At 35.1% G+C, this 230,655-nt stretch overlaps 33 protein-coding genes, 3 non-coding genes and 1 pseudogene across 56 annotated transcripts; 18 read left to right on the plus strand and 19 right to left on the minus strand.

Moving 5' to 3' along the window:
* The first annotated feature begins 18,813 nt into the window (after positions 1-18,813).
* On the plus strand, positions 18,814-21,060 carry LOC120261928 (binding partner of ACD11 1-like). The gene is made up of 6 exons (XM_039269948.1): positions 18,814-18,908; positions 19,241-19,327; positions 19,534-19,637; positions 19,725-19,800; positions 19,871-19,957; positions 20,047-21,060. Exons 1-6 carry the CDS (start codon positions 18,837-18,839, stop codon positions 20,512-20,514), a joined length of 894 nt encoding a protein of 297 aa, XP_039125882.1. The 5' UTR covers positions 18,814-18,836; the 3' UTR covers positions 20,515-21,060.
* Positions 21,061-22,439: 1,379 nt separating this feature from the next.
* TRNAG-CCC lies at positions 22,440-22,510 on the minus strand. The gene has a single exon. It is a non-coding gene; the product is annotated as a tRNA-Gly (tRNA).
* A 2,255-nt stretch (positions 22,511-24,765) lies between these two features.
* On the minus strand, positions 24,766-29,340 carry LOC120261130 (translocase of chloroplast 34-like). 3 transcript variants are annotated; one of them, XM_039268853.1, is made up of 8 exons: positions 29,137-29,340; positions 27,259-27,370; positions 27,062-27,169; positions 26,864-26,988; positions 26,253-26,517; positions 25,763-25,831; positions 25,520-25,672; positions 24,766-25,410 (listed from the first exon to the last, which is right to left on the minus strand). In XM_039268853.1, exons 1-8 carry the CDS (start codon positions 29,238-29,240, stop codon positions 25,312-25,314), a joined length of 1,035 nt encoding a protein of 344 aa, XP_039124787.1. In that variant the 5' UTR covers positions 29,241-29,340; the 3' UTR covers positions 24,766-25,311. The 3 variants fall into 3 exon arrangements, with proteins under 3 accessions (XP_039124787.1, XP_039124789.1, XP_039124788.1); XM_039268855.1 differs by lacking the exon at positions 29,137-29,340 and adding an exon at positions 28,048-28,219; XM_039268854.1 differs by lacking the exon at positions 29,137-29,340 and adding an exon at positions 28,048-28,219 and having other exon boundaries at positions 27,259-27,373.
* A 121-nt stretch (positions 29,341-29,461) lies between these two features.
* On the minus strand, positions 29,462-34,484 carry LOC120261129 (microtubule-associated protein 70-2-like). Its single transcript, XM_039268852.1, has 11 exons — positions 34,068-34,484; positions 33,898-33,983; positions 33,111-33,176; positions 32,855-33,025; positions 32,119-32,289; positions 31,856-32,011; positions 31,578-31,724; positions 31,325-31,396; positions 30,671-31,201; positions 30,400-30,587; positions 29,462-29,951 (listed from the first exon to the last, which is right to left on the minus strand). The coding sequence occupies exons 1-11, from the start codon at positions 34,264-34,266 to the stop codon at positions 29,912-29,914; spliced, it is 1,827 nt and encodes a 608-aa protein (XP_039124786.1). The 5' UTR covers positions 34,267-34,484; the 3' UTR covers positions 29,462-29,911.
* Positions 34,485-35,784: 1,300 nt separating this feature from the next.
* LOC120260524 (centromere protein V-like) lies at positions 35,785-37,792 on the minus strand. 4 transcript variants are annotated; one of them, XM_039268014.1, is made up of 3 exons: positions 37,720-37,767; positions 36,791-36,918; positions 35,785-36,331 (listed from the first exon to the last, which is right to left on the minus strand). In XM_039268014.1, the coding sequence occupies exon 3, from the start codon at positions 36,282-36,284 to the stop codon at positions 35,880-35,882; it is 405 nt and encodes a 134-aa protein (XP_039123948.1). In that variant the 5' UTR covers positions 36,285-36,331; positions 36,791-36,918; positions 37,720-37,767; the 3' UTR covers positions 35,785-35,879. The 4 variants fall into 4 exon arrangements, with proteins under 4 accessions (XP_039123948.1, XP_039123947.1, XP_039123944.1 ...); XM_039268013.1 differs by having other exon boundaries at positions 36,791-36,929; positions 37,720-37,759; XM_039268010.1 differs by lacking the exon at positions 36,791-36,918 and having other exon boundaries at positions 37,720-37,792.
* Positions 37,793-38,256: 464 nt separating this feature from the next.
* On the minus strand, positions 38,257-39,828 carry LOC120260343 (centromere protein V-like). 3 transcript variants are annotated; one of them, XM_039267785.1, is made up of 2 exons: positions 39,595-39,828; positions 38,257-38,812 (listed from the first exon to the last, which is right to left on the minus strand). In XM_039267785.1, the coding sequence occupies exons 1-2, from the start codon at positions 39,764-39,766 to the stop codon at positions 38,436-38,438; spliced, it is 549 nt and encodes a 182-aa protein (XP_039123719.1). In that variant the 5' UTR covers positions 39,767-39,828; the 3' UTR covers positions 38,257-38,435. The 3 variants fall into 3 exon arrangements, with proteins under 3 accessions (XP_039123719.1, XP_039123721.1, XP_039123720.1); XM_039267787.1 differs by having other exon boundaries at positions 39,628-39,827; XM_039267786.1 differs by having other exon boundaries at positions 39,625-39,827.
* Positions 39,829-47,774: 7,946 nt separating this feature from the next.
* Positions 47,775-50,521, plus strand: LOC120260246 (pentatricopeptide repeat-containing protein At4g01570). Its single transcript, XM_039267686.1, has 2 exons — positions 47,775-47,844; positions 48,326-50,521. Exons 1-2 carry the CDS (start codon positions 47,775-47,777, stop codon positions 50,404-50,406), a joined length of 2,151 nt encoding a protein of 716 aa, XP_039123620.1. The 3' UTR covers positions 50,407-50,521.
* A 112-nt stretch (positions 50,522-50,633) lies between these two features.
* On the plus strand, positions 50,634-53,860 carry LOC120261028 (NADH:quinone reductase). The gene is made up of 7 exons (XM_039268686.1): positions 50,634-50,967; positions 51,328-51,540; positions 52,330-52,425; positions 52,687-52,832; positions 52,930-53,146; positions 53,332-53,543; positions 53,777-53,860. Exons 1-6 carry the CDS (start codon positions 50,833-50,835, stop codon positions 53,515-53,517), a joined length of 993 nt encoding a protein of 330 aa, XP_039124620.1. The 5' UTR covers positions 50,634-50,832; the 3' UTR covers positions 53,518-53,543; positions 53,777-53,860.
* Positions 53,861-54,719: 859 nt separating this feature from the next.
* LOC120260247 (EPIDERMAL PATTERNING FACTOR-like protein 1) lies at positions 54,720-55,085 on the plus strand. The gene is made up of 2 exons (XM_039267687.1): positions 54,720-54,788; positions 54,867-55,085. Exons 1-2 carry the CDS (start codon positions 54,720-54,722, stop codon positions 55,083-55,085), a joined length of 288 nt encoding a protein of 95 aa, XP_039123621.1.
* Positions 55,086-56,259: 1,174 nt separating this feature from the next.
* Positions 56,260-59,817, plus strand: LOC120261813 (haloacid dehalogenase-like hydrolase domain-containing protein At4g39970). Its single transcript, XM_039269807.1, has 11 exons — positions 56,260-56,652; positions 56,747-56,840; positions 57,524-57,568; positions 57,670-57,720; positions 57,954-58,028; positions 58,120-58,153; positions 58,950-59,005; positions 59,123-59,182; positions 59,273-59,332; positions 59,415-59,461; positions 59,562-59,817. Exons 1-11 carry the CDS (start codon positions 56,291-56,293, stop codon positions 59,608-59,610), a joined length of 933 nt encoding a protein of 310 aa, XP_039125741.1. The 5' UTR covers positions 56,260-56,290; the 3' UTR covers positions 59,611-59,817.
* A 173-nt stretch (positions 59,818-59,990) lies between these two features.
* Positions 59,991-65,719, minus strand: LOC120260248 (annotated as a pseudogene).
* On the minus strand, positions 65,403-69,854 carry LOC120261776 (probable protein phosphatase 2C 41). 3 transcript variants are annotated; one of them, XM_039269761.1, is made up of 6 exons: positions 69,601-69,854; positions 69,393-69,512; positions 68,451-68,681; positions 68,084-68,360; positions 66,046-66,200; positions 65,403-65,961 (listed from the first exon to the last, which is right to left on the minus strand). In XM_039269761.1, exons 2-6 carry the CDS (start codon positions 69,429-69,431, stop codon positions 65,821-65,823), a joined length of 843 nt encoding a protein of 280 aa, XP_039125695.1. In that variant the 5' UTR covers positions 69,432-69,512; positions 69,601-69,854; the 3' UTR covers positions 65,403-65,820. The 3 variants fall into 3 exon arrangements, with proteins under 3 accessions (XP_039125695.1, XP_039125697.1, XP_039125696.1); XM_039269763.1 differs by having other exon boundaries at positions 69,393-69,449; positions 69,582-69,854; XM_039269762.1 differs by having other exon boundaries at positions 69,582-69,854.
* A 3,649-nt stretch (positions 69,855-73,503) lies between these two features.
* LOC120260559 (transcription factor MYB93-like) lies at positions 73,504-86,515 on the plus strand. 3 transcript variants are annotated; one of them, XM_039268059.1, is made up of 6 exons: positions 73,504-73,753; positions 73,875-74,067; positions 84,510-84,550; positions 85,083-85,136; positions 85,407-85,536; positions 85,625-86,515. In XM_039268059.1, the coding sequence occupies exons 4-6, from the start codon at positions 85,109-85,111 to the stop codon at positions 86,313-86,315; spliced, it is 849 nt and encodes a 282-aa protein (XP_039123993.1). In that variant the 5' UTR covers positions 73,504-73,753; positions 73,875-74,067; positions 84,510-84,550; positions 85,083-85,108; the 3' UTR covers positions 86,316-86,515. The 3 variants fall into 3 exon arrangements, with proteins under 3 accessions (XP_039123993.1, XP_039123992.1, XP_039123990.1); XM_039268058.1 differs by having other exon boundaries at positions 73,917-74,067; XM_039268056.1 differs by lacking the exons at positions 73,504-73,753; positions 73,875-74,067; positions 84,510-84,550; positions 85,083-85,136 and adding an exon at positions 85,145-85,310.
* A 12,441-nt stretch (positions 86,516-98,956) lies between these two features.
* Positions 98,957-102,069, plus strand: LOC120260355 (RNA-binding protein 38-like). 2 transcript variants are annotated; one of them, XM_039267806.1, is made up of 6 exons: positions 98,957-99,687; positions 100,109-100,232; positions 100,773-100,878; positions 101,141-101,177; positions 101,290-101,584; positions 101,737-102,069. In XM_039267806.1, the coding sequence occupies exons 1-6, from the start codon at positions 99,496-99,498 to the stop codon at positions 101,802-101,804; spliced, it is 822 nt and encodes a 273-aa protein (XP_039123740.1). In that variant the 5' UTR covers positions 98,957-99,495; the 3' UTR covers positions 101,805-102,069. The 2 variants fall into 2 exon arrangements, with proteins under 2 accessions (XP_039123740.1, XP_039123741.1); XM_039267807.1 differs by having other exon boundaries at positions 98,958-99,687; positions 101,743-102,069.
* A 294-nt stretch (positions 102,070-102,363) lies between these two features.
* Positions 102,364-106,046, minus strand: LOC120261987 (7-deoxyloganetin glucosyltransferase-like). Of its 2 annotated transcripts, none has more exons than XM_039270017.1 (2): positions 105,500-106,046; positions 102,364-103,427 (listed from the first exon to the last, which is right to left on the minus strand). In XM_039270017.1, exons 1-2 carry the CDS (start codon positions 106,008-106,010, stop codon positions 102,502-102,504), a joined length of 1,437 nt encoding a protein of 478 aa, XP_039125951.1. In that variant the 5' UTR covers positions 106,011-106,046; the 3' UTR covers positions 102,364-102,501. The 2 variants fall into 2 exon arrangements, with proteins under 2 accessions (XP_039125951.1, XP_039125950.1); XM_039270016.1 differs by lacking the exon at positions 105,500-106,046 and adding an exon at positions 103,506-104,147.
* Positions 106,047-120,337: 14,291 nt separating this feature from the next.
* Positions 120,338-121,433, plus strand: LOC120260699 (7-deoxyloganetin glucosyltransferase-like). Its single transcript, XM_039268246.1, has one exon. It carries the CDS (start codon positions 120,440-120,442, stop codon positions 121,382-121,384), a length of 945 nt encoding a protein of 314 aa, XP_039124180.1. The 5' UTR covers positions 120,338-120,439; the 3' UTR covers positions 121,385-121,433.
* A 4,937-nt stretch (positions 121,434-126,370) lies between these two features.
* On the minus strand, positions 126,371-127,607 carry LOC120260700 (uncharacterized protein PB18E9.04c-like). Its single transcript, XM_039268247.1, has one exon. It carries the CDS (start codon positions 127,445-127,447, stop codon positions 126,443-126,445), a length of 1,005 nt encoding a protein of 334 aa, XP_039124181.1. The 5' UTR covers positions 127,448-127,607; the 3' UTR covers positions 126,371-126,442.
* Positions 127,608-131,276: 3,669 nt separating this feature from the next.
* On the minus strand, positions 131,277-134,710 carry LOC120262491 (probable galactarate transporter). The gene is made up of 3 exons (XM_039270623.1): positions 134,302-134,710; positions 132,052-132,803; positions 131,277-131,912 (listed from the first exon to the last, which is right to left on the minus strand). Exons 1-3 carry the CDS (start codon positions 134,590-134,592, stop codon positions 131,414-131,416), a joined length of 1,542 nt encoding a protein of 513 aa, XP_039126557.1. The 5' UTR covers positions 134,593-134,710; the 3' UTR covers positions 131,277-131,413.
* A 2,049-nt stretch (positions 134,711-136,759) lies between these two features.
* On the plus strand, positions 136,760-139,058 carry LOC120262014. The gene has a single exon (XM_039270048.1). The coding sequence runs from the start codon at positions 137,279-137,281 to the stop codon at positions 138,794-138,796; it is 1,518 nt and encodes a 505-aa protein (XP_039125982.1). The 5' UTR covers positions 136,760-137,278; the 3' UTR covers positions 138,797-139,058.
* Positions 139,059-145,589: 6,531 nt separating this feature from the next.
* On the plus strand, positions 145,590-146,619 carry LOC120262308. The gene has a single exon (XM_039270400.1). It carries the CDS (start codon positions 145,789-145,791, stop codon positions 146,350-146,352), a length of 564 nt encoding a protein of 187 aa, XP_039126334.1. The 5' UTR covers positions 145,590-145,788; the 3' UTR covers positions 146,353-146,619.
* TRNAR-ACG lies at positions 146,527-146,599 on the plus strand. The gene has a single exon. It is a non-coding gene; the product is annotated as a tRNA-Arg (tRNA).
* Positions 146,620-146,999: 380 nt separating the features above from the next.
* LOC120262108 (annexin D1-like) lies at positions 147,000-149,364 on the plus strand. The gene is made up of 5 exons (XM_039270166.1): positions 147,000-147,158; positions 147,267-147,412; positions 147,686-147,904; positions 148,326-148,538; positions 148,825-149,364. Exons 1-5 carry the CDS (start codon positions 147,083-147,085, stop codon positions 149,119-149,121), a joined length of 951 nt encoding a protein of 316 aa, XP_039126100.1. The 5' UTR covers positions 147,000-147,082; the 3' UTR covers positions 149,122-149,364.
* Positions 149,365-149,975: 611 nt separating this feature from the next.
* On the plus strand, positions 149,976-155,996 carry LOC120261271 (DIS3-like exonuclease 2). The gene is made up of 7 exons (XM_039269090.1): positions 149,976-150,373; positions 151,256-151,563; positions 151,699-151,752; positions 151,855-151,923; positions 152,209-154,467; positions 154,957-155,028; positions 155,107-155,996. Exons 1-7 carry the CDS (start codon positions 150,238-150,240, stop codon positions 155,500-155,502), a joined length of 3,294 nt encoding a protein of 1,097 aa, XP_039125024.1. The 5' UTR covers positions 149,976-150,237; the 3' UTR covers positions 155,503-155,996.
* A 160-nt stretch (positions 155,997-156,156) lies between these two features.
* Positions 156,157-161,040, minus strand: LOC120261272 (cyclin-dependent kinase C-2). Of its 2 annotated transcripts, XM_039269091.1 has the most exons (13): positions 160,863-161,040; positions 160,637-160,760; positions 159,818-159,899; positions 159,625-159,715; positions 159,512-159,541; positions 159,263-159,372; positions 159,103-159,175; positions 158,893-159,013; positions 158,653-158,770; positions 158,030-158,169; positions 157,845-157,902; positions 157,043-157,113; positions 156,157-156,961 (listed from the first exon to the last, which is right to left on the minus strand). In XM_039269091.1, exons 2-13 carry the CDS (start codon positions 160,744-160,746, stop codon positions 156,406-156,408), a joined length of 1,560 nt encoding a protein of 519 aa, XP_039125025.1. In that variant the 5' UTR covers positions 160,747-160,760; positions 160,863-161,040; the 3' UTR covers positions 156,157-156,405. The 2 variants fall into 2 exon arrangements, with proteins under 2 accessions (XP_039125025.1, XP_039125026.1); XM_039269092.1 differs by lacking the exon at positions 160,863-161,040 and having other exon boundaries at positions 159,818-159,895; positions 160,637-160,766.
* Positions 161,041-171,847: 10,807 nt separating this feature from the next.
* On the plus strand, positions 171,848-179,849 carry LOC120262120 (calmodulin-binding transcription activator 1-like). Of its 4 annotated transcripts, none has more exons than XM_039270178.1 (13): positions 171,848-172,115; positions 172,610-172,729; positions 173,718-173,833; positions 174,083-174,171; positions 174,347-174,389; positions 174,742-174,919; positions 175,042-175,158; positions 175,250-175,581; positions 176,236-176,616; positions 176,802-177,484; positions 177,571-178,153; positions 178,710-179,030; positions 179,427-179,849. In XM_039270178.1, the coding sequence occupies exons 1-13, from the start codon at positions 172,076-172,078 to the stop codon at positions 179,526-179,528; spliced, it is 3,105 nt and encodes a 1,034-aa protein (XP_039126112.1). In that variant the 5' UTR covers positions 171,848-172,075; the 3' UTR covers positions 179,529-179,849. The 4 variants fall into 4 exon arrangements, with proteins under 4 accessions (XP_039126112.1, XP_039126114.1, XP_039126113.1 ...); XM_039270180.1 differs by having other exon boundaries at positions 175,340-175,581; XM_039270179.1 differs by having other exon boundaries at positions 175,045-175,158.
* A 1,468-nt stretch (positions 179,850-181,317) lies between these two features.
* Positions 181,318-184,581, minus strand: LOC120260250 (protein ASPARTIC PROTEASE IN GUARD CELL 1-like). Its single transcript, XM_039267689.1, has 2 exons — positions 184,332-184,581; positions 181,318-182,348 (listed from the first exon to the last, which is right to left on the minus strand). The coding sequence occupies exons 1-2, from the start codon at positions 184,579-184,581 to the stop codon at positions 181,336-181,338; spliced, it is 1,263 nt and encodes a 420-aa protein (XP_039123623.1). The 3' UTR covers positions 181,318-181,335.
* Positions 184,582-185,817: 1,236 nt separating this feature from the next.
* On the minus strand, positions 185,818-187,032 carry LOC120260252 (aspartic proteinase CDR1-like). The gene has a single exon (XM_039267690.1). The coding sequence runs from the start codon at positions 187,030-187,032 to the stop codon at positions 185,818-185,820; it is 1,215 nt and encodes a 404-aa protein (XP_039123624.1).
* Positions 187,033-189,616: 2,584 nt separating this feature from the next.
* TRNAY-GUA lies at positions 189,617-189,708 on the plus strand. Its single transcript is given in 2 exon segments — positions 189,617-189,653; positions 189,673-189,708. It is a non-coding gene; the product is annotated as a tRNA-Tyr (tRNA).
* Positions 189,709-189,820: 112 nt separating this feature from the next.
* Positions 189,821-192,551, plus strand: LOC120261504 (5'-adenylylsulfate reductase-like 3). 2 transcript variants are annotated; one of them, XM_039269420.1, is made up of 4 exons: positions 189,821-190,135; positions 191,042-191,211; positions 191,303-191,427; positions 192,013-192,551. In XM_039269420.1, the coding sequence occupies exons 1-4, from the start codon at positions 189,953-189,955 to the stop codon at positions 192,462-192,464; spliced, it is 930 nt and encodes a 309-aa protein (XP_039125354.1). In that variant the 5' UTR covers positions 189,821-189,952; the 3' UTR covers positions 192,465-192,551. The 2 variants fall into 2 exon arrangements, with proteins under 2 accessions (XP_039125354.1, XP_039125353.1); XM_039269419.1 differs by having other exon boundaries at positions 189,822-190,135; positions 191,021-191,211.
* Positions 192,552-192,667: 116 nt separating this feature from the next.
* On the minus strand, positions 192,668-195,123 carry LOC120261505 (melanoma-associated antigen 1). Of its 3 annotated transcripts, none has more exons than XM_039269421.1 (7): positions 195,006-195,123; positions 194,475-194,548; positions 194,139-194,385; positions 193,647-193,799; positions 193,447-193,552; positions 193,212-193,326; positions 192,668-192,917 (listed from the first exon to the last, which is right to left on the minus strand). In XM_039269421.1, exons 2-7 carry the CDS (start codon positions 194,520-194,522, stop codon positions 192,882-192,884), a joined length of 705 nt encoding a protein of 234 aa, XP_039125355.1. In that variant the 5' UTR covers positions 194,523-194,548; positions 195,006-195,123; the 3' UTR covers positions 192,668-192,881. The 3 variants fall into 3 exon arrangements, with proteins under 3 accessions (XP_039125355.1, XP_039125356.1, XP_039125357.1); XM_039269422.1 differs by having other exon boundaries at positions 194,475-194,551; positions 195,006-195,109; XM_039269423.1 differs by lacking the exon at positions 193,212-193,326.
* A 613-nt stretch (positions 195,124-195,736) lies between these two features.
* LOC120260334 lies at positions 195,737-198,013 on the minus strand. The gene is made up of 2 exons (XM_039267776.1): positions 197,282-198,013; positions 195,737-196,186 (listed from the first exon to the last, which is right to left on the minus strand). The coding sequence occupies exons 1-2, from the start codon at positions 197,961-197,963 to the stop codon at positions 195,837-195,839; spliced, it is 1,032 nt and encodes a 343-aa protein (XP_039123710.1). The 5' UTR covers positions 197,964-198,013; the 3' UTR covers positions 195,737-195,836.
* Positions 198,014-203,908: 5,895 nt separating this feature from the next.
* Positions 203,909-206,504, minus strand: LOC120261448 (monoacylglycerol lipase ABHD6). The gene is made up of 5 exons (XM_039269345.1): positions 205,735-206,504; positions 204,831-204,923; positions 204,544-204,611; positions 204,328-204,466; positions 203,909-204,166 (listed from the first exon to the last, which is right to left on the minus strand). Exons 1-5 carry the CDS (start codon positions 206,359-206,361, stop codon positions 204,038-204,040), a joined length of 1,056 nt encoding a protein of 351 aa, XP_039125279.1. The 5' UTR covers positions 206,362-206,504; the 3' UTR covers positions 203,909-204,037.
* LOC120261447 (pentatricopeptide repeat-containing protein At4g39952, mitochondrial) lies at positions 206,371-209,264 on the minus strand. The gene is made up of 2 exons (XM_039269344.1): positions 206,674-209,264; positions 206,371-206,512 (listed from the first exon to the last, which is right to left on the minus strand). Exon 1 carries the CDS (start codon positions 209,249-209,251, stop codon positions 206,789-206,791), a length of 2,463 nt encoding a protein of 820 aa, XP_039125278.1. The 5' UTR covers positions 209,252-209,264; the 3' UTR covers positions 206,371-206,512; positions 206,674-206,788.
* A 2,033-nt stretch (positions 209,265-211,297) lies between these two features.
* On the minus strand, positions 211,298-212,032 carry LOC120260253. The gene has a single exon (XM_039267691.1). It carries the CDS (start codon positions 212,030-212,032, stop codon positions 211,298-211,300), a length of 735 nt encoding a protein of 244 aa, XP_039123625.1.
* A 5,840-nt stretch (positions 212,033-217,872) lies between these two features.
* Positions 217,873-218,729, plus strand: LOC120261973. The gene is made up of 3 exons (XM_039269996.1): positions 217,873-218,241; positions 218,334-218,409; positions 218,522-218,729. Exons 1-3 carry the CDS (start codon positions 217,942-217,944, stop codon positions 218,641-218,643), a joined length of 498 nt encoding a protein of 165 aa, XP_039125930.1. The 5' UTR covers positions 217,873-217,941; the 3' UTR covers positions 218,644-218,729.
* Positions 218,730-219,227: 498 nt separating this feature from the next.
* On the minus strand, positions 219,228-219,686 carry LOC120260255 (chaperone protein dnaJ 20, chloroplastic-like). Its single transcript, XM_039267699.1, has one exon. The coding sequence runs from the start codon at positions 219,684-219,686 to the stop codon at positions 219,228-219,230; it is 459 nt and encodes a 152-aa protein (XP_039123633.1).
* A 1,479-nt stretch (positions 219,687-221,165) lies between these two features.
* On the plus strand, positions 221,166-222,868 carry LOC120261607 (chlorophyll a-b binding protein CP24 10A, chloroplastic). The gene is made up of 2 exons (XM_039269555.1): positions 221,166-221,524; positions 222,060-222,868. Exons 1-2 carry the CDS (start codon positions 221,292-221,294, stop codon positions 222,607-222,609), a joined length of 783 nt encoding a protein of 260 aa, XP_039125489.1. The 5' UTR covers positions 221,166-221,291; the 3' UTR covers positions 222,610-222,868.
* The last annotated feature ends 7,787 nt before the right edge of the window (positions 222,869-230,655 follow it).

The following is a 230,655-nucleotide window of genomic DNA, read 5'->3' on the forward strand; positions in this document are numbered from 1 at the left end:
AAAATATCATTGACCAAACACTAATTAAACCAAACATGATTTAACTGTTCATATATAAAGAATAAACGCTTGTTTTGTAGTACTCCTACTTTGGTTGCCAAATAGTCTTCTTCTTCATAAAGAATACAATATATATCAAGAAAAATAAGAAGAAAAATACAACTTCTCATGAACCTTCAAAGACATGAATCTTTGTGAGCGCATCGATTATTTAAATAAATAAATAAATAAATAAATAAATAATAATAATAATAATAATAATAATAATAATAATAATAATAATAATAATATGTATGTAGATGCGTCTGAGCCTAATGTTTTAATTTGGAGTTGGACATGGGCGACCATTCTTGTTGTGAGTGTCATTAGTGCATCCTGAATGCCCTGAAGTTGGGGATGGACCTTTTGGAGGGTCTCCATTAATGCTAATTCTCCATACCACTTCTCTCTTTGCAAAGGCCTCATTGCATAAACACTTTGTGTTGAGTTCTCAACCATCATCATGAGAACTAGCATTAATCCTACAACTAGTTTTCCACTCCTGCGAAAGTTCATCTTCTTTCAATATTACCAACTCTTGCAAAACTCCCAAGACAAGTGAAACTTAATTTCTATCCTTGAGAAGATGTATTTATAGATTTTTAAGAATGAGCATTTAATTAGTTTGATGACTTGGTGGATATATATATATATATTTAAATGGTGGACCTTGAGGAAATTCTCTTCTTTCACACATAAGGTCAGCATTAGCAAAGTAATACATATTACTTTGTTGTAATGAGGAATGCTTGACTCGCACACAAGACTTTAGACTTGTGAAACATGACATATTCAATAGTCTTATTTAAAAGTCATGACTTATACTGAAAAAGAATGAGAAGGAACTGCTGAATTTTAAGGCTTTGAATTTGTCTTTAAAAGTTGGTAAAACATGTAACATTGAATAGATGCATGTTGCATGAATACCATGGCAAACCGGATGGCCGTCCCCTGGGCCACCGCCATGTGGCCCAATTAAATGCTGGCATTTAAATTAAAGTTCCCGCCATCAGTGGAGAGCCCCTTGGTAGAGTTGTGCATCGTGCGGCCCCTCCGTCCGCTAGCCTATCCTCCTGTCTCCTACCTGGCTGGATCCACGTGACTTGATGTTCCCCCTCTCCAATCACCATCCACGTGGCAACATCTGCACCCACAGTCCCGTTCTCCCAGATTGGTGACTAGTAATGGCGCCTCAACCCAAAAAACAAAACAACCGATAGCTTCCAAGAGACACTCAAGAATAGTATAAACGTCAGAATTATAAAATGTGGAACCCCATCAGAGACGTAGGTATACAAAGGCGTATACAAACATTAATATTTGTTATAGGAACCGGTACAATTACTATGGCAATAAGTATGGAACCAACTACAACTGACATAGGTATCAATATAAACAGCCAAGCCCCTACCAACCACCGAACTATTGCTGGAGTAAACGGAACACCTTCTGGAAGGTGCGAAAGCCAAAGAGAAAAACAAAATAAGTCAGCGAAGAAACAAAATGTGGGTCAAACATCATAAAGACGGGTATGATGGCCTCAACGTACATAACACTACTTTCTACTGGACCAGGAGACAATGACCTAGATAAAATCTATATACTGTTAAAGTCTTTATATTTAACAGGCTCAGTGAAAGTGCTAAATCTGCTAGAATTAGAAATGATGAGCGAAGACGTTAAACCAATGATTATTATGCAAGGAGTAATAGGACTCTTCGTTGTGTAGGATAGGAGGCCACATATAGAATCAGAGAATCTCCTTGAATTTACACCGGTTTTTCAAGGCTACTCCACATACAAAGCATATGCAATAATTAAGACCGAACTACGCTCTAGGTACGCTATGCTGATGAAGAAAAAAAATCATTATTATTGAGGTTGGAGTGACATATATAGAAGATTTGAGGAAATATGTTAAAATGTCAAGTTGCTATCCAGTTTGGAGTTCATTTCGAGATGAAGACGGTGAACACTCCGGCAAATGTTCAAATACTATAAAAAATACATTATTATTGTATATTACATGGGACAACACAATAAAGAGATGCATCCAAGTAGGATTAAACTTCCATCTTAGCTTCGTGTAATAACGAAACAAATTAATTTAATGTTAATCGCAAGTTTGTTATTAACTACAATATAGAGTCCGACGATTAGCTGTACTTAAATAATTAACAACAACTGTAATACACGCATAAACACTATAATTATATAAACTTTTATTATTTAACAATGGCCGCACAACACAATACATAATTATACATACACACAAAAATACATCATAACAGTTTGACTGAACTGGTAATGTAGGCCCACCACGTAATATTGTCATTTCTTAAGAAATGGATTTAACAATAATAACCCCAAGTTGGTCCGGATCCATGGAAATACTAGCACGCGGAGTAGAACAACTGGAGCAACCCACTTCTGAAACAGACGGCCCAATAGCAATATCCTGTGCTTCCATAACTCTGTTTTTTGACAGGGTTTCCTCCAGAACCAGTGTTGAAGCCTTGTCAAGATAAGACTCACCTGGTAATAGCAAGAAACGATTATAATTCTTAAGATTGGATGAATTTCGGCAAACAGCTCTTGAAATAGGGGCCTTTGCAACATGTTTAAAATCAACATCATTCATACAGACCATGATATATGATAGTATTGGACTTCCATGCAGCTACAAGCTTTAATAAACCCTTGAACTTCGTGAAATGTGATCCCTTCCTCACATTGGAATCAACTACATAGCAATGTTTTTAAACCCGGACCGGACCGGCCGGTCCGACCGGCAAACCCGGGAACCGGGTCGCAGTCTGGTTCGGGTTTCTATTAAATGTTGACCAAAACTTGAACCGGTCAAACCCACTCAAAACCGGTGAACCGGCCGGTTTGACCAGACTCGGTCAAAACCCGGTTCAGCTATTTTTGGTTTTTTTTTTTGTTTTTTTATCAAAAAAATAAAAGAGAGAGAGCTTGGCTGTAACTATAAGCCTCTTCTCCACCCGTCTCCGTAGCTTCCCTCTTTGGCCGAGCCTCTCCCCACCGGACCATCATCGGACCTCCGATAGCCACCGGACCACCGCCGGAGGTGAGTCAAAAAACTGAAAACCCTAGATCTAGATCTCTTTTTTCTTTTTCTTTTTTAGTTATTTCATGTTGTTGTAACGTTGTTGTTGTTTTATTGATTCATTCTTTTGTTTTTGGTTTTAGTTTGTGTTTTTTAGTTTTGAAGTTCAGGAAATGTGAGTTCTTTGTTGTTTAAAATTTTAAATGAATTGGCTTGTGATTTAGTGTTTTAGTGTGTGTGTGTGTGTGTGTGTGTGTGTGTGTGGGGGCGTTGATTTTGTTTTTTTGTTGTAGTTTGTGTTTTTAAAGTTCAGGGGAATGTGAGTTCTTTGATATTTAAAATGAATTGCCTTGTGATTTTTGGTTTTGATTATGTGTTGGTAACTTGGTATGAGTTGAAGATTGTGAGGAAAGAAAAAGGGATTTGTGATGTTAATTGATTAGAAAAATAAAGTTATTGGATGACAAAGAGAATGGAATTTTTTTGAATACTTTGAAGTTGTTGGATGTTCTTTTGCTCTTTTGTTTTCTACTCATTTTTTTGTGTTTTTTTGGATTGATTTTGATTATTGGCATGAATTAAAAGGAAATTTTTATTGATTGATTAGTGTGAGCTAATGGAAATTTTATTGTTGATTGATTGGCTAATAAAGTCATTGGATGTTGAAGAGCATGGCATTTATGTACTTTGAAGTTACTGAATGTTGAAGAGCATGAAATTTAGTGCTTTGTAGTAATTGGATGTTCTTTTTCTATCTTCAGTTGTCCAATTTATGAATTAATTGCTCAAGTTTTTCATTTTCATTGATTTTGATTATAAGCGTGAACTAAGATTGGGTGGAAAAGAAAGGAAATTTTATTGTAGATGAATTGGAGAATAAAGTTGCAGGATGTTCAAGAGCACTTCTTTGCTAAATTGTTTATTCTGTGTAGTATATTAGTGAAGTTTTTTGTTTGATTACTTGAATGAATGGCTCAAGATATATTTATTTATTTAATTTTTCTTTCTTCTAATTCTAGTCTAGGATACAACAAAATGGATACCACCGAAACGGAATCAACACCGTCAAATGAAGTGCAATCAAATACAACCGGTGCACATATTCGACATAAAAAAGATATTGCATGGAGATATATTAGTGAGGCACAAAATTCTCAAGGAAAGAAAGTTTTGATTTGCACTTTTTGTCATAAACAAAATGCGGGTGGAGGGATCAACCGAATGAAACAACATCTTGCAGGATCAAAAGGCAATGTTGATTCATGCAAATATGTACCTTCAGATGTTCGATTTTTAATGCAAGGATCATTGAAAGAGAATGCTCAAAAGGCCAAAGAAAAGAAAGGATGTTTTGGTGATGTCAATCTTTTTGGTGAATCAATTCATGAATTTGAAGGTGATGATGTTGAAGATGTTTCCGATCAAGTTAGCAAAAGAGTTCCTTGTGTGGGTGCAAATTCTAAAGGGAAAAGAAAGGCCTCTTGTAGTATTGAATCATATTTCAAGAATGGAATTGCGGATCCTACCCAACCTAGCATAAAGGCTTCCTTGCAAAGTAAGGAGAAATGGCATGATACGGATATGTCCATTGCTATGTGGTTTTATCATGCTTGTATTCCATTGAATGCCATTAATTCTCCATTTTTCCAAGTTGCAATTAGTAAGATAGCAAGTATGGGTCATGGATATATTAGTCCTAGTTATCATGCACTAAGGGTTAATTTATTAAGAGATTGCAAGCAACAAGTGAAGCTAATTATTGATACTTTTCAAAGAACTTGGGCTGAAACAGGGATGCACTATCATGGGTGATGGATGGATGAGATAATAGACAAAGATCTTTGATCAATTTCTTGGTGTACTCTCCTAAGGGGATTTCATTTATTAAGTCGGGTTGATGCTTCAAGCTTTATTACAAATGCCGAGACATTATGCAATCTTTTTTTCTCGATATTATTGAAATGGTTGGGCCTAAAAAAATGTTGTTCATATGGTGACGGATAATGGAGCAAATTATAAGGCTGCTGGAAGGAAAAAATTAGAGAGAAATATGTTGACATTTATTGGTCTCCATGTGCTGCTCATTCAATAAATTTGATAATGAAAGACATTGCCGAAATGCCAACAGTTCATAGTTTGGCAATTCTTGCTTCAAAGATAACGGTATTTGTCTATAATCATAAGTGGGTTTTGAATTGGTTGAGAACGCAACCAAAATGGACAGAAATTATCCGTCCCGGAGCTACTCGGTTTGCTACTACTTTTATTGCATTGAAGAGCTTGCATGACCACAAAGATTACTTACAATCTTTGGTCGTATCTTCTGACTTTAAAAAGTTTCTCAATGTTCCAAAAGGGAGAGAAGTTAAGCAAATTGTTTTGGATGAAAATTTTTGGAGAAATTGCTTGATAATGGTGAAGATAATGGGTCCTCTAATTCGTTTATTACGGATTTGTGATTCTGATGAAAAACCGGCAATGGGTTATGTGTATGACGGCATATATAGGGCCCGGAAAGGCATCAAGGAATTATTTAAAGGAAAAAAACACTTTTACAAGCCCTACACTTCCATTATCAAAGAACGGTGGCATAGAACTATACAAACGGGTATTCATGTCTTGGCATATTGGTTGAATCCGGCATTTCAATTTCATGAGCACAACTTGTGCCAAAAATTAGAAGTTCAATGGGGCATACTTGATGTGATTGAGCAACAAACATTGTTTAAAGCAAGTGACTTAATGGAAGAGATGAAAATATTTAGGGAAAGGCAAAAAACTTTTGCTCGACCACTTGCTTTAAGCACTAGCAAGACTACAACTCCGGTAAGAATGAAATTATTTTATTTTAACTTGAATAATTATATTTCATTTTTGAGTTTTTTTTATTGATTGTTCAACATATTAACATGTGCAATTTTTTTCTTAGATGAATGGTGGAAATTCTTTGGTTGTGATGTTCCTAATTTGCAAAAGTTGACTATTAGAATTCTTAGTCAAACGGCTTCTTCTTCCGGATGCGAACGTAATTGGAGTGTATTTGAACGTATACATACCAAGAAAAGAAATAGGTTGGAGCATCAAAGGCTTAATGACTTGGTTTATGTTCATTACAATTTACGGTTGCAACATAGGTAAGTAAGTTTATGTTATTGCTTTGATAAAAAAAAGAAAAAATTATACATGAGATTGATTTGTTTTTTTTTTTTTTCTCATTAGGTTGGCTTCAAAAAGTCTTTTATGATCCAATTGATTATGAATGCATTGATAAAAGCGGAATTTTGGGTGGTGGAAGAGGAGGTTGAAGGAGAACTTGCCTTTGATGAGTTAGAGTCTATGTTGGAGGAGCAACCAAGAATTAGTGAAGAATCAACCAACTTTTCTAAAGGTAAATTTTATTAGTTTTTTGAAATATTATCCTTTAATAACTAATGTTTTTCATACTTAATTATATATATATTTTTTGAGGTATTGAAGATGACATGGTTACCATTGAGGAGGATGATAATGCAATGATTGATGTTGGAAGAATGACTAGCAATGATTTAGATGAAGAAGATTGGCTCACATCTCCTCCAAAACATTAAATTGAAATGTTTTTGATATGTTTAGTTATGTTATATATTGTTGGATCGGTGGCTTTTTACTTTGATGTTTCTCAAAAACATTATTATGTACTTTTTGTTATGTTTTTGGTATGTGATATGATGTTGCATTGTTGTGGAGTTTTCTTATTTCTCAAAACATGACATGTATCTTTTATATGGTTTGTTATTAACTTATTATATTGTTATGAACTATGTTGTTATGAGTTATGTTGTTATTGTTGTTATGTTTTATAGAGTTGTATTTTTTATGTATTTTGTCATGAATTTTGATGTTGTTATGTCAGTATTATGCAGGAAAATAAAGTACAAAAAATATTTTTATAGTGGATGTTATTATTTATATATATATATAATATTTATGACGTCATCCGGTCCGACCAAAACGGTTCATCCGGTCGGACTGACTGACCCATGACCCAATGATGAGACCGGTTCACTTCCCGGTCCGGGTTTAAAAACATTGCTACATAGTACAAAGCCTTCCACGGTATAGGGTCATGGATAGAGAAATACGAGTGTGAAAAATAATTAAGATCAATTTGACAAGCGATAGGGAAGCAATACTCCGCTTGCAAAGTATGTCCGACTTCCACCCGATCATCATGAATTTCCACTATGACTAAACCTATGGCGTTAAACGGGACCTGGGGATTATACTCTATTCTGCAGTGATCAACCCTCAGACTGTGCCGTTGAACCTTAGCCCAAGCAATCTCTGAGAAGCTAGGGAAAACAAGATTAATTGGAGTAAGATCTGTCGTTAACTTGTATTTCGACCGTCGGGAGTTGTGATATTGACCTGTAACAGACTGTAATTGATTTTTCATGAGGAATCTGGAAGAAGAAGCAGATGTGAGTATAAACATAAACACCCTATAATTAATAAGCCTGCGTAGCTTCCAGATGAAGAATAAGGGGTGTCACCGATGGAGCTCCTCTAAGATTCGGGGGACAATCTCCAGTTGGGCTATTGGGATCATTGGTGCAACCTAAAGGTACTCCCAGTAGAGGTGTGGAACCTTTTGGGAGGGACTCAAATGCAAAGGCACCTTCATTCAACTACACTACTCTATGATCTCCTTGAAATGGCCTTGTTGCAAACAGCCCTTGTGAGCTCACTAGTAACAACATCACAACCAAAAATCCCTTCATCATCTTCATTCTTCTTCACTATATATATATATATATATATATATATATATATAATCTAGTGATTATATCTGAGATCTCTTTAAATTGTGTTGATATGAAGTTTGAAGGTGAAGGCCAAGCATGCATGCATTTATAGATCATTGATCATCTAACCCTGGACTTGGGAACAGAGGCGGATGATGAGGGTAGTGTCAAGGGGATGCTTGAGCACCCCTTTGGCCAGCTAAGTATATATATATATATATATATATATCCATCCAATTATATATCTTATATAGATATCTATAGTGGTATCAAACTGGCCATGCCGGCCCGGGCCCGGTACGGCTCGGCATGAGTTGGGCCGTGCTTAGCCCAACCACGATGCTACAATACCATGCATGGGCCAAGCACGACCCAAACCTCGGGCCGTGCTGGGCTAGAGGTTTGCAGTCCGCGGGCCGGCATGTCCCACAGGTAGGCACGTCCCGTGGCCCGCTTCGGGCCAACATGGCCCGGCACGTCAAATGTAAGTTTTTTCTTTTTCTTTTTAATTTTTTTGGTATATTTTTTGTTTTTTAGTCAATAAGGCTTTTAGTTTTATGTTTTTGAATTTTAAGATATTTTTATTTTTATTTTAGCAATTTTAGGGTATTTTTTTATATTTTCGGGATTTAAAATAAAAATAAAAAATATAATATAACTGAGCCGACTTTGGTGGTTGGCGGGTCGTGCCGGCCCGTTTGACACCACTACATATCTATATGAGAAAGGGATAGTTGGGACGCGGGAGCACCCCTCTCTCTCCTTGAGATTTTTATTTTTGTAAAAATATCAAATTTTTACACAATGATACCTATAGACTAAATAAATTATGTTTAGGAAAAAATAAAAATTTATTATTCGACCCAGTAATATTTTATAAATAGGTTTATATTGTATAATTTTTTTTTCAAAAATCTAGTTATTTGACTCCTTCATTTATTATAAATTAGTTTATATAGTATAAATATTATATTTTAAAAAAAAATATTTATAAAAAACTATTGTTTGGCCCCTTGATTTTTTACTATATCGTTCCTAAAAAAATTTGTAACTGCTTTATGGCCTCTTTTGTTTTTTGGTTTCCCAAATTGGATCGGTCAAACGATAATTAATATATCCTACAACTAATTTGAATATATATTTTTAAAGGATAATTTTTTAAACCTAGTTTTAATTTTTTGAGTTAGCACCTCTTTAATTTTTTCAAGTTCCGTCACTGCTTGGGAAGATGTAACGAAATTGTTGTACTACTTATTCCTCTTCTTGTTCTTGTTCTTGTTCTAGTTCTTCTTCAAATAAAAGGAATGACTTGAACCAAGCATTTCAAGCCTGTCAAACACGGTTTGTATAACATGGTCCGTTTTCAGAGGAGCATATATGTTAGCTGGCTAGCTAGGTTGAATCAAGAAAATTAATAATAAAGAATCAACTAGTCTGTGAACTAAAGTCATGTTGCCACCAATTGCGTGTATGCAATGGTAGGTTAATTACTAAAACAAATGAATATCCAAAATTTTATTTTAATTTTTTTATATTGATTTTATCTTTTAGGTTGAATAAAAAAGGTATAAATATCAAAATGGTCCCTCTATTTTTCATTTTCCGTCCTTTTAGTCTCTCTAATGTAAAATCCGTCTTTTTTGTCCTTGTATTTGCACATTTTCGTCCTTTAATTATAGAATCCACCCTTTTAGTCCTCTTATTTACATATTTTCATCTTTTTTGGTCCCTCTAGTTCATCAATTGGTAGGGCCAAAAAGGCAAATCTGTCAATTAGAGGGACCAAAAAGACAAAAAAGTAAAAATACGAGGACTAAAAAGACAGATTTTATATAGAGGGACTAAAAGGGCGGAAAACACAAAATATAAGGACCATTTTAATATTTTGACCAATAAAAAATATATTAGTTGACATGGTATCAGAATTGACTTGTGTTAAAACCTTTTATCCGTACAAATGTGGGCCTTGAGTGCTATATTATAAATATATAATGGTGAATTTTCTAAAATATTAGTATTTTTTTATATTATAGTCAAAGTAAATAAATAAATAAATAAAAAAGGAAGAATTCAATAATGTATTGGCAAGTAAAAGATATGAAAGACAAAATAAATTCATATTAACAAAGCTCTCTATAATGAATCCCACTTTAAAAGTTTTAACCATAAATTATTAACAGGTACTTGAAGACCTATTTTACTCGGGTAAAGTCAAGACAAATTTACAAAAACATATAATTTAATTACCCACTGAAAAACCTTAATTTTCTTAGTGGAGTTTGTAGAAATTTTAAAAAGCACAGTCGTTGCAAATTTTTTTTTTATTAAATTATTATTTCTTCTCACCCACTACAATAATATGGACGTCTGGAAAGTAAGAAACTTGATATTATAAATTAAGATAATAACTTGCAGACATCAAAACAAGACTTAACTAGTTAACTTATGTTGGAAGTTGATGAAATGTTGGAAGTATTTGGATATGTATTTTAATTTCTAGATTTTCTATTTATTTGGGTCTAAAATCTGATTGCTTGAATTTGAAGTGTATATATATATATATTATAAGTCAGACAAATATTTAGTAATATTAATTAATAAAATTTGATAAAGCTAAAGTTGTTAGGCATATCCAATCCCATGCTGGGTGTTTGATGTTGTGCTAGTTAATATAGGTGTTCAACTATTTCTTAACAGCTCCCAGCTTGTTAGACCCATCATCCACTTAGTTCTTATAAACATAACTTTGGGGTGTATTTGATACGCAGCTAAATACAGCACAAGCAGTACAAAACAGAATAAGTAGTTGTAGTGCAACACAACTATTTGTCTTATACAATGTTTGATATTTCATGAATAGCTTTTCGAGTACTGGATAAAAATATTATAAAATTACTTCTAACATCTTGTGTTGTACTTGATGAGTATGAAAAATTTTAACTATTTGTATTGTACTTTGACATCCTCTTGTGCTATACTACTCTCAATTTTTTAACAAACTAAACAAATAATAAGAGAAGTTGTGCAGTACTGTACCTCAAAATTTTACGTATCAAATGAACACTTAGTTTTTATTTCACAATATACAACCAAATAAAATAAAATAAAATATGCTCATACATGAAACAGTACAACCATGCATACATATTACCCAATTGCATGCTGGCAAGACTTTGAGCTTTATTTCTTTCGTTCAAACATATATGAATTAATATCTATAATCTTACAGAACAACAACAAACATAACCAATGACCATCTTAATTTGATCCCCATTATTCTAATCTCCCTATGTATAGTGACTAGCTAGTCTATATATCTTCTCGGGTGTATCATGCTCTACACGTCCATGCATGCCCGGCCCCATGCATGCAACGTACGTCCATCTAATTCTTTGTGGGAGTAGGTGGACAATATCCACCGTGGTGGTTAGGGTCATTTGTGCACCCTGAAGGTCCTGATGAATTAATTGAGCCCTTCTCAAGGATCTCATCAAATGCAGCCACATGACCTCCATGAAACCACAATTGATGATCTCCTTGAATTGGCCTTGCTGCAGACGCAACTTGTGAGCTGATCACAAGCACCAGCATGAGAACCACAAATCCATTACACTGCATTCTTCTGCAAATGCTCATGTTTTGATCTCTATGCACTAGATCTCTCTTTAAAATGTGTGTGTTGATGTGTGTAAATATACATGTATATATATACATGCTTTCATGTTTGTGACCATGGACCTAGTCAGTAGAATGGTAATTGCTATGCTTCTTCTTAATCTTGGTTTCTTTCTACTCTTTCTTTTGCCCATGAATGAAGTGGTTGAACCAAGAAATGGAAGACTTAATTTGGAGAGACAACTTATCAATTAGAAGCATGTCAAACACGGTTTGTTTTATTGGTCTTTGAATGACGTATAGTAAGTCAATAATAATTTTGCTATATAAAAATAATTTAACTTACTTACAGTTGCATCAAAATATCCCAAACAGCAGTGGACCTTCTAAAAATTATATATATATATATGTAATTAGTTTAACTTTAAACCCTTATATATATAGTCCGTGAATCATAAAACCAGACTGTCATGACTCATGAGTCAAATGACCATCTTATCTGGTTCATGTTCGTTAACATGAGCTTGTTTCTAGCTTGGAAATGAATATTATGGGGTAAATATATAGATTCAACTCGATCTGTTCTTTCCAAATAAAATAGGAAAAATAAACCGACAAATATGTTCACGTAGCCGCCATTAAAATAAATTCTGAATTTAATCAATTAAACGAATAATCAAATCAAACTTGAGTTCAAATCTAGTTTACTTAAAGCCCTGATGATAAAACAAAGACAGTGGTAATTGCTATGTTTCTTCCTACTCTTTTAAGGGGCGGCTGTCTTTGGTTTTTCTCCTTTTTTTTGAAATTATTTTTTTAATATTTTCCATTGATCTAATTGTGATTACGTCTACATACAAACATGCATGCATACATACATACTCTTATATATATATATATATATATATGACCAACCACTTTGAAAATGTGCATCTTTCAATTTTATTAATATAAGATATAGTATCATACTATATATATATATATATATATATGATATGATATGATATGATGATTATATACTCGTAAACAGTTGTAAGAAGAAGTAAAGCTTTAAATTACTGTACTAGTGTTTCATGCATGCAGAGCATTTAGTTGTTTATTTCACAATTAATTTTGTAAGAACAGAAATGTTGAATTTGTTATATATTATATTATATTATATATGTACATCTTGGTTTTAGTTACCATAATAGCTATGTGAAATGCAAACACATACATATCATCTGACAGGAAACTATATGCCATATTATATATATATATATATATATATATAGAGAGAGAGAGAGAGAGAGAGAGAGAGAGAGAGAGAGAGGCTGATAACCATAATTAGGGAAGCACAGACAACTTTTCAAGTAGCTAATTGAAAGACCATAACAACCTTCAAAGAGATAAAGTATTAATTTATAATTCTAAGGTCTTCATGCCCTCTAGCCAAAAAAATAATTAGGTCATTTGCATATTGTACATGACAGATGTTGTTTGATTGGTCAAGTTGGACTCCAATCAAGAATTTGGATTTAATAGCATGATTGAACATAGCACTGAGGGTATCAGTTGCTAAAGCGAAGAGGAGAGATGAAAGAGGATCACATTGTCTTAATCCTCTTTTGCTACGAATATATCCTTGTGTAGATCCATTAATGAGTATTTGTGTTTTGGCGGTTTTGAGAATGGTGTGTATCTAAGAAATCCAGCGATTGCCAAAACCTCTAACTTCTAGAATCTCGAGGAGGAAGTTCCAGTTTAGAGAGTCAAAGGCTTTAACGAAATCAACTTTAAAAGCAAAACCGAGAAGTTTCTTTTTTTGAAGGTTAAAAATCACTTCCTGGGCAGCAATAATGTTATCTGCAATGCATCTATCTTTAATGAATCCAGATTGAAAATCGTCAACTAGAGCACTAATCAGGTATAAATAAATTAGGTATAAATAAATTAAGAAAGCAAAGAGGAGATTGTATATTTATTTTTTCAAAAAAAAAGGTTGTTTATTTATATGAGATCTAATTACCTTTGGCAAGATATATAATATATGTGATGTACTGGGATTTTAAATGTTTAAATCAGTCAAAAATCATATATTTATGTTACACTCAATTAAATTTTGATGCAGAAAAAATATATATATATATATATATATATATATATAACTTTTCAAATGACATTGCAGGACATGACATGAGATGTCACATTATTAACAAACAAATTTAAAAAAAGATTACTTGTATTACTGGTGAGAGTCAGAATATAAACAAAATTTAGAAATTAAATATAATCAGAAGGCAATCAAACACATGGACGTTTGAACATATGGGGAAGAATAGCTTGTTGCGTTAATCAAGAACAAGCATTTCTCCTTTCAACTGTCCCACATTTTGTTCATTCTCATGTCATTAATAGTACTGTACTATACTTTAATGAATTGTTCCTTTCCTTTTTTTCCCAAAAAGAATTACACTCCTCCTAACAACCGCCCCACATTCTGTTCATTAGCATGTCATTAATTGTTCTGTGATATACTTTTAATGAACTGCTCCTTTCTGCCCAAAAACAATTACTCCGTTCTTAAATATATATTGTTTTAAAAAAAAAAATTATTCTAAAATAGTTATCATTTTATAATATTAAAATAATATTTATTTATTTATTTTCTAATTTTACCTATCTTTAATTTTTTAAGTTATATAAATGAAGAAAGTAATATTTATATTCCTAAGAAAAATACATGGTTTCAAAAAAGGGATAGTTTAGTAATTTGGTTATTTTTTATGTTAAAACTTAGATAATTTAATGTTATCCTTAATTTTTATGCAACATCCATAAAAAACATGTGCTCTCTTCATTCCTTTTTATCTGTCATAAACTCATGTTCTTTTTTATCTGTCATTTTTAAACATCAAGAAGCATTTATTATTTTTTTTTCAAAATTACCCTAATACTCTATTCAATTTTTTTCTTGAAATTTAATATGAGAGAGAAATGTGAAGATATAAATTATGGGTAATTTTAAAAAAATAACTAATTTTTTATTAAATTATGTGAAATAACCCACTTTTTTTGGTATGTGAGATTTGGTTATTCACGACAGATAAAAAGGAACGGAGGAGTATTTAAGAACGGAGGGAGTATTTGAAAAAATCAAGAAATCAAAGTATAAACTTAGTCAAATTTAAGAAAAAGAAACAATAAAAATGAGTCAGTGGAAACTTGTTGTAGGGTGTAATGCATGTACTTTTCATACTGCAATAAATTCATACTAATGCGGGCGCGCGCGCACATATATATATATATATATATAAAGGTACATATCCTGTTTTATAAATAAAAAATTAATCAAATAAAAAAATTTATTAAAATAAGATACATCACAAAGGGGTAAAAATGATAAGAAATACATTTTCGAAGTGTTTGTGATACTTAACAAAGTCGTAGTTTATGTATTTCTATGGAAAATAAATATTTATTCATTGGAGGAGGAATATTCAAATTTTGAATATATGTACATATAAAAAATATAGATAAATAAATTTCATTAACTTGAACATGCAAATCTAATTAATGATACTTAATGGGAGGAGGGCAGTGACTTCCATTGCTGGCATTAGGGTCCCTGGTGCAACTTGAACTTCCAGGTGGCGCGGAAGGGCCTCTCGGCAGAGACTGAAATGCAAGAACTCCTCTACGGAACAAAGCTTCATCATCTCCTACAAATGGCCTTGTTGCATAGGTAACTTGAAAGCTCCCATACAACAGCACCACCACCATCAACATTAGAAACAAAGCTCTATAATAATAAGACTGCATTTTTCTTTTTCTACTCTGAATTATGTTTAAAACAAAATGCATGTGATGAGAGTATGCATATATATAGATATATATATAAGTCATGGTGACCATTGACATATATATAGAGAGGAGTGCAACGGTAATTGATATGCTTCTTCTTACTTATTGTCTCTCTTTTTCTCGCGGGAAGGGAAGCTTTGAACGCAAGGAAGCGATCAATTAAGTTTCCGGTAAAGAAGTCTAGTGGAATTTGCATTACCAATGTGGAGTAGTTGAATTCAAATGCATTTATATATAAATTAAACGGTAAAGAATTAATTTATGAAAAATGGTCAATTAATTGATTAATATTGAATGGAATTATAGAGACCTTTGCAGAAGTGGAACATGCATGCACCTAGCTAATGCTATGCAACAGACCGCATAAGATAATATTACTTGAAGAGAATATGTTATCGGCTATGCTCTTTACCATTTAGTTTTTATGGAAAAGTTGGTTGCTTTTATATACATACATTCATATATATATATATGTATGTATGAACATATATGACAAGAATAGTCTTTTCTTTTACTATATAGTTAGATGCGCATATCTATTTAATAGATATTCACATTGCATTACTCTCAATGATTTATTTGCCTCATTTAGTTTTTATCTTAACCTTGATGTTACATGCATCTCATTTTTATTAATGTAATTAATTATGTGTGTTTTATCTACATTAACTGGCTGGGTGATATTGACAATAATATGGTCTTATTACTATTATTGTAAATAGGCGGGTGGTTGTCTCATTACTATGAATATTTTTTTTTTTAAGTTAAATATGGATAAATCACAAATTTATTGAAATAAAAACAGAAGTACAGAGTAGAGCCATTTCTCACCAGTGGTGAGGAAGTACGAAGAAACAGTAAAGGAGAAACAGAAAGTACAGAGAAATAACAGAAAATACTAAAAAAACGGAAGATGTCGTCTAACATCTCAGGCCTTCTTAGATGGATGTATATATATATAATCTCAGGCCTTCTTAGATGGATGATATATATATATATATATATATATATATATATATATATATATATATATGTATGTATACACAGGCATCTGCGTACTGTTTTTGGAGGGGGACATGGGGGACCAGCACCTTTTGTTGGTACATCAATAAGTGATGTATTCAATATTGTTAGCCCTCTATACCATTCAAATGCCCATTCCTCTATGATTTACTCCATTTGCTCTCATCTTTATTTTCGGTATGTTTTATGCATCTCTTTTGATTAATGTAAATATTATATAGGTTTCATAAACATTAATTATATACGCGCGCACACAACACACATAACCATAATGAGGTAAGCTCAAAATTGAGTAGCTAAACCTGATCGAGCCTTTTGGGTTTAAAATTAGTTTAGATTTTTTTGGAAAGCATAATTTATTTATTTATTTAAAAAAAAAGTCAAATCAAACTCGAAATTAAAATTGATGTGATTTTATTTTTGAGAATTTTAATTTGATTAGATTTATTTTAAAATTAAGACCTCATTATTTATAGTTTTATACATTAAATTTTGTTTATTATGATATATTCATATATTTTGAGTTATCTAAATCTCTAAAGTCAAAATTTTAAATTGAGTTAAATTGAGTTTGAGCTTTTATAGAGCTTAGAGTTTAAATTGCTTACAATTAATATTAATAGTAATATTAACATTAATTAATTAATTATAATAAAATGGGCAAACTGTGTCTTAAAGGCATGCACATCACTGTAAATTGATTGTCCATCTCGTGCATATTCACCCGATAGATACATGGATTGGGTTATAAATTCGTTTCCATAACTAATGATTTTTTTTTGGGCATTATTATATTTGGCCTATTTTAAACTCTGATCAATTAATAAAAGTCCCATATATAAAACATCTTCCATAGTAAAATCAATACCACTAAATCATATATTGTTTAGTACTACTAACAAATAGCTTTACTGAATTCTGTTACCATACAACTATATATATATATATATATCTTTCTCTGAGGAGTCGATCAGACCAAATATTTTGAAAATTCATTGTGCAAGAGCATTAATTAAAAGTCAAAATAACTAGGTGAAGTTAGAGAAAAATATCATTGATCAAACACTAATTAAAACAAACATGAATTGACTGTTCATATATAAAGAATAAACGCTTGTTCTGTAGAACTCCTTAATTTGGTGCCAAATAGTCTTCTTCCTCACAAAGAACACAGTACATATCAAGAAAAATAAGAAGAAAAATACAACTTCTCATGAACCTTCAAAGACATGAATCTTTGTGAGCACATCGATTATTTAAATAAATAAATAATAATAATATATGTAGATGCATCTGAGCCTAATGTTTTAATTTGGAGTTGGACATGGGCGACCATTCTTGTTGTGAGTGTCATTACTGCATCCTGAAGGCCCTGAAGTTGGTGGTGTTGGACCTTTTGGAAGAGACTCCATTAATGCTAATTCTCCATACCACTTCTCTCTTTGCAAAGGCCTCATTGCATAAACACTCGGTGTTGAGTTCTCAACCATCATCATGAGACCTAGCATTAATCCTACAACTAGTTTTCCTCTCCTGCTTAAATTCATCTTCTTTCAATATTACTAACTCTTGCAAAACTCTCAAGCAAAGTGAAACTTCCTATCCTTGAGAAGATGTATTTATATTATAGATTTTTAAGGGTGAGCACTTAGTTTGATGACTTGATGAATATATATATTTATATGGTGGACCTTGAAAAAACTCTTTTCTTTTCACACATAAGCCCAGCATTAATTAGCAAATCAATACATATTACTTTGTTGTAATAAGGAATGCTTGACTTGCACACAGGACTTTAGACTTGTGAAACATGACATATTAATTCAATAGTCTTATTCAAAAGTCATAACTCATACTGAGAAAGAATGAGAAGGTATACAGCTGAATTTTGAGGCTTTGAATTTGTCTTTAAAAGTTGGTAGAACATGTGTAACATTGAATAGATGCATGCTGCCATGGCATTGTTTATTAGTTACAGGTGTTTTTAAACATCTTGGACTTATTATTCATAGTTTCCGTCCAATTGTAGCGTGTATACATATTGAGCGATTCTTTTCAAATTACACAACGTACGGCCACTATCATTAATTATATTTTCTAAATTCAGTGATTCTCTAGCTTTTTTTTTTTTTGGTGTTTTATTAATTTTTTGTCACTTTGAGTTTTGTAATGTTTTTTTAAATGAACATGGTTTATTCCATTTTCTCAATAAAAAATATATTTGTGAATGTTTTCCAAGAATAGAAGAATAGAAAACGCTGGAATATTTTAACGACTTATTACTCTTCCGCGGTTTACAGTAATCCCACCTCCACATATTCAGCGAAACATACGACCGTTTCCCGCCCCCTCCAAACAGAATGTCTGTTTTCTTGCTTCCCAACTCGGCAACTCCTACCTACTTAAACGGTTCCTGTACACGTGTCCTTTCACCTTTGGTGGTGATAGTTACACACACCTAAATGTTTTGTTTTGTTGAAATTTTCTCCATTTCTTGGGATCCAGAGCTCTCAATTTCATTGAATTTAATGGAGGTGAGTTGAGAGATCTTTTCCTCCATTTTTATGGTTTTCTTTTGTCTAAATAAAAATTTGAGTAAATTCTTGTGAATCCTCATGATTTCTGATTTATTGATTGGGATTGACATTTAATTTGTTCTGTTCTGTGAATGAAATTCTAATTAAGATGAATGGTGATTAGAACAAAGTGGATTACAGCTTCTCTGTTTCATTTCCCATTCTGTTATTAATTTACTATTATTTTTATTGCTGAATATCTTGGTGTTTAATCTTCTTTGTTTTCTCATAAATTTATTGAATATATATATATATATATATATATAATTGATGAGCAATTGCATCTGCAGGTCTCATTGGATGATTGCAATCAGGAGAAGGGAATGGATTCCCAGATGGTGATAAATGAAACTAATTGGACGATTGATGTCTCTGATGTGAGAATTGAAAATTTTTTCACTCTCAAATTCTCATATAATGAACTTTTATATGTAATTTTGGTGATAAATCACTAGAATATCATGTAAAAATATAAACTACTCTTCAAAGAATCTCTGTTTTTAGTTATCAACCAATGCTTGATTTTTTTTAAAATTTTTTTTAAACCACTCTTTTGATCAATCAATCAATCAATCAATTGCAGATAAGAACAGTGCTAGTTAGAAACATTTCAATTGCTGTCACTGAAAGGGATGTAAGAGAATTCTTTTCGTTTTCAGGGGAAATTGATTACATTGAAATGCAAAGGTTTTCTTTTTACCTCCTTAAATTTCATTTGCAAATTTTTCCCTTAAAAGTTTGGTTTAAATTGAGACATTGCTTCACTTGTGGTAGTGAATCAGAAAAATCTCAACTAGCATTTGTGACTTTCAAAGATTCACAAGGAGCAGATACAGCAATGCTTCTCTCAGTAAGTAAAATTTCCGCGAAATTTTATCCATATTACTTGTAACATTAATTTAGTTCACGTTCAATCTCAGGGTGCAACTATAGCCGATCTTCCGGTCACTATAACACAAGTTATGGATTACCGATTACCCCCGGGCTATTACAAACAACCCATCATCGTAAGTACATTATTAATTCTATCAACTTAAGCTTTTAAGTTGAATCAAGCACATACTCATCTAATTGATGATAACTTATAACTTTGAAGGAAAGAGAACTACCACCAGCAGGGTCTGCAGTACGAAAAGCCGAAAATGTGGTGAGTAGTATGCTTGCAAAAGGTTTTAGTCTTGGCAAGGATGCATTAAAAAGGGCCAAGTCATTTGATGAGAAGCATCACTTGGTGCACAATGCCTCTGTAACAGTGGCATCCATTAATCAGAAAATTGGACTCAGTGAAAAGATTGGCATTGGGACATCAATGGTCAGTGAGAAAGTTAGAGAAGTTGATGAACATTTTCAGGTGTCAGAGATTACTAGATCAGCCTATGCTGCCGCCGAGGAGACAGTGAGCAATGCAAGTTCAGTACTAATGAGCAACCAGTATGTCTCAACTGGTGCTTCATGGGTCTCAAATGTCTTTGGTATGGTTGCGAAGGCGGCCGGAGATGTTAGCATGATGACTAAAGAGAAGGTGGACAAGGCCGAGATTGAGAAGGAGATTATTCCATACTAATATGGTATCAGAGCTTGGTTTGTAATATACTCGACACAAAAGACTTTGACTTAGTATACTCCACACAAGACTTAAAAGTCAAAGTCAATGTTAGAGGTTATATATATACATATATATGTTACTTTAACACTAGTTATTCTTGAGAGCAAAGTAGGGAAAATTAAGAAGGCAGAATTTCCAATGGTTTTGAGCAAAATTATGGAGTGGATTGAAGAGAGTTTAAGTGATAGTCCTTTGGGGAAGAGTATTTTGTATTGTATTTTGTGTTCTTCTTTATCATCTGAAGAGAATGAAGGCTTGAAAGAGGAACTTGAAAATGAAAGTGATGATCCGGCGATCGCCGGAAACCATGAGGCGCAGGAGCATTTCAGGGGACGTCTTCTTGGCCCTTGATGTTTTTGTTTCTTTTTGTGTTTGTCTTTGTGTTTGGCTAGTGTTTTTCTTCTCTTCTGAAACTAGTGATATTGTTCTTTAAGTTTTACACTTGGATGGATGTATGACTTGTTAGTGTTGTAATGAATGATTACCAGTATGATTATATGTAAATTTGGCTTCTGTTTTTGCTGTTTTGGATGATAACTACTTTGTTGTGTGAGAGTAAGAACTGGGAGAGAAAAGATCATATTATCTTGAGGATTTGCCCAAAAAAAAAAAAGGCTTTCTTTTTTTCCCTATATAATGAAGTTTGTCTGAAATTACTTTGAGTTGGGAATGAAAGATCAGAGATGCATTCGAAAATATTTGCAGATTTACCAAAAAGTTCATGTCAGTGACATTAGTCTGATATAATAAAAAATAAGTGCAGAATTTTTAAGCATCCGATTTCAAGTTTTAATAAACACAACAATAATAGTAATAGGTCCTCAATGTATATATTCAGATTTACAGTTCAAACTTTGTGTTCCCAAATGAAGGCATGTAGATTGAACTATCAATTCTCATTTCATGTCAAAATCGTGTTTGTTATATTTATAAAAAAACAAATATACAAATATATAACATCAGCAGCAACATCATCACCATTAATGAAAACAGTGAAATTTGATATGGATTTTGGAAGACATTATTATGAAAGTAGTAGCTCTTTAGCTTCATTTCCAACTAAAATATGTTACGGTTAACATAATATAAAAAAAAAAGAGTCAATTTCATCTATCGGTGATTTATCTAAATTATTAAAAAAAATAAAAATAACAATAAAATTCATGTAAACCCACCCACCCCACACGCTCTAAATATAAAGACTTTCTAAGGAAGTAATTATAATAAAAAAAAAAAAAAAATTGTTTCGGCTATCTCTTGAAAAAAATGAAAAACTAACTTTGTTTTTTAATGAAACGAAGAAAGGTGCATACATATTATGGTGAGAAATGTTGAGTAGTGCGCCAGGTTGGCATGCACTCTACCTTGTGTTTTGACTTTTGAGAGTCATTGTTTGTCCACTAACTTTAAAGTTAAATAAAAAAACATAACAGACGAGTGGTAGTAGGCCAATTGAGCTTGATCATATCATTGCAAAAGACTATGCTTATCGTGTCATATATATACTCCTATTTTATATTCTAAAATTGTGTGGTGAGTAGTAGGCAATCTGTAGATATGTTTTCTTTAATATATATTTCTCTATCACAGATTCACAAGAAGCATGGCATGGCATGGAGACTTGTGCAACTTTTTTTTTTTCCAGACTAGAGAATTTAATATATATATATATATATATATATATAAATTTCGATTTGTCAAAAACATTAGATAGATGGAGTATGAAAATTATATTAGTGCTTAAGATGACATAATGATATACCAAAAAGGAAGTCTCCCCAACTCCCAAGAACTTGCAAGGCTTCTTCATTTTATAATTAATAAATATATATGGTAAAAAAAAATTGATTGATTTAGTGATGATGATATACATAATTAAAAACTGCGCATCCGGGGAATCGAACCCCGGTCAGTACCGTGGGAGGGTACTATGATACCACTACACCAGATGCGCTTCCTTGCTTGTGCTTCCTTAAAAACTATAAGACTTTTAATATTTCTCCATAATATCTTCACTCTTACAACTACGTAGATAATAAAATCTTCATATATGCCAAAGTTTGATATCATTTGAGATAATAAAAAACTTATCACCCTGCAATCTCCCCCACTCAAAAGTCTCAAATCTTACTAATTACTTATCCATAATTCTCTCTCAAATAATAATAATATCATGATTTTTCAGTGAATATATTAATTATATTCTATTAAGTTTTGTCATTCCCACCCAGGGGTGGTAACGGGGCGGAGTGGGGGCGGGGAGGCCTCTCCCCGTCCCCCTCCCCACCAATAGCGGAGACGGGGATTCCTCATCCCCGATTCTCCGATGGGAGAAATTTGCTTCCCCATCCCTATCCCCGCAGGGATCCCCTCCCCGCGGGGATCCTCAAGGGGATTTTCTATTTGCAAACATATTATTACATTTGGAACATGAAAACTATTCTACATAGATATATATACATAAAAATATGATAACATTAAAACTACTCAACATAGTGCTCAACAAACTTATCAAACCAACATTTAAACACTTAAAAAAAATTTCTCCAAATGGTAGTCAATATAAAGCAAAACATAAAATTTAGAATTCATACAAGTAGGTAGTATGTTATTACAATCAAATAAAACGACGACTTAACATATGTACTTCGGCTTTTGAATTTATATAAAACCTCTCATAACTAATTTTAATTGTTATTAGTTTAAAATAAATATTTTATGTAATTAGTCCAATTAAATTAAAATTAGAGTTTTTTATATCATTTTTAGGCTTTTGAATTTTTGAATGTTGGAAAAAATTACACATATATATATATATATATATATATATATATATATATATATATATATATATATATATATATATTAATCTTAATTGGGTCGGGGATCCCCACAAGGCGGGGAGAGCATTCCCCGCCCCCATCCCCGTTTAGGAAATGGGGAGGGATTGGTCTGTTGGGAATTCGGATTCCCACTGAAGATCGAGAGAGAAAAATAAAGTAGAAAACAATCACAAGAAAGACAAGATTTACGTGGTTCGGCAAGATTGCCTACGTCCACGGCCGCACTAGGGTTTTTATTTCAATATCCGAAAGCACTCATACATCTTACAAGGGACTGTCTATATATAGAAGAAATCGGGGTATATCTGGATTAGATCTTTGAGGCATATCTGGATTAGAACTCTGAGGCATATCTGGAAGAGGGTAAATCATATCTGGATCCTAGCCCTATCTGGATCCTAAACTTATCCAGATCCTAAACCTATCTGGATATAAATCCTATCTGGGTACAATTTACAAGATTATCAAACTATAATCCTAACCATATACAAATTACCCTTGTATCCTACTGCGGGGCGTTCTCCCCGCACCTCCAACCTAAACTGATGCTCTCCCGCACCTCCTGGGGTGTCACACAATCAGGCTCCACATACCCAACATGGTCCCCATCCCCACCCCCACGGGGGAGAGATTCTGGGAATCTCCATCCCCATCGGATCGGATCCCCATAGGGATGGGGGATTCCTCGCCCCACTACCACCCCTATTCCCACCTCAGTGTATTTGTGTAGTAAATTCTTAACTGTTTCTTAAGACAAACCCAGACCAAAATATTTACAAGTCGGAGAATTACTTATCAATTTCATTTCAGGAACATGGCATTTGATAATTTGATGTAGTTGAAACGGTAACGGATTTTAGTTATTAATATTTTTATAAATTCTTATATTTAAAAATATATTTGAAAAAAATATAGGAGAATCGAACTCAATATTTGGTTGGATGTATTGATAAAAAAAATTCTAAGTTTTGATTTGAAGAAACTATGTTTAGTTTGGTATATTTAAAACATATGGACAGTTAGGGTGAGATTTCCCACCCATGTTGACCATTAGATTTTATTAATACAAAATAAATAATTAAAAAAATATTTCATTGTTTTTAGTACGTAATTATGTTTTTATTGTATTAAATTCACTTCATATGTCTAATATGTTTTGTTTATTTCTTTATTATTTATTTGTTTTTAGATAATATAAAATTCAGCTTTCTCAACTTTTAAAATTAGATTACCAAAAGCCAAACCAGCATAAGAAATAATAAATCCAAATTAGAAAATAAAAAATAAAGCAAACTGAACCAAATTAATTGCAAAAACTAACTATTAATATTTGAGATACTTCATGCAAATAATTAAAAAATAAAAATAAAAATAAACCACACTCCATTAAGATAAAAGAGGGTACAAAAAAGTGCAATGCATAGAACAATCAGCAAAATCTATTCATGGAGGTGACTAACTAATTTGACAAAAAATTGATTTCATCAATTGGTAATCCTTGAAAAATGAAATCCTCAAATAATTTGACAAAAATCTAATCATGGAGGTGGGGACTTCATCAAATTAAAGCCAATTGAATGCACTCTCAAATGAACTGCTTGATACGTGTAACGCCCCAAGCACAAGGCTTCAATTTACAGTAATTGGAGCCAATACGACGGACAGGCAAGAGCGCTCAATGCACAGAACAATCAGCAGATGCAGCCATTAAGAGCACAAAAGTTGACTAACTAATTTCTGTGTTTTATCAACAGCATGACTAACTAATCAGTTTCTATGTTTCTCTCGATCCAGAACTTATATTATGAACAGTGTGACTAACTAATTTAAGTGTTTTTGAGTTTTTCAGAAAAACAAAAGTTACATTCACCAGATGGAAGAAAAGTACCTTATGCTCAATTCTTCCAACTCTTTAACTGGTGAAGTCCGAGCCATGTTGTTCCTTGAATGATTTGGTTTCCTTTGCAATGTCATTGTCTATGGCTAGCTTAATTAGTTTCACTAGCAAGCACTGGAAAGCAGGAAGAAAAAAAGTAAAAACAGGATGAAGTTAGTATTTGGTGTGAAATAGTATTATTCAGTACCTGATTTGAATGTAAGAGAAGGCCACAAAAGCTAACCTCAATCAGTACCATAGGTATAAAGACCAACTTGCCAAAGAGGGTTGAGTCAGTTACTTTCGGGACAACAGAGATAGCCCCACTACCATTCAAGGCAACACCTGTGATTACTTCCATCAAGTTTGGAATCCATACAGTACCATCAGGAACAATCTGTTTTAAGAACAAATTTAGTCTCTTAACTGCATTAAGATTAGGATACAACAAAGAAAACATGGCCTGGAAAGAAAATGGGCTGCCTACCTTTTCCCCAAGACCATTCGTCTCACATCTCCAAGAATTTTCAACCAGAGCTACTGGAATCCCATGATCCTAACAAAGCAAAGGAAGAATGTTTCTTAGCTCATTCTTATCTTCACTTATTTAAACAACGAGAAACCAATTGAACATGGTCGAATCATGGAAAGTAATAACCATTAGTATGGCATGATCAAGGGAGAACAACCGCTAATTGGTTCATATAAAATAAAGTGGCTGCATCACTGTTGTGGACTTGATATCAATAGAAATGAATAAAATTCAGCAAAATTAAGAAAATTTCAATTGAAGTTCAGATGATAAAGTTGCTAAAAATGGTTATTTATCCACTTTCATCATGTATGTATATATATAACTAATAGAACTGATACAGTCAAAAGAGTTTATTGATATCTAAAATTAAGTTTAAGATAGAAAACAGATACATGCTCAAAAAATGATTTCAAAAATTTGTCAGAGATGAACTAGTTCATACCTGAAATTCTTGTTGATTTATACAAGCACCTGACCTGATGAATTTCAGTACTGCTTCAGATCGTTCAGCAAAATACTCTATATAATCCAACCCACTGGGTGGTGTGAATTGAGCATGGGTTAAGGCAACCAAACACCTCCTCCATATTTCTTTACCAAAATTGTCAGTGATGGCTTTAGCGACATCTCTATCCAAGTTACCTACTCTATATGCATCTAAACGACACACATAGATGAGAACATCGATAGTCTTGTTCAGAAGAAATCTGTCATATAAGAGCAGCCTCTTCTCATTATATAACTAATAGAAATAAAGCACACCAGTATAATGTATTGAAAGGGCTCCATCCACAAGTATTCACAAGCAGTTACAAAAACCAGACTTCCTTCTTATTTGTGATTTCCATTAACAAAGTAATAGATCAAAGGTTCACATTAAGAAGATCATAATTATAAAGTAGGAACAGGGCAATCTTAATGTGGATTTCCCTTGCCAGTTAGCATATATATATATATATATATATATTAACATCATTTTCTTTCTATTTCCTTAACATATCAGTATAAGAGCAAGAAGTAAGTTGCAAGAAATTACTGGAATAGAATACAAACCTCCTAATGCTACTGAGGGTTTGCTTATTGACTTGTCCATCTGAAACTAGCCCGGGGGTGTCAATGATGTTCAAAGTGAACCCACCTCGAGAGCGTGAGAACATCAGTGGTGTTGACCCTTCTTCCTGTATAACGTAGTTGAAAATTATAAAAAGGCCAAAAATCACACCTTCAAAAGAATTTAATATAGTGCATCACCTGAAAGGCAGTGACAGAGGACACTCTCTCCCCTAAAATGGAGTTCACTATTGATGATTTTCCCACACCACCTTTCCCCATCACCAAGATCGTCAATGTGTTCACATTCTGCAATAGAAGAAACCATCGGACATACGAGAACAAAAGTCATGCTAAATATAAGAGATATATATATATATATGAGTTAAAATCAGGACCTGTTGATTCAGATTCCCAAACAAGACATCCAGCTTGGCCTGTGTAGGTTCAGGGAATGTTTGGAAACCAGACCACTCACTAGCTGCTTTGATCTCCATATATGAAAACCTACTGCTGAAAATCATTAAAGAAAAACGTTAGGTACAGCATTGAAAAAGAAAATTCATGAGAAATAAGGTTATAACCAGCTATTATTCAAATAAATATATTACATTGATGAATAAAAGGCATTAAAAGGAAAAGAATAAGATATATATATATATATATATATATATCCCATACAAACACAATTCAGTGCAGCCCTTGCAAGGAAACAGCTCAAAAAGTATAGAAATAAAAGAACATAAATTACACAACACACACACAATGAAATGCCCAGAATTCAGATAAAATTATGAAAAAATAGAAACAAATATCATTAAGAATTATAAAATCTCCTCGAGCGAGCTTGATGGGAATTACTGATCTAACTACACTTCTTTAGAAAAAGCATAAATAGAAGGAATATATAACGAGAATCGTCAACTAGCTACGATCTCAATAATGGTGACAAATCAAAGAATTCTTCAAAGAAAAAATCAAGATTATGACGAAAAATTAGCATTCCGGTTTCTAAATAGCACAAGAACACCAATGAGAGAACAACATTACAAGAATCACCATGCAAAGCAAAAAATAGCAATTGAAATGCAAAAACAAGTGAAAACTAAACGAATCACTAGGGAATCAAGAAAACGTAAACCCTAGAACAGGACGGCAGTGGAGTTGTGAGCTTCGAAAGAGCTCACCCGATCGAAGAACCGCGAATCCCAAAAAACGCGAAATGGTTTATCGACGTTTTCAGGAAGCTGAACCGCCAATTAAGGAAATGAAATTTATTAGGAGTGGAGGACCACTAATGAGGGTGACGAAATCATGAGGGTATTGGCCTCGGGATCGTAACTTTGGGAGGTGATCTTACGGCGGATGGCAGCTCAATGTGGGGGCTGGTGGTTCTAGTGACGTATCACTCCTCAATTCACAGGAATTAGTTACTCTATTTTTTTATTTTTTTTTTAAGAAATAATGGACATTTGCCTGCAAAACCTTACAATTGCTTTTCCCACAAAAACTAGTGATTTGATTGAAAATTTGATTAAATTTTACAAAATGATATACAAATAAACCTGTATATATATCATGAGGCCATGAAAGGGAAGACAAACCAACAAACACCTGAAAAATTAGAACAAATATTTTTTAAGTAGCTAACAATAAAAGAAAAATCCAGTATAGTTACTTGCAGCGGAGAGTGTAGTTAGAAGCAGAACAGCTGTGGTTCCCATGGAGGGAAAAGAATTTTTGAAAAAATGAGGGTGTAAGAGGTAAATTCATGTTTGCCAAGGGGGTAATAAGTGAAAGTCCCTTCCAAAAATGATGAAAATCCCATGTTAGCTTTGCCTTCGATGTGGATGAGAAATGAGAAGCTGTTGTGCTATCCTATCCATCTTCTCACCTCTCCTCAAACCACCACCACCACCACCACCACCACCACCACCATGCTTCACTCTCCACTCACCATTAATAAGTTGCCGGGCTCGAGCAGCAGGAAGACAAGGAGCTGCTCAACAACTGGTGAGCCCGTGTAGAGCTCGAAGGAGAGTGAGATATGACAATGATGATGAAGATGACGACGAGGAGTATGGAAACAATGCGGAGTTCCAAATGTTGGAGGCTTACAGTGACTCAGCTCGCTCCGAGGCCCTTCTTGTTCGTGCCACAGTCGATGACCAAGAAGAGGAAGTTCTTGTCTTCAGGGTGCACACTTGGTCTTTTTAATCCCTGTCAGTCTATTTTAATAGAAACAGAAATAATTCAACAACTTATACTCACTGAACTGGATTAAATTTTCGGCACAGGGGTTCTCATCTTGCTTGAGTGGTAGAACAGCACCAGATCCATCCAAAAGTGTTCTCCCAGCCAATGCAGTGATACAGTCCATTGATGTAGTTAGGGGGCCATTTGATCCTTCTAATATTGAGTACCTGGAGAAAGGCTTGACCTGGGAGGCATTCAAGACACGGCTCCAGGCTCTGTGAATGAAGATGATATCTGCAAGTCTGCAACTGTGTATCTGAAATAGTGGAAGAAAAATTTTGTGAATGCTGAAAGATAATTTGTGTGAAAGATAAAGCAATTGCTCATTCAGAATGGAATGCGGTCTTAAATCAGTTAAAATCAATAATATGAATGATCACAAATCATTGACTATCCTTTCTCCAAGAAACATATGATTCTGAGCTTAAAGAAAACAGAAACCCAAGTTGAATAGATAGGGAGCTCATCTGAAATTACAAATCATATTCACATCCTTGGAGAAAGAAACACCAAACTGAAAATTACAAATAAAACTCCGACGAAAGGCCCACCAACCTATACAACTAAACGAACAAAATACTGAAGTAAACATGGTGCCATAGGGTTAGCCACCATTCACATCACTTCTGCTACTGTTATCGCAACGGAGAAGTTAGATGCAGACCCTCTGTTTAAATGGTTGCAGGGCCCATGGCGACGGTTCTGATATTAAAGTCAATGTGAAGTTTTGGGGGAATGTGAGAGAAGATATTAGGGAGGACTAACAGTTTCCACACAGCCTCGAATTTGAAGGAGTCATTGAAGGTTGCGCGTTAACCCAGTCCGTGGCCCATTCCTGCACAGATGATGGGAACCTCAACTTAATTGACATCAAGAAATCCATATAATAAATCAATGCAGTTCAATCATGTCTGCTGAGCATCTACCAGTTATTTAGAATGGTGAACTTAATACATGAAGGCCTTGTGGCAAAAACTGATTGCTTGCAGTAAAGAAGATATTTAAGGTAACAATGATATTTTTTTTAATGTCCGCACTAAAATTATGTAATTACAAACTAAAAACATAATCTAGTCACATAAATTAATGAGCCTCAGACCTTCAACTCATCATACTTGGAACCATATTACATCATTTTATGGCAGCAGTTTGGACATATTTGGCAAAGCATAACACATACTTCACATTTTTCATATTCAAGTACCACTGCTCATAAAACTATCAGTGCATCAAGTTTTTGACCAATATAATTGCTGAGAACTAAAACAGTAAACAAAAATTACCTTCCAGGAGCTACTTGAGAACTAATAACTGAAGCCTTGGAACTGCCAAGGCGCTTAGCCCTGTTGTCTTGTTCTTTTCCCACACGCATGGCAGCTACCTCCTTTTCCATCACAGCTACTTCCCTTCTCATTTTTTTTGCCTCTACCTCCATTGCTTTGGTCAGTGTATCTACTTTCTTTGCTAACATCTGAACTTCAACAGGTCAAAATGAGAATTCAGATGGCTTTGGAAAATAAATAGAAAGCACTTTGAGACAAGGAAATTATCTACCTCAATTGCATCATCCTTGTCCTTCAGACTTTGATCCTTTTCATGGCATGCTTTTCTCAAGGTGATCACCTCCTTTTGCAACATGTCATATAGTAATCCAGAGACAGAATCATCAGAATCAACATTACCAAAACCATTGGGCTTCTCATCTAGATTTTCTTTCCAACTCAGATGCGGCTCGCTGTCTCCAGTCCCATCAGTAGATTTGTTCAGTGAATGGCATGTTCCATTTGCTAGGAGTTTACCACGATCAAGTGACCTAGTGCCACCATCAAATGACTTTGAAGTCCCTTTTGCATGTCTCAGAATCATACTGGTGCCACTACTGACAGAAGAGCGAATCTGAAAAGAATTTCTCTTTGATAGGTAGCCATTAGGAGGTAATTTGGATATGTTTTCAGCTCCACCAAGTGATTGCCGACGTGAAGGGCCATTGCTCATGCTCCTCCCCTCTGTGACAGTGCGACTAGTACCACTCGAGGGTATTCTCAATCCCTCTTCCAACACTTTAAGTCGCAATTGATACTTCTCCTGGAAACTTAGATGGATGAGCATGCAGTTGAGGTCTTTTATTAGTGAATTTAGAAATGTAAAGTCAATCTTAAGTAACATAGAATAACCAGTTGTTGAAATACTGCTGGTAAAGATAAATACTTTTAATTGAGCCTCTGATTTTGCAGTTCTTTCCATTATAGCAAGCTTATCTCGAAGTTGCTGCATTTCCCCCTGCAGCAAAAATTTTACTTTCATTTTAAGAGATAATTTGCAGACATTACCATTTGCTGGGCCATTACAATTAAAGAACCAGAAGTATCTAGCACCAAATACTTGAAAAGAAATATAAGTGAGATGACATAACAGAAGGATATAATATATATAAGAAAAAGAACAAAGTATATCCACTTACCTGCATGAACCTTCGCTCTTCAAGCCATTGTCTGACAGGCATTACTTTGTCATTAGCATCTTTCCATTCATTTGCAACCACGACAGCAACTCTATTTGCCGTAACTTTAGCACGGGCTAGTTCCCTATCAAGTGTTTTTCTCTCTTCCTACATAATGTAAGAATATACAGAACAGTAGGAGAATCAGTGAACAGGATTAAACGCATATAAGACATCATGGATATGAGGTTCCAGACTTTATTTTTCAAAGTATAAAGCATATAAGAAAGATGAAGTACATTCATCTCCTGCACTTTCCGTTGGTAGTCCCTCACAGCATTAGCTGCTGCACCACCAGCAAGAACAGCCTCCTCAAGCTCTCTCACAGTCTGACTTAGCTTTTCTACCTCGGCTACCTTTTGACGATGCATTTTGTCCAAGATTTTGTTTTCTTCCTACAAATGCAAGATATTTGATAAGTAGAGGCTACTATTACCAAAACTGTAAAATAGCACAAGGAATCATTCAAACTGATCCACAGCCCAAGGACAATTCTAGTTACCTGGCAGATTTCAATCTGTTTCATTAACTCTTGATTCTTGTTCTGCAGATCATCCACCATTGAAGCCTTCGCTAATGCAATTTGAACAGTCCTTTCTGCTTCTAGCAGTGCTGCTTCTTTTGATTTGGTAAGCCTATCCAAAGCCTTATTATCATCTTGTAACTTTGCAATCTGACAAATAAAAGTGATTAATCAATCTTGCTTTAGACATAGATAATGCATATAGAGCCTTTCATCCTGTCCTTTCTGACAGCCATAAACCAAAAGAAAATATTGCAAGAACTGAAGGTGAGTAACATAAAACCACTTCACTTTGTGCATGCTTACCATACTGCCATCATAGCAAAAGAGAGAAATACTATGATGCTAAAACTTGACTAAGAGCTTAAGCATTAGCTAACTTTGGAGATGTGGGAACTCTATATTGAACAAGATAAGAAGCTTAAACTGATCCCACTCGGCAAGATGCATCACAAGATGTGTATGTCTACTAGAAGTAGGCATAAAGATAAGAAGCGAAAGACAATAGTTTAAGGACATATTCATCGGTGATCTATGGGATAATTTTCCTTGAATGTATTTGTGAAAGTTAATCAGAATTAATTTAAAAAAAAAAAAAAAGCAATTCTCAAACATGTCATGTTTTATTCACACAATACCAATACTCAGGAGTTCGAACTAAACATTTGAACTTTCATTAATTTAAGAAGCTATCCAGGTCTGCTGTAAAAAATACCTCCTGTCGTGCTAGTTTCAGCTCCGCCTCAAGTGGTGCAAGAATGGCTTCAATAGGAGGCATGTCATCATCCTTTTGTGCCGCATGAACTCTCCTAAGTGTTGCTTCTGCTGCAAACTGGGCAGCTAATGCTGCTTTCTTTTCATCATTTATTTTTTTGATTTCCAGATTCTGGCACAACAAATTAACTTCAAAATAGGTTGCAAAACAGAAATTCAACAGCTAGTAAATGGTAGTTATAAAAATCAAAAGCCACCTTGCATTCTAAAAGAGATTCGGTTAATTTTAGCTTCTCATCCAGTTTGGTCAGTTCTTCTGTAAGCTGCATTCATATAAAACAGAAAAAAGGTTAGCACATCTTCAATCAAGATAGATAACTAATAGCAGTTATTCAGTAAGAAATCAACAACATATTTCATGCAGAAAATTTGTTAACTACACGACACTGTTCAATCAAAAATAGAAGGAAAAAAGAAAGTTCTTAACCACAGGAAAAAAAACATAAAGAGAATTATAAGATAAAACTATGACACTATTAAATGTACTTGGCCTATCCAAACCTCTGTGCTTGCATTTATGCTAGAAAAAAGAAAAAAAAAATACACAAATGGAAAACACAGCCACATATTTCAAGTTTTCAACACTGATATACCAAGAATAAAAGACTAGATTAGCAAAAAAAACACTGAAATCCCTACTTTCATCTGAGTCAAATTCAATCTTACAATAAACCAACATCCAGAATATCAGGAGATATCCAATTTTGGACAAAAATCAAGAAAATATCATTGTAAAAAAGAACACAATCAAATTTTTAGTTGAAATTAATAAAGTAATAAAGTTTCTCACACAAGACAACCAAAACCCGATTTCAACTACTGGAAGGTCTCTCCACAAAACTTGAGATAACGCAAAACATTATCAACAATGCAGATCAAAATACGCCACTCACTAATTTTTTTTTTTTATAAAAAAATACTTTTTCACTAAATATGACACTCCAGAAACAGAAAAATCATCAATTAAAAAAAAAAATAAATCACCTCCTCACAAGCCTTTTCTCTGGCTCTCTCCGACAATCTCAGCGACTTAATCTCCGCAAGCGCCTCCCCCAACTCCCGATCTTTGTCTGAAAATCCCAAAGCATTTCAGCAACCAAAAAAAAGCCTCAAAAAACAACAAAAAACCGAGCAGATCAAAGCTGCATTCCAACCTCTAACTTCATTCTCAAGCCGATTCAGCTCAACCTTCACCGGATCCGAACCATGGAGCAGATTAATAAGCTCATCCGCCTCGAAACTCGGCTTTATCGATGGCCTCCTCCTCAGCGCCTTTATCTCCCCTTTCAACGACCCCGATGCCGTCAAAGCCGCTGCCATTCCTTCCCCAGCGCTACCGCATGGATCCGCCATCCCGGATCTGACCGTATTGCCAATCTCACATCAAAAAACGCCAACCAGATCTCCTAAGGCAGGGTTTCACAGCCTCTTAGATCCGACTTCAAGCTTCTCGATTTGGCGAAATGCTAACCCTAGTTCTCTTCTTCTCTTCGAGCTCTGCGTTCTCAGAGAAAGAGAGAAAGAGAGAGAAAAGAGCGAGCTTGTGTACTGTGATGGGAGTTGGGGAAATAGTGTCTTTTTTTTTAGTTCTATTTAGTTTTGCAAACAAACCCTTTCCTTTTTTATGAATTAGATAATTAATGTGGATCTTGACTTCTTTTCCAATCACAGCCATTCATTCACCCATAAGAAGACACTGCTCCTTAATCTCCGGATTTAATTGTCATAAACATTAATTAGTTATTAATTAGCAACGCTAATCATCAATCAAAATTATGAAAATTTCTAAATAAATAAATAAATTTCTAACCATAATAATTAAAAAAAAAAGTTTTTTTTTTTTTTTTGCTCATACATCTCTGGAGAAAAGCAATCTAATAGTATTAAAAATATATTTATTATTTTACAATATTGGGAGTGTCTCTGTTTAATATTATTAATGAAAAATAATATTTATATCTATAACAGTATTATTGATAAACTATTACAGTTAAAGTTGGTCTAATTTATATAACCATACTGTCAATAAGTACTCAAAAAATATAATATTTTGAATTTAGTTAATATATTTTTCTCTTTGTTCTTCCACCTGATGGAATATATGGATGAACCATACTTTTTAATAAGAACCATACTTTTTTTCTTTAAAAGAAAATAAAAATGATAAATCACTCAAAATGAATTAGATAGGTGGAATTAACGAGACAAATACGGTGCAAATAAATCATAATAAAAGATGCATTAGATATGAGATATAACATGGGGAGAAGATAAATATAAGAAGGGAGAAGACAAAGCTTCTTCTAGGAAATGGCTATTCTAATGGATCATTCATCTATGGCCTCTCTGTCATACAGAAGTATCAGGGGTTAAATTCTCCTAGCGGCATGAACCATATGCATTATTATTATTATTATTTTTATTTTTGATAAATATGGATAAACTATTTTTTACTGAAGAGAACAAAACCAACATAAAAAAACAAAAGTGACATAAACGAAAAACTAAACATCCACTGGAGGTAGAGACGACAAAACATAAATGATAACTGAAAACAAATAAAATAAAAATAGGCAAACTGCATCAAAAGTTGTTAACAGAAGTTGCATTAGAAAAGATCACTTGATGAGCTACTTTGATCCTTCAGATGCGGGGGTATGGGTTGTACAAAATCAAGACTTCTTTTGATTATTGGGACTCCAACAAAAGAGAAACCACATGCATTATCTTTATACACTTTTAACAAGTGTGATTTTTAATGGAATTGAAAATATATAAACAAATAAACTCTAGGAATATGATCAATCTAATGAACACATGTCCGCTGGTTTTTAATAATTTTGTGGTTCTTCCACTTTATTCAAAATCCAATGATCACAAACACTGAGTTTATAAACTTCACTGTCCATATGATAAAAAAAAAACAAGAGCAAGAGATGATCATTGTTGCACACAAAAAGGATGATTCACTTGGAGAAGGATGAAATTGAACTTTGGTTGTAGGACTCCTCCCATTTTTCGCCATCAAAATGTCTGATCTCAACATGTTTGAGTGTACCTGATGCAACACAGTTAAGTGTCACAGCAATGCCATCAGGATTTGATCTTGCCACATAAAAAGAAGTAATGCCACAGTATTTGCAGAATGTATGTTTTGCCGTGTGGGTGCCGAAGGTGTAGGTGGTAAGGGAAGTCTCGGAGTTGCCTAATAATTTGAATTTATTCGATGGCACGATGAAATGAATGTTTCCTCTCATTGAGCAATTAGAACAGTTGCATTTCCATGCAACTACACTTGTTGGTGCCTCTACTTGCCATCTTACTTGTCTGCAATGGCATCCTCCATTGTGAATCACTGTATTTGTTGCCATATTTTGAGAATTCGGCTTCTTTCTGTTGTGTGTAACCGTTATTGTTCCTACAAGATAAAGGAATTCAATGAGAAAACATTTTGATCAAACTTTTCAGCAAGTAGTACCAGTTTTGGACACCAAAAAGTTCAGGCGGTCGCAAGAAAATATGTGCGACAAGCTGAATTTGCAGATGTTAGTCTGAGAGCTCTTGTTATATTTGGTTCTTCAAATGTTTCAAATGATTATAATTAAGTACTAAGTGCATATTATCAGTGCAAGAGCTACTTTGACAACAAGATAGTAACAAAATTCTGGTATCATTGACAAATTGTGCCAGAAATTTAACTCATTCAAGATTGAGCTTCTTAGTTCGATGCTATTGTTATTTTCCCTTGAAGACAGTTGAATTCAATGAGCAAATATGATTATCGAATGTTAATAGGATAAATAGGTAATAAAAGTTATCGAGCACTATGATCATGAGCTAATAATATACTGAGAATAAAAAAAAGAGAGATGTTTACACAAGTGGATTTGCAAATGTGAGTTGATATATTGAATTCTTCAAATACCAGCAGTCCAGTTATCCTTCTAATTCGTTAAAATTCAATATCGATTGCACCCCACGCATGAAATTCACTTGTATTATAACCTGTGCAACATCTACAATTACCAGAAAGCAAACACAAGAAAAATATGCTGATCCAAGTTCTTTCTAGTCCTTGTACAACAAAGCTTATCGGTCTTGGGTACTTTCATTTCTCATTAAGTAAATGGAATCCAATGAGCAAATATCAGGATCAAATTTGATAACTACAGGACAATGCATTCTTTCAGACATCTCAGCAAATAAACAACAGTTTTGGATGTCAAAATTCCATATGACCATCCACCATTAAAATGAAGTAATATTTCAAGAGAAAAATATGATATATACACACATAAATTTGCGCTAAAATTGAACTCTTGATATATTCGATTGTTCAAATGGTAGAGGTTCAGTTAAAATCATAATATATATATCATATGCCCTTCTGTTATCACCAGCACAACATCTACAATCTCATCAAGAAAGTACCAAAATTTCTGACATCAATCAAGGCATAGAAGCAAACCTACTGCCTTCTTTCTATACCTAAGCAACAAACTTCATTCATCTTCACTCTAAGATTCACCAAAAGGCAGATATGAAGCCATGCTAATGAAAAGATAATAGTTATTAATTAATCAACAAAAGTTTAAGTTTTTTCATCAACACAAATTTTCCAGATCTAATAGCCCCAATATAATCCATGCAATTCAATATCAACAAGAAGAACAAACAGATGCAGATAGCAAATTGGAAAACACAAGAACACAATAAAGAATTAACTAAAATTGTTCATTCTGCATTAGAATCTACAGATGTTAAGTTAATTGGAAGATGAGAAAGATTGGAGTCAAAGAGTGTAACCTCTCCAGGTTTTTCTTTTTGATGAAAACCAAAGCGCCTAGCACTGAGATTAGAGTTCACTGCTTAAGATAAGGGTGTAGGTTGTAAGTATGTGAAAAGGACCCATAACTTGTGGTCAATGATGGGGACTGAAGATGTGGCATCCTTTTATTGGTTCACTCACTTCTACTTAGTAGTGGATTCAACACTATTTTATTTAAAAATATTTTTGACAAACAGTGCTTTGAAATTTCACTCCAATCAAATGATAAATCACATTACCGTAATGAACAAGCGGTAGCTGTTAACTCTTATCATGTGAAAGGTTAAAGATTTGATTTTCTTTATGGATACCGAGTGGCTTGTCTGCATTGTAAAAATATAAACATATAGCCTTCTGGGTTAAATTCCTCCTTTCATCATTAACAACATAACTGATAAAATAAACTCCACAATAAAATTAATTAATAGGAGAAAATTTTAAATTAGTATTCTCTCTCTGCCTCTGGTATGAAATCAAATTAAAGCCAAAATGTATAATAACACAACACACAGATATATCTTCAAACAGTGAGATCTTTATTATTATCACTCTACATGCAGCAGTTTACAATGCTAATTTTAATACCAACTGTCTTATTACAGAATTGGCCAACTTACAATGTCATCGATCTGAACTTTTACATAACTGAAATACCTCCATAAGCACCAAACATGGTGTTATGAAACTAGTACTACTACTCCCAACTCTTCCCATCAAAATGCCTGATTTGAACATGCTTCAATGTGCCAGAATCGACACAGCTGACAACAATGGCAACACAATCAGGATTCTCTGGATGCTCTCTCTGGATGTAGAAAGAAGTAATGCCACAAACATTGCAGAACAAGTGCTTGGCCGTATGCGTGCCAAAGGTGTAGGTGTTCAGATGCTGCTCGGACTCTCCCAAGAGCTTGAACTTTGCTTTTGGGACTACAAAGGCTGTGGATCCCCTCATGGCACAGTTTGAGCAATTGCATGTTACAGCTGTAACACTGGATGGTGCTTCAGCTTGCCATCTGACACGCCGGCAGTGACATCCTCCATTGTGAATCACCGTCTCCATGTTTTCACCTGTAAAATTTCAAGGCATGTTCTTGTTTGTATGGTTGATTTCATTAATTCATACAAGCTTGGAATTTGATCTTGAGTTTATAGGACAATTTAACATGAAAACAATGATATACTAGTTAGGTGAACTGAGAAAAACAAGGTTCAAGACTTCTCTGCTAATTCTCAATCATCTCCAAAGTATTATTGTTTTGAATTTTTCAAAGGTGTAAACTGCCAATAAAATAAGGTTCAAGACTTCTAGAATTAAAATATTTCTGCTTGAAACATGCAAGTTAGATGATTTGCATAGACTCAAGAACTTACTAGAGAAATATCTATTTGCCATTCTGAACTCATTAATTGGGAATAAGTATATATTCAGCAACTAAATATCATACATAACTATTGCATAGGCCCCCTGAAATATTTCTGAAGATAACCTCTATATTCTCATGACCTCAAAGTTGGAATGATATCCCTTTTGGTTTAAAACACAAGAAATCTCTTTGCCGATATTCTCTTAGATCATAAGAACAAAACATAACTTAGCAGTATTGATATGCAAGATAATACATGTGCAAGTAAATTCAGATTTGATCACCAAATTCTCCTCTGTCCTTCAGAATATCATCAGTTTTTGCAGATATCTACCGTTATTTATTATAATGCCTTGATACAAAACTAATCCTGCTTCTATGTTAAAACAGTGAAATACAGCAGAAACATAACTATGGTCTATGGCTCAAAGAATCATCCACAAAAAGAAACATCAACTTTCTATCCAATTTGATATAAGAATATACATGTAAAACTTGTGATCACATAAACACTACCACGGAATTCGTATTTTTCACAGCCTGAAGAACAATGGAAAAGAGTGAAATAAAAATGCCCAATGAAGCCAAGTGCACATATGCCTTTTTTAAAGAACATATCTAACTTATCATGACCACAAATATTTGCACATATGCTCATCAAACTAGTTTTCTATGATTCTATCTATCATACTAGTCCATATATAAGGTAACATCCATCCACAGAAATACACCTCAAGAAGATCATCTAACTAATGTGTGGATTGAGGGAAAATAGAGAAAAACAGAATATATATATATATATATATATATATATATATATATATATATTCTTTGAAATCAATCTCAAATTATTTCCTTCTTTTTTCTTGTCCTCTCCTTCCCACAAAAGAAATACATGACCACAATAAAGTACATAAAAAAAAAAATGGAGTTATGAAGCATACCTGATAGCCGACTGGAGGAAGACAGGCAGAAGAAGGTGGCTAGAATTGTATAATTGGGAGGCAGTGTGCTACACTTTCAATGTCCACATATTTATTGGAGAGACACCAGCCACACCAGGTTTCACCTTCCTGGAAGCTTCACTTTCAAGCTTTTATTTTATTTATTTTTATTTAAAAATAAATAAATCACAAAATATCAAGAATAAAAATATTAAAAAATAGAACTTAACAACTGGAATAGTCTAATAAATGTTGAGGCTTCAAGTCAAGCCGATTCCTAAATATGTGGTTTGCTCTTTAAGATCATTAGCTTTTTTTTTTTAATAAGGGATTTTAAAAAAATTTAATTTTTTTTATTGGCAAAATAGAATCCTCTAATTTGACTTTATAGCTAGAATTACAAACATCTCAAATAATAATAATAATGATAATAATAAGGGAAAATTACTGTTCACTCCTCGTAATTTTCAAAACTTCCCAAAAACCCTCTCCTACTTTTTACACACCGGACTGTAGCCAGTTAGTGTTTAACTTCCCTTTTACCCCCTACCATTCAGCTTGAATGGAGTACATGTTGTAAATCCCATTTTTGGCCTGAAAATGGTGGGAAAAAAGCGCCAAAATCGCATCGTATTCGACCTTTTTGAAGGGTTTTTCGCTTGGTTTCGATAGACAATGCCTAGGAGTTGCATTACATCTTGTTGTTCTCCACATTATCATACCCGAAATATATAAATCGGTTTCTCAAACAGAAAATGAAATTGATTTCCATCGGATTGGTCAAGTTCACTTCATCTTCAAATGAGTTGTAGTCGATTTTATTGTCGAGGCAGAGCATGTGCCATTGTCGTCTTCTCGTTTATGGTTGTAAAGTTGTATTACGACGAGTTCATTTCGTTGTAAAGTTCTTCTCATTTATGGTTATCTATTTGTATATTTTAAATAATGTTTAACTATTTGCTATTATCCGTTTAAATAAATTTACTAATATGTTTAATAATTGTCATATCCGTTTAATACTTGCCATCTCCGTTTAACATTATCTTTACATGTATAACTGTTCATATTAACGTGTAAATTCTCAAAGTCTCTGCGTAAAACGGAGATCTTTTTCGTTTGATCTGAATTGTTGGCAGGTGGCGCGGGCGGTGTGCAGGTTATGAGTATCCGTGCGTAAAATTAATGGCGGCGTTAATTCTTATGCGCGGGAATATACATATCCGAACACCCGTTCGTTGTCATCGATCGATGATCGGCGATTTGTGCGTTTAACTTTTTCTCGGATATGAAGAGTCGACCTTGCTGGACTTCACACCATAAATAACCGGGGAAGAACCCTCCCGTGGACAACCACTCCTCGTCGTCCTCATCCTCCTCTTCCCAGCTGGACAACCACTCTATCCGAAAAAGATGTTTCGTGAACCTTCTTCCTTATCTTGAGAATCGTTTAGCCGCAATCACGCAACAAGTTAAACTATCTTTTCGCCCTGAGCGAAATGCTCTCATAATTGCACGAATCGCGGAGGATTCTTGATGGTGGATGGCGAGGCGAGCAATTAAAGCGAGCATTTTCGACTTGGGTAAGAAAAGAAAGTTTTCACGTATTTCGTGATTGCGGAGGATCTCTAGAGAGGAAATCAGAAACATCCTTTAAAGGCAGGGGTTGATATTTATCACTTGAGACTTTCTACATTACCGTTTAAGAAAATTACGTCAGTGTACAACTATTACGTTCTGTGTTTAACTATCAGGATCTTCTCTTAAGTCCGACCATGACACATTGATTAATAGTCGTTTTTCATGAATGTGTTTGTTTAACCTTTTTTTAATGTTATGCGTTATGCGGGTTCAAATTGATGAGCATGTTATCAGACCGCTGTGAGCATTCGAATGTCTGAGACACTTGTTTCAGTTATCACGAGGGTCGAGTCGTGAGTGATCAAAGTCCAGGAGGGACGTTGTAAATGTTGTAAATGTTGTAAATCTTTTATAAATAAAAGCGAAACAAGCTTATTTGAATGTGAACTTCGAAATTTAAGCAGAGACCTAGTAAAAAACAATGTGGGAAACAAAAGAGCGTCATTGTAAACAATAGAAAAAAAGTTAAACAATGACAGCGGTGTTTAAGAAAATACGTAAAGATGTTTAAAGCAGTGACCCGAGGGAGGTACCCATCTTGATGCGATGTCGGTGAAAGCATTCGATTTAAACAATAACGGATATTTTAAAGCAGCTAAATAACTTTATTTAAAGGGTTTTACGTATTATTTACATGATATAGACTTTATTTAAACCCGTGATCGTTATGTTAAACACTATATGTATCCGTTTAAACATAAAAAAAGCTAGCGTTTAAGCAGATACTCATGTCGAGCGATGACAATATGTCTTCATCACGACAATGACATATATTTTTACTTTTTTACCCTTGGGATGGAGGGAAAAATACCGCCCAATCACATCACGTCTAGTCTAACCTCTATGCACTTTTTTGTCTTCATCGCGACAGTAATATATATATATATATGCACTTTTTTTTGTTTGCCTATCTGACTGTTGTTTGTTGTTTACATCTTCTTCTTCTTCTTCGGCTTATTTTTGTTCTTCATTTCATTTGGTTTGTACGATTTGGTTTTCGACCGATATATTATGGAGAGTTTTTGTGGTATTGCTAGATTCACGAGGGAGGGAAGAGTGCTAATGTTCACGGCTCGAGACTTCTTGGGAGTTGGTGTTAGTGAGATTTGTGAGCGATGGGGTCTCGAAGTTTCTATTATCGGGGGTTAAGTTCATCACACCGGATGGATATAAAAATGGTTTGCCCTAATAGAAAAGCAGACGTTGACTTCCAGTCGGATGTATCACGTGCGCTCCATCTTCAAATGTGTTGTAGTTGATCTTGTCGTCGGGGAGCAGAAAAATGTGTCATTGCTGAATCCTAATGAAAAGCGAGTTTTACTCGTTGTAAGTTCCTTCTCTATTAATTGTTCCGGTTATGCGGGGTCATTAGTGTTTAAATATGTCCGTCACTAGTTAACATCTTGTCCTAGTCGTTTTACGTTATTAGTTCATTTGCTTAAGTATTTAATTTAACGTTTAAATATTGTCATTATCACTTAAACATTATATTCTCCGCTTAACATATTGATCTTTTCATTTGGTGATGTGTTGGTAGGAATTGATTCTGCGAGTGCTCGATTCATCCCCATGGTGACCTCGACGGCGTGGGATATCTTCCTTCCTCGTCGGATCATTACGAAAGTCGTTTGTCGTTGGATATTGGACAACGTTTTTGACGGTGTCGAACATTTCGAGGGATGTACTTGAAATCATGCAATCAAAAGGAATTTTGACTTCAAATTCATAAAAGAGCGAAAAAAACATCGGGTGATCGTGGAATGCTGCTGGATGGTTGTCATTAGGCGCCTTCATGCATCAAAAAGAGTATAACAAAAAAATACTTTCGAGAATCAAGACAATCAACCCGTCACACACTTGCGGTGGTGTCATAGGTTCAGCGTCGCATCCGAAAGCGTCCAAAAATGGGTTAGCGCACGAGTGATTCGGAAGTCGAAGGGACCAGTCCCTTATCAAGGTCATCGACATTCGGGAAGGACATGTTGCGGGAACATGGTGTCCACATACCATACAAGCGAGGCTTGGTTGGGAAAAAGAGCATTCCCGGGTGGTCCTCGACGCAGCTGGCGTCTACGACTCGATTGTTGCTTTGGTATGTGGATAAGGTGGGCGGAGACAAATCCGGCGGCGTTGCGATCGTGGAAAGAGGCGGTGATCGTTTTAAAGCGTGCATTCTTTTCTTTCGGTAGCGTGTATTGTGGGATTCAAGAGGGCTTGCAGGCCGCTGGTGTTTCTCGATGGTACACACCTCCTGGGAAAATATCGGGGTACACTACTGGGTGCCACATGGAAAGATGGAAACAATGGTTTTTTCCACGTCGCCTTCGGTATAGTCGACAACGAGACCCGATGCCAATTGGACTTGGTTCATATCTAAGTTAAGCGATGTCTTATCACGAGGATGGAGATTATCATGAGATAATTACATTCGTGTCGGACGAGTCCGAGGGCCTTGTGAGCGCGATTGCGAGAGTCTTCCCTTCGATCGCCACATGCATACTGTCTTCGACATTTGGAGGCCAATTTTATGAAAGCCAATTCCAGACTTGGGAAGACATTGAGGGAGGAGTCTTTGAGTCTATATGCTTCCGCATTGCGTGGGCATCCACGGCTAAAGATTTTGATGATACCGTGAATGAGCTGCAGTCAGCATCACCCGAAGCTCATCATCTGGTTGATTAATAAATCGGATATGACACGTTGGTCGAATTATCCGTTTTGGAGGTGATCGTTGGGGTGAGATGTATTCAAAGCGTCGCGGAGTCGTTCGATGCTTGGATCAAGGAAGCTCGTCATTTACTGGGGTGGCGAAAAATGGTCGACTCCATAAGGTCTGCGAATGTTGGTTTACACTTAACATTTAGTGTTACCCTTTAAACATTCTCAATCTTTGTTTAATTACACTTATCGACTTTTAAATATTAATCCTTTCGTTTAAATATTTACGATAATGTTCAAACATGGTTACGAATTATTTAACCATCATCTGTCTTTGTTTAACCTTATTTGCGAGGTTCAAGTTGATGCGCATGTTATGTAACGCGTGAGCAAGCAAACAAATGGGAGACCTACTTATGCCCAGACATACATTCCAAGGTAGAGATCATTGTTGAGGACAGCCGAAATCTTCTTGTTGGTCGTTGTGTCGATGATCGTTACGAAGTGATCAACCAGGTCAGAGAACTCATGAGATCTCGCCATCGGAACTTGTTCAGTGTCGAAGGTGGCAAGTTTATGGTATCCCTTGCGAAAACACGCTTGCAGCGAATAATGCGATGCACACCAGCGTACATCGATTTATTAGCGGGTACTTCACCGTCGACAATTACAAGCTGGGCGTACAAGGAAGCTATATTCCCCATACCCGACGATGAGCGAGGCCTTCGAGGGCGAAATCGTGAGCTTCGTTCGCGACCGCTTGGGCGAGAAGCGGCACTGGGCGGCTAGAGCGAAAGAGGATCGAGTCGCAAGCTTATGCGATCCGCGAGTTACATTGCAGCCGCTGCCATAGATCCGGTCACAATCGACGATCTTGCAATGAAACTGTCGCCGACTAGCCATTGTAAATAAGCCGAGCGATGAGCGGAAACATGGTGTATTGATGGGCAACTTTCCATATTTAAACTCTTACTCTTTCTACGAATTGAATGTATTTAAGCGAGACATTGTTATTTTAAGCGGATATACTTTGTAATTTGAAATATTTCAATCGATGTTTAAACGATATATGGTATATTTAAACAATGAAAGTGAAATGTACACAATTAGAACGTAAATTAAACAATGAAATGAAAGCCGAATGGAATTTAACCTCGCTTTACTAATTCGAAAACAAACAAAAATTACATTTAGATATACAAGTCATGTTCTTCGAAAAACAAAAAAACAATGAATTGAATTTGTCCGAGTTTACATTCGAAAACAAAAATTGACATTGAGATATACTGAGGACACGTTTTTCAAAAACAAAATTTAACCCGCTTGTGACGACACCCCTTTGTCATGGACACCGGCTGCCCTCCCCTCCTTAAGTATGCGGGTAACATACCTTAATCTGTGTCTCTCGTAGGTTTTTGATAGATACCTCCCTTCGAACGCTGACCGGGTTTTCTTCTTACGAAAGACCAGCTGCGTCGCCATTGCAGTACGCAGACCAGAACGAGGGCCACATCTTGAGGTCCGAAACTCAGCGAGGGTTTCCCGATCCTCGAATTTATTGAGTGCGACCATCGTACCTTTGCAAAAGAGAATCAAGAAGGGCCGTCTCTTGGTATATAGCTTCCAGCTCGAGTGAAGCACGCAAACGGTGTCCGTCGAATAATCTCCAGATGTTGAGGGGTCGTGTTATTTTTCCAATTCGACTAAAGTCTCCACTACTGGGTGTCAAATAACATCGCCCATTAACTAGGGTTGACCGCCATAATCACCAGCCTGCGACAATAACAACACATTCACAAAAAGTTTAAGCGCAAATTTAAGGTTTTTAAACGGTAACCTCTCAGTTATTAAACATATATATCAAATGTTAAGCAGAGACCCGACTTTTATTAAAGCGAGGCGAGAATACTTAAAGCAGAGACAACAAAACTTAAAGCGTGACATCTCATTTCTTAAAGCGTCAACCTCATTTGTAAAAGCTGCAACCATATCAAATGAAAGGGGAAATGTACATTATAAATATTACACTAAATCATAACAATCGAAAAAAACTTTTTCGATAGTGTATCTGACGAAAACTGCAAAAACAAAACAAAACCCTAGCGAGAAATCTCCCTGCAGACTAACAAAACCCCAGTAGAAATCCCCCTCGAGACTTCAATATCTTCCAACAAAAAGCAGGAACACAAAACAAAACCGAAAAAAATCTTTCTTTTAGTATGTAGCAGCTTATCATAAAACCATACTCAATACCTTAGATTGCAAAACCCGATGAAATGCCAACTAGTTACGTGGGGACTTCTCCTTTGAGATACTCGGTGGAAATGAAAAAAAGTGCAAATACGGAGGCTTCACCCTGAGAGACAACTTCGGAGACGACTTCGAAATGGAAGAGTCGAAGGCGTGAGTTGAGAAAAAGCAAGTAAACGGCTCCAATAAATTCGTCTCTCGGGGTTACCCTACGGAAAACCACCCCACTTCCTCTCAAATCGCCGAATTGGCTTCAGCCACGACTCCCCATGCAAGGGCATTTTCGTCCATAAATTTTGAAACTCACTCTGTTCACATCCGTTACAGGGTTTGGGGGTTTGAAAAACATCTTGTTTAAAAGAAGGGGGTTTTTAGGGATTGCAAAACTAACGGGGTGTTTTTGACAATTTTACAAACTTAAAGGATTTTTTTGGCAATTTCCACTAATAATAATAATAATGTATAAACAATTTTACAGGTAACCACGCAAGTTGGTTAAAAATTTCATTAAATATATGTTTATTTTATTTTAGTAAAATGTTTCACAATAGAGCATTAACAATAAATCTGTTTTTTTTAATAATTATGTGGTTCATCCATTTCATTTAAAAAATATTGAATCCCAGCAATAAAACTCCCAATCTTCATTTTTGGAATTGGATCTGGGTCTCTAGAGAAAAAAAATAAATATAAATATATATTTTTAAATCTTTACACACACATATATAACTATATATTAATCTTAACTAACAGTATACATATCTCTCATGCTGCCATTTGACACCTTTTAATTAGTTTATTTTTTATTTTTTATTTAATTGAGTGGATCCCCACTCTATCATCCCCTCTCAATATATATATATATATATATATATATATATATATATATATATATATATATATATATATATATAACATTATATTATATACTTTATCTTTTTGTTTTTAAATTTTATGTTAATTATTTATTATTATTTTTCATACGTGTATATATATATATATATACATAAACATGATTTTGTATATTTTAATATTTTTTTAAATATATTGTGTTTTTATTTTAATTTTGTTTTCATTGTTTTTTAATTTTTTTTAGAAAGACGACAAACCTGGGAGCTCGAGGGACGAGCACGTGAGAGCCAGCTGCCACCATCGAGCCATGACTTTCACTGCGAGATGGGGATCGAACTCGGGAGGCCCATGCTCGACATCTCGAGACGAAACATCCCTACATGTAAAAGACTTGGTATTGTTTTTTATTTATATATATATATTATTATTATTATTTATATTTAATTAATCTAATAATATTGGTGTTTCTGTTTTTTTTTTATATATATTTTTTGTTAAGTGATTCTTCAAAAAAATAATTTGTATTATTAGATGAAAGCCGTAGCACACACAAGGGCATCCATACTAGTATATATATATATAACACTTATTTATAAACAAATTACATCTTTCCCTCCTTCCATGGTCAGTGTTCTCCAAAGATCTGGCGAACAAGAGAGACACATACATACATGAGACATGCAACAAGAAGAACAAGAGCAACATCATCATGCTTCTTCTCCACATCAACATCCCTCCCCTCCCTCCTCCATTTCGCCTCCCTCTCCAAATCCCTCTCTAACCCTAACACTATCTCCTCCGCCATCAACGCTCCCCTTCCTTCCTCTCTCCTCCTCCCCCTCCTCCACTCCCCCTCCATCCCTTTCTCCTCCAAGCTTCACCTCCTCTCACTCTCCCCTTCCTCCTCCCTCTTCTCCTCCCTCCTTCTCTCCCTTCCCCCTTCCTCCCCCACCTCCTCCCTCTTCTCCGCCTCTCCGTCCAATCCTCCCACCCTCCCCCTCCTTCCACCCTCCATTCTCTCCTCGTCTCCCTTCTCCGCGCCGGCCGCCTTGACTCCGCCCTCCAAGTTCTCTCCTTTATCCCTTCCCTCCAATCTCTCCCATCTAGCACCGTCAGCTCCTTCGTACTCGCCCTCCTTCACTCCTCCCACCTCACTTCCGCCCTCTCCATCCTCCACTCCCTCCTCTCCCAGTCACTCCTCCCCTCCCCCACCGCCGCCAACGCTACCCTCGCCGCCCTCCGCAAGGCCGGCCTCCAACAAGACTTCTGCAACCTGCTCGACAAATTGTGCCAACTGGGGTTCTCTTTCAATGCCTGGACTTACAACATTTGCATCCACGCTTTCGGCTCCTGGGGTCATTTAGCTCTCGCTCTGAAGCTTTTCAAAGAGATGAAGTCCCCTGATATTTGTTCCTTTAACTCGGTTTTGCATGGCTTGTGTTTGGCTGGGCGGGTTCAAGATGCCGTGGAGGTGTTTGATGAAATGAAAGTTTCTGGTTTTGAGCCTGATAGGTTCACATACCGGACGCTCATCTTGGGCTGTTGCAAGGCTTTCAGGATTGATGAGGCTCTCAGAGTGTTTCGTGAGATGGAGTATAACAATGTGAAGTGTGACACTCTTGTGTATAATAATATTCTTGATGGGTTGTTGAAGGCTAAGAAGCTTGATGATGCATGTCAGATGTTTGACAAGATGGTTTCAGGTGGTATTGGTGTCTCGCCTTACTCTTATAATATTTTGATTGATGGACTGTTTAAGAATGGGAGGCCAGCTGCTGCTATGATGATGTTCAATGAGTTGAAGAAGAAGGGGCAGTTTGTAGATGGAGTTACATATGGCATTGTCGTGTTGCATATGTGTAGGGAGGGAAGAGTTAAGAGAGGGCTTGAGCTGCTGAAGGAGATGGAGGAGAGGGGTATTGTTGCGGATTTAGCGACTATTACTACTGTGTTGATAGCATTGGATAAGAACAGGAAGTCTGATACCACAAGGCAGCTTAAGAAGTATGCCAGGGATAATGCTTTGTTGCCAAGTGTTTTGAGCTGGAAAGCGAAATTGAATTCTTTGCTCAGAGATCCTCAAGATAAGAGTAAGGATTTCACTCGAATTTTCCCGACTAGAGGAAACCTCAGTGACATTATGGGTTGGATCAAATCATCAGAAGGAGATAGTGATGATGATGGTGATCATGACTTGGATGGTGAAACCAAGGATGAATGGTCTTCATCTCCGTATCTGGATTGCTTAGCTAAGAAATTAGAAAAAGCCGATGATTTGCAAACCTTCACTTTGGCTAAAGGGATCAGAGTGCAAAAGGATTGTATAAGGTCATTTGACATTGACATGGTTAATACATACTTGTCAATCTTTCTTTCCAAAGGAGAGCTGAGCAAAGCTTGCAAGTTGTTTGAGATTTTCACTAAGCTGTGTGAAGATGGACCTGTGAGCTATACATATAATTCACTGTTGAGATCTTTTGTGAAAAAGGGTTACATGAATGTGGCATGGGGAGTTCTTCAAGAAATGGGAGACAAATTATGTCCTGCTGATATTGCTACATATAATCTAGTTATTCAAGGTTTGGGAAAGATGGGAGAAGCCGATCTTGCAAGCGCCGTGCTCGAACAACTACTGAAGAAGGGTGGTCATCTTGACATTGTTATGTATAACACACTGTTCAATGCTCTGGGAAAGGCTGGAAGGATAGAGCAAGTTAACAAGCTATTCAAACAAATGACAGGAAGTGGCATCAATCCTGATGTGGTTACTTTCAATACACTTATAGAAGTTCATGCCAAGGCTGGAAAGATTGAAGGTGCACATAAGTTCTTGAGAAAGATGTTAGCTGCAGGATGCTCTCCTAACCATGTCACTGATACAATTCTTGATTTTCTTGAGCAAGAGGTTGAGAAATTGAAGAAGCAGATGGTAACCCATGACAAAGATTCTGAATGACAAATTATGTAGATAGTTTGGGCTTAAGAGGTATGGTTAAAAACTTAAAATCACTTCACTGTGTCTGTTTATGCTTCTATACTTATCTAGTGAAATGAATTCACATTACTTTGAATTTCCTGGTGTGTTCTTCACTGAATCTTGAAGAAGTCATTGTTTATTTGTTTTTAGAATAATTCTGTTCAAGTATAGGGAGTTTTCTGTAAACAGTATTTAAAAGGTCTTTGATTTTCAAATAAATATTTTATGAGGGATGAATATGTAAAGTTGCTTGAAATTTTATGGGCCACTAATAAGAGCCCATGGGCGGCGCCTACCGGCCCATGACGTCATTGCTGGCGCTTAAGCGCGGTTCATTGCGTATATGATCATGATGTTCTCAAAGCTCGGCAGCCGGCTCTTCGCCATTGTTGCACTCGGTTCTCCATGGGGTGTAAAGGAATCCTTGGCTTCGATTACGGCATCGTGCAGGCGCCCCTCGGCCCTGACATCTCTGGGCCGGAACTCGTTGCCGCCGTTGCAAACGCTGGCGCGGTTGGGCTCCTCCGAGCACCTGACTGGGTATCCATTTTCTCACACTCTTATCTTTTTGAATTGATGATCTTTGCTTGATTTCATGCAAGGAAGGTGAGCTTATAGATTGTCTTTGATAGTTAAAGTTGGTTCCTTTTCATGCTTTTTATATGCAAAATGAGAGTTTTGCTTTCTTTTCTTTTGCTTTTAAGTGCTTATTTTGGTTTTATTTCTGAAGTTAATTAAATTGAAACCCCGATGCTGTTTATTTTATTGTGTCCAAAAGTTGATTCTTTTTTTTCCCCCTTTTATAGCTGGCAACAATAGCCGGAAGTTTATTTTTGTCACTGATGATTAATTACTTGTTTTACCTTCTTAAGGATAACCATGGGTATGAATCTTTATCAGGAAGCACCTGATTATCTGAGGGAATTAATAAGAAAAACAAGAACTTTGACAAGTAAACCATTTGGCGTTGGTGTTGTGCTAGCGTTTCCACACAAGGAAAATATGAAGGTTATATTGGAAGAGAAGGTTGCCATGGTGCAAGTTGCATGGGGAGAATACCCAAGGGAGCTAGTATGTGAAGCTCATGAGGCAGGGGTCAAGGTTGTTCACCAAGTAAGTGGTTTTGTTCAGTGTGGCTATTCTAGTCCTTATCTTCTTTTTCACATGGATAAATAATGCTGCAATTCTATGGCCAATATATATATATATATATATTTATATTTTTTTGGGGGAAATCTTTCTATAGGCTTTAGTTATTTGACATTAACCATAGGCTACTAATTTTTTACTCAAAACGTTCAAGTGCAGCACACATCTAACCACAGTTTTCTCTTGCAATAGCTGTTCGCAATTGTCTGTTAGTGGTATTCAAAGAATATTTTAGGTTCATGCAGTTCTGTGACCCTTTTGCAGTCTATTTTGAACTAAAATTATTCCTCTTTCTTCTTTAACTTATTTATAACTGTCAAAGTAAAGCATCTTTGGGATGTGATTAACCTGATTCATGAAGGGATCTGACCCCTATCATTTTTAAAGTAACTGCATATTTCTTAGAGTGCATGCTAAAAAGCAAATAGGATGGTTATTGAATTGAACTCAGACAACATTGTGCACCTAGAATCCAGAGAAGATACATGTCATGTTTCGGGAGATGTTGTGATCACTGATCATAACTTTTTATTGGTGTATAATAGTTAAATCTTTGTAATCACTGAATACTTATTAGGATTTGGATACAAGTAACTCTTGGTTATCAAGGTGATGTTCCATGAAGAATTTAAATTTTCTTAATAATAGAATCAAATAGCAGATGAGCCTAAAAAGTTGGTTAAATAAGACAACTAAGCGTATATGAGAATTAGTAATGTTAATTGGGTACTGATTTTTTTGGAGTTTGGACAGATTGGCCACTTTGAGGAGGCAGAGAAAGCTAAGAATGCTGGTGTTGACGCAATTATAGTTCAAGGTCATGAGGCTGGAGGGCACGTCATTGGTCTGGTATGGGTGTATCCTATTACTTTTCTGCAAAATTTTTCCTCTATTCAAAATTAGATCGAAATGTTGAAGGATTTATTCACACTTCTGCAAGTGTAGGGTTAGGATTTTGTTAGTTTTGGTGCAATTCATGATCATTTGTAAAAGTTAATTAGAGTATTCAAACCTTAGTTTCTGGACAACTCAATTTAACAAATTGCACGGTTCTATGAGAGGGCATATTACCATGGGCTCGATATTTAATTATTATATGATATTGTGCAGGATGGCTTGGTATCTCTTGTGCCTAGAGTGGTAGATTTGGTTTCCAGTTGTGGCATTCCTGTAATTGCTGCTGGAGGCATTGTAGATGCGCGAGGCTATGCTGCTGCGTTGGCGCTTGGTGCTCATGGTATCTGCATGGGAACTAGGTCTCCAAGATACTCTTTGCCTTTTATGCTAACAAATTTGTCAACTATTAGATCACTGTTTGTTCTGTTCGCTAATCATAATAGTTACAATTTACAGGTTTGTTGCTACACTGGAAAGTTTTGCTCACCCATTGTATAAACAAAGCCTGGTTGAATTAGATGAAACTAAGTACACCAATATATTTGGTCGTTCAAGGTGGCCTGTACCACATCGTGTGCTGCAAACATCGTTCTTCACTGAAAATGGGCAACTTCCTGACCATGAAAATGAGGACAACAAGCCCATTATAGGGCATGCTGTAATTAATGGCATAGTAAGTACACACATTAGTATTTGCCATTCTTGGGTGTTGTGCTTGTGGAAATAGTAGTTGTGGGAACCAGCTTAATTACATTGAAGGCCATGACTAAGATATTAACAACAAATATTAGCCTTGAATTTTGGTTTTGGTAATCATCCTTCTTGAGGTACAAGCTTAATTATGAAGTTCTTTTTCAGGAGAAAGACATAAGGCTCTTTGCGGGCACTGTTCCAAATGCTAGAACAACAGGCGACGTTGAAAGAATGGTTATGTACGCAGGTGAAGGTGTTGGCCTTATTAAGGACATTGTTCCTGCTGGTGAAGTGGTAAAGAGGCTAGTTGAAGAAACAAAACATCTGATTCAGCAACTTCTGAATGCTTGATGCAATGAAAGAATGGTGCATTTCCAGTGAGTATCATCCTAATTCATCAGCTCATGAAAATTCTGTTATTTTATGCCATGACAGGATGGCAATGCAAAACTCTCGTTATGTATCATTGTTTCTAATTAGCACTTAAAAGCTCACTCTTTACATTTTATATACTGAATTGGTAGCAGCAAAATTAATAAATTTTTTTACTATTTAGTTCCTGGCAACTAATTTTCTAATGAGATCTAATTTGTTGTCTCTTTGCTGCTAGCATCTGCCTCCTGAAATAGTCTCACAGGTGCAATTCTAGTCACTGTATCCTCCAAAGATGGCAAACGGAGAGCTTCAGGACCAGGTGTGCCATTTCCACAACATCTTCTTCGTCAATAATACCAATTTTAGCTTCTCATCTCTCTCTCTTGTTCAGTGTCTGTATAAAACTAGTCATGATCATCGATTAAATTGTACCAGAATAAAATTTGCTCATGTATCCTGTTGATCAAGCGCTGCTCATCTTTAAATGTTCATTGATTGACATTGACTGTAAAATCTCTGTGATGCAACAAGCATTATGCTCATTGTACATTGAATATTTGGGCCACTGTTGTCCATGTCTCTGATGTACATTCATTTAGAATAATGATGAATCATCTGGCTTTAATCAGCCCAGTCATTCATACCATTAAGACACTCTTCCAAGTTCCATGCAAGAAATGGACCACTTTCTTGCAGCAGTGAATACTGATTAGTCTCCATTACTTTAGAGTTAAAACATAGAAAAGTTTGTGACTGCACTCTTTTTTTCTCTTTCTCTGCATTTCTCATCTTCCTTGCCTGTACATATGATCCATCACCATTAGAGGATAAAAGTTCAGCTCATACTTCTAGTACCATAACAGGAAAGGAAAAGCTTCCTTCATTGGCTGTCAAAATCTCAGTGACATTAAAATCAACCTTCTCTCTCTAAATCTCAGTCACTGTGTCAAAGAAATAGAACAGAGACAACAACCACCCCATTTCATGATTCCCAACCAAACTTTGCAGCCTTTTTCAACCAGAGTAATTAAAACCCCACATTCATTCATTTGATCGCGGTCAAATCCATGTTCCCAAAAGGACAGTAGTGATTGTTATGCATCAATTCTTGCAACAAATCCTCAACCCGGTTCCATGATAGATGGGATTACAATGGCCCACCCATCCCATGAGTGACCATGAACTCACTTCTCTTCTTCACTCTGCTTGCCAACCTCTTCCTTGCCTCACTCGCTGCTACTCCTCAGGTACAAATTAACATCCTCTTAACCATCTCATTCTTTGTTAACAAACTCATTATATTGCTTGCTTGTCTGCTTCTTCAGGGAATGGTGATGGATGAGAAGATAAGGCTGGGTTCTACACCGCCAAGCTGCCGCAACCGGTGCAAAGAATGCAGTCCGTGTGCTGCCGTGCAGGTGCCAACACTGCCCGGAGCCGCCCCTGCCTTGCCTGCAGGCAACTATGCTTCTTACAACATGTACTCCAACTATAAACCTTTGGGTTGGAAATGCCAGTGTGGCAAACTCTTCTTCAATCCTTAAAATGACTCTTTTAAAACTCACTCAATTTGATTACTTCTTGTTGATGTTGTTGTTGATCTTGTTTGTTATTCACTTTGCTTCTCTCCTTTGTTTGTTATTCTTTTTTTTTGTTGTATACTTTGTTTTTGAGATGAATGTACACACTGTGTTTGATGGAGAATTTTGTTCTTCTTATCATCTTGGTTCCTTTGTTTGTGTCTTGAATAGCGGCTACCATGTGTTCATCTCTCTCTCTCTCTCTCTCTCTCTCTCTCTCTCTCTCTTATTTTATTATTAATTTTTGCGGAAAAAATATTCTTCTCAAAATTTCATTTCACTGTAGAAGAAAATATGACGTATGATGATAATTTTTTTTTAAAAAAAAATTTTGCACGGGCATGGCAATAATGAAGGTCTCTCCCATCCTTCAGCCATATTATAATAACTTGACCACTGACCAAGGGATTTATTGGTATCTAAATCTTTATTGAAATCTTTTACAAGTACTGTGTGATTTATTGATATCTAGGTGGATTTTTATTAAAAAATTTTATAAATAATGAAAGTACAAATCTTAAATAAATATATATTTTTGAGAGTATAAGCAAATATATATTTTTTAAGAGTGTAAATAGTAATTGTATATGAGTAGTCTACCCATGTTCATGTTGGCTTTTCCCCCAATTGTTCTATCAATGTTTGTATATGTTTCTACGTTTTTTTACGGTTTAGCAGTTATTTTAAAAATAAATAAATAAATAATAATAATAATTTGCCTCTTAAAGATAAAAAAATTTGATTATTTAATGATTGCAGAAACTTGTATATTGAAATTCAATTGATTATATGCATAAAGTGATTGTTTTAGATTTCATAAAAGAGTTTTATTTTTAAGTTTCCATTTATAGTTTCATATCTCATGTAAACTAATCATTGTTTGGATAAATTAATGATGATTTACCTGCACTTTCTTAAAAAAACCTCAAAATCAAATCACTATATTTCGTAAGAACTTATAATTATTTCATACATTAAAGTAACGAAAAAAAAAATCCAACAAATCCCACGACAAGGATAAATACCAAAATATAAATCTTCTCACGGATCTAGATGCAACTTTCACAAAATTCTATAATTTATAATAATTTTGAGGTGTGATAAGTAAAACTTACATTTAATTTAAGAAAGCTAAAGCTCTTCTACCGTTCATAACGATAAAGTGGATAATGGCTTCCACTTCTCTACTTCATCTCTCCATCTCATCCTCTCTCCCTTCTCGCCGGCGAGGAGCTTCTCCTCTCCTCCGCCCTCATCCTCCTCTCCTCCGGCGATCGCCGCTTCGATCGCGTGCTCCCATCTCTGCTGCTGCTGGGCCGGCGGAGGGGGCGTCGCCACTTCATGCGCTCATCTTTGATTGCGACGGTGTGATCCTTGAATCGGAGCACCTTCATCGCCAGGCATACAATGATGCTTTTGCGCATTTCTCTGTTCGATCCCCTGCTTCCTCATCGGAAATTCTTTTCTGGGAAACTGATTTCTATGACGAACTCCAGAACCGTATCGGCGGTGGCAAGCCTAAGATGCGATGGTTTTGCTATCAGTTCTTGAATTTTTGATTTATTTGTGTTTTTTTTTTCTTTTTTTTTGGTTTGTAATTTAGGTTTGGGATTTGTTTTGCTTAGGTACTTCAATGAGAATGGGTGGCCTTCGTCTTCGGTGTTTGAGGATCCTCCGGTTGAGAGCGCGGATAAAGAGAAGCTGATTGATATTCTTCAGGTCCAAAAATAATTTTTGTTTTTTATACCTCTTATTTTCTCTAGATTCTTGTCTTCCATCATCATAATGATGCTTATATGTAATGGAAGTTTGGGGCAGTGACTTCTTGCAAATTCAAACCTTTGCTGAAGTTCTTACCCTGAATATGATGTTTGAGTCTGTATTACAATTAGAAGCGTTGGGAATGATGTTTGGGACTTCCACTACTTGATTTTTGACTCATTGTGTTCGTTCCAGTCGGCGGAAGAGTAGGGAGTTCACATCCGTTGTCTTCCCTTTTGAATCCTGTATGTTTTTAGTTGTTACTGTATACTTTAATATAGTCAATTAAATTGGATCATTGGCTGGCTGAAAAATGCTGCACATCCGCTGGTGCAACAAAACCTGAAATCTGATTCAAGTAGCCTTTTGTTGTTTAATAGAGTTATACTTCTTCTTTAGATGTGGATAGATATTCAAGACCGTCAACATGAAGATTTGTTTGAATGTTGTCTAAACCTGAGCTTTTTTTTAGTAACCTGCATTTGCTAATATCTAAATGGGCAAGCCACAATTTCTAATTTTCTTTTAATCATTGGACATATATTCACGTCATACTAACATATGAAAGTTTCTAACTGAATGAGTTCACTTGTCTATTTCTATTGTCTATATTGACTTGATTATGTTTATCATTTTTTCAGGACTGGAAAACTGAGAGGTACAAAGAAATTATCAAATCCGGAGTTGTAAGTATGACATGTTTCTTCAATGAGTTGTGTTCTGTAGATAATAATATTGTTCTTGGATGGTAATGGCAACAGTTTGCAGTATTTACTTGTTTGATCAGGTGAAACCTAGACCAGGTGTCCTTCGATTGATGGATGATGTCAAGGGTGCGGTAATAGAGTTTGCCACTTAAACTTTTATTTGTATATATATTTTCTCTCTCAACCATACATTTCCATATTGTTTCGAATTATTTTAAATGTGTAGATGTCTTGTGTATGGATATTTTTTATATGTTGTTTGTATTGGGGGCATCATGACACTCATGGGCGTATTTGGTCACTTGTTGGTGTTGCTTTTACGACTTCAAAACATTCAATTTTGACAATCCCCTAAATGTCACAGGGTATAAAGCTTTCTGTTTGCTCAGCAGCTACTAAAAGTTCAGTCATACTATGCCTGGAGAATCTTTTAGGACTTGTAAGGCTTTTAGCATGTTTTCCTTTCATCTTTTGATTAATTGTAATTTTCAAAAGATAAGATAATACAACTTCTGTTATTCTTTCTGTAGGAGCGATTCCAAGGTCTGGATTGCTTTCTCGCAGGTATCTTACTGCTGGATTTTATTTCTTTTTTTAGTTGCACGTCTTGATAAAAGAACCTTGAGTTGTCATCTTATTGTGATTTTGGACTTGATTGTGATTATTAAGTAATGGTGTTTAATACAGCTTATTCTAAATTTGTTAACCTTATCTTACTTAGTTACATATGCATAATTTAAGTTTCAGCTGCATTGGATGCACCAAAGTTTAAATGATATTGAAAAGATAAAATAACACATAAGTCCTGACTAATATTGAGATTTACAGAGATTGATTAGGGTACATCATGCCTTTCTATTTGAACTTGAAAATGAAGTCTTAACTTGAAGCATTGGACAGCTGTTTTAACTTTATTATTAAAAAATTAGCATCATGATAGATTGTTTTTGCTTCTAAACTTGCTTGAATTAGTGCTTGCATGTTGACAGAGCAGGCATTCTTATTTCACCATTTCTTTTATTATGGAATCATATAAAATATCATAAAGGAGACTTTTCGATCAAATTCAATCCTCCTTAACTTAAATATTGGTGAGACCTGAGACCATCAGGTGATCACATCTAGCATAGGTGATGGAATATATCATTAAGTAAACAACAATTTTCCCACTTGCGTCAAAATATTGTATGTAAAATGCGGTTTGATGCTACCAAAATTCTCTTTTATTTTTTAACCCAAATCGTTTGTGTCTTGCATTCAACAGTAAAAATGTGTTGTCAAGCATATTTGTTCCTACTACTCTTGTAATGTAAATACATCACATGTTTTAAAGGTTTGATATAATCTTCTATTGTTACAGGTGATGATGTTAAAGAAAAGAAGCCTGACCCATCAATTTATTTGACGGCTTCTCAGGTAAGTGGAATATTAAAGGAGCATCTTATTTAATTTCTGTTGTTTTCTGGAAGTGACAAATTGGGAATAAAAAAATATAAATGATTTTAACCTTATTCTAAGCATTTTATTTTGCAGAAACTAGGTGTGTTGGGAAAGAACTGTCTAGTGGTGGAGGATAGTGTCATTGGATTGCAGGTTATAACTTATATCTTCCATTTAAGATCATATTACTAAACAGGAGATTGAATTAGTCATAGGTTTGAGTGAGATTTCTGGCTTCCTCAGGCCGCAACTGGAGCGGGAATGCCATGCATAATAACTTACACATCATCGACTGCAAATCAGGTGAAGTTTTGAGCCGAAGTCTTTTTATTTAGTTAACTGGACTTCACTGCAATATGATATTGTTATCATTTACTGTATATAGGACTTCAAAGATGCCATAGCCACGTATCCTGACTTAAGCAACGTGAGGTATTGTTATCGATCACCTTTTGACATGCGATGAGGTCAACATATTCTTTTTTTTTTTTGGTTTAATGACTATTACCTTTAAACCATGACATATTTGCAGGCTTGAAGACCTTGAATTGTTGCTTCAAAAAACACTTGTTGCTAGTTAAAGTCTCTTGTTTGACTGATGATAGTCAACAATTTGGTGCTGCAGCAGCATTGTGATTTTTCTATGCTGTTGATGAAGTAATCCTTGCCTCTATTGGCCAGCTTTTTCAAGTTGATTAATTTCCTGCATCTTAATGCATTTTTTATTTTATTTTATATGCTAACCAATGTGCTACAGTAAAACTATTATGTATTTATTTTGCGAGTCATGTATTTTGCCATCTTATTTTTACTTGTGAAGAAATCATTGTCTTTTTAATTGGTTCCCTTTAATTGTATTTAGCAAAGGTTGGTACAAGTATAAATTAATTTTATTGTTTGCAAATATATTTGCAGTTTTGCATTGTCTGATAGATTCCTAATAAGTAATAACTGGCTTACAGGGTTGTTCATGGACGTTTGCTGGATTAATAATTAGATGCAACTAACTTCTCTAGTTTGATATCTGCTTTTCATGATTATGCTTCTTGAATTCATAATTTTTCTAGGCTTTTTTTGAATTATCAATTAATAGGGTAGTGATTAGGTAGATTAGAATATAACGGTCAATCATTAACCATCAGATTGTATCTTAGCTGTCATTCTTGGAGTATAATTTTTCATGACAGCTAATTTTTTTTGAAATTAGCTGTCACTGTTTATTTTTTGTTGGAATTCCAATAATCTTAGCTGTCATTCTTGGAGTACAATTGTATCTACTGCAACTGCGTAAAACCCACATTTGACCATGAGATAATTAACAATTCATTTCCAGATAGTCTTAAAATTTTCTCCTTGCATCAGATAAGAATGTGGTATATAAAATTATCCTCCTATCCATATGATTATGTAATTACACTTGCTCTAAAGATGTGTTAGTGATGTCAGAGAAATAGTTTTAGAGGAAAGCAAAATCTCTTGATATCATGAACAAATTGATTTTTACTGTTGAAGATATATATTTGATCAATAATTTGCTTCATTTTCTTGACTATCTTGGGAAAGGATTTGGTTGATTTTTAACAATTATTTAGATTATTTAACATTCCGATAATAGGAACTTAATTTCCCCTTATCATTGTAGATAAAATCTAGACAAACAATTATTTTTTCATCGACAAGGACACACATTCTCACCTTGCCAACACTCCAATATAAGGTAGTGTCATCATCAAGAACTTATCTTTGCTAGAAGTACCTCACTGAGTAACCTCTTTAGATTATTGAAAGAAGATCCACCATCTCTTGCTGCATTCTCTGCTTGTTCTTTCCACTCCAATGCCTTGTTCCTCATCTCCATCCCTTTCTCACCATTCATCAACTCTTTTATCAATCCCTCCACCTCTTCTTTCTTCACACTGTTACCAATCTCCATTCCCGTTCCCCATTCAGTGCACATATACCTGCAATTAGTTTGTTGTTCAGCAAAGAATGGCCAACATAGGAGAGGCACACCACCACAGACACTCTCCAAAGTTGAATTCCATCCACACTGAGTCAAGAACCCCCCAATGGATGGATGTTTTAGCACTTCCTCTTGTGAGCACCAACTGGCTAGTAAGCCTCTCTCTCTTGTGTCTCCTTCATGAACTCTTGTGGGACAACAGCAGTGTCTCCTCTTAGAAGGTCTGGTCTAATTATCCACAAGAAGTTATGCTTACTATTTGCGAGTCCCCATGCAAACTCCATCAACTGTTCTTTGCTTATCACTGTCACACTTCCAAAGTTCACATACACTAATGATTTTGGTTTCTTCCTGTCCAACCATTCCATGCAACCTGGTTCTTCTTTCCATAAATTTGAGCCTATGGATGCAACTGGACTTTCTGGTATTTGACTGGAAAGCAAGGATAGAGGACCAATAGTGTAAACTGGAGGGAGCATTAATGCCATTGCCTCTAGATAGGGATGGTCTAACTCATTGAATGTGTTGAGGATGACAGCTGAGCCCATGGAAGCTCTCTGTGTTTCATGCAAGATAAAGTTGATTGCTGTATCATCAAGATTAGTTGTTCTAATGAAGGTCGGGATGCCTCTTAGGCGCATGTTCTTCATCCCCGGTATCCATTATTAACATCCTTCATATCTATCGATACAAAATTGAAATGAGAAAACTTGCTTGAGATTTTCGAGTTTGTGCTATTGCATGACATTCTTTTATAATAGTTTATCCTATAAATTCAGTTAAATTATTATTAGGATGACAGGGAGTACCTTTGAGTGGGACTAAGCCTTTCTGAGTGAGATGATGGTAATGCATATAGGCCATTAAACCACAAGCACTGGTTGTCCAGAATAAGACGTCAGGGATCAAGAGCTCCTTGGCAACATCCAAAGTGAAGCTCATGCCTCCATTAGAAACAACACAGGTCACCGGAGGAACTCTTGAAGACCCACCATTGAGCCTTGTCAGCAGCTGTCGAAAAGGATCCAAGCATTTAAATCATCAGACTGGAAGAGCAAGCAGATATCCTGCGTGGTGTCCTCATCGGAAGGTACGAGGCCATCAGGTATGGTCTCGAAGCGGAAGTCATAGAGACCATTCAAAGAAGATGTGCCACGAGAGCGGAGTAGGGGATGGTGGCTGTACTCAGTGTTGACAGAGGTGATATGGAAGCCATTGGAGTGCAGGAGCTTGGAGAGCTTGAGTATGTGGCCTTGAGCTGGGAATGGAACGCACACTGCATGTGGTTTTTCCCCTGCTATAGACCTTAACTCTCTGTGTGCCGGTGCTAGTGTTCGACGAAGGTGAATAGAATGGAAATGCTCCTTTTATAGCAATGTTTGATCATATGAGAACTAGATGTCAACGTAGTGAAGAAGAAGGTTGGATGGTGATGAACTTCAAAAAGAGTGAATGATCTGAAAGGTCTCAACTCTCAAGCAATGAAACTTTGATTTAATACTGTTATCTCTGATATATATATATATATATATATATATATATATATTATCCTTTGACCTTGACATGAAGGTGAAGAATGAATGGATGATTTGAGAACTTGTTTTTAGCTTGTATTTTTATTGGTGTCTTTGGTGTTGAAGGGAAGTATTGTAGCATAAACAGCCGCCAGAGTTCGTCTAATGAAATCTCTAGTATTTATTTATTTAAATAAATCTTTGATAAAATAAAATTAATAATTATTTTTTTGTAAATTACAAATATAACATAAATATATGTGATGAGTTTTTGACTAGAAGGACCAAAAAAAAGAGAGAGAAAAATAAAGGAATCAATTCAAGTATTATACCTAAAAGTTTCTTATCAGAGTTTGAAATGTGACAGCAGATTTTACGGCTTTAATATATATATATATATATATATATATAACGATGGAGCTTGCACGTTGAAAATTATTTATTTATTAAACATAAAACTCATCTTCATCCGGTGAGGTAATTCAATCTTCTTGTCCTCTTCTGTGTCACTCTTATTATCTAATTTATTAATTGTTTTTTTTAAAAAAAAATAGCTTATTTATAACCAAATGAGGTTTGAGTGAGCCAAATAATTGCAAATATAGATATTTATTTATTAAATAAAATAATAACCATCCCTTTAAAAGTGATTAGCACTGACTTTAATTATATAAAAAGCATTCTTGTAAAAATTCATATTGGAACGACAGAAAAATAAAAAGAAAAATATTTCTGGGTGAGAGTTTATATCCCTAATTAAGCTTGTCCATATTAAAAAAAAAAAAAAATGTGGTCAGGCACCGGCGCCGCCCAATATCTTCAAGCATGTCCATTTCTTAACAACCACAAATCTTATACAAACAAACCATTCAACTTAAAAATCACATTAAAATAATGAGAAAAAAAACTCCAAAACTACAAAACAAATTAAGCGTGAAACCACTGTCAACACTGCTGCCAATATTTACCAATTTCTCTTTTTTCCACTCTCATATTAAAAACATTACTCTCATTAATAAACTTCTACAACGTGTTTCTCGTGCCACTTATTTTTTTTTTTATTTTTTTTTTGCCGTCCTCTCATGTATATATATATATATATATAATCAATAGTACTGAAGGCAAAAACACACACAGCAGAAGAAGAAGAAGAAGAAGAAGAAGAAGAAGAGTTAGTAATTAAAAATGGAGATTGGAGTTGTAGACATGGATTTCATGATATACAGTGACAATAATAATGGAGCTTCACCAGTGAGGATGGAGATGGCATGGAAACCCATAGATCCATTGCTATGGAATGACGAAGAAAGGATGAAGAAGGAGTTGATAACTTGGGCTAAGTTTGTAGCTTTGATGGCTCTAAGTTCACCTCATCCCCACCAACATTCCAACAACAACAACATGAAGAAGAAGAAGAAGAAGAACTAGTGACTTTTTCTTTTTCTTCTTTGTGTTTTTGAGAAAACACCTTCAGAAGGGAGTCATTAAAAGTGTTGTTTGTAATTAAAGATTTTTTTGGGGGCTTGGCTGTTAATTAGCCTTCATCTTTTTTCTTTTTTTTTTTTCCTTCATACCAGAAGTTAATTTTGTTTTTCAGAGAGGGATTAAATGGACTGAAGTGATCATCATTCCCACGCAGTAAATTTACCCAGTTACTTAAATGCAAGCACAAGCCATGGGAACAACAAGAAATAATTAACGAAGAAAGTCAAAACATAACCGTGGCAAAAAAAAACAGTGATGTGAATACCGAGAACCAAATGATCTATTGATAGCCGTCTTGTTAGAGTCCTGCACAAATGGTGAAATTTGAATCACTAATAAGAACATATTTCTAAGAGTGTGCGTAGTAATTATATATGTAAATAGTTATAGCGCACATGTATAGACAGAACCCTAAATCTATCCTCACTTGTTAAGATACTTTTTTAGTAGTCTAACCACTCATCTTGGTAAAAAAAAATATTGTGAGATTACTTATACAATAAATTCTCAATAATTGAATATTCAATAAATTAATAATTTTAATTAAAAAAATTATATAAAATACATATTGAAGTTTTTTCATACTGTATCCATTTTTAAAGTTTACTTTTTTTAAATATATGCATCAAAAGTTTTATTTGTCTATGAACTACATTCAATCTTATCCATAATATTTTACAAAGGGCACACACTATACTTGGTATGTTTTTCATGTTATATCAAAGTCTTATTTGAAGAAATATTTAATAAAACATTATTATCATCTAAATCGTGATCATCATCTTTTGACGTATTTACCACCATGTGAATAATTTATTCATTTATAAATGATTTCATCACGATATCATTTTCATTAGAATAATTCAAAAGCTGTTGAAATTTATTCATTTATAAATGATTTCATCACGATATCATTTTCATTAAAGCTGTTCAACATGTATTCAACATGTATTGTATGTCTAGACTGTAAATTAAAAATAACTTCTTTTAACTTATGAATATCTTTTTTTTTTCACTAACTCACTCAAAAACCATTTCTTCTAATCAGAATTTTGCAATGTCTAAAATCATTTATAATAATTTCTGTTTTTACATTAAAATTCCAAACCGTCACGGAAAAATTAACTTCTACTTAATTGTATAAAATATTAAAAATCCCCTTTAAATTAATAACTATTAATTTATCAATAGATAAATAAATAATCTTTATAAAATAATAATTCTTCTCAATGTCAAGAGTATTATTTTATAAATGTTTTACTGTAATTCAGGGATTCAAATGTAATAAAACCAAATAACCAGCACAAAAATAATCAAACCAAGCTGTTCTTTCTTTCAGCCACCAACTTTGAATCAGTAAAAGGTAGAAGACACAACTCAATTAAATGATATAAAGAACAAACTCATCAAGAGAACTAATAACTTCACAAGATTGACATTCAGATGAAAACCATAACTCACCCACAATTATAATCTGGGTACTAACACAAGAAAATGATAAGACTGAAAGGAAAAAATAAAAATAAAATTAAAAATTACAGATATTCTCCGATCATTATGCAATGTTCTATCTAGCTAATTAAATACTATGATAATAATAAGGAATCAAATAATAATACCAAGCTTGCGAACGAAAGAAAGGCGGCATTTACACAAAGGTGATGATGCAGGCTTAAAACAACCATCTTTCTTGTTTGGGTATTTCTCTAATTCTATTGCCTGCTTCATGTGCAGAACAAGCTTCAATGAAAGCTTAGCATATCATAAATGGCTCCCCCAACAGAAAGGGAAGTTCTTCACTACCATCTCAGATGAATTACACAAGATCCTCACGACCTGAATCGAACGACGATGCAGGAAATGTCATCTTTACTGTCTCTATCCACAGCGACGGTGGTTAGCTGTCTCGCTGCTGTTTGGGCATCCTTGCATTTTCTTGCAATATCAACTGCCTCTTCATTGTTCACCACCTGGAAAGGAACATGATATGATGATAAACTTACAGATATGTATCCTTATGATTAGAATAGTATTGTACTGGTTTTAGCTCCGACCTTCCACAGGCCATCACTTGCAAGGATGAGTAGCTCTGCCTCTGAATCAACATCTTGTGCGCATATATCAGGATCTGACCGCAAGTGCGACTTGAGACTCTTGTCTCCGAAAGCTCTGGAAACAGCTAATTGACCATTTACTCTTGGAACATCCCCTGATGAAACAACTGTTAGTACTAGAAGTGAAACATGAGATAGAATGAGTTATGCATAAAGGAGAAAGCTAGATATGGATGATTTCCAACAGTAATTGGCCGCAAAATAAAATTCTATGCATGAGCCTGGAGGCAACAATGAAGATAGATTTACATTTTCCAATGTAAATTATTATTCTTTACTGTGCATTAGGGGAAAAAACTCATCCTCGCTATAGCTATTATTAGAAAGGCAAATCACAATTTATAGTTTCAGAAAACACTTTATTTGAAGTTACAAATGACTCCTGAGAACTTCAGGCATAGGAAAAAATGATCATGAACTCTCCATCACTAACCACAAGTTCAATTCCTATAGCAGGCCAGTGTCTTGAAAGAACAGTCATGTTAAATAACCATAATTAATAGGCAAGTGCACAAAGCTTTATTTTTCATCATTCCCTTAAGAACTGCATCAGTTGACACTAGTAAATTCTTCAAGAAATTCCTCACTGCTCATATCATTTACTTATGGTCTCAACACTATGTCAGTACATTAAATATCCAGAGTTCTATCATGTAGAATTTAACCCCCTCCCATTGACCTTCACTCACTAAATCATAGGAGATGTTTAAATTCCTTAAGAAATTCATAGCCCAAAAAATCAATGCAAAAGCTTCACATCCCCCTAGTAAGGTTGTAAACTATATGCCTAGATACACAAGTATTAAACACGGTTTAACCTACAAAGTATCACACCAAGAGATTCAATATTTATATTTCTACACTACATACACTAACACTTTTCAAGTATTCCAATTGAAAAAGGGTTAAATGACCCGTCACCTTCAAGCAACATAGTTCTCTTGATAATTTGAAATTTGCTTAATTATTATATTTGCCAAAATAATTGAGCTGTTTGCAGAGCATAGAATATTTCTGTACTAAAAATTAAAAGCTATGTTCCAACAAAAAACATGTCACTTGATTACAAGCATATTCTAGAAATAATTTCAAAGTTGTGATCCAAAATATCTTTAATAATGCAAATATTAATTGGGTAGCAGATGCATATTTATTAGAAAGAGGCATTAAATGTAACATGCTATAAATAAAAGTTTGGTTTCTGAGCCAAACTATTAAGTTTCACTATGAACAAATTAACCTGCATCTCGTAACTCTAGTCTTGAGAAATGACTTCATCAACTTGAAAGAAAACAAGTGTTTAGTCAACAAAATCTGCGACATATTACAGTTACTCTCCATGTTTTACTGTAATGTGTTCGGTTAACTTATAGAAATTTTCATGTATATGTCTAACACTAATGAATGCCATATGTGGTTTCTCATATTTCAAATTTTATGATTTTCAATCAAGGACTTTGCAACCTTCTCTAAGATATCAGTAAATAAGAGGTAACAGAAAATAACCATCCTTCCAAGTCTCTAAGATTCATGACAGGTAGCCTCAGAATGTGTTCTTTATTACTCCTGCCACATGCGCTCAAAGTGTCAGCTATAGATGTTCTCTAGATGAAATAAGTAAGACACTATCAGGTTATAGCTGCAATTGGCAACAAGAAAACAACAAAACAATGGAGATCACAGATACTAGTTATCCAGGTGTCTTAACTCATCTTTATTTATTTTCCTATAGCCGACGCTTATACCAAAGTTGAATTTATGTTCAGATTTTTACACTAAATGGATCGCAAACTCCAACTGAAAAAAAAAACCTATGTTGATTCAGTATCTTCTATTTTAGAGTAGATAAAACTAAGACTGAAAGCCTTCAGTCGACGTACACCAACTAGGCAGAGGAGCATTAAAATAATGAACTTTTATCCAAAAGGAGCAGAAAGGTAATTGGAAACTAGAAGTGCTACTAGTGTAAAAAGAAAACCTGGCATGTTTGAGACAAAGCCTCCTCTTGTCTCAATACTTCCACGTTCCGTGCTTGGTTCATGATCTACTGTCATTTGTATCACTTGTCGACCTTTTGCAAGAACAGCTCGTGAGTCACCAATGTTAGCTACCCACAACTTTGTTCCGTCAATGAGAATAGCAGTAACAGCGGTGGATCCACCTCGCCCCAAATCTGGACTGTGGGAAAGAATTGCCTTGTCAGTCTTGTCGTATGCTTTTGTAATGGCTCTGTCCGGATGAGACCAGAATTCTTCCTAAAATACGACAAGAGTCAAACTCAACCACATTCCTCTAATTGGCCAAAATATATATAATAATAATAATAAAAAAAAAACCCCACACACCTCTTTCAAAATGTTTGCAAATAGGTGCTTCTGCAAGTATGATGGTACGCTGTCGCCCAAATGGCCATCAAAAATGGCAAACAAACCAAGCTCATGTCCCTTTAGCACAGCAAACTTAGCAACATGATAATCCTCCATTGGATGACTAGCCTTCCCTTTAACAAGGCTGAATCCATAAGTGACCCTGTTGGAGCCCTGACAGCTCTTTCCTTTGCCAGCACTGGAAGAAGACTGTGCCACGAAAAATTTAAGTTCTCAGAGAAAACAATAAAAATTACTCTAGTTACTAATATCACAACATTTGACAATCAATTGAGGATAGCTAAGGTTGATTAAGTTCCAAGAAGAATCAAAATAAACATCCTCAAACCAGATCAATGCAAAAAATGCAAATGCACATCCCCAAGTTCTACGATTTACACAATAAATACGCATATTGGAATCATAAATATCCAACTATAACAATTAGTTGCATCAAAAAGAACAAGTAAATTGTTCAGAAACCAGATGACTGTCATGAACTATATATATATATAATCCTCCACACAAATCAAGTCTTAAATTGCACGCAAAATTAGTATATCACGGGAGAAAAACTCGTCTGTGTGGCCAATCCCTCTGAAAGAGGCAGAATTTGTTCTTGGTTCTGCTAAACACAATTTAGCAACTTATAATTTTCTGAAAGTAAACTAATTCTTCAGCCTAGTACACAGGAAACGAGGAAAACGTCAGATCAATCAATTCTCAAACCAAGTTTTTCCACAAATTCAAAGTTCAATCCCAAATCTCTCTCTCTCTCTCTCTCTCTCTCTCTCTCTCTCTCTCTCATGACAATCATCATCACCAAAATCACAGAACTAAAAATACGTCATACATATATGTATATATGTATATGAAATCAAGAAAAGCAGAAAACAGAGATCAATCAACCCGACAACATACCTGGGAATACCCAACCTTGAAGCAGCATAACCTCTCCATCAATCCCAAACCGCGAAGCTAAATCCCCCACATCAAAAGAAAGATGCGATTTTGATCACCGCCCACGCCCCAAAATTCCACCTTTTTCCCAAAAAAAAATATAAAATAAAAAAAATAAAAATAAAAATCCAGAAGTCCTTATAAACTCACCAAACTCCAATCAACCAACCTCTTCTCTCAATCACTTTTTCTCTATATCTCTGCAATCAAAGACTCCAACTTTCCCAATCCTATGCACTAGCACCCCTTTCTAATGAACTTTTTTGGGGTGATTTTTCCCAGAAAGAGAAGAGGGAAAGCAAAATCAGAGCGCTCTCAAAGGAGTCTTAGAAGAGCAGCGGGGAACACAAGAACATGACTCTTCTCTCAGGCCCTGTTGACTTTGTTGCACAAATGAGAGAGGGCATGACCCCATCAGCTCTGGAAGTGGGAAAGCGGTATATACAGAGATAGATGGCTACTTTCAATGACCAAAATACCCTTCTTGTCTTTTTTTTATTAGCCTCTTTGCATTGAACTTCATGGTTGACTTTTTCTGACCATGAGTTACTGTTTCATAGTTTTGGGAACTTTTATCAGTTACATTATTTATATATATATATTTATTTATTTATATGTGTCAAACAATTTATTTTTGTGGGGCCTGTTTGGTTTGGTTTGGTTTGCTATCAAGATTTAAAGAAGTCAAGATTTTTAATTTTTTTAATATGTTTATTTATTAATTTTCGGACCTTGTCTGGTGCTATTTTTTTAAAATATTACATTTTTTTAATTATATACCAAAATAAGTATCTTTTAGATTAATTAGAATCGCTATAAAAGATCATGAAACAGTATCTAGATGATACTTTTTCGCATACTTTTGCTTATATTTAAATTTTATTTTTAATTTTATAATATTTTTATATGAAATTTTACATTTACAACCTTACTAAATTCTTTTAAATTAATCATTAACTCTATTTAAATTTATACAATGGTTTTTATATAATATTTTTACGTTTTTAGTCCTTATAATTTTAAATTAAATTTATTTCTCACACTCTATTTAAAATTTACAATGGTTTTTAATATAATATTTTATGTTTAAGTCCTTATATATTTTTTAATTTAAATTATTTCTAACATATATCATTTAGAATAAAAAGTCGATATCATACTCTAAACGGATGAAAATGATAACATATATTATAAAAAGATTACGACAATCACATATTACGAATCGACCATTACTTGGGACCCAGGGTGATTTGTGACAATTTCAGTACTATGACAATCGAAAATAGAGTGCAGTGAGAAAAATTTTAATTTAAAAAATTATAAGAACTAAAACGTAAAAATATTATATAAAAACCGATCAGTAAAAATTTTAAATAGAGTTGTGAAAAATTAATTTAAAAATTTATAAAGGTTTGTAAATGTAAAATTTCATATAAAAACTATTATAAAATTATAAATATAACTCTATGCAGAAAAAGTCACTGCAAAGACACCGCAGTTGTCTATTTTCTACAAGATTTCTGAATTAATCTAAAAGATACTTATTTTAGTATATAATTAAAAAAATTGCAATATTTAAAAAAAAAAGCCGTCTGGTGGAGCTTTGAGATTTATTATTTTTTGATAATTAAAAAAAATATAGGTTGGAGTTGAATGAGCAAAAATTTGGAAAATATAACCGGTGTTTGAGGACTTTTGTTGGGTTCTCTATACCATGTTTGTGCACAAGCTCATATTATCTGTTTCAGTTCTATCACATGCTGATATGTGCCTTAAAAAAAAATTAATTATAATATAAAAAATTAAAAAGACATCAATTTATGATAAGCTAAAACGAGAGAATTGCCTCAGTATGAGCTCTTTGTGTACTGCTCCTCTCTAGAGTTATAAAATAGAGTAATTTATTTTTAAAAAATTTGTAAGTTATCCTAATTGGTTCACCTATGTCTTTATGGGCTTGTTACATTCATTAAAAAAAATAATAATAAAATAAAATTTGAAGGAGAATTTTGAGATGTTGTACTGAAGGGTATGTTTGGTATTTTACTTTCTGTCATCAATATGGATTTATTAAGGGTAATAAATGGTGTTCTCGTTTCTTAGCTGTGTGATTACCACTTGCTAGCCTCCATTGGTCAAATGCAATTTTTAATTTGACTGTTTAAAAAAAAAAAATCAAAGATTTGGTTTCTAAACCCTTAAAAAAGTTATTATTTTAAAAAAACTTATATATCATGTTGGATAAAATTTGTTGGCTGTCATAAATTATAACTAAATAATTGAATGGGCTTCAAACCTTCAACTCATTTCAAAAAATTATATTTATTGAGTCTAATTATTGAAATTAATTACAAACATACTAATAATAAATAACGTAACCAAACCAGCTAAGTTAAAGTTGCGTAGAGTTGGATGCAACATAGACCAATTTGAAGGAGAAAAAGTAATTCTGACTTGCTAAATTTATTAAAGGGAATGTGATTCCAATCCATGATATAAGGTGGAGAAAATAGATGAAGATGCATGGTATCAAATTAGAAGATGATCATGAATCTCTAAACATGTTTTATTCTTTGACTAGCCAAACATTTTATTTATTTTTTAAATAATTATCAAATGCCTCTGCGTCTTTTGACCAACAATATTAATAAAATATTAATATTGGTCTCATCATCGTCTTAATATATTATTATAAGTAATAAGACCAGCATGTCCTTGGAATATTTCAAAAGACTTAAATGCCTTTAGATTTTATTTTATTTTTTCAAATTTTTTGTTTTTATGAAATTACTCTTTCACTTTCATACAATTTTTATTTTTTAAAAAACAGATGACAAGTATTTTCATTTAAGAGAAATAAAAAACATGCATAAATATAAAATTTAATACTTTAATACATTTGTGCCTTCACCTTGGTAAGTTTTAAGATTTGATTTTAAGATTTTTTTTTTAAAGAAATACTCTACATAAATGACCTAATGTTAATAGTTAAAAGTTAATTGTCACTTTCATACAACCTCACTGTTTAATATCACTTTTTAAATTTTTTATTTTATAAAATTATTAATATACCCTTGTTTTGTTATGCTCCTCCTTGGTATGAGCTCACCAGTGCAATGGAGATAGAAAAGGAGAGGAAAGTCATAATTTTATAAAATGTTTTTAATTAAATTAAATATAAATTGGTTAAAAGGGAAAGTATAGTTATCAAAGTATTAAAGAATTAAAAGGGCTAGCGACCAAAAAGTCAATTGATACTTTGATACTCATAAAAAATTTTCACGAGTAACGAGAGTTTGATTTAAGAGTGATAGATCATTTACTAAATTTTAACCAATTGTTATGCATGGATGATCCCAACCCTAGCTTTACTCTATTAAAAACTGTGCATTCTCTTGTTTTTTTTTTAATGGCCTATCCGTTTATTTAGTATAAAATAAAAAAAAGATTGTAGAGATTTTTTGATAAGGGATTTTTTGCTATGGTAGTTATAAATGTTCTCTTCGGAGAACTTCTCTATTCAATGTTTATTTACTTTAATTAGGTCATAAAGGAGACTAAAATTCTATCAATGTATCTATTGTTTTATTTTATTTTATTAATTATTAGATCTGGACATGATTTCCCAAATTTTTTTGAGTTTTTAAAAATTAAAGTGTATATTCATATATATATATATACTGTTTTTTAAAAATAAAAATGGATTAATCTCAATTTTATTATACAATAAGAGAGGAACACAAAAAAATAAAAAATAAAAACATAATAAAATAATAACAAAAACTGAGAAAAAAAAGTTTTTAAAATTTAATTTGTGAAAGGTAATATGACTTATCCATATTATTTAAAAAAATAAATATAACTTTTTTTTTGTGTGTGCGTACTTGTTTAATCCCTGATTATGAGAGTAGACTTGCAATCTGATTAATTTTTGGTGATGTGTACCATAAATGATTTATCCATATTATTAAGAAAAAAAAACACAGAGTTGTCTTAAAAAAAAAATTTGGCTTAACATACATACAAATTTTTGAAGTGATTTTATTTGACCCGAATCCGCATGGCTCCGAAACCCGGTAGGCACTGTCGGATCTCAACCCCGCCTGTTTCTATAAATCCGTAACCTGGATCCGCATCCGAGCCGCCATTCGAATTGTTCGATCTTTCCCGCTCTTCCACTCGCTCCTCTACTCACTGCGCCGTTAAACCCAATCTTGAAGGGATCTTCCCCAAATTAGCGATCTTAAAGAATTCGCGGACGAGGGTTCTTTAGAGAAGTTCTTGAAGAAAGATCCCTCCTTTTTTTTTTCGATCTATGAACCGTAAGAAACTGTTTCTCTTGAAGAAATTATTAGGGTTTTTGTTTGATCCATGAATTTCTGCTAGATTGGATGATTTTCTTTGTTCTTGTTGTTCTTGTTGTTCTTGTTGTCATATAATCAGGTTCTGATTCAATTCTGGCTTTATTTTGATTGATGTACGAAGGGATTGGTCGGGTGATGATGATTATTGGAGATTGGGAGCTTTCAGTTTTCAAATTGGTGTATTTCGCTTGAATGGCGGATCAAGTAGGGATTTTTTCGTGCGATTCTTCTGGAAATCTTTGCGTGCCATCAGAGTTGCAGACAATGTAATTGTAAGTATATCTTTGTTTGTTTTCTCATGCGTATTTGTTTTTGTTGATAGATTTTATGATTAATAGATTTGTATTTCTTACTTGATTTATTTATTTTTATGTATATATTATCAAGAATTGCTTGTGAAAACAAGAATCCATTCGTGGTTATAATTTCAGAGATTGTTGTTTAGGGTAAACATTGAAAAACCAAAAATAAAGGAGTCAATCTGTGGTAACCCTTGTGAATGGAGTGTGCTTTTCTTTCCTTCTTTGTTTTTGGGTTAAAGGGAGCTAAGAGGTAGCTGGAAAGATAAACAAAATCCAGGGAACTAATCCTAAATCAAAGCTGGCTTTCATAGGAGTACTTTGATCAAGACCTCAGACAAATAGCGATAGGCCAGGATCTAAACTAGGATTAGCCAGTGTCGCTATCTGACTTTACTAATATGGCAAATTTAAGATCATCCGAATGATCAAGTCAGTGCCACTCCAATTAAAATCCCCCACCCAAGAGACATCAGAGAAAAGAGAAATGGTATAAGTAAAGGGGTTGAAGAAAGTGAATTTTCTGATGTGAAGGCAAGTGCTCTTGGAAGACTCTGTTGCATGTTGCAGACCCTGTTGTAAGATTCTAGCAAAATCAGGGGCCAGATTTCTGAATATAATTTTTAGAATAATTAAAGTCACATGCTTCCACCAAAACACCAACCTTTTTTCATCTTCATCTTTTTTTTCTTTTTTTGCTGTTGTATGCTATCAGATTTTTTTATGGCAAGTGCTAATTTTGCCACCTCTTCAATTATCTCTAATTGATTAGTTAATTCTTTAATTTAATCATTAGTTTTAAAAAGTAGCAACTATGCATTTAAACCTTTTAATTTTTCTCCTCTAAATTTATTTCTTCATTTATTAACAAGCGTGCCTTTTTAAAACCACCAAATTTTCCTCCCCTAAATTTATTTCATACCTTATTAGTAAATGTGCCTTTTTAGAATTCCAATAAACACTAATTGAAAGCATTAAATAAAAGGCCTATATCAAGAAAATAAGACAGACGCGCCTTTTTAATGCCTGACACCAGGCAAAAAGCGCTCGCCTCATTGAAGGCGCCTCTCCCAGAGGGTGTTGAGGCGCTAAGGTCTCATCTCACCTCACCTCACCTAAGCGCCTAGGCGAGCGCCTTTCTCGCTTTTAATAACACTGGAGCTAAGATATGTTATAACACCACGGAGCTTTCAGAAGTTGGCATCTTAAGGATTAACGCTATTGACCCACAAATTAGGATGGATGATTTAAGTTGTTTTGCAAATATATTTGTAAAACTAAGAATATTTCTCTTATCCTCGAGTTTGATGTCTATACCCCCTCATTAATTCATTATACTCTTTCTCATTAAACTATCTCCCCTAACAATTATATCATAATATAGTACTCATAATCATTTCATTCATTGTTTTAACTATTGACATTATTTTATTATAAACATATTTATTTAATGAAATATTAAATATTATTGATAAATAAATAAAATAATATATTAAAAAGTTATATTAAAAATACATATTTAAGATAATATTATTTAATTTGTGAGTGATAAAAAAATAGAAAAAAAAACTATCAAATTGAAGAAGAAATAAGGAAACAATTTGATATAAATTATGACTATTAAAAAAATATTACATAATTAAAGTCATTACCAAAAGATATAAAAACACTAATTTTCATCCTCAAAAGTTCTGAAATGGGCCCAAATATGCTCAACCAAGTCTGATCGAAGTTGATGGTGTACTTCTTGATCACATAGTTCTCTATTTCCTCTACTGCCGAGGGATGGGGTATCACTTTCATCATCATCCAAATTTATAATTGTTTTTGTAGGAATCGGAAGGCCACTTATTTCTGTATTGGGTTGTTGAGTTACCATATCCAGATTAAAAAAAAAAAAATTCCCGAAAATATTGGATAATCATAAGGAAAATTTGGTTGATTTTGGACATTTGGATAAAGCAGGGAAATTTTGTGAGTTTGAATAATTTTATGAATATTGAGGATATTGAAAATTTTGCATATCCTGTGGAAAGAAAGAATATGAAAATTTTGAAAATTTTTTAAAATTATTTAAAAAATTTGGAGTTTAGAAAGATGGAGGAGTATTTTTATCTATAATAGAGTGGAAAATTATAAAAAATTAAGAAGTGGAGAAGAATATAGGTTTTATTTGAGAATGTGAGTGTATTTACAGAGATTAAAAAAATAAAATAAAAAAAACTAACCGTCGGATTTGTTTAATTTAAAAGGATGTGGGAGTCCTTCCGATCGCTGAGCGTTCCTTGACCGCCACCATCTTCCAATGGGCTGAGAAAACTTTGAGAGCTTCTCACTTACCCATTAAAGTTGCTCTTATGAAGAATTCAAATATCAAATGAGTTATATTTTAGTTTGAACACATTGATCTAGAGTTCATCATCTGAATTAAGATTAACAGACATTTTTTTGTCATCAAAGCAATGTTTGAGATGTTAAGATTCCAGATGCTAAGACCTTCCTCATATTTGTCTAGTGTAGTAGTGCTCCTTTCAATAGTATGGAAACCACTATGATTGCTATTTTTCCTCCAAAAGCAGTTCCTGACCAAACTAGATATGGCTTTTAAGAAAAATAAGTAGAACAAGGGGACAGACCGGTGGATGTTGTTAATCAGGTAACCATATCAGCAGCAAAAATACTAGTATAGTTCCAAGAGATGATGGCATTAGCAACCCTATTGACAAAATGTTGAAGTTAGTTAATGTAAATCCTTATAGGGGTAAATTAAAACACCCAAATAAATAAAAGGGTAAGTGCCAAATCTGGCATTGAGAATAGAGCTAATAGCGTTATAAATCCTCTTTTTGTGCAAGGAACATAGATAGTAGATTTATTAAAATTAGGAATTTAACTAGTGAAATCTCTATAGATATTCAAACAAAGTTTGCAGTTTTGACTGTAGGTCTAGACACCTTAGTGATGATGATCAATCCATCAATATACATAAGATGGTTAAAACTCCTAACTTATCTACCATCAAAACCAGGACCATGCTAACTCTGAAACCACAGTTCAAGAGGGCAATCAAATTTTGAGAGATTAAGATGAAAAGATAAAGGGATATCAGGCTCTTCTGCCTAACACCTCACTAATCACTCACCTGTCTAACAACCTGCAAAGAAAATGAAAAACATTAACATGAAAATAAGGACATAACTCAAAAGTAGGAGCCATGAAAGAAAAGCCCACAAACTTGAGGATCATGATCAATTCCCCTCCAGCTTGCTTACGTGGCCTGAATTTGCCATGAGTAAATCTCTGGTAGACACATGTGCTAACAGTTCATGATTTTGATTATGCATACAACTCTATTTTCTTATGTTGGAGGAATTTATGCCTTATAGTACAAATGTGGATAAATTACTTCTTTCATTTCTCTTTTTTGTTTCTTGTTCTTTCATGTTTCTTTTCAATCCTTGCCATCATCGCTTCTTGTTTGTGTTTATATATATATTGTATGCATGCTTCTGCTACTCGTGTTCTAGGTGTGGTTGGGTAAAGATCAACTCTTGGACTCTGACTCCGAATAAAAAAAAAAGATGTTACTTTTTTAGACCTGGATGAATTTTCTTTAATTTTATTTCAAGTCCCATAATTCAAACATAATTACCTGATAAATCCTTTGCTGCTCATTTTAATCTAAGTATACTATCCTTGACAATCCTACTAAAAGTCATCTTTTGGAGTCCATTTCTTTTTCACCATAAAAAGCATGATCATTCAATTTTAGTTACATTTTGGTCTGAAAACTAGTTGGCGCTTTCAGTTGTCAGAGCTTGTAAATTTTGTTTATGTCACTTGGAGAAATTGGAATTGCATTAATTGCCCTTAGACCTGGATGCAGTCCAAGTGTTTGTTCAACTCATTGATTGATTGTTTCAATATAGATGTCTAAAATAATTTGGTCAAATCAATCTGAAAATTATAAATGACATAATCATGACTAGATTGATGGTACCTATTTTATCTCTTCTTAAATGTAAGTCTTATGGAATAGATCCTCCTTGAGGGTTGACCAAGAATGAGATGATGCATCCAATGGAAGGAGACTTTTAAAGCTGTAACTTGCAAGAGTATGATGAGAAGGGATGGAGGTAGAGCTAAATTATTCCTAAGAATATATTGATTTATAATTTGACTCAATCCAACTCTATTTATTGCTCAGTAATTTGACGAATGGCGCTTCCAAGCACTATTATCATGATTCCATTGCATGCTCTTCGTGCTTTGCTTTACTTGGTGATGTGCAAATGTGCAATGCAGTAGTATTATTAGGGTTGTCCCTTAAAACTCATAGATCAATGTCATTTTAATTCAACCATAATAACCCATCATTACATACTTAGTTGACTGCATCGTAAAGTCTATGTTTGAGGTATTAGCCTTAATCTCTTCTATGATTTCTATCGACGGTTAGGTAGGCTTGATTTTTTACTTCAGATGCATTCATTCTTCCAATTCTATACTTGGTTCTTTGCACTAAATGGAAATGAATAATTATTGACAATGCGATTTCCTTGCCATAAAAATTTCTGGTATTTGGTATTGTTTGAGTTTATTATAATATTTGAAACTAAGTGTTCATATAAAACAGGAAATTGTAGTATTAATATATGTATGACTCCAAGATACATCGCATACTTTCTCTCAAGACAATCACTGGTTATCATAGATCTGTGACATCTTTCCTGACATTTTCTGATCTAAAAAGCTCACGTTTTTTTTTGTTCAAAATAGACTAAACTCCTTGCCCTTCACTTTGTTTTATTAAATGCAAACTAAATATATTATTTGGGTTTGATTCAACCCAAAAGCTTAAGCTGATAGATAAGAAACCTAAACTGATATGTTCAAATCCATGTTTTCCAATTTCACCAATATTGGCTATTAGTTACCCTAATGTGTTTCACCCTTAGAAGGAATAAGCACACCACAATATTTGAATGGACATGTAATAAATTGTGAGTACCAACTGTTCTAATTATAAGCGTTCTCGTGGCACATGTGACATGTCACATTTTGTAATTCAGTTGATTTCTATATGCTAAAGTTAGATTTTGTTCCATGGTTCTGAAAGGAAAAAAAACCCTCAATACATACTGATATCACAGTATAATATGAAAACTGTAAATGGGCTATATATACATCTCCTAAGAGATTATAAATATTTTCCAGGAGATCATGTTTTTGGACCTATTAGCATGGACAGCATCCTTCAAATAAGGACACATCAATAATTGTGTCCACCTAAGGTTTAGTATATGCACAATGTGCAGTATTTTAGTTAGGACATCTGCAAAGAATAGTATTTTACTGAGCAAGTATAAGGGTTCAATTCTTATTAGTTGACTAAATTATGTGACAACCTCATCATATTTGGATTTTTTTTTTTTTTTGGGAGAGCTGCTTGTTGCATAACTCGGCTGCGTGGAGAATGGAGAGTAAATAATGGTGGCCTAGTACACAAGCCATCTTTTAGTATGGGGCCCAAGTAGAGTTAAATATGAGAGCCTGCTTCCATTGAGAATAAAGGCACCAAGTTGGTAATAAACAACTTCATTGTCAAGTCAAGGCTACATTGAGAGTTTCAAAAATAAATTGGAATAGTTAAGAAATTATATATAACTTTGACTGCGTGGATATTGTGTTACCATGGCTCTCTCCAGTATAAATGAAAGCTTAGTTTCAGCATCTGATGATAAATCGTGCATTTATAGATTACATTGTTTCCTTTAATTTGATATATTATTATTTTTGTTGATTTTTAAGTAGAATTCCTATCTGATCTAATCCTGTTGTTTGATCATGTTTATACATACACTTAACAGTGGTTAATTCGGAAGTAAAATTTATCTGATCCAGCCACGAAAATTAGTCTCTCTGCCACTGTGCCTCCACAGCAGCAGTGAAAACTCAGCTCAGAACAATGTAAAAGGTTAATTATATATTAAGAGTTCAAGGAATTCTCTGATAGCAGACTTGCTTGTCCTAAAATAGTTCAAAGATAAAACATAATTGAAAACTTTGCAGGGCTTCTATATTATTGCTTCTGCCTTGAAGTTCTGGCCTTGCTAGCAATCTCATTATTTATACTACCTCTTCTTCTACTTATTTTATACTGATATTGCTTGTTATGAACTCCATCTATATTTTATTTAGATCTTTCTTTTATTCAAAAATCGACAAAACAAGAAATTTAAACATGGAAAAGACATGCACAAACCCTGGTCCCCTTTATATTTTGTCAAGTTGCTGGGTCAATATTCCACAAGTTCTACTAGTTGAGCCAACAAAAGGAGAAGCAGTTGTTGACGTGCTAAAGAAAACTAAAAGTAGGTGGCTTGCACATCTTACATATCACATTTAGTATCTACTTAAAAACATATTTTTTATCATATTAACATTTGAAAAATCATCAAGGATGAGAATTCCTGTGGTGTTGGGCATAACAGTTGGGAAAAACTCGCCACTAAGGGGGTTTTAATATTCACTTATGCTGTTCCGTCTTCTTGTGATGCTTTCTTCCATTTTTATTATCACATATTTTATTGTAGGTAATCTGATTACTCCTAGTCAGGAATCTCACTAAAACTAAATTTGGTTTTTCTTTTATACCACTGGAAGGGAATATGAAGCTCTGCTTGCTTTCTCAAACTTCTTGTCTGTACTAAACCTATTGAATAATGTTTTTATGACTATTTGTGATATTTTATCTAATTGCCATGAAGCTCTACGTACTTTTTTATCAATGAATTTTTTTTATTATAGTTATATTTGGTTCATCAACTTGGTCAAAAACTTAACTGATAATGGTAAATACTGTAAGATCGGAAGATATATGAACCAGGGGACAGAAAATCAAACCTAAAGAGAAAACATTCATGTAGCTTGTGTTTTTCTCTGGCTTTCCTATCTCACTTTTATTATTCAAAATGCAACTGTTCTGATTATCTCAAGTAATATTATTATCACAAAAAGTAGTCCCATTTTAAGACAATTGAGCAAAGTGTCAACATCCTGTTAGGCTACTAATCAGGACCCAACTAGGGACGTGGACAGTGTGCAATTCAAGTCCTAACTACTTGGCTAGAAAATGTTCAACATCTCAAATAAACCAAAGCTAACTTCTTAACCTGTGGTTATTATCTTCGTAATTGCAAAGATATGATGAACTTAGCATTAGATTTCTGGGACCTACTCTGCATTTTAATACTCATTTACAGTTTTTGGACTCATTAGTTTAGGACGGGCTGCTTGATTCTCAAAGCCTCATTAATATAATTGGCTAATCATGTAATCAATTAAAACTCAATGCTAATGAGGAAAGCCGATGATTCTATAATTTTGTATTACAAAATTTCCTTTCATTCGAGTCTTATTTTACTATGTCAATGGTGATATAGATGCTACACCTTCTCCATTTGTCATAGTTCCTGCTGATGTGGCATTGTTGTCATGTCAACATGATCAATAATGCATGGAGGCGATACTGTTCCATCTGCACTATCATTAATGCATAATGTCTATACAAATTTTAGCGAGTATTGAAATTTGACCTATACATTTTCATGGAATAAATTAATGAAGTCGACCCTTGTAGCTAGTATTGAATTAACTATTATCACACATTACTACAGCTCCAGGCATTTTAATATATTTAGAGAAGAAGCAACCCACAAGAATTGAGTATAGTCGAATATGCTCCTAATTAAGATTTAGGTGTTATAAATTAGGAGTATAAGACACATATGAGATATGTCTAGTACAAGGGGACATGGTTACCTCAGAGCCAAAGCTGCAAGGGAACTAGTTGTTGATTTTGATGTTAATAAAATATATTTTATCAATAAAAGTATGACACAAGAGAAACCACAATGAATGATCTCGATCCCTGTCTACATGTGTATATATCAAGGTGGTCCAACAGACAAGGAACCTTCGTTGAGGAAGCAACTTCAAATATGTCAGCCATGGCTTCAGTGAAGATTTCAGTGATTAGGGTTTCCTCTATTGTGCAAATTATTTATCTTATTTCAATACTTGTTGCCGACACCAAATGATGCAAGTGCTTTAGAAAATGAGCCATGCAGAAAAAATTAAAAGAGGAAACTATTGGAGAAGAATTGCTCCTTTCCTCACTTGTGTGTCCTCTTGCATTGACTCTTTGTTAGTATCTTGTCCTACTTCCCTTTTAAGACTTTAAGTAATCAAGTTTAGTTGGGTGATTGTATTGTTCTTTTAATTTAGTGGGACACTATGAGGGTTTTGAGTAATATCTGTACTGGTGCTTAGGATGCATTGACCTGATCCTGCAATATAATGCATCAAATGGAGAGGGGTATCCCATGAACAATTAGATTATGCTTGAGATAGTATATTTATGAGGAGGATTTTTTGAAGATAGTATATATGGGTGAGTTTGTCTAAGGAGATAAAAAAAGTACGTCAGCAGTGAAGAATGTCTTGAAGAAGGTGGTGGTGGAGATTTTGGGTGATTGGCTGCACCAACTTCATTGCTAACTTTGCCATATCGTCAAAAGAAAGTGTCACATCTTACATTGTCACCATCTCTTTTGTATAATAACGATGATTTGAGAGATGACTAGAGCCATGGGGATTGTTTCTTGGGGGTTATTAGGTGATGCTCCTAAAAGGTGTGAAGATTTCTTTCATTGATGACATCCTCCGAAAGCCTTTGTTTCTTCTGCATCAGTAGTGCTTAATTTGATAATTGGTGTATCTTTTGATTGAGAGAAAGTAAAGGAAATGAACGAAATAAAACAAGAGATCAAAATTTTATCCGTGAATGTTCTTTTATTTGCTTGTCCATCTCATTCTTTTCACGTGGTAATATAAAAGTTTGCTTGTTTGAAATTAGCTTGATTCTAACAACGGAGTTTTACTGGACAGATCTTTTCTGCAATAAAGAATAAGAAAGATATCTATTTGCATTTTATTGATGAGATCTCTCCCAACTGAGAATATATTTGATTCAGCTTGATAATATGAAACAAGTTTATATCTAATCTTTTTATCTTTATGGCATTCGATGACAACCTACTTCTTAGTTCTAATATATATCAAGGCAACAGCAAGAGTTTCTAATCTTGCTATAGTCTTTCACAACTTCTTTGTTTAGTCTCTGTGAAGCTGGTTTATGTTTATTGAAACTGTCAAAAGAGGGGTTTCATTATTCAGATAGAAAGGGGAGTGGATAAGAATTTTTTTACTGCAAATAATAATTATTCAGGATTGCAAACTTTTTGAAGTTTTCATGTTGGAATATGAACCCGAGTCATTGTTTTTTACTCAAACCTAGTGTATTCAAACCCTTTTTTGTCTTTCTCATTCAAGTATTCAACTGCTCTCTGTGTGAAAACGTGATATGATGACTTTGATCTCTATTTTGACACTTTATCTTTGTTTATTTGCTTTCTTGCCATCCTATTCTTTGAACATATATAACCTTCTCAAAAAATTGTCTGAAGGCTTTTCTCTTCCTTCATATCATACATGCTATTTAATGATGGAAATTATGGCTGCTATTTCAACATCAAATGATGTGCTGACTATATATCAAGGCCTCGTCAGCAAGATTTCGTTAACCCTTGTTCACATGATTGTGATAATTAATTTAAGAATTCAAATGCAAGTGTACAATTTTGTTGCCTATATTAGAGAGCGGGGTGGTTAGGGTTGGAGAGCTTTCAACTCCACCATGGAGGGGTCTCATTGAATCAGGCCATCAAATGAAACTTCAGACCTCATAAATCTTAAGCTGATATATATACACCTTGATAGATCTCATATTATTATTTTTTAATTGTTATTTATGTTTTCTTTTTCGGAGGGTGCAGAGATTTTTGTAACCCTTTTGTTAGTCTTGTTAAGTTTGAATCTTGTTCTTGTCACTGGTCAGAGACTGCAAATACTAAACATATTTCAATCTTAAAAATGCGTCTGAATGGGGTGGGAATAGCAACTAATAAGGCGGATCAAAATGGTAAACCTAACCTAAAGCAAAAGTAAAAACTTTGACTTAGTATTTTAGAGCTGTGAATAGTGAGTGACTGGCCTTAGTCCAAGCGAGCCGGAAGCCAATGTAGCAGTTTCAGTTTACCCACCTTGGTCTGTTAAATTTACTAGTTTAAAAGCAATAAAAATAAAAAATAAAAAAACAAAGGTTATTTCTGTAATTACTGTGTTTGATAGTAACTCAATTGTATTGAAGTTTTTACATAAAATTCACTATACATATATTGTCTTGGACTCTTGGGTCAAAGTCTCGTTTTTCTTTTAGCGTGAATTTCAACCTTAGCAGAGGAGAGAAAATGAACGTCTGTACGTGAGTGTTTTAATTTGTTTTCATGCAGAGACTTCGACATATGGACGTCAAGAGATGTGAAGGAAGGAGGTATATATATATATATATAATTAATGATATGCTTGTATTTTGTTTTGGAGTGGAAAGTGGGAATGGTGACATAGGAGCACTTTGCTTTTGCTAAGTTGCGTGCATGGGGATGCCTCACTGACCTCACGTCCACAGGCACGTGGACTTATCACTGTTTAGCTCTTGAATTTTTAATTCTGGTCTAGTTAATCAATGGTTAAGCACTTAATTAAAGGTCTAATATGGTCGTGCTTTTACTGAAAATCTCTGATTACTGTGCATGTGCTTAATTACAAGTGTGTTACTGTTAACCCACGTGAACTGACAAGGTCTTGCATTTTTAATTCCCATCTAGTTAACATGTGGTTAAGCACCTTAGTCAAATGTCTAATATATATGGTCATGTAAGATTGAACAACTCTGGTTAGCTTGCATGTGATTTGTTTTATTAGATGAGTAATTCTTGCATGAAGGCTGTTATGGTAAATTTCAAGTGATAAGTGGCTGAGTTGTTTTAACTAGAGTTTAACTCAGAAGACTAATGTATGACCAGAATAGAAGGCCAAGAAGTGTATAAATATGGAAGCCTTGCTGTGGTTGTGGCTAGGTAAGACCTCTAGCACTTCCACTTCTCTGGTTTGAGAAACAATGGGAAGGTCTCCTTGTTGTGATGAGAATGGTCTCAAGAAGGGACCCTGGACTCCTGAAGAGGATCAAAAACTAGTTGATTATATTCAGAAGCATGGCCATGGCAGCTGGAGAGCTCTTCCTAAGCTTGCTGGTCCTCTGCTTCTCTCTCTTTCTCTCTGTGTGTGTGTGTTCATGCATTTCTAATATCTTGTTGCTAAAAGTGTTGTTTGTTTAAAATCTTCTACAGGACTCAATAGATGCGGTAAGAGTTGCAGACTAAGATGGACAAACTACTTGAGGCCGGACATCAAGAGAGGCAAATTCTCACCAGAAGAAGAACAAACCATTCTCAATCTCCATTCCATTCTTGGGAACAAGTAAGTATACAGAGTGAGTGAGTTATATCATGCACAGCTAATGTGAGCATTACTAAGCACCCCGCAATTGGTTTGTTTCTGCAATTAGATGGTCTGCAATTGCCACACACCTCCCTGGTCGCACTGACAATGAGATAAAGAACTTCTGGAACACCCATCTTAAGAAAAAGCTCATCCAGATGGGCTTTGATCCTATGACTCACCGGCCGAGGACTGACTTCTTCGCCACCCTGCCGCACCTCATAGCTCTTGCAAACCTCAAAGAACTTGTTGACAACAATCCTTGGGATGATCATTCTATGAGACTGCAAGCAGAAGCTGTCCAGAATGCTAAGCTCCAGTATCTTCAGTGCCTCATCCAGTCTGCAGCTGCCATGGCTGGTAACTCCACCACCAACAGTCCAAGCTCCATTGCTGCTGAATTGGAGCCTATGAGCTTGTTGAACTCTCAGATGATGACTATGCCTTCAATGCCTAGTGCGCCAGCTCCTGCTGCTGTTCATCTACCTGAGCTTCAGATACCTTCATCTTTTGAACAACAGCAGCCACTCAGCAATGAAACCAATCATCAGGAATCCAGCTTCATTGTGTTCAGCCAAGGAGAGAATAGCACACCAAGAACTCCATTGATCTCTCCTTTATCTCTTCCTCCTCTTACTGACATCTCTATCAGCAACCCTGGGGATGCTTGTAGCACCTCCAGCTGTGGTGATGGAGGAGCTATGCCTTTCTGGCCTGAGCTCTTGCTTGATGAACCTTTCCTCACAGAGTTTGCCTGATTTTCTTCTTTTTTTAGTTTTTGTTTTCCTTTTTGTTCTTCTAGCTCTAGTTTTCATTTTATTTTATATTATTTTTTTTCTTTTTGAGAGTGTGTTCAGTGACTGCAGGAAGGTTGCACCACCTTTTCTTATCACGCAGTCTTTGTTGTTAGTACTATTCACCATGCAGACCATCTCTTAAACAAGCTCAGACACATGTATGTAAAACAATTGTTTTCTCTATGTATATATATATTTATACTTGGTTTGCAACTTTGCATTCTGGTTTGTCTCTTTCTTATTTACATGAATGAAAACGATGTACATGAAGTTTTTCATCTGAGTTATTATAATAATCATGCATTAGAACAGTATCCTATGATCATCAAAGTGGTCCAACAAGCAAGATTATTGTGTGATATATACACACAGATATACATATACATATATCACACCCCAACAACTACTTGATTCTATGATAGATCTTCTTCCATCATCGGTTTAATTAATTTCATTGAAAATGAAATTCATTTTTTAACAAGATAAGAAGAAGTTTACTTGAATGAAGGTTAAGTTAAAAAGCATGCAGAGAAGAAAGAAACAAGAATGGAGAATAGAAGAAGAAAGAGGTGTAGACAAGAAAACATTGCATCTCAAGTAGTTAGAGAGTTGACCTTTGGCTGTCATTTCAATTAGCAATCATAGGAAAAGGGCCTAAATAGTTAACAAGAACAACAACTACAACAAAAGTTAATTATAATATTAATCATAATCACCAAGAAGCAACATGCATCACTTTCTTTTTGTAGGGGAGCAACCAAACCATGCACCAATAGTTCTCTATGGTTTCTAAAGAAGTAAACAAATAACAATGCATGCCCCATTTTCTTAGTGAGCAGGTAAAGTTTGATGCCTTTTCTTTCAAGATACTGACTATTAAACCGATCTGATTAACCCTTAATTCATCTATAATTTGACGCGTGCTACACGCTTAACTCTGGCCTTAAGTTTTTAATCTCCTTTTTATTTATTTAATTTTTTTTTTTGAGTGTCATTAGCTATGAAAAAGAGTGGTTGATTATACATGATTGTTAAGGAGTTTTTGTGAGTTCAAAAAGCAATGAGAATGAATTTCACTACCTAAACCCCCTGCCCCATATTGGATACCCTGTGAAGTCAATTATGTCATTACCATTATAATTATCTTTTTAATTATCTTCCTCAGATTATTGATTAACTTTATGATGTGGTGCCCAAATTCTTGTAGTTGGTGGAAGTGGGATTGAAATGATAGATTAGAGTAGCAACATCAGAAAGGGACTTGGACTTGCCACTGATTAGCAACACCTTAACAAATACATAAACTAAGGATAAATCTTAACTAATTGATAAAAAAAAGGCTTGATCTTTCCTTTTCTTTCTACAATATGGCGGCTTTCTACCAAATCAATGTATTCCATCAGCTACTGCATATAATACACACACATACCTCAAATCAGATAAAGTATAGAACAGAGAAGAATTATATGAATCCAACCATTGCATAGAGACAAACATAGAGTACAAAGAATTAATGCACATAAAGAATGAAAGATACATCCTTTACCCTTTATTTGGTGATCATTCTTTACAAGGCTTCTTCATCTTGTGTTGATGTGTGTGTGTGTGTGTATATATATCACAATATTGTTTACAGCAAGGAGACTCTGCTATCCTATTTGATAGGAATTCATTAGAAATAAAATCCAGAAAACAGTGAATGCTGTATTGCTTTCTGTTGCTTTTGCTGTCAAATTTGGTCATTCGTGCATCGTATTTCAGTTGTTTTGTTGCAGTTATGGCTTCTTTGATATGAGTAGCTACTTCACTAGCCATAACATACCCTGAAAATAGATAATAGCATGTAAAACTCAGTAGCCAGAGAAGCTAATAATTATGATAAAACATGCTGTTGTACTTCAAAACTTTAGCATAATTTCAGGTCTACACATATCCTACAGGTGCATTCTGATATCAGTCATATGTTGCAGGAACCATGAAAGTTTATCATTGATATGCTCAGGCATTTGATTTATCTAAAGTGATTAGTAGTCCATCTTGTATGTGGTATTAGGCTGTTCGATTGTGAGAAGAAAAAGATGCAGCACATAAAAAAGCATGCTAGTTCCATGCCTTGAGTCCTGACATGTGTTTGATATCCAAGAACATGTAGAACATAGAGCATTTGAAGCATGCACCGTATCATAAGTTCTTGGAAATGCATCACACTTGTGAATTAACAATGAATCAGTTGTGATAAATTTGATCAATCTGCATTGTAAGTAGTAAGCACACACAAAGTAAGTAAATAGTCATATTGAAGTAGTTAGATGCTCAATCTCACTGAACACCAAGGAAATCAACACATTAAGAGATTAAGGAGACTCAACCAAGTTCTGTCAATACAACTAGATGTGAGAATACAAGAAGACCAGAGGAAAAAGCAACATAGCAACATATTGAGAGCTAGAGCACTTTTATTACTTATCTTTCTTTGATCAACTGTTTCATCCTGTCATGGTGTTCCATTTCATATGATTAATCTTGTCAAAAAGCAATCCCCAAGCATTTGATATTTAAGTCCAAACGAAGTAGCCTCCAGGCCTCAGGAGTCGATGTACTTTAACTATGAAATGCTATTAACAACATTTCTATTCTTACAAAAATTTAAGAATTTTTAAATTCCTGACAACTCAAACAGTGCTTGATAATTAATAGATAATTGCTCCTGATCAAATAACAAATAAATCAATTATTCATGTAACATAAAATGCAGTATCAAAGGATGTCTATCAATATAGCAACTGCTTTGATTCAAAAGAAATAGTCAGACCACAATTTACCGAATTTAGCATAGATGAAATTTCATGTCTGTTAATCTTCACAGTAATGAAACTTCTCTTTTCAGGAGTACATTTGTATCATACCAAAACCTTAATTTCCAAACCAGATTTATCCAAAACTGTATATCAGAAAGGCACATAATTTCCATATTCTTTTCATACAAAGAAGTAAGACCTCATGATTGACGTTGATGAGGTCCACATACTCTTTGTACTGAATGGATCTCCGTTTCCATTGGTATGCACACTGCCAAACAGCTCAGATTACAATGACCTTGGCATTGCCACCTTTTACACTGCTGTAGTTTGAATTCCTGAAAGTGAAACTGAGCATTTAATGAGATATAAATGGAATAGAAAAGAGTCACAATGATACAATACAATCAATGAAGTATATTGCCAAGAAGCCCAATCATAATTGGGGAAAACACACAATTCTCCAAATTTCTGGAACAACTGAGATAAATATATATATGGATCACAAAAGACTTAAACTTTTCCCATCATAATGGAATGGAAGAGGACTTAGTAAACCATGAGATGGAATTATTAGTTACAAACTAAATTGAAAGCAGTGGAAAGAAGGATCTGTATACACTAATGTAATTGGAGAAATTGTTTGAAGACATTAACAGCCATATAAATTCCAGTTAGAAGTTCCCTTCCCAAAAAACAAAAGAGGGAGAATCACCGGATAATTTCTTACCAATTAGGTAGAAAATACCCACCTTTTCACTTCAAAGTTGAAATCAAAGGCAAAACAACACCTTTTCCAGAAGCAACTGAACTTTAATTGAAGAAGAAGGAAAGAAGGACACTTTTCAAAAGAGGAAATCGATTATTTCAGTTCCAGTTCTATAATGTAAACATTCATTGGAGTAAAACTACAGAAAATCGACACAAAAAAGAAGAAAAAAAATGGAAAAAGAAAACTAAAACTTAGAGACATGATAAGAAAGCTAAAACTTAGAGACATGATAAGAAAGCACCTCAAAAATTCTAACTTTTTCACAAGTTTCCCTCTCTCCATTACTCCCTGGCGTGCCATTGTCCCAAAGATCTCAACTTCGATTCAACCTTGAGCTTCTCTCTCTCTCTGATTTTGATCATCAGATCAGCTAGTTTTTTTTTTCACTTGTTTGGATAAACATGAAACTAAATTAGAAAATATAGAGTTTTTTTAAAAAAAAATAAAAAATTTGACCTTGCACTGTTTTATTTTTATTAAACTAATTCTATTTTTTATAATTAGACAACTTTCTATGTTGATTAAATCCTCTAAAATTGTAGTTAATTATGAATTTATCAAAATTATGAAATTATAAAAATGTCCATGCCAAACTTTGGAGGAGAAGAAATTAAAAAACACCAAAAATATCATCACAATAAATATAAGAAATCCAATTATTTAGAGTTAAAGCAAGTTATAAGTATTTGAGTCAATATAGTATTTGGAAAATCACTAATTACTCCCTTCCCATTTCAATGATTTTATATATATATTGCTTGCAACTCCCTCTTCTTCAAAATGATTTTTAGAACTATTTATTTAGTCACAAAATTAGAAATAATATAATGAAGACATTACTCATGGAGACATATATGAGTAGTATAAACACACATTGTTGGGATTAATGTAATGAGACTATGAGAGAGCTCCAAGTGAGAAGAAGAAGAAGAAGAAGAAGAAGAAGAAGAAGAAGAAGATGAGACAATAGGGTCTCTCTCTCTCTCTCTCTCTCTCTCTCTCTTGTAATCAATGAGACAAAGAATGGTTAATCTCACACTGAAATTTGGCCTATTTTTATGGGACAAAGACAAGACATTTTCATTGATTTTGATACTTCATTCATTAATTTGACCTATATCAATTTGTTTGTATTCCATCCACATGAGAATTTTTATTCACATGTATGAGTCATTGTTTTGCCTTTTGTTGCATTAATCTTCCCCTTTTTGATAAACTTGATTAGACCATTAACTAATTATAAACCAAATTAGATAAAACTAGGTATACAACCTATCTAAAAAAACCCCCTTCTTAACTAATAATAATAATCTTAAAGTTAGGATTCCATAAAAAGCATGCATAGATTAAGGAACACACTTAAATTAAACAAGGACCTTCAATAAGATAAGATGGCATATATATATATATATATATATATATATCATCATTAGGTTCTTAGATGATCAAATAAAAAAATGTTTTAGAAGCAACAGAATGATAGATAATATGTAAAGTTATGAATGAGAGTTGTACATATAATTAAACTAATAGTGAGTGAGGTTCACATTATTATTAACAGGCTGGTTTAGCTTGTCATTATTCCACTAAATTAACCTCAAAACTTTTGGTTGAGAAAGAGACTTTGCCCTAACAAAATGTCACATCCAATGTTGATCAATATTCAATGAGATAATGGAGCCTGATTAACAACTAGATTTCTTGAGCTTGTGCCAAAAGTTAGGGCTGTCAAAGTTTAAAGGATTTGGCCAAGCATGTGATCTTCATGCATTGTTGTTGATGCCTTTCATTAGCTAAATAATTATACATATTAATCATCAATGAATCCATAACAGCCATGCAAAAATATTCATGTTTGTTGAGTGTTGACAGACTATTATATATGAACAAATAAATAACTAGTAGTCAAATTTTTTCTATTAAAAATTATAATTCAGAGAGAGAGAGAATAACTAATAACGCTTTGATCATATCAATGCTTTGATATCATGCTAGTAATATGTTTAAGACTATATGAAAGATGACCAAACTTTGAATAGAATCTAACAGTTAATTAGCCTATTCCATGTATGTTGCTCTTGTACTAATTTTCAAAGTAAATATTATGCAATCATGCTGTTGCGCAGCTTGCGCTATATGATTTCATGATTTCAAGTCTGACATTAATCAATACAAGTTGCAATTATCTAATGCTTGATTAAACTTTTAAATAAACTTATAAGTGTACCTGTGTGTGTGTATATATATCAGTAGTCTATTTTATTTTTTATTTTTAATTTTTATAAATGGTGACAAATGGAGTAAGGGTGTCAAATTAAAAGACAAATATATATAGTGGTGCACCAATTACATTAGCTTAATGAACCTTTAAGGATTTATCATATGGGGTGGACGAACACGTGGGGCAATTAGGACCTGACACATACGCCCAAAATGATATATTAATGACCACAGCATCACAATGGTAAATTCCCCCTATTTTGCAACTCTGAATGGGTGAAAAATACGACTCCGTCCACAGAGACCCAAAGAACAATATCTCTACAGTGTTTTTATATAGTAATGTGACATAAGGATTTAACCTTTCACCATTTACCCATCACTTATATATGATGACTTTTACTATGCATTTATCCGGTGGTTGTCTAGTAATCTATTTTTAGTTAATTATTTATTGCACTCTTGAAATTTTTGTACAAATGTAGTTGCAGTAAATTTCAAATAAACATGCAGATTAAACACTTGTGATTATTGGATTAACTTAGGCTATTTCAAAATCACAGTAATATTGTTAAGGGAAAACACATGCTAGTTTGACAAATTAGGGTGATTAAAACTGAATATATGAGTACTGCTGGGTTTTCACATATCATTTAATTATTTTGTCTTAATTTGATTCTGTGTTAGAGATAAATAATAAACAACACTGCACATACACAACAAAGTTAGCTCCTAATCATCAATGCAAGTCAGAAGAGTTGGACATTTTCATTGTTCACAACAGATGTTTACTGTCTAATTACTGTCTACACTCACATCAAATCATAACTCAATTATAATGCGTAGGTTAGAGGGATTTTTTTTTTAGTATTATAAGTTTTTAAATTATTTACATGCGTCTAATTTTATTTACTGAATTGCGCAGTTGGTATAAAAACGGTAGTTAATATACTAATTTTAATATTATAATATAGAAAATAGTAAACTATTTACCATTTTCATTTATAAAAAACAATTTTCACAAATCCAATTATAATATTCAATACATGCATTAACACTTAAAATGTGCATGGTGTTTTAGACCGTTATAATTGTTTTAAATATTTTCAATGTTGTATGTTGATGTGTTAGGGCACTTTCTCCTCTACAAAACTAATATTTTAATTTGCTTGTCTCCTCTATAAGTCTCCAACCCTAATTTATTTCTCTCTTTTTCTTTCAAACCAAATTTCTCTATTTTTATTTTTATTTAATTTTTTCATAATTTGAGCGAGAGGTTCAGAAATAAACACGTCTTGTAAATTTTGATCAAGCTATTAAAAAAATTAAATTATGTATATAACATTGAAATGATTGAAAACAATTAAAGGGGTACTGTTATAACTTAAAACATATTTTATAACATTAAAATTGTTAAAAAACAATTAGAATGTGAGTGTGAATTAAAAACAATAAATAATTAGTGGTTTATTGTTTTCAGTGATTTGCCTTTTTCTATATTATGATATTAAAAACAATTTATTATTTACCGTTGTTATACCACTGGTGTAAGTCCATACACCACAAAACTTTGTATATACATATATATATATTTTATGAAAGCGCCCAATCAAAAGTGAATCAAAGTGAAGGACTCTACTTCAAATATTAAACAGCGTAGATTTTTTTTTTTTCTTTTTTAGCTTTCTCAACATTAACAATAGAAAAACTATACCCAACATAACTCTGTCTAAAATGCTTAACTAATTAACTTAGTTATATACAACTTAAGATCAATGATCTTCACAACAATTACAGTTAGTGACAGATCGAGAGCAAAGATGGAGGAGCATTCTACTACCATCAGGCGCAGTTTGGAGTTTCTGAGCTCGACGGGGGAGGAGCAGGTTGTAGCATCCATTCCGGATGCAGGACTATCTTCGCATACTGAATAGTCGGCTGAGTTCATAGGGGAAGGTTGAGGCGGTTGTTTGCCTCGTTTTGTGTTTTTTGTTGGTTTGTATCTGTTTTGTTCCACTTCTTGTGATTGGAATTTGTATGTTGTTTTTATTTTAATTGAAGTGGTTCATCCACCTTTTCAAAAAATTATTATTACCATGCCACCACTCTACTGATGTCACCACTAGTGGGTCTGAAATAGTTTCAGCATAAATATAAATTAATGTATATATTTTTTATTATTATCTACTTATTTTGTATTCTTTATTAATTTTTGTACTTTGTTTTACTATTATTGAAAATTTTAAAATAAACCTGTTTAATAACATAAATAAAATTAATTTAAAAAAACCAAAACAACAAATTAATTAATTAATTAATTATAAGAAAGGGCAACAAGGATTTGGAAGAGATGGTGGGATCATTTCACTAGAAAAGTTGTGCGCCTCCAAGAAAAAAAAAAGGGATAAAGACGCCAAGCTGCCCACCTACAACAACGACAATGTCAACTAAAGGCCAACTAATCTAACAACGATCAGCTGAGCCACACGGAACACAAAACACCAATATCTCTTTTCCCACTTGTTCACAAGTTATTGGTCACTCTGATGCCTCTGTGCTTGATTTCGCACAGCGGATCCATAAGTAACAGTGTCTCAGGCACATGCACGTGTGCACGTGAAGCCTCAGAAACACAGCTGGCGAGCCACACGGTGTGGTGGGCCAGGGCATCTGATTGTCATTGTCAGATGTGGTGGGCCCTATAGCTGACGTGGCAGTCATCTGAAATCCAGCTCACAGGAATTCAATGAATGGCAGGATACCACGTGGAAGCCTGTTGATTTGCAAGAGGTTGTTGTCTTAAGCCCAATCCAAAGGCTAAAAACACTGCTGCTTTTTAAAAAAAACTAAAATTAATAATATAATAATAATACACTGTTTTTTCTTAGAAAAACATACATTAGAAGATGGCTGAATTTTTATCTCACATGTCCTTTATCCTGTGCGCTACATTTTGTTTGTCATTTTTACATGGTTTGAATTATATGATTATTTTATTTTATTTTATTTTTTATATATGAACAAATCATATGTGACATGTATAATTGTAGAATTATAATTTCAATACATTTATGTCATTAATTACTCGATGTGAGCTAAAATTTGACTTTTTTTTTTCAGAAAAATATAAACACTTTATCCAAAGTACTCATTCTAATAAATTAAGAGGTTATTGGTTTTTTTTTAATATTTTTAAATCTTAAAAATTATCATCGTCAGTGTTTGGGATATTTTTCTTTTTTCTTTTTATGGTATTGTTTGTTTAGATTTATTTCTAACCCGTTGTAGAACTATGTATTTTTTTTTAAAAAAATAAAAATTATGATTTTTTTAAAATTATGTGAATCTATGATTATTTATTAATAAAGATAGTTAATTATATTTCATGAATAAAATATTAATATATTGGTTTATTATTTAGAGAAGTAGTTTTGAGAGCGACCGGATATATATCAAGCTAATAACAGTTGAATGCCTCTCAATTTTTTTTATTTTAATTTATTTTATTTTATTTTATTTTTTTTTTTTGAGCCAGCGTAATGAAGATAGAAAACATCATGCCATAATACCTAACATGGAATCTGAAAATCTTGATAAGGCTCTCTTCTCATGCGTTTAGCAATCATGTTTTCCCCAAAAACAAAATGATGTTATTGAATTGCTTGCTAACAAAAGGTGTATGAACTAATTATTTAAAAATATATTATTAATATAAAAGATTAGCATCACCAGTGAAGGAAATTAATATTGAAAAGTCTTTTTTATTGTGGTCAAAGTCACAAAGAAAGATGGACTGTTTTGAATATAGATAATGTGATATCATTAATTTATGTAAATCAGCCTCTTAAGGGTTAATTTCCTTGCTAGGTTGATTTATAAATCAAAGACAAACCAAAGAATAACTAGACAATCATGCTGACTAATCAATTCACCTTTCTTAATTTGAACTTCATTATGTTTTTCAAGAATTGCAATGATTTTTTTAATTCTATTAATAATTCATTTTTTTTTTATAAAAGGGGATAAACCACAAAATTTTATTAGAAAAGGAAAAAAAACAAAGAGAAAACAACAACGCAAAGGAAGAAAGACAAACAAGTAAAAAATGAAAATCAGGAGCAAGGAAGTCCCGATAGAAAAAAAAAAAAAGAGAACACAAAATGGATAGCAAGGAGATGATATCTGAAAGTATCAACAATCCGCTTCCATTACTTCAGCAAAGGTGTCAATCTCACATGGTGTCGGTGCTACAGACGTCTGCTCCACTTTCAGGCGCGGAAGTGGAATTCAGAAAGTATAGGGAGCGCTTGATGCTGGCAGTGAGCTTGCCTGAAAATTGCTAAGGATCCTTAGCTGTAGAAATCCAAAACAGTAAAATATGAATGATTTTACGTGCAAGTACTAGAGGATGTAACATTTGTTGTTTGAAAATTTGCCTATTTCGCTCTAGCCAAATATTCCAAAACAACACACAGGTGAGAAGGCTCCAAACGCGTCGTTGAGCTTTGGCAAAAGACGCTAACCAGTTAGTCCAAACACCATGGACAGAAACAGGGATTGAATCATTATGAAGATTACTACTAAAGAAAAACCAAAGGCGTTGAACATAAGCACAATGAATAAATAAGTGATCGATGGTTTCATCATCACCATGGCAAAGAACACAAGTAGGAGTAGAAACAAAATTACAACCACGGGAAAAAAAGATTCATAAGGGTTAATATTTTGTTATCCCAAGCCAACCAACAGAATAATGAAATTTTTGTGGGACACCCCATTTTCCAAAATTGAAGTCCTAAGGGACAACGAAGGCCACCATCAATAAGGAAATAATAGAGTGAGCGGACAGAGAAGAGCTTGCTAGGATCTAAACTCCATTCTCCATGATCGAAATCATTAAGAAGACAGGGAATGAAAGATTTTAGGAAAAGAAAATCCTCTACATTGGCTTCTCTAAATAAAGTTTTCAAGTAAGGCAGTCCAGAAGCAAATCGTTGAACTGCAATATCCGAGAAATTACAATCAGAAACAAATCAGGCCATAAAGACTTCAGAGTCTGTCCACAAAGCCAATTATCATGCCAAAACAGGGTCCGTTCACCGTTTAGAATTATGGGTTTTAGAGGAATTTGAAATGCAGGTAATATTGGAAGTAAACCAGCCCAGAAAAAATAAATTTTTTTTTTGGAGGTTGGTGATACGTAACTAGGGATGTATCCATTATATGATAATTGAACTTAATAATAGATAGCCAACACCCTTTAAATGCAGTAGTTAATTAATTTCCACCACGTTGAAACTAGCAAGGTCAAGAATTCCCCATCCACCCATATTCCTAGGTTTACATATACGTTTCCAGGCAACTAATCGAGTACCTTTGGGTCCTAATTCTGGCCCTTTCCAAATAAAGTCTCTACGAATTTATCAATAGCCTAAATAACCCAAGCTGGAAGTCGAAAGATGGACATCCAATATGATGGAATTGAAGATAAGACAGAATTGAGCAATGTAAGCCTACCACCTAGAGACAGGTAGTTAGCTTTCCAAGAAGAAAGTTTCAATTTGACTGAAAGTATCAACTTATCCCAATCTTATTTGCGGGGTCTACGACCGGAAAGAGGAACACCCAAATAAGTTATTGGGAGAGAATCACTTTTGCAGTTTAAAATAGTAAAAAAAATGAGATTAGGCTATAATCCATAGAGCGTACAGTATAGACAACTCTTCCTAAAGTTAATAGATAAGCCAGAGATACCCTCGTAAAGATAAAGAATTAATTTCAATAATTCATTTTACCAAAATCTCTCATTATTATATTTTTATTATTTTAAAATATGGGCAAATCATTTTGTCTGGGTGTGTGTGTGTGTGTGTGTGTGTGTGTGTGTGTGTGTGTGTGTGTGAGAGAGAGAGAGAGAGAGAGAGAGAGAGAGAGGAGATGGCAAATTTCTTAATATCTTTTTATAAACGTAACTATGTTTTAAAAATAATTATTAAAATAGTTAAAATACCAATAATTAACTCTTATATATCATGTAAGCAAGTCCTTCAATCCCTAGCAGTTTTAGGATGTCTTATCTTAGGAGAAATGAATTGTTGCTTCTATAAAGTGGCATTGAAGCCTTTTCATGATTATATACCATGGCACTCACGCAGCACAAGTCCTACACTCTTCTTATCAACTATTCATATCCTTGGTTGATTGTGCACCAGCTAATTAAGATAAGATTTAAAGCCAAAAAGCAACAAAAAGTAGAAAAAAAGAACACTCAGTTAGAATCAAACTTTGTTATTCAAATAAATAAACAAGGGTATAGTACTTATATATAGGATTCTAATTTTCCAAATATTATAAATAATAAAGTATTAATGGCAATAGTGGCATCACACACTTCCCCACACACACAAAAAAAAAAAAGAAAAAAAGAAAAAATTGTACTATTCCTTTTATAGAAGCAGAAGGCCATCACATACACAAGCCCCAAGTTGCACAGAACCAGTACAACCTAGGTATCATTCAGATGAAGGTTAAAAACAATAAATAATGAACATATATAATTAATTAACCTAACAAAGCATTGGTGGCACCAAATATTTATTGAGTGTATGACTCAAAGACTCATCCTATCCAACTGGCTCACTTGCAGACAGATCACTTCTTATCTATCATGGAACATGCCTTGTTTTGTTTTTCATTCTCAATTAATTAACATGATTAGATAACAAAACCTTTTCCATATTATGATATGTGTGTGTGTGTGTGTGTGTGTGTGTGTGTGTGTATTGGTGTTTGATGTTATGGGTTAAGAGGAAGAGGAGAGGGAGACAGGGAGGACAAGAGAGGCCAAGTGGGGGGTGGTGAGGGAGGCCAAGAGGGTCATGCAGCTGTCATTCGATATCCAAACCATCTCTACAGCAAGGACTCCCCTTATGCCTGTCGGATCTCCTTCACAGCCTTGCTAGATTCCCTTCCATCTTCTCTCTTCTTCCTTTCTTATTCTTTTTCATCATCTCCTCACCCTTAATTTCCTTCTCCTCCTCCTCCTCCTCCTCCTCCTCCATATGGATGGACTACTACTTGAGCTCTCCATAGATGAAGAGATCAACCATACTAGGAAGAGAAGAAGAAAGCCTTCTTTATAGTTTACCACCTTTTTACCCCTTATCCCCCACCCCTCTCTCCCTCTCTTGCTTTCTTTCTATTTGTGATCTCTTGCTTGACTTTTTCTATATTAGTTGTGTACTGTGTTTCTGTTTCCCTCTAGCTTGACTAGTTGTTGATGAGGTGAAGGGAAGTGTTGAGTTAATTAGCAATATATATTATATATAGATAAATATTGAGGTTGAGGAAGATGACTACATCTTCTAGTCCTCAGTATAGATCAAGGTTTGGAGACACAACGATGACAAAGGTCTTTGTTGGAGGGTTGGCATGGGAAACTCCGACGGAGGAGCTCCGGCGATACTTTGAACAGTTTGGTGATATTCTTGAGGCTGTGATCATCACTGACAAGAACACCGGTCGATCCAAGGGCTATGGATTTGTGAGCATCTAACTTTCTTGTTCTTCTTGGTCTTCTTTCATTTTTTATTTAACGTTTTTGTGTCCTCTTGTGCTTGTGTTCTTCTTCTTCTTCTTCTTTGTTTCATTTTCTATGTTAAGTTTCTAATCAGTTTGACTGATTCCCATTTATCTTGTGCCTTTTCAAGATTTCTTAAGACCATTAACAGTGCGCACACTTTGTTTGAAAACCATGCATTTATTCCAATACAGTTGTTATATATCCTAACAATAGACATTGAGTACATATATGCAATTACCACAGTGTCATTTTAAGGTTTTTATTATTGTTCTCATATTTCTCTCTCTGCATTGCTTTCTATTATGATTTGAATTACTTAGAATGTTTCGATTAATGAAAGAAGAAGATAAGACATATATATACATACATTAATGATGGGCAGGTGACATTTCGAGACCCAGAATCCGCTCGAAGATCAGTGATCGAACCGAACCCGATAATTGATGGAAGACGTGCCAATTGCAACATTGCTTCTTTAGGCCGACCACGTCCTTCTCCTCCGCGAGGTTAGCTAGTATATATATTTGTCAAACATAATATAAACACACACATATATATATAATGTAACTTTTAATATATAGCCATACATACATATATATATATATATATATATGGTGTCTAAATGGGCATATATTAATGATCTCAAGAGAGGCCTCCATTGGTCAGAACTCTGATGAGGTTGAGACAATGGAGGGACCCAATAGTGGTTGTCCACCTACGTGATGTAGGGGGTCAGCCTAGTGGATCAAGATATTATAGGTCACTAGTTCATGTGGGCATGTGATCTATGGTGCCAGTTAGACAAGCTAGCATGGTCCCTCATTGAACCTTTTAGCTCTGGTTTCAGTTTGTTAACTCTTTTGTACTTGTGGCTTTTGGCTCTACTCTTATTCATATACTTAAATAATAAAAAATAACTTATTAGTGCCCATTATAAATTTTTTTTGCTATTTATATTTTTCTAAAATGTATTCAATGATTTTTTTTTTGGGTATTAATTTGGGTGAAGCTATTTTGTTCTCATGCAAATATTATTGTATATATAGGGAGAAGTCAAATTGGGAATGTATACCAAGGGCCAACAATGTACACAAGAGTGCCAACACAAATACCACCTCCTCTTCCACCACAAATGATCTACCCTCCATATGGGTGAGTTATATATCTTAGCTGCACCATCCTCTTATCTTCTTTATGGTGTTAATGCATGGACCCACATCCAAATTTATAGGCAACTAAGAGAGACACATTAAATATATGGATGGGAGATTCAACCCATTTGGGTCCCCCTCCTCATCATCAAATGCATGTCATCATACCAATTCATTCAGTAGTTGTATAGTCTTTTACAAAATTCAATGCTTTAATTTACTGATTTCATTTCATCTATGCTTTTGTCTTTCAACTCTTGCAGCTACATGACCTACACACCTGACTATGCTTACCAACAAGTCAGTTCTTGTTTTTTCTTTTTTCTTTTTCCTTTTCTTTGTATATATACCTCCTTTCATTTATCCTATTATTTAATTTTGTAAAAAATAAAAGAAATGTGTTGATCTACAGGCGATGTATAATCCTCAAATGGCGCCGCGGTATTACCATCAAATGTATGGATCAGCACCATCATCATCATCGTCTGTTGGGTCACCTGGACCATACCAATACCCGCATTTAGGGTATACAATGCCGGGTCCAAGTTCAAGGGGTAGTTTTCCATTAGGCCCTCAGGCCTACGGCCCGCCCTACGTTCAGTATCCGACTACCCCTGTGGATGGATCTTTCGGTCCATCGTCTTCTCAACCATACACATTTCAACTCCAAGCACCACCACATGCAAGACAACCTCTTAACACAACAGGTACATTTATTTACTCAAGATTCATAAAATGATAATAATAATTATTATTATTATTTATTATTATTGTATAACATCCATTTATGAAATATATAATTTCCTTGTTGATGAACGTTTGATTTTTTTTTTTTTTAATTTTATTATTATCATGAAAGTTTCAGATTCATCAAACATTCAACAGTCTTCAACATCTGGAGCAAACTCTGGGAGCACTGATGCATAATTGGATTCAATTGGAGTATTTTTGCTGAAGCTCTTGATTCTTCAAGTTGATCAAAAGTTGATATTTGATCATCAACAATGGAGCTAAAAATTCTGAATTTCAGTTGTATAAAACTTGGCTGACAAAACTGTTTCAAAATTCATGTGAGGGACATGAATTCCCTCTTGATTTTTTTATTTCAATTCTTTCAATATCACCTCCTAAAGCATTTGTTATTGCACTTTTTTTCCCCTTCAGTTTAATTGATCAGAGTATATTACATGAAGATGAAGAGTTTCTTTTGATCTCTTTCATGACTCTTTTCACTCAATTTCACTTCTCAATTGATCATTAATTAAGGAGCTAATTGATTTATTAGCTATATGCTTGAGGATTAATTAGGACTCTAACCAAGCTTTCCATTTCTAATAACTGAAAATGATCCACTTGGTTTCACAATCTCTGCTCGCTAAGTAATGATTAGCTGATTCTTTAATGATTCACAACTATATTTCACACAAACACACACATATATCAGTATGAATGCAAGCCTTGTTAATAACAAAGAAGAATATATATATATATATATATATGCATATATATAGTCATGTGGAAATGAACGAGTTGGACAGAGAGAGCACTTCAAAGACACTACAATGGTGAAAGTTAATAATACATGATCAGAAGGAAGAAACAAGGACCTTAATTAATACATGCCTTAATTAATCATCAAGTCATTAACCAACTTGTTAATGCTCTCATATGAAGATCCACCATATTTAACAGTATCCTCACTCTTCTCTTTCCACTCCTTGACCTTCAACCTCATCTCCTTCCCCTTCTCTCCTTCCATCATCTCTCTCACAAGTTCTTCAACCTCATCTCTTCTCACATTACCATCAATCTCTATACCCACTCCCCATTCTCTACAGACATATCGACAATTCGTTGGTTGTTCGGCGAAAAAAGGCCAGCAAATCATAGGCACACCATTGCAAATGCTCTCTAGAGTTGAGTTCCATCCACTGTGTGTTAGAAACACTCCCAAAGAAGGGTGTGAGAGCACTTGTTCTTGAGGACACCAACTAGCCATTACACCCCTGCCCTTAGTTTCTTCAATGAAGCCTTCGGGAAGCATGGCCTTCTCTCCTGCCACAAGATCAGGCCTTATGACCCACAAGAATGGATGTTTACTATTAGCCAATCCCCATGCAAACTCCCCTAATTGCTCCTTTGTCATTACTGTTATACTTCCAAAGTTCACATAAACAACTGATCCAACCTTCTGTTTGTCCAACCAGTCAATGCAAGTGGTGTCTTCTTTCCATAGGTTTGATCCTATGGATTTCATCTTCTCATCGTCTATCTGGCTGGCAAACCTAAACAAAGGGCCAATGGTGTACAAGTGCGGGAACATGAGCTTCATTGCATCAATGACATCCTTCTCAAGCTCATAATATGTGTTTATGATCACTCCCCATGCCTTGTATGCATTCTGTGCCTCTCCACCATCAAAGTTAAGCATGATGTCATCCCTGTTTGTGGTTCTGATGAAGCTTGGGAAGTCCTTCAATCTCATGTCTTTCATCCCAGGTATCCATCCAATGCTAGTCTCCAGATATCCATTGCTTAAATAGCTCTCATCTATATATGCAATTAATTAGAATCATAATCAATTAATCTCTATATATAATATTCTGGGAATAAAAAAATTGGAAGAACCTTTGAGTGGAGTAAAGCCTTTAGAGATAAGTTCAGCAAAGTGAAGATACCCCATGAAGCCACAAGCACTAGTGGTCCAGAAAACAAGTGAAAGGATGCCAAGATTTTGAGCAACTCTTTGAGCAAAGCTCATGACCCCATCAGCCACAACACAAGTGACTGGTGGTGCATCATGATTGCTGTTGAGTTTGAGCAAGAGATCTCTGAAAGGAGCAAGAGAGTGTTTGGTGGTGGAGATGCATAGTTGTGCTATGTCTTGTGTCACATCTTGGTGATCATCAGAAGGTGGCAGACCATCAGGTATGGCTTCAAAATGGAAATCATGGAAACCTTGGAGAGAGTTTGAGCCTCTGGATTTAAGGAAGCGTTTATGATTATATTCAGAGTTGACAAAGGTTATATGAAAGCCTTTGGAGTGGAGGACTTTGGCTAGTTGGAGCATGGGGGTTATGTGCCCTTGAGCTGGTTGTGGGATCAGAACAGCATGAGGTTTTGGAGGAGAAGAAGAAGAAGAACAAGAAGAAGAAGAAGAAGAAGCCATCAATGCAAGGGATCAGAGCAGAGGAGGATTGATTGAAGGTGGTGGTGATCTATAGTCTTTTTTCTCTATTTCTTTACTTTAGATAACAATTAATAAATGTCACTTACTTTTTTAATGTCTGCTCTGCTGTTATCCTGAATGGGTTCGGCCTCTTATTTTTTATATGGATGAGTACACCTATATATTATTATTGTGTGGTTGCGGAAGTCTCTTCTCCTGGTGGGTATTGCTCAATTTCTACAATTTTTTCTATTCAAGGATGGTCTGTGTGTCATCATGTGTTTGACTGTATATACATTGATATTAGTTTAGATTAAAAATGGGATTGGTGCCCAAAAATTTGTATGTGAAACAACTTGGTTTAATTTGAGGGATTAAGTAAATTAGTATTAGACAATTTGTTGGATGGTGCTTTACGTATCCTCAGAAGAACTTTGCTATCTATCCCTTTTGATAGGTTAATTTAAAAGAAAGTTTTCAACATAATTAAAAATTAATAAATGGAGAAATTTCTTAAAAGAGTCATAGACGGCGGCATTGGATATAGTGTAAAAAATTCAAGTCCTATAATTAGATGTATGATAACAATAATAGATCCAAGGTTGTGGGTATTATTTCATGACTGATCAAATATTATGTTATCAGATGAGAGCGGATGAACTGGATGATCAATTTTAGATTCATGTCTACGTACATCTTTTATAGTAAAACATTTTGTTATATTTATAAAAAAAAATAAAAAGAAAGAAAATTTGAGTTTAATTTTGATGTAAAAGATTCAAACAAACTCTTACATATGTTAAGAAAGATTTTATGCGGACAACGCTAAACATGCTCCAAAGTTTTTTTTTTTTTTATGATATAAATAGAGTCTATAGATTCACTCAGACAAATATGCTTTGGCCTAATTTCTTTTTAAAACTTTAAAATAACTTCATTTAAGAAAATCCTTATAGTTAATAAAATGATAGTTTAAAAAGGAAATTAGGACATAAAGTATATTAATCAAAGTAGATACTTAATATTAAACCCGAAATTATAATTTTATTACAACTATACAAAAATTCTTGATTTCTTTAGTAAATTAAATAGATAAATTGTGAATTTTATGTTAAAAATTTAAAAAAAAAAATAATTCTTAGATCACCATATTTAAAGATATGTTATAAAACAAGAGAACAAATTAAAAATTAAATTTACAGAACAAAACAAACCAAAACCCTATTATTCTATTTTGAATCTTTGGTGCATCATTTTTATAACCTAATCTCATCTGTTCTTTCTTCTTCTTTTTTTTCTTTTGGTACAGAACAAAACCCTATTATTCTATTTTTTTTATAACCCAATCTCATGTGTGTGTGTGTGTGTGGGGGGGTAACAAGCATGGTTGCATGCTAAAGAAAACAAAAGAAACCATGGATGAAGATACATACACAGACACACACAAGCATACCTTTGAGAGGAGTATAACCTCTTTGAATGAGCTCAAAGAAGTGAAGATAAGCCATGAATCCACAAGCACTCATGGTCACACACAAAAGCACAGGGATCCCTAACTTCTCGCCAACCTTAAGAGTGAAGCTCATGAAGACATCAGCTATAATACAAGTAACAAGAGGTACACCATCTGAGTCATTGAGCTTCATAACAAGGTCCATCAATGGAGAGCCACAGTTATCTCTAGTTGATAAACAAAGTTGAGGTATGTCTTGAGTGATATCAGTGTCATCAGAAGGTGGTAGACCATCAGGTATGGCCTCAAAACGGAAGTCATTAAGTGGATGGAGGAATTGAGAGGAGGGTCTGGATCTTAAGAGACGTTGGTGGTTGTAGATGGAGTTGACGTAGGTGATGAAAAAGCCATGAAGATGGAGGAGCTTGGCTAGATGAAGCATGGGGGTTATGTGCCCTTGAGCTGGGTAGGGGATGATCACTGCGTGAGGTCTTTGAGGACTAGAAGCCATTCTTTCTTTCTTGTTTACTTGCTTTCTTCCTCTCAAGAGATGCTTCTTGACTATATATATAATAATATATCTGCTTCGTTTGCAACATTTATTAATACATATATTTTTTATTTCTCAAAATCTAATTATAGTTTACTTTGTTGATATAACGCTTTGTTGAGTATTCATAAATATATTTTTTTTTTTTCAAAATAGTAGATTAACTTCTCAAAATATATTTATCCACGGAATCACACGCATGAATAATATTTTTTGTTTTTTTAATATAGAATGTGTAAATTTATTGTGCATATGCTTACAATCATATTCAGCCATATAATTATAATCTCAAATAACGACATGTCCCTCTCAATTTTTGTATTCTTTCTCTTGCTCTCTTTTTGTATAAAATGCATAATTATAATATATGTGATAGATGTATTAGAAATACTTTGGAAGTCAGTATCAGTAATAGATCATCCAATAAGATTTCATGGACGGCAAAATAATTAAGACTTCTTAGTAATTGAAAGATACTAAATAAAATAAAAGGGAGTTTTCATATAAAATAATTAATAAAATATTTTTTTTTAATATAATAGTTAAATAAATATGAATTATGAAAAAAAAAAATGAAGTAATTTCATACCAAATAAATTAATCCAAGCTATGTTTTGTTTTTTGTTGATGGTGCGATCTTTGTTCCATCTTGGTGGGTGTTTTTGTTCCCTCCGTTATGTTTTTGTGCTAGTTGTTTTCCCCTAATATTATTGTAATCGTCCTTTTTTTTATATGTTTTCCTTATTATAGTCATCGTTTTTATTCTTAATAAATTGTAGTTTATTCACTAAAAAAATATAATCATCAAATGCATGAAATTAATAGCCATTTTCAAGAAATGCATTAAATTTTGCAATGTAGGCACTAACAATCCATAAAAGCCTGTTAAAATTAGTGTAGTTTACTCTGATACCAAGACGAAAAAAATAGAACTGAAAAAAAATATGAAATGCTGAAATTTTTTTAATTAATTTCAGCTTACCATACACAATTATATATAGATGTAAAAAAAACAAACTAAACAAGTTAATCCTATCAAATAATTAAAGTAATCTTATCTTATTGAACAACCATTCGACTGCAATTAAGATTACTCTGTGAGATATCAACCTTAGCACTCCATGATTTGTTAGAATCATCCTTATCTCTCCATGAACTCACGGTCTCTCTAACTGCCAATAGCACAACCAATATATTTGTCATCCAATAATTGCATGTTTATACTCCATCCGTTCCTCTTTACTTACCGCATTTTAGAGTTTTTCTTTGTTCTTTTTTACTAATATTGTTTTTTTTTCAAATTTGCTCTTTATATTTAATGTATTTCTACACATTCTAATAAATTATATTCAACAATACATTGTTCAAACTTCAAAGCATATTTTAAATAATTAATATTGAAAAGTTAATATAATTTTTATAAATTTTAGGTTACCAATTAAGGTCAACCAATTTGTTTAAATTGGTGTGAATTTCATAAAATTGATAATTAAAAAAAAAAGGGAAAATTACTGTTCACCCCTCGTAATTTTCAAAACTTCCCAAAAACCCTCCTCTCTTTTTACACACTACGGACACGCTTCCAGTTAGTGTTTAACTTCCCTTTTACCCCCTACCGCTCACTTCAAAATGGGTCCATGTTGTGAAATCCCATTTTTGGCCTTGAAAATGGTGGGAAAGGAAAAGCGCAAATCAGCATCATGTTCGACCTTTTGAAGAGCTTTCTGCTGGTTTCGATAGACAATGCCAGGAGTTGCATTACATCTTGTTGTTCTCCTCATTATCATACCCGAAATATATAAATCGGTTTCTCGAGCGGAAAAATGAAATTGATTTCCATCGGATTGGTCGAAGTCACTTCATCTTCAAATGAGTCGTAGTCGATTTTATTGTCGAGGCGGAGCATGTGCCGTTGTCGATCTTCTCGTTTATGGTTGTAAAGTTATATTACTGACGAGAAGAGCGATGATTTACTGACGAGTTCGTTTCGTTGTAAAAGTTCTTCTCGTTTATGGTTATCTATTTGTATATTTTTAAATAATGTTTAACTATTTGCTATTATCCGGTTTAACTATTTTACTAATATGTTTAATAATTGTCATATCCGTTTAATACTTCCCATCTCCGTTTAACATTATCTTTACATGTATAACTATTCATAGCGTGTAAATTCTCAAAAGTCTCGCGTAAAGCGGTGATCTTTTTCGTTTGATCCGAATTGTTGGCATGTGGCAGCGTGGCGGTGGCGAGGTTATGGTATCCGTCGCGTAGAATTAATGGCGGCATTAATTCTTATGCGCGATAACTATCATTTCCGAACACACGTTCGTTCTCGTCGATCGATGTCGGCCACTGTGCGTTTAACTTTTTTCTCGGATACGAAGAGTCAGCCTGCTTGTGGACTTCACACCATAAATAACCAGGAAGAACCCTCCCCATGGACAACCACTCCTCGTCGTCCTCATCATCCTCCTCCTCCTCCTCCTCCTCTTCCTCCTCTTCCCATGGACAGACCACTCTATCACGAAAGGATGTTTCAGTGAGCCTTCTTCCTTATCTTGAGAATCGATTAGCCGTAATCAGCGAACTAGTTAAACTATCTTTTCACGCTTGGTGAAATCCTCTCATAATTGCTGAATGCAGAGGATTCTCCGGCGGTGGATGACGGGAAAGCAATTAAGAGAGCATTTCGACTTGGGTAAGAAAAGAAAGTTTTTCACGTATTGCGTGATTGCGGAGGATTCTCTAGAGGAGGAGATCGTGAAACATCCTTTAAGGCGAGGGTTGACATTTACCACTTGAGACTTTTCCGTTAGCGTTTAAGAAAAATGAGCGTCGAGTGTCTAGCTGTTACGTTACGTGTTTAACTATCGGGATCGTCGTTTAAGTCCCTACCATGACACATTGATTAATAGTCGTTTTTCATGAATGTGTGTTGTTTAACCTTTTTAATGTTGTATGCGTTTTGCGGGTTCGAGTTGATGCGCTTGTTAGTCAAACGGCCGTGTGAGCGTTGAATGTACGAGACACTTGTTTTCGTTATCGACGGGTCGAGTCGTGAGTGTCCCAAAGTCAGAGCCGGACGTTGTAAATGTTAGTAAATGTTGTAAATCTTTGTAAATGTTGTAAATGTTGTAAATCTTTTATAAATAAAAGCGAAACAATCGTATTTGATTTGTGAACCTACGAAATTTAAGCAGAGACCTAGTAAAAACAATGTGGGAAACAAAAAGCGTCATTGTAAACGATAGAAAAAGTTAAACAATACTCAAGTTACTCTTTAAACAATGACAATGGTGTTTAAGAAAAATACGTAAATATGTTTAAAGCAGATGACCCGGGAGGTACCCATCTAGCAGCGATGTCGATTAGCATTCAATTTAAAGCAATAACATATTATTTACATGATATAGACTTTTAGTTAAAGCAGTTAACTCGTTATTTTAAACACTATATGTATACGTTTTAAACATAAAAAGCTTGGCGTTTACGAGAGACTCATGTTGAGTTGAGAACTTTCATTCGAGCGATGACAATATGTCTTCCTCGCGACAATGACATATATTTCCCTTTTTGCCCTTGGGATGGAGGGAAAAATACCGCCCAATCACATCACGTCTAGTCTAACCTCTATGCATACATAGCTGCATTTTTTGGTTGCCTTTTTCAGTTTGCTTGTTTGTTCTTTACATCTTACTTCTTCTTCTGCGTCGTCTTCGTTTTTGTTCTTCATTTCATTTGGTTTTGATCTGATTTGGTTTTGACCGAGTATATTATGGAGAGTTTTTGTGGTATTGCTAGATTCAACGGGGAGGGAAGAGTGCTAATGTTCACGACTCGAGACTTCTTGGGGAATTGGTGTTAGGCTGAGATATGTGAGCGATGGGGTCTCAAGTTTCTCTTTGTCGAGGGTTAAGTTCATCACACGGATGGATATAAAAGCGGTTTTGCCCGATAGAAAAGCGATGTTGACTTCCAGTCGGATGTGTCGCGTCCACTCCGTCTTCAAATGTCTTGTAGTTGATCTTGTCGTCGAGGGAGCGGAAAATGTGCCGTCTACGAATCCTAATGAAAGCGAGGGTTTTACTCGTTGTAAGTTCCTTTTCTTTTAATTATTCCGGTTGTCGGGGGTGCGTTATTGTTTAAATATGTCAAAAGTCATTTCGGTTAACATATTGTACTAGTCCTTTTACGTTATTAGTTAATTGTTTAAGTATTTAATTTAACGTTTAACTATTGTCATTATCGCTTAAACATTATATTCTCCAGCTTAACGTATTGATCTTTTTCATTTGGTGAAGTGTTGGCGGGGAATTGATTGCGAGTGCTCCCATTCGTCCCATGGTGACCACGGCGGTGTGGGATGTCTTCCTTCCTCGTCGGATCATTACGAAGTGTTGTCGTTGGATATTGGTCAGCGTTTTGGCTTGTCGAACATTTCGAGGGATGTACTTGAAAATCATGCGATCAAAGAATTTTGACTTCAAATTCATAAAAGAGCGAAAAACATCGGGTGGTGTGGAATGCTTGGCTGGATGGTTGTCGTCAGCGCCTTCATGCGTCAAAAGAGTATAACAAAAATAGCTTTCGAGATCAAGACAATCAACCCGTCGACACACTTGCGGTGGTGGCGTAGGTTGGCGTCGCATCAGCGTTGAAAAATGGGTTAGCGCCGCAGTGATTCGGAAGCTCGAGGGCCAGTCCCCTTATGCGAGGCCGTCGACATTCGAGAAGGACATGTTGCGGGAACATGGTGTCCACATACCATACAAGCGAGCTTGGTTGGGAAAAGAGCATGCGGGTGGTCCTCGGCGGCGGTGACATCTCCGGCTATGTTGTTTTGCTTTGGTATGTGGATAAGGTGGTGAGACGAAAATCCGGCGGCGTTGCGATCGTGGAGAGGCGGTGATCGTTTTTAAAGCGTGCGTTCTTTTCTTTTGGCGGCGTGTATTGTGGGATTCAGAGGGCTTGCGGGCAGCTGCTGCTTTCTCGATGGTACCAGCCTCCTTGGAAAAATATCGAGGTGCACTACTAGGTGCCAGCGAGGAAAGATGGTAACAATGGTTTTTCCCGTCGCCTCGGTATAGTCGACAGACGAGACCGATGCCCGATTGGACTTGGTTACGTATCTAAGTTGGGCGATGCCTTATCACGAGGTGGAGATTATCATGAGATAATTACCTTACGTGTCGGACGAGTCGAGGGCCTTGTGAGCCATGATGCAGTCTTCCCTTCTTCGCCACATGCGTCTTCGTCTTCGACATTTGGAGGCCAATTTTTGAAAGCCAATGTCGGACTTGGGGAAGGCGTTGAGGGAGAGTCTTTGAGTACATATGCTTCCGCGTTGCGTGAGGCATCCACGGCTAAAGATTTCGATGATCTAGTGAATGAGCTGCGAGCCAGTATCACGCAAGCTCATCAGTTTGGTTGATTAATAAATCGGATATGGCACATTGGTCGAATTATCTGTTCGGAGGTGATCGTTGGGGTGAGATGTATTCGAGCGTCGCGAGTCGTTCGATGCTTGGATCAAGGAAGCTGCGTCGTTTCTGCGGTGGCGAAATGGTCGACTCCATAAGGCTGCGAATGTTGATTTACACTTAACATTTAGTATTACCCTTTAAACATTCTCGATCTTTGTTTAATTACACTTTTCGACTTTAAATATTAATCATTTCGTTTATTTAATTACTGATAATGTTTAAACATGTTGATCGAATTATTTAACCATCATCTGTCTTTGTTTAACCTTATTTGCGGGTTCGAGTTGATGCGCATGTTATATAGCATAGGCGTGAGCAGCGACTGAAATGGGAGACCTACTTATGCCAGACATACATTCGAAGTTAGAGATCGTTGTTGAGAGCGGCAGAAATCTTCGTGTTGAGTCGTTGTGTCGATGATCGTTCACAGTGATCGACCCGATCGCGACGACTACGTGGATCTCGCCATCGGGAACTTTGTTCGTGTCGAAGGTGGCAAGTTTATGGTATCCCTCGCGAAACATGCTTGCGCGGCAGCAATGCGAGGCAGAGCGCTGACGTACGTCGATTTATTAGCGGGTACTTCAGCGTCGACAATTACAAAGCGGCGTACAAGGAAGCTATATTCCCCATGCCCGAGCGATGGCCGGGCCTTGAGGGCGAAATCGTGAGCTTACGTTTGCGACCGCTGTGACTAGAAGGCGGCACAGGGCGGCCTGGAGCGAAAAGAGGATCGAGTCGCGAGCGTTTGATGTCCGTGAGTTACATTGCGGCAGTTGCCGAGGATCAGGTCGCGATCGACGATCTTGCTGATGAAAGCGCCGCCCGACTAGGCATTGTTAATAAAGCCAAGCGATGATGGGGAAACATTGTGTATTCTAGACCGAATTGAATGTATTTTAGCGGAGACGTTGTTATTTTAAGCGGATCTGCTTTGTAATTTGAAATATTTCAAGCGATGTTTAAAGCGATATATGGTATATTTAAACAATGAAAGCGGAAATGTACACAACTTCTGACGTAAATTAAACAATGAAATGAGCGAATGAAATTTAACACGCTTTCACAATTGGAAACAAACAAAAATTTACATTGAGATATACTAGTCGTGTTCTTCGAAAAACAAAAACAATGAATTGAATTGTGTATTGATGGGCAACTTTCCATATTTAGTTAAACAATGAGTGCATTTATTTAAACAGAGAAAGTGTTATTTTAAACGGGTACACCGTAATTTGAAATATTTAAAACTGATGTTTAAACGACTTTGCTCAGCTCAGCGACTTTTGTATTATGGCTCTTTGCTCAGCGAAAGTGATATTTTAAACAGAGAAAGTGATATGGCTCTTTGCTCAGCGACTTTTGTATTATCGTCTGAGCGTCCATCGCATCATCGGTGACCATCTCCTTCCCTTGCCAGCGTGATGTATAACATCGCGTGTGGTGGCGGCGGTCGTTCTTCCATGCGACGGTCTTGACGGGAGTTAAACGATAACGAGATATTAGAAGACCATATTGTAAATATTTAAATGATATTATCAATTGTTACATGATATTATATATATAATTAAAGCGGTAAAGGCGAAAACTTAAATGATAACATAATGGTATTAAACACTATTAGGTAATAGTTAAACACTATAAGAAACCCTTTAAACAATATCATAAAAAGCGTTACACTTACCGGGTCCATAGAGCGGTTGAGGAAGATCCTCATCGACTCACGCTTTCGTGTTGTTAAAACGACTCGAGCCAACCCATTTCTTCTTCTTGAATAAAAGCTTTCCGAGCAGAAATGCGGTCGATTTTTGATTGGCCTTGATCATCTCTCGTTGCTCGATTCGGGGTCTTCATCAGGCATCTTCCTTCGATGCGGGGACGGCGGCACGACATCAACCGCGACGACTTCCTTACATGGTTCTTGTTGTTGTGGGATTGTGTCACTGCTTGGGCTGCTGATCTTGTCGGCGGCGCGCGGCAGCATTCGACGATCTTCTCGGCCAGTGGCTAAAGACAGCGGCATCGTTGGGAGCCGGTTCCACGGGATCGACGATTTTCATCGAGAGAAGTCAGCGACCTTCTCAGCCGCAGCGAGCCGCATCATCTCGATGTCCTCAGCCGTCGTAGCCGTGTCGTCAGCGACAGACTCGATATACGAGCGTTAGCGCCCGATGGGTGTTCTTATTGTTTCGTCGGTCGGCGGTGGAGACGGAAGCGATAGTGTTCTCCTCTTTTCGCAAGTCTCTTGAATGTGGCCGCCTTGGAATGACCTTCCGATGATGTCGTCGTCGTAAAAATTCGACGCCTCGTTCGTCACGAGTGCTCGGTTCTGTCGAGGATGGCGCGGCCCGATTGTGAAACGTCCTTCGAGCGCCTCCACCACGAGCGGCAAGCAGAAACTTCGATCGTCAATATCGGCGTACTGCGTAAGAAATTCGCGGTGACATCTTCGCCCAATGTCGCCGATTGAGGTACGCCAGCGGTCGGAGGGACTGCCGTGGTCGGGAGGCCGTATCGTTGTCGTGGTAGGGGTTGTTGCTGATCTGCGGGGTAGGGGAGGGCTTCTCGGTCGAGGAATGCGTCTTGCGTGGTGGGTCGGAAGTAGGAGAAGCAGGCGTCGTAGCGACGATAAGGCTGCCTCTCGTCCTGCCTCGAGCAAGTGGTTCGGGAGCGATGGCGTCCGATCGAGTCGGGTTGGCGCCCGACAAATATTTCTTCTTCGACATTCAGGAACACATTTCGAGAAACTAACATATGTAAACCAAACAATTTCGTGAGATCGTTCAGTTTTTAAACTATAAAACTATATATTTAAGCGTTATAGAATATAATTAAGCGGAGAACAAAAATATTTAAACCGAGTATGAATAAGAGTTAAAGCGGTGAAATACTAAAGTTAAGCGCTAAATAAAATGTTTAAACATTAAAGACTTATGTTAAACATTGTCCATGATTTATTACCTCTTTTCCATCGAGCGATGACAAGCTCGTTTCTCACAGTCAGCTTACTTCGGTAAGTACTTTCACTGTAGACAGCATCCTCGGGATCTTGCGAAGCGGACTTTCTTCCCGTTCGGTCACTTTTCGTAAAAACCGGGACGTTAAGCGCGACGAGCGACCCTTAATGTACCACATGTTGGTCTTCTTCCCGGCGCATCTATCTTGCGCTCGGGCGACGCGTGGAATATCCTCCATGCAAAAGCCACTTGTCGTCGCTGCGCCGTGCGTGTCGCCCGTGGGTCGGTAGATCATCGGCGTAATCAGCGATCGAGTTCGGAGCCGAGCGTGATGTATTTGGGAAGAGGGCGTCCCCGTGAGGGTACACGTCGAGTTTGACAAAATTATCTTCTTCTCCCCTGCATCGAACAAGTTGCACGAGTGCTCTTGATGGAGTCTACGTGTCTCTCGTGGGTCTTTGATAGATACACAGCCCTTGACGCGGCACTGGTTTTCTTCTTACGAAAGACCAGCTGCGTCGCCATCGCAGCGGAGACCAGAAACGAGGGCCACATCTTGAGGTCGCGAAACTCGAGCGAGCTTTCCCGATCCACGAATTTATTGAGTGCGACCATCGTACCTGCTGCGAAAAGAGAATCAAGAAGGGCCCTACTCTTGGTATACGGCTTCAGATCGATGAGCAGCTGCAAGCGGTGTCCTTCGAATAATCTCCCGATGTCGAGGGGTCGTGTTAACTTTCGATTCGACTAAGGTCTCCCATGGCCGAGTGTCGAAATAGCAGCGCCATTAACTAGGGTTGGCCGCCATGTCATCAAAACTGCGGCAATAACAACACATTCAACATGCGAGTATTGACAAAAGTTTAAGCGGAAATATAAGGTTTTAAGCGGTAAACTCTCGGTTATTAAGCAGAGATATAAAATGTTAGCAGAAACCCATTTTGTTAAAGCAGGCGAGAATACTTGAGCAGAGACAACAAATGTTAAGCGTAACATCTCATTTCTTAAGCGTCGACCTCGTTTGTAAAAAGCGCAGACCATATCAAAGCGAAGCGGGAAATGTACATTATAAATATTACACAAATCATATGATCGAAAAAAACTATTTCGATAGTGTATACATACTGAAAATGCAAAACAAAACAAAAACCCTAGCCAGAAATCTCCCTGAGACTAACAAAACCCCGGTAGAAATCCCTCTGAGACTTGATATGTTCCAACAAAAGCAGGGCATAAAACAAAACCGAAAAAAATCTTTCTTTATAGCGAGCAGGTTAACATAAAACCATACTCAATACCTTAAATTGCAAACTGATGAAATGCCAACTAGTTAGCATGGGGACTTCTCCTTCGAGATACTGGGTGGAAAGGGAAAAAGTCGATGAAATGCCAATTCGGAGGCTTGTCGGTGAGACGACTTCGGAGGCGACCCGGAAATGGAAAAGGCGAAGGCGTGAGTTGAGAAAAAGCGATTAAGCGGCTCCAATAAATTGCGTCTCTGGGGGTTACCCTACGGAAAACCCCCACTTCCTCTCAAATCGCCGAGATGGGCTGCTGTAGCGACTCCCCATACAGGGGCATTTTTAGATCCAAAAAATTTGAAACTCACTCCAGTTCACATCAGATTCTGAGGGGTTTGGGGGTTTGAAAAAATATAGACTTTAAAAGGAGGGGGTTTTTGGGGATTGCAAAACTAACGGGGTGTTTTTAGCAATTTTACAAACTTAAAGGGTTTTTTTGGCAATTTCCAAAAAAAAAATGAAGAAAGTATATTTTTAAAGTGTTTTTATCAAAAACAAGCCAAAGCATAATTAAATCACGTGGATCCAAACTTTCATTATACCTATCTTGGTACTATAACATGTGTTTATGATGCAAATTGTTAACTTCGCCAAACTTTTAGTTGATACTTTTAGACATATTTTAAATTTTATGAATTACTCATTTTTATTGTAACCCGATAATCCAAACGTAAGAATAAATCATTGAAAGAAATATTCATGATGATAATGATAACAGGATTAAAAATCCTTTTATGTTAATAAAAAAAACTAGATATAATTTAAAATAAAAATGAATGACAATACATTTTAGGGATTGGCAACATTGAAAATGGCTGGACAAAAAAAATTTTCCATGAAATATTTTTCTGTGGAAAAATTTTACATGGAAAATGAAAAAATAGTCGTTTGATTGGCATTATTTTCTAGCTAGAAAATCAAAAAAATTCTATAAAAAATTCAGATTTTGTTGTTGATTGCTTTTATTTTCCACGGAAAATGTAATATTTTCTATGGGAAATTGTTTGATTGCATAAATTTTCCCTAGAAAAAGTCACATTTTCCATGAAATTTTTTTTAAAAATTATTAAAATTATAAACAACACTACGTGGAATTGAATCTTAGATCGAAACTCCGCGGGATCTATTGGATAAATTTATTTAAAATATTATCAAGTTATACAATTTATCTTTTTTAAAAAATATTAAAAGAAAAGTGCTTTTCTTTTAAATTTTTAAAAGTTATTTTAAATATTTCAATCGTACGTTATCTTTTTACATAACCCCTTATGTTTTTCCTGGAAAACTTTTCCCTGGGTGGAGGTTAGAAAAATTTTCCAGTGATTTGAGAGAAAATAGGGTCACCTGAAAGAGTTTGTGGAAAAATTTTTCAAGAAAAATTTTGGCAAACAAACAGCTTATTTAGCTGAAAAATGACCCGTGGAAAATTTTTTCAGGGAAAAAAAAGCAATCAAACACAGCCTAACCACTGGTCATGTATAAACTATTTTTTTAATCACCCAAGTGGTGTATCATTCCTTTCCCAATCAAATATCAAGAATTTGATTAGTAGTTTATCTACTTAATTTCATAAAAATAAATAAATAAATTGTACATTAAAAATACTTTATGTAATTAAAACAAAACTCGCTAACATTGGTATATCTCAATAATAAAGCACAAAAGTCTCATGTGGCTATGAGAAATTCGAATTCCTTCAACAAATGGTGAATAACATAAATAATAAAGGCTTGTCCACTTTTTGAAAATATAAAAAATAAAAAGATAACATAACGGCAAAAAAACCAACAAATAAATAAATCATAAAATAGATATGGAAAAATATAGCACATTTCATCATTATACATCCATAGGAAAGACTTGTGCCATCGGAAGACAGCCCATTTATTTGGGGCAGCTTCTCTTTATAGTTTATAGTTTCGTATCCCATCGGCTGATTTATATATATAATAGCACATGCTCGTCGTAATTTGATTGTTCCTCTATGTGTATGATTTGTAAATTATACATGTTTGTTTTTCAAGCTAGCCACAAGAGAGGTAGGATGAGACGTGCACTCAGCTCAGCTGCGTCCTATAAGATTTGCGTACACATAGAAGTAAAAATCACCTATAATTTATACTCACCATTCTTAAGGGGCACCTTCACCTCACGGGGGATTCAAGCGCCAATTAACCCAAAACCGATGATTATGCAAATTAAATCTTAATATAGTGGTTAACAAGTCTTATCCCCAATTTGACAATTTCTTTTTAAATACAAAAAAATTATGTTTAAATTAATATCAATTTTTTTTAAAAAAAAACTATTTAAATACAATTATTTAAATAATTATATTTTTATAAAATAGTTGTAACATATCTATCCTATCAATATATATTACTATTCCATAGAGATATTGTGAAAATTAAATCCTTGTCACTCATGAGTGAAGGGTTCCGATGCCAATAGAATATAAAATCATTGGCATCAATATATATTTTTATTTCATTTATGGATGTCACAATGGAGAGTAGGGTTAGAGAGAGCATGGACCGAATAATTGGGTTTTTGATGTCAATAAAAGGGGGGGCAAAACACATGCCAAGGTGGCGTGCGAGATAAGGTAAGGACTAAATATATGGTATTTCTGCAAGTAGGACATTTTAGTGGGCCCGCATGGTTTCCCCAGTTTTGGGGAATAGCTAGCAACAACTAACAAGTTGTTCACTTCTTTATGTAGTATTTTATATTTATACATCAAAAATAGAAAGATCTGAGAGAGGATCAAGAATTGAAGGTTTATGAATCTTCACCATTCATCTTCTATCTTCTTCTATAAGTTCATACCATGAACTCAACAGACCTTAAACCATAACAACTCACAACCTCAAAAACATACACACACATTCAAAGAAGCCTTTTTTCTTTTGTTTTGTTTTGTTTTGTTTTGTTTTTGTGAGGAGAAAAATGAATGAAGCTGCAGGAGAAGTGAAGCCCCATGCAGTATGCATCCCTTACCCAGCACAAGGACACATAAACCCAATGATAAAGTTAGCCAAGGTCCTTCACTCAAATGGCTTTCACATAACATTCGTCAACAGTGCTATACGCACTAAAGTACCATACTCTAGATGTACCATACTCAAATTTAGAGCACACGATTATATTTAAATATATTATATTTTAATTGAAATTAATTTTTAAATAAATAAATAATTATGGGCATGCGTTCACCATAAACTCCAACAATTTCTTGCAATGAACACTTAACCAAAAACGTAGCGAAATATTAAATGACATGGTAGAACATATGGCTTCAAATTTGCCAAAAAACTTAAGACCATATTAATTTTTCATTTGAAAGTATAGTTACTAATCATTTATGTTCACACCCATTGAAAAATCAAAAAAAGTAATACAACTAACTAAATTAAAGTAAAGTATGAAAAAAAAAAAAAATTGAACCGAATTGAGTGAAATCAATCAATTCGATCAATCAATTCAATTATATCAGAAACAGGGCACATTCCTACACTTTCCCGGACATTTCCCATTGCATCTTGGATCTTCAAGGAGAGGAGAGGAGAGGAGACAAAGGAGAGCTAGTGTGAGATAGTTAGAAAAGATGAGAAAAAAACACTTGTGCCCCTTAAAGGTAACAATTTCAACAAACATTCATTCAACGGAGGTATAACAAAGTTTTATAAAATAAAGTAAAATATGGTAATAAGAGGTTAAAGAAAGTTTTAAATTTTTTCTTGTTTGGGGCAAGTAAGGTAAATAAAGGTTTTAAAATCTTATTATGTTTGGTTTGAAGGTAATTAGAGATAAAGTTATATAATAATATTACTAAATTACTCTAAGGAAAAAAACAAAGTTATAACTTTTTTTATTAAATTACATGAAATTTAAATAATTTTCTCTATTGTACAGAAAAATCTCTATCTTGATTATTATAAGATTTTATTTTGTAAAATAAAATTAATTAATTAATATCATTACTAGATTAATTAATACTACTATATAGTTTGACAATATTAACCACCAACTAATAAATACTTGATATTTTTTAAAACAAATAAAATAAAATAACTTATAATAAAGTAAATATTGTTATTGAGAAATAAAGAGTATTTTTGAGCTTCACTGGTATGGAGAATTTTTTTAAAATATAAAAGATATTTTGATCCATAAAAAATATAAGTTCCTCAAAACCTCCTCAACCCACCACTTTAAGGGTTGAAAAATAGAGGTTAATTGGAGATTTTAATTAAAATCTCATCTAACCCCCTAAATTTTTATCTCTTAAAAAATATTTTCCCAATCAACAGTCTTTGGGTCAATTGGTATTAGTTCCCTTACCTATGGCATTTGTTTCGGGGAGGACCCAGGATTGAATTTCATGTCCTACGCAAGGTGAGGGTACATGAGTCGGCGTTGAGCTTTGCTCCCCACACGTGCATATCCCTGAGTTCTAAACAAGCATGGGTTTATAAAAGCCCATGCATGTCCCCACACGTGTGGGAGCTTTCTCAAAAAAACAAAAACAAAAAAAAAACCTCCTCCCAAACATGGGTTTATAAAAACTCTTACAGTACCATATCTCCATTTACCTCTGAACAAGCATGTGCTAAACTTTATTTATTTATTTATTTATGTGAATAGACATGGAAGACATTGTAAATGGTTACCTAGACAAGGTCATAGATTGGATACCTGGGATGGAAAACATGCGTTTAAAGGACTTCCCAAGTTTCATTAGGACAACAGATTCTGAGGATATCATGCTCGCCATTGCAAAACATGAACTAGAGAGAATCTCCATGGCTTCAGCCATCATCCTCAACACTTTTGATGACTTTGAACACCAAGTCCTACAAGCTATGTCCTCCATTATTCTCCCTTCAATCTACACCATTGGTCCCCTGACTTTGCTCGCCGCCCGGACGGCGGGGAGCTCTCTGGCAGACATAAGATTAAATCTATGGAAAGAAGACCCCGGTTGTTTGGAATGGTTGGATGGGAAGGAGCCAAGATCAGTTGTTTATGTGAACTTTGGAAGCCTGACAGTGATGACCAATGAACAGTTGATTGAATTTGCATGGGGACTTGCTAATAGTGAACACAAGTTCTTGTGGATCATTAGACCGGACCTGGTGAGAGGTGACACTGCTGTTGTCCCACAAGAGTTCATGATGGAGACACAAGAGAGAGGTTTGCTAGCAAGTTGGTGCTCACAAGAGCAAGTGCTAAAGCATCCATCCATCGGAGGGTTCTTGACTCACTGTGGATGGAACTCAATTTTAGAGAGTGTCTGTGGTGGTGTGCCTGTCATATGTTGGCCATTCTTTGCTGAACAACTAACCAATTGCAGGTATTTGTGCACTGATCAATGGGGAATGGGAATGGAGATTGATAACAATGTGAAGAGGGAGGAGGTGGAGAAATTGATAAAAGAGCTGATGAATGGAGAGAAAGGAATGGAGATGAGGAACAGGGCACTGGAGTGGAAAGAGCTTGCTGTTAGAGCAACAGAACCAGGTGGTTCATCCTCTGTGAATTTTGATAGATTGGTTACTGAAGTGCTGCACCCAAATAATTATAATAATTAATTTGTAATAATATTTGTTTGAATGCAATAAAACATATGTACCTTTTCAATCTCTTCTTGTGGCCTTGAAAAGAAGAAATTGGAAGAAACCCTCATGTGAGTCTGCATCATGTAAACAGAGCATTATCAAGAAGAGTCAAGAGAGCACAACATCACATGTGAAAGACATAAAAAAAGTAGTTTATATAAAAGGTATATTTTTACAAGTTATTCAACAATAAGCAGCAGCTAACCTAGTCAGATATCAAAATGAATATCATTGTCATCAATAAATGTGTTCATATCTGAGCAATTCCTCCATTGAAAATTTCATAGCAATAGATCCATTGATGCACCAATAATGAGACAAGAAGGCTGTTGAGCAAGAATGCTAACCAACCAATGAAAAATAAATCTGCAATAAAAGCCTTAAAGCTTACAGTGCAACACAAAATGGTTCTGGGCCAACCTACTAACCCATATAAAAACAAAAACATACAGGTTATTAAAATTTAAAAAAAAAACTACGCATTGAATTTCAAAATCATCTGGTGTTTCAAGTCAAATCCTTATGGCTTTTTTAAATATTGTTTTTTAATTAATTACCGAAATAAGTATTTTTCGGAATTATTTATGTGCATTTTTTTTAATAATTTTTTTTAAGTTATTAATTCCAATATTTTTTGATATTAAATTTTTATTTTTTGATGCCCCACTAGGCTTTTAATATTAATTTAAAAAAAAAACTGCGAGTGTCAATTGTTTTTTAAATTAAAAAACAATTATATATACAAATCTTTATAATTTCATAATATTTTCTTATAATTTTTTTTTATTCCCACATCTACTCTTCTATTTCTACTTTCACTAATTATACACTAATTATAACAAACTTTTAATAATCTAACTAATTTTAATATTTTCTTATAATAACAAAATATTAAACATTCAAAAAATTTAACATTCAAAATGTTACCATGTGAAAATTACTTCTAAAACTAAAACAAACTCACTTTAATTTTTGAATCTAGGAAAGCAACTTCATATATTATAAAATAATTTAACAAATACAATATTTAGGTTACATCACGACATACGACTTGGATCATTGGCATTCGGACAATTTCGATGATTATGACTTTCATTGCAACATAAACCACAACACTTTGGTTGACCGCTTTCCCTTATGTCCATCTCATTACGAATTCTGCTGGATTTTGGTTGCCCTGAAAGTAGTTTTCACATTGTATGACAAGACATAAACGTGGACCATTATAGGGTTCCATTATCTCTCATTTGGCATTAGCTCAAACTTTTTATAGTATACATAAAAAATTATCCACATATGCCTGCCAATGTAGATGAATGTATGCGCATACTGTAAGAACATGGTGACAAGGAAAATAAAATGTTTGAAACTCACCCCAATCACACCATCGTCTTCTCAAATCAATGCAGTAACTGTCAGCTATATCACCTCATCGAGGTGGTGTTATTTGATCTAACATGGTAGAATTTTCTTCACGATCAAATTAACGAACATAAACGAACATAAATGCTACATGCTTTTGTTGATATTCTTAAATTGTCTTCATTAAAGGAGTACTTTCTCTCTATATTGATAATTTTTATTACAACAATACTTGTGTGTTTTTATAAAAGTGGCTTGGAGGGTTTATATAGCCCTCCACCTAAAAAATGGGTGGTTATGATAAATTTTATCTAATGGCTCTCGTGAATGCTACATTCTACCAATAATTCATCCTAGCAACCTTTAATAATCCTCTCCACATACCCCAACAGTTGCAGCATTAGCTATTTTAATATTTGGAGATAATTTTAATTTTTATCTATTAAAATTTTAACCAAAATTTTGATCGAATATTACTATCTGTTAGAATTAGTGAAAGGCAAATTAGGAGAGTAGAAGTGGGAATAAAATAAATTATAAAAAAATATTATGAAATGTTTGAATGTAAAACTGTTTTTTAGTTTAAAAAACTATTGGAATCCATAGTTTAAAAAAATAAAATAATAGGGCCTGTGGTTCTTAAAAATTAAAATTTTAATATTAAAAACTAATGGGACAGATAATTTTTAAAAAAACCATTAAAAAATATATAATACGTATTTCCGTAAATAATTACAGAATGCTTATTTCGCTAATTAATTAATAAAACAATATTTTAAAAAACCAATCCTTATATATGCAAAAATAAATAAATGAATAAATAAAATAAAGTTGTTAGAACAGATATCTACCCCTATACAAAATTTCCACTACTTATTCGAGAGATTTTTAAAAAACTAGTGGATAAAAACCAAAAAAACATAAATTATATGAAGTTATGGTCACAAAACAATCATCTTCAAATATGTTCGTCGTTTTTGTTCTGTTTCCACAGCTAGTGGAAGCTTCCTTGTACCTCTGTTACTTTTATTTTAATGCATGTGGTTTATTCACCTTTTTAAAAAAAAAAAAAAAAAAATCTTCAAATGATGTTTCAAGTCGAATCCTTATATATAAAAATAAAAAAATAAAAAAAAATTGTTAGTATTAATCTACCTTTTATAAAACTTCTAATACCTTACTCAGACTATAAAGAAACTAATGGATAAAAACTCAAAAAAAACATAAATTATATAAAATTATTCTCACAAAAGGATCATTTCCATGGGGTTGTTTACTTTACTGAGAGAGCTTTTAGCTCTTACTCTCCGCTGAAAATCATTTTGGTTTCATCTTAATTAAATTTTTATAATAAAGTTTTATTAAATTTTTATGATTTATAACAAGGATTTTAAAAAAGAAAAACCAAAATGGTAATAGTCAATATGTAATTTGTTAAAATGATATATTCTTGATTAGTTGATTATTTATCCACGAAAATGGCTAGGTAATCATTTTGATCAAGATCAAATAACCAATTTGTATATTATTTAATCCAACCAAAATACTTCATATGGGTTTTGAAATTTACTTTTATCTATTTCAATAAATAAATTAAATTTGACCTAAATTGCATGCGTAAAAATCAACTCTTAAATATAAAATTTTGATGTGATTTTTTAAATTTATATACAATAAACATGTTTAATTAAAAATTAGTAAATAAATTTAATGTTGCAGGGCATCCCAATCTCGGGTACTGACAGTATTTAATGTTGTAGGGCCATGTAGCCCATTTTCTAAAATATATTACAAATATTATATACTAACTAAACATATAACTAGCGCAACCAATCATTTATAAAAGAATAAGTACAAACTAAAACTTAGTAAACCTAAGACTAGTTTATAAATAATAAGCAAACAAAAACCAAAAATGGTAATTGTAATAAAGCCCAAGAACTATTTCATAAGATGGGCCACTCATTCTCTCTTAATTTGTAGCTAATTACTCAAACTATCCACATGCCGAAGATTTTATATTTTTTTATGATTAAATCAATGTTTTAATATGCTGTGGGGATGTACCAATGAGTTGACCGGTCAAACAAGTCATTTATCAAGGAGTCTAGCCAACCACTGCATTGTTGATCTAGTCCACAAGTCATGAGTCAGAACGTCACCTTTTGTGAGTCATATTTCATCATAGAATATATATATATATATATCATATATCATGTTTATTTCATGTACTGAAGTATCTTTCTTTGTGCTTGACATGGTGACAAGAAGTCTTGACCACAAATACATTATGAAGTTAATTCATAATAAAGGTTGGTGATTCGCCGCTGGTTCTTTTAACCATAGTTTTGTGGCTATGAAGCATCTTAAAACATGAAGACAAATGCACATAAAGTGCATCTACTTTTCATGATGGTTTTAGGCTTGTTCGTTGGGTAAGGTCTTGGGCATCACACATTATATATATATATATATATAATCTATCCTTTGAGATATGTATGTTTTATTGGAATTATTCAGATGGATAAGCATGAATATTATATGGAAGGCTGTGACTTAATTAAACATGTGAGGATGGCAAACTATTTGAAACTCTGGAAAATAATGATAATGTGTATATGAGATGTATCTAAGCATACGTAGATGCATACGTAGATACATGATGTCATGGAAAAACCAAGCATCACAAGGGTATTATACTTCACATGAGGGTCAGAGAGAGATAGAGGAGAGATCATGATTGCTAGAGAACAGATTATTCTCTGGCATGGGCCACCATGATTTCAATACATACATGAGTCACATGTCACACCTCTCAAAGGCCACCCTCTCAAGTCCCACCCACCACCACACTCTCACACTCTTCAATCCTCCCAAAATATATCCTTTGCTTCTTGTTGATCATCATCATCATCATCATCATCTCAACCCTTTTGGCAACCCAATATCACTCACTGCCTTCTTTTTCATTTGTTATGGTTATAAATAATTTCTTACTTTTTACCTCAAGATCTCCTTCTTAATCATCTCACTTTCCCTACATCATTCTAAAAAGTAGAGGCAATCTTATATATATATATATATATATATATATACAAAGAATGTGTGGAGAGAGGAGAATTTGATTAATGCATGTATATATATATATATAATATACATCTATGTTTTTCCCATTTGATATTGATCTTTAATTAAGTTTTTAATTGTTAGAGACTAGCTTTAACTAGTATATATATATATATAACAAATATATGAGGATCGAAGGTGGTGTTGTGTTGGTTCTATAGAGAAACTCAATTTGGCGGCTGATGAGATACCTCAAATCTCGCCTCCAATCACTCTGACCCCATGAGAGCTAAGCACATTTAATGACAATATTCTACACAATCCTCAAAGAACAAGTTGGAGTTTGGGGAAAGATGCAAACAAACATGTAATCTAGGGTTATTTGGATCACTCTTCCCTGTGAGACAACGACATGACAAAAAACCAAACAAAAATGTCATATATTGATAATAATAAAAGAAGATAGATTGATGTATACATTGACAACTAAAAAAAAAGAGCACAAGAACAACTTGTTCTCTTCTTTCTTCTTTCGTCTTTCGTCTTTCGTTCTTCTTCTTCTTCTTCTACTAACAGTATAATTAAACTTACAAAAATAAGTAATTAATCAGAAGAACAAATCCAAGAATCCACCATGCCTTGAGTCCGAGGAGGCCGGGCAGCATCAGAAGCCTTCTCAGAATGAAACTCAGAGCAAGCAGAGTGCATGGCCTCTGAGCTTCCAACAAGGTTTGATAAATTCCCACCAACTTGGCCAACAACATTATGAGTCACACCATAGTTCACCTGATCAGACTTATTACTAGTCATGAAAGAGGGAAGGTTGGTGATCGGAGACTGTAACAAGGACTGGAAGTTGAGCACTTGGTTTTGCATGCTGGCTGCACTCAGATGATGATGATCATGACTCAGTTGATTTGAAGAAGCAACATTAGCACTACTAGTGGAAGCAGGAGGATCAAGAAGAGGAGAAGTAGAAGAAGAAGAGAGAAAGCTGGTAGGATGGGGTTTATGAGCAAAGGGTCTAAGGAGATAAGGAGAGTCATAACGAGGCAGGCGAGAACGAGAGGTGCTGGTGGTTGTGGAGGTGGAGGAGGAGAAGGGAGCAGTGGGGATGCCGGTGAACTCTTGTACCATGGCACGGAAGTTGGAGGTGTCAGTGGTGAGGACGGTGGTCGGAGCACGGCGTGAAGCTCTGGATCGTTTCTTGGAGACACGTGAAGGAGGGTCTGGTTGGAGTGGTTGCACTGGCGTGGTTGAGGATGAGGATGATGGGTTTATAAAGCCGGTGATGTCGGTGGTGGAGTTTGGGTTGAATGGTGGCCGGAGAGGACGAGGCCAAGAGGGTTCAAGGTTGAGTAAAGGGTTGGTGGTCGAGGTGGTGGTGGTGGTGTTGGTGTTGCCGGCGGTGGGTGGTGGGGATCTTGGGAAGGATTCAAAGTAGGTGAAAGTGTCAAAGAGGGAGGTGGAGGAGGAGGAGGATGGTGGTGGTAGTGGTGGTGTTGGTGCATGGATGGAGGTGGTGACGCCGGTGTTTGGACCGGTGAAGTCATAGTCATCCTCGCCGGCGCTTGAGGACTGTAAGCTTCCACTGTTTCCGGAATCCATGGCGCATGCAGTGGTAGAGAAAGAGAGGAATGGAAGGTGGAAATGGAGTGGATGGTTTTGAGAAGATGGTTTGTAGGGTTTGTGGGTAGTGGATCTATAAGAAGAAAGGAAAGGAGAAACACAATTGTTATATATAAACTTAACCCTAACCGGCTAACCCTAATTAAAAATTAGGAAATACCCGCTCACTTGCGTAACATGTTGGTTTTGTCCAGAATCTGAAATCAAATCTTAAAATTCATACAAAATAATAATATAAATATTTATTAAATTTGATTTATGTTTATATATGTCTCTCATTAATTTCTTCTTATGAGAATATGTATTGCTTATTTGTTTATATATATATATATATATTAATTTTTATAAGATAGGAAAATTTTTATTACATGGATAGGTTTATGATGTATGGGGTGGTAAAAGAAAAAGGAATTAGAGAAATTAATAAGAGTGAAAAGATAGAAAAGAAAGGGAAAGAAAAACAAAAAGACAAGAAGATAAGGAAAGGTACCAAATTAGGCGTGGTGGTTGTTAGTGTGGTGAGAAAATATTAAATAATACAAAATTTAAATTTTTATTAATCTTCGTATTAAAATAATTTGTAAAAATGTAAATATATTTCAGTTATTTTGGAGAGATTGATTATTAATTATATAAATTAAAATTAATTAATTTTGTGAAACTTTAAAATAATTATATAATATGTTAAAATTAAATTTATTTTTTATGAAAATTAAATAAATAATTTTCTCATTTCCAACCAATATCTGTAAACATCTTACATTATTCCGTCTCCAATAGACAAACCATGAACCATGGGCAAAATAAAAAAAGTTTCATATTTTTTATTATATTGTAATATTTTTTTTTTGTTTTTATCGACAATTTTTTTTAAGGATTATAGATTCTAAACTAATCTAAGTCAAAATACTAAAAATCTTATAAAAATAAAAATTTCTCTCAATGAGTTTTTTTTTAAAAAAAAAGAAATTACTATTTGGACTAACCGGATTGGTTTATACAAAAATAATGGCATAACTCCATTTATATGTTAACATCATATGCAGCATTCTTGAATTGAAATTTTTAGTTTTCAATTTTAATTAATATAGTTGTTACAAAATTAACATGATATGACAGGTGAAAACTTGTCTTACATATCTTTCCATGATGAGTTAAAAATGGTTTTCTAGAGCTTAAAACTTGACCAAAATTTTTCAAACTCTAGAAATATTCTTGGTTTTCAAAAGATTTGTCTTTGTATTCATAGTCAACAGTCTTATCTTTCAAAGGTGATGTTATTAGAATACAAATTCAATTAGTTTACTTATCTTTTTAAATTTGTCTTACTTACTCTCCAAAGAGTTCCTTTAAATTTTCTCATATTATGTTTCCACCTTAATTTTGAATTTAAATCGCAGAATCTTTGTCAATAAATAAAATAAAATAAAATAAAATAACACAATCTAGATTGGGAATATTTTTCAAGCATGTTGTTGATGCATCAAGAAAATAGATAACTTGCAAACAATGGTTATGTTCACCAAACTGATGACATGAAACTTAATTCATTTACTTTGAGCCATTAAACTTTGTTTCCAAAATGGTTTTCATGAATCCAACATGTTTCCCATATGCTCAGCCTCTTGTGCTTTTCTAATGTTAATCATGCAAGCCCTAGTGTTTCATTCACTTTTAATTAATCTTTACAAGATTAGTATGATGTAACACTACTAATGTACTATGAATTAAATTATTTAATGGTAACATATACGCCAAAGGAATTGTTCCAAGTGATAATAATTTGGATCATTTAAATAAACAAATTTATATTTAATTTTTTTTTTATATACAAAATATTTGTTCAGAAAAATCTATCTTTATATTATTATATAAGATTTTTAATGATTGTTTTAGAACCTCATACATATATCTATATATATATAACATAGTGGTCATATGGTCCAGCACCAAAACAATTTTTCATGTAAAAAAAAATAATAACAATCATAACAAGTTCATATATGGTATGATGGAACAACATATGGTGTGATTTAAATTATTGAATGGTAATATCGGCCGTAGTTACAACTTCAATGAAAGAGCATAAAAGTACCATCACAAGATAAAAGAATAAACTTAACATTCCAAGTTTTTCTTAAATTTTATTCTTTTTTTTTTTTTTAACATTCACTAATTACAAAAGTAAATTTTTTTAAATCAATATTTCAACTAAACAAAAACTATAAATAAAATTAAACTTATAGGGTTGGCTTTTCAAATTCTTATGTATATTAAAAAAGTCTTGTTTCTTATACTGTTTTCAATATCTTGTTCTACTTCAACCCCAAAAACTCAATAAAAAAATTTAGTTCCATACCCTTATAAACTTTAATAATTGTCAAATAGACACCTGTTTACTTGTACATCTCTCCATTATAAAAATCAACATAAAATCCTTGACTCTTGTCACTTCTAGTTTCTTTATATATATATATATATATATAATGTTTCAATTGATTTTTATGAGATAGTGGATAAAAAGCATGCAAGAAAATAATTACCCATTTTTATAGGGTTATGAAATCAAACAAAAGAAGGAAAAAAAAAAGAGCGGCCCAATTTCAGCCAAGAATGGGTTGACACAGTTGAACAGAAACCCTAGAAACTATATAATATATATATACATAAATATATGAATTTGGGTGCATGACTGAGTAGAGTAGCTTGAAATGCAAAAGAGATGAGATCTTAGGCCATGATGAGAAACATAGGGGCCACAGAGAGCTTGGGAGGGAAAGGTGGATGCCTTTTCACTACAAACTAACAAACTAGAGACAAAGGAACTTGAGAGTTTACACCTAGGGTTTTGAGGGGGGTCCTCACTGTCTTTACCAATGATGCTTGTCTCCAATCCCTAACCCCACAACCCTCTTCACTCTTTCTTTCCAAAATCATTTCATGCCTATCTCCCACACACACACACACACACACACACACACTCACACACAATATTAGCTCCTTATATTGGCACCATCATGGCATTCTTCAACTTGGTTTCATGTTGGAGGCCATTTGCCCATCTTACCAACCTTATACACCCAATGGCATCAGATACCATTGCTTTGTGTCTTGTGTGTTCCCTTTGAAACTTTTTTACTTGCCATTATGTTTCTTCATGAATCATTATCATTTTTTCCAATTCCTAGTGTGGATGATGAGTTGCTGCTTTTTTTTTCTTCCCTAGAAGCTTTTGTTGATTAATACATTATGATCATCTCTTCTTTTTTTTTTTTCATTTTTTCTATTATTATTATTATTTTATTTTTTTTATGGATTGAAAGTTTTTAAGTTTTAATGATTATGATTAAGTGATGGGACTGAAAGATATTTGATAAATTATGACTTTATTCTGAAACAAAAACAATTTACAATCTCCGTAAAGCTCAAAAAAAAAACTATAAATTAGAAACAGTAGGGTGGTAAGTAATACAATAAAATACATCAAAAGCCATAATTGGTAAAATAAGCCTAAGCACGCCCAAAAATTGAGATTATGATCACCAAAGATAGAGGTGCATGAACCAAAAAAAAAATTAAGGCTTCATTTGATAGTTTGCAATGAGAACTCCAACTTGAGCCTTTTCATGACCAGAGCTTCATCTGAGACATATTAAGGTATATTAGACAAGTTGCTATCATGAAATATCTATGTAATAAATATAAATTTTATTAGGGTGTATGTATGTATGAACAGGTAAGAATTTACCAACCACTGTCAATGGACTAAAAATAATGCAGAGAATGTAAATAATAAGCTCACCAAAACTGTGAATGTGGGTCTCGTATATATGTGGGATTCATCCAATCATGAATTACATTTCAAATCAAAACAAACTTTCTATGCTTGTTCTTTTATCAGATATACTTTGAAAAACATGAGAACATCAGTAATGTTTATGTATATCATCGATATTGTTCCCCATTTGATAAGGAATTATGCTCAGGGAGTAATCGCCGCTTGTCATTGTCATCGATATCAAAATCTTTGCCTGTGTAAACCAAATCAATAACTCTGCTATCTTTTCCATGTATATCTTCCAATGCAAGAGAATTTTCCAACTCAATCTGTTGCATTTCTGAATTCACCAAAGCACTCATTCTAGCTCTCTCTCTGTCTCTAGGATATGTGCAGTACAGAAAGGAATAGATGACGCAGCATAGTGATATCGGGATCACTATAGCAGTGAATAGGGCCTTCGCTAATGCTGCAGCATTATCTTTGTCTACTTGAACTACAGTGTTCTTCTCCTGCCGGTAAGGTATCGGTTTGAAGCCGTACATGTGTTCTGCTAGAATGCCGACGGTTGGAGGAGCAAACGATGCCAATACAGACTCAAAGGTTCTATCCAATGCGTAAATGCTTGTTCGTGCTTTCTCTGGTACTATCTCTGCAAATATTGGACTACAAAGAAAGCATAATAAGAAATACGAATGCAAATCATGAGGATCAATAATCCAAGAATTTGCTAGTTGTCTTAATTGGAACCAAGTGCACCGATATAATTTGAATGCAAGTTTCAAAGAATTTATGAAGGACATACTTATTAGTAGCCGGAGCGTTCCATGAGATGCTCAATCCCATGATAAACAAAACAAGCCCATGTGAGAACCATGAGGACGGATCATCAGGCAAGAACAGAAGCAAAACAGCTGCAAGTGGAACAGCCGAGCCAGAACTAATCTGAGATAGGACTATCCTTCCCGAATTTGGAAAACGTTTTGCCAGGAAATCCCCCATCTTCCCTCCGAAGAGTCCTCCAAGTGAGACTGCCACCACAAACATGCTCATTAGAAAACCTGTTTTCGCATGTGAAAAACCAATGAGCTCAAGCCACATAGGAGCGAACGCAAGTGCAGACCAAGGGAATGACCCGGTAACCCCCTGAGCCACAATAATCTGGAATGATGGAATTTTTATCACAGCCTTGGCTTCCTTGAAAAGATCAATCACTTCCTCTTTTACAGACTTGCGCGGCATCTGGTCAGCATGTCTAATGTCACTGTTCATGTAGTGTGGATCAATTGCAAAAAGTCGAACTAATATTCCTACTATGACACTTATTATTCCAACCAAGTGGAAAGCAAGTCTCCAACCATCGATTCCCATGACTGAAGTTGGAGCTAGTAAGAGAGAAAAGAGGCCACCGAGAATTGAACCAACACTACTAGTCAGTTGAAACCATCCAAAAGCTGTGCCTCTGTTATGGTCCTCAGTGGAATCGGCAATAAGAGACTGGATGGCAGGAGCTGCAATGGCTAGTCCGATACCATTCAAGCCTCTCGAAATTGCCACCTGCATGGTAACTTTGTTATTTATAATGGAGATATTAATTAAAAAAATTGAATTGAAGTTAAAACCATACAAAAAAAGTGTGTACTAATCTTATGGCTTCGGTGCCTAAACAACTAACATGGCTATAGAGGGACCAAGTATCTGAAACAAATTAAGGAATTCAAATGCTTATAAGCATTATAATCAATCAATTAATCAACTCAGGCTCCATACTCTTGTATTAAGAAATTGTACTCAGATAGAACATAATAACAGAAAAGGAATCCTGATAATAGAAGCAAAGAAATATGTTCTCGGACTCATATTAAAAAAAAGGCCTAAATGAAATTACATGAAGAATGAAAGAAATCAAAGGCCCTAAATTAGGCTATCAAGAAACAGCCTGAATTCTGGCCGATTTCTCCAAACCACAATACGATTGCATGCCAGATAGGATAGAAGATGGCACAGTAATAAAAAGGTGCAAAAGAAGTTCCATTTCTCCAAATCCAATTACTATACATTAGCTAGTGCTTGCATAAGAAAAGATTCCATACGATAACATGAGATAATAGAAAAAACAAATGACAACAAATGAGCATTATGAAGAACCAAAGTAAGATAACATCCACGTTAAAATCAACATCCATTTACTAAAACTAGTAGATCTCTGCAACTCCACCCAAAGTCAGTCTGCTTCATTGGAGAGTAAACCAAACAAAATGAAAACAAAATGAGACCTAATTGAGGATAAGGATGTCTTATCAGACAAAACACAATAATAAAATCACAAGTTTTCCGATTAAAGCCCATTCTCTAAACAACCAAAACACAAAGTTTCCACATTATAGGAAACCAATATGATAAAATGGCTTCCTAAAAAAATTAAAATATAGAAACAAAGCACAGGATAGAATACAAATGAGTGATCAAAAGACATAAACAAGATGTATATTTCTATAACAAAAACAGCAAACACTTTTCCAAACAACAAAATATTTAGACTCAAAAGAAAAGAATCCATTCATGAAAGCATTAGAGACGAATCAGGCTACAAATGCTACAAAACAACATCACAAAAGCTCAAACTACAAAACCTCAACATTTCAAGCAAAGCAGATAAGAGAGCAAAAGAGACAGATCTTTTTCCAAACATGAATGAACTAAAAGCAATAAATGGCAAACAACCTCTGCCATTGCTTAATTACAATGTGAGATATCTTCAATTCCAAGCAAAAATGATTTGACTTCATACATCTGTGATGTATCAAATGCCAGAAAATGAAAGATTTCCAAACTTGATACATAATTAAAATCAAATTGCCAGAACAAATTGAATATAAACTACTAACTTTCAAACTAAAATCCAATACCAATGTCTCAAAATGCAACATTTCCAAACCTAATCTAGAGCTAAAGTCAAATTGCAAGCACGAATTGAGTAACTTACTTTCCAATTAAAATCCACTTCTATTGCTTCAAATCTAAAGATTTCCTAATAAATAAAAGGGTTACAAACCTGAAGGAATGTGGAGGAGAGACCAACGAGGAATGTGGCAGCAGCCCAAAGGAAAGCGCCGAGGGCGATAACATGGGCGCGGTTATACCGCACGGACATATACGTAGCAAGAGGGTAACAAGCCGATTGAACAATGGAGCGGAAGAGAGTTAGAGAACCAAGACCAGTGGGCGTGGCGTGCAACGCGTTGCCAATCTCTTCGTACACCGCCGGCAACAGCGCCTCATCGGCACGCTCCATGATCCCGGCCAGGTTCACCAGCACCAGCGTCAAACTTCCCCTTTGCCCCATCCCGAATCCCTCCCTCTCCTTCGCTCTCCAGCTCCAGAGTGAGAAAGAGAAGAAAGCTCGCACCTTTGCTTGTGATTATGGAAGCCCAGAAGCAAACGAATGAAGAAAAGCTTTGACTTTGAGATCACAATGAAAGGACGGAAAGAAGCTTTAGAGAGAGAAACAGTTGAGAATGAAGAGAGGGAGAAGGACAGTCCAACAACAGAAGCGAATAGGAGAGTGACACGTGTTGATTTACGTATGGGTACAATGATCTGAGGAGTAGGATACCGCTGGTTGGTAGACCCGCGGAGTCGGGAAGAAAGATTTCGTTTTTTCGGTTGAATTTTGTCCCTCGGGGTCAGAATTATCGCCGTCGATGTGCTACGTGGCGGTTGGATCTGCATCCATTGATGTGTATTAGAGAAAAATTGTAAGATTTGCAGCTGCAAAGCATGAGATCGTAAGAGAGGCCTGGCCCTAACAAAATGGGTATCTATTCGGTATATCCTATTTGGGTTGAGGAAATGCCACAAAAGTGTTGAAGGTGCACTTATACACGTATAACTCTACCAGCACTGATAAATTACCTATGCATATACATATATATATATAATTATTACCTAAACATACTCAAAACCTCACTCTGTATCAAATGTGTGCACAGATATAAAATTACTATCTCAATACATTTATATCCCTACTTTATATAAAGTGAAGTTTAAATTTATCTCTTTGATAAGAACACAAACATTCTATATATAAACCTGATGACAACAGATTAAGAGAATCGTTGGCTAATTTTGACATTTGTTTTTGTATTGATCTTGATCCGCATTGATATTTGTTGGACAAATGACGCAAATGAGGTAAATATAATAATAATAAAAGTCATGTTTCTCATATTAAACAATATACAGTAACTGCAGTAAATGTGGAAATTTACTAAATTATTAGTTAATTCATCCTAAGAATCTACACAGAATCAGTGGATTTCAAAGATTCAATGTCCTCTTTGGTGGGATGGGCCTGTCAATGCAGTCAAGAAGACACTAAGGGACCATGACCATAGGCTCACATGATGGTGGAGGCCCATGCTCTTGTAATACTCCACTAACTTAGCTCATAGTACCTTAATTAAAAAAGCTACAAGTTATTGACCCCTTAATTAGTATTCTCTTCACACCTCCTTTTTTGTTTCCAGTTCACATTGCATCTTGACAGTTGCCAATGATTCTCAATTATTATTATTATTATATTTTTTATATCAGGAACTAAATTAGAATCCATTTCTGTATGGTTTGGATTATAATCTGAATACTAAAAACCTTGATAATTAACTGTTCATTGCCATTGGAAGTAGGAAACATAGCACATGCCATTCAAAAGCCCTCCTCCAACCACAGCTTTGCCACATATTTGATTTAACATCTCAAAAATTATTTGTTGCAAAATATCTGAAACCAAATTTTCTAATGAAGAAGACTAAACTTATTGGAGTGGTCCTGTCAATGTCTAAAATGGCAGAATGAACTTTGATGGAAAGCTATACATGCCTTTTTTACAGCGAAGAGAAAACAACGTTTGATTCACTGAGCAAGCTCTAAAATCTCTCATCCATTCTTTCTAGTCTCATTAAAAGAAATGGCTTTCAATCTTTTCAGAATGGCAAATCCTGGCTCTCACACTCATATAGTAAATGACAAATTCAATTGACAATAAATTTGCAATTGAACATCATGGACCAATGTCCGGAATATTGTATTTGTATACAGAACAGCAAATGATCCAATTCACAGGAATTATCTTGCGTCATTGGAAGTCAAATGCATCCATTCATATTTTTCTCAAAAAAAATGCAAGTTGTGGTTGAAAAACAAGGCTGAGGTCTGCACAAACATTATAGAAAAAGCAATTTGCTATAAGCTTGATTCCATTTGCACATTGTCCAAATCTCATGAAACTCATGCAAATCTTAATGTACACCCATTCATTACATTTCTCAAGATGAAATTTCTTATAATATATAATATTGAAATGGAAAAGCTAGCCTAATAATTCCAAACATTATGTGGAAATTGAGCTTTGTTATCATTGAATTATGGAAGGTGACCTGTCAATATAAGCTACAACATCTTACTTTAAGGACAATGAGATGAATCTCAATTCATTTACTTAAACGACACTGAAGTTTCCATTTCATCAAGTGTGTGGCTCCACAATCAATTCTGCAAAGTCAAAAACTAAATTGCATGTTTCTGTTCAGAATTAACATTCATGTTCTTACATTTCAACTAAAAAGACAAAATCTTTTAACTCCAGACCAGAATGCAAACAATCTGAACCCCCACCCCAATGTCCTCAAACAAAGAGCTTCATCCAAAGAGATTTGAAGAGCTAGGAGACGTACCAGCAGGAATTGTGGGCGTTTAAGTACTTTTATTCCTTAACTCTAAGCTCACACTCCCACATTTGTGACTTAAATGGCCCTTCCATTTGCCTCGATGCTCCCACCATGTGACTATTGTCACTCCCTTCATCTCTGTTCCCATTACTCCCCATCCACTTCCTCACATCCTCTATATAAAACCATCACTCTTCCACTTCACCCATCTCCTCCTCCTCCTTCTTCTCTTCATCCTCTCCATTCTTCTGGAAACCCCAAAACCAGTGTCAAGATCTAAACTTCCAACCTTCTGAAGCAAAAATGCCATCATTCTCTCCTCCCTTAACTCTTCTAGTCCTCATCCTTTCCCTCTACTTCTGTATCTCTATGTCACAGAGAACAGAGAGATTTGGTTCTGCTAGAAGGATCTTGGCCTCCATTGCAGAAGGAGAAGAAGAAAACCAGCAGCCTCTCCCCAAGCCCAAGAAAAAACCCGTTTTTGACTCCAAATCTCCCAAAGCCGATGTTTTTGGCTCTAAAAAGAGCTCAAATCCCAGTGACGACGAAGACCATTTAGTCCCCAAACCCAAGAAGAAACTCATTTCCAACACCAACACCGAAAAAGCTGATACCTTTGACACTAGTCAGAGCTCAACTTCCAGTAAAGAACAAGAACCCAAACCCAAGAAGAAACTCACATCCAGCTCCAACTCCCCAAAAGCTGACACCTTTGGTACAAAAAAGAGTTTAGCTTCTGGTAAAGAAGAAGACGAAGAAGAAGAACAACTACTACTCCCAAAACGCAAAAAGAAACTCATCTCCAGCTCAAACACCCAAAACACAGAGACATCCTCCACTGACCAAGAAGAAGCCGAAACACAAGCACTCCCCAAACCCAAGAAAAAACTCACCTTTGAATCAAAAAACCAAACCAAACCCCTCATCAAACCCAAAAAAACCAACTCCACCATCATCAACAACTCCATCAAAAAACTCAACAAAACCCAAAATTCCACTCCCAAACCCTCCAATTCCACCAAAACCCAACCCAAATCCACCCCAAATCCCACCAAAAAACCACAATCGAAACAACCAAAGCTCGACCAAAGCCTCTCCTGGCTCGAAGACGAAACTGACGGCCAGGATTTCATGACAGAGTTCCGAGACCTCCCATCACGCCTGATTCCCGATCTCGAGAAAATCTCCACCACATCCCAGGCCTATTTACGGAAATACAACAAAGAAATTGAACACAATATCAGGCCCTTTGTGGGACCAAAATATGCTCCCACAATAGCCTCCATCTCATCTTTCCTCTTTCTCATTCTACCCCTGCTTCTCGCCACCGTCCTTTTCCGTCACCTCAAAGGTTACCTCTCTATCCAAAGGGTTCTCATCTTCATCCAAGCTTATCTCGCCATCTACTTCGCCACCCTCTCGCTCACCGCTACGGTTACCGGACTTGAACCGCTGAGATTCTTCTACGCGTCAGCACCAGAGACTTACGCGTGGACACAAGCTGTGCAGACACTTGGCTATGTGCTGTACTTGATCGTGCAGCTGATCAATCTTGTGGTGGTGTTCTCGTCACCGGCGAATGAATTCACCGCCGGTGCAAGGGCGTTGGGCCTAGCTCAAATGCTTGTGGGCCTCGCTGTCGGGCTTCATTACTACGTGTCGGTGTTCCACCGGGCGGTGACGGGAGAACCCCCACGCGCCAATTGGAAAGTGCACGGGATCTATGCTCTGTGTTTCCTCGTGATCTGTGCTTTCGCACGTGCTGAGCGGCGCAAGAAGGCCTATCTACAAGATGGGGGAGATAATGGGAAGAAAAGCTAAATATTTCGGTAATTTTATTAAATATTTGGTATATGGTAAAAAAAAAAAATATAGGGGGCATTGTGGGAAAATCTCATTATGTCCTTTTGAGTTGTTATTTAATTGTTGTTTTTACTTTCTGTCAATTGAGCAATAAGTGAAGTGTAGAGTGGTGTAGTGAAAAGATTGGTTAGAGTGGGTACTTTTGGAATGAAGTTGGAGGTGCAGAATGGGAATAAATGGACACTTAAACAAAGTAGTGACAAATGGAATTGGAATATTTTGGGAAATGTGTTTGAACTACTGATGAAACATTTATTGAGTCTGTGACTTCAATAACTGGCTCATCTAGATGCAATAAATAAATTTCTTTTAAAACCAAAGCCTATTTAGATCACTAGCTTTTAATGTAATATTATTTAATTATTATTTTTTGACAAATAAATAATTACTGTTTTTATTTAAGGAAAACCAAAGATGCGTACAAGCACATACACCCTTTATCTTATATAGGTTTTGAATTCAATTTTTATTTTTTTTTCAAATATTTATGTAAAAAATCTAATGCCAAAAAGCTATTGATTTTTATTTTATTTTTATCTCTAATGATTATAAATTTAAATATTACTCCGTATAAAGTAGCAAGTTGGAATAGGCTTTTGCGTAAGTTCCAAATAGAGTTTGAAAGGAGAGGAACAAATGTCAAACAATGTCATGGAGTTGAGGGACCCTTGTATTATTAGTTAGGTGCACTTGTACTAACTAGTCACAAAGCCATAAAAAACTAGTTAGTGGTTTAATTAGCTCTTATCTTTAATGAAATAAAATTAGATTAGTGGGAAACACTAGACTAACCTTGGTGGCCCCTCAAGTATCTAAATCTAATCTTATATATTAATGACCACTCAAATCAAGATTAACATCTAACACTGTGTTCTAAGCTGTTTTTTAAATGTTATGTTTTTCTTTAAAGGCCATAAGTACCTGTCACTATAATGCATAAGTAATTATTCCAATAAAAATTTGAATTATCACCCCTTTGTATGACACACAATAAATTTGTTTTTGGTGCCATTAATCACTTAAACCAAGTGGTTTTAGTGAAATTCTGTTTTTATCTCTTAATAATTTTTTAAAAAGTTTATTGTACTATTTTGTCCTATATATATACTTTCCATTATTCAAGTTTAAATCCCATATAAAAATTATAAATTTGATTAAAAAAGTGCTAAAAATCAAAAATAAGAATGATTCTTGTCAAACTTGATAACACATCATAGGTACCTTTACAACTAAGAGTTGGATTATTCCATATTCTATTGGGAAAAAATTAAAATGAATATATTTGTGATGTATATATATATCATATATTTAAATAAAAATAGATTTAAAAAAAAAAAAATTTGAGGAAAGTTATGAGTGTTGTCAAATGGAACCAAGGTTGCCGTTGCCCATAAGATGAGATGGGGTCACTTAAATTGATTCATTGATGGACATGGCTACATGGCCTTGTCACCGACACTCTTACTTCATTCTTAGCCGACACTCTTCAATCTCATTGTTTTCCAACTACTTTGCATATGGACACACAACTTAATTTGGTTTTTTAAGGCGTGATTCATGTTATCAACTTCTAATTATAATATTATGTGATTTAAGCATGACTTTATTTTATAGAATTATTGCATGAGCACTATGTCTTTTAAGTGACAAATGTAACAATAAGAGGCTTGCGCATAGTCAAAATTAACCAGAAAAAGTTGTCCTCTAACTCATAATATTTGGAATTTTTTAAGTTAATAAATTTAGGATTTATTTTATTTTATTTATTATTATTTAGATTATGAATTATATTAATTAAATTTGGTTGAGATACAAAAATAAATAAATAAATAAATAAGCATGTGGAAGTTTGTGTGGTGCTTAGATCGGATCAAAATTAACCAGAAAAAGTTGTCCTCTAATTCATAAATGGTTGTGCTGATCAAATTTGGTAAATTAATTACACATTTAATTGAATGATTAAATGCTTGTATAATCCATCAATATGTTAGATGTATTTTTTAGCAATTTGAATATTTAGAAAAAAGTAGGTAAGAATAATGAAATAATATATTTTTTATTAAAATAAAATAATAAAATTAAGATATAAAGTCATTAAAGGAAATGATGGCACCTAAGATATACTAACTTCTATCTTTTTTTTTTTTACTTAGTCATATTTTTAGATCTGTTTTTTTAACTTCTTAATTTAAAATTTTTATGGGACATTAAATATTATTTTTTAAATTTATTTTTTACATTTAATATATTTTTACAATTTTTAATAAATTATATTTAATTATATTGTTTTAAAAATATATTTTAAATAAGGGTAATATTGAAAAGTTGATATAATTTTTATAAATTTTAAGTTACCCATTAACTTAAATAATTTTTCTTAATCGATATGAATTGGATGAAATTGATAAGTAAAAAAACAATGAAGTATTTCTTACCAATTTCAATTATTATTATTATTTATAAAATAAATAAATCATTATTCACTATGCATGAAAATGATTCAATGTCTCAACTTTTCATGTCAAACTTTCATATTTTTTATTTACAAGATTATTTAATTTATTTCTCATACAAGTGGACATTTCGTTACAGATTTAATTGATTAATGATTAGTAATTCATTTATAAAAAAAAAAAAAGAAAGGAAAACGAATACTTACAATAAATTATTAAGATTGGATTAATAGATAATTAGGTAGGTTCGGTGGTGACTGGAGTATATGCTTAGGTCTTCATTAATCTCAAGTCAAGCATGATGCTTGTCAACATTGCCAAGCAGAAGTCAATGTTTGACCAACCGGTCAACCAGAAATATGAACCGGTTGACCGTTCAATTCCCATAAAATACCAAGCAGCCACCTAATTACATCTCTGGCTACGCGGTTCTCATAATAATGGATTCAAATGAACTCACATTTAATATTTTGTTTCTCTGAAGAAATCAAAGCATGTTTCACAAGAATGATTGTTTAGGCTTGTTTGGATTCGTTTACCGAATAAATATTTAATTTAGATTTTTTCCATAAATGTTACTACAAATTGTCTTTTTTTTTTCTAATTTTTTTTTATGAAGAATAAAATTATAGTTAAAAAAATAAATTATATAAATGATCTCTTAATCTATTGTTTTAATCTATTGGTACCGGGTTTTTTTTTTTGTGAAGAATATTTATTTCCAACATAACTCTAAATTGAACCTCAAAATCTACTCAAAGTGAGAGTATAGATGTTTATTGAGCTTTCTAACGTATGTACACATCACTAACATGCCCTTCCACATTTTGCCAAAAGAAAAATATAACACCATATTTTACAATATAAAATGCTTCTAAAAATAAAAATAAAAATTGGCAATGCTTTAAATCAAATGCTGCTAGGTTCATTCCCATTGTATATATGACAAAATAAAAATAAATTTTTTTTTGAAAAAATAATAAAACTATTGATCATACCTTTTTCTTTTAATAGTACCCCTATCAGCTCTCTAATTTTATATAATAATATCTCATGGTTGGTGGAATTTACATAAAAATGTATCATTTTTTCTAAGAAAATACCTCAAAAGTCCATATTTAAATTTCCTTTTAGTTACCACAAAACAATTTTGATGTTTTAAAATGAAGTACTATATATATATATATATACATTTTAAAATATTGTATAAAATTAAAATATGCCAGTTTTGGTGCATTTTTGAGAAGTGAGAGTTGCTTTTTGTTTCTAGGAAAAAAAGTGATGGGGTCGGGCTGTAAAAAGCTCTAGGCAGGTGTTCGGCCCACTTTACAAGAAAGGGCCCAGTCATAATTTCATCATTCTTTAATTGATGCTTTGGCCCAAAACCAATTATACATATATATTTGAGTGCAATTCTCCATTTGGTCCCTCAAATAATCAAATTAAGTAGGTTTTTTTCCCCACTAAAATTGTATTTTTTATTAAAATATTATTAAAAAGATAAAGACATGATTCAATGGTGGGGATGGTAGTGAGCATGATGAGAGTTGGTGGTGAAGATAATAAAAGTGGTGATGAGGATGTGGAAAGGGTTTGCCCGGAGAAGAGGGAAGAATGTAGTGGTGATGGCAGAGATCACCAAAGCAGAGAGGAGTGGTGGGGATGAGGTGGAGAGGGTGAAGTGAAAGAAAGAGTATATATATATGTTTAAGGATGTTTAGAAGTTGGTAGATGAGTTGGGGACTCACTGGAAGAAGAGGAAGGTCGCCTAATATAATTTGAGAATAATCCAAATTGCATTATCTATTCTATTATATGGATTATCTAATTAGTAAATCGATTTTTTTTTTTTTTACTTATTTAATAATATTTAATTGAAAAAAGTCACGTTCGCAGAGCTAGACGTAAAAACTAATTAGTGTTAGATGGACTTATATTTTCTAATTGAAATAATATAGAGACCTCTGACGTTCAAATTCAAATAAGAAGATTAAATATATAATTTGACTTAATTAGAGCTTTTGTATACTTGTGTGTGTTTAAACCAAAACATTATATACTTTAGAAAATAGTTACAGTAAGGGTGTGTTTGTTTGGCAGGATATAAAACTACATGTAATTGTAATTATAAAAAATTTCAAAATCTGGTGTTTGTTTGGTTGGATTTGAGAATTTGAAAGTAGTTAGAAATGCAGTGTAGATTGATTTGGTTGGTTTTCAAACTACATCCAAATCGGCCGTAGTTTAATCTTCCGCATTTGAGATTTCCATAGAAAGTCAAGTGAGACTTTCTAATAAATTTATATATAAATAAAATAAAAATAAAATTATGATATTATTTTATCTTAATAATAAAGGGTTACTATTATATTTTTATCAATATATTTTTTATAATTATAAAAAATAACAATAATTTGTAATGAAGACATAAATTTATATTAAATTAAGCAATTACATGCATAATTATTTTGGTTACTATTAATAACAATTAATTGTGTATTTATAATTAATTAAATTTAATAATGACCAAGGTGGAGTATCCTTAGCAAGGGTGTTTATATCCTACAAATACATCCAACCAAACACATGTTTTCAAAATCGAGATTTACAAATCCTTCCAAACAAACACAAAATTTTGAAATCCAGCATTTTCAATTACAGTCAACCAAACACCAAAATTTGACTCTCCTGCATTTTCAACTCTACTGTATTTTCAACTACATCTAACCAAACGCTACCTAATATTTTTCTTCTCTGGACACGCATTTGACCAACAGAACATGAAGTAAGTTGTGTTTTTTTAGGGTACAAAGTTAATTCAAGACCAATAATTCTTTATGATTTTCTAAATAATGGTGGGTTGCGTTGTCCGGTGGTGAAGTTCTTCTGGCGTAACACATGCCCACGGAAGATCAATCTTTTCAACTGGCTTGTGTGGAAGAATAAAATTCTTTCTTTTGAGAATCTCGCAAAAAAACAGTGCAATAAGCTCCCCACTACTACCTGTGTAATGTGTCACTCTGAGATTGAATCGGTTGATCATCTCTTTCTGCAGTGCCCTTTTGTTAAACTTGTTTGGGCTTATTTTGTAACTTTTGCACTTGCCAGAGCCACATATCTCAATGATCTCGCTTTGGGAGTTGTGGAGGATGTCGGTTCGGCCGTCTTTAAGAGTTATGGGAGACTTAGTTACAAAAGCAATTGTGTGGAATGTGTGGCTTGCTAGAAACGATTATATTTTAAATGCTCTTGCCTTGCTTGCTCATGTTACTCTTTTGAAAATTGACTGTATGCTGTTATCCTGGTTCTCATATGTTACAAGAGGTGCTAAAGAGAAGTTGACTGACTCCATGACAACCATTCGTAGAAGTTTGGATTTCTTAGGACCTCGTGCTGCGAACTCTGCTAAGGTTCTAGTGTATGAGGATGTTCAGGACCTGGGTACGGGCTAAAGTTCGTGTTGTGACTTTGGGGTCTCGAGGGGACTATCGTTTTGTTCTTCGATGTATTTTGTATTTGGTTTTTTTTTGTTGCTTTGCCACATCCAGTGGTATGTTATAGCTCCTTCTTGTCTCCAGGTCATTTTTTGGAGGCTGTTATTCTATTTTTGTTGTAATAGAAGTGGTTTATCTACTTTTAAAAAAAAAAAAAATTCTTTATGTTGTTACCTATGATACGTATGTTATATGTTCTTCTGTTGTTACCTATGATACGTATGTTATATGTTCTTCTCTTACTTGGTAGCATACTAATTGTATCTACAAAGCTCTATCAAGTTAATTTATTAAATATAGCAACAAGATAAGCTTCCTCCTCGTCTCCTCCTCCTCCACTTTAATTAGTCTATAATACTTTGAAGTTATCCAATTTGCCACCTCATATATACTTTATCCAAAAATATGCTTGAGATTCAGATTCATCATCAAGTTCAAAGCACCCATACTTTACCAAGTGGTGCTTTTAATATAATTAAATAACACTTGAGTGCAAGCTAGATATGTTCATCTATATCTTGGCTATATATTAATCCTATTGCCAGCTCAAAAAGTTTTAATTCTTACCTCTCATTTGGCAACAAGATCAATACAAAAGCCATGTCTCTTTCTACTCTCGATCCAAACCGCGTTACTTTATCAGGGCATGCAAATCCCTCGTGCCAATCTAGTCTAATCTACTCCACTGGCACTTGGAGAGAAAAAAAGAATATATATATATATATATATTTCATTAAGTAGGGTCACAAACAATATATATATAGAGAGAAATCTCCACTCCACTATCCAAGAGATCAGATCAAGCTCTATGGTTTGATTAATAAATTATCATTCTAAACTCCAAGAGCCATTTTGGCCTTTGGTATTGATAAACAATGTTTGATTCATTGGCTTTAAGACTCTACTTTCCATCATTTATAAATAAACTCTTCAACATGTGCTCATACTCACACTTGCACCTTCAGTAGTCACAAGATAACCCTAAACAATTCTCTTCACAACCATGTCTCAATTCCATCACTTGCAGAGCCTCAAATTCAAGCTGAACTTACTAAACTTGAAAAACCTAGAAGTTTTCAATCTTCCGGGAGGGCTATTTATTCGATGCTACATCATCACTGGTGCTAGGAAGAAAATATGTATCGACAGTCAAGTTCTGCCCTCCATGACCTCACTGGAGTTCAAAGCAAGCTCGAAGATGATAACGGAATTTCTAGAGAAGCAAAACATCGTGTTCGAGCTTCGATGCAGGAGACCGAAACTACCTATGTTCAAGTGTTTAGCAAAGTCTAATAAGCTCTTAGGGAGGGCTGAGGTTGCATGGAAGGATATAATGAGACAGGGTGGCTATTCAATGGAGAGATGGATTAGTTTTATTGTTGCATCTCAAGGTGTGTCATTTGATGTGAAGCCACCTGCTTTGCTTGTGAGGGTTGATGCCTCAGTGAGTGAAAGTAAAGAAAGAGAGATCGGAAGGAATGAAGAATGTGGTTGCAGAGATTGTCAATGGACTGCAAGTGAGGAGGACTTGTTTTATGCAGCAGCAACAGCATTGGATGCAATCTAGCAGTTATTTTTTTCTTGTTTGAGAATGTGTGTGTGTGTGTTTTTTTTTGTGGTGTGTCTCTTGGTTGATATATAGTCATGATGATGGGATTTGTACTTGTTATTAGATTTCTTGAATTTGTCCAAGATTATATTAATTTTGTTAATCTAAAAATATTAACCCTTTCCCATTAAGGACTCCATGGCCCAATGGATAAGGCGCTGGTCTACGGAACCAGAGATTCTGGGTTCGATCCCCAGTGGAGTCGCTGCCTCCATTAAAGCCTATTATTTTTATTTTTGTTTTTTTAAAAATATATATTTCGGATCTCATCATTTTTTTAAATAAAAAATGTATATTTCGGATCCCATCTATCGCAGTGTGCCACGTTCACTCGTGTGAAACGTTTCAAAATAAATAAATAAATATATATATATATATATATATAATTTGGGCCCCAGCAATCAAGAGCGCCTATCTTGTCTTATTATCTTGCATTATATAAGTCCCACCCACCAACTAACAAATAATCAGCTCTTTATGCAAATAACCCGTTAAATATACTATAATTTCTTTTTAATCCAATATCTTTAGCAAATAGATCGAGAAAATTGTATTTCAATAAAGAACAAATTAAGGGCTTTTGTGCATAAACTAAAATAGTCAACACAATTTATAATGCTACTCTGTTGATCTCACTCATCGCTCTTTCACTTTCTCCATTTGCTTTCATTTCAGCGATCAATCAACAATGGCCACCCTTTCGATCCCGCAACCCGTCCCTTCCCCTGCTGAAGACGCTGAGCTTCTCCGCAAAGCCTTCGTTGGTCGTTCATCGATCCAAATCTTTTGGTTTTTTGTTTTTTGTTTGTGTTTTCCTGATCTTTGATCAGAAGCTCTGGTTTTGCTTTCTGATTCTTTTTTCTTGTTTGCAGGTTGGGGCACCGATGAGAACACCATTATATCGATCCTTGCTCACCGATCGGCAGCCCAGCGCTGCCTGATCCGCCAGCATTATGCGCAGGTTTATGGTGAGGATCTTCTCAAGTCCTTGGACAAGGAGATTTCTGGTGATTTCGAGGTAATGTTTCATAAAATCAACTCTTTTTGTGTGTGTGTGTGTGTGTGTGTTATTTTGGCTGTGATTTGTTAGATTCTATGGGTTATTCAAGAGTTCTCCTTTTTTTGGTGGGGGAAAAAGGTGCTACTTTGGTTGTTGTCAATGGTCCCAAGCTTTCTTTTTATCATTCTTAGCTTTTCTGAAAACACTGAAATGGATGTTTGGCAATACAATTCTTTTCTGTTCATTATTCTTGGATGCTTTTGGTTGAGATTTGAGTGATTTTGAGAGCAGAGAGCGGTGCTGTTGTGGACTTTAGATCCAGCAGAGAGGGATGCATTGCTATTGAACGAGGCAGCAAGGAAATGGCACCATAGTAACAATGTGATTGTTGAGATTGCTTGTACCAGGAGCTCTGAGGAGCTGTTTGCAATCCGGCGGGCTTACCATGCAAGATACAAGCGATCTCTTGAAGAAGATGTGGCTGCTTATACCTCTGGAGATTTTCGTAAGGTGATATATACTTGCCAGTTCTTTAAATTTCACTCAATAAAGATTTTGATACTTGACTTTGGTGATAGAGTTTAGAATGTAAATGTTGCTTCAGATGTGGTTATTAGTTGCATTTCAGAAGTAAATGGGATTCCTAAGCTTCTTTTTATGCTTGATGTCATGCGAGTCTCTTGTCCAAAACTCATTCTTTGAAACTTGTTGCAGAACAATGACTATTTGCATTTGGAGTTTTGACTTTTAAGACCTTGAGCTTGAGATGCTGCATATAATGTTATTTGTTGAAGCTTAAATCCTTATTTTCATAGTTGATTCTGTACCTTGTTACATTCAGTACTTTATTTCGATTCTATGAAAGTGTGACAACAAGACTGAAACATAGCATTGTTTTGATATGATTTGTTATACTCTTATTCTGTGTTAGCTATTGGTGCCACTCTCAAGTGCTTACCGCTATGAAGGAGCAGAGGTAAACATGACATTGGCAAAATTGGAGGCTAAGATACTTCACGGAAAGATTGCAGAAAAGGCTTATAGCCATGAAGAAATCATTAGGATTCTCACAACAAGGAGCAAAGCACAAGTTCTTGCTACTCTGAATCATTACAACAATGAGTTTGGCAATCCTATCAACAAGGTACTGAAACACCCAATAGTCATGCAATTCTGTTTGTTTAATCAGTATTTATCTATTTACCCTGTATTCAACCAACACACGGAACACAATATTTATTTTGCTTAACAATTATCATATTGACAGGCTTTGTAAGTTTCCTATCAAACTTATGGTTGCAACGCACAATGTGAATTGATGATAAACACTTGAAATCATTGAATGAAATGGCAAAATCACTACAAGAAGACACCTAAAGATTGGAAAATTGTATGAAATTCAAAACTGAAATCTGGCATTGTCTTTGCAGGATCTGAAGTCTGATCCTAAGGATGAGTTCTTGTTTACACTGAGGGCAGTCACACGCTGCATGTCCACTCCGGAGAAGTACTTTGAGAAGGTCATTCGTCTTGCAATCAACAAGATTGGAACCGATGAGGGTGCTCTTACTCGAGTTGTAACAACTCGGGCAGAGGTTGACTTGAAGGTGATAAAGGAGATCTACTACAAGAGAAACAGTGTGCCCTTGTCTCGTGCAATTTCAAAGGATACTTCCGGGGATTATGAAGCAATGCTGCTTGCTCTTGTTGGCCGAGATGATGCTTGAGTTCGGTGGAGAAGGAAGAGTTCATTCCTGCAGGGGTGCTTGCTATCTGTGTGATAATAATACCTGTCTTTGCGGTGTGCTAATCAGACTATCAGTTGATGTCCTATGTGGATTATGAGTTATGTTTGTCTATGAATCATGCTGTTGTTCCTCTACTTGTGTAGACCTTTGTGCTATGTATGAGTTTTGAATGCATGATTACCGTGTTCCTAATATTCTGCAGGAAAAACCTCCTTTTGCTTTGGTTTTTTTTCTCCCCGTTTTAGTAATCTCAGAAGTGAACAATGCTCGACTTGGATATCACACTGTTCAGTTAATAATAATCATTTTTTGTAAAAATAAATTTTACTCACACAAATATATAATTGTGTATGCTTCCCGGTAAAAAATCATATTTGAACTCTACTGTGATTAATAATCAACTTAATTTTTTTTTAAAAAAAATAAATTTTGTCTAAACTTCATGTTTTAACTAAATTATGTATTTTTTTTTTGAACAATTTTAGTATTGCTAGGGTGTGTGCATAATCTGAAAATTAATTGTTTGATCTGTGTTGAACTTCTCACATCAAAATTTTTTACAGCTGGGCTATAATAAATCTTTGGCCTATCTATAATGTGCTTAAATTTGTTTTTTTTTATTTAATAGAATTATATATATAAATAATACAAAAAAATCAATCCGTATGTAAATAATCAGAAGATTTTATCTGAAGATGCATAAAAGAAAATGTGTTAAGTTATGTATCAGAATTTTTTTTTTGGGAAATTGCAAATAAAAGGGGGGAAATGTAATTATGAGATCTTTGAGGGGTAAATGTGAAACAAAGAAGAAAATTAAAAAAGCGAACGAGAAGTCGGCGCAAAAGCTTTGGCCGACCAATAATGGCGTCTCATCCCCGCAAGTGAAACCCTCATCGAATTCCTCAAGAAACCCTAGAAAATCCCTTCCTTCTTCTTCTCTACATCTTCGATAACTTGTTTTTTTCTTAAGTTATCGTGAATAGTTTTCCAGATCTAGGGTTTAAATCTGTCCTTTCTTCTTTCTTTTGATTCTTTTTGTTTTGGTTTTTCGCTTTTTTTTTATTTTTATTTTTTGGGCTTTTTGGTTCTCTAATGGCGGAGCCGGTTGTGGCTGCAAATGGGTTGGTGGAGCGATTGACAACGGCGGCGTCGGAGGAGATGGAGAAAGATAGAAAGAAGAAGCGGCGCAATAACCGGCGACCTAAGCACTGCCCCTCACCGTACCCAGGTTGCATCTTTGATTCCTGGCTTGCCTTGGTTCTTGATTGGCTTGATGATTGAAAGATTGTTTCTTCGTGGGATTTTGGGGCATTTTGTGTATCTTGAATGTGTTTGGTTCTAGTAAAAGGATTTCTCATTTTGGATGATTTGGTAAATCTAAATCGTTCAATCAGGATATGTGAAATTTTCTTTTATGCTTCGATGGTATTTTTTTATTCTTATAATTTTTATTATTGTGATGATTTCTTGAAAAATGGTTTTGTTTTTTGTTTTTTGGATGAATTTTAATTGAAATAATTTAATCTGGCTTCCGGAAAACAAAGGAATTTAATTTGATGATTAATGTTCCAGTTTTGTGTTGTTTGTTTCCCTTGCTGCTACTATTCTGAGATCTGGAGAGAACTTATTGATGAACTTCGTACTTGTGCACTTGGAGGAACATATGGTTTTTGAGTGGGAGAATTCTTTGGCGCATGGTATTTCAGTGTTCATTTAGTGTTTGTATTCGTAGTTTTATAGGATATTAATGCCATACGTGGATCTCTTTTTCTTTTCTTTTTCTGTGTGTGTAAGGGAATTTGTGTAAATGCTTTATCTTTATGTTTTCAATGTATGGAAAAGATTTTGAAATTTTATTGATTTCTCATGCCATATTCTCATGAGCCCTTCTAGGTTTTAAATGAAAGATGTTCTTTGAGTATAATATTTCTTCTTAGGTTTATGAGATTTTCATGTATTACACTTCTCCTGAGGCTATCATTGATTATTTATATTCTTGTTTTAAATGGTTATGTCCTTTGGAAGGAACTCCCTCTATTGGACTGGATCAAACAAGTTAATTGAGGATCTTACCTTTGTTCTTTTATGAAATTTTTACTGAACCTTTCAGGGGCAGCTTGTAGTTCAATGGACGGAGTTTGTGGGCCAGCACCAGAGTGGGTGGAGAATGGCAATGTTGGTGGATTGAATGTGTATCCTGTGAAGGGCTTCAATTCCCTTCCAGTTATGCATATTAATAGCAATAGTGGCATTATTAGGCCTCCTCCAGGGTTCCCACCACCTGAGGTGATGAAGATTTCAAGATCATGCCCACTGCCAGCACCATCTCCGCACATCAAATCCTTGCCAAAGAAGATGGAAAACAAGAATTGTTTTTCACCATATTGGTCACATGATGCTGTGGAAGATGCTATCAAGGTAAGTGTAATACCTGTTTGACAGAGATCTCGATAAATTTTATCCAAAAAATAAAGAAGGATCTTGGATCTTGATAACTTAATCGAAAAGGGAAGGAATTGTAGCAGTTTTCATTTTCTCTTTTATAAATTGCAGAAAGGACAAGCTTTTAAAGCTACATTTCGTGTGAATGCACATAACAGACTCGAGGTGAGAATGGATGTGTTTTTCAAGATTACAGGTTAATATTGGTATTGACTTGGGTTCATGTTCAATTACTTCTTTCACAGCATTTAATTTTGGTTTTTACAGGCCTACTGCACTATAGAAGGTTTACCAATAGATGTTCTCATCAATGGTGCTGCTGCTCAGAACAGAGCGGTATGTTGGTTTTCTTGGTAGACTTGACATGGAGCTTTTTCCTTGATATGCCATTTTGTGTTTCTGTTTATTTCCATTGCACTTTTAACCAATTAAATTTTTTTTTTACCTATCCATGACTGTATTATTGTATTCTGATTGCTTCTGCTCACACAGTTGTATATGTCAGACTGGTGTTTAGCTGTGTGCATACCCTAGTGAGAACTTGTCAGAATTGCTGAGCGTGCAATTTTAATTGCTACCATCTTTCATTGATTGCTTTAATTATCTATTCTTCCCCCGCAGATAGAAGGTGATGTTGTTGCTTTGATGTTGGATCCTGTGGCATCTTGGACTAGGCTGAAAGGATCAAATTTATCTGGAAATTACAACTCTTCATATGATTCTAATAAGTTTTCAGAATCCAAAGAGTTGGCTGTGCATAAGTTTGCCATCAAGGAAAACTCTAATGCGGACTGTGATTTTATTACTTCCAGCAATGGTACCTTCCCCTTGGATAGGGGATGCAACTGTCATGGAGACAACAACATCAATTTAGCTGTTCATTGTGGCCCAGGAGCTGGAGTTGGACATTATGACCAGAGGTGCAATGGACATAACATTTCCTCCTTTGATGGTGCAGAAGGATCTCCTGCCTTTCAGCAGGATGAAGTTGTAAGAGCTTTGGAAAGGATATGTGCTATGGCATATTCTAATCCATCAAAGCGACCTACTGGCAAGATCATTGGCATCATAAAAAAGTCTGCTCGTCGCAGAGCAATAATTGGTTTTCTCGGTGCTAAACAATGGCTTTGTAAAGAGGTCGCCCATGAAACTCAGATCCATGGACAATGTTCTGACAACAATAGAAGTTCTGTAGAATATATGGAACTGTTTCCTAATGATTTCAAATTCCCAAAAATGGTGGTAAAGGTAAGCAGCCTGCCAAATTTCATTGTAGAGAGGCTGAAAAAGGGTGATGCAACAGTTGGAAAAGAATTAGTTGCTGCACAAATAGATGAGTGGAGTGAGGGAAGTCTTTCTCCACAAGCTCAGGTGTTGCGTATTCTTGGTGATGGCGGAGAGGTTGAATCACAAATAGCTGCTATTTTCTTTGAAAATTCCATACACCCAGCAACCTTTTCTTCTGAATTACTGGATTGCATTCCAGATGACCCTTGGTCTGTACCCTCAAAGGAACTCCAGATTAGAAAAGACCTTAGAAATATTTGCACATTTACTATAGATCCTTCATCTGCTGTTGATCTTGATGACGCTTTATCTGTTGAAGTAGTATCTAATGGGATATACCGCGTCGGGGTTCACATTGCAGATGTTGCGTATTTGGTTACTCCAGGTACAGCTTTAGATGCAGAAGCTCAGCTTCGATCAACAAGTGTCTATATTTTGCAACATAAATCACCAATGTTGCCTTTTAAACTTTCTGAAGTTTGTTCACTTAACCCTGGGGTAGACAGGCTTGCTCTGTCCATTACCTGGGACATTGATCATTCAGGAGAAATTATTGATCGCTGGATTGGAAGGTCTGTTATTCAGTCATGTTGCAAATTATCTTATGAATTTGTCCAGGATATCATTGATGGTTCTCTGGATGTTGATAAACTGGATATGACCGAGAGGTCCATTCCTAAATTGCATGGCGGCCTTGAATGGAAGGATGTTGTGAAATCTCTTAGAGACCTTCATGAGATATCGACAAAGCTGAGAGAGATTAGGTTCAAAGATGGAGCTCTTTCCCTTGAAAACGCAAAACTTGCATTCTTGTTTGATGAGTTTGGAAATCCATGTGGAAGTTACTTCAATGAGAGGAAGGACTCCTATACTCTTGTTGAGGAATTTATGCTGTTGGCAAACATCTCAGTAGCAGAAGTTATATCCAGGGCCTTTCCTGACTGTGCCTTGCTCCGCAGGCATCCTGAACCTAATTCACGAAAACTTAAAGACTTTGAAGCATTTTGTAATAAACATGGTTTTGAGTTGGAGACTTCTTCATCTCGACATCTTCACCTTTCTTTATTGAAGATGAAAGAAAAGCTTAAAGATGACCCAATCCTGTTTGAAATTCTCATCAATTATGCATCTAAGCCCATGCAGCCAGCTATGTACTTCTGTACTGGAGACTCGAAAGGTCTTGAATATGACTGGGCTCATTATGCACTTTCTCTCCCCTTCTACACTCATTTTACTTCCCCATTGCGAAGATACCCTGACATTATTGTGCAAAGGACTTTGTGCGCTGCCCTTGAGGCTGACGAGTCATATTTTAAAGAGAGAAGGATTTTGGTTCACTCAAATGAAGTTGACTCAAATGAAAAGAGTGGACTCTCTTATGGCTGTTCCGCTTGTCTTTATTTTAACAAAGATGCTGCTGAATCCATAGAAGGCCAAGAAGTACTAAAGACCGCTGCTCTTAAGTTCAAAGTTCCTGGAACTGAAGTTCTTGGTGAGATAGCTACCTACTGCAATGAAAGAAAATTCGCTAGCAAACGCGCTGAGGATGCTAGTGAGAAGCTTTGCTTCTGGGCTTTATTGAAGAAAAAAGAGGTATTTTGTTTTGTGACTTTAGCATTATTTCTGTTATGTCTACCTTCTCATTTTACCGTGAGCAAATTCATTACAGATCTGTAAATTTATTTGGGAGATTTTAAATAGACGGGAATAAATTCTTTTTCTGAAAGCAAACAAAAATTGATTGCAAAAAATTTTGTTTGTTAATGAATACCGTGTTAATGTCCCTTTGCATAAAGCTCTGTGATATATATAGATGGATAAGCATTTTAGCTTGTCAGTCCATGTAGCCAGTTGTGTATATCATCAAAATGTTATAGTTGTAGGATGCATCCATGGTCAGTTTGTCTATTTGAGAAATCCTAACTTCCTGGCTTGTTGGATATGCTTGTTGCTGTTTGTTTTACAAATTTCAACGCAGTTGGAAATTGTTAAGTGTCAGCCTATTAGAAACTGATGAACTTTGTGATTTGATACATGGACTTCGTCTCATATTTTTCTTCTCACTCTTGTTCTTATTTTCAGTTTGTGGTTTCTGAAGCCCGAGTTTTGGGACTTGGACCCAGGTTCATGTCAGTTTACATTCCCAAGTTTGGTGTAAGTACTCTTCTCATTCTGGAATTTCCATTGATGATTTTTTTCCCCCTTATCATTTTACTTATTATTTTTCTATAGATGGAGCGTCGGATATATTATGATGATGTTGAAGGTTTATCTGTTGAGTGGCTTGAGACAACTTGCACATTGGTGCTTGATTTACTCAAGATAAAGTCCTTACTTAGAAAGGATAGCCCTGGGAAATTACGTTGTCCTGTGGATGTAGCTATGCTGATTGATCCTTCTGAGGTATTTTTTCCAGAAGATGAAAATGTGAACCAGGAGGGACAAAATGGTGTCTCTTCATTACATCCTGGATCTCAAGAAAAGGACAGAATTGAACCCTCATTCTTCCCGCTTACACTGCAGCATTTATCTTCTCTCCCTGTGGCTCTTCATGCTGTTGGTGGTGACGATGGGCCAGTGGACATTGGTGTTAGGCTCTACATGTGCTCATACTTTAGTGAAAGCTAATTTGACGAATTGGGCTCAGTGGAGCAGCGGAACCAAGTTGCTGCACTGCGGTTATCTTGTATTTACTTTCAAGACTTTCATCTTTAAGACCGTTAAGTAGTGCAAGTAGAGCATCTAAGGGTGTATATTTGTGGCCATGTATAGTTTCCACCAAGTTGAAGACCCTGCTTGACTGGCTGTTCAATGAATTGGTGCCATTCTCAGGGAGAAGGAAGAGAAGGGAGATCCTCTCTTGGTCAGGTAGTCAAGTTGCTTTCTGTTTTTCATTGCTAAGCTACTTGCTCGGAATCAGAAGCCCAGGTGTTTTAGTTCTGATGGGCAGATTCCGTCCTGAATAGTCTCCAATTTCTCCCTTGTGTCGTCTGTTCTTTTCCAGGTTTAGTGAATGGTGTATAAGCCCATCTCTTATTTTTTTTTATTAGCAGATGGGCTAAGTCTGAGATTTGCTCTTTAAAATATGTTCCGTTTAATGTTTGATTTATTCCTTTCCTTTCGGCAAAAGCTTTTCAGTTGTGTCAAACAGTCAGATTGTCAGTACAATTCCGCACACAATGTCAACAGCGAAATGAACATTTAATATAATAACCCTCATTACTACAAGCATTGAGTTTTTGACAAGAAAACAAACCAGATCAGACAACTACAACTACTCCAAGAAAAATATAACAAACATTTGGCAGTGTGATTCAAAGTTTTTTTTTCATGGTAAAGGATTACATAAAAGATTTGACAACTTCTACAACTCTCAAAGAAAAATATTAAAAACATTTAACAATGTGATTCATAGCTTCTTATCAAAGTCAAGCCATGAGCGCTACATTCCAAGCAAGATATGCTCAATGTTCCATCAGGGGCTGCATTTCAAACAAGCTGCAGATTGTAAGGATAAATTACATCCTACAGCTACTGCCAGCCACCATATTGCTGCTGATTGCGGCCACCGCCCATCATGTTTGGTCCTCGGCCTTGATTATTAGCACCATATGGGCCACCTTGGGGGTAATTCGGCGCCCCAACACCATATCCGCCAGCTGACCCTCCTCTTGGTCCACCAGTACCAGGCATACCGCTTCCGGCGTACGGAGGGGGCCCACGACCTGGAGGTGGATATGGACCGCTGGTGTATCCACCACCTTGACCACCACGATTAGGGTTGTAGCCCCCACTGGGATTACCACCACCCTGTGGGTACCGACTTGGTCCTCCAGAAGGTCCCCTTGGCTTTCCGTAGTGGTGACCAGGGCCAGCAGCCATCTGGGGTGGTGGGGCATTATGAATAGGCTGGCTGGGACCAGGCCGGATCTGAGAGTGCACTTGCCCAGGCTGCTGGATTGGAGGCAGACGGGCATGCGGCTGTGGATGTTGCAGTTTCTGCCTCTTTGCTGTTTCTTCTTGCTGCCTCTGTTGTTGCCGCTTCTTCTTTGTCTGGAACTCGTGCGATGACTCATATTTTGGCAAGCTGTGGGATTGAATAAGAAATAGTCAAGCACAGTGTGCTTGTTGATGTAGAGTAGGCATTCTGAAAACTAAAGTACGACACCTTTTGGGATCACAAGGCAAGGGATCGTTCCAGAAATATTCAGCATCAAGTGCATCCTTTGCAGATATTCTCTGAAGGTTGGAAGTTCCATAAATGAGTGTAAAATCTTACAAATAATAATCAGAACAATAAAAAATAACCCACGCAATAAAATTTAGAAATACAAAAGAGACAAGTAGATCTGTGAATGCTTAAATGCTACAATGAAAAACAAAACTATATACGGAGGTTGGTCCAAGTGATAGAGGCTAAGCACTTTGTATTTGCAAGAAACACCTGCTAGGAGAGATCTTATAAGAAAAGTTCACAATTTTGTTTTTCTAGTTTCTAATTAGATTCTTATTCTTTTGTTACCAAAAAATTCTTCACAATTAGGTATTGTTTATGGCAACCAGGGTTCTCTAATTCCATATACAATAATTTCTCTTTTTGGATCGAGTAATATAAGGCATATCCATCCAATCTTATCCAGGATTGGTTCAGATCCCATAACTCTTAGAAAACCAGTGGGTTGAAGACTAAAAAAAAAATTGCCATTCTGCATTTATAATCTTGTACAATGGTCCCAGGTAAATGAACACCTGTGAATGATCATCAATTTTAGCAAAAGAGTATCATATTCCCATTAAGCTTCAAAACTAAATCTTGTCATATCAAGGAAGACGATAAATGAAAATCCACTGTAGACATCCCGATACAAGTTTATTATAGTCATAGATGATGAAAGGTGAAGAGCCAACAGCTTGTGTACACATAAAGAGAAGTAATTGAAAACCAATATCCATAATATAGTAATCAATACCTGGTTTGGATCCAAAGTTAACATCCTCTCCAGTAAATCCAATGCATGGCGGTCAAAACTGATGTAACATGCAAAGCACTTAATTAAAAGAGTTCAGCACATAATCAACTCTATCCAGCAATAAGGTGGTGTCCAGCACATAATATTGTTGAATTAGAAAAATCTCAAGGCCATTAACTACTTACTGCTTGAAAACCTCCCTAACCCGTCTCTTCATAGGCCTTGATGGTTTGAAATTGTTATACCAAGGAAGCTTCGAAACACCAGGCCAGTTGATCTCATCAGGAGTTCCACATAGTTCAAAAATCTTTGTTAGTTGCTCTGGCTGCAGTAACAAGCAAAAGGGTGCCTCTAATTAAAAAAAAAAAATGGATGATATCGACAAACTACACTAAGTAGATGTTTTAAAAGGAAATTTTCAGCATAATATTTTCAGTAATGCTTACAAAGAAAGATTGGTAAGAAAAACATAGACGAAACAGAAAATGTCATGAAACAAACCCATTAAGTTATTATAGAAGTAATTAGAATATGAAGGAGGTGAAAACTTTTGTAGACTTCTAACATATTGGGTGAAACATTGACAAATTTTCATCTTGAGTAACAGTATTGTCATCTGATGTTCTATCATGAGCTTAAAAGTTGCAGCTTTAGTCTTATATTGACTTTAATTGACGAAACATCACACTGGTTCGAAGATGAACAAAGACAAGAAAATTTGCAGGAGACACCAAGATACCAGGTGGTTTCCCTTAACTTCAGTGACCAATGAATTTATCACATGTATGAATATGATGATAATTCACACCTCATTCTTTCCTGGCAAGATAGGTTTTCCATGCAGAAGTTCTGCAAAGATGCAACCGACGGACCACATATCAACAGCTGGACCATACTTCGTGGTTCCAAGCAGCAACTCTGGGGGTCTGTCATCAAATCATTATGATCCTGAACAACTTTAACATGAATAACAACATATATTTGACTCGCAAGATGGGAGCATGCTTCAAATGAATTAATATCTGGCGTTCACAGATTGATCGTTTACCTATACCATAAGGTTATGACACGATTTGTAAGGTTCCCATTATGGTCACTGGAGAATGACCGTGCAAGACCAAAATCGGCAAGCTTTAGATTTCCCTCATTATCAATGAGAAGATTCGACCCTGCATGAAGGGAATTGTTTTCAATCCAGCAGGAAAGAATAAACAAGCTGCCTTGAAAAAAATCTACTGCATTCAACTTCAGTGGCAACCTTTAATGTCTCGATGGAGTACTTGGTTGACATGACAGTAGTGAAGTCCAGTCAATAACTGCTTCATATAGCACTGGAAAAGCATAGTTAAAAATTGGCTAGTGAAAAATCAACTGAATGGAAACATTGATCATCTAAATGCCATAGGAACTTCAATTACTTTGATCTGGGGCACAGCAAATCTCATCCCAGGGCGATCCGCTAGGCCAGTCAAATCATGATCCATATACTCAAAGACCATATAGATGCTTCCTTTATATTTGTTGCCATCTGTAATTTTAACCAAAGAATTATCAGTGAAGCACAAAAAAAAAAAAACTAATCATACAATATGCTAGACAGTTGCACAACCCACAATAAAGAAATAAAAGCATAAAAGCCTGTACTGGTGCAAAAAATAATAATTCACCTGGCTTTCCTTGCTCATCCTTTTCAGGCCCTGAATTCATTAGAAAGGAAAAAAGTTAGTAATATGATGGAACCAATCATGCGAAACAGGTAATTTCAGGATAGTTGATGAACCTGGCGAAGTCACAATCTCTTTAAGCTGGATAACATTTTCATGGTGCAGCTTTTTTAAAATTTTGATTTCACGAATAGCGGTTATGGGAAACTGCAAAAGCATACTTCAGTAACCTAAAAGAGCCAGGGCATCTCTTTTCTTCTGAAAAGACAAAAATGATAATTATTCACAACAGCTATACATAGAACAGACCCCTTCTCTTTCATTGTCCATTCGAATTTTCTTCAATGCAACTATTTCCCCTGTTTTTATCTCTTTAGCCATATAGACCTGCCTGCAATTGTGAAAGCAGTTAACAATAAAATTTAAAAAAAATTGTAAAACTTGACAGATAAACACCTATACTCATTGGTTCCACTGTTGCATCCACCATACTGATCAGTCCCACCAAATCTTATATGTAATGCATGCATTCTATGGACAGGATACACAATGGGACATTCCATATTGGTAAGTGGTGGCCCTGCTCATACAGCCATTGTTCGTATATACTATATTTCTTCATACTAACTATTAAATAAATGGCAAACATACTGCATGAAGGTTGCACCGCACAATCTGTGGAAGTTTACACATAGGCTGCATTGGATACTCCTAATCAAGAACATGTTTACCGTTCTGGATATTTATGGGAGCAGGAACCAAAAAACCATGCATTGGAAAATAAAATAAACATGAGAGTATAGAATTTGGTAGAAGCACTCTGGATAGAATGCCTGACCAGAGTATCAAGCATCCAAGCAATACAACTTTATTTTTTGTGCCATTAATAAGTACATTAAGAGCTCCGGAATGAAATTTGAGTAGAGAGTATCATGATAAGGGAGATTAGACACGCGAAATTGTAGGTCAAAAGGCAAGCAATGATTTCCAGTTCATTAAATAGATCCAATAAATCGAACCAAGAGCTGCAAAATTACATCTTTTCACATAGAATCATCAAGCAGAAGAAGCAACACCGAAAACGCTGGATCATCAAAAGGTGTCATCTTTGAAAATTAATCTACTCACCCGTACGTCCCCTCTCCAATCTGCTCCAACTTCTCAAAGCAATCAACGCTCCGCGAACCCCATGATGGTGATTCATCAAGATTCAGCTGCCCAGGCGCCGCCACGGCCATCTCCCACCTCCTCTCTGACCATCATCCAACACAACCAAGCGAAAAACATCATCTCTCCCAACAAAAAACATCTAGAAGAACCTTAACCCTAGAACGAAGAAAAGAGACGAATTCACCTTAAAGTCAGCCAAAAAAACCCCCAAAAAGCAATCTTTTCAGGGACAATGACGATCTGAAGTCAGCTAAACACCAATATCGACGGCAATTGCAAAGATTTTGATCAATCGCGGACGGAGAGACGCGGGGAGGAGTCGTGGAGATGTCCAGAACCAGAGAAGATAAACAAGCAAAGGGATTTAGGGTTTGGTTCAGGGTGTGGTTCGGTTTTTATTTGTTGGGAACCGATTCGGTTTTATTGGTTGTGAACCGGCTCGGTTCATGCAAGTATGAAGAAAAAAATAACGGATTCGGGCATGCGGGTTCCCCCTATTTGAAATAGGGTAACATCCGACCCGATAACAATGGCTTTTTTTTTTTATTAACTAATTCTTTAAATTAATTTAATAAACTCATGAGAAAAAATAGAAAAGTAATTTTTGCATACGAATAATTTTTTTAAAATTATATTGCTTTAGAAAAAAAAATTTACTGTGTTTATTACTATTTTATATAACATGTTGAAATACAATTTTTATTTTCACTTAGAGATCAAATGTTTAAATTTTTTTTTTTTTTTTTGTATTTTTTTAATCATATATCATAAAAACATAATAATGTGAATGATTATAGGCTCCTAGCGGTTTTTTAATAACCAATATGAGATAGGGAAAAGCTACTACTGAACTATAAATATTTAGAATGTAGTTGATTGGTGAGTCAAGGGCAAGTTACCAATGACGAGTATGTTTATATAGATTTTTCTAAATTCAAGTTTCAACGGAGATTATTTTATTCAAATTATAATATAAAAATAAATGGAGAGTATAATTAGAATAAATATCGTAAATGAATGGATGTTTTTTTTCTAAAAAAAGGATAATTACAATCATCATGGAAAAGAAAAAAATTGAAGAAAAAATGAATGAAAGAAAAGTTGAAAAAAAAAAAATTTTTAAAAAAAGCAAAAGGGATCATTCTTAAAAAAAAGATTTTTTATGAGACTATGAGTTAATTTAATAAAAATCTAAACAAAATTAATTAAAAAAAATTACATAATAGGAATTTATTAACATAGTCATTGACAATAAGTAGCGTATTTAAATAATTAATTTTTTGTAAAAAATCAACAGAATAAGGTAAGATTTTTGTTTTTTTTTGTTTTTGGGTTGGAAGTTTGGTTAGCTCACATCAAACAAGTCCAAAACATATGATATGTCAGCGTTGGTGTTTGAATTATTGAAAAAATTACATTGCAGGGTTCAAACATGCAAGTGGATATGTTTTCCGCTGGCGATTTAAAAAAAGAATTCTTTTCTTTTCGATTTTGAAAATAGAAGTTTTTATCATTTCTATTATTTGGTTTCAATTAATTAATTTATTAATTTTTTTATTTATTTTTAATGAAATAAATAAATCACACTTAATTGAACTTAAGAATCAAGATACACACAAAAAAAGATAAGATTTGCACTGATAGATGATTCATTTTTATCAGGAGTATTAATACCCCACAAAACTTGAGGCTACTGAATTTCATTTTTGTTTGTGAGCAGTGAGCACTCCACATTCACCTATATCTTATTTTATGTGGTAAAATATCTTTTAGAGGTGTCGAGATATTAATATCAAATTAGTGCACCAAATCCATCTAATTTCACTTTTGATTAGGCTTAAATGGGTTCACTCATTTATTAACCCAACCAACGAACTCATTTAATTGCCTATCAACATTTATAAAATTTATTACATTAATTAAAAAAATTTATTTATTAAAAATAAAAGTGTGAGAGTTCGACTTTTTTTTTTTACTTTGCTCATGTTTTGTTCCTTGAGTTTAAACTTTGTGTTTAAGTTGCTTCGAATGTTTTCTTGTGTTAGGACCTTAGTTGAGGTTTTTAAGAAGGTTAAAAAGGTGGGAGAAAACCCTCAAGAAGGGGTAAATGCAAGGCTCGAACCTTGTGAACAATTGGTGCTAAATGGGAGGGTTCACGGATGTGGTAGTTAAATCAATTTCATATTTTATTTTTTTATGTTTTAATGTGTTTTCTTAATTAATTTTCATTTAGGAGTGTGCCTTAGAGTGTCCCGAGTCATTAGAATAAAAAATGAGGTCAATCAGACACCAAATGAACCGTTTAGAGCCATTTTAGTGAAAGGTGTTTGTGGTGTACAGTGCCTACGGGCTGAAAAGAGGCCGTATGAAGACGTATTTTTAGGCTTTGCTTGGATGGGGGGCTTTTGGAGGTAGGGTAAAGGAAGGGTTTTTAAAAACCCATGCTTGGGGAGGGGGTTTTTAAGGGAAGGTAAGGGTTGTGAAGGTTTTAAAACCCCCATTTTACTCAAGTTTCTCAACCCTCCAAATTGGAGGGTTGGGGAGGTTTTGGAGTTGGTATTTTTTTGGTTTGACAAAAATACCCTTGTAAGTTTCAAATAATTCCAAACACAACTCTAATATATTTTTCAGTGAATGAGGGAAAGTTGGTATCTTGTTCTAAATTTGTTCTTCTCCTTCCACTAGGGTTCCAAAAGAACACCCTCGCCCTGCCGTCCGCTGCTGCCGCCTGCCGCCGCCTCGGAGCCACCGGAGTTGCTAAACCTCCTCGGGAGACATTGCCGTCGCCGCTCAAGGTATTTATGTACACTTCATCTCTCTTTGCTTGCCATCTGTGTCTCTGATCAATTTATGATTTTATTTATTCCTATCTTGTGCTTCATCACAATCAAGGTTACATCATATTCACTAAATATTGTGAGACACGATAATTGGAGCCTCGAACTCAATTCTTGTTCTGGCTCATTTTCTTTTTCTTGACAGTTCCCTTCATATTGCAAATATTGTCAACTCGTCGGATCTTCCAATTAGGTTACTGACCATTGTAACTTGTTATAACACTGGCATGGTTTGAAGCTTTGTTGTATCATTTTTTCAAAACCTTTTGTCAGAAACCATTCCTAAAATTTTGCATTTTGCTCAAAGCTAGCTAATTTAATTGGTTCAAACAATTGTTTTAGAGGGATGTACTCATTGGAAGATGTGAATACTTTTATTTATTAGCTCAAACTTAATGTAATGAATCTTTGTGATTAGGATACAAACCGAGTTTGGGTAGCATAAAGATAAATTGAACCCTGTGACCTCCTTGATGTACTCATTGGAAGATATGAATATTTTTATTTATTAGCTCAAACTTAATGTAATGAATCTTTGTGATTAGGATACAAACAATATTTGTTAATACATCATTTACATATATAAGAAGAGGACCAAAATTATATAAGAAGCAGTGAATAAAAGTAGGGTGTTTTTACCATTATGAAAAACTCCACTTAGTTAAATTATGGTTTTTAATTTAATCATAAAATATTTATTGAGGCAGACTATATTACCATATGCTTTGGATACAATACTCTATTGTTATATGCTTATATTTATTGAAGCCATGCCAATTTTAACAGGCGAGGTATCTTCTAAGTAGTCATTTCAAATTAGTTATTTATTCATGGTTCCATGATTCTTATATCATTAATTATGTTCAAATTATAAAGCCCACATGATTTAATTACCTCTACTATAATACCCAAGTTTTGTTAATTTGCTTACTTAATGCAATAGTATTAGTTAGAGTGAGCAATAATACACATTAAGAGATATATTAGAATAACAAAATAGTCTCGCATCATTTGCTAAATCATCGATTTGAATATATAAATATGACCCTTTTCCCCTCTATCGGTTTTGCATGTATTGATGTGTTGAAATAATTACATAGATAATATTTTATTTAAATTTGCATGTAAAAACTAGGAATAATGGATGAATAGTTTAAATGAATTATCATGGTTACCCATGGTTACCTAACACATGGTTTTTCTTTTTGAAACCGATGGTTTTTATTTTTATTTTTGAACGAATGGTTTTTTTGTTTTTGTTTTTTAAATAGAGGGCAAAGCTAGAAAAACAAAAGGGAGTATGAATTAAAAGCTAAATTTTTTTTCTACAGATGTCTTCGAGCCAACAAGGTTTACTTTGTTAAAATTCTTGGAATATGTCACCATGCATGTTATTAGATGCATGTATCTCCTTTTGTTTGGTGGATATGCATTTATATATATTTTTATTACCTTCTATTTTGCAGTTAGTATTACTTTTCCTTTATATATATTTTATTTTTATTTTAATTAATAAATTTGTTATGTTTAGATGGACGATGAAAACCAAATGTTGGCTAAACTTCTATTGGCCCTAATTACATTGAACGACCAATTTATAAAACTGCTACACGTACATCAACTAGTAACAATTGAGTTCATCACCATCAAGACAAGTTACCATTGAGGAACAAGTTGCGAAAACACTATACCTATTAGGTCATAATGTTTCGCACCGTGAATTATCCTTCTTTTTCAGGCGTTCCGGTGAGACTATTTTTCGTCATTTTCACAATGTGTTGCAAGCTATAGTAGAGTTGGAGGGTAAATTCTTAAAACAACCCGATGGTATACAAATTCCTTCAGAAATATTCAACAACACTATATTTTATCCATACTTTAAGGTAACAAAGTATACTTATTAAATTATAAATTTAGTATGAATGTGTGTATGTTGAAAATGAAAATTTTAAATTATTTCACAGGACTGTGTTGGTGCTATTGATGGTACACATATTCGTGTAAAAGTTTCGAATACCGAAGCTCCCAATTATCGTGGGAGAAAAGAATACCCAACACAGAATATTTTAGCTGCATGCACATTTGATATGAAATTCACATATGTGTTACCTGGTTGGGAAGGTACTGCATCTGACTCAAGGATTATGAAGAATGCCTTAAGTAGAACATGCCCTCTTAAAATTCCAGAAGGTACTTATGAGAACATATAATATTACATAGACACAATAAATGCTATATAACAAAGTTTGTTTTATGTCTAGGGAAATATTATCCAGTTGATGCCGGTTTTATGTTGCGACGTGGACTTATAACACCTTATAGGGGGGAACGATATCACTTGAAAGAGTACTCACGGAATCCACCTCGAAATGCAAGGGAATTATTTAATCTTCGACACGCGTCTTTGCGCAACGCTATTGAACGAGCATTTGGTGTTGTTAAGAAGCGTTTCCCTATAATTGGGAGTTCTACAGAGCCTCATTATGGTTTGGAAACACAAAAGAAAATTATTTTTGCATGTTGTATCTTACACAATTATTTAATGTGTGCGGATCCTGATGATGATATACTTGCACAAGTTGATACTGAACTTGCAGAGGAAGCACCAGAGGAACATCATATCAGTCGGGAAAATACTGAAAAAACCATGGAAGGAGAGTTAATTAGAGATGCTATTGCAGCTGAAATGTGGCTTAATTATAATGAATAATTTCCGTTAAAGAAGTGTTTTCATGTTGTCTTAATGTATGTTTTGTTATATTAGCTAGTGGATGCTTATTTGTATCAGTTTGAATTTAATGTATGGCTTGTATGGATTCTTTTGTTATAGTATTAATTGCAATGCAAACTTAATAGTATTAATTGCAATGTGAATTTAATGTGTGGTCATTTATGTATGTAATTTATGCTCTTAATGGAGGTGTATATATGAAGATACTAATTTTGTTGTTTGTTGTTGTAGTTTGAGTATGCCAAGGAGAAAAACAAATACAAATGCTCATGATGGAAATGCCATGTGTGTTTGGAACTTTAGTATGGATGATGCTTTTAATTGATGCATACTTGCATCAACAAACAATGGGCAATAGAGTTGGCGACCTTCACAACACATGCATTAGATAACATCGTCAATGAGTTAAAGGGAAAAATTTCCGGAGAAGACAATAGATAAGGAGAAGGCTCAAAACCGAATGAAAAAAACATTAAAAAGAGCATTTACTAGGTGCTATGATATTTTTCAAGAACGGGATGAGTGGATTTGCTTGGAATCCAACAAAAGAAATGTGGGATGCTGAACCGGAAGTATGGCAACACTTAATTGAGGTTTTTTTTTTTCTTTTGTTTAACAAATAGAAATGCAAGTTAATGTTTATATTATTAGATATAATATTTTTACCATTTCTTCATATGCAGGCCAAACCAGAAGCAGCAGAGTGGATGAATAAGAGTATTAGAAACTATGACAAGTTGGTTCAACTTTATGGACAAGATAGAGCGATGGGGCAACATGCTGAGACTGCATCTGAAATGAGGCAACGGCGACGTCAAAATTCAATGAATTTATCTGGTGGTTCTTGTTCAGGTGCGATTGATGACATTGATTTTATGGTTTCCCAAAACACAGCAAACCTAGAGAATTTGGGGGACAATGAAAACATAGAAATTCATGATGATGAGCTTGGAGATGAAGCATCCCCCGAAGTTCCAAGTTCTTCTAGGTCGAAGAAGGTTAGAAGATCTTATAGTCGTGATGACGATGGCAAGTTTTCTACGGCGGTGGAAACGATGTCTAATGCATTTGTTCAATCAACGACGGCAATAGTTGAAGTATCAAAGAATGTGTTGAATGTGACTAACAATATTTTGAACACATTTGGTCAAAACACAAATTCAATTAAAGCGTCTGATGTATGGGTCATGCTTGTGAATTTAGGGTTCTCACAACCTTTTTTGAACAAAGCTTACTTATTCCTCATCAATGATCCCAAGATGTTGGAAGGTATAATGGGATGTCCAAATGAGTTTCGTAAATCTTTATTGTTGACTTCAATGGGTTATGATCGAGAACCACATGAATGAAAAAAACAAAAGGTAAACATTTATCGTTGGCGAAAATTTTCCTTTTGCATACTTGTGAATATTAGACATTGTACTAATTATTATCTTCTTATTTGTTATAGGCTTAAACAAGTGCAAAGGAGTAGACAATCTTGAATTTGACAATGTTTTTGTTAATGTCTACAAGTGTGTTTTTGGCCAATGTTGTAATGGCAAAAACCAAAGGGGTATTTTTATTTAATGTAATGGCGAAACAAATTACTTGCAAATGTTGTAATAACAAAACCAAGTGGGAGAATTTTCTTACTTTCATCATGTTTGTTGATTTATAATTGTGTTTCTATTTGATTTGTATTAATAATGCTTAGAGTTGTGTATGATAGTGAATTGTCATATATCACAAATTGCTAGGTTGTCATATATTATTTGCAAATGTTGTAATGACAAATTATAATGAGAATTGATAGGTTGTTATGTTGGTTGTGGTGGTTGTGATGTAGCAATTTATATGTGACTCTAGTTTCTTTTTTCATAATATAAATAATAATAATAATAATAAATAAATAATGATAAAAAATAGAGAGTTATATAAATTGAGAAATATTACTTAATCTATTAAATAATATTGTTTAATCTCTTCCTCATTTAGTCTAACTATAATTAAAAATAAATAATAATAATAATAATAAATAAATAAATAAATAAAGATAAAAAATGGAGAATTATATTAATTGAGAAATATTACTTAATTTATTAATAATATTGTTTAATTAATTTCATTATTGAAAATAAAATATAATAACATTGTTTTTTTATTAAGCACAAGGGTAATATAGTAATATACTATGTAACCTTACCTCCACAAACCTCCCAACCAAACACAATAAGATTTTAAAACCTTCAATTACCTTACCTTCCATCCAAGCAAAGTATGGTTCAAAACATTCCTCTACCTTCTTTTACTTTACCTTACCTTACTTTATGAAATCCTCCAAAACCCCCATCCAAGCAAAGCCTTAGGGTTTAAAGCTATTTTAAGCCATTTTTACTTCATTCCTTCTACACACTTCCACAAAACCCTTTATCCTCCAATTTTCTCCTCCTCTAGAACCTTCATCCCCTCTTCTCTAACCTATCATTCTTGCCTTGAATCAAGAAGAAAACTCAAAGATTTCTCCTTCATCTCTTGAGAATGAGTTTTCCTTAGGGTTTTTGAGAAGTTTTGAGGTAAGGAAGTACTTCATTTGATCTTCTACTCCTCTCTTTTTCTTTTTGTTGGATTTCTTTGATATTATGGGTGGAGAATGATGGGTTTTGTTTGGATTTAGAGAATAGAAGAACTATGGAGTTGTAAAACCTTGAATCCATTGACATTGGAGAAAGATCTTTCATGTTCTAAATCAGGGTTACTGTAGCACCGACCCAAGTTTGGTTTCTTTTGCTTTTCTTGTTAGTTTTGAGGGTTGTGAGAGTATCATTTTTTGTTAGATATTCTTGCTAGGGTGCTTAGCAAACCCTAGAAGCACTCATTTTTCCAATTTGAGCATTGTTCTTCATTTTAATTAATTAAGTTATTGATAAAGTTTCATTGCTTGTTTTGGTTGTTTAAATGCTTCTAGGAGGTGAGACTTCAACCAAGGGGAAAGAGCCGGTGGAGAAGTAACACCGGGGTGTCTTAGCTCACCAAGTTTGTGAGTGGAATTTTATTAAATCATGGACTATATATCATGCATATATATATATATATATATTGGTCTTTGAATGACAAGCTTTCTATCTATAAAACTCTTGAGATGTTATTCATTGGATTTGGAAATCATGAGGATTTATTATTTGATTTCCTTCATGGTTTTTACTAAATATCATAAATATATATATATATATATATATATATATATATATGATTTGAGAACTATATGTTTTAGAATATATGTTTGAATTATGTATCCTTATAAAAGATTGATGTTCTTCCTATGATGACCAAAAGCTTTGGGTAAAACAAATTGAATCTTACCGTGATGATGACATAATTGATTTGAGGTATATATACGTGTGTTTTCAATGAATATTCTTGTGTGATATTCTTAATAAAAATTTGTTATAGTGGTTTTGTGCAAGAAACAGGTTAGCCTTACGGCAACCAAGGGTCGAGGCAGTGTTGGACCTCCCCTGGGTTGTCGTGGCGGTATGTCACGCGTGGGACCCGCGGAACAGGACGTGATAAAAAGTGATTTAATTTTTTTTTATAATAATCATGTTTGGATATGAATGTAAGAAAAACATTAACCTTTTTTTTTTTTGTGCACTAAATGTCACAAAAACGTTCAACAAAATTCCCTTTTCCACAATATTCTCTTAAAACATGAAGACTTACACATATATATAGAGTAAATTTTTCAGTTGGTCACCAAACTATGTCTTTTTTTCATTTGAGTGTCCAAACTTTAATTTGAATCAAAATAGTTACACAAGTTTAATTCTATTTCACTAGCATGTTACCCAAATAATTTTTGCTTATATTTGTTGATGTGGAGGCCGAGATTTCTCAATCAACATGTCTACATTACCAATGTAAACCATAACATCTCATCTAGCACATAATGATTAAGAAATTCTGACCTCCACATCAATATATAAAGGTTTAATTTGTGTGGGTGACCTGCCGGTGAAACAAAATCAAAGTTAGATGATCGTTTTGATTCAAATTAAAGGTTTGACACCCAAATGAAAAAAAGAAAACATAGTTTGGTAACTTACTTAAAAAATTGACTCCACACGCATATATATATATACTTGTTATTACCCATTAGTTCATTATTAATTAATTTAATAAAACTACTATTTTTTTAGAATATCTACGAGGTATAAAAATATCATTATTATTGATATATATTTTAAAATATAAATTGATTTTATAAATGATTAAATCTCGAAATATAAAAATAAAATCAGTAGACAATAAATGTATATATTTTATATTTATGTACTAATTAATCTATTTTATCTAATATTAAATAATAAAAAATAGGTAATTTTGTTTAAAAATGTTCATGTGTACATGAAAAGAACTCAATTGTCACTATATATATGTATGGATAATTTTAAGTTTTTTTATAAATATATGCACATCCAAACTTTAAATTATTTTTATTGTGTTATAAATTGAATATGTAAAATTAGTTAATCAAATTAATATGACAAAATTTTATAATATAGACATTCCAATTTTTATTTTTTTTTATTTAAGTTGACAATTCTATATATATATATTTATAAATATGAGCAAGTCATATATCAAGGTCATGCACAAGTATAAAACAAGTAACTCACATATCTTCATCACATGTAAGCAAAAGCTTGAATATGTTTTTTTATTAGGATATAAAAGTTTTATATAAAAGACCCAAAATTAATAGACTAGAATATCATTTATATACAAAGAATCATAATTGAATATCATCGGCAAAATATTTTTAATTACTATTTATATTTTATATTAATCCATACACGCAGGAGAAGAAACGATTACTTTCACATGGCAAAACTTTTTTTTAGCAAAACGTGCATAATTTTCTGTTATAATTAATTAAAACAATTTCACCTTTTTTAATAAACTTTCACCAATTTTCCAATATTCAAAACCCCATAAATATAAAATAATAATAATAATAAATAAATAAATATCCTGGCCGGCAGTGAAATCCAGTATGATGTGGTGTCTGAAAACCTCAGTCTCTGAACCAACACAGTTCTCCGCCTTAATTCCCAAACTCCCGTGGCTTGTCTCAACTTTGTACTCTATAGGTCACCGTGTCCTTATTGTCACCATATGGTAACCAAACTAACCCGAAAGCTACCCACACAAACACGGTCAACCCGCTCACACGCGACATCCACGCCTCTATTTCCACTGAGACAACGTAGTAACACCAGCAAGGGTATTTCTGTCACATTATGTTTGTTCTTCACCGTAGATCTACGCCGAGATCCGCTCATATCCAATATCGGACAAATCTCACGGCTATGAATCGATGGCACTTTCGTTATACTGTGACTATCACAACGGTATTACTGTCAATCACTTGAGCACGTTGCTAGTTGAGTTTCCACCGCATGATTGCGTCAAGATGTGTACTTCTCTGATCCCGAAGCAAATGTACGGCGCACAGAAGGCGTATGTTCGTGCGATCGTCAGCACGAGTTATTTCCACACATCTTTCTTTCTTTATATATGTCCGAATCGGCGGCTTCGCATTCATTGATTCCTATTGAAATACCAAATCCCTAATTTTTTCCCCAATCTCTCTCTACTCTTCGATTTTAATACTCCTTTGAAACCGTAATTTTCCTTTATCCGGCTTCCTGGAAGATTCGTGAGCACTGATTTGTGCTATTTAGCTTCCGATCTGCCGATCTAATGCTGATTTCGAGTTGATTTGGCTGGTGGAGTTGTTTCAGTGTTGATTTCAAGCCTGGGTGCTCTCGTGTTGTAGATTCGTCGATGGCGGATTCACGGAGGCATGGAGCAGTCCCTCAATTAGGTAAAAATTGTAGTTGGTTTCTTGTGATTAGGGTTTTTTTTTGCTTGGTTGTCTTTGATGTGGAACCGCTCCTTCTGAGGTGATCTTATGGTGTTGTGGTTGTTGATAAAATAAACGAATGGGACTGGATTTGTGAAAAAAGATCTCTTTTTTCGATTATACTGCAAAATAGCTATGTAGATGTCCATGACGAGCTTACAAGACATGCCGTTGACTTCTTGCTAGTGTTCCTTTGATCGATTTCGCTATTGGTTTTAGTGTCAAATTTATTATTACTCTATCTGCTTAAAAATCTTTGAGTTTGTTTTCGTGTTCTTATATTTTCTTTTTCCTGAAGTTGACTTCCAGTGGAACGAGTCAATCTTCGCTCGACGTGGCTCATGCCTTTCATAATTGTGGAGTTTTATCCTTTATTTGCAATGGGTTCTGCATAGTTGCTTGCGTTTTGTTATCCATAGTTTCTGGAAGCTAACATTGACATTGTTGTATCTCAGATATTGAGCAGATTCTTGTGGAAGCCCAGAATCGATGGCTACGCCCTGCTGAAATTTGTGAAATCCTTCGGAACTATCAGAAGTTTCGTATTGCTCCAGAGCCTCCCAATAAACCGCGGAGTATGTGCCCTGCTTTAGTTTTTAGCTATTGGCATTTTCTGATTTCATGATTCTACAATTTACTTGTATGATATGTATAAATTAGCATGAGCATATATTGGGCAATATCATCCACTTGTGGCAGCATCAAGACAGACATAACAGTGATTTTTTCCCCCTTGAATTATGATTTATTATAAAAATGTAAGAAGTTTCAATGTATTTGGTTTATTGATTTCTTTTTCTTTTTTTTTTCCTCTAAACAACAAAAAAGAAGAAAAGTAAGAAGCCTTCAAAGGATAAATAGCATACACCTGTTTAAGGCTATAGCTGTCAGGAATTGGAAGGGAGGGGAATTGATTAAAGTGAATTATATGGGATGTTTTGTTGAAGAAAAAAAAATGAGAATGGACGGACAAGAAGAGATTAGAGATGGGGAGGAATAGAGAATTTGCGGCTGCTCTTGTCAGAGGTAATGAGCATGGCCTTGTTTTCCGTGGACTATGGAGCAAGTGTGAGTATCAATAACCAGAGAAGCTTCTGGCTTCTGGATCTTTACATAAGGTCTCACAGAATAATTAGCCCGACATTGCTCTTGCTCTGTGAGTCATATTTGAGAATTTTTTAATCATTCGTGGTTTTACCCATGCAAGGGATCGTTACTGTTAGGTGGCGAGAGGCTGGGTTTAACGCAGATGCTTCTAGGGATGATTTACATAGGATTTTTATATCAATTGCAGGTTCAATGAACTGCTGGTGTAGGCATTTTTGTTCTGCCATTTTATTTTTATTTAATATGTGGACATTTTCCTGGTGAGTTTTTTTTTTAAATTCCTGTTTTGGTCTCAAGGCAAATGTAGATTTTTGTATAGTAACCTATGGATGACATTTGAAAATGAAAATTGATTTTTGTGATGGTAAAATTTTAGTTGAAACTATTTTCAAATTTATGCTACTGCAAAGAGTCAATGGTGACAAATTGCTGATTTGACATTCTAACATTGTGTAGGCGGTTCACTTTTCCTTTTTGATCGGAAGGTACTGAGATACTTCCGGAAGGATGGGCATAATTGGAGGAAGAAAAAAGATGGAAAGACTGTCAAAGAAGCTCATGAGAGGCTTAAAGTCAGTAAATATAGATTTAATTTTTGTTTTGTTTGAGAATGAATACAAATAAGTCTTCTATATTTTTAAAAAATAATTCGGTTATAGGGTGAACAATTACATTGAAGTTTGTATGGTGCAAATTTTAGTTTTAAAAATCCAATCCCTGCAGCTTAAAAATTTCACAGTACATGTTTGATGCTTTTACTATATTGAGCCTGTTTCCTGACATATTTAAACAGTAACATTAATGTTTAAAGCCATATTCAGGCTGAAAGTGTTGATGTGCTGCACTGTTACTATGCTCATGGAGAAGAAAATGAAAACTTTCAAAGACGGAGTTATTGGCTACTTGATGAGTAAGTGCAGATATTGTGTTTAACAAGTATGATGAGATGCATATATGTTTTTCTACCTCATAGTGGCATGGTTGGTTTAGCTGGTTTAGTATTTGATTATGAAATGAGATGTATACTGTGCTTTTTCTTTATGTGGTGGAAAATATTCATGTTCTGTAATTTTTTGCTTTTGCAGGGATCTCATGCACATTGTTCTTGTGCACTATCTTGAAGTCAAGGTTATCATTCAACTTCTGTACTGTCTTCTCTATTCTTCTGATGATGAAAGCTATCATGATTGAGTCTTGCATATTGTTAATAAGTGTTAATTTTATGCTAGTGCCATTTTTTCAATTAGGTGGATTCATGTTGAGGACTTGAAGTCAAGGTTATTAGTTATCATAATCCTCTTTTCCTACTGTAGACCCCCTCGGGGAGACCTGAGAATCATGACCGAGTTTTAGGGATTATTTTTTCTTTTGTGTGTGTGTGTGTATTTATCTTGCCTTTCCTTTTTTCCTCCAAGTTTCTTTTATCAAAACTTGGATCTTTGTTTTTGGTTGTCCTTAGAATCTATTATTTCCTTCTCAGGGTAACAGATCAAACTTTAATAGATCTAGGGATGCTGAAGAACCTGTGCAAAGTGCTCATATAACTACACCAACCAGTTCTAGTTCTTTCACAAATCAGAACCCATCACCTTCCCGGGCCATGGATGCAGAAAGCCCAATCAGTGCACAAACTTCAGAATATGAAGATGCTGAATCTGGTAAGGAATAGAGTTTCTGATAGATGAATGATCAATTGTACGCACCAACTATAGAATCACTGATTCATATTCCCGATCATGCATCCTTTCTTCCAGTGTATCTAAAGCGAAATTCGATGCAGCAGATAATTGTCAAGCAAGTTCCAGATACCACCCTTTCCCTGCGTTGCAACAGCATGATGATGGACATGTGAGGGATGCACACCCCTTGAATCCTTATACTCCAGTTCCATCTTTAGGTAGTTGAAGCAAGCCTTTGTTTCCTCCTTCCTGTTAAGTAATTTTACTTAGAATATGGTACCTAACTGGAAACTGGGTGTTGTGTTCCAGGTAACCATGAAAGTTTTCAGGGAGCAGCACCTGAATCTGAATTTTATTCGGTTGCTCAAGAGGATATTACTAAAGTTTTAGATGAATCAGGCATTGGATTCACATTCACTGGGCCTCGTACTCAATTTGACTTGGCGTCTTGGGAGGATGTCTTCAAACATTCTACTGCAGGATTCGAGAATACATTTTTCCAACCAATGGCTGGGACAGAAGCTGATATAGGAGGTGGTGTTGCAAACCTAGAGGCCTCACCACTGATGGAACTTCTCATGGATGATTTGACTACAAGCCAAGTTGATGGTAATAATACTCAAGGCAAAGCAATATGGCAGGTACTATGGCTGGTTACCTTTTTATGTCGGTTCAAAAATCTCATGAAAATCAGGTTCAAGTTGCTCATACCAAGGCTTAGTTGTTAATGTCCTGTAAGTGATTGGTTTCTTTTGTGTGCTCACTAGTGGTATCAGGAAGAATCTAAGGTTATGCACTTCAGTAAGAAACCTAGTAATTGTGGTGACACATCAACTTGGTTATTGTTGTCTGCCAAGAAATTATCAATATATGAAATTCTTACAGAGGCTTAAAGAGATTGTTATCCTATATTAATGATAATAAGATCAAATTTTAACTAGGCTCCTTTTGAATGGCATGCTTGCTTTCACATTTTTAGAGGCAGGGCTGGAACATAAAATTTAGTATATGATGACTTCCTTAATAAAAAAGAAAAAAAAAACATAAAAGTAGACTCTCAGATGTCTTAGGCTTGGTGAATCCTTGGTTTGTACTTTGTTTAGAAGTCAATTCTGTTGCATCCTTTGCTTGTTAGCTTATTGTTGGAAACTGAATTAATCAAGTTGAACTAGTTTGCACTTATAGCTCTAAAGGCAGCCTGAAGGGTTTTGCTTTTGCTTTTGTTTGTTCAGTGCCAAATTCATTTGATTTTCTTGCTTCTTGGTTTAACAATGGCTTATAACGTTTTTATGCAGTTCCCTGAATCTGGAGCTGGTCCATCTGGCACTTCACGAAGTGATGATCTTATGAATGGTCTTTATAGAGAAGGGAATATCGATTTACCATCCCTCATAAAGCAGAGATCTCTGGGCCTGTCTAACCCTGAAGAAGGTTTAAAGAAATATGACAGTTTCTCAAAATGGATGAGCAAAGAACTTGGAGAAGTAGTTGATGCTCAATTAAATTCCAATTCTGATGTTTACTGGGACTCTGTGGAAAGCGGTGGTGTTCTTGAGGATCCATCCAAACAAGAACAATTGGATGCATGCTTAATAAGCCCTTCCCTTTCGCAAGATCAGCTTTTCAGCATTATTGACTTCTCTCCAAACTGGTCTTATGGTGATAAAGAAACTGAGGTATGGAAACTTGTCAAGTCTCTCAAACTACTCATTTACTTTTAATATTTCTTTTTCATGATTAATAGCGGTAATCAAACTTATAGTACAGATACATGTATGATTGTAGTTTGGATTGTCATGTGAACTTGTCCTCATCTTTCTGATGGTGTGGCTTTAATTTTTTATTCTTTGTGAATAAGCAGGTTCTAATAACTGGAAAATTCTTGAGAAGCAGAGATGAGGTGGAAAACTGCAAATGGTCGTGCATGTTTGGGGAAGTAGAAGTGCTAGCAAGTGTTATATCTTTTGATATTCTCCGTTGTCATGCTCCTAAACATAAATCTGGGAGGGTTCCTTTCTATGTTACTGTATCTAACAGGTTGGCTTGCAGTGAAGTTCGGGAATTTGAATTTCGAGTTAATCGTGATCGAGCTATGGGTGCTTCAGATCCATACAATAGCAGTGTTGATGGAATAAATTTACAGCGCTTTGAGAGAATGTTATGTCTTGAATCAGTGAAACCTTCAGAGCTCTTTGACAATAGTGGTGGCATGCCTTATTCAAGCAGTGTAATTGGCTGGCCACCTGTGGAAGTTAGTGATGACTTGAATTGGGCCAATAACAAAGAGTTGTACTCTGAAAGCCTGAGGGATGTGTTGATTCAGGAGCCATTGAAGGAGAAGCTGTATGCTTGGCTTCTTTGTAAAGTTGCTGAAGGGGGCAAAGGTCCTTGTGTTTTAGACAAGGAGGGACTTGGAGTACTTCATTTAGCAGCTGCTCTGGGTTACGATTGGGCTATAGAACCAATAACAAATGCAGGTGTTAACATCAACTTCCGAGATGTGCATGGGTGGACAGCCCTTCATTGGGCTGCCTTCTGTGGAAGGTACGTGTCTCTAATTTCAGCCTGATTATCTTTTATATTTCTTGTCACTATTATTTAAAAACTATGGACTTCACATGATATTACAGAGAACGGATGGTTGTTTCCCTTGTTGCCCTGGGTGCTGCTCCAGGTTTGCTAACAGATCCAACTCCTGAATTTCCTTCTGGGAGAACACCTGCAGATTTAGCATCCGTAAATGGCCACAAAGGGATTTCTGGTTTCCTGGCTGAGGCTTCCTTAACATCCCAGCTTTCTACCCTTACTTTAAAGGACTCAAGTGGTGTCAATGCAGGGGATGTTTCTGATGTCAAAGCTGTTGAGGATGTTGGAGAAAAGAATGCTCTGCAGATTTCTTATGAAGATATGCCAGATGGACTCTCAATGAAAGACTCACTGAGTGCTGTAAGGAATGCTGCTCAAGCAGCAGCTCGTATCCATCAAGTTTATAGAGTTCATTCATTCCAAAGGAAGAAATTAATTGAATGCGGTGATGATAAGCGTGGATTATCTAATGAACGTGCACTTTCATTTATATCTGTAAAGTCGGTTAAAACTGGACAGCATGATATGCCTGTGCATGTTGCTGCAATAAGAATACAAAATAAATTTCGAGGATGGAAAGGGAGAAGGGAGTTCTTGATAACCCGGCAACGGATAGTCAAGATCCAGGTTTATATTCTAATCCTCCTCGAGCATTCTTCTTATGATTTATCTAACCTATATCAAGCCATGATGTCTCTATTGTTATTTATTTTCATTTTCTTATATTTGTGCTGTCAACATTGTAATTTACATCTGATACTTTGTTAACTGGTAATGTTTGTGGAAAAGGGCATGAAGTTGTCTATTGCCGTATTTTTATGGGTTTGCATTTGTCAGCTACTTATGACTTGTGTTTCTTTTAGTGATAACTATATCACATGATTGCTTCCTCCAAACATAAAGAGAATGGTATCTAAAACAAAGGATCCTAATAATTGTTAAGTTGATATAACATTATCTGTTTTTTTCTTTACACAAATTAGTTACTATATGGTGTTGAGGAAGAAAAGACTTCTTTTTCTGAATGACTAGGCTTATTTAACATTATTAGCCAACTTCTGCTTTGTCAAGTCTACTTGAGGGATTCTGAATTTAGAGGACTGTTAGTTTAAGAGAATGAGTTAAAATAATGGGGTTTGGGCAAGCTGCCATGATTTTGATATACTGTCTCTGATGATGTCAGGCTCATGTTCGTGGTCACCAAGTACGGAAACATTATAGACGAATTGTGTGGTCTGTTGGAATTGTGGAGAAAGTTATACTGCGTTGGAGGAGAAAAGGAAGTGGATTGCGTGGTTTTCGGCCAGAAGGGCAGATTGTGGGCCCTTCTGTGCAAGCACAAGAGGCCAATGATGATTATGACTTCCGGCAAGATGGCAGGAAACAGACTGAGGCCAGGCTGGAGAAGGCACTTGCTAGGGTGAGATCTATGGTCCAGTATCCAGAAGCAAGAGATCAATACAGGAGATTGATGACCATTGTCACCGAACTCCAGGATTCCAAGGTAATTCTTCCTCTTTTCGTTTTCTTTTTTGTTTGGCTGGTATCTTATTGAACGTACTTAATGAGCATCTTAATGAATCAGTGGATATTTATTTTTCTGCGCATTGATCATGGGAACATTAGTTTTTCATGTATTTTAAAATTTATTTAAAATTCTGATAGTTTGCTCATGGTTTTAGCACAGTAATTTTACATAGAACTGATGGTGTCATCATTAGGTTTTACATAGAGCTGATTCAAGTTTCATTAGAAATGCAGCTTTTATCTTTAAGCTAGTTTCTCCTGTCCATTGCATGTGTTCCTCTTAGGCCCCAAAATTAGAGGATTATATGGGAAATAATTTTAATCTTTACACCCAAGATTGGTGCAATGACATTTGTCTTTCTAAAATTCACAGGTCATGCAGGATGATGTAAATGAGTCAGATGCTACTGATGGTGATTTCATGACTGGTCTCGAGGAGCTTTGTGATGATGACACATTAATTCCTTATGCTTAATGCTGCCTAGGTTGCTTGGTATTGCTGTCACAGAATGAAAAGCCTCTTGTTGTCCAAATGCTGTTATGTACATACCCCGGTTGTTTGCCTTTCAAAAATTAGTATGCTTTTATGAATAGCCTACTAATTTAGTGGAATAATCTGACCTTTTGCCGCCAAAGACATTATATTTATATATATATATAGAATTATGGTTATATGGAAGAAGTCTGGAAAACCATGTAATGTAATGTAATGCTGTGTGCTTTTTGTTCTTTCCTGGACTCTTTGTAGTTGTAATGTACATTGTTGTTTTCTGATTATAGAGACTTGGTTGCCGCAGGTTCTTATATATATATATATATATATATATATATTATATTAAATATCAAGTGCGAATTTTTTTATCGCAATAATTTTTGACAGGTTTAATTAAATAAAAGGGATCTTGTGTCCAGTATTTGTTATGTTGGTTATGTATATACACGAATATGGATTCTATGTAGAGAGTTTGTATGCATTTTTGTGGATTAATTTCTGTGATTCAGATTCAGACGCATCTCACTCTCCCTCACTTTGGTTTTGTATTTGGGTTTGTGTAGATTCTAGAATTTGGTTGTTTGGATGATGGTTTCAAGAAGTTTGATATTGATTATTTTATAAGATTTTCATACTATTAAAGATGGTTTATTCGTAAACTTTAAAAAAATGAGTGCCCAGTCCTTGTAGTGCGTGCTCCCTCCTACTTATGAGCGCAGCTAGTTTTTGCCTCTCTTTTAATTATTTATTTATTTGAATAAATTCTTCAACTCTGTGTGTATTTGTGTTAGTTATTTATTTTATTTTATTAGTATATTTTATATACTTTTATTTGCCTAAAAAAGCAGATAATGTTAATCCTTCAATGAGGATAGATATGGTTTGAACTAGAATATTTATTTATTTTTATAATATTCTTATAATTCGGATTTCATTCTTTGTGCTGATTAAATATTAAAGATAACGATAAATTTTAAAAAAAAATAATATATACAAACTTGTATTATTATAAAATTTAATTAATCACTAATTAACCAAACCATACAAACAACACACCACAATGGCTGCTTCTTGTTTTCCAAAGGCTGCTGCAGCAGTTGTCTTCGTCGTCATCCTTGTCCTGCAAAATCTCATGGCACCAGCACTGAGTTACAAGATTTCTCCAACAGGCCAAGTAATGCTTCCTCTCAATGAAAGAGATCGGATTCTTGGTGGAGCACATCCATGTGATGTTCTATCAAGACAGAAGTACTTCAACATATTCTATCAGCACTATGGGTACATGGCCACTCTCTCTGAAGAAGATATTGATGTTCTTCTTGGTTTGTATGTCCCTTCTGGCACTTGTCTTGATGTTGTCTACTATTAGACTATGAAACTATTCATCTTATATTTCTGGAAAATTTTATCTTAGACATTCACATCCCTCGTGGAATTTTGTATTAGGATCATGTATAGTTCTCAATTTGTTTCAGTTTCTTCTAGTTCAAATCTTCACTTGTGTCTTCATCAATGCATCATCATCATCTACAAATAATCTTTCTGTGGTTTTGGTTCTGTTTGTATTTGTACACATCTGATTATTAATGCAGTATCTTGAACATATATAATTGACCTTTGATTTATTTAACACAACCTTTTTTTTTTTTTTTGGTTAAAAGAGCTTCTCAGCAGCTAGGAAACTAACAAGAAAACAAAGCGCCTACAAGGCAACAAAACAGAACAACAGCAGAAACCTAAAACCAAAACCCAGAATTACGAATAGCCATCATGAGCCAATTCCGGTTATTTAACACAACCTTGGTTTCATGAAAATAAAGTTACCACTGAGATCATAACCAATATTCAAATCCGTCTGGCCTAATGCACCAAGAACCGAAGGTCCAATATCTCCATTAGGATTAATGGAGAGACACATTATGTAACTGTTTAATTTTGCAAACACTCCTGAGCTATAAAAGGCGATGTCGATTCCGGCAAAGTGATAAGTTAAGCTAACTCTTCTTATCTGCCTTTCTGTAGGCCAGTAGCATGTCTGGTATGGATACATGTACTCTTCCACTCGCTTAACTCCAATGGCTTTGTCCAGCATTGGTAACATTGAGTAGTAAGCATAGTCGGAAAGGGTTGATAATGCCGTCCCGGAGTCGATAATGAAACCTCCATTGCCATCTGATCTTAGATCAAAGTATCTGTCTGGAAGGTCCAGTCTGACATCACCCACACTGATACCTTGCAACTTTACAAAGTAATTGAATTGTCTCCCAGGGACATCTAACATTGGTGTTCGTCCTCCAATAAGTTCAGCATTTGAACCAAACTTCATTTCTCCTCTCCCGTCGTTTCTATATAATGGAGGGAAGCAATGTGAGAATCTTTCGGCTTTCAACTGGTTGATGAATGACAGTGTCCCTCTGCCAAGTCCTAAAAGACCGTCTTCAGTCTGCCGGTTATAACTACCATTACTGTAGTGGGCACAACCGAAGGTGAAGAAGCTCAAGTTTGCAAACTTTGGCTCATTTGCAAGGGGGATCAGAACAATGTCAATGCCAAGCTCTCCCTTCACTTCTGTGTCATCTTGATATGTTCTTCGGAAGTTGCAGAATCGATTATCCGAACATGAGAAATCTTCTTCTTTGGTACATACTAAAGAAAGGCAAGGGAACCTATGATATGTGAGAGAAGTTGTTTCATCAAATGGAGGATTTTCTTTCTCAGGACATGAGTTGCAAGGTTTGCAGTTAATCCATACAAGATCACTGCCAGTATCAATGGAAGCATATCGCTTAACAAGACAAGAACCTATGTGGATAGGCATCAAGTAGGTACCTGTGTCATAACTTATTGGTGAGATGATGTTTAATGGTGTTGAAGTATGGAGAGAGTGGAGAGTATTTGTGTATCACTGGCAGGATAAAGCCGGTGTTATTCATTGCCATTGAACAAGGGAGGAAAGATGATAGCAATATTGTTAAGAATTTGATGGCCATTTTTGTTTTGATTGAATACAGTTTTGATCATTGCTTATAATTTATACAGAGAAACTACAAGTTTTGTGTGATTAAACTACCACAATGTTTGTAACTAACTTTTTGGACATAGTATTTGCATTTTTTGTTCCATCAATCTCAAAAATATTCATTTGTATTGATTAGAACAGGTTTGATAATTATTTAATTATTTATTTTTTGAATAAAATAATTGTTTATTTTTTAAACAGAAAAACTACTACTTTTGTGTGATTAAACGACCATGATGTTTGTAACAAACTTTTTGGACATATTATTTGCAATTTTTTTTTCCTCAATTTCAAAAATATTCATTTTTTAGAACTCTTTAAGTACATTGATATCGCAGGATTGGTGCTTTTGAATTAAAGTTCCCGCTCGTTTCCGCGTTGTAATAGTAAGTGGGTCCCACCACATGCTTCTCTAGGAAATATCTGGAGAGCCAACATGGCTGTAGATGCAATTCCCCCAAGTGAAAACGGTTGAACTACTAGAGATAGAAATAAAGATAAGTATAAGTAGACGTTTAACTGTATAATCTATAGTATAGGTTAATAAATATTAATTTTATAAAAATAGTAGCCGGAAGTGTACAATACACACCATGAAATAGTGAACAAATATATATGACGCAAAAATGGCATTCCCTAACATGTATATGTATTAGAGGAACAGATACACGAAGTTTAAGGTACAATACAATATATAACATAAAGAGATACGCATACAGACAACTCTTCTACGACAGGTGTCAAGACCCATAAGGTATTAATACAAGCTATATCACGAAGAAACAACAACCACATTCGAAGACTAAGTATATTACAGAACAAATTAAATTTGATGCAAATACCATCAAAGCGGGTGAGCGGGTGAGAAATCAGTAAACTATCTGAGTCTATCGTCACTCGGTACGAAAGAAGACTAGAGGGAGAAGTTAGTCAAAATGTTAATATCCTTTTACATAATAGGCAGTGTTAAAGTGTTGAAATTACCAGAGCAGAATATGATGTTTATGGATGAGAAGCCAACAAACGTACTACAAGGTGTCGTAGGTTGAAAGACAGAAGACCCTGAGGAACGACACTTCCAAAATTCGAAGACATATTCGAAGATAATGATAATTAAAAAGCGAACGCATTACTAAAATCCTCTCTTAGGTCCAGGTACTCAATAATCTGTGAGAAGAAGATCATAGTCAATGAACCGGGTAATATTTACATTGAAGACCTTCAACGTTACATTAAAATGCCATTGCGGTATTCAGTATGGTTTGTTTACCGAGATGAGACGGAATAAAAAACTGGACAATACTCAAATACATTGAAAATTGCATTACTCCTATATTGTACATGGGACAGTGTAGAAACCACGTTTGTACAGATCTGAATAAATGCAATGGTGGGTTATATGTAACGACGTATGTACAATTATCTTGTAATGTATTGAAATATTAACGTAAGTATAGCTGCCGAAGAAACAAACAAATGAAATACAGAAATATTCCATATAAATAAAATAAGAACACATCGAGTACGTAATTACATCATTAAAATAATTAAGAATATGGAGAAATTACAGAAATACACCCATTGCTTACATATATTATTTATATATGGCCGCGCAGCGGCACATACATCCTAGATCGGTTTAGATGACAAAGTAACGGGCAAATTGCCTTGTAACTTCCGTATTGCCTCAGAAATAGATTTCCCTATAAAGACCCCCAACTGAGCCAGTTCCATACTTATGCTGGTATGTGGTTCACATGACGTACTTGTCCTGACCTCCAAAATAGATGTCCCAATTGTCTCCATATCCTTTTGCACATGAGAATCATTATCCCCGAGTGGTCCACATAAGCTAAATGCCCTATCCTTGTAAGACTCACCAGGCAATAGACGTAAAGGATTCAATGTTGATAATAACGAATTCCTACGGCATATAGCCTGACAAACTTCACCGTATGGGACATGTTTGAAGTCCACTTCCTTTAATGTGTATTTCGGAGAATGAATCTTAACCATAGACCCTCGAAATGCCACTTAATTTGATTTACGAGCAGTCGATAGTTTCAATAAACCCTTCATTTTTGTGAAATAAGAACCTACCTTCATATTCGAATCCTCAACATGAAAATATGCTCTCCACGGTATAGGATCATTGACAGGAAAATAAAACGATGAATAATAATGAAGATCAATTGGGCAATCAATTGGAAAATGAAACTCGGCCTACAACGTATGTCCCAGTTCCATACATTCATCATGTATTTCAACAACCACTAACCTAGTTGCATTGAATGGCACCTGCGGGTTATACTCAATCTTGCAATGATCTATTTTTGAACAATGACTAATATCTAATTACAGAATTAAGGGAGATTACACCGAAATTACATTAAAAGTTCATAACATTACATCTGAATACATGGAAAAAACTCACTCCGAGACAGGAAGGTTATGTATATTGTGAAGAACAACTAGCATTTGTGTACACAGAAATACACCCCTTGTATTTGTGTTAGTTGTTTATTATGTTTTAATAATTTATTTTATATATTTTTATTTGTCAAGGCAGATAATGTAAATCCCTTAATGAGAATAGATATGGTTTGAACTAGAATATTTATTTATTTTTATAATTCTTATGATTCGGATTTCATTCTTTGTGCTGATTAAATAATAACGATAATGATAAATAAAATTTAATTAATCACTAATTAACCAAATCATACAAACAACACACAATGGCTGCTTCTTGTTTTCCGAAGGCTGCAGCGACTGTCTTCGTCCTCATCCTTGTCCTGCAAAATCTCATGGCACCAGCACTGAGTTACAAGATTTCTCCAACAGGCCAAGTAATGCTTCCTCTCAATGAAAGCCATCGGATTCTTGGCGGAACACATCCATGCGATGTTCTATCAAGACAGAAGTTCTTCAACATATTCTATCAGCAGTTTGGGTACATGGCCACTCTCTCTGAAGAACAAATTGATGTTCTTCTTGGCTTGTATGTTCCTTCTGGCGCTTGTCTTGATGTTGTCTACTATTAGAATATGAAACCATTTATCTAAATATATCTTAGATGTCCAATGTGGAACCATATATTATGATCTTTGTTTTTTCCAGTTTTTTTCCAGTTCAGATCTTCATTAATGCAGCATCATCATCTATAATCTTTCTGCGATTTTGGTTTTGGTTGTATTTGTACATATTTGATGATCAATTCAGTATCTTGAACATAATTGAATTTTCATTTATTTAACACAACCTAGGTTTCATGAAAATAAATTTACCAGTGAGATCATAACCAATATTCAAGTCTGTTTGGCCTAATGCACCCAGAACCGAAGGTCCACTATCTCCATTAGGATTAATGGAGAGACACATAATGTAACTATTTAAATTGGTGAACACTCCTGAACTATGGAACGGGATGTCAACTTCGGCAAAGTGATAAGTTAACCTAACTCTTCTTGTTTGCCTTTCTGTCGCCCAGTAGCATGTTCGGTATGGATACATATTCTGTTTCACTCGCTTAACTCCAATGGCTTTGTCCAGCATTGGCAACATTGAGTAGTAAGCATAGTCGGAAAGGGTTGATAATGCCGTCCCGGAGTCGATAATGAAACCTCCATTGCCATCTGATCTTAGATCAAAGTATCTGTCTGGAAGGTCCAGTCTGACATCACCCACACTGATACCTTGCAACTTTACAAAGTAATTGAATTGTCTCCCAGGGACATCTAACATTGGTGTTCTTCCTCCAATAAGTTCAGCATTTGAACCAAACTTCATTTCTCCTCTCCCGTCGTTTCTATATAATGGAGGGAAGCAATGTGAGAATCTTTCGGCTTTCAACTGGTTGATGAATGACAGTGTCCCTCTACCAAGTCCTAAAAGACCGTCTTCAGTCTGCCGGTTATAACTACCATTACTGTAGTGGGCACAACCGAAGGCGAAGAAGCTCAAGTTTGCAAACTTTGGCTCATTTGCAAGGGGGATCAGAACAATGTCAATGCCAAGCTCTCCCTTTACTTCTGTGTCATCTTGATATGTTCTTCGGAAGTTGCAGAATCGATTATCCAAACATGAGAAATCTTCTTCTTTGGTACATACTAAAGAAAGGCAAGGGAACCTCTGATATGTGAGAGAAGTTGTTTCATCAAATGGAGGATTTTCTTTCTCAGGACATGAGTTGCAAGGTTTGCAGTTAATCCATACAAGATCACTGCCAGTATCAATGGAAGCATATCGCTTAACAAGACGAGAACCTATGTGGATAGGCATCAAGTAGGTACCTGTGTCATAGCTTATTGGTGAGATGATGTCGTCGTAAGAATTTTTAATGGTGTTGAAGTATGGAGAGAGTGGAGAGTATTTGTGTATCACTGGTAGGATAAAGCCGGTGTTATTCATTGCCATTGAACAAGGGAGGAAAGATGATAGCAATATTGTTAAGAATTTGATGGCCATTTTTGTTTTGATTGAATACAGTTTTGATCATTGCTTATAATTTATACAGAGAAACTATAAGTTTTGTGTGATTAAACTACCACAATGTTTGTAACTAACTTTTCAGACATACTATTTGCATTTTTTGTTCCATTAATCTCAAAAATATTTATTTGTATTGATTAGAACAGTCTTGATAATTGTTTATTTTTTAAACAGAGAAACTGCAACTTTTGTGTGATTAAACGACCATTATGTTTGTAACTAACTTTTTCGACATACTATTTGCAAATTTTTTTCCATCAATCTCAAAAAATATTCATTTTTTAGAACTCTTAAGTATCATTGTGACATGATATTTTAAGTGTCATCTGGGAGGTGATGATCATTTTCATCATAATGTTTGTCATCTCTGGTGTTTCTCATGCAAAGGCTATGTGGCAAATTTCACTTCTCCCTTTCAATAACTATATATTACCTTTTGCATGCAATGCATGAACCTTAATTAAACTAAGTTTGCAAAATATAACTTGATATGCAGTATGATAAATTCATTGAATTGGAATAAAGAATTTCAACAAGTTGTGGGTATACATAAGAGCTTGGTGCTGTTGCTGTTGATACACAGAATGATCTTAATTCTCAATATGACTCACAAGTCCTCTGAACATGATGAGTAGAGATTATTCTAAAAATCGAAAGGCTTTTTTTCTTGAGGAATTTCACTTGTCTCCTTATTTCCATTTTAGTTATTTCAGTGGTTTAGTTATTTTGTATGGATTAAGGAGTATTATGAATAAATTACCTGATCATACCAACTATTTTCTTCAATTTTTTTTTGAAGAACTCTTGTAAACTTTAATTGGTGTCTATATATATATGTCACTAAGAGGACTTGATCTCTTTACATATATTGCACATTTAGATTTTATTTGTATTGATTACACCAAATAGAAGATAATTTGGGAATTCTACATAATATGGCTTATCATCTAAGCCAGTATTATCTTATACATTTAAACGAAAAATAAGCTTTTAATCTATTTATCACCTTTTTTTAACTTAGCTTTTAATTATATGTTTATCATTAAATAATTAAATGATATTAGCGCTATTCTTGGCTTGTATATTTCTTTTAGCACCTGTCTTGATATTTTCTACTACTAGACTACAGAACTATTTATCTTATATTTATGAAAATATATACCTTAGACGTCCCTTGTGGAATTATGTTTCAGGATCATAGTTCTCAATTTGTTTCAGTTTCTTGTAGTTCAGATCTTCACTTGTGTCTTCATCAATGCATGATCATCGACAATCTTTATGTGGTTTTGGTGCTTTTATTTGTATTTGTACATGCTTGATGATTAATTCAGTGAGTTAATCATAATTGAATTTTCATTTATTTGACACAACCTAGGTTTCATGACTTTCATCAAAATAAATTTACCGCTGAAATCATAACCAATATTCAAGCTTTTGACCTGATGCATCAAGAAATGCAGGTCTAATATCTCTATTAGGATGAATGGAGAGGCATATAATGTAACTTAATTATAAAGCTTGTGAACACTCTGGCAAAGTAATAAGTTAACTCTTCTTGTCTGCCTTTTTCTGCCGCCCGGTAGCATGTTTGGTATGGATACATGTCCTCTTCTACTCGCTGTAAATACTCACATGGTTTGTCCACCATAGGCAACATTGTAGTACTTTGAAAGGCATGATATCGTCTTGCCGTTAAGCTACGACTGTATTCAATCAATACATAAATGGACATCAAATTCTTGACAAATTTGTTCAATGGCAATGAATAGCACTGACTTTATCCTGCTAGTGATACACAGATACTCTCCACTCTATCCGCGCTTTAACACCAGAAATTCTTATGACGCATCATCTCACTGATAAGCTATGATAGAGGTTCATTTCATACTCACTGATAAATTATAAACTATGATAGAGGTTTCATACTTGATGCCTATCCACATAGGCTCTTATCTTGCTAAAAGATAGGATTCCATTGATCAAAGCTGGAATCTCTGTCATAGCTTATCAGTGAGATGATGCGGCATAAAAATTTCTGGTGTTAAAGCATGGATAGAGTGGAGGATATCTGTGTATCACTAGCAGGATAAAGCCAGTGCTATTCATTGCCATTGAACAAATTTGTCAAGAATTTGATGTCCATTTATGTATTGATTGAATAGAGTATTGATCATTTCTAATTCCTTAAACAGAGAAACCATAAGTTTTGTGTGATTAAACTACCACAATGTTTGTAACTAACTTTTTGGTCATACTATTTGAATTTTTGTTCAATCGATCTCAAAATTATTCATTCAAGAACACTAAAATATCATTGTGACGTGATACTTTAAGTGAAGTTTGGGAAATAATGTCACCTTCATCCTAGTGTATTGATCGAGTCTAATAAATAAATTAAAACCAACTTTATTTATTTATTTTACTTAATTTTAATTTTTGGGAAAACTCTGTAACTTTTAATTGGTGTCGACACATACATATGTCGCTATAAGTACTTCTCTTGACATATAATATCTCACATTTAGGTTTTATATATTTAAATTCGAAGATTATCAACAAACCGACCTTAGCTCAGTTGGTAGAGCGGAGGACTGTAGTGGGCCCAACCCGTCAGAAATCCTTAGGTCGCTGGTTCGAATCCGGCAGGTCGGATTATTATATTATTTTTTTTTAAATTTAGTTTTTAATTTCTTTAATTAAAATTTTATTTTTATTGTTGAGAAATAAAATAGTTTGATAATGAGGGGGTGAACTGAAAAAAGAAATATGAAAATTAGAGGGGGTCAAAGCGAAGTTTTCCATCGGCGACTCCATTCTCTGGTAGGGCTTTCATCCCCTTCTCTGATCTCTCTCTCTCTCTCTCTCTCTCTCTCGAGATTTTCTCGAGTTTGCGTTCATGGCGATAAGGGTTGAGGGCGTTGGAGTTGTGCTTTTTCTGGCGTTCTTGGTACCGGCTGGGGGAAAGGAGCTAGGGCTCTGTTTAAGGGTTTCGGCGCTGGCTTCCTTTCTGGGGCTTCATGAATGCTTGGTTTCTGATTCTCTGCTTGCTGGCAGTGTTCCACCAATTGGTGTCTTGGAGGTGAGTGCTTTGATGTTTTTTGAGTTTTCAGTTGTCCCTTGAGCTAGTTAGTTGATGAAGTTTTATGAATTTTGTCGAAATTCTAGCGTTCGAGGTGTGAAATTTTTGAACTTTTCTCTAAATCTTCTTGCTTTTTTTTTAAAAAAAAAAAATATTTATCAAAATATTTGTGAACACTTTTGAATTATAGTTCATTTTCATTATTGAATTCTTTATTAGGTATAGATAGCATTTGGTAATTTAAAGGTTAAAAGATGACCCATTTGGTGTGTATGGGGATGATGGCAGATAGCTCTTGAAGGCTGTTTTCTATGTGTTGTTTTTAGGCTTATCTTGAATCTAAGGCTTCTCATAGTGACCACACAGTTCTCGCTTGCAGGGTTCATTTTGATATTTAGCTTGGAAAGTGTTGAATTTAGATTTTTCGGCCTGAAAGACTTGTCTGTCAGCTAGATAATTGATTCCTCTTTAAAACGTGTGAACAAGAAGATATAGGATGCATGCACAAAACACTGGCATTTTGTAGTCAGTCCTTAAAATACTTGCAATGGTTTCTAAAGTATCATACTATAATGTTTTAATATCTAGGATCTTCATAAATTTCAGTCGTTTAGCTTGTGGTTCTTGCTCTTTTTTATTGGATTTCATTTGCTTGGACGTCCACAATGGATTCTAGAATGCAAAAGTAAGATGTTAAGGTGGTAGTTGCTGTGTGCTAAAATAAATGGGGTTAACATGTGTTTGAAGAGCAATAATATTCATACATTCATGTGTGCATGGCTAATGATAGTTTTTGATCAATAGTGAGGATACAATTGGCTTGCACTAGAAAACAATCCATTGCTAACGTTGCATGATTATTTGGCATTTTTTGATTACCCTCAGGGAGACAACATTGTATTGCAGAGGATGGCACTGAATATAGTGCACAAGAACAAGAGAAAACATGTGGCTGTGTTGTTTCATGCATCATGGTGTCCCTTCTCAAAAAGTTTTAGACCAAACTTTGATGCCATGTCTTCTATGTTTCCTACAATCCCTCATTTTGCATATGAAGAATCTGTTATACCACCAAGGTTTGTGCCCAAAATTAATTTGTTAATCATGCCTTCATGTCCTTACCATTTTTAGGTCTGCATTATTTTGTTTACTGTTCAATAATCACAGCATACTTTCAAGATATGGAGTTCATGGGTTTCCCCTGCTATTTCTTTTAAATTCTACGATGGGGGTGCGGCATCATGGATCACGAGCTGTTAGTTCCCTTGTTACTTTCTACATGGATGTCACAGGTGAGCAGTCTTCTACCATAATATATTTTTGAAAGTGATGTTAGTTAATGCACATTTGATTTAACAGTGTAGGATAAAACACCTGCTTCCTACAATGGGAGCTAACTTGAAGTTTAGTGTCTCCTTGACCAAATGACAATCTTCATCCACTTGGTATTGAAAAGTGGAAGTCTTTATTGATTTTCTTAGAGCAATTTCACCGGAATTTGAGTCTAGTACATGGAAAATGTGATACTTATAAAAAGATTAGAAAAATAAAAAGGCCTGGTTTTAATAGTTTCTTTTGTTTCTATTTAAAGTATGTGACACACGCATTTATCTTTAAAGAGTCTAGTTGTGAGATACTGCCACTTAAAAGTGAAAAAGTAAACTGGCAGAAATAAACATATCTGCCCTAAGTGATACCTTGCATTTTATTGATTTGAATCAGCTTAGAGGTACATTGAATTTAATCTGAATTTTTCAACTGCAGCATAAAAGATTTCATAATTTGATGTAGCTAAATCTAGAAATTTTTTCCTAATGGACCTTCCACGATTATATGAATTCTCGTATCACATAAGAGTTGTCTGTGTTCTGTTGTAGGCATCAAGCCTGTGTCTCAATTGCGTGTGGAGAAGGCTGAAGGCCAAGCACACTTAACTGAACTTAAAGGAGCTGCTGAACAAGAAAATTGTCCATTCTCATGGATAAGGTCACTGGAGAAATTACTTGAGCAAGACCCTTATTTGGCACTATCAAGTGCATTCGTTTTGTTGAGAATGCTTTATGTTCTCCTTCCAAGACTTAATTCATGTGTTATGTGGGCTTGGGGACAGCGTATCAGGCCTGCAAGTCCATTGAACACATGGGATTATTTCCAGGCATCCCTGTTGCAAGCCAAGCAGAGTTTCAGTAAGTTGATACCATTCAAACAAAGTGATTTTCAGGAAGGGGCACTGCATGCTAAGATATGGGCTTCAAAGTCACTAGCATCAGTATCCTTCGGCGACCCTTCAAGTTCCGGCCGATCACCATCAACACTTGACAGAAGATAAGGTGTTCACCGTGTTGTACAATAGTTTTCCTGGGGATAGTTCATTCTTGTTTTCTAAGTAATTATTTGATCAATTTAAACAGTAACCAGCCTGTCTGGTTATTTTGCCAACATAATTGTGCTGTTTCAGTCATATGTACAAAGATGCTGTGCTTGTGCATAAACACTATACATAAAATTAACCATTGCCAAACAATGACAATAAATCCACCAAATAAGAAGTTGATTGAACACTTGAACATGATGAAGAACGGACCACATACATATCATTTAGTGATGGTTTGATTACTCACAAAACATGTCTAAACTGAAAAATTATGGTAGATTACAAAAAAGTTCCCCAGTTTGGTATCACAGCTCAACACCGGCCTTGATCCTCTGCAACAAACATCAAGAACATGGCTTCATATCCGAAAACTCATTGAGCTCCTGCAGTAGCATCCTTGTTTGCAATCTGCAATCAAGATAAACCCTTTTATAGTGTGAAGAGGATCTAGAAGCAACATCAAATAGTTTGGCCATGATACAATTGACATCAATAACAGTAGTATCCTTATAACTTTGACCAATTTATGAGAGAAGTCATCCATGCACACTCCATTACTACTTCGAATTCGTAGTTACTTTAACTCTAATTTCAGAACATGCAAGGATCTTTATCTTAACACCAATATGGTTTATTCAATTCCATATACAAAAATAAACTACATGTAAGATACGTAAGAAAATTTTAATAACCAGACTGCACCTGTGCTATGTAATCTTTTACTTTATCATACACGGATTCATCAAGTGCTCTTTCAGCAAGTTCATACATCACTGTGTTGCCTTCAGGACCATTAACTTTCTCCTTTTGTAAATATCTTCAATAAATAAATAAATAAGGCCGTACTTTCATAACTTTCCACATAATTATAATTAACAAAATTACGAAACATAAACTGAAGTAATGTTGACACAAAGTGGAATAAGGCAGCACCTACCTTTGTTGCACCAGTGCCTCTAGTGCTTGCTTTGTGCTGCCAAACAATGGATCTTTTTCATCACTCTCATTTAATCCCAACCGTTTCAAATGATGCCATAGATTTTCTGTAAAAATCATGTGACTTGAGGCAAAATCAAAAACAGTAGAAATTTATACTTGCTTCTAAATTTATTGTAAAAGAGTTTTAGACAGACCTACCTTCAGAGATTTTACCTCCAGCGAGATGTACAATGCTGATTACGACAAAGGTGAAGCCAGTAACATGTGCATTCTCCTTATTGTTGACAAATTTGCAATAGATGTCAGCAGGCAGTTTACTGACCACTATATAAGACTTTGGATCAATAGCACCTGAAGGCAGATATCTTCATTAATAATCGAAAAAGGGTGCTAAACTAGCAGATGAATGTTTACATTTGTATCTAGAACTCAAACTATATATTACTGTGTCCATGTTGATTGTTAACTTTTGTCAAGTCACAGTTCAATTAATGGCTAGCAAATGAACTAATTCGCTAAAATAAAACAGAACAACAAGAACTCATGCACCCCAGTTGGTGTTTATCAAATCACCAACTGGCATTAGCATATCCATACTTCGATGTAACATCAAAGGATAAAAGGTAGTCAATTTTTTTTTCACCAGACCTTATAAATTATTTATGAACGATCATGGAATGTGAAGCATACTCTGTTGAGAAGCACGGCTCTGCTTATGTGAGCTAGGACGCAAACGTTGAAGTTCTCTCATCTCATACCCAAAAATACTCGATAGCTTCTCTCTGGCCTCGCTTATTACAAGTGCGGGAAGGGAACGTTGGTGATAATTCTTTGTTATCAATTGAGTTAATTCATCTCTCTTTATAGGACATCCCCCACTTTGGTGTGTCTTGAATAAAACATAGCGGATGACTTCTGCAACAAGTTTGTCTTTCTCCTATTGCATAGAGTCCATCAAATGTAATTCAACACAATCCTTTGAACATTTGAGTGCTAAATCCAGAGAGTGAATGAAGAATGTTATACCTCTAGAGAGATGCCAATCTGTGACAAGTCCTCATTGTGGCTTGCCATCTTGTGACTTTTTAAGCATGAAACTCCTGCTAAGAATTGATAAGAACTTTAAACCTCAAATTAAAATATCTACTGAGCTAGATTTTCTTCAAAGAGTCAGCTTTACCATGAATCTGATAGAAAATTTCCAATTTCTTCATATTAATAGAAATAATAACCTCAATCAAAACGGTGAAAACCCACATTATAAAATAAAAAAGGCTTTTTTTTTTCCTAGGGAAATTAACGGAAAGGGTATCAAGAACCCTAAAATCCACACTCCGATCTCAACAAAGCCGTCGCCTTTTCCATTGCCCCATGGCAAAAAAAAAAGAAAAGTTAGCATCTTTTCTAACTGAACTCAGAAAAATCCAAAAACATTGTTACCATTGAACGTCATTCGATTCAAAAGGAAACAAAAAACTAAAAAAAAAACCCTTAAAAAAAAACAGAGATCAAAGATCTCACATGACAAAAGGGATACAAAGACCAGAGAAAAATTACCCCGAGATTGAATGAAGACCAGAGAGGAAGGAAAGCAGGAGCCTTCTGAGAGCTCTTCAAGCGTCTCCCTGAAAAAGGGCGCCCTGTCACTGTGAGAGCTCTCTCGCGGGTTTCGAAAATAATGGAGCTCCAAAATCCGTTAACAGAATCCGAAACCCGATATATATTTTATATACAATTTTAAGCCCCTCATGGAAACTAATATTCATAATTGAGTTTTTTAAAATGGGAAAATTGTAATCCATTGTTTAAATAATTTTTTTATAAATAAATCCTTGAGTTTTATTAAACTAAATCACATAGGAGTAGTACGTGTACATAGATATTATTAAGGCTTATCAAATGAGTAAAAGAGGTATGTATGAGCTAGACTCATGTATCTATGCAGTATAATTACAAATATTCACCTGTGATTGCAAACAGTTTTGCAATTAAAAATTTTGCAGGGATCATATGAGATAGTGTGCATAATTTTTTTCACTGTGTTGTAAGCATACCAATAATCAAACATAAGTACAAGCAAAAATCTGTTAACACTAAAAATTTCATCAGATAGGCAATGTAAATAACCAATAATCATCCAGAGCTGCATTAGAGACTTGTCACTCTGATACATGCCTACAAAATTACACAGATTTGGACCTAAATTGGGAATATGATCATTGAAATAGTCTAAATACATACTGCATTCAGAGTAGCAAATGCAGAGAGGTTCAACATGATGAAACCTGTTTTTGGGTGTTTGTTACATATACTTTCTGAAGCATAATTTACACAAGGGATCCTACATTGATGCTGGAAATAAATGTTTTTTTTTTGTTCTGGAAGATATCATTCCAGGAGCAGCTTGCGAGACTCTGCGTACCATCTTGTATAGCAGGACTCAAGATTGGGCCAATCTGAGTCTGGGGAGGCAGTGAAGTGGTGGAGCCAGATCGCAAGGACTTCCTCCTGTTCGTTCCAGTTCAGTTTCTCAATTGTTGCCTCCAGAACTCTCACCATCTCAGCTCTCTCAGTATTAGTCAAGATGGGTGTGTCTGTGCCATTAGTTGCCCGACACAACAATGGCAGCCATGAAGTCAGCATTGCCATCCGACGTTGTGCTATGGAACACTCTTCTTCTTCTTCTTTTCCTTCCACTCCTTTGGCCATTCTAGTATTTACATGCTTGAACAAGAATGCTGCAAGAAAATGCCATTTTATTAGTTGAATGCTCTAGCAGACTCTGCTAACAATGATAACATTGATAAGAGATTTTAACATTTTATTCCCATTACAACAAATTCATAGCTAATTCTACTATGAAGTTCCTTACTGATCTAAAGCAAGAAATAAACCAAAAACATGGTGGTTCTAACCATTTTTTTTTTTTAATTATTGATCTTTTTAAAGTCTTCAATCTAATCGCATCTTACCTGTAAAGCAGGATAAACAAGACATGAGGACCGAATGCCCAATGGCAAACAACCACAGCAGTTTGAGCATATTCATGGACATTGGGTTATGATAGTAAATTGCTGGTAGTTCTTTCATACGTAGATGAATGACACTGACATGAAATCTAAGCATTAGATCATCAAACCATTGTCAGTAGTGAACCCATAAAATGTCATGTTTACAGCACTACGTTAAAGATCACTTCAGTCATCACTGTGTAGGCATTGTCATAAATGGCACAGTGAAAACATCTTACATTAGATCAACTCTCAAGACACAAAAAGCCCTTGGTTACAAAATGAAAATGTTCTACCAACAGCTGCTAACCACAACTCTAAAAAAAAAAAAATTAAACCTTCCTATTGAATTTAACAAAATAATACATTAATATACAAATGAAACACATCACTACTCTCAATAATATATAGATGCACACAAGAACCAGAAAAAATGTATTTTTTTTCCTAGATTAAGTTCCTAGAAGTCCCAAAATTAGAATTCTAACATTTATTTGAAGATTAAGCTTGCCAACGACCCCAACAACATGAACATTGCATTAATGACTTGGTAACTTGGTTGAATGAAGACCATTCTCAGAGAAACAGAGACCATTCAATCAATTCCAAGGCATGCACGCAATAGTTGAAAAAGATAAGCTAAAATTAATAATTGTCTAAATGCTCAATAATTCCATATATCCGCACAAGTTGATTACTTTTTCTCAGAATTCATAGATTCGGATATGCATAAGTGTAATTAAGTATATTTTATATAGGATTACAAAAGAATAAAAAGTTCAAATTGAAAACTAAGTAAGGTCAGAGGACACGTGGCATCACCTGAGACACGAACAAGAGCAACCTGGAGGCGTGGCTCGGAAACAAGCGCGAGACCGGCGAGTCTCGCGGCGGCGCCCCACCGGGCAACCGCCTCCGCCGCCGCGCCGCAATCGGCCATCTTCCCCGCCATCCACATGATCTCTGCAGCGGTCTTCTCCGCCTCCACGGAGGCGGCGCCGGTGTTGCCCTCCTTCTCTGACCATACCCTAAGCCCGGATCTCAACACATTGAGGAGGGATCCATCGGGTTTGGGGGCGACGAAGGACTCGAGGTGGCGGACGGCGCGAGAGAAGGAGATGGAGAGGGCAGCGCGGTTGATTTCTGCGCCGCCGATAAAGTGGAGATTGTCGTCCAGCAGGCGGTCAGCGAGGGCGCGGATGAGGTCGTACTTGCGGGAGGAGACGGAGACGCGGGAGATGACGGAGAGGACGTGGGAGAGGGCGCGAGAGGCCGGGGAGGGGGAGGTGGAGGGGGATTGGGGATAGGGGCGGGAGATTGGGGATTTTGGGGAGTGAAGGGAGGAGAAGAGAGGAATGATGGAGAGGAGCAGGTGGAGGAGAGTGTGGAGGAGAAGGAGGAGTGAGCGTCGGAGGAGGTGGCGGAGATGAGCAGTGGTTAGGAGCATCGGGGGCCGGAGCTTGCCGGAGATCGCGGCGGTGGCTGCGGCCATGAAGTCTTCCATTGAGAGAGAGAGAGAGAGACGACAAGGACGCGTTTGGGTAAGAAGCTCTAGTGGTGCTCTCTTGTGTTCAAGGAAAAAAATCTATTATATATATATATATTATTAATTTTAAGCAAAAAAATTTATAAATGAATTAAAATTTTTATTGTAGTTGCCGTATTAAACACATGCAAATTCATTAGATGTCACCAGCATATACAGAGTACAGGAAAGTGTAACAACTTACTAGTTGTTACATGCCAAAATGGTTGTCTTGGCGGGTAAGTCACGAGGTTAATTGGCGAGCAAGTCACTGGTACATGCACGTGATCTCCGGAGGTTGCTTGCCACTCAAGTCACGGGTCCATGCACGTGTGAACACCCCCCCGCAGTGGGAACAAGAGCAGGGCGGACGTTTAAGCTGGAACAAAACTCTTTGAAGATGACTGTAGGAAGACCATTGGTGAAGATGTCATCATACTACGAACTCGTCGGCACATGAAAAACACAAGCCTCTCCTAAAGCGACGCACTCCTGAACAAAATGAAGGTCAATCTTGACATGTTTCATTTATTGATGCTGGACGAGATTAGTAAAGAGGTAGACTGCACTAATGTTGTAAAAAAACAACTGTAGCTTGATGTAGAGGCCGGTGTAGTTCGGTGAGGAGCTGACGAAGCCAACAGGATTCAATGATGGCGTTGGCAACAGCGCAGTACTCAGCCTCGGGACTAGATCGAAACACAGTTTGCTGTCGTTTAGAGGACCACAAAATGAGATTATCACCAAGGAAGACGCCACAACTTGAGGTAGATCTCCGAGTGTTAGGGCAATCAGCCCAGTCGGCGTCAGTGTAGGCGGTAAGAGAAGTCGAGGTAGTCCGATGTAGTTGTAGGTCGTAGTCAATGGTACCCTTGAGGTAGCGAACAATACGTTTGAGGAGATTGGTGTGTCGTTCACATAGATCATGCATGTGAAGACATACATATTGTACATCATAGGCGATGTCCGGACATATAAACGCCAGGTACTGAAGGGCGCCAGCAATGCTTCTGCAAGGTTTGAAGTTCGTCATACCTGCACGGGCAACGATGTACTTTGTGTACTGGCGCTGGGACAAGAAGAACCTGCCTGTTATGCGTTAGACAGAGACACCGAGAAAGAAGTGTAGGGCACCGATGTCCTTGAGCGGAACTCGCGGTGCAGTGAGTCGATAACCCGAAGAAGCAAACTTGACAAGGAGGCAGTGAGGACAATGTCATCGACGTACAGCAAGAGGTAGACAGTGTCCATGCCATAATGATAGTTAAACAGCGAGGGGTCCACCTTTGAAGCCAAAAATCCTAGGGATGCAAGGTAAGTGGTAAAACGACTGAACCAAGCCCGGGAAGCTTGTTTGAGGTCATACAACGGCCGGTTGAGCGGCAAACATGCGTGTTGTGCTTAGGGTCGACGAAGACGGAGGGTTATTGACAATAGACGGTCTCTGTGAGCGTGCCGTTGAGAAAGGCGTTGTTGACATTGAGTTAATGAACTGGCCACTCGTTGGCAAGTGCCATGGTGAGGACAGTACGCACGGTGTCAGGGTTTTATGACCGGACTGAATGTCTCCTCAAAATCAACACCGAGTTGCTGAGAGAAGCTACGGAGGACCCAACACACCTTGTATCGATCCAAGGAGCCATCGGACTTCAACTTGTGGTGAAAAATCCATTTACATGTAACCACATTAGCACCAGCGAGACGTCGAACAAGGTCCCACATGTGATTAGCACGCAAGGCGGCGAACTCGTGCTCCATAGTGAGGCGCCAGTTGTCATCATTGAGGGCTGCACGATATGTATGTGGGATTGGTGATGGAACAGTGACATGTAAGTTCGACCGATCAACGAGCAGGCGAAAACCGCGTTTTTCTCGGGTTGTCATTAAGTGATCATTGACAATCAGAGGAATATGTACAGCAGATGGCGGAGGAGGAGCGACAGTAGGCTGTTGTGCTGCAGCAGGAGCGGTCGCAGGTGGGTTGCCAATCGGAGCAGGAACAGGGGCAGGCGCATGAATGATGAAGGAAAGGAAATCAAAATCAGATGATACCAGCTGGTTAAGTTGATCTAAAAAAAGAAAAGAAGCTTCAACAAAGGTGACATGGCATGAGATGATGATGCGATTTGTGGAGAAATCAAGGCAGCGACAACCCTTGTGGTGGTCAGGATAGCCAAGGAAAACACATGGCTTGGAATGCGGTGCAAGCTTGTGTATAGCGGTGGCGGAGAGATTTCAGTAACACCAATAACTGAAAACTCGGAGATGGGAGTAATCGGGAGGTGAGCCAAATAGAGATTAGTAGGGGATGCCAAATTTTAGGGATTTAGTGGGGTGGAGGTTAAGAAGATATGTGGCTATGTGGAGTGCCTCGACCTAGTAGGAAGGTGGCATGCTAGCTTGGAACAGAAGCGAACGAAGAATATCGTTGGTGGAGCTGAAGATACGTTCTGCTTTACCATTTTGTTGAGAAGTGTGAGGGCATGACATGAGGAGTGCAATTCCATGGGAATGGTGGTGGAGGTGTGTGGCATGGTTATCAAACTCACCACCATTGTCACACGGAACCATGCAAATGGTTGAAGAAAACCGAGTGCCAACATAAGTAAATAAGTTACAAAGAGTGTCTAAAACATCAGATTTTAGACAAAGTGGGAATGTCCATAAGTAGTGTGTGAAATCATCAAGGACAACGAGATAATACTTGTATCCGGAGAAGCTGAGGACTGGCGAGCTCCAAAGATCACAATGTATTAAATTGAAAGCTCTAGTAGTGTGAATTTGTGAAGGATGAAATGGGAGACGTACATGTCTGCCTAATTGGCATGCATGGCAATTAGGGTCTGCCTTAATTTTATTACATGAGACATGAGAAGCACTAGCAAGATGGGACAAAGCTTGTTGGCCTAAGTGTCTGAGACAACGATGCCACAATGTATAGGATGGAATAGTGACAGAAAGGGCGTGAGGAGTAGGTGGCGGCCATTGAAGATGGTAGAGGTCACCGTGACTACTGCACCTGATGATCACGTTCTTGTTGTGAAGATCCTACACAGAAAGGCCAAAGGGGTAAAATTCAATAGAACAGTGATTATCTATGGTGAAACAACAAACGGAAATAAGGTTTTTAATGAGAGATGGGGTCACAATGACATTATTTAATTGGAAAGAGTGATGAGGAAAATTTATGGAGGCGGTGTCAGTGTGGGTGATTGGAATGTGAGACCCATTACCGACAATAGCATAAGGAGATGCATTGAAAGTAATTGGAGAAAAGGAGGAAAGATTACTATGTTCTGAGGTCATGTGGGTGGAAGCCCTGGAGTCCATGTACCAGTCGGAAGATGGTGGAGCCAGTGTCATGGTGTTGAAGGCTCTCATTAGTTGATTTTGGTCCCATGATGTAGGCTGAGATACAGGGGATGTGCAGCGGCGTAGACCGATGAAAACACAGGCCCGGGTGGGGTCCATATGGTGCTAGTGCTTGGTGCCGGGACCGTGGTGGTGAAGGCCCCAGGCAGCGTGGGCCGAGAATCCCCTGTGTCAGCTGGGAGCCCTGTCCGTGCCAAATATGAATGGACCCAGCCCATGGGAGCCTTGTCAGCTAGAAGGCCCAGGGTTACGACCACCGCCACCGTTGGAAGAACCGCCACCTTTGTTGTTGCGGTTGGTGTTGCGGCGGTGGTTGTTGCCATTGGAATAAGTGGAGGTGGAGTTGGTGCAGGTGCCGCGAGATTGACCGCCGCCGGCATAGCTCTTGGAGTTGTTGGAGCTAGAGTTTCTTGTGTGAGTAATGAAGACAGAAGGTGGGGACTTGTCGGAGCCCATTGTGAGCTCTTCAAGGATGAGAGCAGAGCGCGTGGCGAGGAAGGTCGGCATAGGACGCTGCATGGACAATAAGATGTGCATATGGGCGAACGCCGATTTAAGCCACGTAGGGTGTTGAGGACAAGGCTTTTGTCAACTATCAGTGTGCCTACAGCGGTGAGTTCGTCGGCGTGGGTCTTTTACTTACGGCAATAATTAGCCACTGACATCAATACCTGCATGAAACTATGAAACTCTTGCTCAAGGTAGATGGCGCGTGTGTCAGCGTTGTCTCGGTAGAGACCTTCAATATTGGTCCAAATGCCGTATGCAGTGGCCAAGGAATCCATCACCATGGCGAGAAGATCGGCAGTGACAGCAGCAAACAGCCAAGAACGGACGAGGGCGTCAATACGAAGCCATTGCGTGTCAGGAGTTAATGAAGAGAAATGTGGTCGTCGAGGGCGTATTTCCCAAGGGCGACCTCAAACAAGCCGTGTCATTGGGCATAGTTTCTTGCCTGGAGGTTGAGGGTGATGGGGACGGAAAGCTTGATGCTGGAGACACCGAAGGCTTGCGCCAAGAGTGTGGCCGTGGCTTCGTTGGAGGTGCCCGTCATAACAAGATGGAAAAAATAGGTCATTACCTTTTATTGAAGTTTATTATTTAATTTTGGATTTCTACTTCCCACCTTTGCTTTTTTTCGGAAATGCTGTGTAAATATTGAAGTTTATTTTTCAATTAATTTGTAAAGAATGTGTTGTAATAGAGTGTTTTTTAATTGGTTTGTATACATAAAATCTAATGACAGTTACTAAATTTTTTTTTATATTAATAATATAATAAATTGATGAAAATGACAGGTAAAGTAATTTTTTAAATCACCTTTGCAAGAGTAGTAGAGTGGTATTTTAATTTTTTATTTTTTTTATATAATTGATAAATTGTAAATTTATTTTAAAAAAAACATTGAGCAAAGCACAAAGAAAGAAGGTGAAGATACAACAAAGATCTGGAGGCATGAAAATATAAGTTCACTAGAAATGGAAATAACTAATAAATACATACATTGAAAAGGTGCAAAGAGGATCTCCTCTTATAACAAAAAAATAAAAAAAAACTGGAGTGTGAGGTGTTCATTTCACTGTAAGTGAGGGGAAGTCAGGAAGTGAAGGAAGTGTCACTTTCCTGAAGTGGGGGGAAGTGATATCACTTCCAGGACTTTTGTGTTCATTTGTTAGGAAGTGAAAATGGAATCGAAGGATTTAGGTGTTGGATGAAGTTATATGAGTTCAAAAAAGACTTTAGAAGTGAAAATAAGTTAGTTTTTATAGATTGACTCACTTCCCTCCACTTCAGTAAGTGAGCTTAGTTCAAAATCCACTTCAGCACAAATGAACACAGAAAGTGGGAAAAGTTAGACCACTTCCCCTCACTTCCCCCCACTTTCTCTGAAATGAACACCCCCAGTTGGTCAATAAAATAGGAATTTGATCATTTAAGTTATATTTATCTCCGGTAAAGAATCTTGGAAACTAAATGTTTCTCTTGATTGTAGCTGAAAAAAATATTTAATTTCTGTCTTTTGACATTAGGAGTTAAAAAAACCTATGCAACTAATGCATGGTTAATGACTTGTTTATATTTATTAAAAAAAAATAACTAAAACCGTGACAAATAAAATAAAAAACTAGAAAAAATAGCCGTTCATTGACTTTTCCACATTTATGAAAAAAATAATAATAAATAACTGAAGGAGTACACAAATAAAAGGGGAAAGAAATACACAAACAAACAAACCAAAGAAGAGGGAGGTGGGGTGGGGCGGGTTTGGGGGGTGAATCACAAGTAAGCCACCTTTGTATTTAGCGTGGCCCAATCTGTGAATTTGGCAATGGAGAAATCCAAATATTTTAATTTATAAAACTCATATTTGTTTTTCTTTTCTTTTTAAATTATAGAAACACTCTGTGGCTGTACGAAAAAATCTGGTGAAAAGATTGGCTGCATAAACTCTAATTTAAAAATACTTGAGATAATGCTGCTTTGACACTAATATGTTTGATCATGGCAATGTCATCTGTTCAAGCGAGAAATGGCATACAAAGTTGAACACATGAAGAATAAAAGCAAGGATTGCTTTATTGTGTTAATTGCAATAGTTTGTATGAATATTACAGCACTGTACAAGAAAACAAATTTCAGAATCACAATCTCTGTAAGAATAGATTTCGATGTAAAGTTATCTATGATGAAAATGGGTTCACAGAGTCATCCTTCGTTGTCTTCTCTCCGGACAACAACGGATAATTAGGAGCAAAGTTTTTCATGCTAAGACTGCGAAAGCTTGATGAAATGCGGTGCCACATTGTCGCCTGGAAATCACAAATTTCATTTCAATCTTAACTCCACAACAATTGAAAGAGTTCATAAATTTTCATCAAACAATTAATCCATGCAAGATTTCTGTTGGCACTTGATGAAAATTTACAGGACAAGAAAGATTTTGCAGATTATGTGTATTTACTGTGATTACCTTTGACTTGCTTTTGGATTTTGAAGAAGAATCAAGCATGAATGCAATAATATGCTTGTAGAACTCTCTAGCCTTCTCAAGATTGACAGCATGCCCTGCCTCCTTGATGATCACAAGCTGAGAATTTTCATCTAGGTGCCTGCAAATTTTCATGAATTCAGAAAGGGTGAGCTCGCAAAAGTAAGAAACAACATTCATAATCTCATCGTTACTTGCCTCTTTAATCGGTACCCAAGTTCTAGCGGAAATATCTGATCTTGTTCTCCCCAAACTATCAAGGTAGGCTGCATGTCAAAGGAAAATCATCAATGTGACTCGTTCAGGAACGTAAGTACATGCCGATACTTTACAGTCAGAGAGAGGTATGACAGCCTAATTCCAAAATACACCCTATATTACTTGGGTGGGTGCTGGATGACTCACAATTTAGTTTCTTTGGAGGCAAAGAAGTACAATAATGTTTCTTATCAAACATGAATTGTAAAGGGGGGGGCCAAAATGACCTGGTTAATCTTAGGAAGATCTGAAAGTCTCCTGTGCTTGATTAATTCATGAATCAGTTCTGTTTTCTCTTGTAAATAATCAGTGCACATCACCTGCAAAGGGAACACTAAATTCAGCAATCAAATCAACTTTTAACCCCAAAATAAGATGTGTTAAGCATAATCAAATCTCAGGTGTTATTTCATCATGAAAACAAAATCAAAATAAAGATCAACAGAATGATTAGTAGGCCTTAATCATAAAACTCCTCTCAACAAATCATGAGTCTTATGCAAGATCTTAAGCAAGTATATTGCTAATCCATAAAATGAAAATTATTGGAAGAATAGAAACATGAAATATTTACAAGTAAAGACTGAGACTTTATAATCTTATAGCCATGCCTCAACTGCAGGTAGTTCTTATACAGAAAGGCACAACCTCTATGTTTGAGAGAAAATTCCCAAATTATTGGAAGGCCACACATGAATTTTTTGCTATTTCAATGAGTACCATGCCTCATGTGAGGAAGCTTTCTTAAATGGAGGGGCACACAACCTTTATGGGACTAGCATGGGCACAGACCACAAGAACATCATTGCTATCTTAATTTAACATGTCCAAAGATGAAGCCTCATCTCTTCCAACAAAAAGCTTCCTGCCTCCATCATGGGCAGCTCTTGTATAGAAAAGCACAACCTTTATGCAATTACTACGGGTAAAGAACATCATTAATTTGTTATTTCAACGTGTCCAAAGAGTTTCAGATCGCTATAGACCAGAAAACAATAACTATAATCCTATTTATTGCTTTTGTTAGGCCAACGTCTACGTTCTGCTAATCATACCAGAAATTCCAAATAAACAAAAGAAGCAAAAGAAAACGCATGATGAAAAGAACTTATAGATGATACAAATGCTTACATGAATGTAATCAGCGAGGAACAAGGATGGAATGGCCGGGGGAGGCTTAACAAAGGATAAACTAACAAGCCTCCGGAGACGATCAGGTGTCTGGGGGAGGAGGATGCTGGCAGCCTCGTTCACATCCCTTACCACAAAAAGCCCGTCCTCCAGGTCTCTCTCCTCAAGGCACACACCGGCACAGCAAAGCACCAATCTTTCAACTGCCTCCGGGTACATGGCTGCCATCCAGTACCCAACGAAGCCACCATAACTGACCCCCACCAGGCCGAAGCGCTCCACTCCAATGGATTCCATGAAGGACATGAGAGTCTCGGCCTGGAAGGAGTCCGAACGGGCGGGGAGGGAGGTGAACGAGCCGCCGAAGAAGAGCAGGTCTGGGACGTAGAGGTCGAAGCCGGCGCGGAGGAGGGGCCGGATGTGGGGAGTCCATTGCCAGGTAGCGTTGGCACCGAAGCCATGGATTAAAAGGAGCTTGGGCTTGGCCGGTGACGGGCGGCTAGGAACCCAGCAACGGACGATGGTATCACCGGAGAGATTGACGGTGATGGAGCGGAGGCCAGCGACGGAGAAGTAGAGATGGTTGCAGCGGTCGCGGGTCGCCGTGAAGCTTAAGCAGGCGGCCATATCGGATCTTCTCCGAGAAGATCCGATACGGCGAGTTATTGAACCTCTCTAAGGGCATGTTTGCGAGAAGGCTCCCAAATTATCGGATGTGACAACAACCAATCAAACTGATCCGAGTCATCCTTTCTCTTTCCTCTTTAATTGCCCCGAACTTTTTTTTAATCGTATAAAAAAAGAAGGCAAAACAGAGAATTTGATTATTTGGCAGGGCAGATAAGCAATATGAGAATGATAGCTAACTTTTGATAATGAATTTCAAGTTAAATTATCAAAATATCAAAAAGAAATCCATTAAAGAAGCTTCTCAATTACCTATTCACCTTTCATTGTCCCACCCTTCCATCAATTCTGCATATGGTTATGTGATAAGGATCGGCATAAATGTTCTTTATACTTGAGATCATATGCAGTAGATATCCAAGAAAGATCAGTATATGTCACTTGAGATGTTGATAGATAATTCATTTTCTAAATTGTAGCATGATGCCTCCATTTGCCTGCATAAGTTTTCCAACAAAAGTGGCATTGATTTGGAATATGGACGAGATATATCTCCCACTGTGAAGATGAGAACTCTACCATCAAGCTCCAATGCACTCCAACCAGCTCTCTTCCTCACTCCCCTATCTTTCATTAGACCCCTTATCCTCCCCACCTCTTCCCATCTTCCAGCAGAACCATACATATTGGATAACGAAGTGTAGTATCCTTCGTTCTCTGGGTCTGACTCCAAGGCCATTCTGGCTGCATGTTCACCCTTGTCAACATTGTTATGTGCTCTGCATGCGCCAAGCAAAGCCCCCCATATTCCTCCATCAGGTTTGATTGGCATTGAGAGAACCATAGCTTCTGCATCTGATAAATTTCCTGACCTGCCAAGAATGTCTACCATGCAAGCATAATGCTTTACTGTGGGAGCAATGCCATAGTCTGACATTCTTGCAAATATAGTTTTACCCTCTTCAATCAATCCCCCATGACTGCATGCAGAAAGAATGGCAAGAAAAGTAACTCCATTAGGCTCGAGACCACTCCTCTCTACTTCTTTGAAAATTTCCAATGCCTCATTGGCATAACCATGGATCCCGTATGCTGATATCATCACATTCCAAGCTACAATATCTTTCACAGGCATAGAATCAAAGATTTCTCTTGAAGTTTTGATCTGCCCACACTTTGCATACATGTCAACCAGCGCTGTACAGACGGATACATCACATTCTAATCCCATTTCTCTAATGTAGTTATGCATCTGTGTTCCACGGTGAAGAGCGGCTATATTTGAGCAAGCTGAGAGGGCACTCATCAAAGCAGCAGAAGTAGGTTTGATGTCTTCTGCAAGCATTTGATCAAAAAGAGACAAAGCTTCATTAGAATATCCCAGATGAGCATAAGTGGCAATTAGTGTATTCCAAGTAACAACATCTCTGCTCATTCCATCAAAAATGCTCCTTGCCAGGTCAAATCTACCACACCTTCCATACATACCGACAAGTGCATTATGAACCGAAGTTGCATCATTGGGAAGTATGTTTTTCAACTTGTAGCAATGCACAGACTGACCTAAACTCAATGCACCCAATTGAGAACATGAAGAAATCACAGGAACCAAGATATTACAATCTGCCACTGTATCAAGGCCATGGGCATACATTTCTCTGAACAAATCCAAACACTTCACATCGGATCCCATCTTACCATATCCACAGATAAGCAAATTCCATGATTCTGTGTTCCGCTCAAACATGTTATAGAATATCTTTTCTGCAATGCCCAATTTCTCAAACTTACAGTACATCGATATCAAAGAATTACCAACCAAAGTATCAATAAGGAAATTTCTCTTCAATATCACACCATGAAATGCCTTTCCATCAGTAATACTACCTGAATTCACAAATCCAGTGAGCATGCAACCAATGAACACTCCATCAGGTTCTAAACCAGAAACCATCATGTCTCTGAACAGCTCCAAGCATTCAGCAGTAAGGCCCTTTCTAGCATAAACACCCACCACTGCAGTGTAGGACACCACATCCTTCTCCGGCAACTCCTCAAATGCAAGAACCACATCTTCCAAACTATCACACTTGGAATACATGTTTACAAAGGACAATTCAATGCCAATTTTCAAACAAAATCCATGCACACACCTCCCTTCCTGCAATGCAGCAAGACCAGCACAAGCCTGCAACACACCATCAACAGTTCTCGAATTCACCCTCTCTCCAACGCATAGCATCTCCCTAAAGCAAGACAACCCTAAACCAAACTCTCCATTCCGCACACAGCCAACAATAAGCGCAGTCCAAGACACCACATCTCTCAGCGGCATTTCATCAAACACCTTCAACGCATCACAAACCAACCCAAACTTGCAGTACATATAAACAAGAGAAGACCCAACAGCAACGAAATCACCTGAAAGCAATCCAAACTTGACACAGTCACCATGAATGCAAGAACCGAAGCACACCCAAAGGAGTTCAGCGCAAGCAGAGACGACCATGGGGGCAGTGAAATGGTCAGGCGGGAAGCCAGACGCCCGCATGAGGCGGTAGAGGCGGAGAGCGGCATTGAAGTCGGAGTTGGAGAAGCGAGCCTTGACAATGGAGTTCCATAAGAAGGCATCGTGGAGCTCGGAAGGGAAGGTGGAGAAGAGAAGGGAGGAGAGGTCCGGCCGACGAAAAGAAGCGTAGAGGGAGATGAGCTTAGAGGTGAAGAAGGGGTTGGTAGAGTTACCGGAGGTGAGGATAAGAGCATGGATTTGCAGGAGGGTTTGGAGGTGGAGGTTGGGAGAGGAGATGAGGTTGTGGAGGGTGAGAGAATTCAGTGGCGAAGAGGCGGAGGAGCGGACCGCAGCCAAGAGTGGTATGCTTCTTTTGAGCATGTATGAGTATCAATGCCCCTGTCTAGTGTTAATGGGTTCTCATCAACATTATAAACATTTTGCCGACCACCTTTGGGTCTATTGGTATACGGATCACCGATAGAGCTCTCACCGAATGGTGAGAGTTCGATTTTTGGCTGAGTTCATATTTCTGGGAGTTGTGAATAGTGATTGTATACGGGTGGTTCCACGTGAGCGTGGCCCCGTCCCCACTTATTCCACTGAGGTTTGTCACGACGTCCCCAGGGCTCTCAGTGGGTTCGCCCCGCTCCTCTTCCAAAAAAAAAAACCTTATAAACATTTTTTATTTTTTATTTATTTTTATTTTTAATTTTTTACATAGAACTCATCTTGTCATCTCTAACACAAATATCGGAAGGAATTTCATGTATTTTTGTTTTAAAATTTTGTTTTAATAATAACATGGTAAAAGGATGATTTTTTTTTTTTTAATTATATTTTAATATTGATATTGATAGTCACTTGGATGTCGTGCTACAATTCATTAACTTTGATACAGAAAAATTGATAATATGCCTTTTTTTCCTACCATTAAAAACATGATTGAGGATTTAGAGTTTAGGGTGTACGTATGTGGGGACATGCCATGCTAACACTAAACTTACCACATGTTATGCTATTCTAAGTATTTAGGCCAATAAAAGTGGTGAAGTTTTCTTAGCTTGTTGCACCAATCCACCAAGGTTTTTTAGAATATATATATATATATTAAAAAAAATTATAACGTGATAAGTCGATGCACACGTCCATTTACATTGCAAATACATATTAAGAAAGAGTTGAACCCTTAACCTTTAACATAAGAGTCAAATGTGATTATTAATTTTTTTTTTTTTTTATATGGCGACAAGTGCCTATCAGGGACGTGCACGTGTATAGAGCAAAGCTTAACGTCATCATGTGATTCATGTGCCCTCACCTTATCTGAACATGAGATTCGATCTCTGGTCCCCCTTGAAATAAACGTCCTATACAAGAGACTCTGTACCAATTGACCCAAAAATCGTTGGTAAATTTTTAAAATTTTCATTTATTTAACTTTTTTATTTGAATTTTATATTTAAAAATAAAAATAAAAATTTTGGAAATGTTTTAAAAATTTAAAAAAAAATGGAGATGTTTTATTTTTTCATTTTTTTATTTTTTAAAATAAAATAGAATTATGCATTTGGGTTAGTGGTAGTATTATTAACTCCTGTGCTAAAATATAATTGCGAATTTGGGCAATCCTGAAACCGCTTATCTATATTATAAAATAAAAAAATAAAAAAAAAACCGTTGTTGGGTAAGGGACAAGAAGTACCATTTATTTAATTTGCACAACAAGATTATTTCAAGCATTAATTGTCATGTTCGTTTTTATTTTTTTTTTTAATATCATATGCTTCTTTGAAAAGTATTATTTCATCGGATTTTATTTAAAAATTCTCTGGCATATGCACGTGCACATATATACATATATATAGTAACTAGTAAGCGCGCTCCTTTGTGTTAAAAACATTATATAAGTAAATTATAATAAATTTATTTTATAAAAATATAATTATGTTTCACAAGTTTCTCATCTATAACCAGCAAATTATATATATATAAAGAAAATCATTAATTATATCTGGCAATGATACCACTATCTATGCTAGGAACCTTGTTATTATGATGTGGCTAATGAGTCAAGTGTTAATGATTTTTTTTTTTTAAAAAAAAAAAGTGGATAAACCACATTCATTAAAATAAAAAGGAACCAGAATAAAAGGGGGCAAAGAAGGAGCCGAGACTCTACAAAAGAACCACAAGGAGTGGTGAACAAGGACTAAAACAATAGAGAACAACAAGGAAGAAAAAGCAGGAGAAAAACCCCCTACAGGGAAAAAGGATCCCGGAGGGGAACATCATCTAGAGACTAAATCTACGCTGAGCGGGGGACGCTCCAAAGGTGCCTCTCGCTCCGCATTGTTTGGCGAGACAAAAAAACTCAAGGCTACGCTTGACCTTTGCTAGTGGCTCCTCAATCTTTACCCTCTTAGCTTACGGAGTGCGAGAAAACCACAAAAAGAACCATACGCTCAATTTTAAGAATCGAGTAGTGATCGAAAGACAATTAGCAGTGAAAATGCGTGCATTTCTTTTTAGCCAAATGTTCCGATTGATAGCCCTCACAAGCAAATCCCAGAAAGGGAGCAAGGATTTAGGAACGGCGCGTCGCCAATCTCCCCATAAGTCAACAAGAGACCTAGGAATGTGGCGGGCACCTAATAAATGAGCGAAGAAGGTCCAAATATGAGTAGCCAAAGGGCAGTGGAGCAAGAGGTGTTCAGCAGTCTCAACATCCGCATGGCACATAACACAAGTAGTCGTAGGCAAAACATTGCAACCACGCAAGGCAAGGTTGTCCAGTGTCAGGATTTTATTGTCTAACGCAAGCCAGTTGAAGAGATTAACTTTTTTGGGGCAATCTCCTTTAAGGATGACTTTGGTCTTATCACAACGGAGACCTCCATCGTTCAAGAAGTTATAAAAAGTTTTGACTGAGAACTTTCCATTTGAAGATAGCTTCCAACGCCTTTCATCAATCCCAGAAGAGGGTTGAGAATGGAGAGTGTTGAGAACGGTACTCACCGTAGACAAGTAATAAACAGTGGGATCAGGACCCCTGTTCAAAAAATCTACAATAGTTTCTTCCTTAGACTGAGCTAAAAGAAAGAGGTGAGGACAAATGTCAGCAAGAGCACATCCCTCCACCCAGTTGTCAAGCCAAAACATAGTGGAGGACCCGTTTTTGACGATAGAGATAGAATTCTTTTTAAACGCCGATAGCGAGTGCAAGATACCGTTCCAGAAGAAGGATATTGAGGTTATAAAAATAGATGAATTATTGCTGTGTTTTGCATAAATAACATATATTTTGTGTTTATTTATAGTATCATTAATGAAATTGTTTATTATTCTAAAAGACTTTCATGGTTTTAAAATTAATTATTTGAAATAATAACCATTATAACCAAATAATGGCATTCTATTCTCATTAGACTTTTGATGACACTCGTGTGCACTATCAGTCATAGATTTTTGGCATGCATGCATATCTATGATTGCTGTAATTAACGAGAGGCGAAAAAAAAAATCTATGTACAGATTCAATAATTCAATCTTATTACAAAGGGTATATATATATATTTTAATATCGATATTAGCTTCGGTTTATATATATATATATATATATATTTACAAGGGGTTTATAAAAGTAGATAAATATATAATTTGATAAAAGTGGATAGTCACATTATATTGAGGGAAAAAAATCAATAGACAACTAGGAGAAAGAATAGCAAACAAGGGAATATCACAATAAATAACAAAAGCTAAAGAAGACATTAAGATAGAAATTACAACAAAACTATGTAAGTGACCAATTTTTTAGAAACAAATCAAATGAGATATTAAGAGAAATGGAGATATAACGTCCATGTCTAGATTAGTAGCCCGTGTGTGCAAGAACAAAGAAGTTTGGATTTTTTTTTAAATGTATATATATATATATATATATATATATAGTGAGCATTAATAACAAAATTTATTTTGCATATGTAACGCTGTACACACAAAAATGGTGGCTTGAGAGGTATATGTATTATTACAAATTTTAAAATACTATACAGGTAAATGAGATTTAAAAAATTCTCCATATAGAATGAAAAAATTAAATTAAATCAAGAGTGACAAATTTATTTATCAGTAAGTATATATGTGACAAGATAAAAATATATATTCAATTTCTTATAATTTTTATGCAGAACAAATGGACTAAAACATTTGTGCATCACAAGGTTTATCTTTATTTTTTCCATTTAATCATCAGATAATTAAAAAAATATAATTTCACATGATTTCTCAAAAACATCTTATGAAAATGAATTATAGTATTTGTATTTCATAAAACGGTTCGATTTAGATTATTTATATATATTTAAATCTTAATTATTTTTTTAAGGTGTGGATAAACGATGAATTCATTAGAATTAAATCTTAATCATTTGTTTGTTGGCAATTCTATATGCTAAGAAGTAAGAACTCATGCTATGCATTGAACAACTCCTCTAGAGTATTCAAGATGTGAACGATGTTTTGTTTGCTGGTTCTAACATCATTGACTATTACATACACACGCATATATAATTGTTGTGCATGCATGGTGGAGAGGTTGGCCATTAAACTTGTCTTCATGGGATTCACATGCATAAAGCTAAAAGTGAATGACTATTACTTGTCAACTTTTTAGATACATATATATATATATATATATATTATATGCTGCCAACTTTTAGATGCATGTATGCTATCAGTTTTGTCTATCAACTTTGGTCAAGTTTTGTCAAGCATGCATGACTTATTGGTGGACCTTCCAAAGGCCACTATAGATGACAATACTCTTGCTATTTATTATAATAATAATTATTATTATTATAATAATTATTATTATTGTTATTTTGAGGTCATTGTTATCTTTTATTTATTAATCAAATGGTAAGTTTGATAACGTGAATTGACATTATATGACAAGCCATATAGTGACATGGCAAGAGAATGATGACGTGGCTAGAGATGACTCATCAAAGAAAGAAGTGACTAGGATGATGATGTGGCAAAAGATGATGTCATAACATGTGATGAAGATCAACGTGGAGATTTTATTTAGAGGGTTATGAAGATCAAGGTTGAAGGTTTTATTTAGTAGATATTCCTCTCAATACAAACCTCTCAGTCAAAGTAATGTGATGATAAACTATTTTTGGAAAGTACATCAAGTTTATATGATCTCTTCAAAAAAGATAAGTTTTATTTTATGTATGATTGTCTATCCTTGGTAAGATTCAGGATGAGAATTCATATATTTGATAGAACTCTTTTTTATAAAAATCTATTTGAAGAGAGAGGAATATTCTATCATTGGGAAGAATTCAACATCATAAACTTGGTATGAAGCTTTTAGAAGACACAAAATTTAGTTTGGTGTGAATCTATTTGAAGACACAAACTAAATAAAGTAAGAAGACATGCCAAGGAGATTATAAAGACTATATTTAGCAAACACAATTTGAAAAAAAGATCCAAGAGCTATTGATGGGCGGAACTATTCATGGAGATTTATCATGTGAGGAGATTGTTTAAAGATTGCATGAGATATGATTGAAGATTTGGAGATCCTAGCATGGATGGTTGAAGATCATGCTGGAAGATATTGAAGGCTAAACTTGGATAAAGATGAGATCAAATTAGTAACAATATTTCCATAAGTCAAACGAAGATCATTTGGGAAGACCAAACTTGGGTCAAGTTTGGAAAGAAGATCGGAAGATCTTATGTGGCTATCTTTTGTGAGATGGTCACGTGTGCCTTGGTGGGCACGTCCCTCAGGAGAGGGAGACCTACTGAGGTGACCTGAAGGAAGCAGCTGCAGGCAAAAGGACTCGGGTCGAATCAACTACTACGAGGTGGACTGAAGGAACCGGGAGGTTGAAGGTCGCAGATTCTGGTGCATCTGCCTAAAACGCAGTCATGTTCAGTAAGATGGGCCATGTTGCAACTGGGTGTTGCAACATCTAACTTTGGAAGGTGTCCAAGTTAGGAAGCCGCGGAGAATTCTAAAAGAGGTAACTGTATGAGACGTCGGTGCGTCTATATAAGAGATCCAGCTTGAAGATTTAGGATGAGCCAACCACTGAGAGATTCTTTGGTGAGAGTTGAGTGTGTGGCCTTCGGGCAATCTAGAGAGGATATTTTTTGTGTTGTGAGAGTGAGTGAGTATTGTACTCCTTGTTCTTATACCTCTTTTAGTGAATTGTTTCTCCGGGCCTGACCCCCCAGATGTAGAAAAGGTTGTGCTGAACTGGATTATCAATTTGATTGTCTCCTTTCTCTTGTTTTGATTGTGTGTGTTTAATTCTTGAGTGAGTTTTTGAGTAAACTTAGCGCATCACACCCCATCAGAACCATCATCAAACAAGGGGAAAAAATTAATTGTTACTTGATTTCTTAGAATTAATTCTGCATGAACTTTGAATAATTTTCAGAAATTTATAAACTATTTAAACTGAGCGTGTTTCATCACTTCAGTGTTTCCCAAGTCAGTACAAAGCAATGATAGAACATTAGAAAATAAGAACAAAAATGAAAAGTTTAATGCATTATTGTTTTTCTTATCATTTTCTTGCTGACTTGTAACCATTCAAGTCATAGAAATCTTTTTCCTTTTATTTATTTATTTATTTTTCCAATTTTTCAATTGTATAATATATATGATTTTTGAAAAGGTGGATAAAACCACTTCAAATTAAAGAAAGATAAACAGAAACAATGACACCCCCACACCGGGGAAGAAAACATCGCAAGCGGCATACCACTAGATGTGGTACCTCCGCTCAACCAAAAGACAAAAACAACAGGCACCCAGAGGAACAGCTGGCCTCCTCTCTGACCAAAAAAACTAGAAAAAATCTAATCCCTGCCAGCAGAGGGAGCCTCCTCGGCCACAGGAGCATCAGCACCGACCTCTGAACGAGAACCCAAACATTCCAGACTCCGTCGCACAGTCGCCATAGAGCTTGAAATCTTCTCTTTGGGACCCTCTTCAGAGCTATCCCCTTTCAGTTTAATATATATGAATTTAGACCCTCGAGTAAGTTTTTCAGTGCTAAAATCTTTGTTTAAAGTGTTAATTATTTTGGGGATATAAAAAAATATTTTTTAAAAATAGTATAAGGTTGGACTTATCCACCCTTGTCGTGTAATTATAATTTATTGCCAGGGGCAATTTGCTAGGGGAATGTACGTTCTTAGTTGGAAAGTTTTGTCTCCTTTCATGACGTCATCTTCCGCGTTGGCATCGTCATGATCATGGGCCCCGCCCTTATGCATTTTGCTTATAAGCGGATTCGGGTTTTATGGCATGGAACCGATACCCGATACCGATAAGTGACAATTTCAGATTAATATTAAAATGATCGGATCCAATAAGAAGTCACAGATCAAGAGTTGAAAAATAAAAATAAAATCAGTACAATTAATACCATATTAATTTTAGTTTGGGTGATTAGTGGCCCCTTTGAATGCAAATGTTTATCATCTTTTTAAAAGTAAATAAAAATAAAATAAAATCCTTGTGATTTGTAAGATTTTTAAAATAAAGAATTATTTTTTTTAATGACGTATGGTTTCTCATATTTGTAAAAAAAAGAAAAATCGTTAACGGTATTAATTTTGTCATTTTTGACAAAACAAAATTATCCATTCATGTAAAAATCACTCTGTTGTATTAAAAAAATTAACTTTTAATATAATTTTATTTAATAGGGTTTAAAAGAGATTAATAAACTTAAAAAATTCTAATATTGGAAAAACAATCAACTATTGATGGTTTAAAAACCAGAGGAAGATAAAAAGGGGAGAGAAATATTCAATCAATTACAAAAACCGATGTTCAACATAGTAAGAAACCATGCCAACTTTTTACTCTTTACTTTATTTAACATGAAAAAAAATAATATATATATATAGTATATATTTATAACTGACACATTACTATATCCCTCTCTATATATGTCTGTCAATGAAAACAAACCTTGGGAGTTGGGACCAACACTGAACACCTCCTTGCCAAAGTGTGATGCTATTGAAAACGGTGCAACATTAAGCACAGCCATCTTTAAATTGGTTAGGTGGAGTTTGGAGAATGGAGAATTTCCATATTAATTCCCATAATACACCAACCTTTCATATATATATATATATATAAATAATATTATAGATGGAAAATTTGAAAACACTGTTGTAACAGAATCTTGTTGCTCTGTTTACTAACATTAACTACACTGAACTTTAACCGAGACCATTCTCATTTTGTCCACCTTTTCCTTTTTTTTGACATCATTATCTTTTCCCTTCTTTTTGTATATATAACATGTCACATTTTTCTTTTCTTTTGTTATTTTGGCTTTTGTTTGGAGAGCGTCATGTCATGCATCTCTCCAAGTTTAAAAAGCTGATCAAATATTTATTTAATTTCTTTTATCCACTATAAATTACGATGGAAAAACGTAATATAATTTCTTTTCAAATTCTGAGTTGAGGAATCTTGGATTGCACTTTGAGGGTAATTCAATCATTTACATATATATATATATATATATATATTATAATAATAGGGGCAAATTGGTCATTTGGGAAAGGTGGCAAAGCGTGGCCGAGCCGGGCCCATACCTCGCTGTAGATCGTTCTCTTCATTAAGAAAACATGCCAGCGTTCCAGTGCTCCTCCGGAACACCTTAGCTATCAATTTCAATAATATTCAAAATAATTCTTAATAAATTACTAGTCCACTAAATATAATTATGGAAAAAAAAAATTTAACATATAACTTGCCAAGAATAATTCCTCATTTCCACCATTCTCACCCTTTCAACAAACAAATCATGTTACTCAAATTAATTACCAAAAATAAATAAATATATTCCATTATTTTTTTCATTTAATTACTTTGTCCTATTCATGAGCTCTACTTAACTAAGTAGCTGATGAGAAACAACTCAACCATACATACTTCTCTTTAGTACTTCTCCCTCTCCTTCATCCATTCCCTCCACTCTCTCTTTCTCTCCACCTTCTTTGTCTGGATCATGAGGACCAAAAGCAACGGCAACAGAGTGCCCGGAATGCTATGCCGATCAGAGGCGGCGACGGCGGTGTGTGTTCCAAGAGAAAGATCAGTGATAGTACCACAAAGAGCAAAGAGATCAACACTTGTTCATCATGAACATGCAAGGCTTGGTTATGACTTGAGGTATTCAAGGCTCAAAGATTCCCGTAGTTTCACTTCCGGTGATCACCGGCGTGCTGTGACCTTGCCTATGGTCACCAAGAGACAAAACCTTCAAGTTAAACCTTCTTCAACCTCCAATGACGGCCAACTCTTTCAGGTAGTACTTAGTGCTCTTATACTTACTTTTAACTGATTATTTACTATATGCGTTCGTTTCAAGTTATATATACATACTTTTTTGTGTGATAGGTTGTGGTAATGAAGGTCTCAATTCATTGCCAAGGTTGTGCTGGCAAAGTGAAGAAGCATATCTCCAAAATGGAAGGTATAGATATATATATATATATATCTTCTCCAAACAAATAAATCATATATAGCATCATATATTATATATTAATGTTAATGTATATATGTATGAGGATGCATGAAAATTGCAGGGGTGACATCTTTCAGTATAGATTTGGAATCCAAGAGGGTGACTGTGATGGGGCATGTGTCTCCTGATGGAGTTCTTGAAAGCATATCAAAGGTGAAGAAGGCTGAGTTCTGGTCTTGCTGAGGAGTACTAGTACTGAAAGAGATCATGATGTTGTAGTGTAATTCCATGGACATGAATATTGTTAATTAATGTAGTTGTTTAACTGATGATTCTGATCTTTCCTTTTAGTTTTTACCAACTACTGATCCACTGACTCATGTCATTAAAACTAAGAATTTAATCATGGAGGACCACTAGCATGACAAGAGGCATGATGCAATACAAGATCATTGGAACACTAGTTAGCTAGCTAGCTTCTTATATTATAGATTCATGTCCTGTTGATCAGTCTGACAGGGCAGCTTCCACTCTTACTGTACCCTCCACTTTCACTATGAATTGCAAAACCTTTTCACATGGTTGGTACAGAACACTGCTTGTCCTCTTTTTTGCTTTAATGAATCACCAGACAACTTAATTAACTGATCATAAAAAAACTATATACGTATACACATCCATTAATATTAATGTCTCATTAATGTTTCAAGATAAAATGAATTTATAAAACAAATTAAGAGTGAAAGTAAAGAATAAGTAATTTAATTAAAACAAAAGAATATATAAGTATATTTAAAAAAAAAAAAATTCTTCTCTATGATCATGATCTAATCCTTTGAAACCATATTTCTCTGCCTCTTCTCTGACCGCAGTCTCAGTCCACAAAGCTGAGCTTCCCATCTCTCTTTCCAAAACTTTGTTGGCACAGTCTCGTTGACTTTCAACTCCTTATCATATAAAGCTCGCAAAGCAGGATTAGATAACGTCTGATAAGCTTGATGAAGCTCTACAAACAACCTTGTATACTCATCCTTATTTGAAGGAGGACAAACATCAGGGTGGTAACGTATAGCCATGCTTCTGTATGCCTTCTTTATCTCATCAACCCCAACAGTCTCTGAGTCAAGTGATAGCACTTTGTATAAGTTGTTCTCCTTCTTTCCATTAACGTTCAAGCAAGTTCTGCCAGCTTTGCATGAGATGGTAGTGTTGCCTTTGGAGTACCCTCCATGCAACGTAGAAACCGTACTGAAAGAGCTTGAAGTTAGTGACGAAAGAGAAGCCATGATTATTTCACCTCACAAATTAAGAGAGGAGATACATTCAATTTCATACCATATATATATATATATATACTTGTTCAAAAGATTGAACGCGTGTGTGTGCATTGGAAATAACGATGATGAGAAGGAAAAAGGCTATAACATTGGAAGGGTCTTCAAGAGAAGCCATTTGGGTGGAAGCCATGCATTGCATGAATATATATAATAATATTATATATATGTTAATCACCAGTTGGCTATGTTAATTTTATTTGTTTAAAGGGCCGGACCATTAAAAAATATTTGAGTGAAGCTTTGTTTACGAGGTTTTGATTGTGCATATCATGTTGTTTTTATTTGTGGTATACGAATCTAGTATGGTAATAATATATTTCAGATTTTCTGTGTCCGCGTTATATATATATATATATATATTATTAATTTAATAACCATATAATAAGATTCCATGTTACATTCCGAGTCTTTGACCAAAAAGTTGTTATCAGTCTTTGACCAGTTTAATAATTTGTTATTATGCATTCACGATGCCAAAAGGGTGAATTAAACTAGATTCATACTCCCTTCGATATAAACTATACATCATATAATTAATTTTGAGAAAAAAAAATAAAAGTGTTACTAAATTTTTTTAAATTTTAAAACATAATACGATAGGATAATTTTTTTATTAGAATTATTTACTCCAACTAATATATTTTTTTAATAAAATTTATTAAATAGAATGAGTGAAATTCACAAATCATAATTAATATTTATAATTTTTTTAAAAATAACAATTAATTTGAAAAAGGAAATTCAAAGCTTACTCAGGCACTCCGAATGCCAAAAAAGTTGAACTAAAGTAGCACATCCTGATAATCAAGCGGAGCCTCGATTTTACAAAGCCTTTTTTACCGTCCATGCAGGATCATCTAACACCCTTGAATAAAAATCCAGATCTACTCATCTAACAGTTTTCACCTTTTTTATTACTTTTGTGGCCTAATATAACTCTTTTCTCCATTTTTGGTGGACAAAGACTTTTTTTCTCAGTGTTTGTTGTTTTACCCTCATGATTAATAGTTTTTGTTGTGTTGTACTTTTAATCTCTTGCTTTAATTTAAATTGTAGTTTATTCATTTTTATTTAAAAAAATCATAAAATAAAATGATAGATAATTTAAAATATTAACAACAATAATGATTACAAATCCCTTCTTAAAAACAAATACCTTCTAGGGAATCTCCGAGATATTATTTACTAAGCCATAAAACAATCTTCCAAAAAAAAAAAGAGGGAAAATGAATGTGAGGCTAAGAGAATGTCCACATGTAAGGCAAATGGTAAGAAGAAGTGGATGGAGAGCTCACTCTCATTGGTTAGCAATCTATCCTTCTCCACCTCCTAGATTTCCTCCTCAAATCTTGTGGCTCCCCACCTTTCCCTTCCCTCTCTCTCTATCTCTCTTTCTTCTACCTCCAAACACACTACTACTATCGATCATTTATAAGTTATAACAACTACACATTCTCTTTATCTCTAACACCAACATCGATCCACTACTAAATTATTTAGTAGTCTATCTTTTTTATTCATAAAATTAACTACTCAACCTAGCTAGCTTCACAAATGGCAATGGCAGCAGCCACCTCTGCTGCAGCTCTACAAGCCATTGGCACACCTTTCCTTTCTGGCTCTAGAACCTCCAGGTTACTCCTCGCCGGAGCCAAGACCACCACCGCCACCGCCGTCTCCGGCCAACGAAGGCTTGTTGTCACCGCTGCTGTGCCTCCAAAAAAATCTTGGCTCCCCGGTGTCAGATCTGGTGGCAACTTTGTCGATCCTGAGTGGCTAGACGGCTCGTGAGTTTTATATATATATATATATATATATATATTGTTTTTTACTCATCCCTGACTTCTAGTAATTGAAGTGACATATAGAATTGGTTAACTTGTGAGTTAAACTAATTTATTAGAAATTTTAGTTATAATCTTTTTTTATGTTCGTCCCAAGTTGCTTATTTGTTGAGTCTATAAGGTCATTTACTTACTAATCTTGTTTTATTAGCACAATGTCAGCATTCTAGTTCAAGCTCAGCACTCACCTTAAAGTTACAGCATTTGTAAAAAAAATTAAATTATGTTCTATGATAAAACATAAAATTCTATATATAAAAAAAAAATAATCAACATGGTAAAACTTTAGGTCATTTAAAGTGGTGGTTAATTTCGTGGTAAAATTCTTGTTAACTCTGAAAAGTCAAAAAGACTAAATATATATATATACTGAATAAAGCTAATAAATAAACTCACAAAATATATGTTTGACATTTTACATAAAACCCCCTACAAAAATAAATATTTAAACAACAAGCATCATCATCATCATGGACAGGTTGCCCGGAGACTATGGCTTCGATCCACTTGGCTTAGGCAAAGACCCAGCATTCCTGAAATGGTACCGAGAAGCAGAGCTGATCCATGGCCGGTGGGCCATGACAGCCGTCGTCGGCATCTTCGTCGGCCAAGCCTGGAGTGGCGTGCCGTGGTTCGAAGCCGGCGCCGATCCTCGAGCTCTGGCTCCCTTTTCCTTTGGGACACTTCTGGGAACTCAACTGCTGCTGATGGGTTGGGTGGAGAGCAAACGTTGGGTGGACTTCTTCAACCCTGAGTCACAGTCAGTGGAGTGGGCCACACCTTGGTCCAAGACCGCCGAGAACTTCGCCAACGCCACCGGTGAGCAAGGGTACCCCGGTGGCAAGTTCTTTGATCCATTAGGGTTGGCAGGGACGTTGAATAATGGGGTTTATGTGGTGGACGTGGAGAAGCTTGATAGGTTGAAGGTGGCTGAGATTAAGCATGCAAGGATTGCCATGCTTGCTATGCTTATCTTTTACTTTGAGGCTGGACAAGGGAAGACTCCTCTTGGAGCTCTTGGATTGTGAGTTATATATATATATATATATATATGTTCTTGAAATGATGATTATGGTTATGATTTCTTGTTGTTAATGTTGTAATTGTGAATGTTGTTGTTGTTCATGTTCATGTTGATCTTGATCTTGATGTTGATGAGATGGTACGTACGTACGTGTTCATTTTGGAAGGACAACATGCATGCAGTGTATAGAATATATGGAAACAGGTTGGAGTTGATCAATGCATGCATGCATGTGTCTACACTTTGTAGGGTTTTATTTTTAACATTAATTGTTTTCTTGATTACTTAATTAGTTTTCCTCTTTTATGTTATGGATGGCTTCAGTGGTTTCTTTTTTGTTCTTCATCGATCCTAGGGTTTTAATTAGTTTTCTGTCTCTCCTGCCTCTGTTTCTTTCTTGCTTCTTTTCTAATATTTTTATGTTTGTTGAAAATTTAATTTTATAAACAAGTCTGTATTATACATGTTTTAGTGATAGGGAGAAAATTAAAGTTATCACTGTTGTTTTAATACCATTAGGATTTCTTTTTTTTGGTTATCACAGTTTTGAAATCAGAGAAATGCTAATGCATGCTATATTATTATCAAATCCCTGGTAGACTTTTTGTTTTTTCTTTTTGTTATTTTTCAAATATTATCACTTTTTTCTCTCATTCACTCTCATTCAAGATCTTGAATGTCCTTTTAAGTTTTTCATGTTAAGTTTCGGCTTATTCTTAAATAATTACTTTTTTGTTATTTTTCCCCTCTCTTGTTATAAAATATATATGCCTATATCTGTCAATATGTGCTTCTATATTTACATATCTATGCCTTTAGTTCTTAAGCATTTAGGTTAATTATATGGAAAAATATTCATATTCACAGTGAGAACCATAGTTTTAAAGAACTTATTTCTATTTGTTGGTTGGAATGAAGAAAATACAATGAGCCGTTTAGTTAATCACCATTTTAAGAGATCCATTCTCTTTCTTTATAATTTTTAAGCATAGGAAAAGAGAAAACATGGCTACTTCATTAGTATGTAGTGAATGAATGAAAACAAAGATAAACATAATCACCATTTTGATGCCTGTTGAGCAGGAAATTTCTTGGGCTAAATTGGTGTGGTCTCATTGTAATATGCCTAGGCATTCTTTCATCTTTTGGCTTGCTCTGCATAATAAGCTTTTGACAAGGGACAAGTTATTTGCATGGAAAGCTATAGATTCAGAAACTTGTGTTTTCTGTAATAAAGCCAGGGAGGACGTGTCTCATCTTTTTTTCAGTTGTGTTTTTTCTCATGAAGTGTGGGTAAGGGTGTTAAAGGCTGTGAACATTCAAAGGAGACCTTTTCCTTGGCAAAGGGAAGTCAGTTGGTTCCAAAAGAAAGCCATGGGAAAGACTATGCTTGCTAAGATGAGGAGAAGTGTGTTTATTGCTGCTGTATATTTGATTTGGAGGGCAAGGAACTTGATGATTTTTCAGCAGAAATGTATTACTGTGGATCAGGTGTTTACTCAAATTAGGGAGGTGGTTTTTATTCAAATTTTTCTGTCAAAAATTCAAAGTCACTTGATAATCCTCTTTTGAGCAAGTGGTTGCAGTAATTCTGACAGAGGGTGTCTGATTTCAGTAGAATGCTCTGTTTTGAAGGTTTGGGCAGTTACTCTATTAATTGGTGTTGTTTTACTTGTGTGGGAGGTTAAGTTTGATTAGTGAAGTCCATTTTAGAGTGGATTGTATGGCTGCTGCTTGGTGGATGTCTTGTTGCTGGAGTGATGGGAATTGTGGAGGAATTGATGTTTCTGTTTGAGTGGTGGTGGTTTAGTGTTGCAATTATGTACTTCCTAATGCATTAATTTGTAGTTTGGTTTGTATCGAATTTGTTTGAGCTTAATAATAATTCATTTTGGTTTGACCAAAAAAAAAAACAAAGATAAACATAACGGCCCATATGTCAAATCACTAAGCAAGGGAGTGACCATAAGTCACATGTTTTAAACCAAGATTATATATATATATATATATATTTATGTAATATTGATCCAACGGCTCTAGATTCAAAATCTAAGTACTCCCCAGGAGACAAGGGCCGCCTGTATGTACATATATATCTACATGATTTATAATCATGGTTCTGCTCACTAGCTAATTAGACCAGCCCATAAGATAGGAAATTTAATATACAAAATTAGATTAGCCACATAATCTAATATTAATCTCTAAATAATATATATATATATATATATTGATGAACTTGAACTTATAGATTGCTAATTAAACGTGAATAAACCATGTGCTAATCTTCATAAATTATGTTACAACTTGCAAGAAGACAGATTGATATATGAAGATGATCCCTGTGGTTGCACACTTGTAGGTTGTGCACCCCATAATTAATGATCACAGAATATATGTACCTTCTAACACAACACTAATTAATCTCTCCGGCCATTAATTAATTATCATTAGAACATGTTCAACTGAGTTCAAGATAGATATATTCTATCTGGATATGCACCCATATGCATTTCATTCCCTTCTTTTGCTTCTTCCTTTCTACTAAACTATATATGCCTAATTAAATTTCATCAAACATGGATGAACTGTCAAAGAAACAAAAGAACTTACAAGTTAATGGTTCAGATCAATAATAATATTAATGATTGGAACATGAAATAGACAAAAGGCCACGTACAAAGCCATAAAAGATGGACTATAACAAACACCTTCATGGATTACGTCTGCACTGTTACTGAATATGAATTAATACATATTATTCACTCAATTCAACTTTTACAAGTAAAGACAATGAAATAAAACAGTTTAACTTATTCATGATATAATTAGCTTGTAAGAGATGTGGACATAGGCTTGCATCCACTTGCACTCTTTAATGGCTCAAAGCATGTGATGTTCTTAAATTGTTTGCAACCACTGCCAACCACTTTCTCCAAAAGATATTCATAGTATATATATATACACATCACCATGAAGCAAGGAACTAGTTGCAATATTGTTAAAGTGAGTTGTGAGATCATGTGCATGGCTTCTTTCTAGAGCACTGAACCTCACCCTAATTAATTAATTAATTAATTATCTAGTCATTTAATAAGAACATCAATCATCAAAGAAATTAAGAAAAACTCCAAACTTTGTTTCAATTAAAAGACACAGGTAAAATGTTGCTATTTGTTTTGAAATGAAATGATTTGATGTATTGTGTTTACTAATAATTAATTAGTCATAATTCTAATCTCACTAATGACTCTGACTATTTCCATATAAACAAGCTACTTTGTCAACCAGGTTTCTTTCATGAATATTAAAAATTTATTGAAGAGAATCAATGAAGTCATGGGGTTGGCAGTCTACCTCCAATGGACTTTGTTTGCAAGATGATGGGAATATCTTTTGATCTATACATAAATATATATATATATATGTGTGTGTGTGTGTGTGTGTGTGTGTGTGTGTGTGTGTGTGTGTGTAAGATTTCTATTCCTATTGGCTCTTCAGCCTTTGGAGGATCACATTATATTAGTTATACACATATATATATAGTTGATAATTCACAACTACTTCCAAATGGAACATAAAAGCACTGTTGGTGTTGAATCATTTTCATGATTCAAGTTGATGAAACTTTAGGGTTAAAGGCCAACAATTTCTTAAAGAACAGTATGTGTTTAAATGAAGGATGTTGCTCAAAGATGAACAGTCTAATATATGTGACAGAGGAGCAACTTGTAAATAATAATAAGAAATTTTTAATTTTTATATATTTCTAGCATATTCATATTATGCTTGTTTTGTGGAAAAAATGGTAGTTGAGCATATACGGAAGGAGGAGAAGTTTGGATGAATCTTTTGATAAAGATATTGTACCAAATATAAACGTAAGAGTTTCTAATTAATTAATTAATCAAATTAGTTGGTAATGCAGAAAATACTTTATTTTGGTTTGATAGATGACTGGAGGGCCAATCTCCCAATAACTGCTGGGCATCTCTTTTGTTGGACTGTCCGTATCCTTGGATTACTTTAAAACAATTTATCCTCATACTCAATTCCCATGGTAATCCATTTAGAAATGATTTTGCCATTTTAATAAACTCCTTATCGGATTGTGCAAATGATCTTGAAGATTCCTACTCCTGGTCTTTAGATAAAAATGAAAAATTCTCCGTCAAATCCTTCTACAATTTCTTAATCGATGAAGGTCTTCGCAACCAACTCTATTCCAAATTTTGGAAAACTAAATCTCCTAGCAAAATCACTTTATTCTGTTGGCTTGCCTGGGATAACAAAATCCTCACACTTGAGAACCTGTTCAAAAAAGGTTGTAACACATTTGCCACTGACATATGTATAGTATGTCACAATAACTCAGAATCAGTGGACCACCTTTTTTAAATTGTACCTATTTTGGTCGCATTTGGTCCTTTTTTAAGTGTATATTTGATTCTAAAACTCTACCTTCCTCAACTTCAAATATCTGGACCAATTGGATACCCTCTCTAAACCCTTATCTCAGAAATCTTTGGGACCTCTGTTCCAGAGCCATCTTCTGGAATATTTGACTGGAACGCAACAATTGTATTTTAACCAAATCTGTTCACCTATCTCTTCAACACTTTACAAAACAGCTAATATGGTTCCTTCTTGGATTTTTGTAGACTCGGAATCCCACCAACATGAAGCCACAGAGGTTACTCAGAAGATCAAGCGTTCCTTAAATTTTCTGAGCTCCAGATCCACTGACTTCACCGGCGATATGGCGCCTAACTCGACTCAGGAGTAATCCGCTTCTTTTGTCACTGAGCAGGGCTGTATCTCCAGATGGTGGACTTCGCCGGCTCTAGTTTCTCCCCTTCTTTCTCTTCCTTCGTTTTTTGCTTTCTCTGTTCACTGTTCTCATCATCTCTGGTGAAGATTACAGTTTTCTACTTTGTTTGTTTTACTTTTCGCCTCTACTTTCTGTAATATATTTTCCCCTGTTTTCCCATGTTTTTCTCTTTTAATAAATTTGTGGTTTATCCACCTTATTCAAAAAAGAGTTTTTAATTAAATATAATACTCGAATCTAAGTTTTACATACACTTATATGCACATTGTATTTATAAGTTGATAAAAAAATCTAGTCTGAGTTTTTAACTCATGTTAAATTTGTAATTTTTTTTAATGGGTTACTACACGCGACTTGTTCATATTATCTAAAGAATCTAAGTTAATTTGTTTAATATTAATAAATAAAGTGAATACTTTGATTAGAACAAGTTGCAAAGATATATGACTTTGGGGTTTGGAATAAGAGATAGAAAACTAAGAAAAGATAAGCCACTTTTTAAGGTGGTGGAGCATGGCGATGACACAAGTATAACCTGGCACTGACTTGGAATCAATAAATAAAAATAAATAAATAAATAAAATAAAATAAATAAAACAGCGATCTAAGATATATAGGTACTTGAAACCCTAACCCTAAAATCTATACATATTGTTGGTACGTGAAAACTATTTAAGTAAGCTTTGGTTTCTGATCCGCGGACAAAGGATGATGCACAGCAGGAGACATAATTGGGGATACTTAAAAACAAGTTGGTTCATAATTAGTATTTTGGTTGGTAAATGGAACATGTTTGGTTTTCACTGTATTATGTGTGCTATGTTATTGTTACAAGGAATTTATTTAATTAATATTATATATCAATAGTAAAATTCATATAAAATAATTTTAAAATCAGAAAAACACTTGTAAAATTAGTATATATATATATATATATATATGAGAATCCATCATCTAAAGACGTCCCTAAATTTCAAATCTAGGGATGTCCATAGTAGCCATCGGATGAAAATTTGACGGCTCTTATCATTATGAACAGTAGAAACCGCGTTCTACAGTGTTGTACAGTGATCATGAACAGTAAAAAATATACAGTGTTTATATAATCAATCAACCATCGGATGATGATCCAACGGCTTAGATTTAAAACGTCCCTAGATTTCAAATCTAGGGACTTAGATGATGCTTTCCCTATATATATATATATATAATAAATATTGATGATGAGCAATTAACTTTGAAGACTCCATTTAAGGCATCGAATAAACAAATTTTTGTTTATAAAATTCTTGATTGATGAAGAGTGAAAAAAAATGATTTTATCTTATTAACTAATTTTTAACTCAAATAAAATCAAATTTTACTTACTGTATTTTTAATATATATCTTTGGGTAATGTTCATATTTCATATAAAATTAAATTTTAATCTTTTAATTCTTAGAGAAGAAAAATTTTCAATTTTTTTTATTGACGTTTGGAGAACATCACGATGATTTTATAAAAATAAAATATTAAAAACAAAATAATAGTAAAATTAGTATAAAAAATAATTATTGATGATGAGCTTAAGATGACAAGTACATCTAAGAAAATGAGCGAGCAAATTTTTGTCCATAAACTTCTCAATCGTTAATAGAAGAAAGTTCAATTTTTCGAGTTGATATTTTAACACTTTAAGAATTAAAGTTATAAATTAATATTTATGAAACGTAATCTATGACCAAGCTCGTGATCTTATATATATTTAGTCAAGGCATAAGTGTGTTTTCAATGTAGATACACATGTATCACAATCAGTTGAATAACTTATTAAGGTCATTAGCATTAATAATATTGACTGTTTAATTAAAAAAAACAATATTATGCCTTAATTTGAAGATGCAAGTTAACAACCACTTCTTTTCCCAAGTGAGAATAAGAACCCTAACTAAGCTTTAGAGATTCCTTGGCTATCCCCACCCAATTGGCCCACTCTTATGTAATATAATAAGAGAAACTCTATTCCTTTACTTAATTTCTAGATCCTATTCAATTATTTAATATCCATGATATATATGCCATAAACATATGATTGAATGAACATTGAAATGAAATTATGGAAATAGGATTTTTTTTTGTTTAAATTATTTTTTGATTTTTGACTTGCAAGTTTATCGAGAGCTATAATGCTAAACCAATTCAGATAAAAATACTAAAATTCATATAAAGTAATAAATATTTTTTAAGGCAAATTTAATAAATATAAGTAATCAAATTTTAAACAACTTGTTTGAATGACTTAACTCAAGATATTCTAATTATACAGTAAAAATAGGTCATATATAAGCATAGGGCTTTTGCCGATGAATTATATAATTATTGATGTGCTAATGAATCTAAATTTTTTTTAAGAACCAAATTTTGAAAAAGAAATTAATGCGTTTGAATTTCAAGAGTTTTAATGCATATCGCTCTCAATCATGCATTACAAAAAATTATACCATTAACTACTAACAACTATACTTTAAAACATTAACCTTTTGTATTTATATATATAAACCCAAGAAAGAACTCCTAACTACTAATCTCTTATTAAAAAAACCTAGTGGAGAGCAAGATTATGTGCCAAAAAGTAAAGGGAGATTTATTTGGTGGCTTTCATTGCATCTTTTCATGGAGGTCCCTCTCCACCATAAAAAGTCCCCAAAAAGTCCCAATTGGATCTCTCACTCTTTTTTTTTTTCCCTCACTCTCTCTCTCTAGACTTATTACTTATTAGCACATTCTCATGCAAGTTGAACACCTTCCATTTCTTCATATATTCCCATTCTCTCCGCACAAATATATTAATTTAATTGATAACCAATGGAGTAAAATGAACGCTTTTCAGATGTTTAAAATCTTAATAATGTCTTCTAAAACATAATTAATTAAGTTGCCAAATTGTCACAAGGATTGATGCTGTATCAATCCATCTGAGTCGGCTATATGGCCCATGAGAGTGATGCTTGAGTTTGACACCATTAATAATGGTATTGGTGACTACAACCATTTTTTAAATTTTTTCTGCATTTTTTAGAATAAAGTTTTCTAACAATATAAATATATTCATGTGGACTCAATAATCTTTCATCAGCCAAGACTTCATCCAAGGTTGTTTAACTCCCAATTTTGTTGGAAGATTTATTACAAGACATAACAAGTTTATATTTATTATTGACATTGATTAATGTCCTTCA

This window comes from Dioscorea cayenensis, chromosome 5, assembly GCF_009730915.1.
Source record: "Dioscorea cayenensis subsp. rotundata cultivar TDr96_F1 chromosome 5, TDr96_F1_v2_PseudoChromosome.rev07_lg8_w22 25.fasta, whole genome shotgun sequence".
Classification (NCBI taxonomy): domain Eukaryota; kingdom Viridiplantae; phylum Streptophyta; class Magnoliopsida; order Dioscoreales; family Dioscoreaceae; genus Dioscorea; species Dioscorea cayenensis.

Excerpts from the sequence above, each read along its gene's own strand:
- LOC120261607 (XM_039269555.1), top strand. The coding sequence starts at position 221,292 with ATGGCAATGGCAGCAGCCACCTCTGCTGCAGCTCTACAAGCCATTGGC. Across the intron at positions 221,525-222,059 it reads CCTGAGTGGCTAGACGGCTC|GTTGCCCGGAGACTATGGCT; the intron begins GTGAGTTTTATA and ends CATCATGGACAG.
- LOC120261928 (XM_039269948.1), top strand. The coding sequence starts at position 18,837 with ATGTTTTGTTTTGTTGAAATTTTCTCCATTTCTTGGGATCCAGAGCTC. Across the intron at positions 19,328-19,533 it reads GGACGATTGATGTCTCTGAT|ATAAGAACAGTGCTAGTTAG; the intron begins GTGAGAATTGAA and ends AATCAATTGCAG. Across the intron at positions 19,801-19,870 it reads ATACAGCAATGCTTCTCTCA|GGTGCAACTATAGCCGATCT; the intron begins GTAAGTAAAATT and ends GTTCAATCTCAG.
- LOC120261028 (XM_039268686.1), top strand. The coding sequence starts at position 50,833 with ATGGGGTGTAAAGGAATCCTTGGCTTCGATTACGGCATCGTGCAGGCG. Across the intron at positions 52,426-52,686 it reads GAGGGCACGTCATTGGTCTG|GATGGCTTGGTATCTCTTGT; the intron begins GTATGGGTGTAT and ends GATATTGTGCAG. Across the intron at positions 52,833-52,929 it reads GGTATCTGCATGGGAACTAG|GTTTGTTGCTACACTGGAAA; the intron begins GTCTCCAAGATA and ends TACAATTTACAG.
- LOC120262108 (XM_039270166.1), top strand. The coding sequence starts at position 147,083 with ATGGCCACCCTTTCGATCCCGCAACCCGTCCCTTCCCCTGCTGAAGAC. Across the intron at positions 147,159-147,266 it reads TCTCCGCAAAGCCTTCGTTG|GTTGGGGCACCGATGAGAAC; the intron begins GTCGTTCATCGA and ends TCTTGTTTGCAG. Across the intron at positions 147,905-148,325 it reads CCTCTGGAGATTTTCGTAAG|CTATTGGTGCCACTCTCAAG; the intron begins GTGATATATACT and ends ATTCTGTGTTAG.
- LOC120262308 (XM_039270400.1), top strand. The coding sequence starts at position 145,789 with ATGTCTCAATTCCATCACTTGCAGAGCCTCAAATTCAAGCTGAACTTA.
- LOC120261987 (XM_039270016.1), bottom strand. The coding sequence starts at position 104,046 with ATGGCTTCTTCTTCTTCTTCTTCTTGTTCTTCTTCTTCTTCTCCTCCA. Across the intron at positions 103,428-103,505 it reads AGGCTTTACTCCACTCAAAG|ATGAGAGCTATTTAAGCAAT; the intron begins GTTCTTCCAATT and ends TTGCATATATAG.
- LOC120261129 (XM_039268852.1), bottom strand. The coding sequence starts at position 34,266 with ATGGCGGATCCATGCGGTAGCGCTGGGGAAGGAATGGCAGCGGCTTTG. Across the intron at positions 33,177-33,897 it reads GAGAAAAGGCTTGTGAGGAG|CTTACAGAAGAACTGACCAA; the intron begins GTGATTTATTTT and ends ATATGAATGCAG. Across the intron at positions 32,290-32,854 it reads TGAAACTAGCACGACAGGAG|ATTGCAAAGTTACAAGATGA; the intron begins GTATTTTTTACA and ends TTTATTTGTCAG.
- LOC120261504 (XM_039269419.1), top strand. The coding sequence starts at position 189,953 with ATGGCGATAAGGGTTGAGGGCGTTGGAGTTGTGCTTTTTCTGGCGTTC. Across the intron at positions 190,136-191,020 it reads CACCAATTGGTGTCTTGGAG|GGAGACAACATTGTATTGCA; the intron begins GTGAGTGCTTTG and ends GATTACCCTCAG. Across the intron at positions 191,428-192,012 it reads TTTCTACATGGATGTCACAG|GCATCAAGCCTGTGTCTCAA; the intron begins GTGAGCAGTCTT and ends GTTCTGTTGTAG.
- LOC120260252 (XM_039267690.1), bottom strand. The coding sequence starts at position 187,032 with ATGGCCATCAAATTCTTAACAATATTGCTATCATCTTTCCTCCCTTGT.
- LOC120261272 (XM_039269091.1), bottom strand. The coding sequence starts at position 160,746 with ATGGCCGTGGCGGCGCCTGGGCAGCTGAATCTTGATGAATCACCATCA. Across the intron at positions 159,542-159,624 it reads AGAGATTGTGACTTCGCCAG|GGCCTGAAAAGGATGAGCAA; the intron begins GTTCATCAACTA and ends TAATGAATTCAG. Across the intron at positions 157,114-157,844 it reads TAACTTTGGATCCAAACCAG|AGAATATCTGCAAAGGATGC; the intron begins GTATTGATTACT and ends TCCAACCTTCAG.
- LOC120262014 (XM_039270048.1), top strand. The coding sequence starts at position 137,279 with ATGCCATCATTCTCTCCTCCCTTAACTCTTCTAGTCCTCATCCTTTCC.
- LOC120260524 (XM_039268010.1), bottom strand. The coding sequence starts at position 36,284 with ATGGCAACAAATACAGTGATTCACAATGGAGGATGCCATTGCAGACAA.
- LOC120261813 (XM_039269807.1), top strand. The coding sequence starts at position 56,291 with ATGGCTTCCACTTCTCTACTTCATCTCTCCATCTCATCCTCTCTCCCT. Across the intron at positions 59,006-59,122 it reads TTTATTTGACGGCTTCTCAG|AAACTAGGTGTGTTGGGAAA; the intron begins GTAAGTGGAATA and ends TTTATTTTGCAG. Across the intron at positions 59,462-59,561 it reads CCTGACTTAAGCAACGTGAG|GCTTGAAGACCTTGAATTGT; the intron begins GTATTGTTATCG and ends ACATATTTGCAG.
- LOC120261448 (XM_039269345.1), bottom strand. The coding sequence starts at position 206,361 with ATGGCCGCCTGCTTAAGCTTCACGGCGACCCGCGACCGCTGCAACCAT. Across the intron at positions 204,612-204,830 it reads ATCTTCCTAAGATTAACCAG|CCTACCTTGATAGTTTGGGG; the intron begins GTCATTTTGGCC and ends TTTGACATGCAG. Across the intron at positions 204,467-204,543 it reads CTTGGGTACCGATTAAAGAG|GCACCTAGATGAAAATTCTC; the intron begins GCAAGTAACGAT and ends GAAAATTTGCAG.
- LOC120260255 (XM_039267699.1), bottom strand. The coding sequence starts at position 219,686 with ATGGCTTCTCTTTCGTCACTAACTTCAAGCTCTTTCAGTACGGTTTCT.
- LOC120261447 (XM_039269344.1), bottom strand. The coding sequence starts at position 209,251 with ATGCTCAAAAGAAGCATACCACTCTTGGCTGCGGTCCGCTCCTCCGCC.
- LOC120260253 (XM_039267691.1), bottom strand. The coding sequence starts at position 212,032 with ATGTTTTGGCTTGACAACTGGGTGGAGGGATGTGCTCTTGCTGACATT.
- LOC120261271 (XM_039269090.1), top strand. The coding sequence starts at position 150,238 with ATGGCGGAGCCGGTTGTGGCTGCAAATGGGTTGGTGGAGCGATTGACA. Across the intron at positions 151,753-151,854 it reads ATGCACATAACAGACTCGAG|GCCTACTGCACTATAGAAGG; the intron begins GTGAGAATGGAT and ends TGGTTTTTACAG. Across the intron at positions 151,924-152,208 it reads CTGCTGCTCAGAACAGAGCG|ATAGAAGGTGATGTTGTTGC; the intron begins GTATGTTGGTTT and ends CTTCCCCCGCAG.
- LOC120261130 (XM_039268853.1), bottom strand. The coding sequence starts at position 29,240 with ATGGACTGTATCACTGCATTGGCTGGGAGAACACTTTTGGATGGATCT. Across the intron at positions 26,518-26,863 it reads ACCCTCAGTAGCATTAGGAG|ATTTCTTCTGAACAAGACTA; the intron begins GTTTGTATTCTA and ends CTTATATGACAG. Across the intron at positions 25,832-26,252 it reads TAAATCAACAAGAATTTCAG|GATCATGGGATTCCAGTAGC; the intron begins GTATGAACTAGT and ends TTGCTTTGTTAG.
- LOC120262120 (XM_039270178.1), top strand. The coding sequence starts at position 172,076 with ATGGCGGATTCACGGAGGCATGGAGCAGTCCCTCAATTAG. Across the intron at positions 172,116-172,609 it reads TGGAGCAGTCCCTCAATTAG|ATATTGAGCAGATTCTTGTG; the intron begins GTAAAAATTGTA and ends GTTGTATCTCAG. Across the intron at positions 174,172-174,346 it reads AGTTATTGGCTACTTGATGA|GGATCTCATGCACATTGTTC; the intron begins GTAAGTGCAGAT and ends TTGCTTTTGCAG.
- LOC120261505 (XM_039269421.1), bottom strand. The coding sequence starts at position 194,522 with ATGGCAAGCCACAATGAGGACTTGTCACAGATTGGCATCTCTCTAGAG. Across the intron at positions 193,327-193,446 it reads GAGGCACTGGTGCAACAAAG|ATATTTACAAAAGGAGAAAG; the intron begins GTAGGTGCTGCC and ends TATTTATTGAAG. Across the intron at positions 192,918-193,211 it reads TAAAAGATTACATAGCACAG|ATTGCAAACAAGGATGCTAC; the intron begins GTGCAGTCTGGT and ends TCTTGATTGCAG.
- LOC120260699 (XM_039268246.1), top strand. The coding sequence starts at position 120,440 with ATGGAAGACATTGTAAATGGTTACCTAGACAAGGTCATAGATTGGATA.
- LOC120260334 (XM_039267776.1), bottom strand. The coding sequence starts at position 197,963 with ATGGAAGACTTCATGGCCGCAGCCACCGCCGCGATCTCCGGCAAGCTC. Across the intron at positions 196,187-197,281 it reads TGCTCTTGTTCGTGTCTCAG|CATTCTTGTTCAAGCATGTA; the intron begins GTGATGCCACGT and ends ATTTTCTTGCAG.
- LOC120261973 (XM_039269996.1), top strand. The coding sequence starts at position 217,942 with ATGAGGACCAAAAGCAACGGCAACAGAGTGCCCGGAATGCTATGCCGA. Across the intron at positions 218,242-218,333 it reads ATGACGGCCAACTCTTTCAG|GTTGTGGTAATGAAGGTCTC; the intron begins GTAGTACTTAGT and ends TTTGTGTGATAG. Across the intron at positions 218,410-218,521 it reads GCATATCTCCAAAATGGAAG|GGGTGACATCTTTCAGTATA; the intron begins GTATAGATATAT and ends TGAAAATTGCAG.
- LOC120260250 (XM_039267689.1), bottom strand. The coding sequence starts at position 184,581 with ATGGTTAAGATTCATTCTCCGAAATACACATTAAAGGAAGTGGACTTC. Across the intron at positions 182,349-184,331 it reads TATTTTGGAGGTCAGGACAA|GTTCTTGTCTTGTTAAGCGA; the intron begins GTACGTCATGTG and ends CTATCCACATAG.
- LOC120260247 (XM_039267687.1), top strand. The coding sequence starts at position 54,720 with ATGAACTCACTTCTCTTCTTCACTCTGCTTGCCAACCTCTTCCTTGCC. Across the intron at positions 54,789-54,866 it reads CACTCGCTGCTACTCCTCAG|GGAATGGTGATGGATGAGAA; the intron begins GTACAAATTAAC and ends CTGCTTCTTCAG.
- LOC120260700 (XM_039268247.1), bottom strand. The coding sequence starts at position 127,447 with ATGGATTCCGGAAACAGTGGAAGCTTACAGTCCTCAAGCGCCGGCGAG.
- LOC120262491 (XM_039270623.1), bottom strand. The coding sequence starts at position 134,592 with ATGGGGCAAAGGGGAAGTTTGACGCTGGTGCTGGTGAACCTGGCCGGG. Across the intron at positions 132,804-134,301 it reads TCTCCTCCACATTCCTTCAG|GTGGCAATTTCGAGAGGCTT; the intron begins GTTTGTAACCCT and ends GTTACCATGCAG. Across the intron at positions 131,913-132,051 it reads AACGCTCCGGCTACTAATAA|TCCAATATTTGCAGAGATAG; the intron begins GTATGTCCTTCA and ends CTTTCTTTGTAG.
- LOC120261776 (XM_039269761.1), bottom strand. The coding sequence starts at position 69,431 with ATGGAGAGGTTATGCTGCTTCAAGGTTGGGTATTCCCAG. Across the intron at positions 68,682-69,392 it reads TCAAGGTTGGGTATTCCCAG|TCTTCTTCCAGTGCTGGCAA; the intron begins GTATGTTGTCGG and ends TTCGTGGCACAG. Across the intron at positions 65,962-66,045 it reads CAAGTGATGGCCTGTGGAAG|GTGGTGAACAATGAAGAGGC; the intron begins GTCGGAGCTAAA and ends GTTCCTTTCCAG.
- LOC120260559 (XM_039268056.1), top strand. The coding sequence starts at position 85,178 with ATGGGAAGGTCTCCTTGTTGTGATGAGAATGGTCTCAAGAAGGGACCC. Across the intron at positions 85,311-85,406 it reads AGCTCTTCCTAAGCTTGCTG|GACTCAATAGATGCGGTAAG; the intron begins GTCCTCTGCTTC and ends AATCTTCTACAG. Across the intron at positions 85,537-85,624 it reads CATTCCATTCTTGGGAACAA|ATGGTCTGCAATTGCCACAC; the intron begins GTAAGTATACAG and ends TTCTGCAATTAG.
- LOC120260355 (XM_039267806.1), top strand. The coding sequence starts at position 99,496 with ATGACTACATCTTCTAGTCCTCAGTATAGATCAAGGTTTGGAGACACA. Across the intron at positions 100,233-100,772 it reads ACGTCCTTCTCCTCCGCGAG|GGAGAAGTCAAATTGGGAAT; the intron begins GTTAGCTAGTAT and ends TTGTATATATAG. Across the intron at positions 101,178-101,289 it reads CTGACTATGCTTACCAACAA|GCGATGTATAATCCTCAAAT; the intron begins GTCAGTTCTTGT and ends GTTGATCTACAG.
- LOC120260246 (XM_039267686.1), top strand. The coding sequence starts at position 47,775 with ATGGGGATCGAACTCGGGAGGCCCATGCTCGACATCTCGAGACGAAAC. Across the intron at positions 47,845-48,325 it reads CCCTACATGTAAAAGACTTG|CTTCACCTCCTCTCACTCTC; the intron begins GTATTGTTTTTT and ends TTCTCCTCCAAG.
- LOC120260343 (XM_039267785.1), bottom strand. The coding sequence starts at position 39,766 with ATGAGCATATGTGCAAATATTTGTGGTCATGATAAGTTAGATATGTTC. Across the intron at positions 38,813-39,594 it reads TGTGATCACAAGTTTTACAT|GTGAAAACATGGAGACGGTG; the intron begins GTATATTCTTAT and ends GAAATTTTACAG.